The sequence below is a fragment of the Sturnira hondurensis genome, unplaced genomic scaffold, assembly GCF_014824575.4.
Source record: "Sturnira hondurensis isolate 20B ecotype Veracruz unplaced genomic scaffold, ASM1482457v3 Scaffold0016462, whole genome shotgun sequence".
Taxonomy (NCBI): Eukaryota; Metazoa; Chordata; class Mammalia; order Chiroptera; family Phyllostomidae; genus Sturnira; species Sturnira hondurensis.
Window position 1 is genome coordinate 11,056,867 of NW_028089093.1, and position 288,358 is coordinate 11,345,224.

The 288,358-nt window shown below is 35.9% G+C and overlaps 2 protein-coding genes and 2 pseudogenes across 6 annotated transcripts; 2 read left to right on the plus strand and 2 right to left on the minus strand.

Moving 5' to 3' along the window:
* Positions 1-23,835: 23,835 nt before the first annotated feature.
* CD36 (CD36 molecule (CD36 blood group)) lies at positions 23,836-105,377 on the minus strand. 4 transcript variants are annotated; one of them, XM_037066162.1, is made up of 17 exons: positions 83,557-83,673; positions 79,328-79,619; positions 62,844-62,924; positions 55,942-56,035; positions 55,257-55,451; positions 44,501-44,661; positions 40,075-40,222; positions 39,506-39,685; positions 38,157-38,248; positions 35,748-35,794; positions 33,261-33,330; positions 31,727-31,914; positions 30,588-30,706; positions 28,943-29,016; positions 28,311-28,365; positions 27,171-27,335; positions 23,836-24,798 (listed from the first exon to the last, which is right to left on the minus strand). In XM_037066162.1, exons 5-16 carry the CDS (start codon positions 55,374-55,376, stop codon positions 27,171-27,173), a joined length of 1,419 nt encoding a protein of 472 aa, XP_036922057.1. In that variant the 5' UTR covers positions 55,377-55,451; positions 55,942-56,035; positions 62,844-62,924; positions 79,328-79,619; positions 83,557-83,673; the 3' UTR covers positions 23,836-24,798. The 4 variants fall into 4 exon arrangements, with proteins under 4 accessions (XP_036922057.1, XP_036922058.1, XP_036922060.1 ...); XM_037066163.1 differs by lacking the exon at positions 62,844-62,924; XM_037066165.1 differs by lacking the exons at positions 62,844-62,924; positions 79,328-79,619; positions 83,557-83,673 and adding an exon at positions 105,236-105,377.
* GNAT3 (G protein subunit alpha transducin 3) lies at positions 104,151-243,155 on the plus strand. Of its 2 annotated transcripts, none has more exons than XM_037066166.1 (8): positions 104,151-104,328; positions 205,394-205,436; positions 211,409-211,550; positions 223,421-223,578; positions 227,948-228,076; positions 237,508-237,637; positions 237,815-237,968; positions 241,479-243,155. In XM_037066166.1, the coding sequence occupies exons 2-8, from the start codon at positions 205,432-205,434 to the stop codon at positions 241,667-241,669; spliced, it is 909 nt and encodes a 302-aa protein (XP_036922061.1). In that variant the 5' UTR covers positions 104,151-104,328; positions 205,394-205,431; the 3' UTR covers positions 241,670-243,155. The 2 variants fall into 2 exon arrangements, with proteins under 2 accessions (XP_036922061.1, XP_036922062.1); XM_037066167.1 differs by lacking the exon at positions 104,151-104,328 and adding an exon at positions 188,721-188,877.
* LOC119000935 (eukaryotic translation initiation factor 3 subunit H-like) lies at positions 149,938-151,156 on the minus strand (annotated as a pseudogene).
* A 9,709-nt stretch (positions 243,156-252,864) lies between the features above and the next one.
* Positions 252,865-269,148, plus strand: LOC119000936 (vacuolar protein sorting-associated protein 41 homolog; annotated as a pseudogene).
* The last annotated feature ends 19,210 nt before the right edge of the window (positions 269,149-288,358 follow it).

The following is a 288,358-nucleotide window of genomic DNA, read 5'->3' on the forward strand; positions in this document are numbered from 1 at the left end:
AACAAAACTTCTAGAAGAAAACATGGTCAGTAAACTCTCAGACATTGCTCTTAGTAATATTGTTTTCTGATATATCTCTTCAGGCAAGGAAAACAAAAGAAAAAAATAACAAATGGAACTACATCAAACTAGAAAGGTTTTGCCTAACACAGGAAACCATCAACAAAATGAAAAAAAACAACCTGCAGAATGGAAGAAGATATTCATCAATGATACATCTGATAAAGGGTTAATATTCAAAGTTATAAAGAACTCATACAATTCAACATAAAAAACCCAAATAGTCCAATAAAAAAATTGTCAGTTGACCTAAATAGACAATTCTCCAAAGAGGACATACAGATGGTCAACAGACATATGAAAAAATGCTCACTAATCATCAGCAAAATGTAAATTAAAACCATAATGGAATATTACCTCACACCTATCGGTATGGCTGTCATCAATAAATCAACAAACCAGTGTTGAGGATGTGGAGGAAAGGGAAACCTCATGCACTGTTGGTGGGATTGCAGACTGGTGCTGCCACTATGGAAAACAATATGCAGCTTTCTCAAAGAAATTAAAAATAGAAGTACCTTATTACCTAGTAATTCCACTTTTGGACATATGTTTGAGGAAATTTAAAACACTACTTTGAACTGATATACACACCCATATGTTTATTTCAGCATTATTTATAATAGCCAAGATATGGAAACAATACAAGTGCCCATCAATAGATGAGTGGATAAAGATATGTATATACAGTGGGCTATTACTCAGGTATAAAAAAATGGAATCTTACCATTTGCAACAACATAGGTGAACCTAGGGGGTATTAGGCTAAGTCAAATAGTCAGACAGCGAAAGACACATACCATATGGTTTCACTTATATGTGGAAACTAAAGAACAAAATAAACAAACAAAACAGAAACAGACTCTATTTAGATACAGTGAAAACATGTGGATTACCAGATGGGAGGAAGGTGAGGGGGGTGATTGAAAATGGTGAAGGGAGTGAAAAGTGACAAAATAGTCACAAGGGTGAAAGTACAGTAGAGAGAATATAGTCAATAATATTGTAATAACTGTGCATGGTGCAAGATCGATGCTAGACTTACCTGAGGGCTCAATTTGCATATCATGTAATTCTCTAACCACTATGCTATACACCTGACACAAGTTTTAAAAACATAAAAAAGTCATGCCCAAAGTAAAATAGGCCTTATCAAGTTAGACACCTTCTATACTGCTTTAAAATTATTTTACTTCGGCTTTTTAACCCTTGGACAAGTTGAAGTTCTTTAAATTACACTGAGTATTATTAACCTCGTGTGTAGTAGTTAGGATGAGAAAATGGGAATGACCTAGTGCAATAGAATGAGAGGTAAAAATTAGGAATTCTAAATCTTGGCTGTGTGCTAAAGAAGGCTTAAACTTTGCTTGTGGATTCAAGACATGGTCATCTCTCATGCTGGATGCACTTGGGTCCACTGTGTTCTGTAACCCATACAAGCTGAAAGCATGCCTAGTCCAGCCCAAACATTAATCCCAATTGGCAATAAGAGTTATCCAGGAATTTTGGGTCTGACTCCTGACTCTCCAAGTCTCTGGGCCAGATGTAAGACCACAGGGGAATAGTGACTCAAGAAGATGATGAGGAGTTTGGCAGTATTACTTGTAAGTCAGAAGGAGAATGGACCCAGGTGGGTGTGCCTGACAATGAGATGTGTGATGTGTTGAATACACCACAAGGGGACTATGTGTGAACGGAGACAGAGGGTGCCCCAGGGATTCTGAGAAGCCAAGCTGGGTCAATTACGTATACAAGAAGAGGACAGTTAGGTCATGGCGAGAATGCAGTTGTAGACTGGAACAGCTTGGTAATAATAAATAAAAATTTATAACAGACTCGACAGCAGTATTTATCACACTCTCAGCATTTGGAAACGGCTTGCTATTAGCATGAAAATTGTAGTTCGGACCAGAAATTACCACTACTTATGTGTGGTGCAGTTGTTAAACTTGTGAGCTTCCTGTAATGGACCACCATTTTATTATCTTTTTGACTTGCAGTTAGAAAACTTCCTGCTTCTCATTCTCCAAAGTTATTTAAGCTTTCATTATTATGAATAAAATTAAAATCAATAAACTCTTATTGAGAAAGTCCCAAGTACAGACAAACGTGCCAGATAATACAGGAAAGATAATGATGTGAAAAAAACTTCTCTCAAGAAAATTTTAATTTGGGTATAACTTAAGTCTAGATTAAAAAGCTTTATTTTGCTTAACAAATACTTATTTGTCACCTATTATGTACTATGCATACTATTATGTACTATGAATTGTTCTAAGTCCTTTAAAATATTTACTTATTTAATCTTCATAACAATGTAATAAGCAAGATTCCAAGGATATCTTCATTTTACAGGTGGGAAGCGTAACTAATTTGCCCAATGTCACATAGCTAATAAGAGATGAATATGGGATTTGAACCTAGTCATTCAGGCTCAAGACTCCATGCTCTAAATCTCAGTGTTCTAGTACTTCTCAAAACCTCTGTTAATTCTGGTGAATCACTCTATCCCATTGACCTATGCCAGATCAGAAAAGTTCTTAAGAAGGGGAGTGACATTCATATAAAAATAGCTATATATCTGATTATACAAAGTATTCACCAAAAGTAGCTGAAACTTGGCACATTTTTTAAAAAGTTGAGCTATGTGAGTCCACCTCACATCACACTAACTATTTGTTTTTTGAAATACCAGAAGTCTTATCTTCAAGCAACTTCATCATTTTGAATGAAGTGGCTTTTTCTTACTCAGATGAAATTCTACTGTAAGCAGCCATTTCACATCAACAGAATTAGGGTAAATGTAGCCACAGAAACAGATAAGTTGCTGGCCAGGTTTATCTTGGTGATAGGTTATCCTGAGTGAATGTAATGAGAGTATCTATTATAGATGCCACTTACCTTTGCCTTCCTCGTATCCAGAACTAAGTGGGACACTCAGGGGAGCTCTTGACGTGGAGATACCAGTGTTCATCCTTCAAAGGCCATTAAAAGAGGCTATACTGAAGTTAGTTGGAAGGAGTCTCCAGACCCCTCATCAGGTTTAGACTCAAGCTTTCTCAGTATTGAAATGCCGTAGGGGTTGGCCAAGTTAGGGTCTATTTTCCTTGATCCTGAAGTCTCAGTTCTTTCCTAAATGGTTCTGTAAGAGAGAAAAGAAAAGGTTCACACCAAATCCCAGCCTGAGTGACCTCTTTCCCATACTACCCCAGCCCAAGACCCACTGCAGGATGCAATCTTTGGTTACCATTGAAGGGAACAGGCCAGGGTTTAGGAACTGTAGCTTTGGTTGTGTGAGGCTCAGAGGGACACAGATAGGAGCAGGCAGCTTTTCATTACTGCTGAGTTGAAGTTCAGAGGCATTCTAAAGTTCATCAAGATAACCTCTTGCAGAGAAGATAACGTTTTCACTTAGGTTTCAGTAAGGGAGCAACAGATAGGAGGTTTTCTATGTGTCACAACATTCTGGCTACCTTCTTTTAATTTTTTAAAAATTATTCTATGTCATGAGGTTTAGTTGACTTTTTTCTCAGCCAGAACTCTTGAAAGACTTACACATACTTTATTTATTTATTTATTTATTTATATTTACACTTCCTTTTATATTTTTTATGCTTCCCAAAACTCCGCTCACTCTTGGGTAATATGGTTTCCACCACCACCACTTCACTGCCCCTGTTCCTCTCCAACGTCTAGGAAAAGGATGGGGCTGCTACTCTCCAGTGCTTCCTTCTGAAAACACTCTTTTCCTAGTTTCCATGGTGGTTCTCCCCCCACTATTCCTGGCTTTCCTGCTGGGATATTTTGAAGATGTTCATCTCCCAGCTGATTCTTTAAAGTTAGTGTTTCTTTTTTTTAATAAATTTTATTTATTTATCTTTAGAGGGGAAGGGAAGGAGAGAAGGAGAGAAACATCAATGTATGGTTGCCTCTCATGAGTCCCTGCTGGGAACTGGCCTGCAACCCAGGCATCAGGAATCGAACCGCGATCATGTGGTTCACACGCCCGGTCTCAATCCACTGAGCTACACCAGCCAGGGCTAAAGTTAGTGTTTCTTTGGATTCTCTTTAGGCTTCTCTTTTTACTTTATACACTTTATTTGGGTAAATCCACTCAGTTCCACAGCTTTAATTGTATAATTGCTCTGTCCAACTCCACGTCTTGAGTTCCACTTACAAATTCTGCATGCACTGGAAGCGATCATCACTTCTAAGAATGAGCAATCACCTCACCCAACCAAAACCATGTTCACATTTGTGTTGCTTCCATCAGGGATTGTCAAGTCCACCCATCAGGTTGCCTAATCACCTCAAATAAAATCCTCTTCCATCCAAAAAAATGAATCAATAGATCCTGTCCATTCAATAGTTTCCATGTGTCTTGCACACTCCAACTACTTTAGTTCAGATAAGTGATCTGAATTACTTTCAGATCTGATTTAGTTCAGATAGTGATCTGATTACTTTCACTGAGCTAGTTTTAACACCCTTCAGTTAATTTTCAGCATGATAGAGGAAAATCAAGAAGCAAATGTCACTTTCTGGCCTAAAACCATCAGTGTCTCCACCTTGCCCTCAGTAAGTCCACCTTACTCCTTAGCCTGGCAGATTCTTTCCTCTTCGTCTCTCCAGCCCCACGCTTGCCAGTCCCCCACTTGTCCTTGGGACTGTAGCCCTACAAGGCTTCCTTTTGCTCCTGCAGATGAATCTCCCTTCTCCTTACATCTTTTTCTATAATGTTATTTCTGCTTAGAACTCTGCCTGTTTTGATTTTATTAACTATGTTTTTCTGATCCTTCCTGTTTCTTTTTTATTCCTTTCAGTCTGATTGTTCCATAGCCTTCTATTCTGCCCTGATTATAGCAGCCAGCAGTGTATTACAACTTCCTATTTATTATTTATAGCCCTACTAAGTTTAAAGCTACTTAAGTTCATCTCTACAGTTGGATAAATGATGGAGCCCATCTCTGACACAGTGAATAAAGGAAAAGGACAGGATAGGGAAAGATAACTAGTTTAACACATTTTTATTTGCTTTCTTTAATCTCTTCATTATGTGTTTGGTGCATTTTTAAAATGCTTTTGCTTTTCCATTGACTTCTCATTATACATAAAGGTAAAAACTGCAGTGTTTGTTAACAGAAATTATCCAGTTGACCCTCAAAGCCTGAAAAAGAATAAGTAATAATTGTTTAGAATGAAATTGATAAATTTCAGGGAAAAATAGTTAAGTAATGTTCAGATATTATTTGATGGCCTGAATAAAATTTGATATAGTGTTTTTCCATGAGTCATAAGAAAACTCTGATGTTGAGGTCTTAAAAATATCAGGGAGAGATCTATAAACATCCTTTAGATAATATAAAGTTGAAAGAGGAAAACTAACAAGTAAATGTGCTTTATGATCCCATAGGAGATCATTTCTGTTTTTCTTAACTAGAAAATCGAATAAAGAGTTCCTAATTTGGGATATTTTTACAATTGTGGTATTAATAAAATATATTAACATAAACAGTTAGTTTCTCTTATGTTTCAGCTTGTTATAGCTCATGTTCCTACATCTTCAATGTCCCAATTTTGGGAAAATATTTTTGAGCATAGTGCTAGTTGCTTATTAAATTGATTATTTCTTATTGGGTTGTACCAGATTTTAATATGTTTAAATAAGCCATTTGTCTCCTCTATTATTAATTTTCTTTTATATTTATGTCTTATTTCACTAACTAGATAATCACTTCCTTGCGGTTTCCTTATAATTCTATTGTTTCTCCCACAGCAAATAAGATAGTTCCAGACACATAGCTAGTATTCAGTAGATATGCTTTGATTGATTGATTACACCTGGATCTTCTGTTCAATGTCTGCCCTGTTAATCACCATCTCTGGCCCCACTTAATTATTCATATGTAACTGCATCAAAAATAATCACGCTACCTCTGGAGATGCTCTCCTCTAGGTCTGTGCCTTTTAAAAATTCATCCAGACTTCTAAGATACCCTTGTACACATATACATACACACACACAAATTATTAGAGGTTGCAGGTGGAGAGTAACACAGATGTTTTCTTTAGGAGTAATATATTGCTCCTTCCACACCTAGTACTGGCCTAATTCCTCTCTACCCACAAAGTACTCTTCAGAGATATCATATGTGCAGGGGGTTTACATGTTTATCATTTCAACAAACTTTCTTTAATAACTTCTATATTGTCTGCCTTTAGACACTCGCATGGAGCAACTAGATTATACTCATTCATGTTAAATGCCGTAGTAAAGTGCAGTGAAGGATTCGGGGGAGCACAAAGGAAGAATAGCTACCTTATACCCGGATGAGAGAAATAGGGAACGATAGTATGGAAAATTATTCTCTGAAAGATAAAGAGGAGTCCTTCAGTCTCCTAGCTGTCTGTCAGTGCTTGTCAAATTATCTCTAAAGGAGTGGCGTAAAACAACAGCCATTTGTTATTATCCCTAGTGGTATCCCTAGTGGTTCTAGTGCGGACAGGCCTCAGGTCCGCATTCCAGATCATGATTTCTGTTAAGGACTAAATGTTTATTTCCCCTCAAAATTTGTATGTTGAAGCCTTACCCCTCATTGTGGTGGAATTTGGAGATGGGGCCTTTGGGAGGTGATTATGATTAGGTGATGTTATGAGGGTGGGACTCTCATAAGGAGATTAGTGCCCTTCCGGAAAGAGACAGCAGAGGGCTCGCTCTCCCTCTCTGCCCACACCGTGTGAGGACACAGCAAGAAGGTGGCCAGCCAGCCACAAACCAGGAGGACAGCTCTCCACCCAACCCCGACCATGCGGGCACCCTATTCTCAGACTTCCAGCCTCCAGACTGTGAGAAAGGAAATTCCTGCTGTTTAAACCACTCAGTCTATGTTATTCTGCTATGGTACCCTCTGCTGATTAATATTAATATTAAATTAATTGTTTTAACTTAATAAATCAGACATATTAATATCAGTATTTAAAAAGGTCTCTACTATGGTTATAATCAGATAGCATTAGAAGCTGGAGTTATCTCCAAAGCTTCCTCACTGCCACAGTGGAGTCGGCTAAGAAGACTCGAACAGCTGGAATGGAAAGCTCTGGGGCGCCACAGGCACTTCCCATCTCTGTGTTTTCTCCCTCTGGTCTCTCCAGCACCGTGGTTTCACAGTAGCCAGCCTTACTACAGGGTGACCCAGTGCTCTGAAAGGACATGGCTCATTAGCCTGTCAAAGCCAGGCAGAGGCTGTATCAGCTTGTGTGACTCATCCTCAGCAGTCTGGCTGCCCCACTTTCAGTAAGTCACTGAGGCCAACCCACAGTCAAGGGGAGGAGAATGTGACACTACCTCTTGATTACAGAAATATCAAAGACTGTGTGTAAATGCTTTAATGCCACCACACCCCGTGAAGAAGTATCCATGTGCATGGGTGGCGCTTGGCTTTACATGCCTGTGTGCTGGACAGAAGAGAAGGCGGAAAAGGAAGCTTGCTTGATGAGAAGCAGCATCAGGGAAAAGTGATCGTGGAATTTTGTGGAATTGTGTTCAGTGCCTTCTCATGCAGTTCTTTATGCCACCATATCCAATAGAATGTCTTTTAGTCCTTAACCTCTTTGCTATTCCTCACTATTTCCCTACCCTCCAGAAAGAAATCATTCTTTGTCTCTCATTATGTCCCCTCTCTCCTAGCTGTTTTGTTTGCTTCTCATGCTCCTTTGACAGCTCGTTCTCCTCTAACTTGCCATATCCCATCACTTACAGATTCTGACAAATCTATCCATCCTCTCCACTGGGACTACCAGCAGCCTTACTCCATACCACTATGGCCATTTCATTCATTCTGCATATATTCCTGAGCCAGAATGAAAGGATTAGGGGTGGATGCAAATGTAAATAAAGTGATTAGGAAAGAAGGTTATTTTTAAGCAAAAAAAGTTGACTGGGTGAGGCAAAAAGCCTTGTGGGTATTAGAGCATGTAGATACGCCTCTGAGTCAAGGGAGCAGCAAACACAAAGACCACGTCATGGGAGGGTACTTGGCATATGTAAAGAGGGACAAGCTGGCCAGTGCCTCTAGAACTGAGTGATGCAGAGAGAGAGTACTAGAAGATGAGGCCAGAGTTAAAGATGTATTGTGGATCACCTGGAATTTTGAAGGATATTTTATGAACTTTACTATATACTCTGAGTGAAGGTTTTAGGCTGAGGAGTGACATGGGTCAAATTTTAACAGGGACCTCTGCATCCTGGGCTGAGAATAGACTGGGGGTAAGAGATACCGAAAATGGCAAGGTTGGAAGCTTCCTTTCTAGTTATGAAAGACCCGAGTGGCTTTGACTACTTGCCTAGAATATTGCTGTAATGAAAGAATTGTTCTGTTTGTTTCAGTTTCAAGATAGTGAATATTTCAGCATACGTATATGCTCCAGTGAAGAGACTACTTCTGCACTGATACAGAAATGAAGAGATTTACTTGGCAGCAGATGACAATAATCATGCTGGTGGGTAAAAAGCAATCTGAGACACTTCTGACACAGTGGCCTGTTTGCTCTTTGACTTAGCAGGTAAAGTCATGGGCTGTCTTAGCAAGACAGAAAGAAGTGAGAGTGTCCTCACTCTCGAGTCAACACCCTTAGGGAATGTGATCTTAATACACCCAAGTTGGCAACTTCTCAGAAGTTATTCTACACCACCTTAAACTCTGTCATCCATACATGCTAATATGCCAGATGTATTTTTACTTACATGAGTTTAATATTACTACTATAATAGACAAGGTTATTAATATGCATTTGCTACCATCTCTCCTTCATGTTGCTTAGTCTGTGTAAATAATTCCACTCCTTCTGGAGTTCCTCAAGTGAAAAGCTACTTAATAACATGTCACAGTCTGTTCAGAAAGTATCCAGCCACGTGATATGAAAAAATAGAAACATTTATTGAAGAAAATACAAGACACTTTACACACAGGACAATAACATCTCAGTCCAATTCAGAGTAGGCACCTTGAGACCTCACACAGTTCTCCCAGTTGCTGTCAACTGCCTCATTGTATGTTCCTGAATCTCATCGATGGTCTGAAATTTCTTCCCTTTCAAAGGTGATTTTAGTTTTGGGAAAAGCCGGAAGTCACAGGGTATCAAATCTGGGCTGTAGGGGGGCTGAGTCACCTGGGTGATTTGATGTCTTGCCAAAAAACTCCACATAAGACGTGATTCATGAGTGGGTACATTGTTATGATGAAACTGCCAATCACCAGGTACCTATAGCTGCAGGCTTCTGAATCATCTGAATAGATTCTGTAGAGCAATGTTCAAGCTTAACATGAAATTTGATGCAGATTTATTGCTCTACTTAGTCATTTTGAATGCAATGGCCACATAGTATGCATGCTCACTCAGTGACATCTACTGATCTTACCGACTAGTGCAATGAAGTCATTGTTGTTCACACGTGTACATTCCAGACCACTCTCTTTGGCTGCCAGGTTACACTGATGTCATGCAAACCATTCTCATTATATTAACAATGGCTGGGCTTTATCTAACAGACTTTGTATTAGCACCTGTACTTTTTGGATAATGTGTCCTTGCCACTTACGATTTAGTGATTTTCAAAGGAAAGCATTGTGTCTTTTCTTTATGCGAAGTATCCTAATTTGTATGGGATTCTATGTTCAGGTGGAAGTCACCGTGACCTTCAGTTGTCCCCTACTTGCCTCTGCTCTGGAGGCCACCCACTTACTTTGAGATGTGTTCCTGAGGTGAGTTAAAACCCATTTTACATTCTCAAGTATCCCATGTCAAGTCAAATCATTCTGAACGTAATCTTTCACTTTGTTGCAACTCTTTCTATCACTTGTGTTTATCTTGTAACAAAGGACAGAAACTTGATGTATTTATATAGACCACCGAAAGATGCTAGGAGACCACAGGGATGACTTTAAGGGGCCTGAAGAACTGGTTACATATCTCAGCCATTCTTCCTGCTTTATCCTGTTCTGCTTTCTTTCAAATGTGAAAGTCTTTGGAAAGAGTATTTAATTTATTCTGAACTTATAAGAAACTTATCATTCAGTATAAATGCAAGTTTGGGAAGTAGGATTTGATGGACAGGAAAAAGGAAAACTTGAGTGTAGGGCATTGCTAGAAATTGGAGTGCTGTGTGAACAGAGGAAAATCACAGTGGGTCAAGTTCACCTTCACAATGAGTGTAAGCTTATCCGAATAATAACATTAACAGCTGTGGAGTTTGAGTGATGGTGTGAAAATTATTAGCAAAAAGTCAAGAAAAAATGTTTTCATGATAGACAACACCTGCCTGTGAATAGCTGGTAAATGCTTTGTTATTTTGAATTTAGAGTTTATCACTTAAAATTTTCACAGGGTTCAAAGACTTCCACCCTATCATCATGGAATGGCTAGAACAGGCTCTGATACATATACTTGGGCCACACTCTCCAATAGTAAAACTTGGCCACAGCCTTTGCTGGGAATATTTTACAGCCCATTTCACTGTCCGGCTACGTCTGACAAGTCACATTCCATCCCCTTCTCACAGATGGCATAGGACGACCACTTTCACGTGCTGCTGCTACAAGAGTGAGAGCTTTGAGTCATGTGACCCCAGACTGTAATAATCCACTTGAATCTCAAACTGAGCTTTATTGTTGGGATGTGGTTTGCAAGTGTGACTCTGTGCCCTTCTTGGGAATATAGAGGGATTTGGGGCTATTGCTCAGTCTGAGTTATTGGAGTTTCGACAGTACAAGGAGGGAAGTAAAACCTCTACAGAAAGAATCCTAGAAGGGCAGAAGGAAGTGTGAGGGGCCAAGTATGACACTATCTGGCTTCTGTCCCATAGATTAAAAATTAAGTGACTCTAGCAAAACGACTCTGTAGAGGTTTCCTGTTTTTATCTCATGAGAGCCAAGTGAGGGATTTGATTCAGAGGGAGCAAATGTCCTGTGACATATACAGTATTAGAACCAATAGAATATTTTACCTGCAGCAGAGAAACTTGCAAGAGTCCAAAGGAATCTGGGAGCCAAATACAAACACCAGCCAGAATCAATGAAAACGAAGGATTCCTGGAGCTTGAGGACTCTGAGGGAGATTACCAGAGTTGGAGGATAGGTTAGTTAACGGGTGTGGGGCGGGTGCCTGATCTGAGGTCCTCAGACCCACCATCTCAGCCAGAAAAGAGGAGAAAGACTTTGAAATAATAGCAGTAATCAATATTTGTGTATGGCTTTACAGCTTACAAAACAATTTTCTAGACAACCCTCCAACCCTACAATTTAAGTAGTGATTTATTATTTGTTATCCACAGTTTATTGGTAAGAATATAACCATCTTACACATATGAATCTCATATTCTTAGATAATTTACTCAATATAATTCCTCTGTTTAGTGTCAAAACTATGACTAGGACCCAAGCTTGTTTTTATGCTCCTTCCGCTATACCAAAATACACAGGTACGCCACTGGTTCAATTTAAACAAACTAATGTATAGTAATTGTTTCAAATGAAGTTTACCTCTGGGTATTAGTTACATTAATAAACTGACTAAACATGTCAAAGTAAGAGACCCAATCTCTCAATAGTCTCGATCATTTTTCTCCCTCGGCACTGCCACTGTATTTAAGATTGATTTCTTCTGCCATCTACTGGAATTTCAAAAAACCACAAGTAAATCCTAAGAAATTCCCCAAAGTTCCCCAATCTATGTGTTTTTATAATTCAATGTGTCTTTATCTTTAACCTACTTATTTATTTATTTATTTATTTATTTATTTATTTATTTAATTTGTGTATTTTTAGACAGAAGGGAAGAGAGGGAGAAAGAGGGGGAGAAAAACATCAATGTGTGAGAGAAACATTGATTGATTGCTCATCCCACACCCCCCAACAAGGACTAGACCTGCCCTAACTGGGAATCAAACAAGCAACCTCTTGGTTTGCAGGTTGGTGTTCAATGCACTGAGTGATACCAGCAAGTGCTAACCTACATTTAAAAAAGATTAAATTTAATCTATTGTATTTTTCCATTACCATTTAGTCCCCTTTTACACCCCTCTTCCCAGTAATCACCACACTATTGTCCATGTCCATGAGTCCCTTTTCCTTTTGCTCAATCCCTCTACCCCTCCACACCCCCTCATTAGCTGTCATCTGCTCTCCATCTATGAGCCTGTCTCTGTTTTGCTTGTTAACTAAGTTTATTCATTAGATTCCACGTATGAGTGAAATCATATGGCATTTGTCTTTCTCTGACTGGTTTGTTTCACTTAACATAATGTTCTCCAGGTCCATCCATACTGTCACAAAGGGTAAAATTTTCTTCTTTTTTATGGCCAAGTAGTATTCCATTGTGTAAATGTCCCACAGTTGTTTTATCCACTCATCTCCTGATGGACACTTGGACTGCTACCATATCTTGGCAATTGTAAATAATGCTGCAATGAACACGGGGGTGCTTACGTTCTTTCAAATTAGTGTTCGGGGTCCTTTGGATATATTCCCAGAAGTAAGATCACTGGATCAAAAGGTAGATCTGTTTTAAATTTTTTGAGATATCTCCATACTGCCTTGCACAGTGGATGCATCAATCTGCAATTCTACCAGCTGTGCAAAAGAGTTCCTCTTTCCCCACATCCTTGCCAGCACTTGTTGATTTATTGATGAAAGCCATCCTGACAGGTGTGAGGTGATATCTGATTGTAGCTTTAATGTGCATTTCTCTGATGATGAGTGATGCTGAGCATCTTCTCATGTCTGTTAGCCATCTGTATATTCTCCTTGGAGAAGTGTCTATTCAGGTCCTTTGTCCATTTTTTAATCCGGTTTTTATTTTGGAGTTGAGTTTTATAAATACTTTATAAATTTTGGATATTAACCCCTATCAGATATATTGGTGAATATGTTCTCCCATTCTGTGGGCTGTCTTTTTATTTTGTTGAGGATTTCCTTTGGGTGAAAACATTTTTAGTTTGATGTAGTCCCATTTATTTATCTTTTTGTTGTTGCTGTTTCCCCTGCCTGGGGAGATATCTCTGATAAAAAGTTGCTATGAACGATGTCTGACATTTTGCTGTGTATGTTTTCTTCTAGGATTTTTGTGGTTCTGTATCTAACAGTTAAGTTTTTGATCCATTTTGAATTTATTCTTATGTGGGTGTAAAAAGTTGGTCTACTTTCATTTTTCTGCCCGTGTCTGTCGAATATTCCCAACACCATTTATTAAGTAACTATCTTTAGCCCATTGTATCTGCTTGCTTCCTTTATTGAATATTAATTGACTGTAAATGTGTGGGTTTATTGCTGGTCTCTCTAGCTGTTCCACTGGTCTATGTGTCTGTCTTTATGCCAGTACCATGTTTTTTGATTATTATGGCCTTATATGATAGTCTGATATTAGGCAGCATACTCCTCCAATTTTGTTCTTCTTTCTCAGGATCACTGTTGCTCTGCTGGACGTTTTGTGGTTCTATATAATTTTTTGAAGTATTTGTTCTATATCTGTAAAATATGTCATTGGAATCTTCATAGAAATTGCACTGAATGTATAGATTGTTTTGGGTACTATGGACATTTTAATGATGTTAATTCTTCCTATCCTTGAACACAGTATGTACTTCTAGTTATTTGTATCTTCTTCAATTTCTTTTTTCAGTGTCTTATAATTTTCTGAATACAGTTCTTCTACATTCTTGGTTTGGTTTATTCCTAAGCATTTCATTCTTTTTTGAAACAATCTTGAGTGGGATTGTTATCTTAATTACCTTTTCTGTTAGTTCATTATTGGCATATAAAAATGCAACTGATTTCTGGATATTTTGTATTCTGCTCATCTGCTGAATTCATTGATCTGTTCTAGCAGTTTCTTGGTAGAATCCATGGGGTTCTCTAGGTACCGTATCCTGTCCTTTGCTAACAAAGCCCGTTTTACTCCTCCCTTTCCAGTTTGGATGCCCTTTGTTGCTGTGGGTAGGACTTCCAGTACTATGTTGACTAAGAGAGGTGAAAGCAGGCATCTCTGTCTTGTTCCTGATCTTAAGGGGAACACTTGTACTTTTTGCCCATTGAGTATGATGCTGGAAGTGAGTTTGTCATATATGGCCTTTATTGTGTTTACATATGTTCCCTCTATTCCCACTTTGCTGAACATTTTGATCATAAATGCATGCTGGATTTTATCAAAAGCTTTTTCTACATCTATTGATAAGCTCATGTGGTATTTATCTTCATTTTGTTTAAGTAACAAATCACATTTATTGATTTGAGAATGTTGTACCTACCTTGCTTTGCTGGAATGTATCCCACTTGATCAGGGTGTATAATCTTACTGATGCCTTGTTATATTTGGTTTGCTAATATTTTGTTGAGAATTTTAGCATCTGTGTTCATTAGGGATATTTGCCTGCAATTTTCTTTCCTTGTAGTGTCTTTATCATATTTTGGAGGTAGGATAATGTTGACCTTGTAAAATGAGTTTGGTAGCCTTCCCTCCTCCTGAATTTTATGAAAGCATGAGAAGGAGAGGTGTTTGATTTTCTCAGAATGTGTGCTAAAGTTCACCCATGAAACTCCAGTTCAGGGCTTTTGTTTGTTGGGAGTTTTCTGATCACTGCTTCAATTTCGTTAGGTGTAATCTGTCTATTCAGATTCTCTGGTTCTTCCTGATTTAGTTTTGGAAGATTGTATGTTCCTAGGAATTTATCCATTTTGTCCAGGGTGTCCAGTGTGTTGACCTCTAATTGTTCACAATATATTCTTAGCAGACTTTGTATTTCTTTGTCAGTTGTTATTTCTCTCCTTGCATTTCTGATTTTATTTATTTGTGTCCTTTCTCTTTTTTTCTTGATGAATCTGGTTAAAGATTTATCAATCTTGTTTATCTTTTCAAAGAGCCAGCTTTGGATCCATTGATATTTTGTATCATTTTTAAGACTTTATTTCATTTATTTGTGCACCAATCTTTGTTATTTCCTTTCTTCTACCAACTTTGGGTTTTGCTTGTTGTTCTTTTTCAAGTTCCTTTAACTGTGAAGTTAGATTGTTTATTTGAGCTTTTTTATTGTTTATTTTGAGATAGGCCTATAATGCTATGAATTTCCCTCTTTGGATTGCTTTCCCAGGGTCCCAAAGATTTGGTTTGTTGTATCCTCATTTGCGTTTGTTTCAGGGTATCTTTCGATTTCTTCCTTGATCTCATTGTTGACCCATTCATTGTTTAATAACATGCTACTTAGCTTTCATGTCTTAGCTTTCATGTTCTTCTTGTGATTGACTTCTAGTTTCATTAGATTGTGCTCAGAGAGGATGCTTCATATGCATCCAGTCTTCTCAGATTTATTGGGAATTGTTTTGTGTCCTAATATGTGGTCTATCCTAGAAAACATTCCATGTGCACTTGAAAAGTATGTATTTCTGCTGCCTTGCTGTGAAATTCTCTGAAGGTATCAATTAAATTCAATTTATCTAGAGTGTCATTTAAGGCTGCTCTCTGCTTGGTGATTTTCTGCCTAGAAGATCCATTGAAGTCAATGGGTATTTTGAAAAATATTTTATTTATTTATTTTTAGAGAGAGGGGAAGGGAAGGAGAAAGTGGGGGAGAGAAACATCAGTGTGTGCTTGCCTCTCATGTGTCCCCTACTGGGGACCTGGCCTACAACCCAGGCATGTGCCCTGACTGGGAATTGAACCGGCGACCCTTTGCTTCACAGGCCCATACTAAATCTACCGAGCTACACCAGCCAGGGCAAAGTCAATGGATATTAAAGTCTCCAACTATGAATGTATTTCTGTCAGTCTCTCCCTTTATGTCCATCAACATTTGCTTTACATATGTTTCTATGTTAGATGTGTAAATGTTTACTATGGTTGTATCCCGGGGTTGGATTGTTCCCTTTGTCATTATTTAGTGTCCTTTTCTGTCTCTTTTTTGCCTTGGTTTCAAAGTCTATTTTGTCACATATAAGTACTGCTACCCTAGTATTTTACTTTTTCATTCACAGGAAATACCTTTTCTATACCTTTACTTTTAGTCTGTGTGTCTTTTGATCTGAGATGGGTCTCTCAGAGGAAGCATGTATATGGGTCTGATTTTCTTATCCAGTCAGCTACCCTCTGTTTTTTGGTCAGAGCATTTAAGCCATTTACATTTAAGGAGATTATTGATAGACATGCATTCAGTGCCATTGTATTATAACACTGGTATCTTCTGGATTTTTTTTCCTCTTTTTCTTCTTCTTCTTAAAGCAAGTTCTTTAACATTTGTTCTAGTAATGGTTGGTGTTAACAAACTTTAGCTTTTTCTTATCTGAGAAGCTCCTTATTTTTCCTTTGATTTTAAATGATAGCCTTCCTGGGTAAGCTAGCCTTGGTTGAACGTCCTTGCTTTTTATCACATTGAATATTTCATGCTACTCACTTCTGGCCTGAAGTGTTCCTTTTGAATAGTCAGATGCCAGTCTAATTTTTGCTCCCTTGTGGCTAACTACCTGCTTTTCTCTTGTGTGTTTTAGGATTCTCTTCTTGTATTTAAGCTTTGTCATCTTAATTTTGATGTGTCTGGGTGTAGGTCTCTTTGGATCCAACTTACTTGGGACTCTCTGAGCTTCTTAGATTTGAGCAACTTTTTCCTTCACCAGATTAGGGAAATTTTCAGTCATTATTTCTTCAGATAGGTTCTTGATCCCTTGCTTTCTCTCTTCTCCTTCTGGCATCCCTGTGATATGGATGTGGTTATGCTTCATGTTATCCAAAATGTTTCTTAAGCTCTCCTCATTTTTTTAAATTATTTTTTTTCTGTTGCTTTGTCTGTTTTTTTTTCTACCTTGTCTTCCAAAACACTGATTTAATCCTCTTCTTCATCTACCTACTGTTTATTCCTTTCAGGGTATTATTTATCTCAAATATTGCATTCTTTTTTCTTTCTTCTCTAAATGAAAAGAGTGGCCATCCTTGTCTTTTTTCTGATTTTAGAGAAAAATCTTTCAGCTTTTCATCATTAATATAATGTTAGCTCTAGGCCTGTCATATATGGCTTTTATTATATGACAGCCTTCGTTTTAAATCTAGTTTGGTTGATATCAGTATATCTACCCCAGCTTTCTTTTGGGTTTCATTTGCTTAGAATATCTTTTTCAGTTCCTTCAATTTCAGTCTATGTGTGTTTTTATATCAGAAGTGAGTTTCTTGCTGGCAGCATATGAATATCTTATATAGATATACATTCAGTCACTCTATTTTGCTTTTAGTCCACATATTTAAATTTTGTCCATTTAAATTTATTTATTAATAAATATGTACTTATTGACATTTTATAAATTATCTTCTGGATGTTTTGTGGTTCCTCTCTGTTCTTTTCTTCTCTTGCTCTCTTCTTTTGTGGTTTGATGACTTTCTTAAATAGTATACTAAGATCTATTTCTCTTTATACTTTGTGTATCTATTATAGGCTTTTGTTTTGTGGTTACCATGAAGCTCACATATAACAACTTATATTTATAACAGTTTAACTAAGTTGATAACTACTTAAGTGTCAATGTATTCTAAAGCTCTATACTTTTACTCTCTCACTGACCACATTATGTCACAGTTTACATTTTTATCTTTTATATTCCTTAACTAATTATTGTGTTTAGTTATTTTTATTACTTTTGTCTTTTAACCTCCATACTACCTTTATAAGTCATTATTCCACTATATTCACTATATATTTACCATTACCCATAAAATGCATACTTTCATATGTGTTCTTGTTACTAATTAGCACCCTTTCTTTTCAGTTTAAAGAATTCCCTTTAACATTTCTTGTAATGCTGGTTTAGTGATTAACTTCTTTAGCTTTTGCTTGTCTGGAAACTTTCTCTCTCTTTCAATTCTGAATAATAACTTTGCCAGGTAGACTATTCTTGGTTGAAAGTTTTTCTCCTTTGTTTTCAGTAGTTTGGATATATTGTGCCACCCCTTTCTGTCCTGCCAAGTTTCTGCCGACAATTCTGCTCATTTTACAGGGGTCTCCTTGTATATGAAAGATTTTTTTCTCTTTTTCTGTTTTTAAGATTATTTTCTTGTCTTTCATTTTGGCATTTTAATTATAATGTGCCTTAGTGTGGGGTAATTTTGATTTTATCTTATTTAGACTTATCTTTGTTTACTGTATCTGGATGTCTGTTACCATCTCCAAGTTAGGAAAGTTTCCAGTGAGTTTTTTATTCAAGTAAGTTTTCTGCCCCCCTCTCTCACTCTCTTCTTTTTCTGGGACTCTCTAATGTGAGTGTTAGTCTGTCTCATGTTGCTCCATAAGTCTTTTAGCTATCTTCACAATATTTAATTTTTTCCTTTTTGCTCTTCTGATTTGGTCAATTCTGCTACCCTGTCTTAGAGTTCATGGATTCTTTTTAGTATATTTTTTCAATCCAATTACTATATTCTTGAGCTCCATGGTTTTCATTTGGTACTTTACTATATCTTTGTTAAAGTTCTGTGTTCATTTATTCCATTCATGAATTTGGTGAGCAACTTTATGACTATTACTTTGAACCCTTTATCAGGTAAATTACTTATCTCCACTTAGTTAAGCTCCCCTCACCTGAGGTTTTATCCTGTTCTTGCTTTTTCTTTGGCACCACCCTTTACCTCATTTTTCTTGACTCTCTGTATTAGTTTCTATGCACTAGATGAAATAGCCACCGGTCTTGAAGGAGGGTTTTGTCTTGAAGGAGGGTTTTGTGTAGCAGATGATACCTATTGCTCAACAGTACCCTAACTCTTGTTTGCCTTGCAGACCTTTGTTCTTGTCCAATCAACCCATTTTATTTTTAATGGCACCCAGTAATTGAGGGTGTGCCAAGGCTTGTCAGTGCCCCAAAGGAGAGAATCTCTTTGAGCACCTAGATTTAGGCTGACTAGGAGCCATACCACAAGCTGCAGCTTTTAAAGTGTGCAAATGTACACAGTCCTGGGGGATCACACGTGTCAGCCTCACTGGCCAAACAGCCGGGCGCTCTAGTGCTATTCCCTGGGTGGCAGTGTCAACAGTCAGGACTCCAGACAAAGGGATAAGCTTCTTTCCTGGAGATGCCAGCAAGCCGTACGGAGGCAAAGAGAGGACACGAAGCTGGTGTCCACAGGCCTGCATGTCCTGAGAGTATGTTTATATCCCTCTAGATATGGACCAAACGTGAGCCTTCTCCTTAGGCCAAAGCTCTAGGACAAGCAAGCAGGCCTCTTTCACACAAAGCCTGAGAGTATGTTTCAGTTTTCTGTCTGTGCAATGCCCTAAGGGTGGTAGTCTGCCAAGAACTGTCACTGTGATTGGTACAGTTCCATGGGGACCCAAGCCCCCCTGGTTTCTAGAGCCCAGCAATCAAGGAAGGTCCAGTGGGCAATAGCCTCAAAAACTAGGGCACCAGAAAAAACTAGGGTTATAGGTGTATGCAAAATCCGCCCCCCCCCAGAAGCTACCAATGCTCTGTAGCACAGCAGAGGAAGAACATTAAATTGCCACCCACAGGCTGGAGTGAAGTGGATGGGGACTATAGAGATAGTGCCCGTCCAGGGGTGAAGACAAAAGATGGAGCCTGTCATCCTCTGTGCCTGGAGAGTACCCCAGCAGGCCCCTAATGTGTGTTCAATAAGATGGCTATCCCTTGGGCTGACACTTTAAGATTGAAAAATGAGTCTGTTTTACATAAATTCTGGATGCCTCTTGACTGGCTACTTCTGAGCTGGTCTTTGGGTCAGGTGAGTCCTAGTGTGCAAGCCCTAAAGAGCTCTTTCTCAATGTGCTATAACCTAGTAGGTCTTACAGATGAGAGACCCACTGGCTTTTACAGGTATATGTTTTGGGAGTTCATTTCTCAGGTACGGGTCTTAAAAGCTGAAGTGTCAGATGTAGGGCTGAAATCCTTCATCATCTGGGAAGAAGCTCCAGGTGTTGAGGCCTCTCTTGAAAGTCTGTCACAGTGCCAGGGTGGGATTTATGGCAAGTTTGGGTCTTAGCCTCTGTTATCCTCTCCAATGTGCTTTTTGTTTGTTCATTTGCCCAAAGTGTAGGAGTTAGTCAGCTAGTTCTTATTTACTTTTTCAGAGGAAATTTTTGCATATGTAGCTACACATCTGGTGTGTCTGGTGTAGAAGGTGAGAGTTCAGGCTGATACTGTCTTAAGCTGGACCAGGGATGAAGATTCCTAAATAACAGAGTAAACATAATAATACAGCAAAAGAACACATTTCAGCCCGAAGTGATTTGCAGGAGAAATTTCAGAATCCATGTGATCCAACTGTCCATCGAATGGCTTGCTCCACTGTTATCCCTGTTTCTATTTGAAGTTCTACTAAACATGCTACATAGTGTATTCTGGTAGCAGGGGCAGGGTGAAAAGAGAATGCGGAGTGAGGAAAGGGGAATTACTAAATTAGTATGCAACACAGAGAACAAACTTATAGGAACCTTTATTTATTTATTTATTTATTTATTTATTTACTTACTTACTTATTTATTTATTTATTTATAGAGAGAGGGAGAGAAGCATTGATCAGTTGCCTCTCTCACATGCCCCATCTGTGGACTGAACCCACAGCCCAGGCCTGTGCCCTGACCAGAATCAAACTGGCGGCCCTTCCTGCAACACCCAACCAACTGAGCAACACCTGTCAGGGCAGGACCTTTATTTTTAAACAATCATTCATGAATCTTTTGGGAATCCTATTGCACCGTAGATTCTGATTCAGTAGGTATGGCACAGAACCTGAGATTCTGCATTTTTAACAAGTCTACAGGAGATCCTAAGGCTGTTGGCTCCGATTTAGTACAAAGGAAAATATGATAAAACATCGGTGCTTGTCCTAGGTTTGTCACAGTTCCCGTCATGAATGTGTACAGTGGAGCATTTCTGAAGTGTGTAAACATAAGCTTGCTAGCATTTGAGAACAGTTGCCAAAAGAATATAGGAGAAATATGTAAATAACCCACACATAGATAACAGCCACTATAAAGTTATAGTAGCAATAGTAAATAACATTGAAGTTAAATATATTCAAAAATTAAAAGTGAAAAGCAAAGTTTTTTAAATTAGAAAAGTATTTATAGGTATATTGTCAGAGATATTGTGGTCTCAGTTCCAAACCATTGCTATAAAATGAGTGTCGACATAAAAGCAACTTGTAATCTTTTTGCTGGTGGAGGGGTCTTGCCTTTAATTCATTAAAAAATGCAACATCTGAGGAATTTCTGGCCAAGATGGTGGTGTAGGGAGAAATGCTGCCCTTCCTCGCACAACCAAAAGAAGATAACAACCAATTTAAAAACAAAAAACAATCAGAACTGCCAGAAAAGCAAACTGCATGGAAGTTCACAACCAAGCAGTTAAAGAAACAGTCATAAAGACTGACAGTGCCACAAGGCAGTGAAGACGGTTGCCCCACCATGGCAAATATCTAAAGCTCTGCCCTTTACAATGTAACAGGCACACTGAGACAAAGGAGTGTCACCAAAATGAAAGGACAGACCAAAACTCCAGAAAAAGAACTAAGCGACAAGGGAGATAGACAACCTATCAGGTGATGCAGAGTTCAAAACACTGGTAATCAGGATGCTCACAGAAATGACTGAGTTCAGTCACAAAGGGAAGGAAGAAATGAAAGCTGGATACAAAGTGAAATAAAGGAAAATATACAGGGAACCAACAGTGAAGGGAAGGAAACTGGGACTCAAGTCAACAATTAGGAACAAAAGGAAGAAATAAACATTTGATGAGAACAAAATGAAGAAACAAGAATTCAAAAAAAATTAGGAGAAGCTTAAGAACCTCTGGGACAACTTTAAGTGGTCCAATATTCAAATCATAAGGGTGCCAGAAGAAGAGGAAGAAGGGCAAGAAATTGAAAACTTATTTGAAAAAATAATGGAGAATTTCCCCAATCTGGTGAAGGAAGCAGCCTTCCAGGAGTCCAGGAAGCTCAGAGTCCCAAAGAAATTGAACCTAGGGAGGGACAAACCAGACACATCATAATTTCATTAGCCAAGATTAAAGATAAGGAGGGAATCTTAAAAGTAGCAAGAGAAAAGGATACAGTTAACTGCAAATAAGTTCCCATAAGGCTATCAGCTGACTTCTCAAAAGAAACCTTACAGGCAAGAAGGGGCTAGAAAGAAGTATTCAAAGTCATGAAAGGCAAGGTCATTTCACATGGAGAATTATCAGCAGGGAAGGTGCAGGGAAAGAATGGGGGAAAAGGTACAGGGAATAAGAAGCATACATGATAGGTATAAATTAGACAAGGGGGAATAGTATAGAATTGGGGAAGCCAAAGTACTTGTGTGTATGATGCATGGACATGAACTAAGGTGGGGAATGCAGGAGAGTGGGGGTGCAGGGCAGAGGGGAATAAAGGGGAGAAAAATATTGGGACAAGTGTAACAGCATAATCACTAAGATATACTTTAAAAATAAAGTATTATTTGAATACACAAAAAAATTGAAAATCACAACTTCTGGGAAGCATGATAAAACGAGATATGCCTGTGGTTTCACAAATACCTAAATATGCAGCCACAAAACAAAAAAAGCATGTATGTATTGGATACAAATATAAAACACTCATGTTTTAGTTCATTCGCTCAGATGACTTCAAATAACTCAGAAAACCCAATCATAGGTAATTCTGTTGATCTTTACAGAAAAAAAAAATGAACAGTGATTATTTAAGTACAGTTCAAAATTCATTTAGAATGGTAGATAAGCCAGAAGCGGGGGCAAATGGAGAGCAGCCAAAGTGTCACAAGCATTTAACTTCAACCAGAAACACTGAATTATCAGTGAGGACATACCTAAAACAACTTCAGCTAGAAAGAGATTGTACAACTCTGACACTGAAAACATGTGAGGAGATTGACAGATTTCACACATATAAATCCAAACACAAATATCCTGAATGTCCAGAGTGAATCTTCAGGGAAAACTGTTTTCTTCCTGAAATGATACTCACTTTAGTTATTTTTTCTGCTAAAATCCAAAAGCTTTGTTCTCTTTCTTCATGCACTTGTCACCAACAGTAAGCATGATGTATTTGCAGGTGCTGTAGGTTCTCTAACTTATGTTAAGCCCTTCGCCCATGCTATAGATTTTCAAACTTGTTATAAGCAACAATTATAGCCTGGTGGTGGTTAAACATAGCTTGACATGAAAACATCACTGTCTTAGGGGGATATGTTTTTCCACTCCCAATTAAACGGGGAGATATAAGTCAGTATGCTTTGAGTACCTTTCAGTTTCCAAAACATCCATCTGAATTGGAGGTATCTTCGTTGGGGTTTTATTGTCACCCTGTAAGCTAACATGAGAAAACAAGTAATTCTTAATTTTAGTATGCAAACAAACCAGTGTCTATAAACCTCTGTGTGTAAAACACAAGACAGAACATGAGCCATCTTTTTTTTCTATGAGGATATTTTCAGGAGAACTGGTACTCTGCAATAAGTAAACTCCTGCTAAAGAAAGTAGGATTACTTAATGTCTGACAAACAAGGAAGATGTTCACAGTCTAGGACTAAAGTCACGCTGCTATAAAGTATGAAACCAAATATCTTTTTGCTTTTCCTTCAGTTGACTAAAATAGCCTAGGGCAAGATGTCAATATTGAATTAGAAAGAATATTGCAGAAGGAAATGTGGATTCATAAAGAAGTATGGATTCAAAGAAAATACTTCCGACATAAAATCCGGGTAAATGTTTTGTGGCACAACAGGAACTAGGCAAAGTGTAGGAGTTTATGGAAGAACATCTTTTAATGGTTGAAATCAGTGTTTCTGAGGTGACTATAAAGGCAAAAAAAAGTTACAACAAATAACTATTAATGCAGTCTCTTCTTTGTCGTGTTTCATGCAATAATTCCTTTATTCTCATTTACATCTTTTAATACTACACAGCACTCTGCAGTTGTGAAGTATAGGTTGTAAAAAGATCAAAGTCTACTCAGAGTTCCAGAAGAGCTGCAGAATGTGGAAAATGACAAAGTCCTTATTATGCAGAGCCAAAATTGCAAAAAAAAAATGACTTGTATTTGCATAATCAGTGACAAAATAGAAGCCCATGTTGTTATAAAGTAAGAACATAATTATAATGCTTGCTGTCTGCTGTACAAAGAATTTCACAGAGAAAGAAACTTAAGTAATGTATAATAAATGACTCAGAAGCTAATAATTTATTTTCCATTTTTAAATGTCTTTCAAAAATAATGGATGCTCATGAGATGCAATGTACTAGCAGGTCCTGGGGTCTGCTGCACCTGAACAGGACGTCACCCGAGAGGGACAGTGTTTTCCCTTGAAGAAGATAAGAGTTCAGGATCCAGAATTTGTTTAGAATGTCCACTCCTTTGCTGAATTTGTCTCCAGGGAACCAATTAGTGAGTTGGTACCAGATAAAAATAATTGGTTTACACTTGATCCTGGTCCATAGACACTGAAATCAATCCGACTGTACTGTCCACGATACACTGTAAAATGTGCTGGTTTCTTGCTCATATTGTGGACTTTAATGACATTTTAATCCTTCAGAAATGCAGTGCGGCTTATTGCAAAAACGAATAGTGCCACCATGTCTTCAACTATAAGATTAGGTTTGGTTTTGTAAAAATAAAGCACATTAAATCTTCATTTTGTAGGTCAGTGTTAACAAAGGTCCTGATGTTGCTGGTACATAGATGCAAAGGCTTATTTGCTGTCTAGAAAGTAGAAGAAATGTTACTGTTTATCAGAAAGCACTGGGGGGAAAAACAGGTAATACTCAAATTTCACATCGCCAAGAAACCACACTTTCTGTTATTAAGCCCAATTCATCAAGCTGCAGAGAAAAGTTCTCTGGTAGACTCCAAAGATAAGACAATACATGTTCCCATTCAAGAAGGATGAGCTTCTCAACTCTCAAGACCTACTACGTGTAGCCAGACAAGGAGTGCTAACTAGTTAATGTGCTCCAGACAAGCATTTCTGCTCTTGGTTCTCCCTTAAGACCACTTTCCCTTGAGAGGCGTATATACTCTTACTTTTGAAATAACTGTTTGCTTATTCTCTTTGTGATCCATTGAATAACATTACTCTTCAGTTTCACCATCCAATCTTTTATTTTATGTTGTATCTCTATCTCCCGTTTTTCCGATTGCTTACAAATCTTCCCAAAGGCAAAATTTTACAATATTTGAAACGGAATCTTGTTAAAGAAAATACACATCTCCTGTGAGTCTTCTAAATCTAGTGAATCAAGTCATCTTCAAAGAAAACATTTCTCTCTACTTCTAAAGGAAAAAATAAGGCATGTGGGAATCCAAGGAGTCTGACATTTAGGGCTCATTAAGCAGTAACAAAATTTATCATAAAATGTTAATAAAGAATAGTTACTAAAAATTGTAATTACTATGCTCTCTTTTGAAAACATGCTTTACCACTAGAACATATTTTTATTTTTAAATTTTTATTTAATTATTGTTCAAGTATAGTTTTCTGTCTTATATTCCCAGCCCTGCACACCGCCCCCCCCCCTCCGCCCCAGTTTTTAAAAAATTGTTTAGTTTTCAGTGGGTTATTTTATCTATTACATAAATGGTTATATGAATACTCTGTTTAATCATAAAATTTATTGCTGAGCTAATGGTCTTAGAGGTGTTATTTTCCTAGACACAAGCACTGAATCTCACCAAGAAAAAGAAAGAAAGAAAGAAAGAAAAATGCTGGTCTGAAAATTCTACTTTACAAAAATCATCAATTTGACTGATGCACAATTTGAAAATGGACAATTCTGCAGTGTTAAGTTTGCAGTTTTCTAGAGTTTCTGCAGAAGACAGAATGGGTGCTGATGAATCCCTGGCTATTGGAAACTCATGAAATTGTATAAGGTATCAGATGTGATAGTATGTGTAACATATTTGGCATAATCTTGGCACATAGGAAAAGTTCCATAGTTAGCAGCAGCTCCAGAATCTCTATGTAAGACAGCTTAGCACCATCAGTCTGATTGAAAGTAAAGGAAGAAGATTTGTTTTGAGTTGTGGTTTTTAAACAAGTGTATTGCTTTTATCTCATTTTTAATGTGCCTGGGAAGGGAGGGCTGGTGAACACTATGGGTGAAGTGAAAAATTCTCCCCCGCAGGACATATCAATGGCACCTATAATTATTTTTAAAAAGGCTTCCACTTAGGGAAGATAGGATCAGACATTCATTCCTGTTTACGTACAAGGTGACATGGACCCTAATATCTAAAACAGAGGCCTGAACTACCTCTACTCAACTCAAACACTGTCCACATTTACATGATTTTTCCTCTTATACTCTGAGTAATTTAGTTTTACTGTGCTGAACACTATTTTCTTCTATTTCCTTGTGCTGTAATATTAAAATTTTAGCTCATGAATTTTAACTGGTCCACTGGCTTCCATATTAAACATCCAGGGTACACACCTTGGTTTTGGACAGTGCATGACCAGCCTGTCTATATGTAGCAATCCTGTATTTATATTATGGTCATCTTCATTTTGAATTTCATTTTATGTCCGTGTTTACTCACAATGGCATATTTTATCTCTATCATTTATTATTGAGTTTTTAGTTCCTTATTAATTTCTAGCTTAATTGTCTTTTTTCCCTTGTAGATTTTAATCTCCCCAATATCTACCATTTTCAATTTTATAAGAGCTTTTCTTATCAACATGTTAAATTATTTTTGATTTTTAAAATAATTAACTAGAAATTATCAATAAATGAAATCAGTATTTTGAACAAAACTATGTATGTTGTAACTTTTCAAAGGTGACAATTTTATTTTTATCCCTTTCCTCTCAGAATAAAGATGTAATATAGTGATCTGCTTGATATTCATAGGTATTATTTACTCATTTAGTCTTCATTTATATCTTCATTTATAATAAGCACCTCAAAACTTCAAAGACATATTTTAAAATGATAATTGTCCAGACAGCTTCTGACATGTCCAGAAAGAGTTACAACCTCATTTATAACCCCTATTTGATAAAATGGAAACAAGTAACAAATAAAATAATGGTACTGAAGCAATATACATATATATATTTAGTATATACTTACTTATTTTGCATTCTTTGATCTGTATGCACAGTACGAAATCATGAAAGCAACAAACATCAGCATACCAACACTGAGTAAGGCAATTTCTACCGCATTGAGGAGTTTTATTTTTCCAGTCACTTTGCTTCTGAACATCGCTGCCTTCTCATCACCAATGGTACCAGTCTGTAATCAAGTTAATAATTAGCATTATTTGTGTAGATCAGTGGAGCAAAATACTTAAAATCTTCTTATGTATCACTCTTTTCTCCAAGCACTCATATAGGTGTTAGTCATCTGTATCTACAAGACAAGCCACTGAAATCCCCTTCACTTGTTAAAGAAGGCAATACGTGCCAAGGTAAAATACGGAGTGAAATATAATCTCCTCCTTTTAGATGTGTTCTCTGGCACTCCACAATATACTGGTCTCCACTGGTCTTTAGAACTGTCTTAATGAAATCCTTCACAATTTTACAAAGGATATTTCCTAGTGACAGAGAAAAATGACAAGGGTCTACTATTTCATTCCCTCTAAAGACTTACATAATATATTTCATAATTCTATGGCTAATCAATTTCATTTGTTTACACTAAAAATAATCGCGAAGGCAATAGGAGAGAAACCTAAACCTGCTCTAACCTGGTTTCTTTAAGCTTGGTTAGCTTTTATTAACTATAATATTCAGTAAGTATTGAATTGTTTGTAATTAGATGAATTAAATGACTCCTAACACAAGTACCACAAAAAGGAAAAAAATGCTTAATAGGTGTATTTTGAAAATAAAATGATAAAAAAGTGCTTCATCTTTCTAAAAGTAAACTGAAAACGAACACAAATTTGGTACTTTTGTGTGGGTTGATTCTCTCAAATAGCTATAATTAATAATATATAAACTCATCTATATAGCCAATGAAAGCATACAACTTCAAATACTATACATATACAGCATGGGGCAAAAGTAGGTTTATAGCTGGTTTGTATGAAAAATAATACAATAATTAATAAACAATAACATGAGAATAAACTCTCTGTTTCAGGTACTCACAACTGTAAACCTTTCTGCCTCACCCTGTATATTCAATTTTGAAAAATTAAAAGCATGTTTACATACAACAAGGTTTACTATCTTTAATGACTCATAGATCAAAAATACCAACCTCATTAAGCCAAAGAATAGGCACTACATAGTTCCTATTCAGACGCTTTAAAGCCCTGTAACATACATAAAAAATAAAAATGTTATTATATATATATAACAGAAATTTTAGTAATTATCATTGTAAAAATATTCAGAAATTAGTTGTTCTTGCAACTTAAGTTCCTTGATTTTTGTTCCCTGTAATGAGTCTTGTAAACTTTAATAAGGCTGTTTCTCAGACATCTTTCTTTCTAAAAACCTTTATAACACAGATTTAAAATTAGATTCACTTTTTCTAAGCATGTATTTTCCCTTTAAACAAATTGTACTCACAATTTGTTATTGTGAGTTATTGGAAGTGTGTATTCTAGAAACTATTGTCATAGAAATATTTGGAAAGCTAGCAAAATGAGAGGTGCCACCAAATACTTCAAAACATTCTAAAGTATACATAAATATTATTTCAGTGAATCCCATATATACTTCTAAATTACAAATGAAAGTTATAAGCATTTAATAATTATTATTTAATGACATTCAAGCGAAAGAGAAGTTGGATTTATTATTTCCATTTACTTTCATAGATTCACTCATATTTTTACAAGAAAACACTAAGCATCAAATACGGATAACCTTGGTCAAGAGACTTACTCAATTTTTTTTGCTGGCTTGACCAATAAGTTGATCTGCAGCCGTTTTGCAAATTGTAAAGTGAATCCAGTTATCTAAAGAAAGAACAAACTAAAATTATTAACGTAATTTAAAAATATCTTTTTATAATATCCAAAATGTATTTCTATTGCTATATAGAACTTAAGGTGAAACTGTTTTCTTGAGACTTGTACAATGTATTAAATACTTAGTTGGACATACTAAATATTTCCTATATAACTATCTATAATCCCATCAGCTGCATATGCATACAGGTAGGCACCTGCACACACGTGCACACAGATGTGCACATACAAGTACATACACATAGAACTCCTTTGCCTAGCCTAATTTCAAGGTTTTAGTTAGATTTGTGATATTTACCAGAAATGGTTTTGGAGAATCAACAACAATATTAGTTCTGAAACATAAAAGCTTATTCAGTTTATGTCGTTCCTAAACTATGCATAGTCAAATACATACTCAGTGTGAGTCTGTGCATCATCAGTTTAATAATATTGTCATTATTTAAAATAAAATATTACTATTAAAATTCTGGCCTTTCATTTAATTTTTAAAAATGGAAATACAGAAGCAATTTAAAAATTAAAACCATGTGCTCATAGGATTTTTTGTATTTTGATACTAAGTATAATAATTCTTGCCCCAAATTCATACACATACCCATAAAGTCTCCTTTGATCCACATACTATATTGTCTCTTCACATAAGCAATACTTGTAGTTAACTATAAAATAAGCATAGGCCCTGGCTGGCGTAGCTCAGTGGATTGATCGCGGGCCTGTGAACCAGACGATCGCGGTTCGATTCCCAGTCAGGGCACATGCCTGGGTTGCAGGCTGGTTCCTTGCAGGCTAACTACCAGCAGGGGATGCACAAAAGGCAACCATACATTGATGTTTCTCTCCCTCTCTCCTTCCCTTCTAAAGATAAATAAATAAAATCTTAAAAATAAATAAATAAAATAAGCATAAACTAACAATTTATAACAAACTGTTTTAAGCCAATTAGAATTATTCCTATGAGGGATACTCCTAACCTATTAACCATTAAAAGTGCTTAAAAAATTCTTTATTTTAAAAAAGTAAATTTTTTTGCCATATTTTGCTATGTATAATGTGCACCCATGTACTAGTACTACCCGTGTGTAATGTGCATCCTTATGTTTCCCTCAAAACTTCAGGCAAAAAAGTATGCATTATACACAGCAAAGTATGGTAAATTTCTTTGATTTTTTTCTATTGCTTTATAACATATCAATGTATTTTTCACTGAAATAAAAGTACTAATCAAGATTGTGATTCAATAAATGTGATTGACAAGGAGATAATTTATTTTTTTCTTTAACTATATTTTTAAAAACAATATTAAAGCCCTGGCTGGTGTGGCTCAGTGGATTGAGAACGGGCCTGTGAACCACATGATCACGGTTCAATTCCTAGTCAGGGCACATGCCTGGGTTGCCGCCGGTTCCCAGCGGGGGACTCACGGCGGGGCGGGGTGGGGGCAGCCATGTATTGATGTTTCTCTCCTTCTCTCCTTCCTTTCCCCTCTAAAGATAAATACATAAAATCTTAAAAAAAAACAATATTAAAGAAGGCAGATCAATGGTATATTTGCTTACAGGTTCAACATCTAAGTATGTGCTGTGTTCTTCTTCAACAGGGTTGAGACCAACAATATTTTCTGAAATTTCAGGACTTGCATGTAGGAAATGAGGAAGTGAGATGATCACGGGTCTTCCTGAAAACGAGTTTTAAAAATAATTAGAGATAAATCACTTTCCTCATTTCACATACCATTCATAAAAGAGTCCTTGAAAAATACAACTTCTTAAATTTAAAAAATGCGTAATTGTGTTTGAACACAAATTTCGGGGGATGAGGGTGAAGACTTATAACATCTGACTACTATTGTACAAAAGTAAAATATAAAATTCTGAATCATCCTATTAACCAGTCAGTTGTTTGTTCCTTAAGTGTTAATTTTAATATGTCAAGTTTAGCTGATGAACAGTTTCAACCATATATGTTCATGTTGTGGGCAGTAATATTTCTATGGATTGAGAATTAATTAATTTAAGAGGTTTTTCTTTCTTTATTCATACTTCTCCAACATGAAGAAGGTGAGTAAAACAAGATAGATCCCAAATTATGTGTAAGTCAACTTTTGTCTCAGAAACATACTAAAATATATATTTATTATTATTTACTGTTTTCAAGAAAAGAATAATGGAAGATGCATACATTGGGATGCTCAGAGTATTTTGGGAATTATTTTTCTTTTACTCTAAATCTTAAAAGCACAAGTATTCTATATAGCAAAGGAAACCATCAAAAAATAATGTAGAATGGGGAGAAAATATTTGCAGACCAGATACCTAATAAGTATATAGAATCTAAAAATCCAAGATCTACAAGGAACTCATACAATTCCAAAAAAAGAGCAAATAAATAATACACCAATACATACATAAATAACTTAATTTAAAAAATATAAAAGAGCCTAAGCAGCCATTTCTAAAATAGAACATGGACATATTAGTATGGTTTTATCTAATAATTTTTGCAGCACTGAAATGCAATCGGAACCTCAAACACAACACAAAATCAAAATAGAAATTTCGTACCATCACCCTTACTTTCTGTTCTTATTGCATTCTCACCTTAAATTTTTGGTGGAAAGGGACCCTGGGTAAAGGTAGTATTTTAAAGAATGCTGTAAATTATTCCACACACTGCAGTATTGAGAACATTTACTCACCTTGTTTGCATTTGCTAATGTCTAACAAACCAGAATATGTACAATTATTTGTGGTCTCTTTGTTTAGGCAGAAACAATGGTTATCTGGATTGTGAACTGGAGATGCAAAGGCCTTGGATGGAAGACCAAATCTAAACACAGGAATTCCTTTCAGATCATGTTCGGCTGTGAAGACAGCATAGACGGACCTAAACACAGAGAAGACAGAGCTTCATTCCAGGGAACTGAACTACATTCTGGAGATTCACTTTTTCTTATTTTTAGATTTATATTTTTGCTTTAACTTAGAAAAATCCAATACACTCATTAGAGTTCCTTATTTAATTCTTTTAAAAAAAGTTCTTATGAATTTTTAAGGCATACCAGAACCCAATATCTTAGTATGGGCTATTTTTACCTTTATTTTCAAAAGCTTCTAAGAATAATTTTTGCTTGTGAAGTACCATGGTGTATTGATACTAAAGCCATTTCTCATAATTTATTTTCTTTATAGATTAAATACTTACCTATACTTATCTATATGACTGCCTCAAATCATTTTTTTCTGTGTGCAGTGAAATAAAAATAAAATGTCTGAGGCCCTGTCTGGTGTGGCTCAGTAGATTGAATGTCAGCCTGCTAACCAAAGAGTCACTGGTTCGATTCCCAGTCAGATCACAGACCTGGGTTGCAGGCAGGTCCCCAGTTGGGGGCCTGAGAAAGGCAACTGCATATTGATATTTCTCTTTTTCTCTTTCTCCCTCCCTTCCCCTCTCTCTATCAATAGATTCTTTAAAAAAAAATAAAATGTCTTTCAAAACCTTCATGGAGAGAAAGGGCACTTGCTTGTAGTAGAGTGTGCATGTCAGTACTTGATATATTGTATCCTATAGTCCATCACATACCAGGTGTCCACCATAACCCAGGTAATGTGCTGGATCTCAATAAATAGTTTTCCAATCTCCATATAACTCAATATGAAGAAATACTGCTCTCTTCAATTTTACAGATAAGGAAAAAGTTCAGAGGTTGTAAATATTTGCTCACAACCACACAGACTTTGGGAACAGAGCTAGGATTCAAGCATATTGCTTTCGGCTCCAATATTGTGTGGTATCTACTAGGCCCCGTCAGTTTGAAAAGACACTGTAGTAGAGGTAGAGCACACTAATCAACATAGTTCTGTGAGTGACATTGAATTCTTTGGACATTTTTAGAAATACTGGGCATGGAAGGCTAGATTTGACTGTGATTAAACATAACACTAGTTTAGTAAAAGAAAGAAAGAGCTCTGGCTTAGAAATAATAAAAGAATGATTTATATTATGCAAAATACCCTACTGCATCCTTTAATTTTTATTGTATTTTATTTGTTTATGCTATTAATAAACACATTATTATTTCCATATTGTATTTATTCTTAATAAATCAAGAAAAGTTTTACTAAGTGCACCTCATTTTTCTCAAATAGTATTACTAAGTATGAGTTTCTTCTGTATTTTGTTACCTGGAGTAAAAAAGCTCTGACAGAAATATATCAGTGTCTTGGTCTTACCTGCAAATATCAGAGGAAAAGAATTGTAGAACCCGAGTCTTCTCAACAAAAGGAGGAAATGAGGCTGCATCTATTTAAAAATTAATCCAGTGGCAAGGGATTAGATGTAATGTGTGTCCCAGAAAATACTAGATATCTCTACTCCAGCATGAACAACTAAATAATAATGCAAATGTTATTTGTAATTTTTAAAACTCTCTAGTAGCCACATTTTTAAAAAATAAAAAGAAGCAAGTATGTTTTATTTAACCCAATATATCCAAATATTGTCATTTAAACATGCAGTAGAGTCGCACCATTGTTACCATGCGATTGATTTAGAATTCCTTTCTGGTTTGCATTATGCATTTTATAGTAATTCATTCATCTGCTCTACGGGCTAATTTTTTTAAAATCATGTTTTAAAGTTCTCTCGTTACACAGAATTTTTGTAAATGGTTTGGAAATATATCCATTAAGTTAGAAAGGACGTTTTTGAGTTTACTGAATTTCTGCTGTGCTGATGCTCTATTGTACACACTGGGTATACGACGAAATCAAGAAATAATCCCTCTGTTGCCTCCTTAAGTAAATATCACCAAGGTGAGCTACCACTGAATGTTTTTATTTAAAATGATAAGTTCTGTCCTTCAATTATGAAATTCAGGTTCTTTTTCTGCTAAGTCTCCAACCTTATGACGTCATTGCCTTTCGTTTATATGCTTGAGATAAGTAAAATATAACAAGATCACAGTGAACTTGATCCTCACATTCAGAAAATTGGATATTAAAGATTAGCTTAAACTCCTCAGATAGGTCCCTGAATAGGCATTGTCCACAACTGCCTTCCTAACACCTCAACCATGAAAGAAAAATAATGCATTGAAAAGCTTTAAAAATCTATCTGAAATATCACTGAAGATGATATCCTAATAGTACCATGGGCCATGACTGCCAAAGACAGCTGATATTAAAGGGCTTTAAAAAACATTTAAATGTATATCATTATTCTTATTTTATATCTCTTCAAACTTACTGAAGAAGGTAGAGGAAGCACTTTTAAATTATGATGAAAACACATTGGAATTTCTGTCTCATTTCTCTCTTTTTCCCTAGTGCCATTTACCAAGAGTCTATCTCCCAGGTGTCACATGAGAGTACCCTGCACTCTCCGATTTACCTCCACTCCTGGTTTGTTTTACTTCTGTTTTCTTCTTGGATACTTTAATTCCATGCCATTTGCTCATTTATTTCTCCTATTGTCACTAATGATTTCTCTAGCTCCTCTTTTAAAACTTCTCTACTTCTTAGCTTTGGACAGAAGTGTTTAATGACATTTGTTTTTCCTAAAGCCAAAAAGGATCCTTTAGCATTTAGGATCAGCACGGCGTATTTCACTCTGCACTAAGACTGGAGCATTATACTCATGCAGATATAGAACTAGTAGTATTGGCACACTTTACAATTTATCTGCAGAAATGCTTTACTTAGAAATTTCTTCCTTTCTTTCATTCACTTCCATGTCTCAAAGCTTTACAAAGCAAACCTAAGTGTTTTTCCCCCTGTTTTTCTGTAGGGAAGTGATAACAACATTAAATAAAATTGCCCAAGTCAACAATATGTTAGTATCCCTTGCATTTCCTTTTTTAGTCCCTATTTTTGGCATAACTTTGTATTTAATGTTCGTCTTTATTATATTGTTTTTCCACAGGGTATTGACTCACCAGCTTTGTAAACATCATTCTTCTGCCTCCACTTCTTAGTTGTGAAAAGCTTACCTCTGACTTTAATTACTCATGGTATTCAATCCCCGTTGCTCTTTAAAATCTTAATTCTTAAATTAATAGGCATTTGTGTACTTTGCTTTTCTTCAAGGAGTACACTCAGCCATGTCTAACCACACTATAAGTTCATAGTACTGTCTTTTTCCCAATTCTAATTCAGAATGTCCATCTTTTCACACATTTGTCATGGCTCATAGACATCTAACCTTGTTTTATGTTTTTGTTTTTTCTCTCAGAATGACCACCTTATTCAAAATAGATAGCTCTGTCTTGCAACTTCATTGCTTTTATCTCAGCTTGAAACCTCACTTGGAATTATGATTTATCTTCTGTAATTATTTTGGTATTTTTATATTTTTAAATTCAGTTATTACCTATACAGTATTTATAAAAGATGTGAACATAACCAGTTGTCTAAGTTTTTTTTTTAACACCTTACTTCTATTGCCAGAGAGGAAGCTCATTAAGTACAGTTTCTACAAAGCAAATATGTCCCTAGTAATTCAATTAAGGTTTATCCTTGAGGGTTAGTCTTTAGAAATTCTATCACATTAAACAGATATTTACTTAACCTATATAAGAATAGCAAGTCTGAAGTATGTTCTGGGGTTATAAAGACAGGTAAACACATAATCTAATCTTCAGAATCCTGTGGGTATTGGTGGTGAATTTGTGGGAGAAGAATGTGGGTTCATTGTGGTTATTACAAAAGAAATGCTCTTACCTGTACCATTAACCATGTCACAATAACTTGGCCAATAATCGAGAGTCCTTATGAATAAAAAGAAAGAAAGAAACAAACATTCTCATTTCAAGAGCATTTTCTCATGTTACTTCATCTATTATGATGCAATACTTCTGCTAAGATAAAGTTTAGGTGCGACAAACGCTTAGTTTAAGAAATGAGCCCTGGCTGGTGTAGCTCAGTGGATTGAGCGTGGGCCTGCGAACCAGAGAATGGCGGTTCGATTCCCAGTCAGGGCACATGCCTGGGTTGCAGGCTGGTTCCCTGCAGGCCAACTCCCAGCAGGGGACGCACGAAAGGCAACCATACATTGAAAAAAAAAAAAAAGAAATGTTCTAACTCCTTCAGTCCAAATTTTCTTTGAGGTTTTTATCTCCTTGAAATAGATTAAGTGCCTGGTACCATTAAGTAGCCAGATTATAAAATAAAAAAATTGCTTAAATAGAAATAATCCGAAATAGACACAGTTCTAAAAAAAGAAAATGGAGAAATGCTGACCAGAAATTCAGATCTCTACTTAAGGGATTTTTTCCCATTAGTAGAAATAAATTATTTGGTATTACATTGAGTGTTCAAACTGAATAGGAGGAAAATATTAAGTGGTAACTGATGTAATCTCTGTATGAGAGAGAAGAAGGGAATGGGTAGGAGGAAAGAAAGAGAAACAGATGGTTGATCAACAGAGATAAGAAACATGTAGATAATCAATTTATATATTTGCCTCCTTTTAACTCTGGCATGAGCTGGCATTAAGGTAGGACAGAGTTTATTAATTTATACTGAGCTGTTTAGACAATATTGAAAGCTATATATATGTGTGTATATAAATGTGTGTGTGCATATATGTATATATATGCAATAAAAAACATAGTAGTAATAGTTTCTCTGTATCCTCAGCTACCTTTGGTGATGGAAAAATGTTTTGTTTTGTTTTCTTATTCCTAACATATGAGCCAGTGAGATATCAGTGCAAGTTGATGCTTCTTTTTAAAAACAGAATAAGCTGTCAATCATGCTCAGTGTTGCTGTGACCAGTTAAACAAACCTTATCATCATCTTGAACTGATGGGAAGTTCTTACTCCAATTAGAAGCACTTAGTAACCAGAGGGGAGGTGAGAGGGGGGAATGGGGGAAGTGGGGAAGAGATTTCAGAAACAACTGTAAAGGACACACGGACAAAACCAAGGCAAGGTGGAATCAGGGTAGGGAGGCAGGGATGGCTGCGGGAAGAGTGGTGGGGGAAAATGCAGACAAATGTGCTTGAACAACAATAAAATTAAAAAAAATAAAAAACAAAAAAGGAACTCTTAGCAACTGCCCTCAAAATCTTGCTATAATATTGAAATGGAGAAAATGTTCGTGTTCCTTAATATATAAACAGTGATATGGTTTCCCCTGAAATGAACATCGAGAAGTGTTTGTTTTGCTCTACTAGACTTTTCTATAAAAATATGCGACTATGGACTCTTTAGAAGAAAAAGTACTACACTAGTGACTATGTAACTATTGTAGTAAATTTTTATGTAGGGACTCAGGTGTGAGGAAATGGTTATTTAATATTAATAAAAATATTTCATTGCTTTCAAATTTGAATATTTTTTCAGGAAATAAGTGATTAAAAGCATATTTATTAACTTTGAGGAGGAGAAAAGCCTCTCTTCCCTGATATTTATTAGGGCTCTTCTTATTTTACACGAGTGATAAATAACTCTTATTTCAGCTGCACAGGCAGGACCAATGGAAAGAAAGACAATCATGGCTATATGAACATGTCCCATTGCATTACTATTTTAACGGAGACATGCTCTCTATTTTCAAGTTCGATATGTAAATTTGAAGACTACTTGAAATGCTAATTTTTACATTTGAATTGATAAGCATTTTAAAAACTAACTTACCAAATAAGAACTTATTTCAAGAAATGTTTGAAGGGGAAAGTTGCGTGGATGCATTAAGCTTTTATCTTTATGGACACATTAGGTCATGACAATGAAATGAACAGTTTTTACTTGATACGCTGAGTAACAAAGTTTAAAAGACCCAGTAAAAATATTTTATACCTACTAGATGATCAGTTGAGGTATTGATTTTCTCCCTTTTTGTTTTGTGGTTATCTACTTGGTCAGGTGCTCCATAAGGCTGGTTGTGCAACCGAAATGGAAGTAGTCCCTTTGGAGTTCTCGTTAAGAGAACCTGTGCCCTAGTGTGCAACTAGCTGGTCACTCTAGGGTTAACGCCTGGCAGAACAGGAGTCTTCGGGCTGAGATCCAGGCAGGTCTGTTTCGTGGGTGAGTGTGCTGTGCCTTCCCAGTGAAGTGAACACCTCTCCTGCCTTAGAGTACCTAGCAACACACACACACAAACACACACTTAACCTGGATACTTACTTTTTACCTTTGTAAGTGTCAATTATGGCAACTTTGCTTACATTATCTTTCCCACTGAAAACTGTATAAACTCCATCTGCAGTGTCATTGTACTGAAAAGACGAGGAAGAAATACCTTTCAAACAACCCATACTCTCCAAGTTATAAAATATCTAATTAACTCACTTTTGCGTTTTTCAAAGACTGGTTATTCATGATTATTTTATATGATTTAAAACATATATGCAATGAAGTTTTAAAATTATTGGTCTTTAACATGTTAAAAAGAGAGAACATAAAATATGCCTAGAAATACATACTAGATGCTGAGATAAAGGGAGAAATCAATCAGAAGTTTATATAACTCAGACCCTGGTGCTCTTTGTCATAATTAAGCCAGCCAGACAATTTTGATTACTACCATTTTATTGAGGTGAGAGAGCATTGAACAAAACCTTTGAGAACAATGATGGATTTCTAGGGGGAATTCTGAATGCTATGATCTCGAATAAGTAGTTACCAAAAATTAGGTATACAAAATTAAAAACAGAATTACCCCAGGAAAGAATTATGAATAGTTGAGTTAAAAATAATAACTGGGTCTCTGATCCCTTAAGGCTGTCTACAATGATACTTAATTTTAATTGGTAGGTAATATTGTAAACATGGACACTATGTGGAAGTAAAATAACAGCAGTGAACTGAGAAATAGAACGGATATCACATAGAATGCCAAATCCTATTCAAAATTCCAACTCAAGGGTCAGCTTATCCTAGTTCAAAACATGAAGCTGTAGCTAAGTCTATCATTAAAGTCATGTTTTCCTTAATGTACAAACTGCCATTTCATGACATTTATATGCCACCAGAAGTTCTTATTAAGAAACTCCATAAAATAGGACATTTTATCAATCTAGTGTGTGCAAATTTAGGCTTTTAAATTCACATTTAAACAATTTATAACAGGTGTAGAAAAGAAGAAACAATAGAATGAATACATTTAACACAATAAAAATATGGTATTAAACTTGACTTTTTTTGAGAAGGTAAATTAAAGCTGAAAATAGTGCTCAAAGACTCACTAGCTTATAGTCCAATTTTAGACAAATTTCATATTATCAAACAAGGAAAGTCTAATTAAATCTTAGCTTCTTAATTTTCAATTTAATTATCAAATTTAATAGATAACTAAATTTTCTGAATTTAGAAAACTGAAGCCATGTGAGATAAAGACTTTTTATGAATCAGAATATATATTCCAAGATAATAAGCAGGGTTAGCACACTAAATTATAGTATTATGAATTTCAAATGCCATTATTTTTATCCAATTAAAGTACAATAATATCAGCATTCATATTTGGTACTCACAGGAACGAATACACCAACTGTAACAGGAACAGGGTTCGGCACAATTTTCAAGAATGGGTCCTCATAGCCCCACAATATTTCTTTCACAGTTCTCCTTTGAAACATACTTGACTTTGACCTTTTGATAAGTGAATTCAGTATCGATTGAACAAACGCATTTGGATAGACATAGGGTATAGCCTACAAAAAAACACTATGTGAGACACCATATTTGTAGTATTAAATACTTAACAAATAAATAGATTAAACACTACAATTAAGTTTAATAAAATTTTAAAAACTGTATCTCCAAAATTACTCTCAAATCTTGCCAGAACTTAAAGTAGAATTTGTCTAATCCCTGGATGAACACATTTGAGTGCAGTTTCAACCACAAGGAGAAGACATTCAAAGCCCCATTTTTTTAATGTTACACTTTCAGTGGTTGATTCAGTTGATTATTTCATCTTTTCTAATGACCAAAATTTAATTTATATAGCAACCTAGGAATACAATAAATAGTATCTATTGACAGTTCTAATAATAATTTTAGAGTAATTCAAAAGAAGTAATTCTGTTTGTCTACTCACAGCTACAGCCAAGTTGAGAACAGTGTAAGTGTCATTCTCTGATCCAAATGACAGTGACGGTTCAAAGATGGCACCATTGGGCTGCACAAAAGAGACCGTGTTCCTCTCAAAGTCATGGGTTACGTTTTCCTTGGCTAGATAGCGAACTCTGAAATACAAAAGTAAATAAAATTCAAAATTGCTGTTTTAAGTGAACATAAGTTCTCAAATGCTATTCATTAGTGCAACATTTTTTTAGTATGTAGGCTATGTCAGAAATAATGCTAAACAATTAGGTTCGAATGGTAAAGATGTCAATGCTGAGTCTCTAGCAAATTAGAAAAGGGGGTCTTAAATTTGCCCAGCAGGGAGAAATAATATGAGGAAATACAGAAGTTTACACAGAGTCCATGGTAAAACACAGAACAGGGACCGATCCAGGCTTGGCATGGGCATGGTACAGATAAGGGTCAAGATACATTTTGTAGCAATTCCATGTAAGAGGTCTGGATTACAAAGAGAAATTCAGGTCGGTGAAATAGGTTAGAAAGTGGAACATAGAAGGTAAGAAAAACATGGTGTATTTTTAGAAATTCACATGATTGAATTTGGTTGAACTATAAAGTGAGAGGAAGGATAACTTCCTTGCTCAGACCAGTTTCCCTCCCCTTCCCGTATATTAAATGCTGATTAGTTCTAAGCTCTTGGCTCTAACATCTCTAGGCTTCAGAGTACCAACTACATTTTATAAGTGTGTTGAAGAGTGAATATTATGGAGAAAAAAATTTTAAGTTACAAGATGATCACTGAGATGAAATAATATATACATCATTCATTGCACTATCACTGAATGTGTATGATGTAAGGTGAGTAGATAACTAAGGTAAAGACTGAAAAAAAAGGAAGTAAAATGTAAAAAACAATACTCTTTGCTTAGGTATAATAAAAATGTAAATTTCTGTAGGGTATGAATTATGAGTGTATTGTGACCTCAGCACAATGCCTGGTGCATGATAAGTTCTTATCAAATATTTTTGAATGAATAAATAAATTAATTAATGGGCTTCATTCTTTCAAAAGAGAACTGCCCCTGCCTGGTGTGCCTCACTGGGTTGAGTGCCTGCCAGCCTGTGAACCAAAGGGTCACTGGTTCAATTCCCAGTCAGGGCACATGCCTGGCTTGTGGGCCAGGTCCCCAGTAGGGGGTGTGTGACAGGCAACCACACATTGATGTTTCTCTCCTTCTCTCCCTTTCTCCCCACTCTCTAAAAATAAATAAAAAGCTTTAAAAAATAGAACTGCCAATCATCTAGAAATATTTTATTTTGGATATAATTTCATCAAAACTTTATTATTTATTCTTATTTAGGTTCTGAAGACAAACAAGAAATATAAAAATCTAAAACAGCACCTAGGACAGTTTATTACTAGACAATTACTATTTTCTTCTTATGTAACTGTTTTTTAAAATTATATTACATATTATTAACATTTAGACTTGAAATACTACAATCTTCAGGAACATATATGTATCTGTATTAGCTAAAATATTTTGACCTAAATGCTAGAGCTTACTTGCATTGTACTTATAACATTATACCAGTAGATGGCGCTCACTGAGAGAAAATCCTTTAAACTGAGGCTTGTTATAAGAACGTGCTTTTAAAACAAGAACATAATCAATCATTTTTTTTGTTGTTTAAAAATTACAATGTATACAGGTTTTGGAAAGCATTGGCTAAGAAGGTCAAAGGAAGAAATTCCTGTTGTATTTTGCCTGAAAGTGCTTTTCTTGTATTCCTGCCCAAACAAAGTAACTTAAATAAAGAAATAAATAAATAAATGAAAGTTTGATCTGTGACTACCCTGAAGGAACTACTAAATATTCATAGAGATTATAGAAATGGTGTAGATTGGAATATATGTAATTAAGGTTTCAATCCAGAAAATTGTATGCTTTGACCTATGTCATGTTTGTCAACAAAGTTTCATGAAAGTCACTTTAAGGAGCCATCATCTAAATGAGCCTGTGATTCTGCATGAGAAAGAATACCCTTCTACACGTCTAATTTACACTGGATTCTGAGCATAATTCAGGAGGAGGTAGGGTCATGTGAACAGATGGAAGGTCCTCAAGCTATTAACTTTTTCTGAAACGTGGTTTTCCCATGGTGTGCGGCATCCTAACAGACACCAGTGACTCAATTTTGGTGACATGGAGACCGGATGACCCCAACACCAGAAATCCCTGTAACATTGTTACATAATTAGAAGATTATTGTTTATAAACGTTAATTGCAAATCCATCTTCCCTTCTTCAACCATCCCATCACAGCCTCTACAAATGAATACAGTATCTCGAACCCCACCCTCCCCATTTTGTCCTTTACAGACAGAGGTTAAAGCCTCTAGGAATAATACAATACTTGTCGGCTATCGGAGCGGGACCAACACTAGATTCAATATCGTGACTGTTTCCCCATATTACGAGTAAAATCTGTAAGGTAAAAAAAAAGAACCTCCCCACAAACATGTAAAAACATAAACAGAAAACATAACTTTTCAAATTCTAACAATTATTCTCTTTCCTCACATGTATTCAATTAATCAGGTTATGATTTTTAAACACTAGTATTTTAATTTAAAAATTGTTAATTTTTAAATTGAATGGATAGATTGTATAGGTTCTGCAAGTGTGGTCCCACAGCTAGCTGTTAGTTCACATGTGGATTCTAGATTTTCAAAGGGACACATCATAGCTATAACATTTTTGTAGGCTTTTGATAGTAACATAAAACTATAAGCCCATGAAGAAATAAAAATACTTTCTAAGGTAAGCTTTTGCTTTCTAATAACAAAAGCCAAGTTTTTTTGGCGGAGTTGTAAATAGTCACGGACATGACCACACAGACAGGCGACGCGGGGCCCCCACTGTGTTGTGGGCTATCGCAACAGGCTCCACCCTCGCCGCTCTCTTACTCCATTAGGTTTGGGGTGTGAGTTGTCCACTGAGAAACATAATGCATAGAGAGGAAAACCTTATACAATTATGGATGGCCTAAAACAAAGAATGTGCTTAAATTATGAATTGTAAAAATGATTAAGATATATATTTTTATGCTAAGAATTGATCATGTTATATAACTAATTGTAAGCCTTGAGGAAAAATCATATATTTGTATACCAAGTGATTCAGTGGAAATTAATTGTGTTCCCATGCGGATCTGTAAACACACACCTGATCCTTGGTGAAGGTTAGTGATCTAGCACTTCATTCTCTCCCATTTTTTACTTTGATAGTGGGGAAAAAAGATAGTCTATAACTTAATCAGGAGAAAATATATACAAAAATCTAGGAGTCACCAGTTTCTAGGTCTGTGTGAACATAAACAAATCACATCACATCCCTTGGTGTCAGTTTTACTTAATTACAAAATGAAAAGTTCTGGCTAATTATTTCCCTTTCATTCTAATAGCCCAAGATGCTGTTCGAAAGTGTGCTAAACTATTAGGAATGTAGGATAAAGATATAGCATATTCAGTCTCACTACTGGAAAAATATATAATAATGAATACATAACACTGAATATGTAATACATAATTCATATTTACATATGTAACATATGTATTTAAATTTATTTATATATTTACTTACATAATATATAAAAACATATAATACTGAATTAATAGAGCCCTCCATTTGATGTGGAAATTAGATTAAATAGAACTCTTTTGCCGGCACTGTAGTTATGTAAAATAAATATAATGCTGTGGTTCTCAAATTTGAGTGTGTATAGGAGTCACCAGAGGGGTTTGTAAAGATTATTGCTGGTTTCCAACCCAAGAGTCTTTGATCCATTTGGTATGGTGTAGAGTCTGAGAATTTGCATTTCTACTAAATTCCCAGGTGATTCTGATGCTGCTAGCTGTGGGACCACACTTGCAGAACCTATACAACCTATCCATTCAATTTAAAAATTAACAATTTTTAAATTAAAATACTCCCGTTTTTAAAATTCTGAGATTTTTTCCTATTGACCATGCATATTTCATAGTTGTTGAGAATATATTCCAAAAGTTTAAAACACCTGTAACTTCTTAAATGCAGGACAGTTATTTGATGCTAGTCAATTTATACTAAAATCTGTATTTCTTATAAGCATCAAATCCTTACATTAGGCTTTTATATAGGATTTTAGTATATTCAATGTATACCATTAAATATACTAAAATATTCAATATTCAGTATATACTGTTGGCAAGATAGTATAAGTGCATTCCAAAATATTCAATGTACACCGTTGACAAGATATTATGAGTGCATTCAATGTACACCGTTGGCAAGAGAGTATGAGTGCATTTCAAATTAGTGGCATTTATTAATGGAAGTCTTTGTCACAGATCCATAGGATCCACAGAAGAGTGATTCTTCCTTGTGGGGACTCACCTGTATGTGTAAGGCCCCATTTGCTTAACCTTAATATTGCTGCTGTTAAGTATCACTTCATCTGGATTTAGCACATCATAGATCCAAAACTGTCTGTAAATATCTGTGCCTGTTTTAAGCCAGTTTTTATAAGCAGTTGTACCTTCTTCAAGAACAGCTTCCTATTAAAAAAGAAAAAACCAAGTTTGGGTTATTTCTTTGTAGTAAGGAAGGTCACTTCTGGGCATTTTAACCTTTAGTTAGCCAATGAAAAGTCCATGCGTAAGTACCATGTACATGAGAACCTTTGCAATCTTGCCACACACTTGCAATAGAAATATATTATAGCAACTTCTTTAGTTAACCTTCTACACAGAGAATCTGTGTGTAACACTACACACGTCTGTTGAGCTTAAGGCCAACTATTGGCAAGCCTTACGGAGGGACTCTATGGCAATATTGCAACAGTTAGTAACACAATTTAGTAAGCAAATTTTATTAAAGCTGTTCCCTAAAAGTTCTTAATCTGGTAGAACATTCCCTGTTTTCCTGCCCTCAGTGCTTTGGATTGATGAGGCAAAACAGAAAAACTGAGAGAAAAATCTAGTGGTAATGGAAGCTTTTGTCTTTTCTTTAAACTTGGACACTTCAAGAGATAATCACTTAACATTTATTAAATTAAGAAAACAGATGCTTCCAAATTAAAAAAAAACAAACACAAATATGACTCCCCCACTTCAAAATCCTGCTCAGTACGGCTTTCCAAACCCTCAATATACTTGCAGCAACCCAATGGTACTTTTCCAAAAATTACAACAATCTAATTAATTTTTCAAATCCTCACCTGAGGATATATTTACTGATTTCAGAGAGAGAGGAAAAAAGAGAGGGAGAGAGACATCGATGTGAGAGAGAAACATCAATTGGTTGTCTCCCATACTTGCCCCAACCAGAGATTGAACTGGCAACCTAGGTATGTGTCCTAACAAGAAATCAAACCCTCAACTGTTTGGTGTATGGGACAATGGTCTAATCAACTGGCCCCCACTGCCAGGGCTAATTCATTATTATTAGACTACTATGTTTTAAATAAAAGTATTAAATAAGGAAGTTGGTCTACTATTCTTTCATGAAATCCATTAAAAATTGTTGATGCCCTTATGTAGTAGAAAAACAATGCCAATGGCAGAATCAGAAACCCTACATTAGAAATTTGTTCCTTTTTTAAGAACTGTGGGACTGAGTGGAAAGTCATCAAATCTCTCAGGGTCAATTTAATTTTCTGTAAAATAAGGAAGTTTTGTTTTTTTTCTCCAAATTGCCTTTCACAGCTTTCCCTCTCTGAGCCAGAAGCTATTGTACTTACTGCCAACAAACGTGATTTTGTAGCAGGCAGTATTTCCAGTTAAAAACCTTGGACCAAATGCCCAGATGGAAAGCTTCAACTTACCTTGGTGTGCTAGAGGAAGAGGAAGAAAACTATGTCACAGAAAATGACCCTAAAGCAGCCCACCAATATACAACTATCTGATCTATTTGTTTCCTTCACATGGAAGCATCAGTTCATAGAATGATGGATCAGGAAAGAACATCAGATATTATCATCACATTTTCTACGAGAACACACTGAGGCTCTGAGAAACCAGGTGGCTGGCTCAGAGAAAACTTGGGCACATCATAGAAGAATCACACTGAGAATCCCAGGCTCTGACCCTTAGACTAATCCTCTCTTACCCCACTCTATTACTTTTTTTTTCTGTTCCCTCTGTATGCAGTTGGTCAAAGTCAAATTGACTTTCATATCTTCAGGAAACTTTGCTTATTGCTTAAAGCAGAGGAGGTAATTCCTTAGAGAAGAACACAGCACCAATCTGAAACACCATTACAAAATCCTTCTATTGCAATCATCTACACTGGGTATACTGGAGTTGCTGAAGTGTTAGTAGACCCTATTACTTTTACAACCAATTGTCCTTGAAAAACTTCCACTTGGTCACAGAAAGTCTGATTTACATACTAATAAGCCCAATATTAAGACAAAATTACCTATGGATAATGTAGTATGACTATTCTTCTAACTGTAAAGATGTTTAATGAGGATGTTGAAGGTGAAATCTATACAGAAGCTGAGAGCTGTATTAATTTACCCGTTTCAAGAGACTTACATGCACACATGAACCTATTCATCTACATGCTACTCTCACACGCTAAGAATCTTAAGGACTAATGTAATATCAATTATTTAACATGTACCTCTCCAGGCACATATTTTATTTTAGTTCTTAATGAAGGAAAATCAATAAGAGCTTACAGAATTGAAACGAGACTGTGATAGAATGTTCTTGGCAGGACAGACTACATCCCTAACCGTAACGCATATGCATTTAACATCAGAGGACCTGGTAAGCGTAATATGCCTTTTTTCTAAGAGCCACAAGTCACTTTGCCTTAACCACTGATCTGATGATATTTTTATTTTTTTAAAGATTTTATTTATTTATTTATTTTTAGAGGTGAAGGAGAGAGGGAGAGAAACAATGTATGGTTGCCTTTTGTGCATCCCCTGCTGGTAGTTAGCCTGAAAGGAACCGGCTTGCAACCCAGGCATGTGCCCTGACTGGGAATCGAACCGCGATCATCTGGTTCGCAGGCCCGCGCTCAATCCACTGAGCTACGCCAGCCAAGGCTTCTGATGATATTTTTAAATGGCAACATTGAAACACAAACATTTAAAGTACATGCATTGAATTACCAACTGCGAAAGTTAGCATCATCTAACCCCATCCATTTTTTCAGAAGTAGAAATGGGTCCTAGAGAAAACAGACCTCTGATTCGATAACATATAACAAATTAGTAGCTGATAATATAGAAACCAGATATTTTTACGACAATTTTGTGTAGTTTCCACAGCATCATGATTTGTTTAATGACAAAGAAAAATATTAAAGTAGTCAAAATAGGGATTCATTTCCTCTGGTCCCAGCACTACTCTATGTATTAGGAAACCGTAGAGCCGCTCCTTGACTACCAAGACTTGTGACTACTAAATATGTCACAAGTACTTTTCAAAAAGAGCAAAAGATTTTACGCCCTTTGTAAATTTAAAAGGCCTTAATTTTAAACTGGATTTGCACTATCTATCCTATTTTGCAAATCTTTCACTAAATTTGAAGTATGAAGCTGATCATTACGTGCCCAGAAAAAGCAATGTAGTTTAAGATTGTCTCATTTGGTTGATGTGTGCATCAGTATCTGTCCCTGATTTTAAGCACAGGGACTACTCAGCCACAGAAATGGCTGGATTCCAACCTGAAGACATATGTAGCATGGCCTCCAGTTGGGTTTGAAAGACATTGACCATGAAATTTCTATTCTGTTTCATTAATTTGAAGGCAGATGTTTATGACAGGAATATCTTCTATCTAGTCACATGCTTACTTGATTATTGCTATTATAAGGAAACAGTACTATGCAGCTGACAATTTTAGTATATGCAATGATTAAAATGCCTTTGATATCTTCCCATGTGTGGAGTATGAAGGCATAACTATAGAAGATATATTGACCCATTTCTCAAGGATATTGTAAAACAGTAAGAAGCAAAGAATCATGCATAGCAGATTTTAATCTATGAGTTAGATTCCCTTATCCTACCCTCACTCTGCCCAAGCACAGTGGCTTTGTCCCTCAAAGCATAGAGTGAAGTGGTAAAGAATGAATCTAAGATGCTATGCGTTTGATCCTCAGTTCAGTCATGTACTATTTAAACTCAGGCAGGTAATTAAATTATTTTGTACCTCAGTTTTCTCATCTGTAAAATGGAGATAGTAATATTAAACCATATGAAATTAGTACTTCTGAAAGTCGGAATTAACTGAATATAGTTTAATTAAATAATTATCCTCATAGTTTGTTACAAGTGTTAATAAATATGAACTCTTAGAATAGAGCTGACACTGTTAGCCCACGTAGCATTAAACATAATATTCATTACACACATCAGCTATTATTGCTATACAGATCCTATCTATTCTTTAGAAGGAAAATGCTAATATCATTTACTCCCAAACTGTTTTAACTGATTCGTTTGTATTACTTACCAGCTGAACAAGTCATGTGACAATAACTTATGTAATACCCTGTGAAACTTGTTTCTCTACTACTTAATCATTCTACATTTGTACTCCAACTAAACTGAAACTTCCTTAAAAAGCAGAACATATTGTAGGTAATCTTTTTCTCCGCACTCACCAGCACAATTTGCTCTGTTAGAACCATTACAAGCAATTTCCCCGTGTTCAAAAGTGTTTCTCATTTTCACATGCATGTATGTGTGTGCACTGGGAGAAAGAGAGTACGTTAGAATATTAGTGGTGCCAAGTAAAAAACTGGCTTTAGTCTCCGATTATCAAGTTATCAATTAATACCCAGGGTAAAATGTACCAAATCTGATTGAATTAAGCCTTTCTACAAGTCCAAAATTAGCCTGCTAGAATGTATGTAAGAACCTAAAATAGGAGACTTGTATATTTGTCGTGAAAAGTAAACTGTGTTGATATTACACTGGGCTAAAGGAAGAGAATTATATATTCTTACCTGCTAGTTCTTGAAACATTGCTTTTAAGTGATTTTACTATTGTTAAAATAAAAATAGTTCTAGCATTTAATCAATTTTCACTGCTATATTATTTTAAGATTTGTTTTGGATTCTTTCATGTACTCATATGCTGTCATTAAATTTTTAAAAACTATGTTCTTTTTTTCAATTTTTATTTTTTCAATTTTTTAAATTTTTTTATTTAATTCTTGTTCAAGTACACTTTTCTGTCTTTAACAACTAATACATCAGGCATTTCTTTTTGAACATTTTAAATACTATAAAAATGTATAAACTGCCCTGGTTGGTGTAGTTCAGTGGATTGAGCGTGGGCCTGCAAACCAGAGGATCATGGTTCAATTCCCAGTCAGGGCACATGCCTGAGTTGCAGGCAGTTCCCAGCAGGGGACCCACGAGAGGCAACCATACATTGATATTTCTCTCCCTCTCTCCTTTCCTTCCCCTCTAAAGATAAAGAAATAAAATGTTTTTTTAAATGTTCAAACTATTTTATTATATCTAGAAATAATATAAGCATATGTTATGAAATTAATATAAATGTAAATTAATTTATATCATTAAAATATGATCTATTGATTCAAAATTATAGTCATTTTATAAACATAAACAGCTATTATTTTAATTTACTTTACTAAGCCGTTATTACAAGCTACTAAAAGTTATTCTTTTCAAGAACTGGAAGAAGAAAAGGATGGTAGAATTAAATGATGATATCATTGAATATTAGTCTTCTAATAGATAAATAAAAAGAAAAATGTATTTCCTTCTTGGTGTTCTATAGTTAATATAATAGGGAAATTAAATTAAAATTTACTTAAAATTATCTATGTTACACAATATTTACTAAATTTTTATCAAGCGATATGAACAAAGTTGAGTGGCAGATTATCTTGTAAGTGGTGGCAGAACTTTGACCTCTTTCGAAGTGACTTGGTAGTTTCCATATCTGTGGGAGCTTAAGCCATTGACTTTCAGTCTCCCCAACAAGGCCACATAAACATACTGACTCAACACAAGTCTATTAAGAACCACAGGAGAGAATGTTGATAAGAAGGTTTTCTGCTATAATGCATAAAAAAAGCATAAAGTCCCTAGAAAACATTCCGTGTAAATAACGAGTGAAAAATATATGTATGGCCCTGGCTGGGTGGCTCAGTTGCTTGGAGCAGGTACCCTGTGCCTCCAAAGGCTGTGTGTTTGGTCCCTGGTCAGACCAAACAGACCTAGGTTGTGGGTTTGATCCCTGTTTGGGGCCTGTATGGGAGGCAAATGATGTTTCTCTTTCACATTGATGTCTCTCTCTCTTTATGTCTCTCAAATCAATAAACATATCCTTAGATGAAAATTAAAACACACACGCACGAAGGAAAATGAGCTATTTCAGACCATTTCAAATTCTAGTGTCAGAGTGCCATCTTTTAGAACTGGAAAATACCACAGAATTCTGACTTTATAGTTTATAAATAATAGCAATATAAGATGATTTTCTGATATTTTGCAATTAAACACTTTAATTCTTTTTAATGGTGCATGTGTACAGGTAATAACTTTTCCAATGTGCTATTAATTAAATGAAGAAAATAATCTTCAATGAGTTTTAATGGTAAACAAAAGCCTGACCAGTATGAAAACTTGTGTGAGATATTCGTAAAACAGCAGCATTAACCTAAGTGCTGCTGAAGCTGGTGTAAGACACTTGGCTCTCTGAGTTTGTACCTAATTCAGACATTTGACTTTTACCATATGCTGAACAGATGCATATTCCAGTCTCATTAAAAATATAGCTTTGTAATACTGAAGAAGAAAAGAATCTTATTTAAGCAAAGGAAACAGTCCCAATATCTTTATATGAGTAAAATTGTCAAGCTCAACATGGATAATAGAAACGTGAGATGAAAATCGGGCTCAGTTGTAAATGGGACCACAGACCCTAATCATCGAAGGGATTCTGATAATGGCTTGTGTCAAAAGGTACATAGTTGGGATACAATGTAAACTATTTTTAACAGGTTTTTGGAACTTATTCTTCTCTCAAATTTCAGTTTTGTACCCCTTCCTTCTTCCAGAGCCTAGATTCATACTATTCCCTTTGGTCTTGTAAAAAGTTGCACAGAAAGCCCTCATTTCAAAACAAGAAAGGAAAACACTCTATTCTTTATTTCACCCCCTCTTTTTTTACCCTATCCTACTGAAATTATACTCCAAAATCTTAGTGGCCACGTTTTAACCACCATTTCCTTAATTTTCTTCTGCCTGAGTATATTTTATTCTCTTTCCTGGAGTGCTGGTTACCTATTAGCTGCCAAAATATTACACTCTTGTTTTTATTTTTTCATATAAAATTATTCCTTTCCCTTTTTCGTTTTGTCTTCAACCACCAAATTACGCACAAATCATATAGTGATTTCTCTGCTCCTTTGTCTCTACATTCAAGCTCTCTGGCAAGCAAATGTACTATTCAGTTTTATCTGTAGTCTGTACAGTAATGGTAAAATCTATCTGAACTCTGCCCTTTGAAATAGGCACTGATGTTCATACAAAACTATTCATAAAATCTCTGTGTTGTAGTCTCCTAAGGTGTACATTTCTCTCAGTAACTTGACTGGGTATCATGTAGTTTTTACTCCTCTCTCTTCTAACTTAGTCCCTCCATTCAAACAGCCACTGCATCTCACCACCCGTCAGTTCTTTCTATGCTCTGTATCCCACCAGAACAGACTGGCTTTGTTACAGAATGTGCGAAGATTAAAGGAGAGTCACATATGCTCCTTGAAAGTGGTCACACCCTACATAGTTCTTCCTTGTTTCGCTCTGTTGGGTCTTCTTACTTTCCAACACATTCCTATTCCAGGTAGAGTACTACAAGACTGCTGTATCATCTAGTTTCTGCCCTGAGATCGGCTAGGTTTGGAAACTGATTCTTCCTCCTTTTGGCTAGGTGAGCTGGCAAGTTGTTCTAAGGTCTTGTGACTATAAAATGGGCAAAATAATAATAATTTCTTATAGTACTTATGAACTTTTACTAAATCATACATATGAAACTCTTAGCAGCACTAAATAAATTCTAGCCATCTGATGACATTGATCTCCAACTGCGGGCTTTGTTGCATCTTACACACCTACCAGAAAACATACACCAACGATGATTACCTATACATAATTAAACATTCTTCTGTCTCATGTTCAAAGCATTTTAAATCTTACCCCATAATATTGTCTCTCTAATCATCCCATGTTAACCCCATATTTTTGGTGCATCCTCTATATTCTTCCTTTCTTCTTCACAATATTTAACTGAACTTTCACAACTTTTCCATAACGTTAATCAGTCCTTTCATGCCTGTAATTGTAGCCTTCTCTGAACTTTCAAAATTTTACAGTTCTTCAAAATCCAACCCAAATCTCACCTTCTTCCTGAAGCTATTTGATACACTGAAAGTTCTCTTTCTAAACAGCATTTATGTTTCCATATTACACATTATAGAATTCATTTCTAAGAGTCTCACATGTATCTACATTTTTTACAATATGCTTTCCCCCTAGTTTAATCTTAAATTTGTTGAAAAAAATGTTATTTTATTCTTTTAGTCCCTATACCAAAGCAAATTTTTAATGCCTCAAAACTTATTTTCTAAGGGTTATTATGAACATAGGAATAAATACTCAACAATTAAAATAGATGCTAGAAGCTTGTATGCCACCTAACAGAGAGTTTATATGTACTAATATTGTTGAAGGAAGAAAAAATTATGATCAATAATTAGCTACTGATCAACAATTATATATCAGAAACAAATACTCTCAGTCTAAAACGCTGTTCGGTGGGAGATCATTGTGATACCTCTATTCTGGAGACCATTCCAGAAGAGGAGTTGCTGACTGTGTGCTCATGTGCACACTGAGTCTGTTCTTTCTCCACAGGAAGTCCCGAAGGGAGCATGGTTTACAGAGCAGTCAGCAAACACAACACCCAATCACACCGTTACATAAGCTTTATCTCGCTATTGTCTGTCTGTCTCTATCAAACTACATCAAAAGTAACATCAAGAAAATTAGGAATTCCAAAGAAGGAGATGACATTCCATTTCTAATATTTTTTCAGTGAAATTCATAGTACAGAAGATTTATAATTTGTTAGCAACAGAAAGGCCAGAAATGATTGTATTATTATGGAGCAAGTATATCATGCAAGCATAAGAACCATAACCTAAAAAATGTCCTATATTTTTATCTTTATAGTAAAATGCCAGGTATAATGGTACAGTGAGATGATTTAATTTTAAAACCTTCATAATTTTAGTTAAAAAAAGACATATCAGAAAATATAACTTTTCATGATGAATGACTATACTTAAATTTAATTCTTCATATTAGTCAATTAAGTCAATGCTTCAGTGAAATATAATGGATGAAATATATTTATAAATATAAATATTTATATTTCTATTAAGAGCAAGATGCCAAGTGTTGATGAATGGGTAAGGGAGATAAAGACATTGGCAGTAACAGAAAGTTCAGTATGAGTTGGTAGGTGTGGCCCATTTTATGATTTAAATCTTATTGTTCTCCATTGTGCAGTCTACTTACTAACTAACACTCTGTCTAGGCCACTGACATCTAACCAGGCTGAGAGCTGAGGCCAGTGCTCAGATACATTTTATTTGGCCAGAATTATGTTTTGAAAAAAGAAACATACCTGCCTTCAGGCAGGCACACATTCTCAAGTTCACAATAGTTCCCATTCATTTTATCTTGTTCTTTGTAGCTTCCCTTTTTTATTTCTTATTTTTAATTCTGTTTCTAAACTTCAGAAGCCATGTGAACTCGCCATCCCTGGTTTAGGACTTCGGCAGTCAGTATGTCCTTATCCTAGTCTTTCTTCCCCCGCCAGTTAACACTGGTGAGTGTGAAACTGAGTAGAAGCAGCTAGGGTAGGAAATAAATTTTAGTTTGCAGTGCAAACCTCTCTAATTTAGTTACAACTATAGTCTGCTTGATGCAGAGACACTGGGACATGCCCTATATAACACTTCTGAAAGTATTTCCTGAGAGTCAAACATGAAGCTTTAAAAATAGGAAATAGTTGTAAGACAAGCATGCTTTATTACAAATATTATAAAAAGCAGTTTACCAAATAAAAAATAGTTTACCAGTTTTACTAAAAGCTCCTGANATTATGTTTTGAAAAAAGAAACATACCTGCCTTCAGGCAGGGACACATTCTCAAGTTCACAATAGTTCCCATTCATTTTATCTTGTTCTTTGTAGCTTCCCTTTTTTATTTCTTATTTTTAATTCTGTTTCTAAACTTCAGAAGCCATGTGAACTCGCCATCCCTGGTTTAGGACTTCGGCAGTCAGTATGTCCTTATCCTAGTCTTCCTTCCTCCGCCAGTTAACACTAGTGAGTGTGAAACTGAGTAGAAGCAGCTAGGGTAGGAAATAAATTTTAGTTTGCGGTGCAAACCTCTCTAATTTAGTTACAACTATAGTCTGCTTGATGCAGAGACACTGGGACATGCCCTATATAACACTTCTGAAAGTATTTTCTGAGAGTCAAACATGAAGCTTTAAAAATAGGAAATAGTTGTAAGACAAGCATGCTTTATTACAAATATTATAAAAAAGCAGTTTACCAAATAAAAAATAGTTTACCAGTTTTACTAAAAACTCCTGATTCATTATGAAATACAATTATGTTTCAGTGACTATATAATATGTATTTATGTATTTATGTTATATATTATAAATATAGATATATACTTTTCTCAGTATTAACCAAAGTATATCTACTGTTTATACTTGTACCCTCACAAAATGCACTTACCTATTTTTTTATTCAAAAGCATGCCATCAAAAAAAAAAAAGCATGCCATCATACTCTTCAGATAGAAACAGTGACTTCAATAACCTATGTACCTATTAATAGCTTGTATCAGAATTTGAATATTTATACTTAAGACAGCAATTCATTCTTGGTAAATATGCATTATAATTTGAACATTTTTCTATCATGCACCGTTGTGGTGGTTCATAATCACTTTTGTATTGAAGACACAAAGTTGCCAGTTACTATGAAATATAAAACAGGTACCCAAAGAAAATAAGGGACAGAAGATAGAATGAATCAGAATGAGGAAAAAAAATTTTTACTTGTACCTTGGTAATTGTGTTCTCAATCAGCATGTCTCCAACGGGCATTAGAATGCCTCCCAGCACAGCTAGAACCGCGCCAATGACAGCACCACTGATGAGCCCACAGTTACGATCGCAGCCCATTTTTCTTCTTCAGGAGGACAGTTAATATTGAGCACCTGCTTCTTGTAAACTCCCAGGTTTCCAAGAGCTCTGGTTCTGTGATTAGAAAGAGATCATAAAGCAGAAGCTTGACTATCAATACAAACAGATCAAAGTTCAAAGACATATTACCGAAACAGATTATTTTCCCAGTTGTCAATAAGCACATACTTTTCTTTTTGTTTTGAGAAACTGCTTTTCTAGATTAGGTTCTCCCCTTTCTTGCTTTTTACTACCTACCAGTGGTAGAAACTAAAGATGTCAGATACAGCATCTCTTCAAAACTTCTCCTCTTTAACTTTCTTCTTAGGGATATGTAATGTTGAAGTCTTATCTAAGGACAACATGCTTACTTGTACTCTCACCCTCAACTATCTTCCCTCAGCTGGTGAAATTTGGTTGCATCCTCACACTCTATCTGGCTTCTCGGCTCCAGTGGCCATCCACACCCTGCCTGGAGATCTACAAACCGAATGTGGGGGGACTGTTGACTTCTCCATCTAAGTGCTAACTAAGCAAGTATGGTAAGACTTTTTGTTTACTGTACCTTATTTGCAAGTGAACAGAAAGATGTGGACTTTATAGACAGTGATCTGATGAGTCTCAGAAAGAACCAGTTCTTTTAATCATTTGTCAGCTATCTGTTAAAACAAACAAACAAAAGATGGGTAAATTGGGAAAACTACAATATTAGAAAATTCATACTAGAATACTAATATCAGACTATCATTACTATGAAAGAAAATCCCATTTCATGACTACTGACCTCATACGTAAGTTGTTTCCTGCATTGTTGAAAACACAAATATTTTGAGGAAATGTTCTTTCAATTTTATTGTTAATAATTGCCTTTGTAAAGATTAAAGGTGCAAAGAATCCAAAGAAAATATGCGTAGTTTAATGCTAAGCATTACTTTGTTAATAGTCTCAAAGAATTTTTACATATTCATTTGCAAGATTCTTTATATTGTCATGGCAACTGATTCATGCCAATGTATTAAAATAAACTAGTTTCTGTCAGTATGTATTTCACTTCCTCAATTTTTGTTCTTTTTACCATATGGCTATTTCATACAGATTGTAGAAAACAATTGGTGGAATGAATGAATCCTCTTGTAACAAGGTTGATAAGAATTTATTACTTCTTACTAATACCTGAAACCACATTCATCTGAGCTTTATCATTGTAACAACATTTTAAATGCCAACAGAATGCAGGCTACAAAAAGAAAAAGTCATGACAGCATATTTTTGTCAACACTGTAAATGTAATAATAAAAATTACATTTTGTTATGGTCTCAGATTTCTCTCCACAGTTTTCTTACATCAGTTTTACCAGTCTTACAATTTTATTAGTATTTATTTCCACTTAAGGAACCATTTATAAGACAGAAAGCTGTACTTGAACAAGAATTAAATAAAAAAATTATTTTAAAAAAAGAATATTATTTGCATAGCTAAGAAAATAATGGTAAGAAAAAGAGAAATATATAATTTTTTTCTAAAATGAAGAAAAGTGTTACAAAATTTTTCCATGGCAATGTTATTTGGTTTTCCTTATCCATTGTGATATGCCTTTACTTATGCCTTATACCTAGGATACCTCCACTGTAAGTCAGGATGCAACAAACTCAGTCACACTGAAGTCCTGGCAGTTAAGACACTTGCATAGTCACTGGTGTCACATGTTTCTTGGATGGAAAACTACAAAAACCTAAACATGTGGTTTACTTTTCCTGTTGAATTTTATCTCACTGAGCAAGTGGGGTTGGTTTTTTTATTAATTGCTTGAAGGTCAAGTATGAAGAATAGTTTTCCCTTCCCTCTAAATCATACAACATGCTACCTCTTACAGCTTTGGACAGGTTTGTCATAATACAACAGACCAAGTTATTTAAAATTGATAAAAAGACTGCATCTTATCAAGTAGAATTTCCTTGCAACGTATAACTGTATAGCACCTTATTTTTTTCTTGAAACGTAATATTTTAAACAACCATAGTAATCGCTAAGTACAGGATATCATCCTGCTGTTCTGTGTACTTTAAACAAATTACCATATTCAAGATAGCTTATCAAGGAAAATTTACTGAAAGCCTGTTTCATAGTCAATCCCCCAATGCTCATTTGCAAGTTATAATCTATGGCTGCAATCAAATACGGACATCCAACCTGGTGTAATTGAGATTAGTAGGTCAGAGATTAAACCAAAACCTGGTTTGCCACTCTTGACAGGAGATCATGGGCAAAACTTTTAATCACTCTGTACCTTATTTTCCTCTTGTGTAAAGAAAAGAAAAGAGCTAAAATCAGATCAATTTTTTACTTAAGCAGCTTATCCAGTCTTCACTCAAATTCTTACATGGAAGATTAATAGACAGAATTTTTATGATTGCAGCAGTGGTGGGAACCCAGAGAATCTGATTTCTAACTTGGTTTCTCAGACACTCTCCTTTCCACCTTCAGAATGCTCTAGGACAATCCCCACAGAAACCTATGGCTTTGCAAGCCCATTTAAAAATTGAGACAGGAAATCAAGTGTCAATTTCCAGTTTTATGTTAATATAACATAATGAATTTTTTTAAAAAAATACAACTCAAAGATTAAGTCATCCTTTTAGGAAAGCTATTTTATGTTCTATATAAATTTCACTACAAATTATATAATATCAGTGTCATTTGCAAATCTGACAAGTGGAATATAAAATGATTTAAAATTTGCAATTTTGTTGTTGCTGAAAGAGACACAAGCACATGTATTTGCTCCTTTCCAGATTCTATGCCTAACTGTAGTAGTGAATCTATCTGACTTATCCAGAATCTTCCTCTTTTATGAAAGCAGCTCCCTGTAGTACAAGGAAGAGTTTCTGCGAGGAGCAAACAGTCCCAAGAGTACCCACTTCAGGACCCAGGGAGCAGCACATGTTCTCCAATGCCTCCCTCTCTAACCCTGAAAACTCATCATTATGGCCACTAAGGACGCTGCGCCTGCACATGTCAAGGAATGGGGACACCTGGGTACTGTGCAGACTCTGCCTCCTGTGAACTGAAAACTGAAGTGAAAGGCACACAGCTACTGCTGCTGAATCAGGTTCATCAGAAAACAGAAGTGTCGGGAAATTTATTCTGTAGAGTCATGTGCTTAGAAAGTTATTATAGTCCAACACTAGTCTGGATGATACATACGCAAAGATACAGGTATTAATTTGACATTGCTTTAATACTGATATTTTTGAGAAAGAAAGAGAACGAGATTAAGTTTATCTCATTCAGATTTTCAGACTGACCCACTTTTGTTAACATGTTGTGAGTTTCCAACATTGTTTTCCAAAGCATGAGCAAGATATTGGACAAACTTGGGTTCACTTATCATCCTTCAGTAACTTGATATCATCATGAGCAATTAAGTGTTAGCTACTGTAATTACACTTTAACCTTATGCTTCATACCACAAAATTACGGTCAGTTTTATTAACCAGAGGCAAAGGAGAACAAAACATATTATGTAATACATGTACTGAGAACATAAGGGAAAAGTTCAGGCCAATAGCACATTCCATTCAATGGCTTTTCCACTAATGTTTATTCTCAGAAAAAAAATGTAGTTTGTTCCCACTTTTCTTTCAAAGTTAGATATTGAGAACATGCAAATTTTGAATGTTATCTTATGCACTTGGTTTTCTTAATAACACAGCTCTTTACATATTAAAATAGGTAGTTTATCTCACTTGCTAATTTGAGATTCTTATTCTTTATTATTATTTTTTCCTTTATATAGAATAGACATTTGTATCTGCAATAATTTGCTTCTTGCTTAAAGTACCTACATATAGAAAGCAAAGATTAATCACACGTACCTAAAATAAAACTTATTACTGAAACTTCTGTGAGAAACAAAGAAAATAGGAAAATAAGCTATATCTTCTCAGTTGGTAGATAATAATCCAATTCCTCTTGCAGAATTAGTGAGGGCATCTTATTCCCTTGGGATTTCCATGAAGGAATAAAGAAGAACAGAATTTTTCTTTTTCTACTGTCAAACCCCTGGAACATCTCGAATGAATTTATGATCATTATGCCTTTCCACTATGTTGAAAACCTAGTCCTAGAAGCTGAGAGACAGAGCCACCGGAAGTCTTTCCAATCCATACGTCAGAGAGACAGAAGATCCCCATTCTCAGGAACTCTATTCCCAGGTGAGATAAAGCTTTGTTTTCTAAGAAACTCCACCCAGAAAAAATACGGCCTGGCAACATTTCCTGGGATGTGAACTACACAACTTAAAAAGTTTCAGATTGCAAGAGTTCTTGTACCATAAATGAATACCAGGATCTGAATGGCATTTTCTTACTCATGAATGAGCAGTACCTCAAATTTCCTATTCTATTTGTAAGCCTTCATTCCAATTTCCTTAAAACAGAAAACCACACAGCTCTGTTCTTCACTACACACAGTTATTCTTTTGACACACAGTCTTCCTCACCTAATAAATATAGTATCTGCTCACAAAACCCATTTTGAACTTTTACATAGGGGGTTGATTAGTTGAACACGTTGGATATAAATGATGGAAATTAGCTTTTAAAATTAATTAAAGCCCTTTTCACACTCTTGTCCTATACCACATCTAGGTGTGTTGACACAGCCATGATTTCTCAGACTTGGTAAAGTTTCAGATTCAAATCCAAGTGAAATGAAATGGATTTAAGTCAATCCTTTAAACCTGGTAATGATTTATCATGTGGATAGATAAGGGCTTCAGATAAGTACTTCATAAACTTCTGTTTTAAAGATAGAATTCTTCTTCCAAATTAAATTTTACAAGAAAAAAAAACTCATGGACAAGAGTGTGGTGATTATGGAGGGGGAAGAAGGGTGGAGGTAAGAGAGGATATAAGGGGGATAAAATAAAGGAAAATATAATAAAGTTATAAAAGAATAAATTTTACATGTAAGCCCAATATATAAAGATAGTTCAAAGAAAAGCCATTCTGTTAACACGGGGCACAAACTGTGACCGTTTCCTGTCCCAGCCATGCCTCACTTGACCAAGGAGTCATCCCTACAGAACCAAGTGCTCGGAAGAGTGTTTTTAGAAAACTAGATTAATAGGTTTCAAACATCCTTTTTTATTGAAGTTACCACACGATCCTTGTCATTTCTATGCACAGTTCCATTCTATCAGAATATGTGGAGATAAAAATATATAATAGAAAAATGTATAATATAAAACAATAATACACTTCACTAAATCGTACTTTTTAAATATTACAATATAAAACTTGTTTTGATGGTAGTCTTAAAAAATGAAAACCATTAAGTATATTGGACCTCATATATTAAAAGGTCTATCTAGAAACAAGCCTATCTTCTGGAATACTCTTTGGAGTACTTGATTATAGGGAATACTCTAGCTTTGAAATTATTACAGTCATAGCTGCTTAGGTTTAGAGCTGTCCTTAAGCTTTGGACTCTAGACAGGAATGCTATTATTTATATTCCACCCCAAACTCTACTATAATAGTAAGATACTATAAGATTTGTAATGGTTAGGGTTTTGGACTCTGCAGTCAAATAATTTGGTTTAATTCTGAGTCTTAATATTATACTTTCTGACTCAGCTTTCTCTATGATGGGTATATTATACATGAAATAAGGTTGCAAATGTCAAATAAAATTAAATGAGATATATATACAAATTCCTATCATAGCAGATGTTATTGTTACTTTGAAATGTTATAAAATGTTGTATTAAACCACCATAGAATAATGTTAGTTCACATTTACCAGGCATTATCATAAACAACTGATAAATGTATAGAATATTTAATGTTATTTAAATATAATATTAGTTTCTGCAAATAGAAATAATTATTTACAAAACACTTAGGTTATAATATAATTGGATGAGATGCTTTATTCTTTTTATACACAGAAACTTAGAATAGCATTCAAATGAACAGAAAGCTGCCAGGTTAGAAAATGGCACTGGAAACTTTTAGCTGATTTAAGCTGGTGAACTAAAACACATTGTAATTAAATCAGAAAACAACTACAAAATTAGTTTCTTCAGGAACAAAAAATCCATAAGATTCAAATGTGTTTGAGTAAACATGGCCAAATATTTTCATAAGAAATAAGAGTTGCAACTATAATTTCTAAGGTAAACTACAAAATTCTCAGCATAGCCTTTCCAAGTCCCTCTCCAGTTATAATTGTGATTTTCATCCCAACCTAACTTATTATATGAAGACTGTATATCTGATATATTTTTCTGGTTTAATAATGACTCTGATAAATTAAAAAATGTCTTCATATTTCTTCTTTTATAAATTTCAATGGACCCCTAGAGTCTCTATATGATGAAACTTAAAAAAAATTTATTTTGGTTATTTTGTGAACCAATATTAAAAGCAATATTGATTTTACATTCACAAGACATTAATAACATAAAATTACATAGGACTGAACTGAAAAATACATGCAAACAATTAAAAAATATATTTCAACATGTTACTCGATTCCAATAACTGAGATTTATTCTAGAAAATTTATGCCACTTACAGTTATAAATATATTTTTTACTGTAATTAAATTGAAACTTTCAATTTCTTCAAGATGATTTATCTCTTGTTTATACTTGATATCATCATTCAAGATAATAATTTTCTGATATTTGTGATAAGCTTCCTAAATAACCCAAACCATCAATTTTGGTTTATTTTTATTCTGCTACCAAATTTTATATAATTGACACTTGGGCTAGTGATAAAATCTAGAATCATTATTTGGAATCAGTATAATTTACCATTCCCAGAGCAATTTCAATGCTTATTCATTTAAAAATATTTAATAAGAACATATCCAAATACAGACTATATATAACCATGTAGACAAAGTCAAGTTCACCCAAAATTGTGCAATTCAGATAGAGAGTTAAATAAGCGAATGCCTATATAAAGTAGCAGGTAATTAACAACTGCACACTAGAGAGCAAGTTGATATAAGAGTGGCAAATAATTTATAACAACTAATCCTACTATACTGATTTTCGTTTATGATGATTTTTATTTATGATTTAAATTTAAAAGCATGTTTAAACAGCCTAAGTATGTAATAAAAGTTCCACAACAACCTAATTGGATTGTAAATCACGTAAAATATTAGCAAATAAATGTTTACAGAAAAACAACATTTTAAACAGAAAAAAGTGAAGTGTCTTTGACCACTAAACAAGATTTTAGTATTTTTTAAACATAAAATGTAGAAGATTGATAACTTGGACAACAACACCAACCTAATTTTAAATAAAGCCTAGTGACTCAAATAAAACAGCAACTACTTTCTGTTGTTGTTACATGACTTCTTAAGAATGTTTATATAGTAGTGTCATTTCTTATCATTTGGGAGATAGAAATCTTTTTATTAAAATAAATCATATTACTTACCTTTAAAAAATCTAAGAAGAATTTTTCAATCAAACGCTCCAACATTTGAACAAATAATTCTTAGTAGGACCAAATGGTATTCTGCAGAAAAAATCTACACTGAAACTCTCATTACAGAAAGTGTGTGAGTTTAAATATGCTTACACACACACACACACGCGCGCGCGCGTGCGTCAAATCCCAGTGGTTGGTTGCCAGAGATAATTTTTTAAAAAAAGAGGAAAGAAACCCACACATATCACATTACTGGCACGGCTCTTATGCATCTATTTTTATGGCCTGGAGAAGACCTATTACCTATATCTGAGATAATAGACAGCATTTTATTTTATTACATTTTTTTTTTAAATTTTGGCCATTTTCCCACCCAAGTAAGTCAGAAGCCAGGGAGGAAAAAGGAGCTGAAGCTGCCTCTAGTGTATTCTGTTTCACCACAGAATCATTATTCCAAATGGTGAATTGGTGGTATGAGTGTGAAAAGTGTAAATTAGGAAAGTAAATCAGAATTCCTCTTTTCTGTCATTAATATCTTGCCAAACTCATGAAGTTTAGAGAAAATACACTTTTCCATGCAGCACTAACCTGAAGTGCCTTGAGAATAATGATTTTGAAAATAGCTGGAGACTCTGTCACTCAACAAGGGTGACAGACTTTTAAAAAGGAAATAGCCTATTGTTCTAACAGGAAGTGCTTAACTGTTTATCATTTTTTTCCTGTTAGTTTTATAAAAGTTTCATCAGTATAGCAAAATCCTCCTACAAAAATCAAAATATGAAATTCCTCTTAATTTTTTCAGCCAAAATACAACTGTTAAATAACTTTTAAATAGAATTACTATATATATATATATATATATATATATATATATATATATATTCATGAATTAATTTAAAAGAAAGTCATTAATTTTAAATCTAATCAAAATAGAAGTCCTTGTGATTTGGGATGGGAGGGTGCTCAGTAGTAAGAATCCACTTTTACAATGAAATTTTTACAATCCTACAAGCAAAATCAAAATCTTCAGGTCAAATTCTCACCTATCAGACAGGCCTCTAAATAAATGCTTCCAACTCAAACTTGAAATAAAGCAACTTAATGAAAACAAACAGAAATATATTTAGCTCATTACATCACATTTAAAGCAGTCCTCCTTACCACTGGCTTGCTCTTGCTGTTCCTCCTGGGCATGTGGGAAATCCTATCATATGTTAGCAGTGCAATACAACTGAAGAAAGGAATCCAAAGCACTCTTTCCTTTCTTTTTCCTCAAGCATCTCTTTTCCAAGGCATTTTTACTGACACATTTATTTAAAAATTAATGTTATAAAATACCTTAAACATTTGGGTTTCCCCCCAAATTTCAGACCACTTAGTTAGGGTAAAGTAGAAATGGCCTTGTACAATCTTATTATAATTTATGCTTTTCATTTTAAAAGAATAACTTACAGAGATTTTATTTGCCTGAAAAGATAATTTCTTTATAATAGTGACCTTCTATTTTTGTTGTATTAGTAAAAATATTCCATAATGAATATCATATTACTACTACACAGTAGCATAATAGCTAATTAAACATTTTGATTAAGCATATTAATTTTATTTAAACTGCTTTGATATATTTTCTTCTCAACCTAATTCTCACATGTGTGCGCACACACACACACAAATATGACAATTCAGAAATAGCTACTAGTACAGGAGTTTGAATAGGACCTTTTCAAAAGAGCATATCTTAAACATATTAAAAGAATAGTTAAATTAAAATGAAATATGAACAATATTAGAGAAATGTATTTCAGAATAAATACATGCAAAATATCAATAGATGCCTAATTTGACACTGAACTTATTGGATAACTATTTATTCAGAAGCCTAATGCTATCCACCCAGATCCTCTGACTGTTTCTGGAGTGGAAAATGTCACACACTCCAATGAGCAGTCCAAAGAATCAAATTTACATTCCCAGAAGCAGCTGTTAAGTGTTCCGTCCCATAGACAACAGTTCCTAAGTAGCTTAGCACACAAGACCTGGAAAGCACACAGCTAAGTAAAATCTACAACCACGTATTTAGATTTTGAGCAAAATATACACTTTGAACAATAAGGCAGAAAAATGCTGCATCCATTTTAGAGTAAAGAAAGTCAAAGTTTTTATTTTTACAGGATTACATAGCCACAGTATTTTGAAGGGGTGTGTTTTATTACATGACAATAAACACATGCCTTATGTAAACCCACCATAACACTAGATATATTTAGTAGAACGAAGGATAAAATTTTCAATGTAATAAAGTCAACTTAGACACAGATCTTTGGGAACTCTTCTTTTTGTGAGAGACCACATAGGGTTTGCATCAGACAGACATGAGTGAATCCCGATGCTACCAGACATTTGTTACAATGCCTGGGTATTAAAAGGTAAATAGCTACTTACTCTTATTTTTTTTTTAATTAAAAAGTAGAGAAAACTCTGTAAGGGTGTAATAATAAGAACTAAGTGAAGTGGCCCTGGCTGGTGTAGCTCAGTGGATTGAGCGCGAGCCTACGAACCAGATGATTGCAGTTCGACTCCCAGTCAGGACACATGCCTGGGTTGCAGGCCAGTTCCCAGCAGGGGACTCAGGAGAAGCAATCATACATTGTAATTTATCTCCTTCTCTCCTTCCTTTCCCTTCTAAAAGATAAATAAATAAAATATTTTAAAAAAAAGAACTAAATGAAGTGAGTTGTGTACAACACTTGACAGGTGCCTGATTACTAGGCACTCAAATGTGCATCCCTTCCCATTGGGTTCTTGTTCCTTTTCTCCCCTTGCTTTATTTTCTGTAGATGACATAACATAGCACCATGAAACATGCATTTGACTTATTTTCTAGCCCAGCCCCTGCATCTGTTAGAATGTTGGCTTTGTAAGGAGGGTGAGGAGGGAAACATATTGTTTAATTCACTGCTGAATCCTAAGAGCCCAGACCAGGCTTGAGCTGGTTGAGTGAATGAACTCACACAATAATTATCATAATCGTAATAGTATTTTGAAGGGAGCGAGACTAACTAGAAGCCTGGAGTTATTACCCTGCTTGTTTATACCATGATAATCAATGGTTTGACTGGGATAGAGAATTTGATGTGAAAGTGAATGAACCTGAGTTTGAATTTGGCATTCATCACTTTCTAAATACTTTGTCTCTCTTAGTCTCAATGAAACATCCCCAGTTTGGAATTTTTGTAATGATTGAGAGTGATAATATGAAGGATTTTGTGCAGAGCCTGATATTTAGTATTAGTTTAATAAATAATTGATATGGTGATCATTGCCTATTAAGCAAATTTATATTTTAGAGTTTTATTAAAGTAAGATGGACAACTAAGAAATATTAAAAATTATAGAAACTTATAAAATAGAAAGTCTCTTCTAACTCCCAATTCTATTGCTCCAAAGTAACTAATGTTAATTACATTCTCTCCACTCCAGTAATTTTGTGAATTTAAAACTTACATGCATATGTATACAGAGTATTACATATACTGAATTATACTATCTGCATCTTGCCTCTTCTCACATTATGTGCCTTGGAGATACCCTCATTTCATGGATAAATTTTTTCTTTTTCCAAAATTAAAAAAAAATTCATAATGAATAATGTATTATCTTTTAAATGACCAATATCCTATTTAATGGATGTTTTTTATTGTTACTAGCTCTTGATCTTACAAAAAACATGCTAAATATATGTACATACAGTTTTGTTTACTGATGCTAAGGCACCAGTAAACAGTGAAAGGTATAATTTGTAAGTTAAAAGTGTGTACTTTTTTCTGTAAGGAGAGTTTTAGCAAATGTCTTTTCATGCATGTACACAATGTGTGAGAACCCATATCTCCATTCCTCACTCAGGCTGGCTTATACAGGACATTAAGTTTGTGAGCAAGTTCTTTTTTTATTGGTAAATACTTAAGTGAGGTTTAACCCATTTTCTTAAGTATATTATCCATATATATTTTTTAAATATTTGTGATAACATTCTTATTTATCTTTTTTGTCCATTAACTAGTAAGAAAATAGTCTTCTGACATTTGACAATTTCAAAATTTTTAAATATATTTTAACTTTATTTCTATTGTATTTTTAAATTACTAAAATTTTGAATTGTTATGATGTTTTCATAGTGATTTTAAGTATTTCTTTTAAGTATTGAATTAAAAAGGCTTTTTTCACCCTGGCTGGCATAGCTCAGTGGATTGAGCGCGGGCCTGCGAACCAGACGATCGAGGTTCGATTCCCAGTCAGGGCACATGCCTGGGTTGCAGGCCAGTTCCCGGCAGGGGCCAGTTCCCAGCAGGGGATGCAGAAGAAGCAACCATACATTGAAGTTTCTCTTCCTCTCTCCTTTCCTTCCCCTCTAAAGATAAATAAATAAAATATTAAAAAAAAAATAAAAAGGCTTTTTTCCATTTCAAAAATATAAAATAAATAAAATTTATTCTAACATTTTTATGGTCCTTAAAAATCCTTTATAACAGTACTTTTAGATAAGCTGATTCATGGAATTTAACACTTGTGAAATCAAAGAGGAAGAATAAAGTAAGTTTAGTAAGATAAAGATTGCAACATATCTGAGGAGCAGGATGATAGAAGTATTGTAAGAGTTCTAGAAGAGGGATCACATGGCTCACATGCTGACCACATCTTCATAAATAACAACCGAATTGTGAATTGGGCAATGCATAGTAATCATATTCCTGACTTCCTCTTTTTTTAAAGAGAATATAAGTATGGATTTACCTACACTCGAGTTGAAGATTAAATTAGATGCTAGATTTAAATTGAAAGATGTAAAGCTGCATGCAGGTTCTATGTAGTAAGAATTTTTAAATAGCTAATTTTTCTGCCCAGGCCAGCGTGGCTCAATGGGTTGAGCATCATCCTACAAAGGGAAAGGTCACTGGTTCAAATCCTCATCAGGGCATGTGCCTGGTTTGCCGGCCAGTCCCTGGTTGGGGCATGTGAGAGGCAATCAATCAATGTTTCTCTCCCCCTATCTCCTTCCCTTTTCCCTGTCCTAAAAATAAATAAACACAATCTTTTAAAATATAATTATTTTCACTTTTTACAATTCAGCAAATGAAAAGAATTTTAGTATAATAGACATTATAATTCTAGATTTTATAAGTAAGCAAAGACATAAATTATGATGATGATACAAGCAGAGTTAATACATTGGGGGCTTGCTATCTGCTAGTTGTTAAACTAAGAAGTTTACATGTGTTACCTTGTTGACCTATAATATTACCTTACTAGGCTCTTTAGACTACTATCTGAGGTCACCTTGCTAAGCATGCCAAAACAAGGATTAAAACCCATAGACAAAGTGAGAACCTATACTCTTTTCTGAGAGAGAAAACAAAAAGATAAAGTCCTTGATTGATAACTAATTTTACATATACTTTTCAACACATTTATACAAACTGAATAACAATTTAAAATAATTGTGCAATACTTGGTATTGTATTAAGAGAAAAATGCTATCTAAACACGGCAAACAAGGAATGAATAGTGATCATATTCTATAAGTGGCATTAACATAATTGTTTTGAGATTAAATAAGACAATTAAAACCCATTCCAAAGACCTGTAAACTATCTCAAATTATTAGTTACCACTGTAAAACTATAAGGTAAAATTTGTTTTAGCATTTTAATTCTTGTGGATAACTAACCATGGAGATTTATACACACATATATTTATAGACATATAATATACTTATGATTACACGTGTGTATGTGTATATATATGAACATACATGTATTTTTGCAAATTCTCTCATGTGAATTTACAGAAGTATTAAGCCAATGGGATGTTCTACCTGCTTTGTATGGTGAGGAAGAGCTTTACACAAAGAAATAAAAATAAGTAAGTATTAAATAAATATATATGAACATAATAAGAGAAGGCCAAATGCATAAGACATAATGACATAATGTAATAACAATGAAAGACTGACAGTCTAATATGGAGGTTTCTATTACCTTTAAAATAATATTTCAAGGGAATTGTTAAAGATAAAATGAAGAATATCAGAGTAATTAAAGTTTAGATTTAAACCATGGGGTCTAACTAATTGAAACACAGAATGAAAGCAAAAATACTGCATTAAAATAAAATAAACTTACCCATACATATAAAAGGAGTCATGGTAGGAAATGTGTATAAATGAGATTAGAGAGAGAGAGCACCTCTGTGGATAATTCTCATGTGGGTGGTGTCAGATCAACATGTAAATTCTATAGGCTGTGTAAAAATGTTGGCAGACCTAATCTTTACTTGAAAAATTTACAAAGCTTACATAAATTTCTAAGGAGAGGAGAAAAAAATACTCAAACTGTAAATGATACTAAAAAAATAATAGCTCTGGCCAAGATGGAGGCATGGGTAGATATGCTTTGCTTCCTCACACAACCAAAAGAAGGATAACGACCAATTAAAAACAAAAAACAACCAGAGCTGCCAGAAAATCAAACTATATGGAAGTCCAACAACCGAGGAATTAAAGAAGAAACATCCATCCAGACTGATAGGAAGGGTGGAGATGGGCAGCCAGGATGGAGAGAACTCAACAAGGTAGCAACTTGTAGATTGGTAGGGTGAAGCAGTGTCTGGCAGACCAGGTGGTCCCACATTTTCATGCATATAAACCAGGAGGAACAACTGGGGAACAAGGCAGAACACATAACCCAGGGTTCCAGCATGGGAAAATAAAGCTTCAACAACTCTGGTTGTGAAAACGAATGGGGGTTGTGGCAGCAAAAGAAACTGCCAGTTTCACAGGAGATTCTGCTGGAGGGACCCATGGGAACCTAGAACATAAACAAACCCACTGAACCAGGAATCAGCACCAGGGCAGCACTTTTAAGGGAACAGTTTGCTCATGTGGAGGAAGTGACTGAAAGCAGTGCAAGAGCCAAGCAAGAGGTATTGTTCCCTCTCTGACCCTGCCCCACATATAGCACCACAATGCAGCAAAGTTGCTCCACTCTGAAAAATACATAAGGCTCTACCTCTTAAAATGTAACAGGTGTGCTGACAAAGAAATACAGCCCAAATGAAAGAACAGATCAAAACGACAGAAAAAGCATGAAGCATCCAGGAGATAGCCAACCTATCAGATGCAGAGTTCAAAACACTGGTAATCAGGATTCTCAGAGAAATCATTGAGTGCTGCAAAATAAAGGAAGAAGTGAAGGCTATACAATGGGAAATAAGGAAAAATATACAGAGAACCAACAGTGAAGGGAAGGAAACTGGACTGAAATCAATGATTTGGAACAAAAGGAAGAAATAAACATTCAAGCAGAAGAGAATGAAGAAACAAGAATTCAAAAACAATTAGGAGGGGCTTAGGAACCTCCATGGCAACTTTAAATGTCCCAATATCTGAATCACAGGGGTGCCAGAAAAAGAAAGAAGGAGAACATTATTTGAAAAAACAATGAAAGAAGACTTTTCCAAACTAATGAAGGAAATAGACATAGAAGTCCAGGAAGCTCAGAGAGTCCCAAAGAAGTTGGATCCAAGGAAGCACACAGAAGGGCTCATTATAATTACATTACCCAATATTAAAGATAAGGAGAGAACCTTAGAAGCAGCAAGAGAAAAGGAGACAGTTACATACAAAGGAATTCTCCTAAAACTATCAGCTGATTTCTGGAAAAAACTTTTTAGGCAAGAAGGGGCTGGAAAGAAGTATTCAAAGTCATGAAAGGCAAGGACCTACATACAAGATCACTCTATCCAGCAAAGCTAACATTTATAATGGAAGGGAAGGTAAAGTGCTTCCCTGATAAGGTCAAGTTAAAGGAGTTCATCATCACAGAGCCCATAATATGTGAAATGTTAAAGGTATTTATCTAAGAAAAAGAGGAAGATCAAAAATATAAACAGTAAAATGACAACTAACTCACAACTATCATCAACAGAGCCTAAAAAAAAAACTAAAACAAACTAAGCAAACAACTAGAACAGGAACAGAGTCACAGAAATGGAGATCACATGGAGGGTTATCAGTGAGGAGGCAGTGAGGAGAAAATGAGGGGAAAGGTGCAGGGATTAAGAAGAATAATCAGTAGGTACAAAATGGACAGGGGGAGGTTAAAAATAGTATAGAAAATGGAGAAGCCAAACAACTTATATGTACAACCCATGGATATGAACTAAGGGAGGACGGGTAATGCCAGAGGGATGAGGGTGCAAAGTGGATGGGAATAAAGAGGAGAAAACAGAATGGGACTACTATAATAGCATAATGAATAAAATATACTTAAAAATAAAATTGAAAAATCAACAAAGAAAAAAATAAGGAAATGTTATGATGAACACAGTTGTCAGTATAATTTGTATTCATATGGTAGATGGGAAATTATTGGTGGGAAAACAGAAATATTCAGGTAAAAGAATAACTAGGCCTCAAAACATAGTGTGGTGAAATAGTAGGAAAAAATCAATAAAAAACAAGCATTTAGTTAATGAAGATCAAATAAAAAAGTTTATGAAAAAAGTTATGCAATCAATATATTTGAAATTCACAGAGGAGAAAATAGAAAGTTCATTAAATTCAGGGTACAACAAATGTTAACAGTGGGAAATATAATCTAGACTAGAAATTGTCTTTGATGTGGGATCCTAAAATAAAATATTTTTAAGAAGAGTTAGAGAAATTAATTTACATTTGCATTGGCTCATGGCTTGATCAAAATGATATGCTTTAAATGCTAAAATAATATCAGGTTTTTATTATTCTGCTTATAAATAACATTTAAAAAGTAAAAGAGCATGATCAGTGTATAAAAAGAGAAAAATTTATATAAAGAAATCAGATAAATTAACCAATGAAACAAAGTGTTTTTGATCCATTTAATAAATAGACATACTAACCATACTAGCAAGTCTGTCTTGGAAAAACTTATTTATGTGGACATTTATGCCATCTGTAAGTCTATTATCTTAAGTTTAAAGATACCCAACACTTGACCATCTGATTTCTGAAAAAGTTAAATATAACATCTACACAGACACAGACACACACACACAACAACACTTTCTTGGGACTTGGAAGCATAGACTTCTTTTTAAAGCGGAAAAAAAGTGTTTCTAAGAACCATGTTGTATAACAACAGTTTATTTAAATAATCGCCACACAGGAAATAATACATTTCAGATGCCTCTCTCTCTCTATCCCTTTTTCTTTTTTTGAAATGGAGAAGTTTGATCCTTCTCCCTGACGCTTCCAAGAAACATTTGGCACAAACCTTGTATTTGAATGACACAGCAACTTTTGCTAGGAGTTTTAAAGTAATATAAAAGTCTATCAAACCTTATAGTAAATCAAACCTTCATTTTCTAATTTGACTCTCAGTGGGCTCCTGGAAAAGCCTGAATTTTCCATAATCCAAGAGACCAACAGGTTTGTTTTAAAGTGCTACTTCTCAAATGAAGAACTTGAAACATATTCTTAAGATTTCTAAGAAGCAAATCTTTTCCTGGGAATGTTATAGATTGTTTAAATTGCATTTTTACCTATTTCCACAAGTATATTCTAGAAACCGTAAACACTAGAATCCAGGTAGAATTACACAATAGTGTCAGGCTACTACTCTGTAATGCATAAGACAGATATTTAAATTCAGGATAATTCTAAAATATCAATACCTTGCAAATGCCCTACGTGTGTGTGTCTGTGACACTTAGTTATCTCCTTGAATGAGAAGAATTGAATATTTGTCAGAAGTAGAGTAAAACCTTCTCTCTGGAACATTCATGCTTAAATTTTGAGTAATAAAGCTTGACTCATTAAACTTCATTGTAGCCCTGATATTTTAGTATCTGCATTAAAGTTTGCTTAGGAGTATGGAGCACTGACAATGGACTTGATAAAGGTATTTACTTTGTGGTTAAGTAGAAAGAAATCTTCCATCCTTCTAACTCTACTAGGTAGATTTGGATAGCATCAGTCCTGTCTTCATACAAGTTTCTGTCATCCTCATTGTTCAACAAACACCACAGGACTCAAAACATGTTTACAGTAAACATCCTTTTTCATATGACTGAATGTTACCCTTCTATTCTGACATTGTGATTTAAGTAAACAATAGGTAATGGAATCTGAATTGTTATGGAATGTCAGCCTTAAACACCTCTGCTATTCCTGCTAGTTTTACACTGTTCAGTTGGTACATCTATCCTGGGAGACTGCTAGGATACAACTGTTGTCTTGGCTTTTGGGGCCCAAGTTCTCTCAGATGCATTTCCGTAAGCAAACCGTCCTACTTCACAATGACTCCAGTTAATGGGGAAAGATACAGAAGTGAATTGAGATGCTTATGTCTGAGTGTGTTTCAGTATGCTTCTAAAACTTCCTTTGTTAAGAGCACAGTGCTTTCCTGTTCAGGAGAAAATACACTGAGAATATCATTGTTTTTCTAAGCTGTATATACAAGGCTTGGAGCAGCACCCTCCATGTATTCCAAGGACTAAACATTTTCTGGACACGATCCAAGATTGTTGCTAGGCCTGTTTTTCCTCTCATTTTCTACAATTCCTCAGGGAAAACTGGATAATCACAGTAGGTTAGTGGAAAGAAGGCTACAGCAGGTAAACTTTGAAGGTCATTTATTTTTGAAATAAATCTGCAAAAACATGAAAATACCATTTCATCCAACTTAAAATTTAAAACCATTAAACATTTCCCATGTTATTTAAAAGCGTGTCCCAAAATATTGTTTTTATAAGCTTCAACATATACTTTTCTCTTTCGCAAGGTTCTCTGTGTTAAGTTTTCCTTCTGTTCTTTCTTTATCACCCTACATTTACCTGTCCTAACTGACTTCTCCTAGACAACTCATTTTTATCTAATATTCTTTCAAATAATAGCTTTAGGTATGTATATTGAAATTGTATCCAAATTAACTTATTGTAATTGCACTTACAAAAGCACAGCTATCTGTAAATCAAGAGAAAGCTTTGTTCCTTCATTTCTTTTATGGATATGCATATTCTATCCACAGATATTTACAGACATTTCTGTTTTGAAAGACATCCTGCCTCCAATGGCAGTGCAATACACAGTCATGGGTTCCCAAATATACCAAAAAATATCTTAGTCAAAACTGAATTTCTTCTGCCACTTATATTTTAACCTCATATTTACAATTCTCTGTAATAGAAAGTATTTAAATTCTTCAAGCTATGAAACTCAAAATATGACAAGTTAAATTTGTGCTATTTGCCCTGGCTGGTATAGCTCAGTGGATTGAGTGAAGGCTGGGAACCAAAGGGTCGCCAGTTCAATTCCTAGTCAGGGCACATGCCTGGGTTGCGGGCCAGATCCCCCGTAGGGGCCACATTAGAGGCAATCACACACTGATGTTTCTCTCTCTTTCTCCTTCCCTTCCCCTCTCTCTAAAAATAAATAAATAAAATATTTTTAAAATGTTGTGCTATTTACTAAATTTTCATTGGCTTATCTGCCATGTTATATAGATTATAGGGAAAATACTCTGGTGATTTTCTTTTTAAGTCTTTTGGTGCAAATTAATTACTTGGAAAACCTGATTTTCCTGTGATTAAAATATTCTGCTTTCAAATATGTGACTTTCTGACAATCTTCATCTGATTCTAGGTGAATAAAATTAAAATTGAGAATAGACAATGTCTATGTTTTGAAAAAATCCAATATATGAGTGTTAAAGTGTGTTTAGGGGAATTGTCTTGAATTTTTAGTTAAAGATGAAACAAAATGAATAAACCTGACTAAATCCAGCCATTTTGATGGACTAAATCATAATCACTAAGAGAGGCTTCCATTTCTCCTAGGGAAAAAATGGTAGTGTTTCTTTAAGAATATAACATCCTCAGATCTTTAGTGCATCCTATGTAGTGAAGCAGCTTGTCTTCCAAAAGCCATGAATGGAAGCAAACCTGACTTTGCTTTTAGCAGTCCCTTTTAATACTGAGTTCAGGAGGAACGCTTCGTGTTGGGAAATGTTCTACCTGGTTTCAGGAGCTGTAACTGCTGCCCCCATGGTTAAGATTGAATGAGTGACCTCTAGAATGGAAGCCACTAAGGAGGCAAAGCTTGTCTCTGGTAGCAAGTGCTGCTTCTGCTTCACCCCCCTACCCCCAATGCATGGTCGGTTAGTCAATGATGGGTAAGACCCCTCAGAGGAGGGGCAACCTAAGCCAGACCAGATCACTTGGGAGGCCATCGTGGAAGGACTCAGGGGGGCTGCAACAAAGAGGGAATGATGGACCCTTGCCCCCTGGCTATTCTGACATAGCCTGAGTCCCCATGTCCTCTGAGAAAAGCGCTCCCTGGCTGTAATCCACTTAAGCCTGAAAACCTATGATGGGGGAGGTGGTGCAGCCCTTTGCTGGCTAGAGTAGGATTCGGGGTGATTGGGCATAAGAAAAAATTCACAAAGTCCTGTGAAGCCTGCTTTGCTAAGAGTGCTTTCATTCATATGTTAAGGGTCGGAGCAGAAAATGAATATGTCTCTCAAAGTTTCTGCAGCCCCCTTTCCTGACAGACACTGACTCAGACTAAGACCTCAGATTTGTTTGAAATGTTATCTACTATTTGATCCTTAGCACCTATATTCCTGTGTATTACAACCCAATAAAAGTTGTTAAGGAAGGGCTCCTGGCCTTTCTCCTCAGAGATTGGCCACCTCTCCTCCCCAAGCAGATCATGTCTTGGTAGTTTACTTTCATCTGTGGTGGACAGGAGGGGACTTGCTGGCAAAGTTGCCCCCACACCTTCCAAAGCTGCCATCATATTTTCACTCATGAAACATTTAGTCACATCAGTATGGTATTGCCTCTAAAAATACTAACATTCTATTTAATATTTTTCTTTAATTAAAAAGTGAGTGTTACAAGAATGTGCAATTTCCCACATCACTCAACATTGTTAGGAATTGATCTTTCTTTTTTTAAAATATTTTATTTATTTATCTTTAGAGGGGAAAGGGAGGAGAGAAGGGGAGAAATATCAATGTATGGTTGCCTCTCGTGGGTCCCCTGCTGGGGACTGGCCTGCAACCCAGGCATGTGCCCTGACTGGGAATCGAACTGTGATCCTTCAGTTCACAGGCCCAATCCACTGAAATGGAATCACTCTTGTCAACCAAGATGACTGCCAATCAACCATGACACATTGGCTCAAGAGGGAAACTATCTAGGTCAAGCTAGACACAGCCAGCAAGGAGACGCACCTAAGATAACTGCACATGTGGTCTTAACAGCTGTGTCTGCAGAGAAGAACCACCCATAGATTCCCCACTTGCCATCAGGAGAGCCAAGACCCTTATCAAGAGACCCAGGAGGATGGAGTACACCACTCTTAAAGTGCAACTGAGGCAGGCTTCGGGCCACTGCTGAGACAGCTGACCTGTGCAGAGCAGAGTGATGCTCCACACTATACTGATCTCTCTTAGCATCAGCCACTGGAGGCTGTGCCCTCCTGGACTGAGGACTTTGTCGGCCCTGCTGCCCACCTGGCTTCAGAGATCCTTCCTTGAAAGACGCTGACAACTCCCTTGCCCACTGTGCTAATGGACTAATACGTGTGGTCCCTTGCTAATAGTTTGATTCCTTTGGGTTATTTTGTGGATTTATTCTGGACTGCTCATTTATTTTGTCAACAAACAGTGGGCCTTTGTCTGACTTCAAAACGCACCTCTGTTGAGGGTGCCAGTGTGGCCTAGTCAGTATGGCCTTAAACAAGGACTCTAGAAATAGCTTTTCTGTTCTGATGGCAGTTAATTCAGGAAAACCAGCTTGAGGTCTGTCTCTACCCTTGTTTCCATCTGTGAGGTGAGACATATCATCATTAACTTGGGTATTGCTCAGTTGAATTGCCATAATAGACGATTTTAAAAAGTGATAGATTACAGAATTCGGTAAAATGACTGAGGTGTAGAGAAAAACAGGGGAAAAAAATCACCAAATGTCTCCTTCTGGCACAAAAACTTGAGTCAGACTGATTCTTTTTCTCCCAGGATAAATTTTAATATGATGAACTCTTAAATAGCAAAACAAAATACATAAATGCCAAAACCCAGGAGAAAAGAACAGCAACTGGAATCTTGCAGTTACTGTTGTAACTGTCTCAGGAGAGGCTGCTGGTTCTACCTCTGCTATTGACTGCGATAAACATAAAGGTCGGAATCAATAGGAAGATAAGAGAAATATAATGCCAACATATTAAGAGTCACAGTTTATATATAGCAAGGATATGAAAAAAAATAGAAGGTGTCATTAAAATCTGAAAACATGCTTAAAATCAGAAAGGGCAAACTAGTTAAAAATGTACTGCAGGAAGCAAATACTCAAACCGAGGATGAGTGTGTATCTCTTAACATCTTGTCATTACTGCAGAAACGAGCTTTTTGAATAAATTAATTTTCTAATATGTTTGTATGTTGGGTTACATGGCATATTATTTAGGGCATAAGATTTTAAAGAGAAATAATATGGTAACACATTTATTATATTCATATATGAATAAGAAGCTTATAATGTAAAATGAAAGTATCATTAAAATGTGCTACACAAATATGGATAAATTTATAGATTTTTGTTTAGAACTATTAATAGAAGTCAAATTTATAGAACCTTTTTTATTACACATATTTTACATGTGATACTAATCTTGCTTTCCCATGCTTTTAATTTAATGTAAATTATATATATAAATATATATACATACACACACACTTAGACAATGGGATAATTAGACGATACACTTAAAATAACTAAAATTACATTATAAATTTAAGCTGAATTTATCTATTATAAACTATAAATTACTATTTTTAAAACTTTGTAAGTTGTAATATTATTTAGCTTATGTGAATAATAAAAGTACTGATATGATAGAAGAATTGATCTACATATTTTTACCAATAGAATCTGAAGCTTTGGCACAACACCAGCTAACCGGGTTTTGCATTCACTGATATATTGGGTTGCCATAGCAAGCCCATAATCACTGAGTTTCTAAGCAACCTAAGACTCCACAGACTTCTGATACTAAGGAGTCCACTGATCTTTCATCATCCTTGAAGAAGAAATATGAAAACTTGTAGTATCATACTCAATGGAAGACTTCCTGATTACTCAGTAAGTCAGTGGTCCCTATAAAGTCTCCCCTGTATTGATAGCTATTGAATGAACAATAATATTCACACTAATATTTATACTAATATTCCAGTCCTTGTCTATGTTAAAAATTTTCTTCAGTGCCCTTATCTTCATAATGAGGTGAACAATTGCCTCCGGTGCTCCCTTTCAATTCACAAGGCTCAATTTCCAACTACTTAAAATAATCACGATGAAATAAAGTTGAGGTATCTAACCTGTTTGTCCCTATAGAACATTACATAGTGATGCAGGTCAAAATAAAATATCACTACTAGAAATGGTCATATGTCACCATGAAATAATTTTGTCTAGAACTTGTAAAATTTTACTTAATTCCAATACCTGATTTTCTATGCCTCCCATGATCATTCTAAGTAGCTCATTATTATGAAGAAAAAAACATAGGAATGATCTGCAAACTGGCTCTGTTTAATGGTTAATTTTTAATGTTATTTTTTATATCTATTGCACCAAAGATGCCGGAACCCAGGTCAGATTTACAATATCACGATGGAGTTTTCGAACCTTGCACTAACATAAAGTTGCAAAGTCACCTCTCAGGCATATCTCACAACAGCCAGCTGGTGGTTAAAGCCATTCCAGGAATTCTAACAGTAAAACCTGCCTGTGTCTTCTACTGGTTACTGTTGCCTATAAGTATGTGTGGGGGTAGGGTGGGCTGGAGATAGATTCTTCTTTCTTTATGATTGGGAAGACAACCACCCTGCCTTACAATCTTAGTATAATAAAGTCCAACCCCAAAGCTACATAATGATATTTATTATAATTGCATCTTCAGGTAAAAAGCAACCATCTACAAGTTAACTGTCTTCCTGAGTATGTTCTTAAGAATAAAAAATAGCTGCACAGTGAATTTTCCCTTTTAGTATGGCCTTTCTATTAAGATATAATTGTAGTGTTGCATGTATTTAAGTACATGCATGTTGGAGGATATGAATAATTTCAAATAATCTTGAATACCTTCTTACCACTTACTACTGTAGTTATCACTGACAAGATAATAGTAAAGTTACTACATCTGACCAGTTCCTTCCATTTTCTTTTAGATACAAGTTCTCATCTCAAAGCTTGGGACAGAAGACCTGAAAGTCTACAATATCTCATATACTCTATTTCTCAAGAGAAGGAAAAATGCAAGTATAGCTTTAAATGGACAAGAACAAAGCAAAAATCAGATCAAAGAGACTTTAGTATTGCAGGCATAAGTCTTGAGTCCTACATTGTTAGGTAAAATAAGTTTACAATGATTCCATAAGTGTAATTACCAGTTAGAAGTCCGATGAAAAAGCGCAAGGCCCCCAGTGTTAATGCACCTTCAGAAGGCTGGTTGGAAGACAACAGGATAAACACTGATGACTGGTTTTGCTAGCCCCAAGTACTGGGTCAAATCACTGCTGTACATCAGTCAGCCCCACCTCCAAGTAGCCGAGAATGGCTATGGAATTTTGATTGGCACTCCAGTGAGGCAGTGGGATTTCTAAACCAAAGCAAACTCTGCAGGCAGTGTTTGCCAAGCTCTCCAGCTTGGAAAGGAGCTGCTCTTCACCGTGGTTCGTTCTTTAAAAAAAAAAAAAAAAAAAAGAAAGAAACAATTACTCTGTGACATTTAAAAGAACACAGGAGCAGCTCCTTCTCCAGGGATATCCCTACTTATTTTCTCATTGCAATTCCCTTGACTTTTTTATCCTGTGTCTTAGTTATAGGACTTTATAGTCCTAGGAGGAAACACATAGCAACATGCACATGGGCATTTAAGATAAGGAACACAAGCATCAGTGAATATTCTAACTGTGGAAAGCTAGAGATCAGAGCAACATTAGGTATGGCTTTGCAAAATGAACAAGTTCAATTTTACAATAGTTACAACTTTTTTTTTTGCCATATAAGAGAACTAAAACTGGTAATATTGGTGGGTATACTAATATTATGCAACTCATAAGAATAAAAAACATAAAAAATAAGGACACTCTAAAAACAAATCAAGCCATTACAGTATATGCTAAATCAGACAAAAAGGATTTTCCCTATATCACTTAAGGTGATACCATTTGGGGATTCATGTTAATATCATTCACTCTCATACACACACGTACTCAATGAGGATTTATGATGTGGTCACTGTGTGCCCAGAAGTCTGCCACAAAGAGGAAGAAAGCATTATCTCTACTGTGAGGTTTTCTGTAATATACTACAAATGCTTCCATATAAAACACAATGTGTGATTATTAAGTGTTTTTAATCTGCCTTCTCAATGTGGGTAGCTACCTAGTTGTGAATATTCATTCAAGACCTGTCTACTTAGAATATAACTGAAATCTATTAGTTCTTCATCTTCTAAAATCTAGAAAATTGCATAAATAAAACAATGGCGTTTTCACAGGTGAAGTTAATGGTTTCAAATGCTTATGAATTGGCTATAAACATTACTGGCTAATACCTTCCCCTTACATCACAGGCTATAACAATCCACTTGCCTAAGGCTCAGTTCATAAATGGCCCACTGTCTAGTCCTTGATTTCAGGGCATTTCTGGTTACCTGAGTATGGCTAACTAAATGGGTTAGCTGAATTCCATAGTTAGAGTGTGAAGTGTATGCCTCTGATTAACCCTCCATTTAAGAACACCTAAAGGTGTTCTTAAGGACCAGGCAAGTCATTCCCTATCCTTTTAGGTGTCTATTGGGACACCTAAAAGGACAGGGAATGGAGACTTAAAGACCATATGGAAGACTTGCTATTCAACTGCTTTAGTCAGAAGCCAGTCAGAGACGTCTTTTACTGTTCCTGTTTTGGAGAGATCTGTAACTCTCCTATTGTTATTTATTGTAGTTGCCGGTATTTACTAAGAGAACTCATGTGGCCAAACTGGCTTGAATGGTTTAGCAAAACATATTTTCCAGGAGCTCACATACTAGAGATGAAGCTCACACATGGAGACTATTCCAGAGAAAGATTCTAGGTAGAAAACCACAAAGTCCCATGGGCTCATAGGATGTTCACATTTATTCAGAAATATCAGTTACTCTTAGTTCAAAGAGCTTTTAACCACTTTTATGTATGCTTCATTTTTTTCTTCTTGTTCATGACCTTTATATTGCAGGAATTGAAGGAATCTTAGGAATCAGCAAGTCCTGATCATTTAACAGATGAGGTTTTAGAGATGTAGATAGCTGGAAATTCTTGCTCTACATTGCCTGGATTGTGACTAAGGGAGAAAAACAAGTACTTCTCCTAGAATATAACTCTCTTTCTCCCCTTATGTTTCTATTTTTTTTCCAATTATATCTCTTTTAACAGACCTTTTTTCAGGTTGTGGACTGGTATTATTTAAAGTATTCTTTTAATTTTTTATGTATACCATTTCTCTTCTTTGTTCTTCTTCAATAATGCTAGTCAATTTAATATTAAGTTCCTGGATAATTGGAATAATTTACACCTGTTTTTGATTCCCACTTACTGTACCCTGTTACTAAAGTTAATTTTTTAACTTTAATTTTTTAACATTTTTAATGCTCTTTTGACTTTTCAAATTTTGCTTTATTTTCAATATTTAAATTTTAAAATCATTTAAATTAAATTATTACATGTAAGGATAAAAATGTGTCTATTTAATGAATATATTCTCTTTCTTTCCCTTCAAATTGAACAACTTAAAAAGTCCTAGGAAAGGATAAGAGAGAGGAGAAATATTTCTTAACATAACCCCATTGGTCAGGTGTCATGTTAAAATTCTTCCCTGCGTAAAAATTCTATAATTAGGTATTGTTGGCCACATTTTTATAGAGAATAGAAATACAAAGGGGAACTTAGGTAAGTGATAAGATTTCCAGAGTTAGTATGAAGTAGGTGATCTTAAATTTATGTATCCAGGTGACAAGCAATATCAAAGCTTAGTTGGATGACATTAGGATACGTGGTCAAGTACAAGCAATTTCTTGCTCACATCAAATTCTTACCTTTTGTCAATATAAATCTTCCAGCAAATGCATTTTGCTTTGCTACTTTGATGTTTTAGAATTATTTCCACTACTTTACACACAGATTATAGTTAAAACAACACATTTATTCACACACTTATGTAATACACTCTTCCTCCTAGATACCAAGTATTTCTAGGTCCAGAGATTATAAAAATCAATAAAATAAAACCCTAACTTAATGGAGTGGTGGTCAGAGAGCCACATAGAAAAAATATTATAAAATAGCAAAATAGGTATATAATGGAAGGTTTATGGTGGAGCAGAAGACCTACAGAGAGGGGAAATTTTAGGAGCAGTGATAAGTTTCACAGAAGAATGAACTAATATTCCAGCTCTTTCATTGAGAATAAGTTTCAGATCTATTTCCATGTGTTCCCCAACACAGAAAAGGGTAATGATAGAGGATAGTTCTCTGTCTTTAGAAAGATAACGATTTGTACCAGAAACCAGTGATTTCAAGGAAGAAAGTATACGGAGTTCCTGAAGCAATGTTGAAATAAATAAGGTGAGAGAAAATTCATTACAAATCAGTTGAGTGCCTGCTATAGTTGGGAAATGTTAGGGAAAAATATATATACACACACACACACACACATATATATATATATGTATATAGCTATATAGATATATATAGTTTTACATTAGAACTTAATAGCAGTTTGTTATTAAACTTCCAAAAGTTATAACTTTGCTTGTACAAAGAAACAGAAGTGAGAACTAAAACTTCTGCTTTAAAACACAAAAATTTTATTTAAAGCTGAAAAAAATATGCTGAATGAATTTTACAAGTGTCTTTGTTTTGTCATTTGGTAATTTATAGATAAATGTTGATTTAAATTTAGAAGATGAGGGAATATATATTGATTATTATAAAACCATACCAACTTATTTGAAAATAATAAAGACAAAGGGTATACACATAATTTGGAAGCACTTCAATAACTTTTAAATCTAAAACTAGTTAAACAGATATATCAAAAGGTAAATGTTTATGTCAGTTACAAATGTCTTTGTTGCATTAAGTAATATAAATTTTTAAAAGATCTTGGTATGTTTGTATGTCTCCTATGGATAGCCCTACCATCTGACCCTAAATATAAGGGGTTAGAAAAGGCAAACATTTACATTCAGGCTTAAGGAAACAAGAAACCTGATATTATATGAACACTCATTCACGATAACATGGAAACCTAAGTAATGCATTATATGTTTAAAGAAATTAAGTACAGGGGGAAATTTATTTCCATTTGAAAACCCAGAGGGAAAATATTTTTAAATAACATTTCTTTGTTCTTCTATTTTTCACCATAAAACATTATTAAAATATGGCTAGCCTGTATTGTAGCCCTGTCCTGGAAGTCAGCTTTTAGTAAGTACCGGTTTCCTCTTTCCTCCTTTACTGCCCTCACTTTAAAGTCTTTTCAACAATTCCAGATCACCATTTACACACCTACCCTACAGATGCCACCAAAGGATGATGGTTTCTAGACATATTCATTCCCAAGCTCTACTGACCTTAGCGACGCAGACACGGCTTGACCACAGCCGACTGTGTGTGTCACCCTGGCTCTGGCTCCTGTCAGAGAGATTGTCCTGGAGTTTTTCCTCCTACTTCTCTGTTGCTCAACTGGATTAAGTAATGAGAACCAGAGTCCTGCTCTCCTCTGTCAAATACATAACTTTCAAAGTCCCTGGGGGCAGGGACTAGACTCCTCTCCAACTGAACTTCACTGACCTTCAACATTGAAACCCACAAATAAATGTTCATATATATAGACAACTTCCCACAATAAAACACCAAGGCACATAATTATTTTAATCTACTTGTAAGTATGACTTAAATGGCTATGTTGTGATGCTTCCTCCCTTAGGCTAAGTACAACCAAAGCTATTTCTGGGGATTATTTTCAAAATTTATTGGGTTTATCTCCAGAATTCCACTGAGACCAGGAGCCATGGTTTTGTTGTATGTTGACTGACCCTGAAAATAGGCACATCACCACTTTTATTCTTTGTAATATCACTAGGTATTTAATTCATGACATGATAATCTTATCAAAAGGGAATTTTTCTGAAAAACCCAAACTGTGTCATGTTATACTAATGGCTAACACTGAGAGTAGGTACTTATTACAGGCCAGACATCATTCTAAGAACTTTGTGTGGATTATTTAAATTAATCTTCATAACAACCATTTGAGGCAAGTATTATTGTTTTCCAAATATTACAAATGACAAAAGTAGCAAAGCACTGAGAGGCCAAAGGACCCAGAGGTTAAGTAAATTATTCAAGTTCAGAGTGCTGAGCTTCAGTTTAATCAATTGTTATGCTTTTGTCTACAAGTAACAGGACATTCCAATGAAATCAGTGTGATGATATATTGGGTAACATATGTCTACTTACCAAACAATAAATATTAAGAAACATTAATATTAACATTAAGTATCAGCTTCTAAAATGCTAGCTTTTCTCCAAAGTAGCCACTTAAAAAATGTTGGGCTGTCTTGATAACACATGATACTTGATAACACTTGATAATTATTTGACCAAAATTGCATATGCGTGTGTGTGTATATGGAATCAACCCAAAATAAAGACCATAGAAATGCCACAAGATCTCCTATGACCTAGAAGGGTATTTTTCCTTAATGGGAGAAAATGTTACATGTTAAGGCTGCAAAACCACATCAGAGTTCAAAATAAAAATCAAGTGCAAGTTTCCATCATTCCAGGAAACATAGTTGTCCATCCTGACAAAGGGAATATGAAATATAAAATTAACTAACCTAGAACAACTGATCTCAAAGGACAGATCACAGTTGGAAACTTTGGGAATGGCTGAACCTTACTGAAATGGAAATGAATTTCACAGTCTCAAATTCAGGAATGAAGAAATGAAATTTTATTTTCCTAAATTCCATTTTTACCAAGGCTGCATTCTGTCTTACCCAGCACATTTCACATATTTAAAGGAAATATCCATATTTTGTACTTCTCAGTCATTTCAGATTAAAACTCGATTATATTTTTTTCTGAACATGCCTTACATTCACAGAGGAGATAAGAACACAGAGCAAACCCTCTCAAGACTCAGACAATGGCTTTCCCTTCCCTTCTCCTGATCTTGATCACTTTGCAGATGATGGCTCTCTTTTTCTTAGCTCACTTTCACAAACTTTTGGGCCTTGAGAACAATTTTAGGGTCCCAGGGGATCCATGAATCTGCTTCTAAACATAGCTGCCTACACACCACACACAGCTCATAATACTCTACTGCTCTGCCGTCATGATTGGTGCAATGTTTTCCGAGGCTTGTTCTCCCTGAGCAATGTCTCTGCTTTGAGATCCTTGTACTTTTCCTCTGGGCTGGAGGGCCAGGAAGCTTGCCTTTAGGAATGAGTCTGCTACAGGCCAGATCACGTAGCTCTCTGGGATTTATTTGCATCTAGGCTCCTGTGTTCCCACTTCTATCCAAATTTATGGCCTTTTTATCTATTTTAGGATTATGTTGAGGACTATTGTTTTGGGTTGATCATAGCTGCTTTCCAAATTTTAGTAACATAATGTCAGTTTCTTTTGTCCAATGAAGTCCTTTCTCAATTTGTAGCTTCCTATCTTGAAGTCCGAAAACAGAATGAAAAGAGTAGAGGGGACAAAACCACATGGATTACTACCTCACAGTCTCCTTTTATCACATTTCCAACACTATAAATTGTGTGAAACAGACACTTGATGGAAGTCTAGCTGACAGTTTAAAGGGAACTGAAATCCTAAGAATATGTTCACAAAACTCTTAAAATACTTAATCTTCCCTAGATTAATTGAATATAAATAAATAGGAGAAAATAGGATTTTCAGCAAATAAAATTAGGTACTTACATAAAGGATTTATCAGTGTAACTGGTATGGTTGAAGAAAAGACATGTGAAAAACCTAAATCTGGTGTGAGATGAAGGTTCATATTTACAGGTACTCCTTGTACAAGGAGTACCTCTAAACCCACTTATAGGAGACTTAAATGACAGACAATAATTAATCTGGCCAAAACGTGAAAGAAGGGAATGCAAGATAATTTGAGGGTTTAAAATCATGACCAAGACCTCTGGTTTAACATAGCAGATTGAATACATTTTTTTTTTTTTTGCATCCGAAATCTCATTAAAATTAAAGTAATAGAATTTCTAAAAATTTGGGACACACATGTTCTGGCCACAGATTTCAATGAGAGAGAACAGAAAATGAGTCAATATTTAGGAAGCAAATGGACTTATGATAATTGCTTAGCGGATCATAAAGTGTCTTATTCTAAACGTATAAGCCTAGAACAGAAAGACAATGAGAAGCAAAAAGAATCTGTATATAATCCTAGATAGGACCATGAACTAGCAGCCTGGGGGCAGGGCAAGAACTAGATAGGGAAATCAGGGTCTAACTTGGGTGAACACCTTTAGAAGACTCAAATCTTAGATCTTTTCCCTATATGCTCCACACACACTCTGCCTATTCCTTCCTCACATGTTAAAGGTGGGGTGTTAGAGACCCAGCTGGGTGAATGAACTAGATCTAAGCGGAAATAAGTTTACCTAAAAATGCACATATACGTATCTTTTCCATTGCTACTTTTAGAACTCAACCAAGCAAGAAAGTACAGGATTTCTTTCTGAGTGAACTGACTGTAGCAAGAAAAAGGATTTATTCATACTACTTTTTCATGGAAGTGGGGTAATAAAGGAAGACATTGAAATGATCAGGACCTTATTTGATCATTCTAGAGCAGTAATGCCCAAAAGAGGTACAACATAGGCCTCATGTTGTGAAAGTATTCATGTACTTCATATGTGAAATGTCCAGCAGCCACATTAAAAGTATAAATAATTGATATTAAATTTATTCCTTAAAATTAATTAATTTTTGAAATTTTATTTATTTTTGGAGAGAAGGGAAAGGTGGAGAAAGAGAGAGAGAAAAACATCAATGTGTGGTAGCCTCCCACATGCCCCCTACTGGGGATCTGGCCCGCAACCTAGGCATGTGCCCCGACTGGGAATTGAACCAGTGACCCTTTGGTTCTCAGGCCAACACTCAATCCACTGAGCCACATCAGCCAGGGCTGATATTAAATTTAATATTATATATTCTTTAGTCTAACATCATGAAAATTATCATTTCAATTGATATAAAATTATTAATAATATATTTTACTTTTTTGGTATAAAGTCTTAGAAGTCCAGTTTTTATTTCATGCTTAAAGCTCATCTCAATTTGGACTTTGTTCATTTCAGGTTCTTAGTAGCAACCTGTGGCAGTGGCTCCATATTGGACAGTACAGCTTTAGAATAAGATTTTATTTTCTGGCCACAGTATTAGATAAATGGGCAATTGCCAGACATTTCAGGAACACTTCTGACATGCAAGACAAAATTTAGAAACAAATAGGCAGAAAATAAGAATGCATATAAGGAAAAGGAATAAAAATACACTAAATATTTTTGTGATTAATGTTGTTTTCTGACAACTAAGAGAAGATATTGCATGCATGACACTAGGGAAACAGAAACCCATGAAGTATTTAACACCTGAAAGCAGCGATTGTGGAAACAATAGTCAGCAGAACAGTTGGGTGGGCTGTCAAAGCAGCAGCATCACAGCAGAGGGAGCCGTGTAGATCCCATAGCCAGGTGATGGGATATGCATAGAACACACAGTAAAAACCAGAACAAAATGGGGAAGTAAGAAGAGAGTGCATGAATACTTTCTAGAATTGAGGGATATACGTCGCCAGAGTTCAAGCACAATTAATTACAAATGCCACAGGCCACAGGCCATGGCCTACCTGCCTCTCTTTTAGAAAGTCACAGAGTATCAAGCATAAACAGAAAATCTTAAAAGTCTCTGATTGGCTTGTGAGAAAGTCTCACATAAATCAGAAAATAAAAAGATAAAATAAACTTTCATAGCAACACTGGGAATTTAGAAAATCAAATGAACAATCTTTTCAAATATCTGAGGGGAATTGATTTCCAGCTATTTTTCTATGTACAAATTTTTTTTTTAAGAATGAGGATAAAGACATTTTAATATACACAAGTTCCCAAATTTTACCGCTGTTTTTACCCTTTTTTAGGAAGCTTAAGGAAGTCTCAGAATACAATCTCCAGGAAAACAAGGAAGTAAACCAAGAAAGCACAGATAATTGAGGACATAGGTGATCTGATAACTAAGATCAAGGGAATTTCCAGGAAGAAGTTGAAAGGCAGTTTAGGGGTAACAAGCAGTTCACAGACCTAGGAAACAAAACACTTAGTACTGGATCAGAAGGACAGAGGACTTAAGGAAGCAGTTATCACCCCCAGGAAAAAAACAAATTTTACCAGAAACAAAGCATTCATTATATACTTCTTGGCTCTGCTGTTCAGAAAATTTATAATAATAATGTAAACACTCAATAATATCAAAAATAATTATATTAATTGAGTTGGGAAGTGAAAAGCATTGTGGAGATGGTAGATAAAATGGATAAAGTGGTATTGCTGTGGAACTGTAAAAACCAGAAGCTTCCTCCCACAAGAAGAAATAAAAAGGCTAATATGTAAAATAAAACAATTTTTAAAAAATCAAGGAATAGCACTATAAGCATGTTATCTAGAATTCGTTCAATGTTTTCTCCTTGAAATGAGAATTTATTCAAAAGAATTCCCATTTCACGGGAATAGGGGAAGGTGGGGAAAATAAGGCAACTATTTTTAAATTTTCTTTAAACTTTAAGGCACTATTTGACTTTTTCAAATAACCCTTGATGACCTCTCCCCCTTTTCCCCATTATCCCTTCCCATCTCCCCTCTGGTTAGTGCTAGGGTGTCCTTTATTTCAATGTCTCTGGTTATATTTTGCTTGCTTGTATGTTGTATTGATTAGGTTCCATTTACAGTTGAGATTATACGGTATTTGTCTTTCACCACCTGGCTTATTTCCCTTAGCATAATGCTCTCCAGATCCATTCATGCTACATTGAAGGGTAGGAGCATCTTCTTTCTTTCTATTGTGCAGTATCCCATTGTGTGAATGTACCATAGCTTTTTTTTATATTCAAATACACTTTAAAACAAGATTTTATTTGTATTGAGCTCTGCTCAATAACTGATCATCAATCCTTTACTTCCCTCCCCTCCCCCCGTTTTGTGACTCTCACCTTTATTCATGATTGTGCCGAAATGTCTTCACTTTCTGAAGCATTTCCCTAGAAACCTATCTTCTCAGAATACGGCTTTGTTTTCTATTTTTCTGACAATACTGAAGCCATCCACTCCATAATCTCAACATCTCTGCATAAACATAATGCTTGCTTTGCCCAGCCACTATAATCCCTCATCTGCAAATCCTCAGCTCCTATGAAGATGTTTCCATGCAGGAATACTTGTTCAAACTGATGTTTCCAGGAGAAGATGGGTGCTAGAAATTTCCAGCACTGCCATTTTGCTGACAAAATTCCTGTTTAGTCTAAACCTTTTATTGAAGTCTTTATAAACAGTTGTTAAGTAATTATGTACATCAGAAAATCAGCCCACAAACACTTATGTCTTTTTGGTAATTTCACTGAGATATCATAGTCAGTTGCTTACCAGCTCCTATTCAGCTCCACTGAAAATCTAGAACACATTCCCCTGTTAAAATTATCTCCATCGATATTTTTAAAACATACTTGGGGAACCTTAGTGTAATCGTATTTATAAAAGAAAGAAAATAGATTCAAATAATAGATGATCAAGTAAACTTAGATTGGAAGATTATTTATAGATTATCTGCTACAACTTCCCATTTTAGCTAAGAAGCAGAGATGACATTAAAAGTTCTTAATGTCACAGGTAGTAAGAGAACAGGGACTAATTCATGTCTCCCCATTCCTAAATCAGAGAGGAATTTTAACGATTAGTTAATCCAAATAATTTAATTTTTAGATGAGGAAGCAGAGTTCCAAATGGCTCATACACAGTTTGGCTTTGTGGAATTCTAAATACTAAAACTGACAAGCTTAGGGGAAGCCTGCGGGGTATGCCTTACAAATCCAGAGAAGTCACCACACCAGGAGGTCTGAATATAAAAATTCCCAACTAAAAGTTGGTCATGGTGGGTAGTCAACTCTTAGGCCTATCCCTTCCTTGGCAAAGGTTAGTCTTTCACTTTGAAATTGTATATTACCTTTGTGCATCTAAGATAACATACCTTTGAAATGTCAGAGTAATCTTTCCCAGAGCACAAGGCCACATTGTTATCTTCTTGCCCACATACCATCTCTGTGTGCTATAAATGGTCATTAGCAACTATCCACTACCCACCAATGTAAAAGAAGTATGTATCCCTCAGTTTTGTTTTTTCATCCAGTCTCAGGGATTTCCTCACTTTGCTTCTCCCGTCTCCATAAACTACCACCCATGAATAGTTATGTAACTCTCTTTATGGCTCCTCCGTAGATTCTAATGTATAAAGTAAGCTACAAAACTGTCATTCTTTATTTTTCATAAGATAAAGTTTATTTAGAAAGTCACAGAGGTAGGAAAAGTAAGCCAACTAGGCATAGGCTCAGGAAATACATCAAACAAGGAGAAAAGTGCCCTTGCAGCTTAAGAAAGGTAAAGGTAACGTGCCTGGGGGAATAAAAGGGGTGATTGGGGAGGTGCAGGCTGGCTGTGCTCACCAAACTGACATTCTTTTGAACATTCTGTTGAGATTTTGCTTCGTAGCAATCATCATCAGTGTGGCTCAAATCAACTCTCATAAGACTTTTCCTTTGGCCAGTCATTCTTTTGCCAACAGTTTTTAAAATCTTATCCATAAGCTAATTTACACCCATTTTATAGATGGGGAAACAGATATAGGTTAATAACTTACTCAAGGTCACAAAACTAATATGTAGCACCTAAATTCAAATCTATTCCAATGCTATATAGCCAATAATTTCTACATTTGGGAACTGCTACCAGAAAAACTACAAGAGTTCTCCTGAAGCTTCTTCCCTAAGGTTTTTTTTGGGGGGTGGGGTGGGTAGAAATTATAAAGAGAAGACAATTCTAAGTCATGGGCTAGAAGGGAGAAAAGATGTCCAAAAACTCATTTATTCATTTAAACACTTACTACCCGTAGACAACATCCAGACTCTGAGCTCAGAACTAGGACAAAAAGATAAGTGAAATAGTCTTTAGTAAGTTTTGGTTTTATTGAGAGAAGATACACTGTGAGATAATGCAAGGGCTTCAATGGATAGACGTGTTTTAATCAAACAAGAGGGAGGATGTTCACACGACCAGAAAAATAGCATGCATAAATGCAGCAGCAGGAGGAAATAATATATTTGGAAAATCACAAAAATTATTTTTAGGAATGTAAAAAGAGTAAGGAAAAGGGCTAGAGACCAGTTTTGAAGCCCCTTGCATGACATTCTAAAAAACTAACATAGCCCTGGCTGGTGTAGCTCAGTGGATTGAGCGCGGGCCTGTGAACCACACAATCGCTGTTTGATTCTCAGTCAGGGCACATGCCTGGGTTGCAGGCCAGTTCCCAGCAGGGAACTCATGAGAGGCAACCATACATTGATATTTCTCTCCTTCCCTTCCTCTCTAAAGATAAATAAAATCTTTAAAAACATAAATAAATAAAAAGCTAAAATGTATTCTACAAACACAATAGAATCGTTAAGTAATTTAAGAAGAGGAAGTGATGGGATAAGAGTTTTCACTTTCGAAGGGTCATTTTAAAAGCAGTACATTGGGATGAAAGCCAGCAATATGAAAAGACATAAGGTTTTGACCCAAAACTTACATTTTGTCTAATGAAGAAAAGGTAGGCTTATTCTGGACAGAGCTTTGATTAGTGGGAAAGCACTTGTATTTTGTGGCAGTGGTCGTGGCCAAGAGGCTGTGAAACTGAGAAGCAAGCCCTAGAGTCATTCTCATGAGTGGGAGAAATACTCTTGCTAAACTCTTTTCATGGCACTCTGGAATATGACGGCAAGGGTAGAAAAAGGAAAGGTAATAACAACTGAATAAGAACTGAAGCAACAGTCCCAGTAAAAGCAGAGATAAAACTCTAAAGGCCAGAGGAAAAGATAGGGGGCTCTTAGTCCTTTTATATTAGCTCTGGTTGAAGTGACAACTCGAGCATAAAGGTAACAAATAGTAGAGCAGACAGCAAGGGCACTCACAGACTGCAGGTGATACAGGGAAGTAGTGAGTCCTAATTTCTCATTCTCCTCACTTCTCATCCCAGGCTCGGGTTTGGCTTCCCAGGTAGAGCAGAATCAGGGCACTTCCATGTCACAGCGTCGGAGAAGGGCGAAGTGGGTAAGGAGAGGGCACCAAGACAGGACTCCACCGCAACGGCCCCGTAAGTGAAGACTGATCATTAGATTCATTGGGCTGGCCCAAAAGTTCATTTGGCTTTTTTTCATAAGATGGCTTGGGTAGCACTTAGTTGTCTTTAACTTCATTTGAAACAACTTTGTTAGATTGTATTGTGACAGCTGTCATATCTGTGTGCACTTAAAAAAACTTATCAAAATTGGTGATTTTTGTGTAGCCATTTTAATATTGAAGGTGGAATAAAATATACAACATTTTGGCATATTATGCTCTATTATTTCAAGAAAGGTAGAATTGCAGCTGCAACTGACTGGTCAAACATGTCAAAAGTGGTTTGCAAAGTTCCATGCTGGAGATTTCTTGCAGGATGATGGTGGTCCGTGGTTGGATAGACCATTTGAAGTTGAAAACAGTCAAATTGAGACATTAATTGAGAACAATCAATGTTATACCATGCAGGAGATAATGGACATATGCAAAATATCCAACTCACCAAAGTTATTGGTGAAAATGAAAAATGTGTCTTATTTTACAGAAAAACCTAAACAAACTTCTTGGCCAACCCAATACTTAGTCATCAGATTGAGTAACTGGATTCAGTTAAAGAATGACCTTTTCAGGTAGAAGCAATGAAAAAAATGACTATATGAACCTGCCTTTTGGTGAACACATTTATAATTTATCTTATTCATCCAGTGAGTATATAAAACATAAATGTATCATGACAGTTTAAAGAGATAAAGAACAAAAAGAGAAAGAGAATCTAAGCCTAAAGCCAGCAGAAAACAAGAAGACACCCCAAGAAATAATCTGGGTAGTTTTTATCATTAAAAGCAGTCACCACTGAGAAGTGGCCACTGTTTACCTTTATAGCTTATATGCTCTGGCAAAACACGGAATAGATATTAGAAAAAAAAGAGAGAAAGCTGCTCTTTCTTTCTGACATTAATCATACAACTGTTTCAAAAATATATGTAGTGTGTAAAAACTTCTCAGAAACACGCAAGTACAGGAAATCTTTCAGGTAAGAAAACTGATTGACCATAATTCTCTTTTATTTCTCTCACACATAGGTGCCTGCTGGTACACTGGGCACACAAAGTACTCTTTTCACCATCACAAAAAGCAATAATGCATGCTCCTCTGTAGCAAACTTCCACACAGGAATGTTAAAGAATGAACCACAGATCATAATCAAACGTACACTATGCAAATTTGACCCTAAATGAAGTGAAGAATGAACTCCAAGAATGCTAATTTCCCAAGTAACTAGTGGTTATTTTAATATTACTCACATTATTCTCCTGTTATTACTGTTAACAAGGAATCAAGTCAGTTAGCAGGATTCAACTATGATTTAAATCATTCTGCAATCATAGTTGCAACTGCAACTACGATTTGAATCATTCAGATTGAAAGATCCAAAGTGTTGCCTTTGGCTGTAAAGACTTGAAGAAAACCACAGCCATGGCGTCTGTCTATAAAGTGGAAAGATTTAAGCCCTGTTGTTCAATTAAAAGTTAAAATGTTGAACTGAAATTTAACTTCTCTATTTCAGTTTCTTCTTCAGTAAACTACTGTTCTCAGTGCACATGAAACAAAACTACATGTTTTTCTAGAAAACAGGAAAGATAAAATGTGATCACCAAAAAGGGTAAACCTTAAGGAGAAAGTAAAATGTGACCTTTTTAAGATCGTATCTTTAAGAGTAAGTAACTAAAGGACAAATTCTATGAAATTCAGCCAAAATAACTTCCCTTATTAGCAAGATAATGTGATAAAGCAGAGGTGATAAATAAATCACTTTCTCTTTTGCTGTGGCTGAGTGCCAGCCTGTGTGCCGTGGATTGAGTGCCAGCCTGCAAACCAAAGGGTAGCAGGTTTGATTCCCAGTCAGGGCACATGCCTGGGTTGCAGTGAAGGTCCCCAGTAGGGGGTGCATGAGAGGCAACCACACATTGATGCTTCTCTCCCTGTCTTTCTCTTTCCCTTCCCCTCTCTCTAAAAATAAATAATTTTAAACATCATTCTCTCTATTATACTACCTTTATTATATTTTAAGACGAAACAAAGAAACTCAATAATAGAGAAACTTAACTTTACATATGTAACTGAAAACTTGGATTTATTATGTAGCTCTTGTTTAAAAAGCACTTATGTATAAATCAAAGAAAGTGGCATATATAACACCATTCAAAGGGTCTGAAATATTACATTATGGAAAGATTGTTTTTTATGTATGATTTGCCAAATCAAGCTTAATTTATTGTTTTATCTCATTTCCTTTACAGACTTATAACAAGTTATAAAATGATTTATAAGCACGGGAGGTATGTTAATATTTCTAGTCACTTTAAATCCATATAATAAGAACATATTAAATGTTATTCAATCATGAACTTGAATCACTTACTAGATCTTGCTTTCTTTAAATGAAGCTTATGATAATGGTAGTCTATTACCAAAAGTGAGATTATCCCATTTATCCCTATATCTAGGAAGCATCAAGAATATCTAAGGAAAAGTTTGGTGTATATATTTTTACTATATTTATATAACTTCAACTTAGATGCATATATCCAGAAATATGTTGATTTATAATTCCCAACTAAAAGAATCTTGATAATTTCTCATTAGAGATTAAGATCTTTATGTAATAAGTAGAAAGAGCCATTAATTCACATTACTTTCACTAAAATTAAAATTTTATTCTATATATTTCATATCTACCAATAGTATATATTTCTTCATTTATATAATAAGTTAGTTTTTATGATATAAGGGCACAAAAGTTTATTAAATCCCTAAACAATGCATGTACTTTATAGTTATTATACACAGATTAATCTCTTCTTGTGTTTCTTATTGATCATCAAATTGCTAGCAGAAGATTTTGTATTAAAATACTTAATGTGTTCAGCATACCACAGGTTTTGTGGAGAAGGTTACAAAGAAATCTATTAGAATCTTACCGTCAAAGTAGCAGAAAGTGAATTGCGTGAAAGTAGGTTTAATTACTGAAATAACTTTTTTTACCATGAGAAAGAGAAAATAGCCTTTGGCATTCAGGGCTTGGCCTGGTGCTGTCTGCTAGTTTTATTGTTTCAGAAACTGGCCTGGAAGTCATGGTCAGGGCTTAATTTCCTCTCCGTGAGTGTAAACAATTACACAGAGCATCAGCACTACACAAGGCCACAAGGTTATGCTGGATCAAGACAAAAAACACGATTCTCTGTAATCCTGTTTTAACACAGACAAATTATGAACATCATCTAAGCCAACGGTTCCACACACTTTTGGCTATTCTCATGCACGCTCACTTTTTAAGGACTACTGTTCTAAATCTAGTCCATTGTAAACAGCTGCTAAAACTGAGCTGTGTGCTATAAGATAAAACTTCCCATTCTCCAGTTTCCAGCATTCACTTACCAGTCTCCGTTTTCCAAAAGAAAGGCTTCTGAAACTAGATTAGACTCTGAGTTTGGCTCATCTGTCCCAGTGCATGTCCTTCCCTAATCTTATCTTGCCCTCAACCCTTTGCCTACATAGCGAGCACCTGCTGGGCAGTCATGCCAGCCACTTGATGCAACGTCTCCCTTCACCACCAGATCACAACCCAGAAGATATGCAAACTCTCGCTGCAATCTTTTTACTGGTTCTAATACTGGCTCATTTCCCCACTCAAACTCTTTCTCATTCTTGAGTTTTTCAGATGACTTTTGAAGTTACTTTTTAAAAATCATACCCATAGTCTGAATTATTAACTTTGTTTTGTATTGATGCTTTTACTTCTCATTAGCACTGGCAAATGTTTCACTAATCTGTAGCCATCGCAAGAGTAAAATTAAATAAATTCCTTAAGCATTCTTAGTCTGAAATTTTAACTGGGATAAAATGACAGAATCCGTAAAACAAGAACCTGATACTTCCCTTGAAGTAGCTCACAGTTCAACCAGGAAGATAGACTCATAAAGTTATAAAACATTGGGACACATCTGCTAAAGCGAGCAGAGTGAATGCTGGGTTAGGAAAGGAGGTGGAAGGGCGGCTGGGGGAGGAAGTAATAGCTTACTTGAGAGTTACAAATATGGCCCCATTTTAGAAGAAAAGCTTTCAGGTTTTCACTATTGAGTATGTTACCTGAGTGTCATAAACAGCTTTTATTATGTTGAGGTACTTTCCTTCTATAAATATTCTATTGTACATTAATCATAAGTGGATATTGTATCTTATTAAATGTTTTTTCTGCATCTGTTGTTAAGGTCATATGATTTTTATCCCTTTGTTTTGTTAATTACATATATTGAATTTGTTACATATATTGAATCATCCTTGTGTCCCTGGAATGAATCCCACATGATATGTGATATATTTTTAATTTTTTTGACTTGCTAGCATTTTATTTACAACTTTTGCATCCACATTAATCAGAAATATTGGTCTATAGTTTTCTTTTTTGTGTTATCCTTGCCAAGTTTTGGTATCATGCTTACATGGGCCTCATAAAATGTGTTAGGAAGTATTGCCTGTTCTTCAGTTTTTTGGAGGAGTTTGGGAAGGATAAGTATCAAATCTTTTTTGAATGTCTGTTAGAATTCAGAGTGAAGCCATCTGGTCCTGGATTTTTATTTTTAGGCAGGTTTTTGATGCTTGTCTCAATTTCTTCACCATTGATTGGTCTGTTCAGATTTTCTTTTTCTTTTCTTTTTTTTTTGCAACTTCTTAATCTATTACTAAAATGACATTTATTTGTATTTATTACAGAAACTGTAAGTGGTTGGTAATTGATGGCACTAGGTAGTTTGTCCAGCCATGAAAGAAGGTGTTACCAGTAAATGCCTTTTTGAAGTATCTTCTGTTGCCACTTTGAGATAGGCCTGCTCAGCAAAATCCAATATTATTCCTTCTGTTACTTTATAAATATAGATTTTCCAATCTTTCATGATTCATATATTTCTAGGAATTTATTCATTACTTCTAGGTTCTTGAATTTGGTGGCATATAGTCTTTCATAGTATTCTAGAATGATCCTTTGTATTTCTGTGATGTGTGGTAACTTCTCTTTCATTTCTGATTATGTTTATATGAACATCTTCTCTTTTTTCCTTAGTGAGTCTAGCCAGGGGTTGTCAATTTTATTAATCTTTTCAAAGAACTAGCTCTGAGCTGTATTAATTGTTTGCACACGATGCAATGGACAGAACATGTATCATAGAAATGTATACTTGAAACCTATGTAATATTATTAACCAATGTAACCCAAATAAATTTGAATTTTAAAACATATGGGTCTGGGTAAAGTGAACAAAGGCATTCCCCCCAAATACAGTTCCATAAGGAAACACACAACTTGGGAAATACAGGTGTTTTGGTAGGGCTTTGGTACAGTGTATGAGCCGTAGAAAGACAAGGCGGGACACTGGGGAGGCAGGCACAAATGATATAGTAAAGACCTAATATGCTGCTCAGTGCATGAGAGACTAAGGTTTGTGCTTGAATACCTAGAAACTTTTTTCAAGAATGCATTTTGAAGGCAATATAGGGCTACTCAAAAGTGTTCAAGGAAGGAGTACATTATAAAATTGGTGTTTAGGAAGATGTCTCTGGCATAATGTGGAGAATGTATTGGAGGAAAGGCCAGAAGAAATCTTTTGAAATAATCTAGGCAAGAAAATACATGCAATAGCCAAGAGTTGAAAGCAACCTAGGTGCCCATCAGTAAATGAATGGATCAAAAAACTATGATACATTTACACAATGGAATTCTATGCAGCAGAAAGAAAGAAGAAGCTCCTACCCTTTGCAACATCATGGGTGGAACTGGAAAGCATTATGCTGAGTGAAGCCAGGTGGTGAAAGACAAATACCATATGATCTCACCTTTAACAGGAACCTAAACAACAAAGCAAACAAGCAAGCAAAATATAAACAAAGACACTGAAATACAGAACAGGCTGACAGGGACAGGCTGAGGGGAGAGAATTTCAGGGGGAAAGGGGAAGGATTCACAGGAACAAGTATAAAGGACACATGGACAAAAACTAAGGGGGGTGGAAATGGGAGGGAGGTGGGGAGCACTGGGGGGGTGGGCTGAGATGGGAGTAAAAGACAGAAAACTGTACTTGAACAATAATTAAATTTAAAAAATTCTTTAAAAAAAGAAAATACATGGTCTGAATCAAGGCAGTGGCTGGGGAACAAGAAATTGGGAAAGATTTCATATACATGGAAGGAGATCATTTGGAAAGTAGTGTGAATAGCTAAGTCTCATGACAAGTAATTAGCTAGGCAGTAAGAAATACAAATCAAGAATGCGTCCCAGCTTTCAGACTGGAGTGACAAGACAAAAGAGTGGAGAGTGAGTCAGTAGCACTAGATTTGGGAGTGGAGTCGGTTAGTTCTGGCTGGCATTTTCTAATCAGTGGCAGCATCCTGAACTTAGTTACTTAATCTATCTGAGTCTGTTCAGACATTCTTAAATAGAGAATAACACTACCCACATTAAATTTATTATGATAATTAAATAGTAATAGTCAACCCTTTTATAGTACTTATTATGTGGAGGGCACTTATAAGTACTATAAGTGACTTGCTTATTTTGAATAATTACTCTATGAAGTAGATACTTTTTTATTGTTTCTATTTTACAGATGAGGAAGCACAGGAACAGAGTTAACTAACTTGCCCAAGGTCACAGAGCTGGGAAGTAACAGATCCAAGTTTCAAACCTATGGAGTCTGGCTACAGGTATATGCATAACTCATAGACACAGAAAACAGTGTGGGGATGACCAGTGGGAAGAAGGGGTGGGGGATGGATGGAGGTGGGCAGTGGGCTGGGGAACAGGGACATCAGTGATAGTGTCAATGAAAAATTAATACAAAAATAAAATAAAATAAACAATGAAAAAATAATAAAGTGACTTGCCTAAGGTCACTAAGGCTTTAAAATCTGGGGAAAAAAAACAGAAAACGTACCTCAACTAATAATTTACAGTGCTTCTTATTAAATACTACACACGTTGCAAAATAATTATCAGAGTGCCTTGCAGGGACCCAGTAGGTGGTAAAGAGCTATTATAATTACTTAACCCATCCATTTATTTAAAAAGTATTTCCAGAGTACATGTATGTGCATTGATTCAAGCATAGTTAAGAGGCATACCTACCTTGGGGATATTTACAATTCAGTTTTGTACATAAAAGGCACTTCATGAATCAGAACACAGTGACAAGCTTATGTGTTGAAAGAGTTTAGGTCATTTCAACTCAAGATGTGGACCATCCACATCTAGAAGGTGACCAGCAGGCACACAGATACGTGACTCTGAAACTCAGGAAGAGATTAGGGCTATGAGATGTAGCTTTGGATCTGCTCAACATACAGAATATAGGTGAAGACATAAAGATAGGGAAGATCTCTTAGTAGGTGTCGATGGGTAAGGAGGCATAGAAAACCTTCAGAAAGGGAAATTTGGGGGATGACAGTCTATCTAATGGTTAGGCAACCGTATAAAAACTCACTTAAACTCTATGTGCCTCATAGTATTCACTTGTAAAAATTCATGGATCTTGGTTTAAGAGTATTCTAACTACTTCTAATATTTATAGCTTTCATTGTGAATATGTTAACGTTGGGAAAGCAGCTGGAAATAGAGTTCCAGCCTTAAACCTCAGAAAACAATAACAAAAACCCCCAGCTTCATAGCTGTTGCTTTGCCATGGTAAATAACTATTAAGTAACTTCCTTTTTTTAACAAAAGACCATTCAGATTGTGTCAGTCGCTTTTATTTATCTACAGGATTTCAGCTTAAGACATGCTCTTGCTGTTACTATGTACAGAAGTTCTGCATGGAGGACTTTAGTGGGAAAACAAAATGTCATCTTTAACACTCAAGGGGAATATTCATGGGGTAGAGAAGATGGTGCTAATAATTATAGTAAACTTTCCTTCAGTTTGCCTTACATACTAGGATTTACTTTATTTTTTGACTAATCTTGCTTTTCCTGACTGTACGTGGTGAAGCAGAGTGTTTTTATGAACTGTTACAACAGGACTGGGATATGAGGATGCTACACACAGAGATGTGGAAGACTAAAAGTGAAGAAACCTCCCAGAAGCTGCCAGTGAAGTCAGGGAGGAATTCTGACCAAGGGATTGGGAAAGACAACAGGTGATGACTGCACCTCTACTTTTCGCCAGCCATCACCTCCACCCTCAGAAAAGTTTAGGGGGCATGTGCGATGAGCCTAGCAAAGCACAATATTACCCACGCCATTGTTTCCCATAAAGTTAGAAGTGGAGAAATCACAACCCACACCTGGAGAAAGGTTAGCATAGTTTGAAGATGACCACTGGACCCAGAGTGGAATTGACCGAGTGAAGAGTTTTCCTCTAGCTTTATCCAAAACTCGGTACACTCAACGAAGATATCTGAGAGAGTGAACACAGAAGCAAGCGCATTGAAGCTAGGCACACGGATTCAGGAAAAGGATTCGGACTTCAGAGGAATTAGGTGAAATACAGGAGCTTCTTATGCTGACTCACTGAGTGCCTCTAAGTTTAAATATTAGTGAAAATTGAATTACAAAATATTACTCTATTAAATACCATTATTGATTTTAATAGATGATCTTCCCTATATCACACAAAAACAAACAACTACACACTTGGGAAGGGGAGGATGGTGCTAAAGATGGTTAAGACTCCATCAAACTACCTGCTTGAGGATCCTCACACGGAAACCCTTGAACCACACAGGTTTGAACTGCATGGGCCCACATATATGCAAATCGCTTTCCATAAATACTTGTATTTTTTTTCTTTCCCAGCACACATTTGGGAGTCCACAGATACAGAGGGCTAACTGTATGCATTGATCTACATCCTGTTATGTGGGAGACTTGAGAATCTATGGATTTTGGTATCTGTGGGGGTGTTGGAACTAATCCCCCTTGGGCACGGAGGAACAACTTAAGTTTGGGGGCAGTTAAGTTATATGCAAATTTTCAACTGAACAGGGGGTAGATGCCCCTAACCTTCATGTTGATCAAGGGTCAACTGTAGATGTGTCTTTTTGGATATTTCAATACAAATGCTAAGAATAAGATATTCAATAAAACTTTTAAATTGTTAAAATGATGAAAAAATAAATTTTAGTTATAGTTCTTAGTGGTAGGTGAACATTTAAGTTAGAAAAGATTTACACATATTTTTGAATAAATGAATAAAATATACCTATGGAGTGTTTAATGTGTGTCAGACATTGGACACTGCTGATACCAAGTTGCAAATGATCCCTGTCTTCCTGGAGTTAGCAGCCCAGTGGTGGGTGCCAACTCTACGTAACAGCAAAGGTCTGTGCACAGTGCCCTTATCACAGCTTGTGTTCTCCTGCATTGTAATCGCCCATCTACCTGTCTGCTTAAATGTAACTTTTGACCAAGCAACTCTTAAAAAGGATAAGGCTCCTAGAAACTAGAGGTTTCCATAGAAACCAGAGGTCTTTCCCTTATGAAACCAAGCTAAAATTTAGATTAGTATTTGTTCCCCATTTCAAACAAGACAGTTCAACAAAATTAAGTTACAGAACTATCAAACCTAAGTTTAGGATGTATACTACTTCAAGTTATTTTATTCCATGTGCTATATGTTACTTAGCATTTTAAGAGTAAATTGTGTATTTAGAAACGTCACGGCAAGTTGCTTAGAGTGGGCAAGGGAAGCAACTCTGTAAACAGTCACTAGTCCAGCTGATTTTCTCCAGGAGGTTGATGGTTCACTAAGGGTTCTGTGTGTATGCAGTGATGGGGAACCTGTCCACAAAATTCAACCTATGCTATGTTTTCTATCATTTATAAAGTTAACTGATTTTATTTTTTAACTTTCCAGAGGTTTTATTCTATATAAACAAAACTAGGAAGTATCATTTCTAAAACTTCCTAGAATGAAGCCAAAATTGACACCTTATAATAGCATTTGTTACATTTCACATAGAGTAATAATAAATTTCCAGCATGGAATAAAATGAGTCTCCAGTTAAAGTTCTATTACACTGTGTTCCTATTTTTTGAAAACATGACATGGCTATTAATAGCCTTTCTGATTTCCTAAAATTAAAATGAGAGAAATATAAGATTTATATTTACAATATTAAATGGGAAGAAAACATTAATTGAGAGATGACACTAATCTTAAAAAACAAACAAACAAACAAAAAAAAACACTGTCCTCATTCCAGTTTTAAACTCCACAAGCATTGAAGGGCAAACAACGCTTTTCCATTTGAGCACATTCTGGAATCCTCAGTGAATGTAGCCAAGCTCTCTGCTATGTCCCCTCCATTTGCCTGCCAATTTTCTGTCATTTCCTTCTTCAGATGATAGGGTTTGTGTGACAAAGGTCTCTGGGTATGTTTCAAAACATCTTAAAATATTTAACGTACCACCAAGCACCTATCTTAAAATGTTATTTATTCTCCACAGACTGAATTTGTCAGAAGGCACAAAGCAGCATCCACCTTAGCCTTCTCCATAAACAAATGGCAGAAAGCTCATCATATGGAAAGAGGCAATGGCATACTAGTTGCTCTTTGTAAAAGAAAACAAGTTTCCAGTGGCTTAGCCAACTTTTGTAGTTTGACATACAACCAACAAAACAATAAAACTAATTATCTACTATATTTATTTTTATATTCTCTATGCACTTTTCTTAATTTTAGACAATTTCCTTTTCCTGATAAAAATTCATTGTGAGCTGAGAGAATCACTGTGGATTAGGCTTTTTTTTTTTCAGGATTCCAGCAACCTGATATGGAAACACAGTCACTCCTGCTCTTCTGATACCTCTCTGCTTCTCATTCTAGATCATCCCTTTTATTTTTATTTTTTTAAGATTTTATTTATGTATCTTTAGAGGGGAAGGGAAGAAGAGAAGGAGAGAAATATCAATGTATGGTTGCCTCTCATGAGTCCCCTGCTGGGAAATTGCCTGCAACCCAGGCATGTGCCCTGACTGGGAATCGAACCACAATACTCTGGTTCGCAGGCGTGTGCTCAGTCCACTGAGCTACACCAGCCAGGGCCTAGGTCATTCCTTTTAGGTGGTAAAGTGGTGCTGCACTTTACAATTTTTACCTAAAAAACAATCAAAAACATATAGGCAAGTGACAATAAAAAATTTCCCCTTTTTGTTCATTTTAAAGCATTTCTTTTTCATTTCATAATTTTGTGACATTTTTTTCAAATAATTTAATGGTAAAGCTTAGTTTACAAATACTAAGAATGTTATAAATGCCATAGTCATTTAAATTAGCAATGTGTGTCCAAAGCAGATTGAGGTATAGTCACATCCACAGCAATATATTGTGTATTACTTCACTCTAAGAAAAACATAATTTTTTATTTAGCCCATTCTGTAGTCTTACATGGTCTTTGTCACAGACTTTTTAGCACTTTAAATTTTATTTCCTTTTTTCCTCCTAAAAATAATTTTTGTGAGTTCAGGAGCTTATTTTTTTATTCCCAGGTGGAAATTGTTTAATTATCCTCAGGTGTTTGCTTGCTTTCTTAAACTTTCAGAAGAGTTCACTGCAAAGTTGTCATTGTCCTTTACAAAAGGATCTGATTCCAAATAATTACTGTTTGTGTGTCTTGAATTATTTGACAATATTTCTCCTTCTCCCTTGTCAGGATTAGAGAAGTTTCATACATTGTCCAACAAATCCCCCTTTCATTATTCCATCAGCTATGCCTGGGTATAGGATGCCTATTTCTCTTCACCTGATCTAAAACCCACCTGAATGCTGAGTTTTTCTCACAGGAATGACAAGAAGTTAGCACATGTATCCGGATCAACCCAGAAAATTTCCCCAGAAATTAAGCCCAGCTCCAAGCAACCATTCTGCAAAGAATAAAAGGAAGGGATCCTCAAAGGTAAAGAAGCCTATCCAATTCATTTCCAGTCTTTGTATGTAGCTAAAGAGTCAGAGGGAACTTTATTTTTTGTATCAGCATTTAATTTTTGTATTTAAATGTATGTATAATTCTTAAGAAAGTTTCCTTACAGCACAAGTCACTACCCTATCATTCTTTGCAGGGCTTCTTTTCTTTTACAGGCACATTATGAAACACACCATGTTACAAAAAAAATCTGCTATTCAACAAAATCTCTTGACCCTAAAAGAAGGTATCCTGTGCCCACAGTCAATGCAACTTCTGTGATTACTAATGATCAGTCAGTTTATGTATGAAAAGATTATTGTTTTCTTTCCATCTAGGAGTCAATTTGTTAAGAGGAGTGGGACTTTTAAATTATTTGTTAAATATACTTCTAAGTCCTGACAACACTGCAAAAGACATTTTCATAGTCTTATAAACAAAGGTCATTCAACTTCTAGTCTCACTGAAAAGGTGGTCTTCCAATTTGGAAAGCAAAATCAAATTGGTCAGATTTTTAGAGCATTATTTTTTTAGAGTAATATTTTTAAAGCCTATAAGAAGGTAAAAATTTTTTTTGAAAAAATATAAAATTAGTGTAGATTAGTATGTCAGACCAACTTAGAGAACCTGAATAAAAAATCTCAGTAAAGTTTTACTTTTTGAAATAATTACAAATTTAAGTTTTCTGATACTTCTAGATAAAAAGCACAAAAATGTACAAATGGGAATTTCATAGGATGAATTTAGACTAGTAGAAATGCAAAATTTATGTGTTAAATGTTTATTTCAAACACCAGATAATCTTTATCTTTTTAAAGAGTTAAAAATAATTATGCTTTACTAGATGATAGCCCGTTAATTATTTATAGCCACATCACTGTACAAAAATAAATGTGCTCACCAGTTTCTAGAGGATCTTGCTTGCCCATATGTAGGATTTTAAGAGTGGCTTCAGAGAGAGTCTTGGAGGAGGAGATGCAGAAAATAAACACATGATTCCTAAAGCACAGCAGCTGAGAACTCAGAAATGCAGCATGGGGTCCTGACAATTCATCTGTCTTTAAGGTTACTCTGACATCTGAAAGCAATTGATATCCTGAGACTTCCAGGGCTTCGGGTGCTCGCTTAACTCAAGATAAATATAGATCCCTGACACCTAAGCCAGATGAAATTAAAGTTAACTTGAAAAATCTCACGCATTTCGTGTCTTGGTTGAGGAAAATAAAACCTTTAATCCTTATTCTGTTAAAACCTGTTATGTCCCTTAACAGATAGCTGCAGTGCTTAAGAAAAACAGTACATAATTCAAAAAATCAATCACTAATAATCAGTTTGCTTCCCTCCTTAATTATTTTCTGTGATAGTGTTGAGACAGGTTCAAATTTTCTTTTCTTGATTAGGTATAAGAGAAAGATAATAGTGAATATTAAGTATTATTTATTTGACAAATTATTTTTAGTAACTTTTGTGGGGAAGTCCTTGAAATGTTACTATCTTTGGTAAACTTCCTAGTATTTTTTTCTAGTATTTTTCTCTTTTATATAGTTTCATATAAAATATGAGACTATATATTTTTTTATTTTTTTTAATTTTATTTATTCATGTAGGATATTTATTTATTTATTCATGTAGGATCTTTATTTATTCATCTTTAGAAGGGAAGGAGAGAAGGAGAAAAATATCAATGTATCGTTGCTTTTTGGTGCATGCCCTGCTGGGAACTGGCCCCTGCTGAGAACCGGCCTGCAACCCAGGCATGTGCCCTGACTGGGAATCGAACCTCCATATTCTGGTTCACAGGCCCGTGGTCAATCCACTGAGCTATACCAGCCAGGGCTTATTTTTATATTTTTATATATATTTCTATCTATTTTTCTCTTTTATATAATAGTATATACTACCATATATACTATTATGGTAGTAATAGTATTTTTTGTTTACCTCAATTGATGTGGCAGAAAGTGTTATTATGTATTGTCAGGGTGTTTTGATTAAAAAAAATTTCTTTTACATTTGAAAAATCAACATGCATGTGAGTTCTTTTGTTTGTTTGTTTATTATAGTATTTTTTTTAACTTCATATTTATTGTTTACACCATTACACATGTCCCCCAAATTTTCCCCTTTGCCCACCTCCACCCAACCCTCGCCCCTCACCAATACTTTTTTCATAACAAAAGGGTCATTTTGCAGACTGGTGCAGCATTGTGGAAAGCAGTAGGGGAGTTTCCTCAAACATTTAAAAATGGAACTTTCTTATGACCTAGCAATTCCACTTTTGGGAACATATCCAAAGAAACCAAAAACACTAGTTCAAAAGAATATATAAACACCTATGTTCACTGCAGCCTTTCTTTACAATAACCAAGATTTGGAAGCAGCCCAAGTGCCCATTAATACATGAGTGGATAAAAAAGTTGTGGTATTTATATAATGGAATACTACTCAGCCACAAAAAGGAAGAAAATCTTACCTTTTGTGACAGCCTGGATGGACATGCAGAGTATTAGGACCCTTTACATTGTTAAAAAAAAGTGTTGTTTGTGTACACAAAAGCTTTTTTTATTACTTGAACTAGAAACTTGTTAAACAAATGTCTTACTAAAGAACTGAAAAACTAAAAATTCAGTGAACACAGGATCACATATATTTTCTATGCATCATAATAAATATCATAGCACTTCTCCAACACTGTAAGCACCATTATTTTCAAATATTAATTATATCTCATAAATAAGAAGAGGACATCCTGAATTTTTCCTGTGAATTATATATTCATTATCACTAAACTCTTCACTCCCTTCTGGGCATCAACTATGAGGGGTATATGGTGAAAGAAAAAAGAGGGGTGAATTGAGCTAAAAAAACAAACAGAAAAATAACAAAATACAAGACTGTGGCTGATAGAAAACAGTCTGGTGGTTCATCAAAAAATTAAGAATATGAACCAGAGGATCGCGGTTCGATTCCCAGTCAGGGCACATGCCTGGGTTGCAGGCCAGTTCCCAGCAGGGGACCCATGAGAGGCAACTGTACATTGGCATTCTCTCCCTCTCTCCTTCCCTTCTTCTCTGAAGATAAATAAATAAAATATTTTTAAAAAAATTAAGACTAGAATTACCATATAACCCAGAAATCCCTCTCCTAGTCCTCCACATGAAAAACTCAAAAACATTTATTTACAAAGATACCTGCACCCCTGTTTTCATTGCTGCCTTATCCATGGTGGCCAAGCTACGGAGACAACCAGAGTCCTTTGATAGATGATTGGATAAAAAGATGTGGTACGTATATACTATGGCATACCTCTCAGCCATAAGATGAAATGCTGCCATTAGTGATAACATGGATAGATCTTGAGAATATTACGGTAAATGAAACAAATCAGCCAGAGAAAGCTAAGAACCATATGATTTTACTCATATGTCGGTTATAAAATTAAAACTCATGGACAAGGCTGAAGTGAGGTGGTTGCCAGAGGGCTAGAGGGGGGGGAGGGGACTTAATATATGGTGACAGAGGATGGTTTGCCTTTGTGTGCTGGGTACACAGTGAGATATATAGAACTTGTATCATAGAAATGTATGCTTGGAAACTATATGATCCTATTAACTAATGTCACCCCAAAATTTTAATAAAAAGCTTAAAAATACTTTAGTTTATATGTTGCAGGTGTAGCAAATTATACAAAGTATTTCAAAGAGAACATTTTCAAACCTCATGGAGTAGCAATTAAATTGAACATTTTAGCATTAAATTGAGAAACACAGCAAACAGAAAGGACTACATTATGCCAGCAGTAAGTCAACATCAGATCTGAATAGGAGATTAAGTTTTAGTTGGTGTCACTAATGTTTTACACTTGATTCACCTGAGTGTTCTCTTTTTAAACAAAGTAAAATGGCTGATGGGGAGAGAAAATGGAGAACTGTTGTTTTTCAAAATGAAAATTTCTGGGACTTCTAGCTAAGATGGAGGTATAGGTAGACACACTGTGCCTCCTCCCACAACCAAAAGAAGGACAACAAAATTTAAAAACAAAAAACAACCAGAACTGCCAGAAAAATCAAACTGTATGGAAGTATGACAACCAAGAAATTCATCCAGATGGTAGCAGGGGTGGAGATGTGCAGCTGGGCAGAGAGGACTCTTGGCAAGGCAGCAGCTGGCAGAGCAGACGATCCCATATTTGTGTGCATATAAACTGGGAGAAACAACTGGGGAGTGAGACCACACAACCCAGAGTTCCATTGTGGGGGGAAAAACCTTAAAACCTCTGACTCTAAAAACCTGTGAGGGCTGAGGCAGCAGGAGGAACTCCCAGCCTCAAAGGAGAGTTCATTGGAGAGACTCACAAGGTCCTAGAGTGTAAACAAGACCACCCACAGGGAATCAGCACCAGAAGGGCCCAATTTGCTAGTGGGTAGTGGAGAAAATGGCTGAAAGCTGGGGGAGAGCAGAGCAAGCAGCATTGTTCCCTTTGGACCCCTCCCCCACATACATCACCATAACGCAGTGATTGGGTTGTCCCATTCTGGTGAAAACCTAAGGTTCTGAGGACTCCCACCAAGATGGAGGCATAGGTGGAAACACTGTGCCTTCTCCCACAACCAAGTTTGAATATAACAAAGGTTTGGAGAAACAAAGACACAACCAAAGCACAGAAAATTGAATTATACGGAAGTCCGACTACATCTAACTATTCAACGGTAAAAGGGGCGGAGCCATCAGTGAGCAGGGTCGGGCAGGACAGGGCCCCCGACCCAGGCGCGCAGGCAGCCCAGAACAAGTTGGGGTGCGGGGCAGACTGACCGTGGTCGCACATTCGCACACAGTGAGACAGACCACGCAGGCCCCAGGGGGCGAGGGCTGACGGCGGTGGCACACTCACGTGCAGAGGGACGAAACGCGTACGCCCGGTGACGGCAGCAACTGTGGCACTGGTGAGGCACTGGTGAGGCACTGGTGAGGCACTGGTGAGGCACTGGTGAGGGCCGCAGCGACAGGAGGCAGACAGCAGACAGGACGCCACAGGCCCTCTTTGACCCCACCCCCACATACAACGTCACAACCCAGCGACTTAGTTGCCCTGCGGCACCGGCACCGGTGAGGGCCATTGTCTCTCTTTGACCCCGCCCCCACATACAACGTCACAACCCAGCGACTTAGTTGCCCTGCTCTAGTGAACACTTTAGGGCTCTGATCCTGCTACGGAACAGGCACGAACAGCCCAAAAGATGGTGCAAGAAGATCTCAAAGTCCCAGAGCCAATAACTCTAAGTGACCAACAAATTGCCAGCCTCTCAGAAACACAATTCAAGACACTATTTATCAGGATGCTCACAGAACTGGTAGATTATAGTCACAAATTAGAGGAACATAATCACAAATTAGAGGAACATATGAAGGCTAAACTAATTGAAATGAAGGGAGATGCACAGGAAACCAATAGTGATGGGAAGGAAACTGGGACTCAAATCAATGGAATGGACCAGAAGGAAGAACAAAACATCCCACCAGAAAGGAATGAAGAAATGAGAATTCAAACAAATGAGGAGAGGCTTAGGAACCTCCAGGACATCTTTAAACGTTCCAACACCTGAATTATAGGGGTACCAGAAGGGGGAAAGAAACAGCCACGAGTGGAAAACATATTTAAACAAATAATAAAGGAGAACTTCCCCAGTCTGGCAAAGGAAATAGACTTCCAGGAAATCCAGGAAGCTCAGAGAGTGCCAAAGAAGTTGGACCCAAGAAGGAACACACCAAGGCACATCATAATTACATTAGCCAAGACCAAAATGAAGGAGAGAATCCTAGAAGCATCAAGGGATAAGGGGACAGTCACCTACAAAGGAGTACCCATCAGACTGTCAGCGGATTTCTCAAAAGAGACCTTACAGGCAAGAAGGGGCTGGAAAGAAGTATTCCAAGCCATGAAATCCAAAGACCTACAGCCAAGATTGCTTTATCCAGCAAAACTTTCATTTAGAATGGAAGGACAGATAAAGTGCTTCTCAGATAAGGTCAAGTTCAAGGAGTTCATCATCACCAAACCCTTATTATATGAAATGCTAAAGGGACTTATATAAGAAAAAGAAGAAAAAATATGAACAGTGAAAGGACAGCAAACACACAGCTATTAACAACCACACCTAAAACAAAAGCAAACCAAGAAGACAGCTAGATCAGGAGTGGAACCATAGAAATGAAGAACACATGGAGGGTTAGAAACAGGAGGGTGGGAGGGGGAGAAGGGGGGAGAAGGCACAGAAAATAGCATAGATGGTAGGTAGAAAATAGATAGGGGGGAGGGGGAAAATAGTTGGGGAAATATTGAATCCAAAGAACTTGAAACATGTGGTTATAAACTAAGGGGGGGAGAATGGTGGGGGAGGGAGGGTGAGGGTGGAGGGGAATGAAGGGGGGGAATAGAACAACTGTAATGGTATAATCATTAAAATATATTAAAAAATAAAAATTAAAAAAAAACCCTAAGGTCCTGCCCTTTACTACATAATAGCACACCAAGACAACAACAACAATAAAAATGGCCGAAATGAAAGAACAGATCAAAGCCTAGAAAAAAATAGAACTAAGCAATGAAGAGACAGCCAACTTATCAGATGCAGGGTTTAAAACACTAGTAATCAGGATGCTCACAGAATTGGTTGAGTATGGTTGCAAAATAGAGGAAAAGGTGAAGGCTACTAAAAGCGAAATAAAGGAAAATGTATAGGGAACCAACAGTGACAGGAAGGAAACTGGGATTCAAATCAATGGTGTGGAGCAGAAGGAAGAAATAAACATTCAACCAGGACAGAATGAAAAAACAAGAATTCCAAAAATGAGGAGAGGCTCAGGAACCTCTGGGACAACTTTTAATGTTCTAACATCAGAATCATAGGGGTGCCAGAAGGAGAAGAGGAGGAGCAAGAAATTGAAAACTTTTTTGAAAAAATAATGGAAAACTTCCCCAGTCTAGCAAAGGAAATACAGTTCCAGGAAGTCCAGGAAGCTCAGAGAGTCCTAAAGAAGTTGGGCCCAAGGAAGCACACACAAAGATACATCATAATTACATTACCCAGGATTAATATACATTTATTAAAGAAGATGCAATGTGCAAGAAACAGTATACATAGGACAATGACATCTAAGTCTTCTTCAGAGTAGGCACCTTGGGATGTCACACAGTTCTCCAAATCTCCACCAGCTGCCCCATCACATTTTCCTGAATCTCATTGATGGTCTGAAATTTTTTCCCTTAAAAAGGTGATTTTAGTTTTGGGAAAAGCCAGAAGTCACAGGGCATCAAAGTTGGGCTGTGGAGGAGGCTAAATCACCTGCGTGACTTGATGTTTTGCCCAAAATCTTTGCACAAGACATGATGCATGATGGCTGAAAGCTTCTGAACCATCTGAATAGTTTCCATGGACAAATGTTCAAGCTTAATGCAAAATTTAATGCATATCCATTACTCTACTCACTTGGTCATTATGAATGTGACAGCCACGTAGTACACATGCTCACTCAGTGGAGTCTACTGTCCCCACCAACTAGTGCAGTAAAGTCATCATTGTTCATGGCACATTCCAGTCCACGCTCCTTAGCTGCCTACATCAATATTGCACAAACCATTCTTGTTGTATTAACAATGGTTGGACTTTTTCTGGAGAGACCACATGTGTGTGTATGTGTATATTCTAAAAATTAGTAGGTGTTAAGTGTCAAAGAATTAGGAAAGTACTCAGAGGTAAGAGATCAACAATGGTAAGAAGGCTGCCAGAAGCAGGAAGGAGCATGGTGGATTCAAGTAACTGAAAGCAGACAGCAGACCAATGTGAATGGATAAGACAGGACCGGGTAGAGTAATGAGAAATGATAAAGTAGTGTTAGAGAAGAGCCAGATGGCATAAGGGTTTGTAGGGATTTAGCTTAAGAACAATGGGAAGACACTGAAGAATTTTTATCAAGAGAGGTGTATGACCAGATCTGAATTACATTGAAAAAGCAAACACTCTGATAACAGCATGACTAATGGATTGAAGAGAGGTAAGAATGAATATGGGAAAATCAATAAGGCAACTATGACTGGCTTTAATTATAGCTTGGCCTAAAATGGATGAAGGGGGGAAAAAGCATGCATTCAAGAAATACTGAGGGGGTAATATCAAAAGATTTTGGTGGTAGTAGTGGTGTATGAAGAATTGAGGCTGTTCTAGAAATCATTCTACACCCTAACATGAACATTTATTCTCCAGATAACACATGAAAATGGATTTAGCTCAATGACTAACACATAGCTGGTGATAAAACAACATTTCTTGAATGAAATGTGTGATTGAGTGGAATTGAGTACAATATGAACAAGAGTCAACAGATTTATCGCAACATCAATGTAGCTTTTTTATTTGGGTTGTCACAGGAAGTTTTCACAAGGCCATGGCAGGGAGAATAACAACACACCAAGTAATAACCTTAGAGACTGGAAGCCCAAAGAGATAATTGTCACAGAGGAAGAAACACAGGAAACAGAAAGAATTCAGTACTCAATGATAGAAAATTTGAAGTGTCTTGAAAAAATCTGGCTGTGTGTATAGAGTTTATAATCTAATGGAAACTTGGGTCCCTCTGGACCAAGAGCAAATAATATCCACAGGACATAAAGTCCTTCTCCAGCACAACAAAACAACAGGCCAATAGCCAATTATGGTAGCAGCCAAGCAGATGTCCCACTGGTTTTTAAGTTAGAGAGAGCCCTGGTTTGCTGTAATTATTACTTCCATGCTGCAGCACTTTCTGCTTAGGAAATTATGTCTCAGTGTTATCATGTAATTATCAGGCAATTCGTATGTACTTTCTCAGTGAACAATTGCACAAAGTAGTGTCTAGTGCATTGTAGTTCTGTGCTATTTTCCTCAAGAATTGGGAAAATTGAGTAGGACAAATCTAGGGTAAATCAAAAGATCCTAACAAAGCCCTAGAATTAAGATCTCCAGCCCTTAGATTATACTTTAAGTATAATTCCTGTTTCTATGCATGTTTTTCTTTTCATGTAAAGGTCAGACACTGACCTTCTTGATTACCCTTCCCCTGTCCAGTTTTGGGGTCCCCTTGCTCTGATTGAATTCTAAATATAGGTATCTACTAAGATCTAGGCTTCTTCTTTCTCTTTTCTCCCTGTGTCTTCTCTTCCATGGCTCTGTGTATTTCTCTTGGCCTAATTTAGCTCTTCTGCAGTTAACCCCCAAACTATTTTCACCCCTAAATTCAATACTCATAGTAAATTTCATTGGCATTTTTGAGAATTCGTTGTATACTAGTAAAACTAAACTAGTGTCCATATCATTCTACTTATTTTTTAAAAAATCTCTGAAGATAAAACTAATATTTACAATTTTACAAGCTTAAATGGAGGTTTAGTAAAGTAGCTTACCTCACTGTTACAATGCTCCAAGAGCCTAGATTGGGGCCTGGGTCTTCATGGTTCTAGATCTGGAGCCCTTACACAGTATTATGATTGACTCCACTGTGATATTACAGCATATCAACCTTCCGAGGACATCTGTACCCAGCTGCCTTAAATATACATTTCCTCTTCCCTATTTCTAAGTTTGTGTTCTCAGTTTCTGTAAAATTACATCATCATACTTTGCCCAGCCTAAAACTGTTCCCCATACATCCAATTAACTTCTAATTCCTAACAACTCCACTTCACCATATCTTTCTCATTTGTCTCCTGTGTTTCATTTTCACTGTCTCTACCTAAGTCAGGTTTTGATTACCAAGTCCTGACTATTGCCAGCATCTCCTAATTGATTTTCCTACATACAGGACTACTCTTCTCTCCTTTGCCCTTTCTAGTGCTTTTGGACTAATCTTCTTAAAATGCTTTAACAGGAACCTAAACAACAGAACAAACAAGCAAGAAAAATAGAACCAAAGACACTGAAATAGACAACAGGCTGACAGTGATCAAAGGGGAGAGGGGAGGGAATTTCAGGGGAAAAGGGGAAGGGTATACAGGAGTCCACTGCTAGGAGTATATCCTAAGAACCCTGAAACACCAATCCAAAAGAACCTATGCACCCCGATGTTCATAGCAGCACAATTTACAATAGCCAAGAGTTGGAAGCAACCTAAATGCCCATTGGTCGATGACTGGATCAAAAAACTATGGTACATTTACACAATGGAATTCTATGCTGCAGAAAGGAAGAAGGAGCTCCTACCCTTTGCAACATCATGGATGGAACTGGAAAGCATTATGCTGAGCGAAATAAGCCAGACAGTGAAAGACAAATACCATATGATGCCACCTTTAACAGGAATCTAAACAACAAAACAAACAAGCAAGCAAAATGTAACCAAAGACACTGAAATACAGAACGTGCTGACAGGGTCCAGAGGGTAGAGGGGAGAGAAGCACAGAGTAAAAGGGGATGGACTCACATGAATAAGTATGAAGGACACATGGACAATAACTAAGATGGGGGGCAGAGATGGGAGGGGGGTGGGGAGCACTGGCGGGGCAGGGCTGGGAATACAAGAAAGAAAACTGTACTTGAACAAAAGTTAAATAAAAAAATTTAAAAACAACAACAACAACAAAAAACACATGGACAAAAGCTAAGGGGGGTGGAAATGGGAGGGAGGTGGGGAGCACTGTGGGGGTGGGCTGGGGTTGGAGTAAAAGACAGAAAACTGTACTTGAACGACAATTAAAATAAATTAAAAAAATAAATGCAAAGTAGATTTCATGATTTATTTATTTAAAATTAAACATTAGCACCCATTGCTTAGAGTATGGATGATAAGCTTCTTAGACCATTATTGAAGTCCTAAACTATCATTTCTATTCATTTTTATTCTTGCATAAAATCTATTTCTCAATGACACCATCCCTGTATTCTCACCTTGCATTTCCCACTGCTCCAAATATTTTTTTCTATTCATAATTGCCAGTGCTTCTTCCAAGAAGTTGGCACAGGAAAACCCTGAACTGACCTTTTCTACAGACAGCAATTGTCCCTGAAGAAAAACTGAGGGCTGACTTAATGCTTCTGCACAACAAATGAGAAAGAGATCAAATAGAAACAGGTAGGATTGATGGAGCCCCAGTACACGGGACCCCCTCCCCCAATGCACCAAACTGAAGTAGGGAACACTCACTGAAGGACCTGGAAGCTGACTTGCCTGCCCTGGCACTCATCAAAACTGTAGGTCTAGAGCCAGGCATAGCTTACCCCCGGAATTCCCTGAGGGTCACACCCCTTCCAGCTTCATCTACAGGACCCAAGCCCCCCATGAAGCTTATCTCTGGGACTTCCTGCAGACCACACCCACTTTAACTACAGGTCCAACCAGCCCTTGAAGGTGTTTACAGTGCAGCTTGCCCCCAGAGTAACCCTTGGCCCTTGCCCACTTCTGGGCCTGGTTCTCTGTCCAGCTTGTCCCCAGGACCCCCTGCAGCCTGAGCCTCCTCCAACTCCAGTTCCAGCTAGCCTGTTAAGGTGACCACAGTGACACTGACCCTGAGATACCCCATGGCCTGAGCTAGCTCCAAATAAGCCCCAGTCACCCACCCAAGTGGCTTCTACAAGGTCTGCTCCTGGGCTACTGCATGTGTCTCACCTATTCCAGCTCTAGCCCTGGACCCTGGTGCAGCTTCCTCCCAGAACTCCCCACAGACACACCTACCTCAACTCCAGCTTCAATCAACCTGCCAAGGGGGCCCTGGTGCTGCCTGCTCCCAGGACTCCCTTTGTCTTATGGCATCTCCAGCTCAAGATTCAGCTGGCCACCAAAGACACCTCTCTCCGAAAGGTATATAAAAAGCATAAAATCAATGGAAAATAATGGTGAAGGAGGAGAGATGGATTACATCAAAACCTTATCTAAGGAATGTTAGTTTGCCCAAGCCCAAGCTTGGTATGTCCTTGCAGTCAGGAACACAGGGTACCATGATGTTTTTCAAAGCTCTCATCATAAAAGAAAACTCAGTAGTCATTCGGAAAAATCTTAAATTTCTTCATACACCAAACTCTAAGATAAACTATGTAGATTTTTAGGAGATAAATATTAAAATGGAGAGGATCTTCAAAGAGTTTTAACAGAAAATATCTTCAAAGACTCAGAATCTAAAAGTCCCCATATGGTTTGGCTATTGGCCACTTTTCCCTCCTTAACTCTTACTGTGTTTTACTTCATCAACTCTGTTCAAACCGTTACTGAAATGCTCTGAACTACACAGCAGCTCTGGACCTCCTACTGGCTCTTCCCTTTACTTCAAACCTTCTTATTGATGTGCTGGTTCTGCTTCCTCTCTTCACTGAGCTTCTCAGCTGCAATGTTCTCTGTCTAGGGACCGAGGTACAATGCTTTAAAGAATAATCTCTCATTATACTCTGTGTTCTAATTTCACTGTATTTTACTAATCATGCTACCTAATTTTATCACATACAGGAGTGAGCAAATGTAGGGTTACCAGTTTTCATATGGAAAAATAATTAATACATAATACGGATTAGTAAATAAATAATAATACGCGAATAACTCTGTGTTATTCGTACTCACAACTGCAAACCTACTTTTTCCCACCCCTGCATTTATTTGGTATTTTTTAAATCTTTAATATCTATCTTCCATATGAACACGTAAGTTTCTTGAGGCCAAATAATTTTCACTGTCTTGTTCACGTTCATATTTCTTGCTACTTAGAAGAATACCCAGCACATAGAGAGCATACCAAAAATATGTTTCTTAGCTAAATAAACTATGCATTATGTATTATTTATTGTATTAATCCAAAACTAATGTATTTAGGATTTAATGTTGAAGCTTAATTATACGAAATAATGTCCCTGGGGACTGGAACATCTATAGTCCAAGTAATAGCTTTCACATTACGGGCCTTTATACAGGAAATGATAGAAATAGCAAAATCAAAAAAGCCACCACTAATGCACTAGTTTTCTATTGCTTCATAGCAAATCACTACAAACTTCAAGGCTTAATGCAAAACTCTTTTATTATGTCACACTTCTGTGTCTCAAAGTCTGGGCATGAAGTTTCTAAATTCTTTTCTCAGGGCTTCAGGAGGCTGAAATCAAAGTTTCTGCTGGGCTACATTCCCATTTGAGGTCTTCTTCTAAGCTCCTGTTTTTGTTGAACAAAGTAAATCCCTTGTGGTTGTACATCTAAGTTTCCTGCTTCCTTGATTACTGTTGGCCAGGGATTGTCTGAGCTCCCAGAGGCTACCCACAAATCCTAGGTATATGTGACCCCCTCACAACATAGCCGCTTACTTCTCGAAAACCAGCAGATGAATTTCTCACACTTGAAATCTCTGTTCCCTTTTAAGGCCTCCCGCCTAATTGACTTTCTGCAGTTTTGCAACATAACATACTTTAATTGATGGAGTGAAAATTTTCAAATTCACAGTCCCAGTTACACTCAAGAGCAGAGAATTATACAAGGTGTATACGCTAAAAACAGAAATGCAGACCATCACGGAATTGTGTCTACCACACCTCATATGCTACTATTCCAAATCAAGTCCAGTCAAAGTTGTTGCTATTCACATTTAGAAGAGAAGATAGATAAATGGCTGCTTACCTCTATGGAACAAGCATAACTACTTAGCTTCCTAGTCTAGGGGACTAATGTTATTTAAATTCCAATATCTATTATATATTAAAACTTGTGCTTCCTTTTCCATCTTCAGATGATTACTTAATATGAATTTAGATATAGTAATATAAATACTGCTAGCCATAGATATTGAAAGTTAACTGTTACTAATCCAACAAACCAATTTATTTTAGACTTATTCTTTATATTTGAAACAGAAACATTCTTATGTCAAGGATTTCTAAAGCAGGAATCATGCAATGCAAATCCCTGTTTCTTGTTAGGAAATAATTTTAAGACGTATGTTCTCATTTGAAAGGAACTTTGGATCCTAGAATTCTATTGTCACTATAGATACATTTTATTATTTAATAAATATCTAAAAGTAATGTCAGCACATTTCTTCTTTTCATAACAGCGTTGAGGCATGTTTGCAGGAAATAGTGGGGAAGCACATGATGAATTGAGGCCTCTACAATCTCTTGCCCAACCCATAGATCTTTCTGGCCGATTCTAACGCACAAAACTGGAATGGTGCCTGTTACTTTGGGATTTAGCCATAAGAAAATTGAAAAGATTTTCTGAGTTTGTGAGAAATACCTAGGTAATGATATGGAATTCCCTCCACTAATCAGATTATATAATTCTTACATTTTTATTAATTATTAATTAGATTCACTTTTATAAAGATGTATTTTTCCTTTTTAAAAATTTGATGCAATGTATTGTAAAGATAGATGTGCCAGGAGACGGACGTTTGCAAACGCCTGAGGAGCTTGCTCTGGTTATAATCTGAAGCCAATCCCCATATGTGGAGAACAGGAGGAGACCAAAGAAAGAGGCAAACCGCTCCTGATTGGTAGATGGCAGTTTTAATGAGCAACGGAACTTACCTATGAGGCTATTTGGGGGGCTGCAAGAGTTGTTTTCTGCACCCCCCAAATTTAAATGTTTATATAGAAGCTTTGGGAGAGGGGAAGGCGATCAAGAATGCACATTCCTAAAATGGGAGAGCGGTGGGCGCCTCTAATGGCTGTAGTCCAGCTCCCAGGTCAGCTGGCAGTCACATGTTTTTATTTTTCCCAGATTTTTCCAGTTTTAACAGCTTCTACAAATTAGTATTAAAATGTGGAAACAAACTTTTAGACAAAACAAAACAAAATGTTTGGTTTTATCAGTATTTTTTGGAAAATCCTTTTGCTCTTTTCTGGGCCTTTCCCAACATGACTAAAGGATTAACTTTAATCTAGGAAGGCAATGCATAAAATAAACTACAGTGGGAAAAGGTACAACTGAATTTGGATAAATAAAGATTATGTACAGTAGAGATGGGAAAAATCAAAAACTTCCAGGATTTGGATCTTCCTCTCCAACATTTCAACACAGGTGGAAGCCACCTGTACCGCACACAGACTTCGGTTACCTTCAAAGTAGAGCATGGGAGGGGCCAAAAAGTTTGCCGAGGGACTACTCTGACATATATTAGAAATACTACTTAATAATATTAAATATTAGAAATATTTAAATGATATTTAGTAACACTAGACTAATATTAGAAATAGCATTATATTCATTATTTTTATAATTATTTTGTGCTCTAAGACTAAGACTTTTGTGGATAAATGTCTTTTCCAATAACTGGCAGTGTCTGAATTCAAATCAGGGGAATGTAAAGTATTAATTTAGTATATTCATCAACTAATACTTCTAAAACCTTCTCTGACCAGCTGCCTATTGTTATAGTTATATGTAATCCTCTAGTGTTTAAAATATTATTTATTTTTAATAATATGAGATACTTACACTTTTATTTATATTAATAAATTATTGCCCTGGCTGGTGTAGCTCAGCGGATTGAACTTGGGCTGTGAACCAAAGGGTCTCCAGTTCGATTTCCAGTCAGGGCACATTCCTGGGTTGCAGGCCAGGTCCCCAGTGCAGGCCATGTGAGAGGCAACCACACATTGATGTTTCTTTCCCTCTCTTTCTCCCTCCCTTCCCCTCTCTCTAACTAAATCAATAAAATCTTTTAAAAAATAAAAAAATAAAAAATAAATTATTAACATGTGTGTTATTTAATATAGCTATAATAGAAAACTATTTTGAATTTTTCCCACTAAGAAAAAAAATTGACTTTAATTTTTTTTAATTTTTCATTTGCAGTTGACCTTCAATATTATCTTAATTTCAGGTGTATAACTTACTGACTACACATATATACAATTTACAAAGTGATCACCCTGATAAGTCTAGTACCCTCATTTGACACCATACATAGTTATCACGCTATTATTTATTATATTTCTATGCTATTCTTTACATCCCTGTGACTGTTTTTATAACTGACATTTTGCACATTTTAATACCTTCCACATTTTCACTCATACCCCCAACCTCCTCTCCATTTGGCAATCATCAAAATGTTCTCTGTATCTCAGAATTTCTTTCTGTTTTGTCTGATCATTTATTTTGTTTTTTAGATTAAACATATATGTGATATCATATGGTATTTCTCTTTTCTTATTGTAACAAATAGCAAGATTTTATTCTTTTGTACATATGTGCCATCTCTTCTTTATACATTAGTCTGTTCATGGACACTCAGGTTGTTTCCACACTTTGGCTATTGTAGATAATGCTTCAATGAGCATAATGATGCATGTGTCTTCTTGAATTACTATTTTGGGTTTCTTTGGATAAATATCCAGAAGTGGAATTACCAGGCCTTTATTTGTCTCTTATTATATAGTCTTTAAGTCTATTTTGTCTAAGTATTAGGATCCCAGTTTAGTTTTTTGTGTTTTTATTTTGTTTTCCTTTGCATGAACTATCTTTTTCCTTCATCTCTCTCAACTTTTAGACTATTTGTGTCTTTCAGTCTATTTGTGTCTTTCAGTACAAAGTGGGTGTTTGTAAGTAGCATACGTATGGGTCTTGTTTTCTTATCCATTCAGCAATCCTAGGTCTTTTGATTGAACATTGAATTCATTTACATTCAAAGTAATTATTAATAGTTATATAGTTTTTGCCATTTTATTATTCATATTTTTCTTATTTTTCTTCTTAAAGATATCCCTTTCATATTTCTTGTAATACTGAGTTGGTGGTGATCTTTATCTGTTCTTTGATTCTAAATGACAGCCTTGCTGTGTTGAGTAATCTTGATTGCAGGTCCTTACTTTCCATCACTTTGAATATTTCTTGCCAACCCCTTCTGGCCTGCAAAGTGTCTTAAAAACTCAGCTGGCAGTCTTATAAGAGCCACCTTGTAGGTAACTATTTTTCTCTCTTTGCTTTTAAGATTCTCTCCTTATCTTTAAATTTTGGTATTTGAATTATGATGTGGATTTTGGTGTGGGCCTCTCCAAGTTCATATTCTTTGGGACTTCCCACCTTTTCTTGACTTATATGTCTTATTTTCTTCACCAGGGTAGGGAAGTTTATCATCACTATTTTTTAAAATAGGTTCTCATTTTTTGAAAGATTTTTTAAATTTTATTTAATTATTTTTTAAGTACAGTATTCTATTATTCCCACCCCATCCCACCCCCCATGCTCCCCCCTCCCTCCCATTTCCACCCTTCTCAGTTGTTGTCCATGTATCCTTTATATATGTTCCTCTAAATCCCTCCCCTATTTCCCCTGAAATTCCCTCCCTTCTGGTCACTGTCAGCCTGTTCTCTATTACTTGTTCTTTCTCTTCTCCTTCTAGTATTCCTATGATGCAAATGTTGTTATGTTTAGGGATGTCCCAGAGACCCTTTAACTATCCTAATTTTTTTTGCTATTCTGATTGGATTTTTTTACTGCCTTATTTTTCAAATTGCTAACTAATTCTCTGCTTCATCTATTTAACTATTGATGCCCTCTAATGTATTCTTTATGTCAGTGATTGTATTCTTTATTTATGACTGGTTCTTTTACAATTTTCTTGTGTTTTTTTTTCATGTTTTCATTGTTGAAGTTCTCACTGAGATCATTGAACATCCTTATAACCAATGTTTTGAACTCTGTATCTGGTAGAATGCTAGTCTCCATTTGGTTTCATTCTTTTTCTACAGTTTTGTCCTGCTGTTTTATTTGGGACTTTTTTTTGTCTCCTTATTTTGGCTTCCTCCCTGTGTTTATTTCTATGTATTAAAGTAGAGCCGACCCTAGTCTTAGTAGATGATCTTATGTAGTAGAGGTCTTGTGGGCCCAGTGGCACAGTCTTCCTGTTCATCTGAGCTAGGTGCTCCACATGTGTTTCTTGTATTTATTTTATGTGTCTTCTGGTTGTAGTTGAGCACTGATGGCTTGAGATACCTCAGTGGGAGAGACTGACCCTCAGGCTGATTGGCTATGAGGATTGGTCATGACTATAGCAGAGGAACTGTCTCGCCAGGGCTGACTTCATAGAACAGGATGCATTTTGATGGGATTCTAGTGCCTACGGAGTCTACCCTTCAGGTGTGTCTTTAATGAAGATGGTTGGTTGGTGCTATGGTGTGGTCTGAAGCTAACTACTAGCTGTGCTGGCTTGGGGGCCTCTGGTGTTGGCCCAGGTTAGCCTCTGCCTTTCCTTTGCCTGGGGCCACCTGGCATGATCTGCAGATGTTTGCTTCTTGTTCAGGGCTTGGCTGTAACTAGGAGATGTTAAGCTTTGAACTGAGGCTGACTACCACTAGTGTCAGGTTTGGGGCAGGTTAGTAAAGGGTACAGGGCATGCTAAAGCCAGATACTACTTGTTTGGGGTTGGCGAACCTTTGAGAGAGTTTAGGAAAGTTTGCAGCATGAGCCAATAAAGGCCATATGTGTGGAAATTCCACCAGAAATGGCTTGGGTACGCCCACTAGTTGGGTGGGGTGGGGTCTCAAGGTGGGATGAACAGTGTTAGCTCCCTTGAGGGAAACTCACATAAGACACTTGCCTACACATTCAGGGAGCAAAGGGGCAATGGTGTTTTACAGATCTCTGTCTTGGAGAAAGCTGCTCCTCCAGCCCTTGCTCTGAAGCCAAGTAATTCACTTGCTCTCTGTTTGTCCCTTGTGCTTTTTGACCTGCTGCTTCAGCACTGGAACCCAGAGCAAGTGAGTCTGTCAGCAAGTAACTTCATGCATGGACACTTTAAGAGAGTTGCCTAACAATCTGGCAACTCTGTCTTACTCCGCTATAATTCCCTCTGGTTTTCACAGCCAGAAGTTACAGGGACTTCTTTTCCCAGCACTGGAACCCTGGGTTGGGGAGTGCATGTGTGTCTGTGACTTCTTAGTCCTCAGGGGAACCTCTGCAGCCAAGATGTTTCTCCTGATTCCTAACCACCATGCACCAGTTTGTTTGCATCTCACATGCCCTACGAGTCTTGATGTGCCTTTTTGTTTTCATCCTTAGTTGAAGGGCTTCTGTTTACCTAGACTTAAGGTGGTTTTCAATGATGGTTGTTCTGTAGTTGAAATTCTGATGTGGATGTCGGGGGATGCAAACACAGTATTTACCTACTCTGCTATCTTAATGAGATATCTCTAAAACTTTACTTATAAATAATTAAATAATAAAAAGCACTATTTGTTAATGCATAAATTAAAATTTTAACATGTTATGTTTCAATGTCATGTATAATAAAATGTAAGCTGAAATTTCACTATCTTTTTGTCATTAAATATAGACAAAACGTCTTTAACTGATATTTGAATTTTTGTATCATATTGTTTTTTACATCTCTACTGTTAATTTCTTAATTACAAAAAAGAAAGAAGGTTTTGCAAGCTGCTTTATGAAAATACTTATCAATAGTGCCATCTAGATGTGTCTTGTTTTTATACATAACAAAAACAAGTTAAAGTCAATATATGTAACAATATTCTCTTTGAATTATATTAACCTTGAATTCCTAGAGAAAATTCTTTGTGCTTTATGGGAATGGAAATCAACTAAATGCAATTTTCAAATATGAAAACAATTATGTTGGCACAAATTTGCAGATATGTGTATATTTTCCGCCTTTACTTTCATCTCTGGTTTTTAATATCCTTTGGTTTGTTTTTTTAAAAAAATTTAATATATATTTTTTAGATTTTATTTGTTTATTTATAGAGAGAGGGTAAGGGAGGAAGAAAGAGGTTGAGAAACATTGATATGTGAAACATGGATCAGTTTCCTCTTGCATGTCCCTAACTGGGGACCTAGCCTGCAACCCAGGCATGTGCCCTGACTGGGCTCAGTCCAGTACTCCACTGAGACACACCAGCCAGGCTCTTTTGGTTTCTCAATATGATATCTTTAATCAGTGATTTATAAAATAGTTTCTATAATAAAAAATGGTAGTTTAAAATTGAAAAGAGCTTTAAAAGCTCTTTTTATAGCTGGCAGTGTTCAGTTTTGATAAACCAAATGCATGCTTATTTAACAACCACTAATATCACAAATTATTGTTTTATCTTTAAGCAGTTATATATTAAATAGCTTTTTAAAAGAAACCAAAACAGACACACTTTCCATCTTTATTATTGTTAATCCCTGAATATTTTATTATCAGTGGTTGGGAAAACTGCTTTACAATTATAGATATGTCACATTTATAGTTGAAGGTAGTAATAAAACCATAAACTATGCACAAATAGAGTCTTGTCCTTTTTTTCCTCTGGAAATACACTGATTCTATATCTAATCATATCTTGAGATATATTATATTTTCTCAGGCAAAAGCATTATCTAACCACTTGAAATGACATTTAGATGAAATATATAACTCAGTAATTCTATGTTTGAAAATTAAATGACAACCTGGTTGTCACTTGAATCTTATGTAGAAGACTTCTGAAAAGCTGAAAGAAAACCTAGAATATATTTTTAAATGATATTTTTTGTATTATTGTCAAGGAAAATGTGTTTTTCATGTAATAGGAGCAATTAACAATGAAATAATTCTGAATCAGGAGGTCTCAAAGTGCTTGGAAGTGATAATGCTCGTTCTCCTACTTATAAGATGTGTGATGATAGGCCGCTTATCTCTCTAAACTTTATCATTTGTAAAATGAAGCAGAAAGGTTGTAAATTAATAGGACCTGGTCAACTTGATTTTTAGGATAATCAGTACAGTCCAGAATGCTTTTTCACAGTACATATTTTCTATCTGGTCATATGGAACAAAAGTTACATTAAAAGAAATACAGCGGCCCTCGCTGGTGTGTCTCAGTGGATTGAGCACAGGCCCGAGAACCAAAGGGCCTCAGGTTTGATCCCCAGTCTAAGGCACATGCCTAGGTCCCTGGTGGGGGCTGTGTGAGAGGCAATTCCACATTCTCTCCTTCCCTTCCTCTCTAAAATAAAATGTTTAAAAAAATAAATAAAATCTTCAAAAAAGAGAAACATAGTGAATAACATTGTCAGCACTTTTTTCCCCATTAAGTACTATATAATAGAATATTTAACAATACAATGAGAATATTAAACCATGGAAATAATGAAATTCTAAAAAACAATTATAAAAAGTATACCTGCATATTAAAGTACACTAACAATGTCAATTAGAGCATTTCCCTATGACACATTTGTTTGTCTATATTAAGATCATAGTTAAACAAGTTGGAAAATGCTATTGTTTTTCTTAGCCTCATCTGGTATAGCTATACACTGTGTTTTCTTACTTTTTTTTTACTTTCCAATTTTCACTTAGAGCTTCCTTCCTTGTCCCTGAGACACTATTCCAAGCTTCCAGTTCAAGGACTCTACACTGTTATGTCCCCTCAAACAACTGTATGGAAGCTATTAGTTTATATGAATTATAAGAACAAAAAATGGGAAGCAACTAAGAAGCTCTAACCTGATCTAAAGGAAACATCTGGTTGCTAATATTAGTGATGTGTTAAAAAAGAAACAGACCTATGGAATTTTAAAATTAAGTCAATGACAATCACCACAACATAGGATTGGGTGAGTTTAGTAGTTGTGATTTTAAGGCCTAACTCTTGTTCTAGATTTACGTAAATCACCCCATTAAGGAAACTTAGAAACTCTAGGAGACTGACAGTTTTTATACAAAGAACTTAAATGCACACAAAATTATAAAGCAGAAAATATTTGTGTTTTTTAATAGACAGAGGAAGCCGTTAAACCTGTTAAGTCTTTCTATAAACTTCCCTCATCCTATCAAGTTGTAAGTCAACTTTGTACTCCTCTTATTCACAGACATAACATCTGAATATCAGTTTTGACTTTGTATTTTGGACTTTTGAAAGTGTCAGTAAAGATATCATGACATTATATGACCATCCCCCAGCTTCGTTGTTTATTAATATTTTGTCATTTGGACAGCAAATCGCATTTAGATAGTCAGTGCAAAAGGCCTTGATGATTACTAGGGAGGGAAATACGCGGCCCACCTGAAGAATGAATGGATGTGTAAATATCGGAAGTTGGGAGCTAAATCTAATATTTTATTAGAGTAGAAAACACCAAGGGTGGGAGTTATTAGGGAAACAAGTCATGAAATTTTATGTTTGCTTTACATGCATACCAAATCACAAGGCAGAAGAAACGGATTAGATTTATTTTACTATATAAGCTAGCTATATTGTTAAGAAATCTGTAGGATTAAAAAGATAACGTAAATCACCGAGTCTAAAAGTGTCACTTCTACTTTTCTGGATGATACTTCAAATGAGAACTCTATTCCATTGCCTAATGTGAAATGAGGGCTTTGTCGCATTTCAAATACAAATTCCCTTGAAGGTTTGGATGATATTTGCCAGTCACAGCTCAATGAGTTTACCCTTGTTTGGTGCAGTGCCTGTCCCATTGAAGGCTTTCCATGGAAATTAATGGGACAAATTATTCCAATTTGCTGTGTGAGGAAACCTGTTTCTGAGCACTGGAATAAATGATTGAGGGGTTGATTTGTCACCCACGTGACAAATAGTCGTTAAAGGGAGGGCTGGCCCTACTCTGAGAACAAAAGTCACCCACTGTACATTTTTGAGCCATGTCAGTTCTGCGCCTATGAGAAAACTAGCTTCTCCAATGACATTAACAAAAGTTTGCACAATTTAATGAGCACCGAAAAAGCCCCAACAACAAAAGATGTAGGTGGCCAGTGACTCCCCATCATCCTTTTCTCCCTTCCTAAACTCTGCTCCATCTTTGGAGATCTTTTTAGACTGAACAACTAAATGGGATTTCCAGAGCCCCTTACTACTTTTGCCCATGCTGAGAATGTCACTCCCATCTTCATAGGAAGAATCTATGGAAAATGAATAATTTGTGTTGCATTCTGACCTGTAAAAAAGCATAACTATTCTGAGGATGGTCTCAATAGTAGTCTCATCTATCTACATTTCTGAAGAGCACTTAGATATCCTCTAGAGCCTAGAAGAAGCATTTAGACAGTGCACATAAGAAGCAGAAACAATTTTTGCATTCCTGTATTATTTAGGTATCTCAGTGTATGCCGTTGAGTGGCTTCAGAAAAATTAGTAAAAATATTACAATCATCTAACTTCCCATTGATACTTTGATATATTTACAACCTTTCTTTTGCAGTCCTTTGAATAACCACTTGACAAACAGCATACCACCTATCCCTCAGGAAGGGGCAGTTAAACTAACTATTTTGGTAGGTAAATAAACATTTTAAATAGAGCTGCAATGTAAGAGATTGAGTCAAGACATACTATAAAACTAACTTCTTTTTTCATTCACCAAAGGAAATGATATTAGGTATTTTGTTTATCTTAATTTCAATAAAGTTTATAAAATTTATAAAATTTATAAAATTTCAATTTTATATAGTAATGAGTCCACTGCCAATAGATGTATTCTCGATACATCTTCACTGATTTAGTTTATCAGAAAGATTGATGTTTTTCTATTTTTCTTATAAGTCTTGGGAGTTTCCTTTTTAAGAATTTTTTCACACTTACAGTCATGTTATAAAAATTTTTAGTAATTTTGCATCATGGCCTAAAAGATACATTTGTTTTTAAAAGACTTAAATGAAATATGTTCAGAAAATACTACTAATGTTTTCCACTATGTTTGCTGTTGCTCCCAGCCATTTATAAAATAGAAATAAAAAAATAAGTTGCTTATAGCAATAATTAGGAGGAAAATTCTACGTAAAAACCAGCTAATTCAACACTAGCTATTTCTCCTTGAAAAAGAATGTACATTTAGTTGATTGTTTAGTTTCCTATGAAAGATAGACAAATTAGTGTCAGGAGCACAGACAGCTTATGAGCCCTTGTATTCAGAGAGATTGTTTTTTCTTACAAATTCCTGGAGAATTTTACTGTCAGTGACACTTACTTAAAAATTTTAAAAATGCTGCCTTGTGTTATTAATTATCCTTATCCATTAAATTATAGGCTCCTGGAGGGAAGTGATTATAGCTTTGCAGTCATCACTATGATGATAATTTTTTGAGTTCATGGATTTAGTAATACTTCATTGGAATAGTCCACTATCAGTGAACATTTGTATTGAATCCTGATCCTCTATATTACCAGAATCAATGAATCTCCATGATGTTCAAGAATTTTCTATTGCACAAACTAGCAGTTTTCAAAAATGGGAAGGATTTACAGGAACAAGTATAAAAGACACATGGACAACAACTAAGGGGGGTGGAAATGGGAGGGAGGTGGGGAGCACTGGGGGGGGTGGGCTGGGATGGGAGTAAAAGACAGAAAACTGTACTTGAACAATTAAATAAATTTAAAAAATAAATAAAATCACACTAAACTATCTTTCCTCTTGAACTTCAGAATCCTTTCAAATGTCAAACCATTCTTAGTGATTTCTCATGTTGGTGCTCTATAGAGTAAGCTGACTTTTGAGAAAAACTCTTCTGATGACTGTAACTGTGAAAACCAAATTGGCTAACACATATACATAAAGCAATTTATTTGATCTGAATGCAAATTAATAGTGGGGAGTGAAGTCACACATGTGGCAGGTGAGAAAAGTTGAATGCCTTCCCCAAGGTTACATAACTATTAGTGGAGACTCCACTACAAACCCCTGATCTTCACACTACACTGACTTCTTTCTCTCCAGTAATTTGGGGCTCATGTTTCCCTAGTTTACAGTTTATACCTACCCTCCTACTATTCCTACTCCTGGTACTGTACTCCACTTTAGAGTTTTTTAGTAGTCAGACAACTAACAAACTAACCATCTCATTTAAGCCTCCTTAAGGTTCTCATGTAAAGAAAGAACACTATAGTGAAGATAATATGTGAGATGAGGAAGATAACATATTTGTCAGCCAGGCATTATTATTTACCATTTTGCTGCTAGAGTAGCTGCTCATTAAGTGTTAACATTTAGTTTTATCCCCATATCTTCCTTATTGGGGTTGCTGTTTTTACCTTTGCAACTGTACTCTACAATGGCTAATGAATGGATTTTGTTACTGACGGACCACCCATGAATTTTTACTTTCCAAACACCGTTACTTGGATGACTTCTCATAACTCAGCTGCCTCAACTAATTTTTTTTTTCAGATTAAGGACCTTCTTTTCTCAACTATGAACAAGAGGTGTCAGAATCCTGGCCCTTTGTGAATTAAATAAATTCTAAAATTGGCAGTGGACTCATCACTATATAAATTTGAAATTAAGATGAACAAAATACCTAATATCAGAATCAGAGTTTTTTCTTTTTCTATGTTTATATGTTTGCTGTCATGATATTTAGGAATAGTGGTCAAAATGAACTAAAATAATAGGTATTTAAATATCAAGAAAATACTCCTTCAACCAAAAGAGGAAAAGTGTATGACTCCAGTAGAGCCTAGATGAATGAGCACTATGTTGTCATAATGAATTTAGTAGGTTTTACTATTTTATTTCCACCATTCCTTTCATATCCTAAGTAAAAATTTTGAATGTCTTAATTTTTGGTGCCATAGTTGATGTTCATTAAGTGTCACTCTTAAGCAATAAGAAATAGCCTTTTCATTAAAAGAAAATATATGTGGAGTGGTAACCTTTAGTTCGTGGAATAAATGATACATATACATGTTTTTTTTATTTTTAATGATTTCCATAATTATATTTAAGAAGCATTTGCATCTTTATACAGATAAACCCCAAAATATGAATTGTAAAAAATAAAAAAATAATGACAAGAAAAACAACGTGAAACTATGATTTGAGTTTTTTCAAGGAAATATCACTTTACACTACCTGTCAGAGTTATAGTTCTATTCTTAGTTTATGTAAGAGTATAAAAAAATAAAAATGTAAAATGTTTATTTACATTAGAAATAGAACCAGCATTGCCTTATAAATAATATTCTTCCTATTGTTTTTATGACTACTTTGTGAGTATTAATTCAGTTTGAAATTAGGATCAAGTTTGGGGGAACTTGATCATTCAATCAATTCCTTAAAAATTGACAAAAAATAGCATGTCAGATCACTGCCTTTGTAGCCTGTGCTCCCTTTTTTCCATCTTGTATCTTCTTCTCCAAGTCATTCTACCAGCTATACAGCTTGGAAGAAACTCTGACTGAAGGCCAAGGATTTTGATTGAAAGAGCGAGCTGAATGATTTAAGAACAACTGTCTTCCATCTGGGAATCCTATAAATGAAAAGGGATTACATTTCCTCCCTAGAGAAATCATCCTGTGAGTGAACAGAATGAGCTCATACCCTAAATTCTCTCACATCTAGAGGGCCCTTATACACCCATTCCCAGAATGTTTCTTTTTGTAATGTAAAAGGTATTTGAAAAAACTTAGGTACAGATAACTGGTGGTAAGGACTCTAACAGGAGGGGATGAATAAGATTATTTGAAAAAATATTATCTTGAGGCTCTTTTTCAAGTGCCATGTGGAGAAAGACATTAGTGTGTTCCTCAAGCATCCCTTACAGCTTTCATTTTCTAACATGCACTGTATATAAAACTAGAGTGTACTTATTACCTATTTTTGCCAAATATGTGAAAAATATTATAAAGAAAATGTATGAGGTGAGGAGAAAATGATTGTGCCTAAAATAAGAAAATGCAAAATGAGGTAAAACCCCTTTTCTTTCAAATGTTTAAAACTATTGAAATTTGTTCTGGCTGGTGTGCCTCTGTGGATTAAGTACCAGCCTGCAAACCAATAGGTCACTGGTTCAGTTCCCAGTCAGGGCACATGTGTGGGTTGTGGGCCAGGTCCCCAGTAGGGGGCACACAATAGGTAACCACACATTGATGTTTCTCTCCCTCTCTGTCTCTCTCCCTTCCCTTCTCTCTAAAATTAAATAAATAACATCTTTAAAACAATTGAAATTTTTAAAAACATAATTGAAAGTCTAAAACAACATTGTACTAAAGTAAATTCCAAAACTTTTTCCAATTCTCCTATAATGTCTTGGGGAAAAATCTATGACAAATTTGAGAGAAAAATGAGGTACAATATTAGTGAGCAAACAGGCCTCCACTGTAGCTTTTTGTGTCCCAGCTGTGCCAAGGGAGATCATAAGCTCTGAGCTGCAAAGGAAACATCTATTTCTTGTCTTGGATCATGGATCAAGTGACCTAATAAGTGTTCACATGATTAGATTCTGGATTTTATTTAAGCATTTTTCAATCAGTAACTCTGTGATTATAAACAATAAGCAGTATGGTTGCAGAACCTAACAGCCTGTTCTGCTTCTAATACACTGCAGTAGTAATTATGTGGGGTTTTTTCCCCTTTTACTCTGTCCTACTTCTGTTCTACTTCTACTATTTTAGTATCTGATTGCACCATGGAGGCACTTACGCAGTGTGCTGGCACACCTCCTGCCTCCCTGGCCCCTTGGCCAACATGCTTACTGCAGAGATTATCCTGGGAATCTATGACTGAGTTTATCTAACATAATGGAGCAACGTATACAATGTCAAGGCCAAGGTGCAAAAGGTTTCTGGAAAATAGAGGAAAGAACAGGGAGAAATGGAGAATAATACTTTGATAAGTGAAGTGAAAAAGATATAGGTGCACAGTAAAAGAAAACATGACATTTTTATTAAAATCTTCTACCTCCAGTCTGGATTGTATTCATGGTCTAAACAGAAGAAGGAGGAAACCCAAATTCCTGGTGCGTTTATGGCATGACCATCTCTAGAAACCGCAGGGAAGTCCTGTGATCAAGCCCTCTGGGCCCCAGTTTTATTGTCTGTTGAACAGAAATTAAAAGATTTGCCTTTCTGTCTTGTAGCCTTGATTTTTATTGTGCAATGGTCAAGTGCCTCTGATAAAGCCTGGCCCCAAGCCACACAGCTCAGCAAAGTCATGGACACTTAGAAAGGAACCCCTGCAAGATAAAAGGTCTCGGGACTCCTCCTGGGCAAAAATGTAATGTAAGTGGAAGTTTTATTCTGATTCCCTGGCCTCCCATTCTTGTGAAATCCCTCTATTCTAGACTTGGCCTCTTCTCTCATGATCAGAAACTCTTATGTCATTTTTGTTTGTCTCCTCTTTTGAAAACACACACTTACACCACTTATTTAAAATGGGCAAAACTTCCGCCAAGATGGAGGCATAGGTGGAAACACTGTGCCTTCTCCCACAACCAAGTTTGAATACAACAAAGGTTTGGAGAACAAAGACACAGCCAAAAAACAGAAAATTGAATTATACGGAAGTCCGACAACAACTAACCATTCAACCTAGACGGTAAGAGGGGCAGAGCCAGCAGTGGAGCAGGGTCAGGCAGGAAAGATCCCCCAACCTAGGTGCACAGGTAGCCCGGAACCAGTCGGGGTGCGGGGGCAGACTAACCTTGGCTGCACATTTGCGCACAGTGAGATGGACCATGCAGGCCCCAGGGGGCAAATCCAGTGGTAGAGGGCTGACTCAGGTGGCACACTCGCATGCAGTGGAATGAAACGCGTGGGCCTGGTGATGGTGGCAGCTGCACCACCTGTGGCATCAGTGGCAGGAGGCGGCAGACTGGACCCCATTGCTCCTCTTTGACCCTGACCCCACATACAGCTTCACAACCCAGCGACTGAGTTGCCCTGCTCTGGTGAATACCTAGGGCTCCGATCCTGATATGTAACAGGCACGAACAGCCCAAAAGATGGCTCAAGAAGAACTCAAAGTCCCAGAGCCAATAACTCTCAGCGACCGAGAAATTGCCAGCGTCTCAGAAGCACAGTTTAAGACACTGTTTATCAGGATGCTCACAGAACTGGTTGATTATAGTCACAAATTAGAGGAACATATGAAGGCTAAACTAATTGAAAGGGAGATGCACAAGAAAGCAATAGCGATGGAAAGGAAACTGGGACTCAAATCAATGGAATGGACCAGAAGGAAGAACGAAACATCCAACCAGAAAGGAATGAAGAAATGAGAATTCAAAAAAATGAGGAGAGGAAAACAAATGAGGTTCCAAAAAAATTAGGAACCTCTAGGACATCTTTAAATGTTCCAACATCCAGATTATAGGGGTACCAGAAGGGGGAAAGAAACAGCCACGAGTGGAAAACTTATTTGAACAAATAATAAAGGAGAACTTCCCAGGTCTGGCAAAGGAAATAGACTTCCAGGAAATCCAGGAAGCCCAGAGAGTACCAAAGAAGTTGGACCCAAGGAGGAACACACCAAGGCACATCATAATTACATTAGCCAAGACCAAAATGAAGGAGAGAATCCTAGAAGCAGCCAGAGATAGGGGGACAGTCACCTATAAAGGAGTACCCATCAGACTGTCAGTGGATTTCTCAAAAGAGACCTTACAGGTAAGAAGGGGCTGGAAAGAAGTATTCCAAGTCATGAAATCCAAAGACCTACAGCCAAGATTGCTTTATCCAGCAAAGCTTTCATTTAGAATGGAAGGGCAGATAAAGTGCTTCTCAGATAAGGTCAAGTTCAAGGAGTTCATCATCACCAAGCCCTTATTATATGAAATGCTAAAGGGACTTATATAAGAAAAAGAAGAAAAAATATGAACAATGAAAGGACAGCAAACTCACAGCTATTAACAACCACACCTAAAACAAAAGCAAACCAAGAGGACAGCTAGATCAGGAGTGGAACCATAGAAATGAAGAACACATGGAGGGTTAGCAACAGAGGAGTGGGAGGAGGAGAAGGGGGGAGAAGGTACAGAAAATAGCATAGACTGTACGTAGAAAATAGATAGGGGGGAGGGCAAGAATAGTAGGGGAAATATAGAATCTAAAGAACTTGAGACACGTGGTTATAAACTAAGGGGGGGAGAATGGTGGGGGAGGGAGTGTGCAGGGTGGAGGGGAATGAGCGGGGAATAGAACAACTGTAATGATATAATCAATAAAATATATTTAAAAAAAGAGAAAAAATGGGCAAAACTTCATCACATGTCTTAAGGATAGGAGCATTTTAAGGCTTGGTTATTTTGTTAGAAAATGAGTTCTGTTTCTTTCATAGCTAGAGCCATGTTTTACCTTCATTTTATTTATTTATTTTTAACATTTTTTATTGTTGTTCAAGTATAGTTTTCTACCTTTTCTTCCCACCCCTCCCTACCACTCTAGTCCTCCCCACTCCCCATCCCCTGCACCCACCCCCACCGTTGTTATTGTGCATGTGGCGTCTATAATTGGACATAAAGACTAGAGCTGTGTTTTAAATTAGGACTATGCTGCTCAATACAACACAAGGTAAGAGGCACTGACAGAATGTATACTCAGACCAGGCATCAATAGTAAAGAAAAGTGGTCAGAGAAGGCTGTGTGGAGAGAAGATATGAATATAAGATTCCCAAAGAGAACAGTCTGCGGATCTGACGTTATAGCCTAGAGAAGGAGAATGGGCAGAGAGAGGACAAAATGCCAGTACACTGTCTGCGGTTACTTTTCCTGGGGTTGCCTAAGATCTGAAACCTGAGGCATCCCAGGGCAAAATTCAGTCAACTTTTTTTTTTAAGTTTGTGCAAGTGGGGAATGGAGATGAGGCAGGAGCAGGGAGGGGTACGAAGGTTACTTTAAGTAAAAATTATATCTATATCTGCCCCACAGTTTTCAATGACATATTCCAAACTATGTATCTTTGGTTTCAAAGGGGGTAAAATTAATTATGTCTGGTTTAAATGTAATCCTTTTTAATGTCTGTTAACAAGGAGACCCAGTCACCATTTGAATTGAAGGTATCACTTATATTTTAATGATTTTAATCCATACTATCCAAAGCCCCACAATTTTTGGAATATTTTCTATTTTAATGAAACCAGATTGTTTTAAGAAATTTAGTGTTCTTCCTAGATTGCAGAGGTGTTCTGTTATTAATTAGGAAAAACTTGGAAAATGATTCTATTTTTACCTAGAGGTATGTTGTATGTTTGGCTAAATCCATCATAAATAACTTTAACTTCATTATTTCATGAGGCACTTTCAAAGTCTATAGATCATGTTGCATTATAACCTTAATTTTTATCTTTTAAACTAAAAAATTAAAGGTGGTTAACTCAGATAAGTTACTACACCTGCAAATTCTCAAAAAATGTAAGAATTTCATAGCCTTACAAACTATCTCCCCAAATGGTTTGAATAAATCTATTTTTCTACCAAAGTTGTTTGAGACGAATGTTAGGGCCTGCATGGATAACTATGCTAAAATTTAGAAGTGGTGATCCCATTCCAGTGTTTGATGTTCTACACAGCACATTTGTTCTTTCATGAAAATGTGGAATTATAATTGTCTAGCAAAACAGACAGTATAATCATTTACTCATTTTTTCTAGAAATAATTATTTAGCACATTCTATATTCCTGTGATGGAATATATATATATATAGTTTAATAAGGAAGACAGGCATAGAGACAGAACAGCACTAGTACCAGGTAGCATGACAAGTGTGGGACAGAGGATCGGAATACCCCTGTTTTAGGGAGCACAGAAGGGCTTCTTTAAGGAAGTAACACTTGAGTCTAAAAGGGTGGATAGGACTAAATCCAGGAAAATAAAACCTCTTTTACACATGAAAGCATTATTGGTGGAGAGAACAAAGTAGCTAGCATATTTGCATTCTGTTTTTCAGTATGAATATTATTAAACTCAAGTTTCTTCATACAACATATACTCACTAGTGGTAATTATGAGTAACAAACTATATTGGACTGCATTTTGAGTACTCCAACTTAAACTGTTAATACACAAGTTGCTTCTTAGAAAACAGAGGGCTTCTAAGAGCTTAATTCAATAATAAAACTTAGTCATAATTACATAAAACGGTCAACAGAGTTATAGAATATTTTCCATTTTAAGAACATAATAGAAGAAGCAATGAAATACATTTAAGCCAACTTAAATTTACCTTCTGGATTTCAAGTTCTTTGTTTAATAAATCTCATCTCAACCATTCCTTTTGTATTAGCTGTTTTTTAACATTTCCGTATGTCAGCATGTGGACTTCTTTGGGGCTTCAGGATTATTAGCTTTTTTATATTCTGGAAAAAGTCTCCAACCTCCTATTTATCAATGTGACATCTCATTGTTCAAAATTCTCACTGTTATTTATATGTCATAGGAAACTATTCTAAATTGAGTCACTCCTCTCTATAACTCCTCACATTAGAGAGAGCAATAAAAGCCAAAAAAATACTCCTTCAGAATCTCAATATAAACTATATTCTAAAAATAGTTATACAAATACTAGAATGTTAGAAACAATAACAAGTTTATAAAAGAACAACTTACCTGAATATAATGACAAGAGTGATATTATCTTTCCCTCAGGATTATGTGAATCTTTATTTAAATATCCCAAATCCCAATTCCTACAAAAAAAAAAGATACACAGTGCTTTGCTTGTCAGTTCTTTGAAAATGTGTGTTCTAGTAGGAAATTTCTGTTTTTAAAGGCTAGTGCTTTGCGAGGGAGGTCAGTTAGGGAGTAGAAGGATGGGGCAAGAAAGAAAAAGGACTCATGGACATAGATAACAGTGTGGTAATGGAAAAAAATACAGTGAAGAAGAAGAAAAATAAAGAGTAATGTTATCAACTTCCTTCTAAGATAAGCACAACTTTTTAAGGAATGTCTTGTCAGTAGCATAACTACCATTGTGTGTGTCTCTGTGTGTTTCCCTTTGCTGTCAGGTTTCTTTTTTTTTCCGATTAGAACTAAAATCACAGTCCTTTTATTTTTTAAAATCTTTTTTTATTATAATTTTTATTAAATTCTTGTTCAGGTACAGGTTTCTGTCTTATATTCCCAACCCTGCCCACCCCACCCCCGCCCCATGCTCCCCACCTCCCTCCCCTTTCCACCCCCCACCCTTAGTTATTGTCCATGTGTCCTTTATACTTGTTCATGTGAGTCCATTCCCTTTTCCCCTATGATTCTCTCCCCTCTCCCCCCGGACCCTGTCAGCCTGTTCCATATTTGAGTGTCATTGGTCGTATTTTGCTTGCTTCTTTGGTTTGTTTAGATTCCTGTTAACGGTGAGATTATATGATATTTGTCTTTCACCGCCTGGCTTATTTCGCTCAGCATAATGCTTTCCAGTTCCATCCATGATGTTGCAAAGGGTAGTAGTTCCTTCTTCCTTTCTGCAGCATAGAATTCCATTGTGTAAATGTACCATAGTTTTTTGATCCAGTCATTAACCGATGGGCATCTAGGTTGCTTCCAACTCTTGGCTATCGTGAATTGTGCTGCTATGAACATCGGGGTGCATAGGTTCTTTTGGACTGGTGTTTCAGGCCAATAACAGCAAATGAAATTGAAGAAGTAATCAAAAAACTCCCATCACACAAAAGCCCTGGACCAGATGGTTTCACAGGAGAATTCTACAAAGCTTTTAAGGAAGAGCTAACCCCTATTCTTCACATACTATTCCAAAAAATCCAAAAGGAGGGAAAACTTCCCAACTCTTTTTATGAAGCCAGCATCACAGTCCTTTTAGAATCCAGATATGTTTTGTGTAGGACAAACATACTTTTAAATTTGCATCTAAGCACTCTCAGGCTCCATGGAATATTCTCCATCATCTTTCAAATAACTGTGACGAGACTGATCCCTTTGGTTCTCAGACCCCACCTTGCTCACCTGAGGCCCAGCCTCTTCTAAGACAGGGCAGGGCTCACACCTCCAGATCCAGGAGTGTCTCGTTTTTGAGATCAGGAGCACTGGCTCTGAAGTAGGCCTTGCTGCTGATGTTGCTTTCACTTACCATGGCACCCTGGTTCTTGAGTCATTGAGTCCATAACTTTGTCTTCATAATTTTTCCATGGATTATATTCTTTACCACAAAAGCACTTGAATGAAATGATGTCCCTGAGCTTACTTTCTAACTGGGCCTTGGGAAGCTGCTGTGCACATCCTCGAATGCATTCTTGTGCCTAATATAAGAATATTGATTTTTTGTGCCAGGCATGAAGGTGATTACTTAGTTCTATTCATTTAGAATATTTGATTTAATCCAAGGAAATCCATTCAAAGTTTTCATGAGTGTTTCCTGTGGCATTTGGTGGTGGGGGCCTGTGCTGGACCTACACACGAGGTAGCAAGCCAACAGACTGACACCTATCTGACACAGTCAGATTTCTCTTACTCTTCAGTATATCTGTCCCATCTAGGAACTCATCTTTCCATTGACATCTAAATGATTTGTGCTATTTCACTACTGAACAATGCCATCAGTACTGAGTACATCTACTAAATTCCTATTCCCTCAATATATCCACCCCACCCTGATTATAAATCTCAGATAAACATGAGGGATGTTGATGACCTGTCAGGAGGCCTAGCCTTAAGACAACCACACGCTACACCTGCTGCCAAAAGCCCATATCCATCCCAGTGGGCTCCTCTTGGGATTCCTTTTTGTTTTTTTGTTTGTTTGTTTGTTTGTTTCAGTAATAAAAATGAGGGTAAGCCTTCATCAAGCTTACTGGAGGAAAATCAGGAAATATGTATAAACTAGATTTTACCATTAACCTTTTTGACTTATGTAATTCAAAACCTCTAGATAATTTTTACAGGAGTTGATTTCAGCCAAATTGATAATCATACTGGGAAGCAAGATTTCAAATACTCCCCCACCCCCCAAAAAAGTTTTGCAGTTTCTTTGACACATTTGAGGTTAAGGAGGGAACATTAGAAACATTACATGAAGGTGGAAGAAAGGAGGTAAGGATAGGATTAGAGGATGGTTAACAAGATTCTGTGTGCTCCTGAGGGTGTTTCCTGAGGGGCCTGTACTAGAGGCATTTCAAAGGTGTGTTAACCTAGACACACAAAAACAATGGTCAGGGCTTACAGGCAAGGCAAAGATAAACCTTTTACTAAAGACAGTTATAGACCTGGGGTGTGGCTACCCACCTTCACTTGGCCAGTTAGGAATTTATGATCAGATCATCCTGTCAGCTTACTTTCACATAGATTTAATACAGTGCACCTTTTCATTCATAACTGTATCCTTGGAATTTTTTTCATCCACTCCACTATAGTACACTGTCTACATTCTGACTTTGGTTTGACTTGGTCCCTCAACTCCAAATTCTTAAGAGCACTAGCTTTAATTTTTAGACTCAGACATACAATGGTACCTTGGTCTTATAAATTATCTTGGCTGATTTTGGGATAGTTGCCTTTTGGAATCGGGCATGGTGCTATAAGAGACACTCTTATAGCTCTGCACCATCCCCACAGAACTGAGAAGCTGGCCCAGGCCTCGCCTGACCCCTACACAGGTCAATGAAAAAGATACCATCTTCTTTCCTTGCTCATCTGAAGTTTCAAATTTTACTGTAAAAATATTGCTGCAATATTCATTTTTATTCATTTTCTCAGTATATCCTCCAATCTTTCTTCCAAGTATTATAGGTACTAAAGCCTTTGCATTTTTTGCTAATGTTTATATTGGTGGGATAAAACAAAATCTGCTTGAAGCTAACTCTTCTCACTGTCTGTCTTTTGAAAAAGGTAGTGTTCATTGACAACATAAGGATAATGTTCTAGAGAAAATGTGGAAAATGTAGAATCCATATTTGAAGAAGAGGGAAGAGAGACTAGTAAGGTGACAGAAATCCAGAGTTCCCACTATGAAAGTGAGACACACTGTTTAAGGAATGGGAGATAAAAAGAAGCACAGGAGCAGGTGGTGGTCATTCGCATTGTTGTGTGGTGGGCATAGGCACAGATGAGATTGAGTTTATGATCATGTACATCCTTAGGTCCAATCACTGTGCAGTTACAAATCTCTGGATGCCACTGAAGACTTCTGGAAAGTCAGAAGGGAGTACCCTACTTCAGGCTCTCTAAAAGTAGGATGCCAGGGTGAGGGGACCTGATTTGAAACCCAAAGATATGCAGGGCAGACCCTGCATATCTGCTATTGATGTGAGGCCCTGGGCATGTGTAGAGACTGTATGGTTTAAAAAAGAAAAGCAGATTTCTTAGAGTGTTTCTCATTAGGAGTTCAAATTATAATGTTCTCCACATGATTATTAACCAATCTTACCTCAAAAAATAAATTAAAATAACAATAACAAACTTTAAAACTAGAAGTTAATACTCACTCTCCCCAACATTCTAGTACCTATTACTCAATGTGACATGGGAATGCTGTCAACTTATCAGGTGACTCTGTAAAATCAAAACACCTTAAAGAGATAAAGGAACAATAATGGTGGCACAGGTTTTATTTTCATTAATGTTTTTCTTTTTGTTTTATTTTATTTATTTGTTTTAAAACAGAGAGCATGGCCGTAATCATTGTATATAACCTATCACAACTATTTCTGTCTACTAATAAGTACCTGATAGAGCTCAAACTGATTTATAAAATCAGTGTGTTGTTATTTCTCAAAAATTAGGATGATATATTAGTGAACAGAAAAATCAATGCTCTGTAAAAACAACAATAACAACAACAAAAAGAAACTCCTCTATGATCTCTATTAAGTATACTTATAGTAAATAAACTGCCTTTGCAGTTTGGATTCTACATTAGATGAAATTTGAAGAACTTAGAGTAGTTCAAGGGAAGATACTAAAAATCACTAACAGAACAGTGGTATTTAAAAAGTAAAAGAAAGAGTTGGAATGAAATACTAATATGTATATAGCACACAAGAGGATACATTTAAGTGGTAACCATCAGTGATGTGTGGTTTGTTAAGCTAAATAACACGTAGATTTCTTTTACCTATAAACATTGGTAACTAATACTATAAGGCGTTAAACATGGTTTTTAGAAATTTTTACATGTGTGTTTCCTTTTTTTTAATTCAAGAAAAACATCTCCTTTAATAAGTCAACAGAATCCAACAGGCAAGTAAACTCAGGGGTCATTAAACTTGCCTAACTGAAGAGGCTCTTTATATATATATATATATATATATATATATATATATATATATATATATATCTTTTTACTGAATTTATTAGGGTGACACTGGTGAACAAAATTATTTAGGCTTTGGGTGCAGAGTTCCACAACATATCATCTTTACACTGTGTTGTATATTCACCCCCCCAAGTCAAGTCTCCATCCATCACTATCACCATTTAGATAAATGGAGGATAAATTTTTTTTATCCTCCCTTTACCCTCCTATACCTCTCCCCACCCTCTGTCCTCTTAGAAATCATCATACTGTTGTCCTTCTCCATAAGTTTTTTCTCCCCCCACTTTTTTTTGCTCACCCCAGCCAGGCTCCCAACTTCCTTCCCCAAACAGTTGTCAGCCTGCTTTCTGTCAGTCTGTCTCTATTTTGCTTGTTAGTTCATTTTGTTCATTAGATTTCACATATGAATGAAGTCACATTGTATTTGTTTTTCTATGATTGACCTATTTCACTTTGCATAATTTTCTCCAGGTCCATTCATGCTGTTGCAAAGGGCAAGTTTTCCTTCTTTCTTTTTATAGTTGAGTAATATTCCATTGTGTAAACACACCATAGCTTTTTCACCCACCATCTACTGATGGATACTTGGGCTGCTTCCAAATCTCAGGCAACACAAGTGCTAGTGAACTCTGGTCGTGAAACAACAATCTGCAAGTTAACTATTGCACACATGTCAAAACAGTGTTTCTGAAACAGTAATTGAGAACTAAACTCATCTCCAGGTAATACTGAAATACAACTGTTGGTTAATAATGAATTATCCACTCTTTTATAGAAAGTCAATATTACAGTTATGACGTGAGGCATATGGTATGACAAGAACAGCAACACTTTGGAAATCATGTACACCATTCTTTTCTGCTTACAAACAAAGAAAATAGGATACTCTAGGATTCAATCACCCAAATTCATGAGGTTATTTAGTAGGATTCCCTCTACTAAATGAGTAGAAATGAAATATTCTCATTTCTAATACAGTGTGTCTATTGTTTATATAAGATGTCGATAGACTCAAGATGCTTATGTGTAGTAGACAAAAAAACCACAAATACTTATGAAGTTAGCATTATAAATAACACAAGTATATTTTGAATTTAAAACATTGACTCTCATTTTTAAATTATTAGTGTGCCCATCAGCCTAAAAATTCCATGAACCCAATATTTTATTATAATTTATTGAATTTTTCATAACAATGTCATAGGGAGTAGTTTCCAAGTAAGAATCATCATTGAATTCAGAAAATTGTATTTCTTTGTCTCTTTTTTGTAACACGGGGTATTTTTACCAAGCATGCTAAGTCAATACAGGGGGAAAAACGGTGAGACAGACACGGTTCCTGCTCTGCCATTGCTTACCGGGGAGTGGGGGTATGAAGTAATAAAACAGGCAATTGGAATTCCATGTAAAAATATTTTCAAGTGTGTATCATGTTTAGGCACTGTGCTAGGTTCTAAGAAACAGCAGGATAGCAGTAATGTGGCCAGGAGGAATCTCTGTCCTACACTTCTACAGAGGGGATCGAAAGAAAGACAGAAGCATGGAGAGACAAAAAGACAAAGATAAAAAATAAACATATATTTATAAATACTTTATGTGACACCACAAAATAAATATAAGAAAATAATAGACTAAATGGAACAGAGCGCCTGAAGGTGAAGAGCAGCATGCCCCCTTTGGAAGGCCTCTTTAAAGCGATGCATTAGAGCAAGGAGCTGAAAGTAGAGTAGATTAGCCACAGAAAGATCTGGGAGACCATTTTAGGCAGAGGACACCTCAAGTGCTAGGGCCCAAATCATGGAACTGGTTTGGCGTACTACAGAAGCACCAAAGGCAGCCTTGTGGGTATGGAGTAAGGGAGAAAGGAACAGATTGATAGGCAATCAGAGGGGAAGAGGCCAGATCAAATTAGGAAGGTTTTATAAGGACAGCAGAAATTTTGATCTTAATCTGTGTGTTTTGTGAAGCTATTTCTAAATAGGAGAACATAGGGCAAAGGACGAAAGCAAGAGGATCAGTTAAGAAACTAATGTAGGAGGCTAGAGAGGTACAGGAGTAACCTGATAGAGAGTGGTACTGATGACATTTAAAAAAGACTAAATAATAAATATGCTAAGGGAAATAAGCCAGTCAGAGAAAGACAATTACCATATGATTTCACTCATATGTGGAATCTAAAGAGCAAACTGAACTAACAAGCAAAATAGAGACAGACTCATAGAGAGCAGGCTGACAGCTCTGGGGAGGGTAGGGGAATTGAGCAAAAAAGAAAACAGGGAAAGAACTCAGGGACACAGACAACAATGTGGTGGTTGCAGGGGGAGAGGCATAGGTGGAGGGGGAAGAGAGAACAGGGGAGATAAAAAGTAACAGAAAAAAATACAATACAAATCATTTTAAACAATAAAATAAATAAATCTATGTAGTGAGAGTAAAGGCTGAATAATAAATATATATAAAGTAAAACATAGTTGTTGATGGATTGATTGGTTGTTGGATGTGCAGGAATAGGAAAAATCTTGATGAGTCCTGAGTGTTGTTTTTCAAGGTCTAATTACTTAGCCTTGGAGAGAAGTCAGCTTTCCTGAATAGACAAACATTCTGCCAGCTTTATCAGATCAAAATAGGCTTAAGCTTCTAATACATATTTTCCCCAAGTATATAACTAAATATTCTCCAAATACATTAATTTAAATGGCCACTTCCAAGTTAAGTCTTCAATAACAATTAAGATAAAAGCTAAGCCCTGGCTGGTGTAGCTCAGTGGATTGAGCACGGGCCTGTGAACCAAAGGATCACGGTTTGATTCCCAGTCAGGGCACATGCCTGGGTTGCAGGCCAGTTCCCAGCAGGGGCCAGTTCTCAGCAGGGGCCAGATGAGAAGCAACCATACATTGGTATTTCTCTCCCTCTCTCTTTCCCTTCCCTTCTAAAGATAAATAAATCTAATAAATAAATAAAATTATTTTTAAAAAGATAAAAACTTATAGATTCTTTCTTTTTAATTACTAACTTTGAGATGTTGCTTATTAATGAAGCATGACAAAATGTATCTGTGTTATCTTTCAAATTTTATGTGCAGCCATGAACACAGTGAAGATACTAAGGGAAAGGGCAGTATGTGTAGATGAGGTTTCATTGAAATTCCTTAGGCTAGCATAGTTTGTGAAAAGGAGAGATTTATCAGGCAAATAAAACTAATATAATTGTAAAATGTCCAAATTGGGTGGAACTTAGAAGTCATCTTGTTCAACCACTTCATTTTACAGATGGGAAATTAAAAATCAGAAATATTAGGTATCTTAAACTAATTTTACAGAAGTTATCTTCCCTATTCACATAAAAGCATATGTCATTTAGCTGTCTATCTCACTTTTGATTGCCTAAGAAAATACATGTTTTTTAAACTCAAGAAGCTGTCTAACCTATATAATTTTATTAACCAATGCCACCCCAATAAATGCAATTAAAAAAATACCCCCAAAGCTAATTTTTTCATATGAAAAACTGGGCTCATGTTATTTTCCTCCTTTTCCCCCAAACTCTATCCAAAGAATAGTAAAAACATAATAAATGTATAAACCTAATGAAATAAGTGGGAGGAGAAGGACAGTGTGCAGGAGATCCTAACGCATTGCAGGAAAATGAGTAAAATATCACTGTAAGATAATATGAAAACAAGGAAGTCGTGGCCTGAAACACACACAGAAATGGCTGCAGTGTCGCAGCCAGATGATTCCGTTTACGCGAGTTAAATCTTTCTCTCATCAACACAAAATACTTGAAATTGATGATTCAAAAATAGTTGTATAACTATAGTATTTAAAAATTTGGAGGAATTAACAATAGCTAAAGTGCTACATGCCAAGCACTGTTCTAAAATATTTTAATGTAATGTAATTTATACAGTTGATATTTTCAACCGCATTTTATAGATTTAGAAAAAAAGGAGACAGGGTTAACCCCAAGGTCATCCTGTCAATAAGTGGGGAAGCAAAGATTTGAATCCAACAGTCTAGTTCCAGACTCCACAGTTTAACCAAGGCATGATGCTAACTGTACATACAATTGTGGATATAACTACTTTGGAAAAATCAAAGAACTTTTATGCACAATCAATGGACATGAATTTAGTTGGGAGATCACTCGAGGAAAGTGTGGAACAAGCAGAGGGGGGCAAAAAGGGAAAATTGGGATAACTGTAATACCATAATCAATAAAATATACTTAAAAAAGAAAGGTAAAAATTCAACTGAAACACAAAGAAAAAATTTGTGCAGTGTATGGAGAAGATGTTGTGACTGACTGAATGTGTCATAAGTGGTTTGAGAAGCTTCTTGATACTATTGACATTTTGATCAAATAATTATTTGTGGTGTTGTCTTATGCATGGGAAGATGTTTAACAGCAACCTGGCCTCTACCCACTAGAAGCTAACAGTCGGAGAGAGCTGACCTACTCAAAATATCTAAAGCAATAAAGTTATTGGTAAAATGAAAAAAAAGAAATAAAACTAGAAACAGTTAAAAGAGTTTATTTCAGATAAATGGGACTGAGGGTAGGCAGAAATGGAACATAGATTATTCTATACTTTGTAAATTTTTAAAACATTCACAATTACTACTTAAAATTCAACAAAATTAAAAATAGCAAAGAAGCTAAACTCATTTAATGATATTAAATACCTTGCAGATATCACATGGTTTGGTTCCAGACCCCTGCAGTAAAGCAAGTATTGTCATAAAGCAAGTCATGATCTTTTTTTAAAATTGTTTTTAGCTTTATTTATTTATTATTTTAAATATATTTTTTATTTAATTCTTGTTCATGTACAGGTTTCTGTCTTATATTCCCAACCCTGCCCGCCCCCGCTCCATGCTCCCCGCCTCCCTCCCCTTTCCACCCCCCACCCCTAGTTATTGTGTCCATATGTCCATGTGTCCATGGAAGTCCACGTGTCCTTTACATGATCTTTTTACTGGTGGAGTACCTAAACTTTGCAACTCTTGTGTGGAGCAACAAAGCACAATCAAAAGAGTTCTGCTTGTAATGTGAATATATGCAGATTGGCCTAACATAGAGCACACAAGGAGTATTCTCTCTTTTTCAGTTTCCATACTAGAATAGTATACATAAAAAAATGAAATAAACAATCAGTGATTCTTCAAATATCCAGGTACTTATATTTTCAAACTTCAAATAGTTCTATGACTACCCACTATAATATTTATTTATTTTGTTTGTTTGTTTATTTTATTTTATTTTATTATTTTTTAACTACAGTATTCTGTCTATTACTCCCATCCCATCCCATCCCCCATGCACCCCTCCCTCCCATTTCCACCCTTCTCAGTTGTTGTCCATGTATCCTTTATGTATGTTCCTCGAAATCCCTCCCCTATTTCCCCTGAAATTCCCTCCCCTCTCCCCTCTGGTCACTGTCAGCCTGTTCTCTATTTCAGTGTCTTTGGTTATATTTTGCTTGCTTGTTTGTTTTCTTGTTTAGCTTCCTGTTAAAGGTGAGATCATATGGTATTTGTCCTCAACACCTGGCTTATTTGACTCAGCATAATGCTTTCCAGTTCCATCCATGGTGTTGCAAAAGGTAGGAGCTCCTTCTTTCTTTCTGCTGCATAGAATTCCATTGTGTATATGTACCACAGTTTTTTGATCCACTCATTTACTGATGGGCACCTAGTTTGCTTCCAACTCTTGGCTATTTAAAAGAACACACAGAAGGAAAAGCCATAACTTAAAAATCAGTGTTGAAACAATCCAAACTCTCTGTAAGATGGACCTACAAAGATTCATGAGCCAGATAATCAGAGAGGGTCTTAGGAGCCCAGTGGTATATTGAGTTTTAGAATATTCCTTTTAAGACAAAAGACAGGTTATAGCTTGCACTTGCTAGCTCTGAGAAAGAGATACACAATTTGGTTAGTCTATTTGAACTTTGGAAGCAGCATATACAGTATTTGAGAATACTGCTCCAACTAATTTATCAGGTGACTTACAAGGCTGTCTGTCAGTCTGGAGTAGAGTCCAGAATAAGGGAGAATTCTTGAGGATGTCCAGACAAAGAGCTTAGAAACCTGCAAAGTTTCACAGAATAAAGACTTATCCACAGGTCAAATGTATGTCTCCAAACCAATGTAAAAGGTAGAGAAAAAATAATTTTGACATTATATTTTGTATAGTGACATGTTTGTGTTTTATATAAAAGTTTGTTTTGTACTTGTGTAGATGTAAGTAATGGAACACCACTAGGAATCAGATTCCCTGCTTTACTAAAAAAAAAAAAAAAGAGCAAGTAAGAATATAGTTTACTCTCAACACAGTCATAGTTAGCCAAATTTATTNGAAAAAATAATTTTGACATTATATTTTGTATAGTGACATGTTTGTGTTTTATATAAAAGTTTGTTTTGTACTTGTGTAGATGTAAGTAATGGAACACCACTAGGAATCAGATTCCCTGCTTTACTAAAAAAAAAAAAAGAGCAAGTAAGAATATAGTTTACTCTCAACACAGTCATAGTTAGCCAAATTTATTGGTGTATTGTACCATCTCTAGACTAACATACTAAAAACAAGGAAATGTTATAAATGGAATAGTGAGAAAGACACATTTTCTTTATTCTTTGCATATATGTGGCTGCAAAAAGAAAGAAGTGAAAAAAATTAAACATTTTGCTAAAAATGTTTGTTAAACATTTAGTTTACTAAAAGTCAGTAAAAACATAATTGTTCTTAATTTGATCTTTAGACATCCTTAAAAATATATACACAGAGAGACATCCTTAAAAATATATACACAGAGGTTAAGGGTAGTATCTGAAGTTAAATATTCAGACTTTGCACTACCACTAATTATGTGATATTTCATTCATATTTATTTTCCTAACGGTACCTTGTGTGTAGAATGTTATAATTTATGTAATTATGTCACTGTTAAAGAGAATGTTTCAGTGACTAGCACTATGTGTAGAACATAAAAAATGTTCGATGCATATTAACTACAGTTGTGGTAACTATTATGTTTCTCATTATCTTGCATATATATACAAGACACAGTTTATATATGATTTTATATTTATATAGTATATACATACACAGATATACTCATGTATATGAATTCTTACTCATAGTCAACATACACAGATGTAAAGGAGACACTCTTTTAGCGGAATGTGGAATGATCATTTAAATTTATCATTTAAATTTTTATTTATTTAATAAATATACTGAGTGTATTCTATATGCTAAGTTCTGTCTTAAAACTAGGAATAAACAAAACCTGATTTCCACCTAAGGAAGCCTACATTCTACTTCTAAGCAAGGAAGAAAGATACCTATACCCACTGCATCATCATATTTTCAACTTTTACTATAAATACTTTTATTTTCCTCTCCCAAAGAATATTGGAAGTGCATACAAAATACAGATGCAACAATTTGAGATTAGTTACCTATAATTCAATCGTTATGTTCTGCTTAATTTCAGAGCCCCTGCATCTATATACTACACTAATGGTGTATGACACCTTGCATGACTGTTTTACACACTTTCTGATATCTGAGCCAAGGAATCCACAGCCTCAATATCTCTTGTATCTTTTTACATATTGTTAGAACCCAGGCCCTTTTAGATACTTTTCCATGTTACAACAATGCAACCTAAATAAAATGCAAATTGCTATCTAGTCTACCAAGTGTTCAGTGCCACATTCAAGGTAACACACTCTGGTAATCAAAATAATTAAAAGCAAAGCACATATTTAACTGCATCTCTTAAAATATCAAAAGTAGATCTAATCCATAATTCCTGGCATTGAGGTACCATTCCTTGATAACTCATTTCCCTTTTGCTTTTGCTCTTTAACTTTTCCTCTCCCACACCAAAACCCTCCCCAACATTTAGACTATATAGAACAACATTCTTCAGTTATTAATTGTATATTATATATTATTAATTATAAAGAAAAAAAACATGAAACAAGCCAAATACCCATAAGAACAGGATAGATGCTTAATAGCTCATATTAAAGAGACACACATGTTCTTCAAGTTTCCACAGTTTTCTTGGAAATCAAACAGGGTCATCTGATAACCAAAGAAGATATGCCATATGAAACTCATTACTGACTCCAGAAACATTTGTATTTCATTGAAAGTTTTCTGGCTAGTAATATACTCATGAATATATTAGCAGTAATATTTACTTAGTATAATTATTTAAACAATTCTGATATTAGCATCTTTAGCTCAAAATGTCTACTGCCTTTTAAATATAGTACAGTATTATAAGCTTATAAGAGTAGTCCACTGAAGTTCAATTAAGAATCAGAATTAAGAGAAAACATGTTATAAAATCAAATGTATATTAATTTTGTATTATGCAAGTATTGTATATAAATTTTGAGAGATTGCATTCAAATTTAAGTTCTTCATTGAGGAGCTTACTTCTTATGAAGTATTTTCATTCACAAAAGTTTAAATCAAAAGGTACATAGAAATTGAGTTATATTCAAGTCTGGGGGGGAAATGGTAATAGCTACTTGGCCTTTTTTGCTTTTGGGTTTATTTGTAATTTATTATTTGTTAGAAAAACTATTTAATATGCAAATGTATTTCTTCCACGAGCCCATATTACTTCATTTTTTTCTGGAAACTTTCTTCTGTTAGTTGTTACATTTTTGATGAGTCTGGGCTATGAGAAGTTTGCCTAAGTTTTTGACAGTGAATTTTTGGATGTTCTGGCAGTAAGTGATAACCTGGCCTACAGTGAGCAGCAAATCCATCCTGCCTGGAGGGGTTGGGGCGGTTTGAAAAGTCTGGATATGGGGATTGTCAACTCAGGTGTTTCGTGTTCCTCTGCTAGAGACACTGCTGATACTGGTGTTATTGCTGTGGCTGTTCACTCATGTTCCTCAAGTATGCATTATATTTACCTATATTTTGGCTCATTTTATCCACTATGTCCATCAGCAACTGTAGATTCTTTCCCAAGGATTGCTGTTAGCAAGACTGAACAATTCATGTTTATCTGCTATAGCTGACTTCTTCTCAAGCTCTCACATTAGCATGTTGATTTTTTTTAAAGATTTTATTTATTTATCTTTAGAGAGGAAGGGAAGGAGAGAGGGAGAGAAATATCAATGTATGGTTGCCTCTCATGGGTCCCCTGACGGGAACTGGCCTGCAACCCAGGCATGTGCCCTGACTGGGAATCGAACTGCGATCATGTGGTTCGCAGGCCCGAGCTCAATCCACTGAGCTACACCAGCCAGGACAGGATGTTGATTTTTAATTGCAATAGGCACTTCAAACATGTGCTCAAAGGTGATGCTTCCTTTTTCAATACTTCAGGAGAAAAATTCTTCGCTTTACAAACTTCTATCAGTGTGGGTATCAAGTCTGTATGCCTTCACTGAGAGAGACCTTTGGGCAGTTTTTATGGGATGGTAAATGAGAATGGCAGATTTTTCAATAGCGTGCTGGTAACTGAACTGAGAATCCAGGTGTGCCAAGTGAGGAATGAGCCATCGAATGTGGACTGGTACTACCAACCCCGGTCAAGATGGTCAGTGTTTCCATGGTGAAAGCTCTTCATCATTTGCATCTGATGCTGGACTCTGACATAATCAGCATCATCTTCTATGTGTTGGGGAAAAGGAAAGCAGCTGGTAATTTCAAGTCTGGATATGGGGAAGCTCTTCTACACTCAGGCCCAAAATCACTCCTTGGAACCACCTCAGTTGCTTGTCCTACTTGATGAAGATTGTCTTTAATACCACCAAGCCATCTATTGTGCTTGCTTCAGGCTGAATCTTTGGACCTGCCCTTGTCATTGCTTTTTCCTGCCACGCTGGTGGTGGAGCTAGAAGAGGTGGTGGTCATCTTTCCGGCAGGGCAGAAAAAAAGAGCTCAGCCTCTCTTGAACAGAGCTTTCACAATACAGTCTTTTTCTCATTGTTGCTTTGTTTTTTATATTTGACCTGTTTTTTTAAACAGTTTTATTGTTGTTCAAATACACTTTTCTGCCTTTCCCTTCCCCCCCATCCCAACCCTTCCCACCTCCCTCCCCTGTTTCCACCCAGCCTTGTTATTGTCCATGTGTCCTTTGTAATTGTTCCTGTAAAACCTTCACCCTTTTCACAGTACAGTCTTGAACAATACCTAAACTAATATGGAAAATTTTATTTCTAAAGCTGGAATTCATGTAATAAATATAATTTTTGTCCCAGGCACTATTGATAAGCTAGAGGATAACTAAAATTTATTCACCATTTTCTATATATTAGCTCATTTAATCTACACAGCAATTTTGAGGCAAATATTATCTTTATTTTACCAATGAGTAAAATGATTTTCAGAGAGATTGAAAAATTTTGCTGGCATACAGCTAATACATGGCATAGGTGAGATTCAATGCTAAATTTTATCGGACCTTGAAGTTCTTTTCACTTACATGAAATACTTTTATAGAAGAAATATTAACAATAACCATATGACTAAAATAAAAATTAGTCATATCTGAGATTATGAATAAAACAATGTAAATAAAAATACACACATTTACACATCAAAGGCATTTATTTTACTTTCACATAATAGACAAAATGGATGTTTTAGAAAACATTTAAATAAGTATATTCATATCTGGTAGGATGAGATCACGCTTCCCATGGCAGACATTCCAGTGTAATCATAATTTTAAGATCTTTATTCTCTTATTTCACAGTGGCAACGGTCCAGGCTACTTTTATCTTATTCTCTGGTTGTAGCTTCTGGTCTCACGGTACGAAAGATAAATCTTTCAGAATTCCTGCCGAAGCTTCAGCATGACCTCTGCCTTCCACCTATCAGGAAAAGGTGGGGGGAACAACACCGCTTTGTCCATTAGTGACATTCCCTGGACACTGAACTTGGCATTTGTCCTGCTTCCTATGGACCAGAATTTTGTCACATGCCAACACCTGTTCATGAGAGAAGCTGCAAAGTGAGTTCTTTATTCTTGACATCCCAATGTCAATTAAAAATTAGGACATAATTTAATATGGAAGAAGAGGAAAATGAGTATTGAAGGACAGCCAGACTTCCTGCTATACTTTCTAAAACAAGCTCATTATCAAACTTCATGTCTAGGTTTTCCTCTTGTCATTATTAATCTCCTATTTTTGATTCACTCAGACTCAAAATCTTCTATTTTTAAATGCATTTTACAGAGGTAGAGCAGAGTAGAGCAGGATGAATAAAGATGGGCTTGACGTGGGGTGGGGAACACACAATACAGTGTGCAAATGATATCTTATAGAATTGTGCACCTAAAATCTGTGTAATTTTGTTAACCAGTATCACCCCAATAAGTTAAATTAAAACCAAGGAAAATAATAAGTACCTTTTAGCAAGGAATTACAGAAAAATGACAGATTGTAGAACAATACAAGTTTGGACTTGCAACATAGTCTTCTACTTGCAAGTTATTTTTATTAATGTGTTCTAACTCTCTTCTCCCTCAGTTTCTTCTTCTTTTTCTTAAATAAGGAAACCCATGGTATTTGACTCTGAGGCTTACAGACATTGCAATGTAATGATTTAAGTAAGATATTTAGTGTCATGCTTGACATAAGGTAAATATTCAGTAAAGAGTTTATTATTCTTTTCTTTATTTTGCCTCTTCCTTTCCCCTGTGATCCAAATCAAGTCAGTTGCCATATCACAGCAAGTTAACTTATAAAATACTCACAATGTCTTGTCCTTCCCCATTCCCTATGCTCAACATCATTTCATTAGCACTCATGTAGCTATCAGATCTACCTCCCTAAACTGATCTCCTTGCTTTTATCTTTTTCCTTCCCTGTAAAGCCATTCAACCCAACACGCTAGAAATTTTCTCCAAAAACCAACTCTTAGAAAAAGATCTCTGTTATCTAGAGAAAAATTCAGAACATCTTATATTAAATAGGTGTGCCACATACGGTAGTGCTTTTAACAAAGTGAAGTGAAACTTCTGGTATCCTGGAGTCAGAACTGTATGGCATAGACAGAGTGTCTTTGTGTGCAAACTCCCATAAGTTTGATAGTATTTGGATGGGCACATTGCTTTAGAATTTTGGCTTTTTGTAAAAATTTTACTTTCAGTTCCTGAGGAAGATCTTCTTTACATGATTTAATGGCAATAGTAGTTTTATTATTTAATATGCCTTTAAATCCTTCATAAAATTTTCCATGCCCAGTAATTTTTCCAATATGACATTTTCATGATTAAGAACCCATTTCATATCCTTAGGAATAGGGTTCAGCAGAACCACCCCTGATTTCCTAGTGATGACCTGTTTTGTTGTATAGCGATGATATAGAAGTTAAGGGATGTTTGAAAAAAAACAGTATTTCAAATCAATACATATTATCAACATTTTGTATGAAAAAGTGTCTCCTGGCCCTGGCTGGTGTAGCTCAGTGGATTGAGCACAGGCCTGCGAACCAGAGGATCGAGGTTCGATTCCCAGTTAGGGCACATGCCTGGGTTGCAGGCCAATTCCCTGCAGGCCAACTGCCAGCAGGGGACGGACGAAAGGCAACCATACATTGATGTCTCTCTCCCTCTCTCCTTCCCCTCTAAAGATAAATAAATAAATAAAATTTTTAAAAAAAGGAAAAGTGTCTCCTTTGTGCACCAGAATATATAGAAATGACACAAGAACACGTTTCCTATGACTCCCACCAAGAAGTCTCCTTGTTGTTTTAACAAATCTTGTACTTCCATTCTGGAAATTGCACCAAGGTACCATTCCTGTTCTGCCAGGTGGTCTCACACATGGAGGTCATATCACAGAATGTTGAAGAGCCCAGTGCAGATGTTGGAGACCCAATTATTCCAGTGATTGAATGACAAAGACTCAAATTTGGATAGCCTCTTCTTTCTTTCCATAGATATAGCTGATCATGCTATATCTTCTTCATACTTTATTATTGGAGGTCTCTCTTTTCCATCATTTTCTTGCACTTTTTTGCTCTATTTTCTGTGCTGTAAATTTTGCCTCGGTGCACCTCAGCTGCTGTACTAACCTAGAGCTTTTCAAGTGTCTGTTTTTGGCTTATCAGAAGTACAGTATCAGACTTCTTTTCATAGGTCTTAGAAGATTCCTCAATTCTTTCCTCTAGCTCCAGGAAAGCTTCCTTCCTCCTTGTTTAAATGTATCTGCTATGAAAGAAAGATGGAGCTCCTATTCTTTGTGGCAGCATGGATGGAACTGGAGAGCATGATGCTCAGTGAAATAAGCCAGGCAGTGAAAGACAAATACCATGTGATCTCACCTATAAGTGGAACCTAATCAACAAAACAAACAAACAGGAAAGAAAAATATAACCAGAGACCTAGAAATGAAAAACTGACAGTAACCACATGGGAAATGGAAGGAGATAATCAGGAAAAAATGGGGAAGGGTTTTGGGGAAGAATTACAAAGGGCAAATGGACAAAACCCAGGGTGGAGTGGAATCAGGGGAGAGAGGGAGGGATGACTGAGGGGGAATGGAAGGGGGAAAAGGAAGATAACTGTACTCGAACAATAATAACATTTTAAAAATGGGGAAAAATAAGGTTTAAATCTGATTGTAAAGTATATGACTGTCTCACCACTATGCTTTTTATCTGAAAATGATATAAAATAATATGAGTATAAACTGTAATTGAACTGGTAAAAAATGACTAAACTGAGTTTTCAGCCAAGGGACATTCAACAATCACTTCTACCTACACATACCACACATATCACATTTCAAACATGTGCATGTCAAAGGACTCTGAGTCATGATGAAATTAAAAGTCATATGATTTGGTAAATTGAGCAAAATAAAAAGCTTATTAGAGATGTGGAAGTTGGATAGATGAAGAGATATGATTTCATAGAAAAAGAAATAAATCACTGAGTATATAAGAATATATTTGGTCTCATAAATAAGTAGTCATTGAGAAATACTATCTAGAGGTTGAGTTAAAGGTTTCTACACAGTTTTGCAATACGCATGAGAAGTATTCCTGTTAGTTGTATTAATGTCTTACTTCACACTAAGTGTTTAGTCATCTGCAACAAACAATTTTGAGCCCTTTAATTTTGAGTCAGCATGCTGACTCCCAAATTCAGCATGCTGGGACAGCTATGCGATCAATTCATTCAAGAATTGTAGTCAGCATTGGTAAAAGCAAAAACAAAAAACAAAAAACAAAACAGACACCTTAGTATATTATACAGCAGTATCGATTTTGTAGTCCTATAAATATTTTATGTCCTGATAAATTACGTAGCATGAACCTATTCAAAGTAATCATTTAGAAGAGTGTCTTGGGAAATATCAATATGAGTAGCCTTGATTCAATTTAGTTTCTACAGGAACAATTAATACTGACTTATTCTTGGTGAAAAACTTATCCTGAAAGGTTATCTCTGGGTCATTAGGATGAAGGCTAATGCTAAGGGAACAGGAAGAGTAACGTAATGGAAGGTCTGTCTATATTCCTAATTGAAAGGCAGGAAATAACTGGGTGAGTTTTCCTCTTGATTTTTATCCCAATAATTATATGTTTACAAGTTTTAACTAAAGGACAGCAGGTTCTCTTAAACTAGAGACCCTATATCTGCACTATCATGATTGAAATGAATACTCAAAGTACTTCTCCCCAAAATTTCTTCCTGTTTTATAGATTCTTGACTAAGACATTTACTTTTATTCCATCTTGTTTTACTTGTACAAGGAGTACATGAAGCATAAAGAAGTTAAATAAAATATTTTTCTGTCAGTTGTTTTGTGAAGGGATCAGCATTTCCTTCTCACTGCAATCAAATGGTATTTGATCCCATGAACTTTATTCACACACAAGTCACTGGTGTTTTATTTCTTCAATGTGAATTCACACAGTTTCTTAAGAGAGCCTTTCTTAATCTCTTAAGAATCATTCATGTATTCCTAACCACTTTTAATAATTGTAAATTAAAATTAGGAAAGATTTTGGGGTCATCGAAGCAAGTATTGTGCCACACCTGCTGACCACTGAGAAGTTGTGAGAGAAAAGAGAAACTCAATTATTCATCAAAGTAAAGTAAGCATTAAAAAATATTAAAACTTCCTTCTTTTACATTGAGAATGTTTTTCCCCTCCTAGGTTTAATAATGAGAATTTGGATTTTTAATTCTGATGTCAATAAAATTTAGAATCATTAATTATGAACATTATAGGAGACAAATATCTATCTAGGCAATTCCATGTTACATATAACCAGTATCAAGCAAGTAATATTTGATAATTTTTGGTTTTTAAAATGATAGATTTTCCAAAAGATCTTAAGGTTTATAGATTTTAACAAGAACTTTTTTCTTTTCCCTCCCCTGCCTCTCTGGAAGCAGGAGATATAGTTCAGAAAAAGCAGTGGGTTTTTATACTTCTGTTTATTTCCCTTTTAAAATTTATATCTTGATAATTGTTCAGAATACATTCTGTAGTAATAGTTCCAGTGTTTTGACAGCTATATACATAAAGCTCTGTTAATTCTAAATCTCTTTTTAGTAATTATTTTCTCTTTCTGTGTTACATGCCATGTGATTTTAAACAGTTCTTTGACACAAGCTTTCTTATTACAAATTTGAGATATAAGTCCTGTGAATAGTTTTGGACTAATGTTTGGACCTTTGGCTCCTTCTCTTAGAAATAGTTGTCCCCTACTTGGTAAGAATTCCTGCCAAGTTTTCTTAGGGAGTCAACCAGATTAAAAATTTGCAGTTCATGGCAACCATCTGGAATCTGACTATCACTGGGGAAAGGGAGGAGATCATTCCCATTGTGCAATGGAGACAAAAAGTGTTTATTTCCTTTCACACTGATTCAATATTCAAGGGAAAGGTTAAAATGAAGAATATGAAAAACAGAACTCTTGTCCCATATATTCTCATTGTCTACCCACGTAAGTTTGAAAGCTGCTTTCAAAAGCAGCTGTGAACTGGCAGCTCTTAAGACTGCCAATAGCAGGAACTGAAACAAACTAAAACTAGATGATAATGAGGAAAGTCCCTAGGGACATTTAAAAATGTTCTTTTGTTTTTTTATTTTGTATAATTAAGTAAATATTGTAAATCATAGGTCAAAGTTTCTGAAATACTTCCAAAAGTCCATTTCTTTTTACACCAAGCACAAATACCTAGAGAATTATCATTATAATACACTATGAAAGAGAAATACTCATAAATATAATAATAAACTAGTTATATTAAACAAAAGGCACAACTACCAATTAAGATGAAGTTGAGCTTTCAAACCACATAAGGGGTAGATAGAAACAAACAACAGTTAAGAAATCAGTGAAAAAATATTTACAAGGGGATCTCCCCCCAAAACAGAATTTATTTATAAAAAATTGTGTATTTATTCTTACGTGTTTAAACTTCAGTCACCTTTAAAATACTCTCCATTTGATGCAATATACCTTTCAAGACTTTTTTGCTCAGAACAGCTCTGATACCCTTTAGTGCTTCTACCATTTTTTGTTTTGCCTCTTCCACATCAACAAAATGTTTTCCTTTGAGGAATTTTTTCATCCAGAGAAACAAAAAAAGTCACTTACTTCGCTTAGCGTTATGTTCTCCAGATCGATCTACACTGTCACAAAGGGTAAAATTTTCTTCTTTTTTATGACTGAGTAGTATTCCATTATGTAAATGTCCCATAATTATATTATCCCCTCATCTACTGATGGACATTTGGGCTGCTTCCATATCTTGGTGATTGTAGATAATGCTGCAATGAACATAGGGGTTCTTATGTTCTTTCCTATTAGTGTTTTGTGTTTTTTCAAATAAATTCCCAGAAGTAGAATCTCTGGGTCATAAGGCAGTTCTGTTTTCAATTTTTGAGGTATCTCTATACTGCTTTCCATACTGGCTGTATCAATCTGCATTCTCACCAATAGTACAAAAGGGTTCCCCTTCCTCCACATTCTCACCAACACTTGTTGTTTATTGATTTATTAATGATAGTCATCCTGACAGATGTAAGGTGATATACCAATGTGGTTTTAATTTGCATTTCTCTGATGATTAGTGATGTCGAATATTTTTTCACATGTCTATTGGCTATCTGTATGTCCTCCTTAGAGAATTGTCTATTCAGATCCCTTGCTGATTTTTTAAATTGGATTGTATGGGGGTTTTGGGGGGTGTTGAGTTTTATAACTTCTCATAAATTTTTTATACTAATCCCTTATCAGATATATCAGCAAATATGTTCTATTCAATGGGTTGTCTTTTTATTTTGTTGATGGTTTCTTTTGCCGTGCCAAAACTTTTTAGTTTGATGTAGTCCCATTTGTTTATTTTTTCTTTTGTTTCCCTTGCCTTGTAAGATATATCAGACAAGAAAATTTTTATGAGCAATGTCCAAGATTTTCCTACCTATCTATGTCTTCTATGAATTTTATGGTTTCGGGTCTAATAATTAAGTGTTTGATACACTTTGAATTTATACTTGTGTGTAGTATAAAAAGGTGGTCTAGTTTCATTTTCTTATCTTTATTTGTTTTTAGTTTTTAGAATTTTACTTTATTGAATGTATGTCAATAGTTCTTAAATTGAAGCACATAATTACCATGTTTATAGGGCAAAAATATTCAAACATCAGAATTTATATACAATTCAAATTATATACCAAAAATTTACAAGTATTAAAAAATATCAAATAGTTTAGGACATTTTTATATCTTGAACCTTATTATTTAACACAGAGGCTTTGTTACAAACATGTTAAGCACTAAGTCTACATGAATCAGTGTGTTCAGTACATGTCATGTCTCCCACAAACATTAGTAAGAACATACCATGGTCAGGCATTGTTTTAAACCCTACAGACACCAAGGTAAGAAACCAAAACTTTATCTTCTCTGAGAGCTTATATCAATAAACAAACTTTTTAAAGTTGTGCTAAAACTTGGCTTAAAGTAGGGAAAACAGAACTCTGATTTTGTCTTGGTCCTGAACTGACTAAATAGCTTTTACATAAATATCCAGGTCTCTAATCCATGGCATAAAAATTTACTATATACATACTACTCCAAGCAATTTATAAATTCAACTTAGTCCCTATTAAAATACCAGTGACATGTCTCGCAGATATAGAACAAGCACTTCAAAAATTTATATGGAACCATAAATGACCCTGAATAGCTGCAGCAGTTTTGAGGAAGAAGAGCAAAGTAGGAGGAATCACAATACCTGATATCAAACTATATTATAAGACTACTGTAATTAAAACAGCCTGGTACTGGCATAAAAACAGGCACATAGACCAGTGGAACAGAACAGAGAGCCCAGAAATAAACCCAAGTCTCTACAGTCAATTAATATTTGACAAAGGGGAAAGAAGCATAAAATGGAGTAAAAATAGCCTCTTCAATAAATGATGTTGAGAGATATAGACAGCTATATGCCCAAAATGAAACTCGACCACCAACTTACACCATACACAAAAATATCATGGCTGGTATAGCTCAGTGTATTGAGCATGGGCCTCTGAACCAAAGAAATGTGGTTCAATTCCCAGTCAGGGCACATGCCTGGGTTGCAGGTCACTTTCCAGCAGGGGACACATGAGAGGCAACCATACATTGATATTCCTCTCTCTCTCTCTCTCCTTTCCTTACCCTCTAAAGATAAATAAATAAAATCTTTAAAGAACATTTTTTAAAAAATTGAAAATAAATAAAAAAATAAATAAAATCAAGGTAGATAAAAGATTTAAATGTAATTTGTGACACCATAAAAGTCCTAGAGGAGAACATAGGCAGGAAAATCTCAGATATTCCACGCAGCACTATTTTCGCTGGTATGTTCCCTAGATAAAGAGACATAAAGGAAAGAGTCAATGAATGAGACTACATCAAATTAAAAAGCTTCTGCATGGCTAAAGAAAACATCAGCAAAATGAAAAAGGAGACATCCCTATGGGAAAATATATTTTCCAATAATACCTCAGACAAGGGATTGATCTCCAAAGTATACAAAGAATTCACATCATTCCACACCAGGAAAACAAACAATCCAGTTAAAAAATGGGCAAAGGACCTGAACAGGAATGTCTCAAAGGAGGACATACAGAAGGCCCAGAAACATATAAAAGGATGCTTAGCATCAGTAGCCATCAGAGAGGTAGAAATGAAAACCACAATGAGATATCACTCCACACAGGTCAGAATGGCCATCATAAACAAAGCAACAAACAACAAGTGCTGGTGAGGTTGAGGAGAAAAGGGCACCCTAGTTCACTGTTGATTGGAATGCAGATTGATGCAGCCACTATGGAAAACAGTATGGAATTTCCTCAAAAATCTAAAAATGGAACTGCCTTTTTGTGGGGGTGACTTTCCTCAAAAATCTCTCTGTGTGCTATGGATAAGATTAAACATTACAGAGACATGATGTGATCTGCTTAGGGAGGAGAGGTAGTCAGTTTCCCAGAGGAAACGGGCCTTGAGCAGTGGCCAGTTTCAATGCTACTAGCCCTACCTGCTGTCTGAAATCTTATCTGTTGCTAGCTAACAGAGCACAGTGAAAAATTAAATGCTTCTGCATGGCTAAGGAAAGCAGTATCAAGAGAAAAAGAGAAGCAACTGTTTGGGAAAACATATTTGCCAATGATACCTCAGACAAAGGTTTAATCTCCAAAATATACAAAGAACTTACATGACTCCACTCTAAGAAGACAAGCAACCCAATTAAAAAATGGGCAAAGGACTTGAACAGACACTTCACCAAGGAGGACATACAGAGGATCCAGAGACACATGAAAAGATGCTCCATATCACTAGCTATCAGAGAGATGCAAATTAAAACCACAATGAGATACCACTTTACACCAGTCAGAATGGCTATCATAAACAAAGAAACAAACAAGTGCTTGGAGAGGTTGTGGGGAAAAGGGGACTCTAGTTCACTGTTGGTGGAATTGCAGACTGGTACAACCATTATGGAAAACAGCATGGAATTTTCTAAGAAAACTAAAAATGAATGTGCCTTTTGACCCAGCAATTCCACTGTTAGGAGTATATCCTAAAAACCCTGAAGTACCAATCCAAAATAACCTATGCACCCCGATGTTCATACCAGCACAATTCATGATAGCCAAGAGTTGGAAGCAACCTAGATGCCCATCAGTAAATGAATGGATCAAAAAACTATGGTACAGTTACACAATGGAATTCTATGCAGCAGAAAGAAAGAAGGAGCTCCTACCCTTTGCAACATCATGGATGGTTGGAACTTGAAAGCATGATGCTGAGTGAAATAAGCCAGGCAGTGAAAGACAAATACCACATGTTCTCACCTTTAGCAGGAATCTAAACAACAAAACAAACAAACAAGCAAATATGACCAAAGACACTGAAATACAGAACAGGCTGACAGGGAACAGAGGGGAGAGTGGAGAGAATCACAGGGGAAAAGGGGAAGGATTCACATGAACAAGTATAAAGGACACATGGACAATAACTAAGGTGGGGGGTGGAAATGCGGGGGAGGTGAGGAGCACTGGGGGGGTGGGCAGAGCTTGGAATATAAGACAGAAAACTGTACTTGAACAAGAATTAAATTTTTAAATAAGTTTAAAAAAAAGAAATTCAAGTCTCACCCCACCACCACTGCTGCGGGTGTGGCCATTGCAAGCACATCCCCACAGCTGCTGTCAGAGCTGCCCTCTGAGGCCCTCAGGCTGCCGCTGTGGGCCCATCACTGGTGCCCTGCATGGCACCCTTGGCCCCAGGGCCACTGAGATGGCAATGACTAGGCTCTGAGGCTGCCGCTGGCAGTGGTTCCTCGCCTTCACGTCTGAGGCCCTCAGACTCTCCTGGTCTCAGTGAAGACCCAAGTCAGGCAGGGCACCCAGTGCCCAATCCCAGTGGGAAGCCCCCCACCCAGCCTGCCGCCTTTGCCTGCTCTGCGCTGGCTGTGCCCAGTCCCGCCTTTTGGTGCGGATGGGGGAAAGAGGAGGCAGGAGAGCAGTGCGACCTCTCCGACCTCTCCGGCCTCTCCGCAGCCTTGTGATCTTTCTAGGGGCACCTCGGAGAGCGTGGAGGGACAAAGGATGGAATCAATTCCTCCGGGGACCGCCCTGGGTGTGGGTTCTTTCTCAATCAAAGAAATTCTTTTATGAGTTTGGGGTTTACTTCCCAGTTGCCGAGACAGCTGAACGGGCTCTGAGCGCCAGATGACCAGTACGTATATGGGCTTACCCACCAAGCCCCAAGATTAATGTGAGATGGACCGTCCTGGGTGTTATGAAGGGGGGAGTACAGGGGAGATTCAAGGTGTGGTAAAAAGTAACCTTTCACTTATTTCAAACACGTCTGGGGGCCTTACCAATGGTTGCCCCCGTTCTGTCTGGAGATGAATTTCTATCCACTAAGGGTGTGCGTCTGGCGGTGTGGCTCCAAGCCTCTGGTCCATGAAGGAGGTCCTTAATCCATTCAAGTCCTTGTTCAGGCACCAGATGTGGGAGCAACTTTCCTCGCAAGTTCCCCAGTCTGCCACAGATGAAAGTAAACACTACCAAGACAGGATCTGCTTGGGGAGGAACGGTGGCCAATCCAAGGGTGGCCGATCCAAGGGCCACCTTTCCTCCCCAAGCAGATCATGTCTTGATAGTGTTTACTTTCATCTGTGGTGGACCGGGGAACTTTCGAGGAAATTCACCCCCACACCTTTTGATCCAATAATTACACTGTTAGGGTTATACCCTAAGAATCCTAAAACACCAACCTAGACAAACCTATGCACCCCATCGTTCATGGCCGTGTTATTTACAATAGCCAATTTCTGGAAACAGCCTAAGTGCCCATCAGTAAATGAGTGGATAAAAAACTGTGGTACATTTACACAGTGGAATACTATGCAGCAGAAAAAAAGAATTCCTATCCTTCGCAACAGCATGGATAGAAAAAGAGTGCATTATGCTAAGTAAAATAAGACAGTTGGTGAAAGACAAATACCATATGATCTTACCTATAAGTGAAACCTAAGTGACAAAACAAAAAAGCAAGCAGAATACAGCCAGAGACCTGGAAATAAAGAACAAACTGACAGTAACCAGAGGGGAAGGTAGAGGGGGATAATGGGGAAAAGATGGGGAAGTATCATCAAGGAACATGTATAAAGGACCCATGCACAAAGACAACCGGGGAGCGAGGGGTTGAATGTAGGAAGTGGGTGTGGGTAGGGCAAGGGAGCGTAATGGGTGTAAAATGGGGACAACTGTAATTGAACTACAATGAAAAAGAGAGAGGGGGGCCATGTGCTGTGGAGAAGTCATCAGGTCGTTGTGGACTGAAGTCTCAGTGCTGCCACTTACTTCGCTGTGTGACTAGACAAGTTTCTCTGAGCCCCAGCTTCATCTGTACTGGGAGAAACCAGTCTCTATTTCATGAGGATTATTATGGAAAGTAAGTGTGATAGTATAAGGTGCCCAGCACATAATGAGTAGCTATCCTCACACTCCATGAGGAGGACAACGTTCTGGGAAAGTTTGGATTTGGAACTAATAAACTAGACCCAATTTGAAAAAAAATTAATATATAATCTCTTCATGCCATCCAGTCATAAAATTTCAAGCCTCTGTTTCTCCCCAGATATCATACACGTTTATGCTTTTCTTAGATGTTATGTTATAATTTATTAATATCTTACTTTATAATACACTTAATTTACACTTTGATCAATCTCTATTTTTTATTGCTTCCTTTTTATTTTCATTGTATTTGCAACTCTCACAGGTATGTTTTTTCTTCTTTAATTTCTTATTATTATTCATAGTCATAAACTGGTTTGAGACAGCAGGCAAAACAAAGCATTGCCCAATTGTCCTTAAGAATAATGCATCCTGGATGCTACTTTTTGAAAACCTTCGAGAAAAAGATAAAGTACCACAAGTAAGCAGCCTATATTTCCTCTGAGGAACATCCCCCTGACCTGAACAAACTGTACTTTTCATGGGCTCGATGTTTCCAAAATACAAAGGGAAGAAGAGAAAACAAAAAGGAAAACAATATTGGTTTCAAATATTTAAAGGGCAAACTAGTTTTATGTAATAATTTACTCTTAAATTGAAGCATTTAAAATAAAGTAGGATTTAAACCAAAATAATGTTAATGATTTAAAAAAATTCAAAATATAATGGGAAATATGATAATTGCAGTGACTGTCCCCTTAAAAACGTGAAAGAATAAGAGGAGGAGCAAAGTAGGAAAGTATCCTCAATAATAACTATGATTATTCATTTATTCTTTCATTTACATAGACATTTAGTCAGGAAAGCAGTCAGAAACCAAGATGTCTGTTTTAAGTGTTTTCTGTGCCTCAGGGATTATAGAGGAAACAAAAATTTTAAAAAGAAGTACAACATGTTCCCTGCTCAGAAGGAGCTCTCAGTTAGGTTCCTGAATTTCCAGGAAGTTGAGAAGGAAGCAGAAAAGGAGGCATTGTGGTCCAGTGGGGTGGGATGAGAGTGAGCCGAAGGGGGAGGTTCTAACAAGGATTAGAGAACCTCAGAACCACAAAACTCAAAACCCTAAATCTCCACATTTTTTACTCCATACATTTTTCTAGGTGGGATATTCAATTAAAATCAAAATAACAAAAGCTGGGAAATGCTTTTCCAGGAGTGTAGAAAAAACTGAATGTGCCTTTTTCCTTTGTGTTAACCTTGAAATTCCTTTCGGCTGGTTGCCAAGAGGATTGAGTCAGTAGGTAGAAAGCATTTAAGGAATCAGGCTGCGGGTAAATTGCAGACGCAGTCAAGGTAAAAAATACATTTTAGAGATTCTTATCAGCCCAGTGAGACCTCAGTATCCTCCTTTGTACTCGGTCGCCTCTAAGAGAATCAATGCAAGAAAGTTTTTTTTCACGGAGTATTTTAAAGGATATAAATGAAAAACCTCGGATTTCTTTGTCCAATTTTCAAAACCTACTCATATTACTATAAAATAGTATGGCATACAACTTGCATGATATAAGTTAGAAAACTGGCATATGAATTAGGAAAACAGTTCCCCAAGGTCTTGGGATTTAATTAGAAATAATCTAAAAAATAAAACCTGAAAAAATGTAGTGATGTGAAAACAACTCACAGTCTTTAAAGTCTTCTCTGAGAAACATTTTCATTTTTGTTAATTTATACATTTAAAAAGAAAACATCCTTTCATGTGTCTTCATTCTGGAATACTACTGGACAATTTTAAAAACTAATCACTTTTAGAAAAAACTAGTCATATAATTAAAAATACAAATTCCTCACTTTCATATGAAAATTTAAGAGCAAATCATGTCAGAGGGAGCAGTTTGTGCCGAATCCCTGGAGTCTAGAGAAACAATGTCATATCTGTGGGAGTGGAACACTTAGTATGACTAGAGTGGGTGTGTGGTGTGGTGTGGGTGGGTGGTGATGAGAACAGCACGTGGGGAGTTAAGAAAGAGCTGAGTCATGAAGGGCTCAGGGAGTGCACTATATGTAGCAAGGCAAACTGCTGCTTACTGAATTGAGCAGCTGAGTCAATTAAGCTTTCTGTCTGGCAGTCTGAGAGAATGAGGAAGTGAGAGGGTTTGAGTGGGTATGTGTGTATATGTTCTTCCTCAGAAGTAATACGTGTCGAACATGTGCAGTTACTTTATTTCTCATCCATGATTTTCTTGGAATAATTATTACCCCATCAAAGCCACCTGTGTATTGTTCTCAACGCACACTCCTAGTGTTATAAGAGAAGACAATGATGAGAAGTGTAACCACATTACTAAGGTCATTTATGTTTAGAAGCAAATGAGCTGTAGGAAGACCAATCCTCTGTCAATGAAATTTACTGTTCTAGTGTGTGACTGCAGTTTATTCATTCTGTCCAATTGCTCCCATTTGGTGTCATGCTTTCCACACCCTCCTGATGCTAAATGCTCATGGTCTTCCCTAATTCCCAGCAAGACCTGGTTTAATGAAGTGATCTTCAGCTTATTCACTGCAAAGACGAATGAATAGTAGCAAATGAAGTAACTTTGAGTCATGGCAGTACAACCTTCTTTTGAAAATCGTTCTAAAGCTATTTAAAAAGTTTATATTTCTGGACTACTTTATTCTTGTGTGTGTGGAGAAAGTGGTAACCCTTTCAACAATCTAAGAATTTTCTGTCCTCAAATTCATCACACATCGCAAGTGTATCTACATGTGTTCTAGGGAAATCACTAAAATTTCTGTACGTGAATCTATACTAATACATTTTAATGCATAGAGGAATAACTAGAAGAAAAGCATGGCACCAATTAGTATGCTAACACAACAAATCAGAAGAGAAATAAATGAACAAAAGTACTAAAAATATGAACGAGAAGGAATACATAGGCTTGGGAGAAATTTTAGAGTTAAAAACAAAGACTCAACTTCAAATTTCTGGTTCACATGTGAGGACTTGGAAGTCATCCCTGCATCCTAGCAACAAGTAAAAAGCTGAACAAACTAAAAAAAATCTACAATTGCTTTTCGATCACTAAGAGAAGGTCATAGGGGAAACTGTTGCCCCCAAATTGGAGAAATGTAAAGGCAAATACAGAGAATCACAACTTACCAGAGCAGAAACCTCTGCAGGAACCACAGCCAGGGTAGGAAAACCTGAACTATAATTGATACATTGCTGGAGGCTCCACATGGACACATCTGAGACGTAAAAACTCCAAGGAAAGCCAAAGAAAGGAGGGCCCTCTACTTTGATGAGTTTTACCTCCTAGAACTTGACCAACAGTGAGTACCAGAAAAATCCCCTCATGCTGCCTGCAGGGGGAGGGGAAAGGAAATTCTAAAAGCTGACAGAGCACTTTGTTCTTCTTATAAGGTTTGTCCTCAGCAGAAACCATGTAACCAGAGCTGAACCTGTTGGGTATCTATCAAAACCTGACTAAACTAGAGAAGGGTGAGTACACAACCCCAGTTCACTTCAGACATCCTGTCCCACCTAAAGGAGAGTGAGGGAGAACTGAGGAGCCCTTGTGGAGTTCACGGTCCAGGGGCACATACCCTCTAAACTGACAGGAGTACAGAATGCTTTATCCTTCCCCACCACACCTTACCACAACATTATTAAAGGCCTATTTACAGTAGTTTCTTTTACCCAGTACAATTACAAGGCATGCTAAAAGGCAAAAATAAAATAAATAAATAAAACAATTTGAAGAGATAAAGCAATCATCAGAACTAGACTCAGGGATATGGCAGGAATGTTAGGATTATCACAATGGGAATTTAAAACAACTAGAAGAAAGATGCTAAGAAATATAAAGAATAAAGCAGAATGCATGCAAGAACAGATGGGCAATGTAAGCAGAGAAAAAGGAATTCTAAAAAAACAAAAGAAAAATAAGTGCCAGAGATTTAAAAAAAACACTAACAGAAATGAAAAATGCCTTTGATGAACTTATTAGTAGACTGGACAGCAAAAGAAAGAATTTCTGAGCTTGAGGATATTTTAATAGAAATCTCCAAAAATGGAAAAGCAAAGAGAAAAAAGAAATTTAAAAAAGTAGAATAGAATATGCAAGAAATATGGGACAAGTACAAAAGTTGTAACATATTGTCCACATCTGTGTGTTTTCTTCTTAATCCCCTCCCCTTTTTTACCCAGTGCCCCAAGTCGCTCCCCTCTAACAGCTGTCAGTCTATTCTGTGCATCTATAATTCTGTTTCTATATTGTTTGTTAACTTATTTTGTTCATTAGATTCAACATAGAAGTGAGATCATATGGTTCTTGTCTTTCTCTGACTGGCTTATTTCACTTAGCATAATATTCTCCAAGGGCATCCACAGATGCCACAAAAGGTAAGATCCCCTTCTTTTTTTATAGCTAAGTAGCATTCCACTGTGTAAATGTACCACAGTTTTTATATCTACTCATCTCTTGATGGGCATTTGGGCTGCTCCCAGACCTTGGCAAAGTAGGGGACAGATGGTAGCAGAAAGATTTTGGTTGGTGAGTATAGAATGCAGTATGTGGATGGTGTGTTATATAGTTGCACACTTGAAACCTGTATAGTTTTATTAATCAATATCATCCCGATAAATTTGATTTAAAAAGAATTTATGTAGGTATAAATTCTAACTATATATTCTCATATTATGAGTATAAGCATATTTTTAACTGAGAATATATACACAAGCATTTGGGGATAAAGAAACTGATATGGAAGAAAAGATAATCTTTTACTTTTCATTTATTATTTTTATTATAATTTCAATTTGTTTTACATATAAATATGTTACTTTTATCTAAAAATAAATGAAATACTGAAGTTAAAATTATTTTAAAACAATTTGTGTATATGTAGGTATATATTTAAGGGGGAACATAACATTAACAAACAACTTTAGGAAAAAATTTATGATGTATGTGTAATGGGAATACCAGGAGAAGAAACAAAAGAACAGAAGGAATATTTGAAAGAATAATGACAGAATTTTCTAAAATAAATGTCTGATAACAAACCACAGATTCAGAAAGCTCAGAGAACACCAGGCAGGATAAATGCAAACAAACAAAAGACAATAAAACAAAATGATATCTAGACATATTATATTCAAATTACAAAAGATCAATCCTGAAAATCAGTCCTGAAAAAAAAAAGGAAAAAAATCACCTTACCTAATACAGTAGTAAAGAGAAGAATTTCATCTGTGCCTTTGTTAGAAAACATACAAGCAAGAAGAGAATGGATTGAAATATTTAAAGTATCAAGAGAAATAACCACCCACCTAAAATTTGGACTCTAAGAAATTGAAAGAGGAATAATAATAAAGAGGGCCATTACATAATGGTAAAGGGATGGATTCTCCAAGGAGACTTCACAAGCCTTAAGGCATATGTGCCTGGCAACAAAATGAGGTAAGGATTGATAGAATTGAAAGGAGAAATAGATGAATTCACTCTCATAGTCACAAACTTTAACACCCCTCTACCTGAAATGGACAGATACAGCAGGCAGAAAATCAATAGGGAAATATTTGAATGAACAACATCATCAATATGCTTGTTATAATAGAGATCTACAGATTACTTTGTCCAACAGCAGAAAACACAATCTTCTCATGCTTGCATGAAACATTCACCAACATAGACCACATTCTGGGTCATCAAACACACCTTAACAAATTTAAAATTGTAGAAATCACATAATCTCTACCCTCAAACCACATTAGATAGGACTAGAAATCAATAACATAAAAGTAGCTGGAAATCTCTCACAATAGCGGAAACTAAACAACATACTTTTATTTTATTTTATTTTTTTACTGTATGTATTTTTAAATATATTTTATTGATTATGCCATTACAGTTGTCCTATTCCTCCCTTCATTCCCCTCCACCCTGCACACCCCCACCCCCACAATTCCCCTCCTTTAGTTTATGACCATGTGTCTCAAGTACTTTAGATTCTATATTTTCCCTACTATTCTTGCTCTCCCTCTGTCTATTTTCTACCTACTGTCTATGCTATTTTCTGTACCTTCTCCCCCCTTCTCCTCCTCTCACTCTCCTGTTGCTAACCCTCCTTGTGTTCTTCATTTCTATGGTTCCGCTCCTGATCTAGCTGTCCTCTTAGTTTGCTTTTGTTTTAGGTGTGGTTATTAATAACTGTGAGTTTGCTGTCCTTTCACTGTTCATATTTTTAACCTTCTTTTTCTTAGATAAATCCCTTTAACATTTCATATAATAAGGGCTTGGTGATGATGAATTCCTTGAACTTGACCTTATCTGAGAAGCACTTTATCTGCCCTTCCATTCTAAATGAAAGCTTTGCGGGACAGAGCAGTCTTGGATGTAGGTCTTTGGATTTCATGACTTGGGATACTTCTTTCCAGCTCCTTCTTGCCTGTAAGATCTCTTTTGAGAAATCTGCTGACAGTCTGATAGGAACTCCTTTGTAGGTGACTATCCCCTTATCTCTTGCTGCTTCTAGGATTCTCTCCTTCATTTTAATCTTGGCTAATGTAATTATGATGTGCCTTGGTGTGTTCCTCCTTGGGTTTACCTTCTTTGGGACTCTCTGAGCTTCCTGGATTTCCTGGAAGTGTATTGCCTTTGCCAGATAGGGGAAATTCTCCTCTATTATTTATTCAAATAAGTTTTCCACTCGTGGCTGTTCCTTTTCCCCTTCTGGTACCCCTATAATCCGGATGTTGGAACATTTAAAGATGTCCTGGAGGTTCCTAAGCCTCTCCTCATTTTTTGAATTCTTGTTACTTCATATTTTTCTGTTTGGTCATTTTTTTCTTCCTTCTGGTCCACTCCCTTGATTTGAGTCCCAGTTTCCTTTCCATCACTATTGGTTTCCTGTGCATTTCTCTTCATTTCAATTAGTTTAGCCTTCATTTGTTCCTCTAATTTGTGGCTAAAATCAACCAGTTCTGTGAGCATCCTGATCACCAGTATTTTGAACTGTGCATCTGAGAGGCTGGCTATTTCTTGGTCACTTAGAGTTATTGGCTTTGGGGCTTTGAGCTCTTGAGCCATACTTTGGACTGTCCGTGCCTGTTATGTATGAGGGGCAGAGCAAGGCGGGACAACTCAGTCGCTGGGTTGTGATGCTGTATGTGGGGGCGGGGTCCAAGAGGGGCAATGACGGCCCCCTCTGCTGCTTCCCGCCACTGGGGCCTGCTTGGTCTGTCTTACTGCTCGCTCCTTTGCTGGTTTATCTGCATTCGAATGTGTGACCTTGGGCAGCCCGCCACCTTGTGCTCCCATTGGGTCCCCCTGTTGCTACCCAACACCTAAGATCCACCCATGGCTGCCTGGGCATCTGGGGTCAGGGGATATTTCCTGCCGGACCCTGCTCTGCTGTTGGCTCCGCCCCTCTTACCAGTCGGGTTCAAGAGTTCGTTGTTGTTGGACTTTCATATAGTTCAATTTTCTGTGTTTTGATTTTCTGTGTTTTGGCTGTGTATTTTGTTTACTAAACCTTTGTTGTCTTTAAACTTGATTGTGGGAGAAGGCACAGTAATTCCACCTATGCCTCCATCTTGACAGAAGTAAACAATATACTTTTTTTTATTAAGAGTGATGCCATCTTTTTTTAAAAAATTTTATTTATTTATCTTAGAGGGGAAGGGAAGGAGAGAGAGACAGAAATATCAGTGTATGGTTGCCTCTCATGCGTCCCCTGCTGGGAACCGGGAACTGGCCTGCAACCCAGGCATGTGCGCTGACTGGGAATCGAACTGCGATCATGTGGTTCGAAGGCCCGCGCTCAATCCACTGACCTACACCAGCCAGGGCTAAACAACATACTTTTAAATAACATATGAATCAAAGAAGAAGTCTCAAGAGAAATTGTAAAATATTGAAACTAAACAAAAATGAAAACACAAGTAATGAAACCATAAGTAGTGAGATGCAGTGAAAGTAGTACTTAAAGGACAATTTAGAGCATTGAATAAATGTCCTGGGGTGGGAGAAAGGTAGGTCTATAGTTGTGAGTATGTGAAACGTGGAGTTTATTCTTGTATTGTTATTTATTAATTATTGTACTATTTAGTTGTATGTAGTCAGACAACTGTAAACCTGCATTTGCCCACCCCTGCATTAGAAAAGAAACATCTAAAATTAATTATCCATGCTCTTATCTTATAAAACCAGAAAAAGGACAAAATAGCTACAAATAAATAATAAAAATTATAGCAGAAATCAATAAATTGAAACCAGGACATCACTAGAAAAACAAATCGGTGAAACCAATAGCTGGTTTTTTGGATAGATCAAAAAAAGAAAAGTGAGAGAGTGAGAAGGAGAACACAAGTCGCTAATATTAGAAATGGAAGAAAGGACATCATTCCAGCACCCATGGACATTAAAATGAGGAGCAGTTCTATGCCCATAAACTCAATAACTTGGATGAATTTGAGAACCTAGACAAACTTCTTGCAAGACACAAAAGAGGACATACAGATGACAAATAAGCTTATGAAAAGACGCTCCACAACATGCCAGCAAATGCTGGGGAGGATGTGGAGTAACAAGAATTCTCATTCATTGCCTGTGGGAATGCAAAATAGTACAGCCATTTTGAAAGACATTCAGTATTTCCTCACAAAGCTAAACATACTCTTATGATGTAATTCAGCAATTGTGCTCACTCCAATTGCTGAATTAACTCCTTTAACTCCAAAGGAGTTAAAAACTTATGTCCAGGATCCATCTTTTAGGACTTCCGCCAAGATGGAGGCATAGGTGGAAACACTGTGCCTTCTCCCACAACCAAGTTTGAATAAAACAAAGGTTTGGAGAAACAAAGACACAACCAAAGGACAGAAAATTGAATTATACGGAAGTCCGACTACATCTAACCATTCAACGGGACGGTAAGAGGGGCGGAGCCAGCAGCGAGCAGGGTCGGGCAGGACAGGGTTCCCGACCCAGGCGTGAAGGCAGGCGAGAACCAGTTGGGGTGCGGGGCAGACCAGGGGTGCATATTCGCGCACAGTGAGACAGACCACTCAGGCCCCAGGGGGTGAGGGCTGACGGCGGTGGCACACTCGCGAGCAGTGGGACAAAACGCATGGGCCAGGTGACGGCAGCAACTGCGGCACCGGTGAGGGCTGTGGCGGCAGGCGGAGGACAGGACGCCAGAGTCCCTCTTTGACCCCGCCCCCACACACAGCGTCACAACCCAGCGACTTAGTTGCCCTGTTCTAGTGAACATTTTAGGGCTGTGATCCTGCTATGGAACATGCACGAACAACCCGAAAGATGGCACAAGAAGAACTCAAAGTCCAAGAGCCGATAACTCTCAGCGACCAAGAAACTGCCAGCCTTGGAAACGGGGGCTCAAATCAATGGAATGGGCCAGAAGGAAGAACAAAACATCCCACCAGAAAGGAATGAAGAAATGAGAATTCAAAAAAATGAGGAGAGGCTTAGGAACCTCCAGGACATCTTTAAACGTTCCAACATCCGGATTATAGGGGTACCAGAAGGGGGAAAGAAACAGCCACGAGTGGAAAACGTATTTGAACAAATAATAAAGGAGAACTTCCCCAGTCTGGCAAAGGAAATAGACTTCCAGGAAATCCAGGAAGCTCAGAGAGTGCCAAAGAAGTTGGACCCAAGAAGGAACACACCAAGGCACATCATAATTACATTAGCCAAGACCAAAATGAAGGAGAGAATCCTAGAAGCAGCAAGGGATAAGGGGACAGTCACCTACAAAGGAGTACCCATCAGACTGTCAGCAGATTTCTCAAAAGAGACCTTACAGGCAAGAAGGGGCTGGAAAGAAGTATTCCAAGTCATGAAATCCAAAGACCTACAGCCAAGATTGCTTTATCCAGCAAAGCTTTCATTTAGAATGGAAGGACAGATAAAGTGCTTCTCAGATAAGGTCAAGTTCAAGGAGTTCATCATCACCAAGCCCTTATTATATGAAATGCTAAAGGGACTTATATAAGAAAAAGAAGATGAAAAATATGAACAGTGAAAGGACAGCAAACACACAGCTATTAACAACCACACCTAAAACAAAAGCAAACCAAGAGGACAGCTAGATCAGGAGTGGAACCATAGAAATGAAGAACACATGGAGGGTTAGAAACAGGAGGGTGGGAGGAGGAGAAGGGGGGAGAAGGCACAGAAAATAGCATAGATGGTAGGTAGAAAATAGATAGGGGGGAGGGCGAGAATAGTGGGGGAAATATTGAATCCAAAGAACTTGAGACACGTGGTTATAAACTAAGGGGGGCAGAATGGTGGGGGAGGGAGGGTGCGGGTGGAAGGGATTGAAGGGGGGGAATAGAACAACTGTAATGGTATAATCAATAAAATATATTTAAAAAATAAAATAAAATAAAAATAAAAATAAATCTGAAAAATACAAAAAAAAAACAACTTATGTCCACAGAAAAACCTACACACAGATATTATAACAGCTTTATTTGTAATTGCCAAAATTAGGAAGTGACCAAAGTATCCGTCGGTGGGTGATTAAAATAATAACTCTGGTAAATCTAGACAATGTAATATTTATTATTCAGTGATATAAAAAGAAACAAACTCTCTAGCCATAAAAAGACATGGAGGAAATTTAAATACATATTGCTAAGTGTTTTTCCAAATCCATAGAGTGTACAATGCCAAGAGGGAACCCTAATGTAAACAGTGAATTTGGGGTGATGATGGCCTGTCAATATAGGTTCATCAGTTGTAAGAAAAATGTACCATTCTGATCCTGGCTGGTGTAGCTCAGTGGATTGAGCACAGGCCTGTGAACCAGAGGATCGCGGTTCTATTCCCAGTCAGGGCACATGCCTGGGTTGCAGGCTGGTTCCCTGCAGGCCAACTCCTAGCAGGGGACGCACAAAAGGCAACCATACATTGACGTTTCTCTCCCTTTGCCCTTCCCCTCTAAAGGTAAATAAATAAATAAAATCTTTAAAAAAAACCACCAAGTTTTGTTTCTAAAAAGAAAAAAAGAAAATGTACCATTCTTGCAGAGAGACTATGCATGTATAGGGACAATACTATACGAGAAATCTCCATAGTTTCTGCCCAGTTTTGCAGTAAACCTATAAGTGATCTAAAAGATAAAATCTACTTAAAAATGAATTGACTGTTTCCACAGATGTGGGAATGAAGTAAGAGTGAGTAATGGGGATGCCTTGGGTGACTAAGTCGAAATAGTGCTGTTCAGTGCAAAGAATGCAGGGAGACTCGTAAGTTTGCTGGCAGTTGTGCTGATGGTGCTGGTGGTGGTAGTGGTGGTGGTCTGTTTGGCTTGGGGCATATTGTGTGGCATAGCTCCCTGGGAAGCCAACTATGAGAACAGATTATTGGAAAGAAAGCTTATCAGGGTGTGGCTAGGATCAACACCCATGAGGGAAGTGTAAGTGGCAGAATTAGGCAGATGAAGAAGCCAGACTTCAGTGCAGTAATGAGATCTCAGCCAACACCACAGGGAGTTCTGAAGCTTGGATGGCCCTTCATATTTGTCCTGACTTGTGCACCAGTCACTGAATACAGACCAGCCCCCTTGGAGACGTGTGGCCTTAGATTAGGTAGACATGTGTGGCTCAGGGAAATTGCTGGGGAAAACTGACAGCTCATAGCTATCAGGCAGGACATTCTAGCAAGTAGGGAGTAACTCCTTCAGTCCTGAAAAAGGGTGTGGGTGGCTAGGCACAGCAGCTACAATATGACGTATTTGGAAAATCCTAGTAAACATGTCCATTAGGCCCCCCACAGGATAAGAAATTGTGCTGGAGATGTAATTATTACTGGTTATTTAGGTGAGTGCTATCAAAACATCTTGTTTTGAATGGGATCAGGGAAAAATATCACTTTTGTTTAAACTGCCACGTGCAAGGCACTATTTAACATTCTCTTGTGTGTTAGTTCACTAATTTGTGAGAGTAGGTAAAATTTAACATCTTTATTTATAGAGAAGATTTAAATTCTGTGAGATCTGCTTGACTTTCCATTCCCCTGTATTGTTTACTAAGAGGCTTTGGTACATTGATCTTAGAGGATAGATAGGTCTGAATTGTGAAGCTCTGTTTTGTGAGAAGATTAGAGAAAAGGTGCTATTCGAAAAATGGGAAGTTTGGGGAATCTTCTGAGATTTTAAGGAAGAATATAACAAGAGGCAAGGGAAGAGATAAACTTCCAAAGTGTATAGGATGGTGAAAATAACTATTTCACTCACTTTTTGGCTCAAGCCAAATATAGTTAAGCTGGTGACTATTCAGCAATGTCAGCTGTCCTCTCCAGGCAAACACTGTGGTGGATGATGAAGCCTTTTCTACATTCTGCTAATGGTCTATTGCTGCTCATAATAAAAAATGTTTGGGTTTGCATTATTTTTCAAGGATAAAAAAAGAGAAATGACAACCTGAATATTACTTATTTTGCATCTGACCCACACTGAGTCAATACATAACACAATATAAGTCTGACTACTAACTTGTGCTTACCTAAAAGAAATTTTCTAGTTTCTATAGCACATACTTTCAAGTTTAAAGTGAACACAACCCTGATTCCCTGGGCGTGTGTGGAATTCCTGATGACATTTCACATAGAAATAACTTCAGGGCACAAAGAGGTAAAGCAAAGAGTTTGTTTTAAAGGACACAAAAAATCCTGGGGGGGAGGGGTTTGCTGTGAACAGCATATAACTGACGGAATTGTGTTAAGATATGAGACGAAAAGAGTATGTTGGAGCCACACAGCAAAGAGATGAGAATTTCAAAACTCCAAATTCAATGGAAGTTTTTGAATGGATCTTGGGAAAATATATTTAGCCATATTTTGGAGACTGAAAGAGAGAAGTGAGAGTGTTAAGTGAGGAAAATTATTACCACAGCTCAGATTTCACCATGGTTTGAACTCAGGGAAGGAGATTTTATATTCATAAACCTCACATTTTGTGTCTTCCTAGGCCTTGAGTTCCTCAGCAAAATTCTAAAATATATTTCATTTTGAAAATAAATAAATAATGGTCCCTTTTTTGAGCACTATCATGAATTTTTAGATGTTTATTATATGATACCTCAAGAACATTCTGCTGTTATATCAAATTAAACAAAATGCTAGTCTTATTATTTCTGTTTTAAGTGTGTTTTCCTTCTTCCCAACTCCAGTTCACATTTATAATATCACCATCCCAATTCAAGATAAAAAGTGGTTGACTATGTCATCATATTACCATCACATGGTAAAGTGACTGGTATCACTTTTATTTTACAGATATGCTAACTGAGCTTCAGAAAGATTGGGTATATGATTCAATTAACAAAAGGGGAGCAAGCTGGACTGGAGCCCCAAGACTCTCTGACTTCAAAAATGTGCCCCTTTTACTGCACAAAACATTCATTCCATGTCCCTCTTTTAATCAATAACTTACTCCCCTTCCTAGGTATTATTTCTTGTATTTGTACATTATTTTATAATTACTTTCACATATTTGGTACCCTGATGCTCATCTTTATTTTCTAATATTTCGATTTCTGTGCCAGACTCCTGATTGGTTCTCTATTTCTATTGTCCTTTCTTCCAAGTCAGCCAGCAAGTCTCTGGTTTGTCTAGTCTTAAAACCCTGCTTCTAACTGGCTACTTCCTTACTCAAAAATATTTACTGGCTCCTTCCAACATTTACAATAAGCTCGTTACCTTGGAACACAATGCCCCTCATAATCTATTTCAATCTGTTTTTCTAAAGATGTCTCTCACTGCTCCCAAATACAAACAGTCCCCAAGTGAAACCAATCTATTCGTGGTAAGTCACAAACTGTCTCTTGAACTCACCAGTAAACATGGAAATTCCTGTCTCTGATTTTCATACATGTAGTTTCCTTCATCTGGAAAAGTCATTAATGCTACCCTGCAATGAATTCCTGTGATCCTCCAGGCACTGGGCTAGGATTTTTACAGAGATGATTTCTGATTTTCAAAACAACTTCCTAAGTCTCTCATTTTACAAGGGAAAAAAATAAGTCTTTGACTATTAAGAAATTTGTACACAACTACCAGGAGAGTGGTGTGCCTGCCGGGGGTGCCTGCCCACAGAGTCCACAACCCTTCAGTGTTCTGCTCTGTGTTCTGAACTGTCTTAGTGTTGAAAACTCTTCCTTGTGGGGAACTTTCAGTACTTGGGTTAAGGCTTGAGAGTATCTCTGGTCTGGAAATAGGCCGAGCAGCAAGGCATTTTTTGATGCTATCCTCCTAAGGATTATCCTTGACTTGTCTGGTTGTTTAAATTGAGCAATACTCATATTGCTTGTCCATTTATTTTGGATTTTGGAATACTCTGTTTATTAACTAATTCCACAGGGCTCTGTATATCAGGTTCTCCCGGCAACCACTCTTACTTTGACTATCGTTACAATATTACACCCACTTTGCTTCTTATAATTAAGTGCTAGCTCCTGGTCTCTATTATTTTGAAATCTTATTTACATTGCTCTAAAGAAGCCTAGGTCTACAACTGCATTTTCTGTCATCAATCCCTGCCTATAAAACTATCTCACTAGTGCATTTCTTATTATTTTAATACATGGCAAGCCACGTGGTCATTTTCTAAAGTCTGATTGGTTTCTCAATCTAGGATGCCAACTTCCCTTAGCCTTTTGCTGCCTTTGTCTACCATTTGCCATGGACCAGTTGTATAGCCAGGCTTCCTAGAGCCATCCTAGAAAACATGTTAATACAAGCTTCAACGGTATTGGTACCCTGTGCCATAGGTAAGAGCTTTCATACAGTACCTCTACCTTTTCAACTTTATGTTCTATCTTTCTTTGATCTAGCACCAGTAGAATACAATCATATAAACATACACACTCTTCCAGCTCTTGCAAGTACATGTTGCTTAATTTCTGTTGCTTGGTCAGTCTGCAGGCTCTTTCTTCTGCTAACAGGTCCAGAACAAGTGTCTCAGTCACGGAAGGAGTTCTGAGATGTGTGGCAGAATGTTCATGTCGGTCACATTTGGGCAAAGATATCAAAGAGATGAGAAATAACAAACATGGACACCTGGAGAAAGACAAATCTGAGCAAAGGGGATAGTATGCACAAAGGCTGTGCAGTAGGCACTTGCCTAGTGTGATTGAAAAGAACTCAAAGGGTACCAGGGTGGCTGGAATAGAGTGAGTATAGGAACAGTAGTAGAAGAAGAAGAAAGCGGAGAGTCAGTGGGCACACTGATGGGTTGTTCAGATCCTAAGTGCCTCCTAGGTTAGCTCAAGAATTTGGCTTTTACTCTTTAACAAATTGTAAAATATCGCAGGGTTTAGAGCAGTGGAGTGAATTGCTATCACAAACATGGTAACAGAATAATTCTATATAACATATTGAAAACTCACTGGAAAATTCTTGCAATAACCCAGGTGAAAGGAAACATGATTTAGGTAACAAATGATCAGATTTTTGGATACATGTTATGGGTAGAACTGGCAGGGTGTGGGAGATGCAGGGTTTGGAAGAAAGAGAGAAGCCTGAGCAATTGTGAGAATGAAGTTGCTATATAGAGGATGAGGCAAAAGTTTTACAGTTGTTCATATGGAAAATAATTCAACAAGTAATAATAATACAAGAATAAACTTTGTGTCTTGTGTACTCACAACTGTAACTCACTTTTGGCCCACCCAGTACTGAGATGGGGAACAAGCAGATTTGGAGGAGAAAGATCAGAAACTCAATTTTGACTATCGTACTTTGAGATAATTATTAGACAGCCCAGTTGAGTATTCAAGCAGGCCACCCACATATGAGTCTAGATATCGAATTCTGGCTACAATATAATTTAGGAGTCATCAGCAGATGATGGCATTTACAGCTACAAACATAGATGAACTAATCAAGGTAATGTATAAAAATGGAAAAGATTTTTAGGTAGTGTCCAAGGTCATTGAAGGAAGTCTGAGAAGTTGATGCTAACGTGGAAGGCCAAGGGAAGAAAGAGTCTTATGAAGAGGGAGTGATTTGTTCTCTCAAATGCTGCTGCTTAGCCAAGTAAACAATATTTTAGGATTTAACCACTAAATCCAGTCATGCCTACTCCTACATCTTTTTTTCACCTCACCTGAGGACATTTTTCATTGCTTTTAGAGAGACAGAGAGGAAGGGGGAGGGAGGAGATAGAGAAACACCAATGTGAGAGAGACACATTGATTGGTTGCCTCTGATAAGCTCCCAACCAGGAATCAAACCTGCAACCTAGGTATGTGCTGTGACCAGGAATCAAACACACAGCCTTTCAGTATACAGGACGACAGCCAGCCAACTGATCTACGCTGGCCAATACTATCTAACATTTTTAGTATATGTAGCTCATACTACGCATCTAGATATTTCTTTTATAAATCAAGCAGTTTAAAAAGTTTTCCCCCTAACAGTATGTTTTTTAATGCTGTGAAAAGACACATTAAAATTTAGCACACTCTGATTCCTTTTCAATATTGAAATATGAGAATATAAGGATCCTGGCCCTGTTTTCTTCTCATTATAAACTCTATGCTCTGCCATGACAGAACTATTGCACAGGCAAGCTGTGGAAAAGCTGTTAACACCCTGCAAACAGCTGTTTTTGGGGCAATCCTCCTGGACTAGGGATAATACTACCAGTGGTGTAATCTACTTTTGAGGGTCAGACCCAAGGAAAAGGCTGGTGTAGATTCCAAAGGGGTGTTAAGTGATTTAAGTAGGAAATTGAGGTTCTGGTTTCCTGCAAGAGAAAACAACTCGCTTTGTCACTTTCTAAGTTGTGGGGCTTAGGAAAGGGTTTCTCTTGACTGAGTCTAGACGTGGCACATAATTTAGAAATATTGACCTTGATTATAATGATCTTAAGGCAGTGTTGAGTAAAAAAGTATGGAGTAGGGGGCAGAGAAAATAGATATTGAATTGGACCTCACTTTCAAGATTCTTTCCTATAAAGAAAGAAAGAGAACTGGTATGGCAACTGGCAGGAAAAATTCATCAAAAAATAATGTTTTTGTATGTACCGATGAGAAAGGTACTGTGGGGAGGAAAAATGGTAAAATTTGATAATGCGTAATAGAGAGGGAACTTTATTGTTGACGTGATACCAAGGTAACTAGGTGAGAAGGAACAGGATGCAAAGCAAATTGGATGGTTGTTTTCTATTAGAAGACCAGATAGTTCATCTACAGTAACAAAAAAGAAGGAAAAGGAAATAGATGCAGAAGCAGATACAGAGGTGAAATGTGATTGCAGAGGGTTTAAAATATGTCTCTCTCAATTGCTTCAATTTTCACACTGAAAAAGGAAGCAACCATAAAAGTAAGTGACGAAGATATGCGAAAAAAAATGAAAAAAAAAATGGAATAGTTACCAACTTTCTTACCAGCTCCTACCTAAATAATTCTTTATAATCAGGCATGTAACCCTATCTGTCCAGCTCTACTGAAAATGTCTCCACAGTCTTTTCTGTTCTCTAAATACCCACAAGCTTTTTCCCTTAGGGGTTGTCCTTGAATTCTTCTAGAATTTGGAGATTGCTCACCACTCACTCCTCTGAAGCTTCTCTCTCAAAGGGTCTTTCATGCCATGATTATTACCCTTTTCTGACTTTACCTTGTCTTCCTTCTTCACTAAATCCTTCCCCTATTGCTCTTTTCTGAAGACGGAATCTTTCGTGGTTCCATCATCTCATTTCTGTTTAAGGGCCTAACTATAACAGGATGAAGTCCAAGTGTTTCCTTCCACGGAGATCCCCTCAGTTTGTGGCTGTTTGAAATTAACATGCTTGAAACTGAACTCACTGTATTTTTTATGACCCTGTGCAGCAGTGTAATGTTCTTTATCCCTCACACTTGAAATCTGAGTCATTTCTGATATCCCTCTTTTTTCTGCACTTATATAGGTTCTGTAGCACTTATTTCTCTCTCCCTCTGTCCGTATTTACTATAGCAGTATCCTAAAGAGTTTCACTTTCTTTTTTTTTCAGTGACACTCCTATTTAATTTAACATCATAGGAATGGAAGATTTATCTTCCCAAAGTACAAATGCCAACATCCCTTATACCAAGTTCTTTGTTTAAAAACAAACTTTTAAGCCTACACTACTCGGTCTCAATCCACCTTTCTCCTGAGTCTTACATTTCTCTCCAATATTTATTTTGAGTCCTTGCCAATGTGAATCATTTACTATTTTCCACACATTTTCATCAGCCGTCCTGCCTTTCATCATTAACTTTGTGCTATGCTTGTTATATGAATGCCCTTTCTCATCATTAACACAAAAGATGTGTTAATGCCCAATTCAAATGGTGCTGCATCTGCTTCTTTCAATCCCACCCAAACCCTGAAGGCTATTTATATATTCTCTAAAGAAAAATTTTATGGGGATCACTTCTACAGTACTCAGTACACTTACGGCAATTTTGAAAAATTGCTGATATATCTGGTTTATTAACCATATTAATTGATAAGCTATAGGCTTTGGAGATAGCAAAAACTGAAAAAAATGCTACACATTACTTGTATACATTACTTTAGTCAGAAATGTGCAAAAATACCTCCTGTGATGATGGAGATGATCTGGATCTGCATGGTCGATACAGATCCACGAGCTACATGTGGTTCCTGAACACGTGGAGTGTCGCTACTGACACTAAGGAACAAAATTTTAAATTTTATTTAATTTTAATGACTTAGCATTTAAATTTAAATAGCTACAAGGAGTTAGTGACTATTAGATCTCACATGTTGGGCCTGCAAATGGACACTGGAATTTCCTGGGTAAACTACACCTGCAAAGTCCTTCATCTCACCCATGCACACCTTTGCTATGAACGCTGCTACTAGGTCGGGACCTCACCATGCTGTGGCAGAACTTCCCATTTGGGCCTTCTATCTATGACTCATGCCACCTGGCTCTTTTGCCCTTTTTCCCACACTGTCCAAAACCCATGAGACTGAAAGCAATCATAAAGCCACTACTCTCCGGACACTAGCTCATGTGCCAGTATTTTTACTCTATTTTTTGTCCTAGTTTCCATTTTCTATTCATCTACGGGTCTGAGAGATATTGTTGCCTGCTTCATGAGAAGTTAATCTATAATAAGAACTGCACTTTCTCTCCAGTTATGGTGCTTGCTAAAGAATAATAAGATGTATAGTGAAGATTCACTAAAGATATCGTATGGGGTCTGAGTGGATCTTGATGCTTGGGGACCAACAGTAGCATCATGGCTCTCATGTTGAAGTAGAGACATATGATTGTCAGGTAATGAATGGTATCTTCAACCATAGAAAGGCCACAGTGGGCCCAGTGGATTCACACAGCCCCAGCCAGTAGTCATTTCTCAAGCTCTGGAGTGTAGAGGTAGAATGAATGTACACAGCAGTGACATAGCAGTGAGCAGATTTTCCCAAAATCACTTTTTGACTTGGACAGTATTGTTCCCAGTCCCCAACTGTTATAATCCTTCAAGGGGATATTTCAGTAGCCATATATGAGGGAATATCTCAGCTTTGAATCTCTCATAGGATTGGCTGAGTTCTCTGTTTGCAACTGCATTGCAATCCAATTTCTCCTTCTGACAATAGTGTTTCATTCACTCATTTACATGGATTGTTTCAAAGGATACTCACCAATAAACTTTCTGCATGCATTTTTTTAATCTTAAACTCAGTTTCAAGTAACTTGATTTAAAACAATGACCTTTTTAGTTAGGTCTTTCTTGGACATATTATATAAAATTGTAATCTCTCATCATTTCTACCACCCCATACTCCTTATGTCCATTCTGTTTATTTTTTCTTAACATCACCATCTAAATTCTAGATATTTTAAACATTTATCATGTTTATTGTCTATATAAACTCCCAACACTAGAATTTAAGTCCTATGAGAAAAGGTACCTGACTATTCTCTTTACTGCTGGATCTTCCATGCCTGGCACATGACAATTGTTGAATATATCAATTGTTGAATAACTAAATTCCTGCAATTCTAGAGGTAGCATTTCACACTTGCAATCACTTTCTAAGCAGAATTATGTCTTTCCAAAATGGAGCAGAGAGCTGTCAAATGCCATATATTTACTGAGAGCTCACTATTCACTATTTATTTCAATAAACAACATTTTCTTCTATGTACTCTCAGTTTAGAGCCAGCATACAGTAGAGAGGAACCAGAGAGCACAGTCAGTGAAAAGTGTCCTAACTAGTTAATGAGGAGGGACAAATTCACTGGCAGAAGTTCCCTCTTAGGAATTCAGAAAGTGATGTGAAGCATAATGGAGAATATATATATTAGTTTTTTTCTTAAAGAATGGGTACTATGGAAAAAGTCAACAATGGAAGAGCAAGATATTCCTAGTGAGAAAAAGAAGCATGAGTGAGAGCTAAGCTGGGACACCTAGTTAGAAAAGAGACAATAGCCCCATAAAGGGAATATATTTAGGAAAAGTAATGGGAAATATATTTATATGGTTGGGTTCTGCTAACTAGATTACTGAGTGTATGGTGGCAGGACTAAGATAGGAGGCAGTGAGAAATAAGGACCTCTTTATTTTTTCAACAAAAAAGCATTATTATAAAACTTGGATTTTAGAGAATTTAAGCTGGCACAGTCAGGTTAGACTGAGGTAGGGCACAGCCTAGAATCAGAAACCTAAGTGGGAGGTGGTTGCAACAATCAGGACTGAAATTACTGAGAAATAAGATTAAGTGAATATATAATGAAAATGTTGTATTAAAAAGACATAAAAAGTCTTGAAAGAGACAATTTGGGAATTTGGGGCAAAAAAGAGGCCCCCTGGGAGGTAATTATGACTCTCATCTTCCTTGTCAATTAGGCTTACAACATTATTTATTCCTCAAAATTGTTATATATAATCATATCTTAATCCATAAAGAAGAATATGGAACACAAGGTAGAAATCAAGTCAAGTAAATTAAAATACATATTTATATTACCTGGAGACATAAGAGCTGCTTAACGTCGGCATTGTAAACTTATTGCACTCTCTGAATGTGCTAATTTGAAACAAAGTTTTGTAGCCCTGGCTGGTGTTTTGTGTGGCCTAGTCCCTCGAGATCAAAAAGACTTCTCTCAGAAGTCTCCAAAGGCACAAACTATCTGGAGGAAATACCATACACAGAGCTCCCAGAAGTGCACATTTGAGTACCATTAGCGAAGGAGGGAGGGTTTGCCTCAAACTTCATGGGAATATACAAGGATAAAGGTCATTGCTAAGGCAGCTAGGACTCAAACCGCTCAGGGACCCAATGCTTAAAGTCAACAATGTCTATAAGATATGGAACAAAATAAAAGCGGTACTGATAGCAGCATGTATTGATCATTTCAAGAGGATATTGAGCCTTTGGCGCCACTCACTGTAGTCAGCCACATGTCACATGCTCAGGGGAAATCAAGCCTGATGACCACAGAAGCCCAGGTGATTCTGGAAAAAGAGACATCTGCAAAAGCAGAGGCTGAGATATCAATATTAAAGCCAGGTGGGAAATAATTACATGTCGTCCCAAGCTAGGCATTGAATTGTAAATTTAAAATAGTGATTATTTGTAGTTTTCAAAAGCTAATCTCTCCTTCTAAAGATTTCACAGACAGCCTGACCCAAAGTAGCATGAGGAAAAATAACTCATTCCATGCAGGTTTGTGTTTTTTTCAGTGACCTTCAGAGCTGAGAACTAATTCTCTGTGTTTTACTTTAAGTCAGTGTTTCCTTCTTGCACCCCCTGGTGCCAAAAGACAATATTCCCAATCATGTGATGCTGTTATTCCACCACCCCCCCGCCAAAAAAAAAAAAAAAAGAAAAATCCGATAAGTTTCTTAAAAGTTATTCTTAATAATTATCCTAGCCCTGGCTGATGTGGCTCAGTGGGTTGGGCACCCTCCAACAAACCAAAAGTTATATGGATTGAATCCCAGTCAGGGCACATGCCTGGGTTGCAGGCCAGGTTTGCCACCAGGGGTGTGCAAGAGGCAACTGATGTTTCTCTTCCTCTCTTTCTTCCTCCCCTTTCTTCTCTCAAAAATAAATAAACATTAAAAAATAATTATTCTAAAAAAATCATGGTATTCCAACACAATATCTCCTGTTCTCTATATACGTGCACAGTTGTGTGTGCAAGTGTGTGCTCATGTGCATGTGCACAGGGAAGTGTGTCTCTTTCAGCTGGCTAATATTTGGAACCCTCTCATGATAGTCTCTGAGACAGTTTCTTGCATTCAAGAAAATCAAAATTTATGGCCACATATTTCTCTGAATAAAAAGCATCTAATTTTCCTGTTGTCATCTTCTATGAATCTTCACTCACTATAGAACACGATTGAAGGTTAGAAAGTGAGCATGCTGGTTTTATTTTTATGGCTGATAGAAAGTATAATTGTTGGGTTCAATGTTGTAATTGCATATATTGACATTATTTCAGACTAACATTGTACTTTTTCATTGAATTTTAGCAATATTTTATTTATTTATATTTAGAGAGGGGGAAGGGAGGGAGAAAGGAAGGAAAGGAAACATCAATGTGTGGTTGCCTCTCATGTGCCCCCTACCAGGGACCTGGCCCACAACCCTTTGTCTTGCAGGCCCCTGCTCAGTCCACTGAGCTACACCAGCCAGGGCTTTTTCATGAAATTTTTAAGCATTCTAAAATTTCTAGAGTATTAAGAGAGACCACCTATGACACTGAACTTTGGAAAGAAACCCTAACCATACTGTCCCCTCAGCATAGCACAATAAGAATAAAGGACTCTAGGTCTCAATTCATTAGCAAGAAATTTTTTTTTAAATTTTCTGTGGCTAGCCCTATGCCAATTAATATGGAGGATGTCCAAGCTAATAAGATATTGTCACCACTCTAGTATAATTTATTATTTTATTTTCAAGATTTTCTTAAATTCAAAAAGCTGCAATCCTAAGTGAAGCAACATGGACTAACAACTTCAGTTTATTAGTGAAGCTGGGTCCCAGGGACCCACAGAAGCGGGCTGAGAATGGGACTTTCTTTTCCTGGTTCACTACAAACTCCCTTCTCTGAATACAGATACATCTGAACTTTATGTCAACAGTTTTTAGTCTTGGATGAAAAAAATCACATCATAGTCTCATGAAGTTGATGATTAAACATTCTGGGTTACACTGAAAAGTAGTATTTCATAATTTTATACAATGAAGAACATGTACACTTCTATGCCTGAAATGGCTGGTCAGTTTTAGTCACTAACCCTCTCAGGAACTCTTAGTAAAATGCATATTCTTTCAAAGCCAGGGTATGTCCCCACCCAAAAGCTATGGGGTATACTTACTTGAATACAACTACAGAAAGCATCTAGTCGGTTTCATAATTGCTATAGAACACCTGAGAATTTTGTATATTCAGGGTACTATGTATATTCAATCTTGATATGAAAACAATAAGCAAAAAGAGATTAATTTTAATGTTTGTGTTTTTTTGTGTTTCTATCGCAGTGAACTCTTCATGGGTGAGCATAAATAAACTAGTCCATGCAAATCTTACTCATTTGGGGCAGGCCCTTTATATTATAAACACAGTACTACATATTTTGCACAAACTCCTGCATACCTACTTTTCCACAGCTTTACACCATCATAACATGGCTTTGGAGGGATAAAAATCCAGAAAGTTTTGACTACGCTTACATATCTGCAGCTTAATTCATGTTTTCTTTTTGTGAAACAGTAAACAAAGCAGGCATATGTATTCCACTTGGCAGCCTGTTTTCTTCTTGAATATGAATATGCAAAAACCCACCTGTTCAAACTTTGCACTGACCCACAAGAAAAACAGCACTGATAGGCTGATGGACTGGCTATATTCCAGTGCTTTCAGGTTAGGCCCATTTAGATACCAAAATGTCCATTGAAAGATTTGCCTGCTGCCACAGGTAGTCAAATCTGTTTCTAAGAAAAACACTGATTGACTAGCTAAGGAGAACTTTATGTACAGCGAAAACACTGTACAGCATAATCTCTGTCCCCAAGCATGAAGATCTTCAAGAAGTACATGGTACCTCTTGTAGTAGCTGAAAGGCATGGGGTATATTTAAATATATTTACTGTTCTTACTTTCTGTTTCAAAAAACATTGCTTTTTATTCCCTGGGTACCAAATCAATAAATATCCTTCCAGAAGAGCAGCTGTTCCTTAATGGCCCCAAAGAGTTAATGCACTACCTAAATTGAACACGATTCAGTGTCTACACCAAGTGGGTCCTCAATTAAAGCTGATGGATTGGCTTTCTCATGAGCAGTACAAATTCAGTTTATAGAGGTGATCCTGTGAGAATAAAAATTAATAATTTAAGAGAACTGTGCATTGAATTCTTTGTGGCAATACAACAATATGTATAAACATAAAAACTACATCTGTTTCCATTTTTTAAAGTTGTTTTCTAGTTAATTGACAAATACTGAGATTCTCAATAAGGCTGAATCATAATCTAATCATACTGAGACTATAAATTTGGACAATTCCCTACAAATATTCTGATTGCAATATTAGAGTAATTATAAAGAATTTGAAGACTTAAACATCTGAAAATAAGATGCAAGCTTGTTGTTCAGTAATAAGAAGTTAAAATCACAGTGTTAAAGATTGCCTATTAGTGTGCAACATTCATTTGGACTGCTTATTGCATGTTATATTTAGAATATAGATTTTGACAACTTTCTATATTATTGTATTGTTTAAAGAAGATGAGCAGGTTCGTAAAGATGTACCAGAAACGGCCATTTTATTTGATCAGGTGACACCCTTTGATCAGGTGGGAGCTCAGAAACCGTCTACTTAGTCAAAGCAGAATCTTAGAGCCTGAGGGAATGGGCTGCTGGGTACTTTAGCAGAGGATTGCTTTTGCATCCTGCACTCAAGCCAGAGCTGCGCTCTACATCTGAAAAAGTTTGAGCAAATAAACGGACACACATCTAACACCAACACCACAAGATGGGAAGCGGAATTAGTTCAGAGAGTAAAGAGTCAGCCAAAAGATCCAAAGAACTGGAGAAAAAGCTTCAGGAGGATGCTGAACGAGAAGCAAGAACTGTAAAGCTGCTATTATTAGGTAGTATCTTATTTCTTTTTTCTTTCAACCCCTAATGTTGTCTTCCATTGTGTTGTATTTACTTTTTCAAATTTTACTTTTTCAAAATGTACTTTAAGTGTATTGCCATATAGAATATTTATTATGAAAATGTGTTTGAAAATAAATGGACTTTATGTACACTTTATATATATTTGCTATTTTTAGTATCTTATTACATGCTCTTAAGTAGAGAGAGAAATTTTATTAGATGACTCAATATCTCTGTCAATAATACAATTTATTGTTATCAAGCAAAAACTCATGAATGTTTATTATTTTATACCCTAATAATTCCTTAATGTCAGATTTTAATACAGAGAACAATCCTTTAATTACAAGTTATAAAGGTTTGCGATGTTTTGTTTGAGCAGAAATATGTTATTTGATATCCAAGCTAATGTTATTGAATTATTTGCACTGTTAAAACCAATTAGTCCAATGTTATTTAACAAGTAACTATAAGGAACTTTAAATTATATTAATAATATTATTCAGGTTTCTGAATGCAACCTGTGATATTTTCTGTATACTTGAAAAAATACTTCCTTCAAATCCCTTTAGAATATTTATAATTTATTCAGGTAAGGAATTATGTCTCTTTTGCCTTCTGATTCCCTCAAAACCTAGCACAGTATTTTACCACAACTATAAATTTAATAATTTTTTAATAAAATGAAAGATAGTAAATATTCTATATGCCACATATTTATCTAAATTTCACATGTAGCGGTCATTGGAAAAAATGTTTTTGAAATAAAAATAAAGACAGAAATGGAATACAAAACAAGAGTTTTAATTTAATCATGGTTGTATGTTCCTCCTCCTAGTTATATGCAAAAGGACTTCATTTCAGAATTATGAAAATTCTCAAACAAAATATCCTCAATTTTATAAGTGTCCTTTTGTTCCCAGTGGCAAGTGTCTCAGAAGCCAACTGCAGGATTTCCAGCACTTGCTTCTCAAAGAAAAAGACACGTCCTCTCCCTTCATTCACAGGTCCTATGGGTGCACACTTGTCCACGGCTCACCAGCCAATTTACCTTTTGTAAGACTCCAAAGTATTCTAGGAGGCTTTGATCAAGAGTGAAAGTAATGTGGACACAGAAAAAGCAAATAAAATGTGAAAAGGGAAAGCCAAGCATTTGAACAACATTCTGTGTGTCTCTTGTACTAAGAATAGTGATATAAAAGTAGTGATAAAATACATAAAAAGTCCATGTTTCAATAAAATTTCAAATGAATAAATGCATTTTTATACACTGATTATTATTATTTGTATTAAAGCGATGGGTTAGAGCAGAAGAAAGGGTAACCTTTGGTACCACCGATATAAAAGAATCATTAGTGGTACTATTCATTCTTTACTTTCTCAAGACAATAACAATTTTATGAATTCACTTCGAGTGTTACCATACAACTTGCTTCGATTTATTGGGTTTCAACAATAGGTGCACTGAACTTCCCAGTCACATCTCGTTTATGCAAAATGAATCAAGTTCTCTTAGGCTTGCCTTGTTTCAATAATATTCCAAACACTTGACTAAGCTTTTCTTTCTGGACTATATTTGAATTCTTTACAGTGATTAAATTGTTAAACTTCAAAACAACAAAGTGTTTTAACAATTTTCATATTTCTAATTAAATTAATTTAATTGACTTCAACTATTCAATTTGGCCTCATTAATACATCATACAAGTGTTAAGCAGAATGAAACTAAACCTCCTCATCCTCCCAGCCTCAAGTCTCCTCATCAATGAAAGGTGTGTATTTTTCCTGTCATTGAAACAATGGTTCTCATTCATCAGTGTGGCCTGAATGACAATTTTTTTGTTTATCAATGAGTATGTAATGTGGTACTAACCAGTTCATGTTCCTAGTAATCAGATCCTGAGACTAACTCTGTTTTTATAAGAAGAAGGAATCTAAAATATTTTGACAGAATTTGTTTCTTATAGTGATCCTCTTATTATCCAATTAATTTCTAGGTGCTTAAACACATAGCATAGCTTTTCAAGTTTAATATGTACTGTATAGTAGATGTACCATTTGGCATTACTGGATACAATATATCACTGAATCTAAAGAGTTACCAAAGTGCTACCTTATAAATAAAGGATCCCCATGCAGACACATCTATTTTTTATTACGCCTTTCAGACATTTAGTAAAATTAGAGAAGAGACTCCAGATCTGTTTCTTTAGCCAAAAGTAGGCTTCTAGGAAACACTGGAGATGACTCATATATTCTTCATCTTATAACCGCTATGGAGACAATAATGTTGTGTGCTTTCAAAACAGCCTGTGAAGGTGTCCCCCAAAGAGTGCATTTTAATAAGTAAAACAAATTCTAACAAATAAAATGCTCTCTTTTGTAGACTTCTGTTAGTTTTTTTGTTTTTACTTTAAATGTTTGATTAAACTTTAATTCTATTCAAAAGAGATACCTGCCATCTAACAGGATCAGTATGAATCATGTGTCCATTTTTCCTGTCTCCTCTCTTTTTATTTTTTAAGTTTCCATTAAAATTATTTATTTTGACATGTTACTTTCTTTTTTCACTTTCACAAATTTCTATCCCAAGAGCCCATTAGATTCAGAGCTCCATGGGAGGAAGAGGGAAAAAATGAGCTCTCTTTCCTTCATATTTGAAATTCTTCCATGTTCACTCTATGATTCTCCATTATGATACTGTAATTAGCTATTAGCCAGTGATTTCCAGCATCATCATGGACTGTTCATATTGGTGTTCCTCTTATTCAATTTTAAAATCTTTAATTCTTTTTCTATGTACTATATTGTAAACATCACACTATATATTTTAAATGGCATCATCTGAGTTTTATTGTTTTTAAATATCATTTCAGTTATTTGGCTCTTTGCATTTATTATAAAGAATGGCAGATGGCAGCACCTAATAGCTTGCTATAATGTCCCTTTTCCCAAAAGGCAAAAGGCATTTAGACTAATGTTTTGCATATATCTGGTTGTTTGTTCTGGATTAATTCATCTCTACTATTCAGGACATCTTTAACATAGACTCACAAGTCTGTCACATAAAAGATTCAAACCATTTATCAAGGTATTCCATAGTTAGTCAAATGACCGTACTTGTGAATAAGATTAAGTATCCTGTCCTGCTGAGAATGAGTCTTGTTAACTTAAGAGAACATCTCTATCTCATTATATCAGAGAACATTTTATATATACTTTTTATTCAAACACTGAACTATTGATTGAAGAACAATACTGTACATTTAAAAACATTTATATAAGCAACATGAGCAGTTAGGAGAGAAGAAGGAGTGTAGTGTCTACACCTTTGTTGTAGATCTCTACACCTTTGTTGGTGCAGAGACCCCAAGTTTTACAGAAAATAAAATAAGATATTCCTCCAGTTAAGATTTTGGAAACAAACTCAGAATCCATCCTCTTATTTAAGGTTCCTCCAAATGCCAATTTAATAAATACATCAAATAGGATTTGAAACGAAAAAAGCATTTAGAATTCAAGGTGAAATTGATGGTGAGACCCATCAAGGTACAAAAGTATTCATTCTATTTATTAGATCCCGATACGAATAAAGCAGAAGACATGGGTTAATTCCAGCCTCAATATTTTCTATTCAAGTGGAATAAATTTGCAATTTAAAATGATTCCTTTTTAAAGACATCTGGAAGTGTCACTCTCTGACCCTTAGTTTATATTCTATCATCTGTAATACTTTGCCACACTTAATGACTTAGTTCTTTGATTCATTATATTTCCTTCAGTCAGTCAGCCATATTAGTTATGTTTGTTCTAAAATTTTGAAATACCCTGTCCCTTTAAACCTCTATGCTAATTGGCATCACAACCTCAACCCTGCATAATTGCTCAAGGCTTTATCTACATTTACTCTGGTTCTGAGACACTATTCCCAGTGATTTCCACCAAGTGATGCTATTTAATACCTTTTCATCCCATGTCAACTCCTAATTCTCTTCATTTCTATGTAATATAGAATAAAATGATAGACCATTTTCAGTTTTCTGGCTGACAAATTCCTGATTTTTCATTTAGCTAGGCTGATAATTATTTTGCTTATTCCTACTTTTCTACTAAGATTCTGTGAAAGGCAGAATCGTCTGCATTCCCAGCTTCAGTTTTATGCAGAATCTCCTCCCCTCCAAACTCAACCTAGGTGACTTCTCATGTACAAGCTAGTGATCGATCACCTACTTCAACCAGTTTTAACAAAGTGGTGCTATTCCATTTTCATTTAAGGCTAATTTCAGCCTTTGTGCTATAAATTTTGTCTCCTTCCATACTTAATATATTTTGTTTTGTGAATTATTGTGTCTCTTTGCATTTCAAAATTCTTCTCTCCTGGGTCTTTTCTCTTGGCACCTACCTCTCCATTAGCCTAAAAATCTTTGACTCCATAAACCCCTTAAATTCATCTTACATGGCCATCTTTTTTAAAGTTAAAATTGAAATACTTCCAAAGTAGTTCACACTTTACTGCTTCTATTTCATTATCCTCTGCAGTCTCTTCAGTTAATTATGATCTAATTTTTATTTTTTTCTCTCAATGCACAAAACTCAGACTTCAATAATTTTGAATTTCTCTTTTTTTAAAATTCTTGTTACACTGCAATACCTTCCCGTTTTTCATATTCCTTCACTGATGCTGCTTATCTCCATTTGTAATTGGTTTCACTCATTAAGGTTTGTTTTTGGACCTTTTAGTTTTTCAGTCTGTACTCTCTCTTGGGGACCTCATATCAGTGCTTAACTACCACTTCTGAAGAGGGATTCTAACATCCTCTCTTTTGCCCAGGTTCTTGACCTATATTTGCAAAAATTTCTGTTATTTTTAAATGACCTGATTGAAGTTTGGGAGACGTCGAAATAACTTTCTAAGTGTATCATGGTGCCCATTCACCCCCAAACTTTGTTTTTATGAGTTCTCCAGTAATATTTTTCTCATTATATCAAATCAGTATTTCAGTCTTCTTCAGCCCCTTTCTTCTTGATCCTTTGCCACAAAGTTTATTCGTAGCTCTCTCTCTGATAAAATGAATATCATATTTTTGGTTTTTTCCTACTGGGTCTTATTGTTTTCACTCTAAAAGAAAATCTTATAAAATAGATATTGTTATTGTTATTATTTACAGAAGAAGAAAATCAGAACTCAGGAAGGTAATTTACTTTCTAAGATCAAAAATTAGTTTACAGGAGAACAAATGCTTTAATTTTTTTCTGGGTGGGTTTTAAATTAGTACCTGGATTCTAAGTACTGTGAAAACAGAGAACATGTCTGCTTTTGCACTTCACTGAATTCCTACTTAGAACAGTCTGCTTAGCACCAGGAAAGCATGAGTGCATAAGGCATGAAAGAATGACAGAGTCAGAATATAAAATATTTCTATAAATTGTTCATAGTGATTAAAGAATATACATACATTTGGCACCTGTAAGTAGAGCTAGAAAAAAGCCATATATGTCATCCCATCAGGAGTTTGATTTTTAAGGCAATAGGATGATGTTGATAATTTTTAAGAATGAGAGGATAACACTTGGATATTTTCTGTCAAAGTTCATCCTGGCTATATTATGAGGATGATTGCAGTAGGTAGGCTAACTAGGAAGTTGTTATTACTAATCCAGTACTTGATGAGATTGTGAATTAAGGCAGAAATTGCAAGTTTGGAAGTAAGATTTGAAGGATATTAGGAAACAAAATTAACAAAATTTCACAGCTGACTGAAAACGAGAGAAATAATTAATGGAAGATTTGGGTATGCTTATTATTTTATTCATCACTATGTGAAATACAGGACAAAGTTTAGGTTGTGGAAAAAATTTAAAAAGTAATAATAATTTGGGATATTCAAATCTGTGAGGTTTTTAGAATAACTGAGTAAAGATAGCTATTCGGTAGCTGAATATGTGGACCTGGAAATTAGAAGGGGTAACTAGAATGAGAGCTATAGAGTTGATGTACTCAATTATCTGTTGTCCCTTTTCCAGATGGCCAGTGTGTGTAGGATAACCATGTAATTAACCAAGGCCTTTTTTTAGAGGCATTAACTTATGTAAAAACCTGTGTGTGTGACTCCTCCAACAATTAATGAACACTTTCACAAATATCTATCATCTATCTATCTATCTATCATCTGTCTATTATCTGTTCCAATCTAAAATAGATCTATGTAGGCAAAATAACATACATCTATATTTTAGTTTCTTTTTTAGCCCAAAAGATATATTAATAAGATAAGAAAGATGACATTTTAGAAAGATACTTTAAAATCCAAGAATGCTCAAATACTATTTTAAATACAGGGTAAGGCAAAAGTAGGTTTACAGTTGTGAGTATGCAAAACCATAAATCTACTTTTGCCCACCTCTGTATTGTCAGATATTTTTTAAAACAAATATAAAATTGGAAGTATTCAAATAAAACTTCATTAGAAAAAAAAGGTAGTACATAACCACAACATTCTTTCTCACAAACAAATATATCTGACATCTAATCTTACTGATGTGATACACTGAAAAAAAAACAATGTTATAGAATACTTTTGCTAAAATATTTACATTGGCTTTAATCACCAGACAGATACAAATTATTGGGTATTATATTGAAGCTTATGTAAGCCAAAATTGATGGCAGTTGCTAGCAAACAAAATTTCAAATGCTCCTGAAAATAAGTTTTGTAGTTTATTTTATGCATTTGAGATAAAGGAGGGAATGTAAGGAAGGATACATTAAGGTGTGAAAAAGCAAGGTGTGGATTGAATCACAGGACCGTTAAGAAGCTCTCTTGAGGGTGTTTCCACATTTCAAAGCTGTGTTAACATAAAACAATGTACAAAAACAATGGACAGGTCTTGCTTAAGACAAAGATAAACCTTTTACTAAAAAAGGTATATGTCTAGGGCACAACTACCCACTATGACGTGCCCAGATAAAAATTAATTACTAGATCATCCTGTGAGGTTACTTTGCATAAAACCACTTTTTCTTCCATAATAAAATATTTTTAAATGGTGGTGTGGAAAGTTATGCCAGGAATGCCTGGTTGAAATATTATTATAACATTAGTTAATATCATTCACCACATTATCAAATTGAAGAAGAAAAATCAACATGACCTTAAAAGGGTAAGCAAGCACACAATCACACACACTATAAGTAAACTTATTTTATTCATTTCCATTAAAAACTCTTATTAAACTAGATAGAGAAGGCAATTTCCTTAACCAGAGAAATGGCATGTACAAAAACCTACAGCAGCTATCATACTTAATGGGAAACATTTAACAGTGTTGACTACTGATAGTGAACGAGGACTTATGATGATTAATAGGAATTACATAGTTTCTTGACCTTGATCTTTTCCTTTCTGATGTTTTTTCAAAGAGTTGAGTGAAAGTGGGTAAGACAGCATTTCACAATTGTGTAAGATTCAAAGTTTGGAAGGAAGGATGTAGTGACAGACAAGGACAAAATTCCAAGTGATCTCAACAAGCAGAAATATTTGACCCAAATGATCAAAGTAGAGTTTAATTGACATCTTTAATCAAGATTCAAAATCAGTTATACACATACAATATGTGGAAGAATCTATTGTTAAGAGGTGATGTGAAAAACAAATTAAAAAAATTTAACCGCTACGAACTCAATATGAGAGTTTCATAAACAATGTGATTAAATTACAAAAAAAAGGATAAAGAAAGCAAACTACTCATGATCCCCATTAAGAAAAGTGATCAATTTATTTATTTATTTTTAAGATTTTACTTATTTATTTATTTTTCCAATTCTTATTTTATTTATTTTATTTTTTAACATTTTTATTGTTGTTCAAGTATAGTTGTCTGCCTTTCCCCCCAACCCTGTCCACAACCCCAGCACTCCCCACCTCCCTCCCCTGTTTCCACCCCTCATTATTGTCCATGTGTCCTTTATAATTGTTCCTTCAGACCCTTCACCTTTTCCCCTACAACCCCTCCCTTTTCCCCTCTGGTCACTGTCAGCTTGTTCTCTATTTCAGTGTCTTTGGTTATATTTTGCTTGCTTGTTTGTTTTGTTAATTAGGTTCCTGTTAAAGGTGAGATAATACGGTATTTGTCTTTCACTACCTGGCTTATTTCACTTAGAATAATGCTCTCCAGTTTCATCCATGCTGTCTCAAAGGGTAAGAGCTCCTTCTTTCTTTCTGCTGCATAGAATTCCACTGTGTAAATGTACGATAGTTTTTTGATCCAGTCGTTTACTGATGGGAACTTAAGTTGCTTCCAGCACTTGGCTATTGTAAATTGTGCACTATGAACACTGAGGTGCATGGGTCCTTTTGGATTGGTGTTTCAGCGTTCTTAGGATATAATCTTAGCAGTGGAATTTCTGGGTCAAAAGGCAGGTCCATTTTTAGTTTTCTTAGAAAATTTCATGCTCTTTTCCATAGTGGCTATACCAGTCTGCAATCCCACCAACAGTGCACTAGGGTTCCCTTTTCTCCACAACTTCTCCAGCACTTGTTCTTTGTTTCTTTGTTTATGATAGCCATTCTGACTGGTGTAAAGTGGTATCTCATTGTGGTTTTAATTTGCATCTCTCTGATAGCTGGTGATCATTAGCTACTTATTTATTTTTTTGAGAGGGGGGAAAGAGAGAAAAAGAAAAGAGGGAGATATAGATCAGTTGCCTCTTGTACACCAGGAACAAATCTAGAAGCCAGGCCTGTGCCTTGACCAGGAATCAAGCCAGCAACATTGTGCTTTGTGGGATGATGCCCAACCAAGTGAGTCACTGTGATAGGGTAAAAGTATTCTATTGGGTTGGCCAAAAAAATGCATTTAGTTATTTTCCATAAGATAGCTTTAGTAGTGCTTACTTGTCCTTAACTTATTATGCTTTATTATTTCAAGAAAGGTAAAAACACAACTGAAATGCAAAAAAAAAAATTGTGCAATTTATGAAGAAGGTACCATGATTGATCAAACGTGTCAAAGTTGTTTGCGAAGTTTCTTGGTACTATGCATTTTGGCCAAATAATTCTTTGCTGGGGGGCTTTCTTATACATTGGAAGATGTTTAGTAGCACCCCTGGCCCCTACCCACTAAAGCCAATAGTAGGAGATAGCTGACACACTCAAAATATCCAAATCAATTAAGTTACTGGTGAAAATAAAAAATGTGTGTTTTATTTTAAGGAAAAAAGTGAATGTACTTTTTGGCCAACCCAATGTTTAGATACAAGTACCATGAGCAAGGCACAACCAGGCTCTATTCCTGCTGTACTACATCAGAGTATCAGTGCTGTTGGTGAATCCCCTGGTATCAACAGCAAAATTTCAGTGCCAGGGTTTCAAAAGGTCATTGGCTTTTGTGTGGAGTGTGTTTCAGAGGGTAAGGGTATAAAATTCATGTGCTAGAAGAAAGGGTTAACAGAGTGGAATATTTTATACTCAAACATATCTTAGTAAAGGGAGCTTGCTTCAAATACAGGAAAATGTTGAAAGCTCAATATATGTTAGTATGTTCTAGGTATTGTATATCTGTAATTTAATCTTCCCAAATTCTAAGAGGCAGATATTAGTAATTCTTTTATTTAAAACAGATACTGACTCTCTGATTAAATGTCATCATAGCACCCTGTCTTATGTCAGAAATGAGTGCAAGTTCATATTTATTTAATTCAAAAACATGAGTATTTTTCTACCCTAAGCCTAGAATACTTGTCATATTGCAGAGACAGATACTTTTGTCATTGCTCCACGAGAAAGAGTAGAAAAAATAAATTGATTCAAAAAAGACTACCTTATGAATCTTAAGTGCCAACAGTTACAAACAGGCGACAGACGTTGTATGTCTGTGAAAGTACACTGCTTTCATGTTGATTTAAAATAAGTGAATTTAAAATAATTTATGTGTCTAAGTCCTTTCGATTTGACATCAGTAGTGCATAGTTAAAAATAAGCAACATTAAGGCAGTAATATAGGAGTTAGGAGACCTCATTTCTTTGCCTTAAATTAAATCTGGGATTTTGGATGAGTATTGTAATCTCCGCTAATCACTTTTCTTACACTAGATTGAAGACATGCACCTAGCTGGCTGATTTCTAAGGTTTCTTTCTACTGTGCTATTAGTGATTTTAAAAGTGCCTACGAAATGTTTTATGCATAACAGTAAGGAGTCAATGTGTTTATTTTCACTTTTCTTCTTTTAACAAGTTGTATCAAATGAGCATTCAAGCCTTGACTTTGTTCAGTTGAAGTTCAGTTATAGGTATAGATAGCGTGAGGCTTTAAATTTGTTTTGGTATTTGTAAATAGAATGTGGCACAAAAATTCCTAATTTATTCTTACTAAGAGTAAAATAATTTATGACTATTAAAATATAAATTAAGTATAAATTTAAATATTTAATTAATTAAAACATTTATTTAAGGAAATATATGCATATTTTGTTAAAAGTCCATTGTACCCCTAGACCCAGAATATAATTTTAGTGATTACTACAGTTTGGAAGGAAGAGGTTTTTTCAGGATATCCTCAGCTTATGTGAACATGCTGCTCTGGTATCTATATTTGGCCCTACACATGATCTAATATTACAAAAATGAAAGGGTTATTGTGAACTAAGACCTAGAATCATTGTGAGAATGGGACTCAATAATTTATTTCTGAAAAGTTTTGCAATAGAGTTCCAAATAATAAATGAGATCTTGGAGAAACTGGCTTTTCTTCAGGAATTTTGTTATGTTAGACAAAGAAGTCACTGCCAAAAAACAAGGAATAATTCAGATACCTTTTGTAGAGATTTCCAGTGGAAATATAATGTCCTATATACAGTTTCACAGGAAAACAATAAGCTATTTAAAAGGGTCAAAGACCATATATGAAGGACCCATGGACAAAGACAACAGGGTCGGAGTGGGAGGATCGAAAGTGGAAGGTGGGGGTGGATAGGGCAGGGGAGAGTAATGGGGGAAATGCGGACAACTGTAATTGCACAACAATAAAAAAATGCTTACTTATTCTGCTGACCTGAGACACATCATGATTGACCAGCTAAATTATAAAGAATCCTTCTACAATAACATGCCACCCAGCCTCAGAAATACTTTTGGAATCTTGCCAGGTGGCATCAGTATGATTACCTACAGACCATATTTATTAAGTATAGAAAATCATTTTGAATGTGCCTTAATTCTCTGACACAGTCAAAAGGTCACTTTGCTCTGCAACAAGTTATGATAAAATCTGATTAGCCAGTCATACAGAATGAATATAATAAATTTTGGTTGTGATTATTTAGATTTTTTTAAAGATTTTATTTATTTATTTTTAGAGAGAAGGAAAGGGAGGGAGAGAAACATCAGTGTGTGGTTGCCTCTCACTTGCCCCCTATTGGGGACCTGGACCACAACCCAGGCATGTGCCCTGACTAGGAATTGAACCAATGACCCTTTGATTCACAGACCAGCACTCAATCCACTGAGCAACACCAGCTAGGGCAATTATTTAGAATTTTTTAATGTATTCATTGTGTTTCTTAATTGATCCTGTGTTTGCCCATGGCACACATGCTAGTACAATTCTGGAAAATCATTTTACAATTTTTTTCTTATTCTCAAAGTAGATAGTTTACTTAAATACAAATTATCTAAATTACTTTCACTTCACTTAGAAATCATAGGTGCTATAACATTTAAGAAAATGTATTTGATGTTCAGAAATAAGACATTTTTTCTCAGTCTCAGAGTTACTCCAAAGTTTTTTCTTAATATTTACATTCTGATAGAAGAAAACACAATATTAAATGCACCCCCATGGACAAGTACTGGAGTTTTTATTGGGCCCATTGGTTTTCCTCCCATGTGCCTATAACTCTGAAATTTTTATACAGCAGAATTGAAAATTATATTACAAGAAGATATTCTTTAAATATGTCACCTGCATAGGGTGATGCTACAATTTCTAATATTAACATCTATTGTTAAAGAGTTTAAAGGACAGTTTTATAATCTTACTTAATAACTTTTCTTTCAAAGTGGTGCACAGCCTGGAGCAAAATAGCAAATTATCCAAAGCCAACAAACCAAGATATTGTACAAAGCTCACTGATTTGTTCTTACCACTCTCACAAACAAGTAATGCTCAGCCACGTAAAAGAATGTAGCCAGTTCTCTTATAAAAACTGATGAGGTGATATTATAATGTGATTTTTATGTTATTCTGAAATGTTTCTGTCTTGAACAAAGCAACCTCTATTAAATGAGATGGTTATGCCTGATTTGTCAGTTCGTGTTTGATCAGGTTAACAAAATGTGATATGTGATTAAGTTAACAGAATGTGGTTGATTTTGTATTAATCAATTTTGTTGTCAAATTGTACAATGTGTGGTACAGACCACACTAGCATAACAAGAATGTCAGAGGTTTACCCAAGAGGAAGGATCTGTGTATCAGCACCAGGTAGTGAAATATTATTTCCCATACCTTCACCACTCTGATTTCTTTAATATTATATATGGCAGACATCTATTTTATATAACTGCAGAAACTAGATACATTTAGATATGCTTGGGACAAAACAAATTTGCTATGAAGTATAGCTGAAGTATAGTTATAGCATTCATCACAGCTTTAAAAAATTGCAAATAAGGAAGAAACCTTTCAACGTGAAAAATGGTATGTAATACTAAGGGCAAGATGTTATTTTGTAAGTATGAATTTAAAAGTTTCATTTCTTTCATTGAGATTTTACTATTAGATACTCTTTTAGGCCCTTCAGATGCATCGGTGATAAAAATGACAAAGACTTGATGGAATTTTCCATGTAGTGATGGAAGAAATACAGAAAAAATTAAAAACGATATATGAATAATTTGTAAGTTAGTAGAATAAAAGAAGTTCAAAAAACATGGAGTAGAAAACGGAGGACAAATTGAGAGGCTGGGGGAAGATTTGACTTTGGGCAGTGGGTATAATGCAATATGATGAGTATCATAGAATTGTACATTTGAAACCTAGATGGAGGCGGAGGTGGAAACACTGTGCCCCCTCCCACAACTAAATTTAAAGACAGCGAAGTTTTAGAAACAAAAATGCAGCCCAAACAGTGAAAATTGAACTGTACGGAAGTCTGACAACAACAAACCACTCAGCCAGACCAGTAAGAGGAGCGGAGTCAGCGGTGTAGTGGGGTCAGGCTGGAAAGATCATTTGGTCGACCCACCTAGGAGCGGAGGTGGAGGCAGTTGGTGGATTCCAGGCATGGGGTGTCAACAGGTGGACAAAGTGAGGGCGCAGGGCAGCTGACTGACTTCGGTCACACATTTGTGCGCAGATAAACCAAGTGAAGGAACGAACAGTGAGACGGACTGCTCAGGCTAAGGCCCCGGCAACAGGAATTAGAGCCTGAAAGCGCCAACTAGAAAGACTTTCTCGGGGCTGAGGGGCCAGGAGAGGCTCCCAGGCTCACAGAGAGTTCCTTGGAGAGACCCACAAGGTCCTGGAGAGTACATGGGCCCACACACCTGGGAACCAGCACCAGAGGGGCCCAATTGGCTTGTGGGAAGCCACAGAGGGGACATAAATCTGAGAGAGAGAGTGGAGTGGAGCAAAACACCACTTTTTCCCCTCTCTGATCTGCCCCCAACATACAGAGTCACACCCCAGCAACTGGGTTGCCCCACCCTGGTGAACACCTAAAGGCTCTGCCCCTCATACATAACAGCTGCGAAAAGACCAAACATTATTACTCAAGAACAGCTCAAAGCCCCAGAGCCTATAATTCTAAGTGACCAAGAAATAGGCAGCTTTTCAGATGCACAGTTCAAACCACTGGTGATCAGGATGCTCACAGAACTGGTTGATTTTAGCCACAAATTAGAGGAATATATGAAGGCTAAACTGATTGAAATGAAGGGAAATGCACAGGAAACCAATTGTGATGGAAAGGAAACTGGGACTCAAATCAAGGGAGTGGACCAGAAGGAAGAAAAAAACAACCAAACAGGAAAGAAGGAAAAAACAAGAATTCAAAAAAATGAGGAGAGGCTTAGGAACCTCCAGGACATCTTTAAACATTCCAACATCCGAATTATAGGGGTACCAGAAGGCGAAGAGGAACAGCCATGAGTGGAAAAGTTATTTGAACAAATAATAAAGGAGAACTTCCTCAGTCTGGCAAAAGAAATAGACTTCCAGGAAATCCAGGAAGCTCAGAGAGTCCCAAAGAAGGTAGACCCAAGGAGGAACACACCAAGGCACATCATAATTACATTAGCCAATATTAAAATGAAGGAGAGAATCCTAGAAGCAGCAAGAGATAAGGAGACAGTTGCCTACAAAGGAGTTCTCATCAGACTGTCAGCTGACTTCTCCAAAGAGACCTTACAGGCAAGAAGGGGCTGAAAAGAAGTATTCTAAGTCATGAAATCCAAAGACCTACATCCAAGACTGCTCTATCCAGCAAAGCTTTCATTTAGAATGGAAGGGCAGATAAAGTGCTTCTCAGATGAGATCAAATTCAAGGAGTTCATCATCACCAAGCCCTTATTATATGAGATGTTAAAGGAAGAAAAAGAAGATAAAACATGAACAGTGAAAGGACAGCAAACTCACAGTTATTAAGAACCACACCTAAAACAAAAGCAAACTAAGAGGACAGCTAGATCAGGAGCGGAACCATAGAAATGAAGATCACATGGAGGGTTAGCACCAGGGGAGTGGGAGGAGGAGAAGGGGGGAGAAGGTACAGAGAATAAGTAGCATAGATGGTAGGTAGAAAATAGACAGGGGAAGAGCAGGAATAGTATGGGAAATACAGAATCTAAAGAACTTGTGACACATGGACATGAACAAAAGAGGGGGAATGGTGGGGGAGGGGTATGCAGGGTGAAGGGGAGTGAAGAGGGGAAATGGGACAACTGTAATGGCATAATCAATAAAATATATTTTTAAAAAATCTTATTAACCAATGTCACCACAATAATTTAATTTTTTTTAATTTTAAAAACTTAAATAGGGTAGTCAGAGTCCTCTGATCCAATATATATTCTGATATAATTTGAATGAAATTCATATCAGTTTTGCTTATGTAAAATCATTCTCAGTTTGGTAAAACAAGGCAGTTGACTGCTATGCTGGCATATTATATATTTCTATGTCTATTAGTTTTCCTTATTTTGGAATTTTCCTAGGATATTCTTAAATTGCCTTAATTGTGCTTTTCTGAAATCTGTCCAATATCAACTGGCCAACTGGGACTTAAAAAATGTCCTGTGACCCAACTTCTGAAACTTCCAGTAACATATCAGGCTTTTGCTCCTCTAAAAAATGCAGACATTGCTATGAGATGACTAAAAATTCACTCGTTAGCATTTTAGATCAGGACCTCGGTCAATACATTTTAATATCATATGTTTATTGATAATTGTAACCTGAGGGCACATGACTTTGTTTCAGTTGCAAAATACTGAGTTATCCTCAATATTTTAGAGATTTATGGGAAATTCTATATAAAAATTCTATAAACAAATTTGTATTATAAGACTTCATCAACTCTTGTTGACTCCCTGCTTTCCTCCTCTCTATAAAACCAGAACTTTCAAACTCAAAGAAGTTATCTGGATTGGCTCCTCCGCACTTCATTCCTCACATGTCTAGGACTCACAAATAAATAAAAACTAAAAAGTTTGTTTTTATACTCCATATCCTACATATTATAATATTTTTATCAAGTTCTCTCATTTTCACTCTTAGGAGTAATATTCAGTTTTAGTGTCTTTTCATATGTCAGCCATCCTTATACTGTTAATGATTTTAAATTTCCTTATATGAAACCTCCTGAGTCCCATTGCATTTATCTTATTGTTTAAAAGTATAATTGCTTTATAGGCTCTCCAGGTTTGCTTGCTGTTGTTAGCAACTTTCTTTGTTTAAACAGAATAGAAAATGCCTGCCTAGCAACACAAATATGATGGTGAAGACAAAAGTCCCTACTTCAATCAGAATAGGTTTTGAATAATTCTGGAAATAAAAAGTTATTGCTTAGATTTTGTATGTGGTTTATTGTTGCTGTTTAATCCAATAGGATATATACAGAAGCATGCTGGGAGAATGAAAGTTATCTAGAAACTGTAGAGTTTGGACCATTCCCTTAGGGATACAAATCCAGGAGATGTAATCTTTGCAAAATATGTTCAAATGCAGTAACAGGATTTTTTCCTGATGGCATGTGATTCTGGCTTTAGAATATATACTCTACCTTAAGTCCAACCCATCTCTGATGAGGTAGGTGGACTTTATTTTCTTCTGCTACACTGGAAAGTAAACACCTAATACATTTCAAGATTGACAGAAAAATTATTCTCCTGCTTTACATAGGACAGCTGTCTGTTAAAGATTTGCCCATGAGATGGTGATGCCATGGTTTTAATTCCTATGTGAATTTGGTGCGTATCAGTTGATAACACTACCATTTTTCTTTTGCAGGAGCAGGAGAATCTGGAAAAAGTACTATCGTTAAACAAATGAAGTAAGTATACAGGATTTTTAATGTTTAATATTTATACATCTAATTTGATCATTCTTAAAATAAATGCCTCTGGGGAATGCGACTAATAGTCTAAACCTGCGATTTTCAATCTGGTGTGCCATAAGAATTGTTTTTTTAATCCTTAGCCAGGGACATTTTTTTATTACTTATAGAGAGAGAGGAGGAAGGGAGGAGAGAGAGAGAGAGAGTAACATCAATGTGAAAGAGAAACATCAACTGGTTGCCTTCCCTAAGCACCACAGATTTGATGTGTGCCCTGACCTGGAAACAAACTCTCAACCTTTTAGTGTAAGCAGTGGTGTCCAACCTTTGGTGTCTCTGGACCACACTGGAGGAAGAAGAGTTGTCTTGGATCACATGTTAAATACATTGTGACACAGAACTACAAAAATTCTCGTAATATTTTAAGTAAATTAATGATTTTTCACCAGGCTACATCCATAGCCATCCTGGGATGCAAGTGGCCCATGGGCCACAGGCTGGATACCCCTGGTCCACGATGATGCTCCAACTGACTGAGAAATCAGGCCAGGGCACAAGTTTTTAAAACATGCAACACCTGACTATTTAGTCAGGAGTATTGACCTTTTTTTCTTTCAGATTGTCAAATTTAAAAAATGACAACTGCTAACACAACAATAGCTGTCCAATATGAATGCCCTGTGTTGAACCGTAAGTACAAGGTGGGACAAAGGAAGGTTTACAGTTGTTAGTACGTGAAACACAGTTTATTCTTGTATTTTCATTTATTAATTATTATGTTATTTCCATATGAATAACTGTGAACCTACTTTTGTCCCACTTTGTATATAGGGTCCTCTACCTAATAAACTTGCATCTTATTGGTCCCATCAAATAATTAGACTACATCTGATTGGTTAATTCCTAGTACCGGAATTCTTGCACACAATTAAAGGCACATTATTTTTTTAAAGTCACTTTGGAACAAAAACAGTAGCAAATTACTATCATTTTGGTAAACTAATAAACATTATACCTATTTTTCTGTCAGACTGGCAAAATACATATATTTTTGGTGTGACACAGAATTTTAACAATTAGTTTATGTGCGCCATGAGATAAAAGGGTTAAAAATTGCTGACCTAAATCACACAGAGCAGCAGAGCTGCCACAATTCCTATGCAAACATTTCTCCTATCTTTTAGCAGAAAGCATAGAATATGAGAAATATAATTTTCACTTTAAATTTTGCCTCTTTATAAGATAGACACTAAAAACAGTTATATTATAAATATATTGGTCTGAGTATAAACAGAACTTTAACATTGTGGTCATATGCCATAACATTTTAAAATATGTCAATAAATAATCCATTTTCAATTTAGGACAAAATATTTTTAACCTGACTGGTATTTTGTCTGCCTCAGAATAAAATGCATACTTAAATTTGTGACTATCATGAATTTAAATTTATTTCTGCATTTATTTTCTCTATTTGTTTCTTTTTAGAGAATCAGTAGACATGCATTTTCTAATGAGATAACACAAAACTGCTAGAATTCCAGAATACAATTCCTAAATGAATAAAATGGCAATTGATAAGTGGAAATAAATATGGCTCTATAATCACTAGAGAATACTGAAGGACAATTGTTGCTACAGGAGGAGATGATAATCATTTTTTATCTTATTTTTCATTGTATGGTCAAGGATCTTGGTCTTTGGCTCATATCATATGAGGGAATCATCTAAATCATAGCTTTTTTCTTTCTAGGTAATGCCATTTGGGTTGCATATCAACCAATATTTAAACCCTACTTTTGAATTCTATCACCTATATCTGTAACTATCTCCATTTTTAATAATCCATTTTTAATTAATTAATTAATTAATTAACTTTTAGAGAGAAAGGAAGGGAGGGAGAAAGAGAGAAAGAGAATCATCGATGTGCAAGCGATGCATCAGTTGGTTGCCTCTCACACACCCCTAACTGGGAACCTGGCCCAAAACCCAGGCTTATGCCCTGACTGGGAATCAAACTGGCAACACTTTGGTTTGCACACCAGCACTCAGTCCACTGAAAGACACCAGGCAGGGCTGTAACTAAATTTTTAATCTTTTCTCCTGTCTTTGAAGAACACAACTCCTCCATCCAGATCACTGGTCATATTGCTCTCGGGATCTCAGTTCCATCTTTGCACCCAAGTCATCGGGTAGTTTTCTAATGACATTACCACTGTGTTCACCTGTTCTTTTCTTTTCAGGTTATAATCATGCACAAATCCCTCTTATCCTTCTTATTTCTCCATTCTCTATGAGGTTAAATGCCATAAGAATAGAAATGACCAATTATTTGGCTGTATAAAAATAAAAACTTTTTAACATATTAAATCATAAATAAAATGAAATAGAAAATTTTTTTAAAATCTATAATAAATATGATAGATAAATTATTGAGATTCATAATATATAAAGATCTATAGATTGTTAAGAAAAACAATAAGCTGCCCAATATATGTAAATGTGATGAGACTACAGACAGTTCACAAAAGACAAAATTCACATATCTATTAAATGTATATATTTTAATTTAATCTCACTAATATAAAAATTAAAACAGCAATGGGCTGTTTTCCATTTTAATAGATTAACAAATAATAATATCAAAGTAATATTACCCAACAATGGTGATGTTTTGAGAAGTGAATATTTCTCATTACTACTTGTAAAATTATATCATAGCGAGTTTATAAAAATAAATTTGGCAATTATGCACAGTAATCTGGTAAAATAATTATTAACTTTTAAATATATTTTTAGAATTTTTAACAATAAAATAATTTAAATATGAAAAGTTATGAAAATAAAATAATACATATATGAAATATATGCACAAAGAGACTCACTTCCATCTTACTTAAAATATTAAGATACAAGACAGAATAAAATACCCTAAATTAAAATAAAACATAAGCAAATCAATTGTGAATTTATCAGATTATTCACCTTTAAGGTGCAATATTTTGCCTCCATCACAAGTTATATATATGTACATAAAATTTTTAATGGAAGAAAATACTAATGTTAACTGAAAAACCAAAGTACAAAATTCCATAAATATCTTTATCTCAACTATGACAAAATAGATAATGTTTCTAAAAACAAAAAACATATACCAACAGCGGGGTTTAAAGTTATATTGCATCTACACTTTGAATATTGCTGGATTTTTTACGCTATCTCCAATGAGCAAGAATCACTTCTATTAGTAAAAAAAAACAAAAAAACTAGTCTTCTGGTTCTTCCCCATCTCTCCTTCCTTTTCTCAGAGTCATTAAGGGATCGATAATGCTAGCTCTCTCAACTCTTCCAATTCCATTTACTTTCCAACCGTTTCCATGATTCTTGGACCTGGTGTGTCCCAGAGATTGCCCTTATAAATGTCGATTATAATCTCCTAATTGACATTTTTATGAAGTATTCATATATCTTTATTTTAATTCCATTTAACTTCATTGGGCTTTTCTATTCTAACACTGTAGCCTGGTTTCTCAGATAACTCTGTCTCCCAGTTCATCTCCTAATTCTGTACTGTATGCATTAGTCCCTAATTCTTTGACTAAATCTTAAATGTTGCTCTCACTAATACACTAGGTCCTCTTCTCTGCTCACTCTATATCTTCATCAAATTAAAAGTGGGGGAGTCCAATGATTTTTACTATCATCTTCAAGCAGACCGTCTAGAATATGTCTTTCAAACTCAGACACTTTGTCGAAACTAGGAAAAGTAGGTATATCTACCCCTATATTCTATGTATAGGTCCAAATAAGAATAAGCAACACCCACTTCAAATAAAATGTATGATTTTCTTTTTGAGTTCACTGTACTACATGCAGATGTTGTTGCTATACATTATCACACTTTCAAAAGTCAGACATGCTTTACTTTCCTGTAATCCAGTACTATCCAATAGCCATGCCCAATATTAAGCATTTAACTGGGGTTAGTGTAAGGAATTACATTTTTAATTTCTTTAAATTTTAACTGATGTCCAGTGGCTACTTTATTAAAAAGTGGAGTTCTGGTCGATATTTTGGGGGAAGAGGTTCTCATTCTGTTCATTGCATAATGGGATGTGTTACAGAAAATGCCGAGTAACAGCTTATTAATTTGAACAGAGCTAGGGATCAACTTGCAAGAACTTTATCTCACAGAAATAATTTATGCACCTCATAGAGAAACAAGTTGCTTAAAGTCCCTCTACAACTGGCCTTTCTAAATTCTGCCTTCATTATTTTGCTTTATGATAGATATTGCCTTACCCAATGGTGGAAAGAGAAGGATTAGAACTTGTGCCAGGATGAAAATCTAAATGCCCTCAAGTCTATTTGTAACTGGAATTTTGATACAATACTGTAATCAATATACCCATGTATAATGAGCATCCTTATTTTTCCCTCAAATATTTGGGCAAAAAGGTGTGTGTTATACATGGCAAAATATAGTAACTAAAATTATTTTTCCCATTTTAATTTTTGGCAAAGAACTGAAAATTATTTAATAAACTTTTTCCAAATCTATCTATAAAACATTTTACTGCATTTTTCATAGCCTTTAATAGACTAATTTATTCTAAGTTATTTATTTAATATAGAAAGATAAACATGGCTTTGTAGTATAACTATAATAATTATTGGCAATAAAATATTAAAATTAAAAAATAGATACAGGTACTGCCTTTACTCCCTTCACTGCAGAATCCTTTTACCTGAAGGTTTTAATGTCTTGGGAAATATTGTGTTCTTTTTTCCTCTAAGCTAAAATCTCTATGTGTGTGGATACAACACAGATCCTGAGTAATATGACATCCCAAATAATGCCTACTGAACACAAAGGATTTCAAAAGCAACAAAAAGCAATGAGCACATCATGCAATAAAAATAGAATAATTAGCATATGCAAAGACTTTAGTTTTTAATAGGTAAACCTTTTCATTTATTATTCTAAAACTATTAGTTAAAACATCTGAGTTCTGACTGAATGAGTGGAAGGAAAAGAAAAGTTCAGCCAAATTAGATGCCTGGGGATTTCAACGTTGGGTACTCCATGTCACGCACACAAATGGAATATTATGAGGAGTTTAATAGCCGGTAGCCCTAATTACTTCAATTTAAAAAAAACACTTTGTTTCTGCTATAAATAGAAAGCAGACACTCCTACTTTCTAGCATGTCTTAAGTGAGAGGAAAAGGCATGAATTTTAGAAAAATTACTTCTCTTCCTCTAGACATGTAAAAACTACAGTTTTAGAACTACATACGCAACTTTGTACTGGGAATCTGGAAATTTTTTTTTGACAAGAAATAAACTTTCTAAGAAAAATGCTCATAATTTACCTGTTTTTAATAGTGGTTTATCTAGAGTAAATCCTAAATGCTTTTTGTATTTAGTGTGAGGAGTAAGTGGTGCTGAGGTTTGGGAGTGAAATGTGGACCCTCTATAAATAGTGTCAACAATAAAAAAGAGAGAGAGAGAAACAGAAATGCATCAGACCAAAAATCCGAATGCTAAGGCTTACCATTCCATTTCAGACACACATCGTTCTCAGCTGGTCTGATTTTTTTTTTAATTTTAAGTGAACAAGGACACACGAAAAATATGTCTTTATTTGTTTCTTTTCAACCTAAGCAATATTAAACTTCTAAAATTCAGAAAAAGATAAAATAGTGTATTAAAACGCCAATGATAATAACATTCTAAAAATGATGTTCTTTGGTTAATTCCTTCATAAAAATAAATGAATTAAAAATCTAAAAAACATAAAATTGTTTAGATAGAGTTCATAGGATTGTGTATACATGGACAAAATTCTTCCTTTTTAAACAAATATATACTGTAATTTTATTGAAGCAAGTTATTATTGATGTGTTTTAATACTACAAAGTAATCAGTTGTTCAACTCACAAAAGCATTCCGTGTTTGTGTTATAGGATCATCCATAAGAATGGTTACAGTGAGCACGAATGCATGGAGTTCAAAGCAGTGGTTTACTGCAACACGTTGCAGTCCATCCTGTCTATTGTGAAAGCCATGGCCACCCTCGGCATTGATTATGTCAATCCTAGAAGTGCAGTAAGTATGCGAATAACGACACTTTTAGGTCCTACAATGGAGTTTGAGTAATAGAACAAGACTTAATAAATTTGTGGTACTAATCTATACCAAAATTTAAGAATAGGAAATATGAATTTTGGTAACATTAATTTTATTTAGTGTAAGATTTCCTATTTTCCTTTAAAGGAAACCTTTTTTGGATTGTGTGCTATAATCTTATTTAATATTGACTGTTCCTAGGAGTCAAACTTTGGGGTTGTCAAATAGTCAAGCTTTTTATTCCATAAAAATCAAACTGCAGTATCCCTACATTTATTTTCTTAGTTCAGTTGTGAGTTATTTCATGGAGATTTTTTAAAAATAAAAACACTACAATTATTATTGTTTAGTGATGATAACAAAGACTATGTGGCACAGGGAAACAATTACTTAATAAAGTATTGTTTTAAATAATTCAAATTATATGATTAATTAAAATGTTTCTATAATAAATATACTCAAGTAGTCATAGTTTTGTTAATAAAATAGCAACTAAGTTTCATTTTTCTTCTATTTTATGCTTTGCAATAAAAATATTTTATGTTAAAATACATTTAAAATGCACTTGCTTTAGAACAGTTTATGTGCAAGCATATAAAACCATCTTATTGACAAATGAAACATATAGTACTATCCCAAGAACAGTAATAGTTAGCCACATTTAAAAAAAAGAGGATATGTGTACAATTCATAGTAAGAACTCAACCATTTCCTTATTCCCTTCCAGGAGCAGTTGGCTGCAACTAGATATTAATTGAACTCTCCCCAGATTAATTCTTAGATACTTTGTTATATAAAAATAAAAACTAGAGAGGCACAGTACGGTAAATATGGAGAAAAAAGTGACATTTGTTCTTTTCTTTCTCACACTTGTAGTTTAGACCGTGTAAATTACCATTGGAGGCCATTAGGAAGAAAAAGAAATATTTTATGATGCTAAAGTTGTTCTTTTTTTCTTAAAACATAGTTGATATACAAATTATATGAGTTTTAAGTATACAATGTAGTCATCCAACATTTGTATACCTCGTGAAGTGATTGGCACAATTTGTATAGTAACCATTCACCATGATACAAAATTCATTTGATATTATAGATTATATATCTCTTATTTATTTCTTTTATTATTTTTATTTTTTATTTAATCTTTATTGTATTTTTCCATTAAAATTTAGTTTGCTTATACTGCCCCCCACTGCCCAGTAATCACACTATTTTCTGTGTCCATGAGTCCTTTTTCATTTTTGTTCAACCCCTCCACCCACTCACCTCCTCCACCACTAGTGGCAACCTGATCTCCATTTTTGAGTCCATCCCCATTTCCCTTGTTAGTTCAGTCTGTTCATTAGATTTCACATATGAGTGAATCATATGGTATTTTTCTTTCTCTGACTGGTGTATTTCACTTAGCATAATGTTCTCCAGGTTCATCCATACCATCACAAAGGGTAAAATCTTCTTTTTATATAGCCGAGTATTATTCCATGATGTCAATGCCCCATAGATGTATTATCCACTCATCTACTGATGGACACTCGGACGGACTACTTTCATATCTTAGCAACTGTAAATAACATGGCAATGAATATAGGGATGCTTATGTTCTTTCGAATTAGTGTTTTCAGTTTTTCCAAATAAATTCCCAGAAGTCTGACTATTCTATGTAGCATAATACCCTCTAGGTCTGCCAAAAGTGTTTCAAATGGTAACAAGTGGAATCTCTGGGTCATAAGGCAGTACCATTTTTAATTTTTTAGGTATCTCCATACTGCTTTCCACGGTGGCTGCACCAATCTGCATTCTCACGAACAGTGCAAGAGGATTCCCCTCTCTCCACATTATTGCCAACACTTGTTTATTTTTGGTAGCCATTGTGACAGGTGTGAAGTGATTTCCCACTGTTGTTTGAATTTGCATTTCTCTGATGATTAGTGATGTTGAGCATTTTTTCACATGTCTTTTGGCCATGTGTATGTTTTGTTTGGAGGTATCTATTCAAGTCCTGGTTGATTTTTTTATTGGATTGTATGGGTTTGTTTGTTGTTGTTGTTGGTTTTTTTTTTTTTGGTGTTGACTTTTATAAGTTCTTTATAAATTTTGGATATTAACCCCTTACCACATGTATCGGCAAACATGTTCTCCCATTCTGTGGGTTGTCTTTTTATTCTGTTGATGGTTTCCTTGACCATGCAAAAACTTTATAGTTTGATATAGTCCCATTTGTTTAATCTTTCTTTTGTTTCCCTTGCCTGGGGAGATATATCCAATAAAATATTGTTATAAGTGAGTCCATGTTTTTGCCACCTATGTTTTCTTCTATGATTATTATGGCTTGGGGTCTACATTTGAGTCTTTAATCCACTTCGAATTTATTCTTGTGTGTGGTATAAGAAGGTGGGCTAGTTTCATTTTCTCCATGTGTCTAATTTTCCCAACACCATTTATTGAGTAAACTAACTGGAGCCCATTGTATGCTCTTGCTTCCTCTGTCAAATATTAGTTGACTATAACGGTCTGAGCTTATTTCTGGTCTCTTAAGTCTATTCCATTGATCTATATGTCTGTTTTTATGACAGCACCATGTTGTTTTGATGTTTATAGCCTTAGAATATAGTTTAATATTAGGTACCATGATTCCTTCAACCTTTTTCTTCTTTCTCAGGATCGCTGTTGCTATGTGGGGCCTTTTGTGTTGCCATATAAATTTTTGAAATATTTGTCTGGTTCTGTGAAATACATCATTGGAATCTTGATAGAAATTGCATTGAATCTATAGATTGCTTTGGGTAGTATGGACATTTTTAATGATGTTAGTTCTTCCTATCCAGAAACACTGTATGTACTCCCACTTCTTTATATCTTCTCTTTCTTTCTTCAGTGACTTATAATTTTCCAGGTCCAGGTCTTTTACATCCTTCATTAGGTTTATTTCTAGGTATTTTATTCTTTTTGTGGCAATTGTAAATGAGATTGTTTTTGTAATGTCCCCTTCTATTCATTATTGGCATATGAAAATGCAATTGATTTCTCATTATTAATTTTTTATCCTGCTAGTTTGCTGAATTCATTTATCAGTTCTAGTAGTTTCTTGGTGAAATCTTTGGGGTTCCCTATGTACTGTATCATGTCATCTGCAAGTAATGACAGTTTTACTTCACCTTTTTCAATCTGGATGCCTTTCATTTCTTCTTCTTTGATTGCTGTGGCTAGGACTTCCAGTACTTGGCTAGGACTTCCAGGACTATGTTGAGTAAGTAAGAGAGGTGAAAGTGGACCTCCCTGTCTTTTTCTCGATCTTAAGGGGAAGGCTTGTAGTTTTTGCCCATTGCATACGATGCTGGCAGTGGGTTTGTCATATATGGCCTTTATTGTGTTTAGTTATGTTTCCTCTAATCTAACTTAGCTGAGAGTTTTTATCATAAATGGGTACTGGACTTTATCAATTGCATCTATTGACATAATCAGGCAGTTTTTATCCTTCATTTTGTGTATGTAGACCATCACATTTATTGATTTGTGAATGTTGAACCATCCTTGCATGCCTGGAAGAAATCCCACTTGATCACAGTGTATGATCTTTTTGATGCATCATTGTATTCGGTTTGCTATATGTTGTGGAGGATTTTCACACCTGTGTTCATCAGAGATATTGACCTGTAATTTTCTTTCTTTGTAGAGTCTTTATCTAGTTTTGAAATTAGGATAATGCTGGCCTCATAAAATTCGGGAGCCTTCCCTCCTCTTTAATTTTATGAAACAGTTAGAGAAGGAGAGGTGTTAGTTCTTCTCAGAATTTTTGATAAAATTCACCTGTGCAGCCATCCAGTCCAGGGCTTTTGTTTACTGGGAGTGTTTTTATTATTGCTATACATTACATCTCTTTGATTGATTTATTTCATAACTGGAAGTTTGTGCCTTTTTTTTCTACTTCACTTTTTTTTGCTCCTCCCCACATAAAAGCGAACTCATAAGCTCTTTGTCTTTCTCTGTCTGACCTATTCTATGTAGCATGATACCCTCTAGGTCCACCAATATTGTTTCAAATGGTAAGGTTTCATTCTTTTTTTGTGGCTGAGTAATATTCCATTATTTGTATATGTGTTTCTAGAGACACAGATAGACCAGTATGTGTGTGTATATATACATTTTTTAATCCTTCTACCTATGGGTACTTATGTAGCTTCCGTATCTTGGCTATTTTAAATAACACTGCAGGGAACATAAAGATCCATATATCTTTCTGAAGTAGTGTTTTGTTTTCTTCTGATAGCTACCCAGAAGGGGAATTGCTGGATCATACAGTAGTTCAACTTTTATTTTTTTGAGGAAACTCATGCTGATAATTTTAAAGGAAATGGTAAATTTTATTTAGTTCTGCCACTCTTTGACAAAGAGCATGGAATGTCCTTAGGGCACAGAGTTTGTAAAGCAGAGTCAGGAGTTCTGCAAGGCTCTCCCGTTTTTAGCTAACCCCATTTGGCTCCAGTAAGTCACATAGTTTTCTAGCTTATAGTTTTTTCTCTCACATGGGAAAAGGGGAACTTATAAGAAATGAACTCCACCATCCTTTCATTTTTTACCTTACTATTATGTTTTTATTCACGGGTAGTTGATTTAACACTCTGACCCTAGCACTTCCTTTGAACCCAGGATTTTGAACTGACCCTTAAAAAACGACCCGGTATAACCCCTTTCCTTAAAGAAGTAAAAAATAAGTGCCACAAGAGATTAACAATTTGGCCTCCTTTAAATTGCTACAGTTTAGAGCAAAACCCACTTCTCCCATCTTCTATTAGAGTACTTCTTCCTATACAAGGTATTTTGTAAAAATGTTTGTAATAATCATTTTCTTTCCTCTTTACAGTAATAATACCTGAAACAGGTGTTCCTTCTGCATTTACTTAAGAATGATTCAATGCTTTGATTTGCATGTGCGATATTCCATGTATTTGCATCGCTGACGTTGGAAATCACAACCTTTCCTATTGCTACTTATTTAAATACATTGTGTGCTTTGTATAGCCCAATGTTTGCAAATAAGTGATTCCAGTAATTACTAAAGACCTGACACCTGTTGGCTGAGAATCTTAATGATCTGGCATTAACGTGAAGTGAAGATAATAGACTCTGTACGTTGCTGCCATTATGCTCATGAAAACATAAAAACAAAGTAGTTTATTCAAACTGTATGTTGAATGGAATAAACAGATGAAGCAGCACTGAGCAATTAGCACAACCTATGTTCTCAAATATCAAACATTACCATTGTCAAGTATGACCTGGCTCGTATTTTTATTTAAACTAATATAAATGATGGCAGTTTCAATCATATTCTTTACTATTTGATTTTAAGATTAATACATTCTCGATACCTGGCTTAAACTGCATATTTAACAGATTAATTTCTAAATACGTGTTCTATGTGTAGCATTCAGAGTTCTAATATTCTACAGCTTTGTGTTTAAATGTGTTTTTTTTACTTATGGTTCTCACATAAGCATTTGTATATTATTACACAGATTGTCCTTTAGAGAGAGAAAGAGTCTTGACAAGAAGTTTACATGAGCTTTTTGGTCACTGGTTCTGTAAGTTTGGACAAGTTGCTTAATGTCTCTAATTTCAGTTTCTTTATCCAAATCTGTTAACGCTTTGCTCACTAAATTACAATGACTATTATAGAACAAAGCAGAAATATAAGAAGTCTACTTAAATACAGAGTATTGCAGGATGTAAGCTCCCAGTAAATATTAAGTATTAATATTTTTCAGTAATTGCTTTGAATATAGGCTAATGAAAATGTATGTATTGAAGTCTGCATATCTGACATCACTTGAAAAAATTATTTTCATTAAACTATCAATATTTTTGTATGAAAGACATCTCTCTGGGCAATAGGGATATGCTGAAAAATATGCAGTAAAATATGCAAAAATATTCAGTAAAGAAGATGGAAAGAGTATTTGCCCTCAAAAGAAGAAAGGCATATTGAACAAGTAATTGTAAAGTGTCAGCTATCTCAAAGGGCAGCACAGCTGGGTGTGGAGCTAATCGGGAGTTCCTCCTTACTCTTTGACAGAATTACTGAGAAAGGGAGGACTATTGCTAGTGGGGATGGAGGAGGACTAATTAGTCTTGTTTTGGAAATGTTGAGTTTGTATAAGTTCTGTGAGATCTCTACATGTGCAAGCAGTTGAAAATGTGCATTCAAAGTTCAAAAGACATTTTGGGTAGACATTTAAATCTTGCTGTTATTGGCATACCTTTACATCTCAGTGTATAATTACACTGAGGAAGTAGATGGGACAACGGAGAACTAGTGCTTAGTTGGGGAAGGGCTTTAAAGAGAATAGAGACATAGGTAAAAGTATTGAAAAACTGTAATAGTTTCTGGTCATTTGAGAGGAAAACCATGTAGGAGAGGATGGAATAGTTAGAGGAAAACCAGGAGTTTGTGGAATCACAGAATTCAAGACAACTTTTCCAAAGAAAGGTTATCTACATTGAAAGGCCAAGAATGAAGTATATGTAAAAGGAACATATTGGGTTTGATAATATATAGGTCATTGGGTATGTAATGAGAGGTTTCACTGGACATAGAATGCATTGAAGTGTGTCGAGAAATAAGAAGAGGAACAGTTTAAATACAATTTCTGAAATGATAGCTGAGAAGTAAGGGAGGGGTAAGAGTTACAGAAAAAGAGGCTTGTTCTTGTTTTGGTTTAATATTTAATAGAATAATGTCATAAATATAAAGCTTATAAAGAGAAAAAAAGCTGAAGAAATAAGAGGGATCATAATAAAGGCATTTAGCAAATTTTTATTTACACTTTCTGAATTTTATTATATTTATAACATCTGGAACATCCACTAAGCCAGTATAAAAGAATGCTGAAAGTTATAACACTTTTATCACACAATCTGGGTGGTTTTCTGACCATTTTTGACAAAGCACTCTATGAATTGAACCCTACAATCTGAACCAAAAACATTAATTTCTGAAGATGCCCTATGATAAAAGTTCAATGAGAAAATAAGTTTGAGATATATACATAGTATTCAATATTACAACTTCTTAGATAGTTAGATAATATTTGCAAACAATATTAGTTACAAAAGGCTCTGAAAATCTGTATCAACAAACCTGGCATTTTAAAACTGGCATTCCCCCAAGTTACTAGATGATGATATTCTTTCCTTCCTTTGATAAATATTTTCTGCAATTTTTGGAAATATGAGGCTAGGGTTCTGAATGAGTTTTATGAAGTTTAAGAACTCAAATGAGGTCTTTAATTTTGATGAGGAAGTTCTGGGTAACCTGTAGAGAAACTATATATTTTTCTTTCTAGCAACAGTTCTAGAATTATGTAACCTCAAATGAGCCAGTCTAGAACCACCATAATTCCCATGCTTTTCCAAATAAATGATAAGGCAATAACATTTTTTCAGCATGCCACTCATCGCCACTTCAAGCCTTAGGAAAAAATGTGGGAAATTATTGGAGATCCCTTAAAGTTTCTCAAGAACACATGGTCTGAGTTAATTAGCATATTTATTTTATTAATTTATTCACTGAACAATATTTTAGGTATTATATTATAGGTATAATATAATATAGGTATAATAATATATATAGGTAATATATAATATTATATAATACATAATATATTATATTAATATAATAATATATTAATATTACTATAATATATATTGTTAATATTATATAATATATAATGTTATATAATAATATATTATTATATATTATATGATAAATTATTATATATTATATAATAATATAATATAGGTATAATTTAGGTATAATATTATATAGTATACTATATATTAAGTTCTGTTCTTAGTATTAAGGATGCAGTAATGAGCAAAATCACAAAATCTCTGTCTTCAAGTGCTTACAGCCTAATGTAAAAGATACAGTTTTGTTTGTTTGCTTTTTTGTTTGTTTTTTAAAGCATTTCCTCTATAATGATCTTATAATGAAAACATGGAACAAGACTGACAGCTGCCAGAGGGGAGGGGGAAGGAGGGGAATGGTGGAAAGAAAGGAAAGGGATTAGTCAAAGAACATGTGTGAATGACCCTGCACATGCACAACAGGGTGGAGATGGACTGTAGGGGGTGGGGTGGGGACACAGAGGCACATGGGGGTAAATACTGGGACAACTGTAATAGGGTAAATAATTTTTTAAAAAAAGTTACCTTAGCCAAGAAATAAAAATAAAAGAATAAAATATAAAAACTTAAAATGAAAAAAATAAAGAAATATGTACTACATAAGTATTAATAAGTACTATGAAAAATCAAGGAGTGTAAGGTAATGAAGGCTAGAAAAGAATGAAAGAATGGAAGAAAGGGATGCCCTGGATGTCATCCTTAAGGAATCCGTGTTTGGGAAGACACCTGAATGAAGGAGGAAGTGAGCAACAAGGAGAACACGAAAGGAGCTCTGAAATCGGGGCTTATGAGTTCAAGGAACAATAAGGAATCCAGTGGTTCTTGAGGAATGGGGAAAGGAAGAGAGGGGAGAGAGAGACAGAGACACAGAGAGACAGAGAGGGGGAGGGAGAGATAAAGAAATAATGATGAAAGGAAAGACATGGGTCAAAACACGTAGAGCCTTGTGAGCAATGCTAATGGATTTGGTTTTTATTTTGAGTTTGATGGGAAAGTATTGGTGTTTTTAAAATATGGCAGTAAGATAAGCAGTAGGAGTTCAGTTTTTAATCAATTTGGCTGTTATGTAAAAGACAACTTTTCATAATACCTGTTAATTTTGGTGTTACAAATTAAAAAAATTCAAATTTGTTTGGTGGGCCCTATCCCTTAAACACGTGAATTTTGATTCTTTAAATTAGAGGTTTCCAACCTTTTGGGCACCAGAGACTGGTTTCATGGAAGACAATTTTTCCACAAACTGCAAAGAGGAGGAAATGGCTTTACAGCCTGCCACCAGATGCAGCTTAATTGTCACTTGCCACTCACTGATAGGGCTTTGCTGTGAGTCCGCAAGCAACTTATTTATTGTGGTTTCTTTGCAGTCAAACTTCTGCTAATGATGATCTATGTTTGCAGCTGCTCCTCTGTGCCAGTAGCACCACCGCCTCAGCTCCAGCTCAGATCATCAGGCATTAGATCCTCATAGGGACTGGGCAACCTAGATCCCCCACAAGCACAGTTCACAGTAGGGTTCCTGCTCCTGTGAGAATCTAATGCATCACGGATCTGACAGCATGCAGAGCTCGGGTGGTAATGTCAGAGATGGGGACTGGCTGTAAATACAGCTGAAGCTTTGCTTGCTCAGCTGCTGCTCACCTCCCACTGTGCAGCCCGGTTCCTAACAGGCCACAGACTGGTACTGGTCCATGGTCCATGCACCTGGAGCCTGGGGACCCCTGCTGTAAATTACTGTGTCAGCACTTTAAATAATTGGAGAACAACTTCAACAATAGAAATGTAATATGTCTAATAAGAAATTTCTTATTTTAACTATACATGTCCAGGGATTCCCAACTCAAGCTGCACATTGTGTTACTTGAGAGATTTTTTAAAAAATATTTTTGCAGAAACTGACACCCAGAAATTCTGACTTATTTTGTTCAGGTAAAGGTTCTGATATCAGTATTTTTAAGAAGTGCCCCATAGGCTTAAATCAGTGCCATCAACTTCTGCTATGAATTCAATAAAGTAAATAAGAAAAATCTAGAAAGACTAATTGATCAGATTGCTTGCTCTTGGGGAAAATTCTAGGATTGATGTGGTCATCAAAGAGGATTTTTGGACATTTAAATGTTCAAGTGAGACTATGTTCATGATATCTATACAAACAAATTATATTTAAATTAAAAATGGAAATTTCAAAAGAGAAACAAAGGAATTTATTACCTCGGTTTGTAAAGGTGTGCTAACTGGGTATGTAATATTTTCCCTGTAAGGACAAAGTTCTTTGAGTAACTTTCATTGCATCATTTCTCCTAAGTGACATTTTCATAGTGGAAGAGGTACATAAGATGATGCTGGCAAAAGTGCCTGGATTATGTTTTGCTGGCTTTGCAGTTCTCTTTCTGATCCAACTAATCAGGAAGAGGGATTTCAATTTTACCCTGTGCTGATGCAAGAAAACGGGGTCAAGCCTTTGATTTGGGCCATTTGAAATTGTTGGTTTAATGGTCACTTCATCAGTTTGGTTTGACAATAAAATCTCAATGTGAAGACAAAAATAAGATTTTTAGTTTTAACAGAGCCTCTCTCTAATGTTATGAAAGATACCTTTAGTTTTTTCATGTAAAGAGTACATTTTTAATAAAGCAGTGAAATAAACTTGGAATCAATTTAAAATAATAATAAATTAAAATGCATCAGAAAACCAGCAAATTCTTATTGGACATACTCCTGACATTGCACAAAATATATCTGGGTTTGAATCTTTTTCTGATGCTTGTTGTCTTTACTGATTTATCAAATTAACCACCTAGCTTTTGAGTCCTCATTTGTAAAATGGGGGAAAAAAGAGTGTCTATATAACTGTTGTGAGAATTGTGTAAGATATCACATGTGCTAACTGTTTTGAGAATATAACATGTGTAGGAAAGAGTATAAGATTTGGAGTCCGACAACCAGAATCTGACCCCCTTCTTCTTCTTTTGCCTGGTCTATAAAAGTCAGTAATTATTTTGAAACTCAAATTCTTATTCTTAAAAATTTTTTTCTCACAAAACAAATTTGATAATTAGTTTAGATAAACTGTGGACCACATTATTTAATCAGTGTACTTTTAATTCTTTCTGCTCTTGTCAGCTCCAAATCTCATCAAAGCTAACACAGTGCGTGCTTTCTTTTCTTTTTTCTTTTCTTTTCAATTTTATTAAATTTATTGAGGTAACATTGGTTAATAGGGTCACATAAATTTCAAATGTACATTTCCATGATACATGATCTGTGTATTGCATTGTGTGCCCACCACCCTAAATCAAATCATCTTGTCACCATGTATTTAGTCTTCTTTCCCTTCTACCACCCTCCCATCCCCTTCTCTGTGGTAACCACCATACTGTTGTCTGTCTGTGTTTGTGAGTTTCAGTTTTATAGTCCACATATAAGTGAAATTATATGGTTTTTAGCTTTTTCTGGCTGACTTGTTTCACTGAGCATAATATTCTCAAGTTTTATCCATGTTTTCCCAAATGCCCTTCTCTTTTTTTCCATGAAGTCTGACCTCTGCCCTATTAACTTCCCCAAGGGCATGCAAATAATAACACCACATACATGTTCAAAACTTGGAGTGGATCAAAGTATTTATCATTAATCATTTATATGGTTAATCTAAATAAGTACATGATGGCAAGTAATATTTTATATCAATTTTTAAGTGTAATTTTAGAGTTTTATTTTTCACCTTTGTTCTAAATTTTACATTGTATTTTTATTTCCTAGGAAAACAATGGCTAAGATAAAAGAAAAAGCAATTTAGATCACATTCATTATCCTTTTAGAACATTTTGAGAAACTGAGATCTTAATGGACTTCCACTACAGTATTATTATCCCTTTTCACGTCATGTTCAAAAGTTATCTATAACGAAATATCCTATTTTTTAAATTATAACACTTAAATATATTAGTCTTTGCAATGGATAACTCTTCTGAGTATCAGCCAATGATCATTAGGAACTTTAGTTTTATTAACCTTCCATTCTATTGAATAGATGTTCAATCGAATCATTACCTCAAGAAATAATATAAAATCATCCTGTTGAAATGCTCTTTTTTTTAAAAAAAAAAGAATGTTATTTAAAATAACAAAACACTTTTGTTCTTTTCATAAAAACATCGCCATAGGAAGACCAACAACAACTTTGTGCGACAGCACACACAGTGGAAGATGGTGGGATGACACCAGAGCTAGCTGAGGTGATAAAACGGCTATGGAGAGATCCGGGAGTCCAGGCCTGCTTTGCGAGGTCATCTGAATATCAGCTCAATGACTCAGCAGCTTAGTAAGTGAACATATTGTGATGGGAGTGGTAGTTAAAATATGTCAAATTAAGAATTAGAACTGTATATTCTGCATTTACAATCACAAATGAGGTAAGTAAATGGCTTTACATTGTATTATACTAAAATAAATGTCATTCAAGACAAACAAAAAGATCAAAATGAGATGTAAAAAAATATAACCAGGGCAGCACTTTAAATAACTATTTTTGAAACTATTTTCCTGAGATCTATATGTTTTAAATGTGTTCTCTGATTTGAAAAGAATGAATCATTTTCATCATGCTCAACATGAACACAGATTGGTGACATGCACAGTAAGTTTGGGGTTACTCATTTCATCTTTATCCATGTTACTAAAGTCGTGTTCTAAAGTAATCTTATTACTGGCACATACTTTGGGTTTCCTTTGATTTGAGAAGCACCATACAAAGTTCTAGAAGTCAGATAGTGATATCCACAACATTTGAACATTTTGGAATTCTTTTTGAGTCTCAAGAAAGATTATATAATTTCCATACCTATCATCCAGGTAGCAATTATTAGCCAAAAGCAAATTAGGAAGTGATATTATTTATAATTTCACTATCAATTTTGTTTCTATTTTAGTAAATGGTTCTTATCTCATTGTCATATCACTACAATATGTGTATATATATATGTACATGTAAATATAATTTAATTATTAATTCTATATTTCTGTCCTGCTTATAAATATGTGAAAAGGTTTAGAGTTCTTTTAATGAACCCCCAACACCACAGAACACTTCATCAGCCCTTAAAAGAAAATAATAATGTGAAAGTGAAAAAAAATGAAAGATTATTTAAGGACAAAACAATAAAGCTTACATGATACTTCAAATTTTTAATCATAATTAGCAGAAGGATTATGGAGAGAAAATAAACCATATGAATTATAGGAAAAGATAACAGTCTTTTGTGATTACTCTTTCACATTCATTTTAAGTTTCAGATCCAAAGGGCACATCACCATTGGCCAGCTCTTATCTCAGTGATGAAGTAGAGAATGAATATCATCCTGTGATTTATATAAACTTAAAAAACTTTTTATAAGTATCTCAGTACCTACTCACATTTTAATACTAAGAGGATTCTTTGAAATATAGAAAACTGCTTTTCTGTATAAATCATTGATAAAAGCAGTCACAATAAGAAATTGAAATATGTAATATTTTCATAAAAAGTTGATAGCAAACTTCTGGAAAGAAAAAATATTAGATAAATTAGATAGATGATAGATAGCTGTAATTAGTTTTAGATACACATGATTTTCTTTTAAAATACCATAAAAACATATTTACAGTTATATTATCATATGGTTACCCAACACTTTGCTCTTTGATAGCAAAAAAATTTACATAATGTAGTCAAAATGGGTAGATAAAATGATATTTTATTCTGTTTTCTAAACTTTTAATATTCAGTTTTAATTTTTTTATTTGGGCACAAAATATATTTTACACTGGGACTATCATATAGATTCATATTAAGAGCAACTTATCTGTTCTTCAAGTTAAACATGTGGACACAATATCTACTTGCACCCATCTTGTGAATGTTCCTGATAATGTAATGCTTTTTAATATCCAGATTTATTTTCAGGGCAGTAGAATAACAACAGTAAAGTTGATTTCTCCCACCACTACCTCCAGCCATGTCTAAAAACGAAAAGATTTCGCATAAAATCAAAAACATTAAATGCTAACTTTTTTGTTTTTACAGATCCTTAAAAAGAAATATTAAGTAAAAGCTTGTTAAGAAAAAAATAGTTGAATGGCTAATTTTTCCTCCAAAAATTAACAGCAGATTTTTTTCAAGTACTGAGTAACATTTACATTTTAAAACTAGAAAATATAATATTAGATCAATACCAATCCATGTCTATTTCACAAGGATTATATAAAGCAATGGCCTCTTTTCTTTCCTTCCTCTCTTTTCCTTTCTATCCCTTCTCCTATTTCTCTTCTTTCCTTTCTTTTCCTCCTCTTTTCTCTTTTCTTCCTTTCTTCTGCTTTCTGTCATTTTTTTTGATGAAAATGAGATATTTGTTCATCTCGCAAACATAGAGACCTTTCATGTTGAAGCTAACAGAGATGAAGTACTAAGCAGTATAAGAAAAAATAATATTGTTGGCATCATAACACCTCCCGAACCATAGTTACTAGCAAACTGAAGGAAACGACCATGACCATGACCATGGCAAACAGGGGAAGGAATTTAATTAATACTTGGTGGTTTACTCATTGGGACTGTCCAGTATGCTATTGAGATTCCATATGCTTTCAGATTTAACACAGCCTTGAACAGGAAAAATAGGGTTTTTATATGAATAGAAAAAGAATCAGATATTTTGAAGTGATTTGAGATTACACACACACAGATATACTTAGAGCATCTGATTTGGTTTAAGTTTGAGCCCACAGGCTTGAGCACCCAAATCCTGTATTTGTTTATAAAAACAAATATTTTAAATGCAAATATGCCACTCTGCTAACCCTTCTGCTTTGCTTGAAATGATTTATATATGCAAATAAAATACATTAAAATGTGTCTTTCTTTACCAAAGCATTCATTTGGCTACTATTAAAATGAATTTAATATCTATCATGGCAAATATGTTTTTGTTTTGTTTTTGCCCCTGCATGAACCAGTTAACTGGCAGTATACCTACCACCTATGTAGACCTTGTCCAAAGGAATTTGATTAACAAAATAGAAAATAGATGAGCTAGAAAAATATTTCAATATTGTCTTACGATATATTTTTTCTTTTTTTAAGAAAATAGAATTTTATGAGACTAAAACATGGTGATAAATTTTTATATTATATACATACGTGTTTCTGAAGTGTGACTGCCTCTTTGTCCTTGGTCAAAATCCCTTTAGGGTACTTACCTATTCTAAGTTTATTTCAGCTTAAAAGAAGAAAGATCCTTTAAGAATAAATTATCTGCCCTGGCTGGTGTAGCTCAGTGGATTGAGCACGGGCCTGAGAACCACACGATCGTGATCCGATTCCCAGTCAGGGCACATGCCTGGGTTGCAGGCCAGTTCCCAGCAGGGGACTCACGAGAGGCAACCATACATTGATGTTTCTCTCCTCCTCTCCTTCCCTTCCTCTCTAAACATAAATAAATAAAATCTTTTTTAAAATTTAAAAAAGAATAAATTATCTATGTTGCTGTTGAACTTATTTTTTAACAAATGATAAAAGAGCTTTGCTTTTTTGAGGCATTATGTTAGGTGCTAAGGGCTAAACAACTATTCAACTTAGACTCTGAAAAATTTGAATTTAAATAATAATATTCAGTTGGATTCTACCTCTCAAATTCTATCTATAGGGATGTAAGCCCATAATTATCTTCCTATTTAAGCTACATGTGTAAACTTGGTTCAGTAGAATGGCAAAGTTGGTCATTAAAAATCTTACCAGTCTATTACTATATCTATATAACATTTCCCCGGAAATAACCATTTTGCTAAGCTACTACAGCCTTTGTGTCAAAAGTCTAGAACAGTAGTTTTTAACTGTTTTTAAAGCAATAAAAGATTTGTTTTAGTCTATAAACATTATCTGGTTTCAAGGATGGAGTTAAAAGTTATTTCTTTCCTCTAACCTAATAGACTCTTCTCATAGAGCACCCAGCTTAATCAGACCTCTTCCTGTCTCTCATCACTCCTAGATCCTGTAGAGAGAGGGTAGTATTCAGCCTGCTAAAAGGAGAGTTTTTAAATATGGCCTCCAGGGAAGAGTGGGACACACTGATGCACCGATGGAAGAATAGAAGAGTCAGGAGTGGGTACAAGGTGTAGGATCAGTTTTCTGTCCCCAAGAATGCTGGCTAGGGGATGGATGAGCAATTTCATGAATTAGTTCCAGTGTGAACCAGCAAGAAAGTCAAAATTTTATTTCTTAAAATTCAAAGTGCCCAAATACAAACTATAACATTTTGAGATTAATCTAGTGATCATTAGACTAGTGATCACTGTTACATCATTTGGATGATGTAAGTCTAATAAAAAGAACTTTTTTCTCAAATGTCTATGATTAGACCAGCAAATATATCACATATGCCTCACAAAATGCAAGCTAAGGCAGCATTTCTCAGTGTACTTTTAAAAGGGGCCCCCACTCCCATGGGTCAGCTGTGTACCACGCTCAGTGCTCTGTGACATCCCTCCCAAAAAGCTCTTGTAATTGTGATGAGCAGAGTTTGAAAATCACCAGTCTGGAGTTTAACACTTTTAATAGACTCTAAACAACAACAAAAAATCATTTGTACTATATCCTAGTATCTTCAAATACAAAGTTAAAAATATATATGTTATTTTCTTTTCTTTTTTTTATTAGCTACCTTAATGATTTGGACAGAATAACAGCTCCTGGGTATGTCCCAAATGAGCAGGATGTTCTACATTCTCGAGTGAAAACAACTGGAATCATTGAAACACAATTCTCCTTTAAAGACCTTCATTTCAGGTATGAGCAAATGTGTTCCCTTATATCAACAGAAAAATCTGTCATGCTCAATAATTCTGCACATAGAAAAGTGGTAACTCATGTTCAAGTGCAGCGAGACCCTGGGAATGTTCACTAGGCATAGTTTACTTTCAGTGCAACTGACCTTTACTGCCCTTTTTTCAGCCTCACACATCGACCCTCATCCTGAGCCCCATCTTTCCCTCCAAGAGCAGGTGGGAGCTAGATTTTATTTTTCTCACACCTGAACCTGACATCTTCCTTTAAAAAGGAAATATATTTAAATAACACTTAAGCAACAGGTGCCAGAGGTCCTCTTTCCTTCGCCTTCCAACCCTCCCATTTGTTTGGAACACTTATTAATTTGTTTCCTTAATTTAAAAATGCAAATAATTGAGAAGAGAATTATTTGAATATGATGGTACTCTCTGCAATAGCAAAACCTAGTTTAGAAGTATGATTTGGTTATAAAAACGAGGCCATTATTTCTGTTGCCTTTGCATTCTCGAGACCTTTATAGAAATTTTGTTGCACAATTACCCTTTACTATACCGAGAAATACCAATAGAAACCCATAGTGTTGCGATACAAAGTGTCCCTTGACACTTAAGTACTTCTTCCTATCAATTGTGTGTAAGATGGAATAGTAAACATTAAAACCAGGTTCTATATGTATCCTTTAGTAATGAAGAAAGCCACTAAAGTATAATTTAAAAAGTCACTCACACATGCAATAAGAAAAATCATTTTTAAAAAGTAGGAAAATGGTAGCAAATTATTTGTATCAATATGTGAAGAAAAATTTATTTTAGTGGGATAAATGTTTTTAGGGTTTTTTTAAGTATTAAATTGGTGAGACACAATATCTAATTAGAATGGTTATTACATAGATGGCCAGGATATTTTACAAGTGGATATGAAAGGAAACTCTTCAAAACTTATACCTAAATTTCAGGCCCAGAGATAGTTTTTAAAAGCTCAAACTAGTATAAAAGGACCACAAAGACTGGGATCAACGTCCCCTGTTGGCAACGTAAGCAAAGTTTGTCTTCAGTCCCGTCATCACTGGGGTGCCGTTCCGCTTTGGCAGCCACTTTCTCCAGTCTCCTGATCTTTGATCCAGTTTCTGTGGAAAGCGTATGCTTTCCTCTGGAAGCTTAAGTCCAATTGCTTTTCTCTCCTCTGCTTCCCCTAAGCCTATCTAAGCATTTTGGGCATACTTGTTTTTTTTTTTCTTACTCTCCTCTCTCCTCTCCAAATTTCTCACTGAAACACTGACCAGAAACTGGTGTAAGCCTTGAGTCTAGTCCTTCCAAGATTCCAAACCATGTTCTCCATTAACTAGCAGCAGTTGTCAAGGAACAAAGATACCTTTTCTTTACTTATCTAACGAATTTGTTGTAAAGTCCTGCCAGAAAGTTATAACTTACGTTAACGTATCTTACATAAGCTAATAGAATTTCTGAGATCCTGGATTGTGTTGATCATAAGTCGGTTTTGGAAATTAATGTCACATTTCGAACACACAGAAGCTCACAACCCCGGTCAGTCTTTACATCACCAACCAATTTGGTATCTTCTCAGACACAAGCACCATCACAAATTATCTTTTTTTATACAGCTGCTCCTTGAACACTCAAGCCATAGAGCTGTTGTACTTGCTGTTCTCTCCGTCTAAAATATTCTGCCCTTGGATCTCTGCAAGGGCTGGCTTCTTTTTATCTTAAGTCCTCAAATCAATGGTCTTTCCTCAGGGAGGTTTGGCCATTCTATTAATTATTCTTACACATCCCTGTTACTTCTGCACCCAGCAGCGTGCTAGTAAACATATAAGAACAAGCTCACAGAAACAAAGGGAGGAGAAAGGCTGATTTTGGCCCTTGATTTCCTTGGTGTAAATACCCTGACACAGTGGCCAACCTCCCAACATGATGCCACCAGTGTAGAGTTGGGGAGAGATACAGAGAAACAGCTCTTACCAGCTGCGCCAAGTGAGCCGGTGTCAGTACACCATTGATATGTGATACTATTTTCTTCTTTTTTAAAAAACTTATCAGTATGTGAAATTGCTTTTTTTCTCTTAAGTGTACTTTTTTTTTGTTCTGTTTCTGCCTCACATGCTTTGAGCTCTATGAAGCCATGTCTGTTTATAGCTCTGTCTTCTTGATTATCAGTGTGGCTAGCACAGAGTCTATGCATATAGTCCATTCTTGCTGGGTGAATAAACGTATAGTTTACTCTGTGTGCACTATCTTGCCTGTACTCAGTTACACCCTGTAACTGTACATAGTGAACTAGGCATTGCTATCCTTATAAAAATTAAAGAATTAAGAAATGGAGACTAAAACTAGGTGAAAGATTTCCCCAAGATCAAACATAGAGGTGCTAGAAATGTGATTAGAGTGCACAAATTTCTAACTTCAAAAAACATACTTCTTACACCGCATATCACTGGTGGGCTATGAGTAAGCTGGGGTGGAAACTATTCTTTTTTTATAAAGTAGGCACTTCTTCTAATGTTCTTGGTTATTCATAACTCCCTTCAGAGAGAAAAGGGGGACTACAATGAAATGACAGCCTATTCAGGAGATATCTTTGAGTTGACAGGCATCTATGGTAAATCCCAAGTCTGTAATTCCAAAACTAGGGTACAGGATGATTGCCAATGAACACACAAAGCCTCAAAAATCATGTTTATTTTCCAGAATATTTATTTCTCTCAGGGCTAAATATAAAAATATTTAGAAATTTATAAAACAAATATTCTTAGTAGATACACTAGCATAAAATTTTTAAAAACTGGTATTTTAAGGATATATTTTACTCACAATAAGCCTCTTCAGATTAGACCTCCATTGGTACATGATCTCTTTAAAATATTTTTGTCACTTTGTAGTTCTGTGGTTAATTTTGTACACACTGTCATACATGTCTCTTAGTCTACTTTCATATACTTCTAGTTCTTATGAAAGAATGAGAAAGGTTTTGCCAATTCTTCATTACAGTATAAATGCCACAATGTAAAATGTTTTTGAATTGGATTGTGAAGTACAGTTAGTGCTTGTTTTGGCATAACCTTTTCTACACTATGTAACTACTACCTCTTTGCTATCCACTAAAACCAATTTTCAGCTCTTTCCTTGATAGGTTTTGCTTTCCAACTCAAGAGGGTGAGTTACTAAAGGCATCTTCTACAAGAAGAGAATGCAGGGAATTTCTCTACAAAATATTTAAACGATAAAATTTTTAAATTTAAATTATATTATTATTCATTATAAGTATTAAAAAATACAAGTACTTATTTTCTTATGGAATTACTTAAAATCACTTAAATATGGAATTAACAATTATGGGAATTTAGAGACCCTGGCTCCCTTATGGTTGTAAGTCCTTTTGATCCTGTTTTGTAGTCACAAACAATTAAAGAATCTAGAATGACTCCTGTGCATATACTTGTAGTCCTCTGCGAGGACTTACCCTAATTTTTAGACCTAGACACCAGAGCACTTGGTTAGACCATCTGGCTCTGGCTGTGCAGTGAAGGCACAGGTCCCTCTGTGGTCCCTGTCATATACAGAGCCATCATAAGAAGTTATATCAGTTGTGATATAACCAAATATCTTGAATAAACCTCATTCAACAGAAGAGTTTAAAATAAATTTCAGCTCAGATTATATCTTATTTTTCTGTGGTCAAATAGATAGATATCAATAATTATAGTTTCTCCAAGAGAACCACATACTTATAGGATAGCAAAAACATCTAACAAATGAATTAGCTACAGTAGCATTATTGATTTTTAGCTATCCTATATTATATAATGAGTTTTCAAGCACTGTAAAGAGCAGGTCAATAACAATGTATTACGATATGAAATATGAATAATCTTGTGAGGTAAATATTTAGCCAATTGTTATGTAAATGCATAAAACTTTAAAGCTTCCTGATTATTTAAAATAGACTATAAATTCAACTCATTACTCAACTGTTTAATATAAAGCCATAAAACTCTGATGACTTGCCCTATATTAATGCTTTGGGCAATTTAACAAATTGTTGATGTTCAGCTGTCAATCAAAAGCCTGACTGGTCAATTTTTAGATACATCATACATTTCAAGGCATTTAAAAAATTTTTAAATGCAATAAAAATCAAATAAAATTAAAAAAGAATTCTATCTTAAGTACCTTACTTAATAAGAAAATATATATTATCAAAACAAAAACCTTTACCCAAAATTCAAACTGCAAGTTCCCTTTGACATTATTGTGTCACTCTGGTTACCTTAACTTGTTTAGTGACTTAAGTGTTTCAAAGTTGTATTTCATGACTATTCACCCCTTTATTTTTCATATAGATTGGCCTAAACCAAATGGAAAGTGTAATATAACTTTTCTTAAAGGTAACCTAATACCCAGAAGAATCAATATGGAGACCAAAATTCCAGCTATTGGTCTGATTTGTTAATGAGCATTTCAAGTCAACAATGTTTTCATTACTAGAGACTCTGTAATTTTTTTTCAAAATTTAAAAAAATATTAGCATGAAAGGAATAAGATTATTCTCTCTGAGGTAGTATATTTGGTTATCATGTGAGCAATCTGAGCAGTTATCCAAAGTCACCTTAAGAATATTCTGATTTATAAGATTTGAACATATCTGATTAAAAATATGAATGTGATGAAATGAAGAAAGTTTTCACCTGAATGGATGGATGGAAATAGGCTAGTTATCTGTTAAAGCAGAGAAAAAGAAGCTTAAAATAAGTGCTAACAGTACTAACCCAAGCCCTGTTTGGTGGGGAAAACTTAATCAAGATGTCTTGTGAATTGGCTCCTATAACATCATCATTCTTACCATGGAATTTGAACGTTTGGCTCTCAGTACAGATATCCCTTTCATCCAGTGACTTTTGTCCTGGTGCCATGACTAGTTAGTTCTCCATTATAGGATACCCACCATGAAAGCAAACCCTGAGGAGAGGATTAGAGCCAAAAAGAAAACAAGAATTATGGAAGTTCTCACATGTTAAAATCTAGTGGATGGGAATGCAAGGAACAGCTTTAGTTTGAGAAAGCCCACTGTAAGTTTAAACCTAGTGACCTTAGTGAAGTATGCTCCATCTTCAATTCACCAACTTAATCTACAAGTTAATGTGTATTCGTCTAATCACGATATCACATTTCTTTGCCATCAAATGATCCATCATATATTTATATATGATTAAATAGACAATATGTGTAACACCTAGAATCCAGACTGCCTATACTATTTCCATTAGAAAAGTAGAAAAAAAAACACCTGGAAAGGGGAGAATTTGCCCAATAACCTGTTGACAACACATGGAACTGCTGTCTGACCTGGGGAAGAAGGATAGACTCCCCAGAAAAGATAATTGCAAATTTCTTGATGAAGTTTTGAGAACTGAACCCTCATCTAACTTGTAGACAGAATGTCCTATTCAAGGATTTCTGGCCTAAGTAAATGGATTTAAACTTGATGAGATTCACAACAAAACTTAACAACTTTCCCAGCATAACTACCATTCCCACAGAAACTATCATGGTGCCAGTCACACAGTAGCTTCAACAAATATTAGTTGAATTAATGTCTTGGGCTAATTGCTTAAAGGGCTCATATAAAAAATAGAAATAATAATCCTACCTTCCTTGTAAGTTTATGGTAAAGGTTAAACGAGTTAATTGTTATAGAATGTTTATGCCTGGAAAGGAGTAAACTCTTATTAGCCATGTTATATTAGGATTAAAACATTACCATTGGTAATGTAGGGATTTACAGAGGAAATAAAAATTATGATATGAACTATTTTTATTTATCCCACATTTTATGGTTCATTTCAATATATGTAATTTTAATAAAACAATAGATAAAACTTTGTTTTTCAATGTTTGAAAAGAGACTAAGATTACTTTTAAGGGGTAACAAATCATTTGACTAAAAATTTAAACATCTGAATGCATATTTATTATCCTTGCTTTAATAAGAATATTGACAGATTTTTTGAAAAATAAATTTGTTGATTAATTTTCACATAACAGAACCTTAAAGTCAAAACCCTGTTCTCTTCCTCCATTCATATTGCAAGACTGATATTGAGGAGGTTTTGGTAATTGGCAACGCATATAATAGTCTTTATTAACACAATTTAAATTTCAAAACCATGTGACTATTAAACTCTTAAATATTAATGAGCATCTTCTCTTTCAACCTACTGTTGAATGGAGTGATTTTACATTGGTGTATACCTATCTGCCTATAAACCTATCTATCCACATTCACGGTGCGGTAAAAGTAGGTTTACAGTTGTTCATATGAAAAATAACATAATAATTATTAAATAATAATACAAGAATGAACTCTGTGTTTTGTAAACCTACTTTTTCCCCACCCTGTATGTACACAGGGTAAATATTTGAGGGGTTTCACCCTGGCTGGTGTAACTCAGTGGATTGAGCGTGGGCCTGCGAACCACATGATCGCAGTTCGATTCCCAGTCAGGGCACATGCCTGGGTTGCAGGCCAGTTCCCAGTAGGGGACTCAAGAGAGGCAACCATACATTGATACTTTTCTTCTCTCCTTCCCCTCTATAGATAAATAAATAAAATCTTTAAAAAAATAAAAATAAATTTTGAGGGGTTTCAGTTCTATATATCTGTTGTTTACTTGGTTCACATGTGCAGGTTGAAATAATAGAGGCATACAATGTACAGTACTTTCAATTATCATCAGTAAGTCAGCTAATTGACACTTATTATTCCAAGTTATTACCTTTGAAATCTCTGTAAACTTGGATGCTTCTTGGTAATATCTTTATTGTTAAGCTATTACAAAAGTCCCATAATTTATTTATTTGCTTCAGGTCAAGGTGACTGAAACATAATAACAACAGAAACAAAAGCAAAAAAATGTTAACTCCTTATGCAAAACTCTTTGTCTCCCATTGGCTGCAATATAAAGTACCATCTTCTCCTGTAATATAAAAGACCCTGTAAGTGTATTTCTAGCCTAACACTTAAGGCTTATTTTTGCCTGCTTAAATCCTTTGTTCTTGCTGATTCCTGTTTCCTCTACCTAGAAAATTCTTCCCCAGGTATCCATGTGGCTCAATCCCTCAAACTGAATTTTCTTAGGTTTTTACATAAGTATCATCTTCTGCATTTCTAGTCATTTTGTTTCAAATTACAACCCACTTCCTATGTGCCCTACTGTGTATGGGTGCCCTAAGTCTACTCATAAACACTCATACATCCCTTCCCCACTACTACTACTACCACCACCGCCAGATCAGAAGCTTCTTGAGATTGAACCTCTAATGCCTGGTATGACCAATAAACATGTGTTGAATAAGTGAATAATTATGAGGTCATGTATCTCAGTGGTTTTACTTGATCTTCATATTCCCAAAATATAAATTACTTGTTTACCCCAAACAGCCCATATTCTCTCAATCCTTATCTTGCATGTGCACTTTACGTAAAAATCCCCCCTCCATACCATTAACATGGAATATACTCATTTATTTAGCAAATATTTATTACATGTCTATTGTGTAACATTCAGAGTGCCTGGCACTAAGGATATAGCTGTCATTAATATAGATAAGATCCCTGCCCTCTAAAGGCCACTGCTACGTAGGAGTGTAATAGATATTAAACATATAAAAAAGTAATGACTGATTGTAACAACTATTATAAATTAAATAAAGAGACTGGTGTCACAGAAAGTAAATGAGGAATAAAGAGAGCCTTCTTTGTGGAGGAAATATTAACACTGACACCTGTTGAGAAAGAAGTATTATATAAGGAAAAAGGCAATTATGTCACACAGAAAGTATGTAGACTGCAAAAATCCTGAAATATCAAAAAGTTAGCTTTATATTAAAGGAGCTGAAAGAATAGCCTTATGATTGAACTGTATTAAGAAAAGGGAAGTGGCATGAGCTAAGCTTGGAGAGGTAAATTAGAACTAGAAGAGTCATAGCCTTTGCGGTCATTAAACCAGTGTGTATTTGATTCTAAGGGAGGAAAGAGGCCATGGCAAAGCAACGCTCTTGCAGTGGCCCTGCTGGGTGTTGGCAGCATACACAGGAGGAAAGGAGTTGGAAAGAAGTGGTTGGATTAGAAACGGCATATTGGATGTGTTCCACGTGGATGTTAAGGGAAAGAGAGGCATTAAAAATTCAGCTCCTGGTTTCCGTATTGAATTGCTAGGTCCACAATGGTGCCTTTATCAAAGTACAAGTTTTCAAACACCTCTTATGAGTAAACTTCATGATCTCCCAAGCTGGCTTAAATCTTCCTCTAGGCCTACATTCTGGTTTGTATATTAGGATATTTATTAAATATACTATAATAATGCATTTGATTTCCTGTCTGCAAAACAGAGGGCTCTTTGACGATTGTGACAGTATCTTTCATCTTTGTGTCAGTAGGTCCAGCACAATGTCTGGCAGGGGTGTCCAAACCATGGCCTGTGGGCCACATGCAGTCCAGGATGGCGATGAATGTGTCCCAACACAAAATTGGATATTTACTTAGAACATTATGAGATTTTTTTTGTTTTTGTTAGTGTTTGTTAGCATTTGTGTATTTAATGTGTAGCTCAAGACAACTGGTCTTCCGTGGTGGCTCAGAGATGCCAAAAGGTTGGTCACCCTGGTAGTGCATGGATCTGTTTCTGGGCTCTCTATTCTGTTCCATTGTGTCTATGTTTCTGTTTTATTGCCAATACCATACTCTTATAATCAATATAGATTTGTAGTATAGTTTGAAATCAGGGAGCATGATGCTTCTGGCTTCATTCTTCTTCCCCTACATTACTTTGGTTATTTGGGTCTTTTGTGGTTCCATACAAATTTTAGGATTGTTTGTTCTATTTCTTTGAAAAATACTATTGGAGTTTTGATAGGGATTGAGTTGAATCAATAGCATGGCCATTTTAATAATATTAATCCTTCTAATCCATGATCAAGATCAATAATAACTTGAAAGAATAAGTAAACAAATGTAGGAAGAGCTAAGGAAATAGCCAAGAATCATGGTATCCAGACTATGATAGCATCCAACCTTCTTGTGGATTGTGTTAATGTAAGACTATATATGGACTTTAATCAAAATCTCCTAAGGCGAATTAATTTCTTACTTAAACCTTAAACTACTTAAAATTTTCCATGTGTTTGAAGTTGGTATGTGAGTTATTTTACTATCATTTACATGAATTGAAAGAATATACGATAAAATTTTTCTTAGTCTTTGAGCTGCAAATTGGCCAAATAACATATGTTATAATCAATAAAAATCAGGAGAATACTTTTTAAAGATATGAAAGTATCCACTTATAACTCCCAATGTTAATTTTAATTTGAATTTTGGAAAATATTTGTAATTGTGTTAGTTTTGTTTTTTTAAAGAATGTTCGATGTAGGTGGACAGAGATCTGAGAGAAAGAAATGGATTCACTGCTTTGAAGGAGTCACATGCATTATATTCTGTGCTGCACTCAGCGCCTATGACATGGTCCTGGTGGAAGACGAAGAAGTGGTAAGTCTAGAAAGAAAATGAGGCTAGCGTAAAAGATAATCATTTTCCAATATTACAACTACATTTTCCAAATCAAGGCCTTCTAAAGATGTTATTTCTAGATCACTGTTTATAATATCCAACAATAACATTTTGCAAATAATAATTCTACACATTCTCATCTTTTAAACCAAACAGAACAGAATGCATGAAAGCCTTCACTTGTTCAACAGTATCTGTAATCACAAGTACTTTGCAACCACCTCCATTGTGCTGTTTCTCAATAAAAAAGATCTCTTCCAAGAAAAAGTGACCAAAGTGCATCTTAGTATCTGCTTTCCAGAGTACACTGGTAAGATTATTTTCATTTAATTACAGAATAGTAAATTCTTATATGTACCTATATATCCCTGTCTGGACCTTGACGTGTAATATTCATGAGATTGAGACTTGTGATAATTTTTGAGTCATGTGTATGATCCTAACTGGAAAGAATCTTATAAAGAGGAAACCTCTCTACATTGCCTGCATTAAAGCAAAGCCCTAAAGAGTAAATGGGAGGTAATTAGACAGATGGGGGTTGCTACTCCATATAATGTATCAAACAACATAGGAAACTATTATCTCAAACATTATAGTAGGAATGTAAACTTTATTTCAAACTGGATTTTTTAAAAGATTTTTAAAAATTGATTTATTCTTAGAGAGTTGGAAAGGGAGGGAGAAGGAGAGGGAAAGACACATTCGTGAGTGAAACATTGACCAGTTGCCTCTTACACGCACCCTGACCGGAGACTTGGCCCACAATCCAGACATGTGCCCTCATTGAGAATTGAACCAGCAACTTTTCACTTTGCAGGTACACACTCAACCAACTGAGCCACCCCAGTCAGGGAGCAAACTGAAATTTTTAATATGTTTCCCAATGAAGTCTTGTAATGTTGCTTTAGATCTTAGAGGTTTTTCAAAGTCTGAATTAAGTTTCCTGACCAAGAGCATAAATGAATTTGAGAGTAGTGGTACCTTCTCTTTTCCAATTTTCCTAGACCCTAAAGTTTTAGTGCTGATTTGTTAATCAATGATTATAAATGTCAGGTTCTATAGAGGGTTATTTTCCCTTTGGAGACTTTTTTTATAACTATATGCTCTGTTGTCAATGAAATTAGGTAAAATGAAAATATTTATAATTTAAACACAAATACAAGCCTGATTTCACCTCCTGATACATGGGTAGCCCAGGTACTAGGTGAGGCCATATTAGGAGTAAGGCATTCTGTCGTACTAGCCATATCACTAGTCTATAATCAGTGCTAATATCTTTCTTCTGTATTTATAAACAGTAATTAGGCCCTGGCTGGTATAGCTCAGTGGATTGAGCGGGGGCCTGAGAACCAGAGGATTGTAGTCAGGGCACATGCCTGGGTTGCGCGCCAGTTCCCAGCGAGGGGTGTGCTAGAGGCAACCATACATTGATGTTTCACTCCCTTTCTTCTTCCCTTCCCCTCTAAAGATAAATAAATAAAATCTTTAAAAAGGGTCCAGAGGGGAGAGGGGAGAGAATCATAGGGGAAAAGGGGATGGACTCACATGAACAAGTATAAAGGACACATGGACAATAACTAAGGGTGGGGGGCAGAAATGGGAGGGAGGTGGGGAGCACTGGGCTGGGAATATAAGACAGAAAACAGTACTTGAACAAGAATTAAATAAATTTTTTTAAATAAAAAATAATAATTATATGTCCACACATTTATCATGTTATTAAATATAATTCGATATTGAATACACAAATTAAATATAGACTCAATACTTTCTTTTCACTACTAGAATTTATTTCTCAGAGCAGTTTTTAGTTTAGAACAGAAAATAGAGTTCCCACTTACTCCTTCTTTCTGGTCAGCTCCCACAGCTTTCTCTATTAACGTCGTGCATTGCTGAGGTACATTTGTTATATAACTGATGAACAGATCACACATTATTGATTAAAGTCAATAGTTTGCATTAGCGTTGTCTTTGTGTTGTACAGATCTGTGGGTTTTGCCAAATGCGTGTCGTGTATCCGCCACTACAGTGTTACACAGAGCACTTTCACTGCCCTACAAATCCATGTGCTCCGCCCATTCATGCTGCTCCCCTCCCCTCCCACCCCTGGGCACCGCTGATCTTTTCACTGTTTCTACAGTTTTGCCCTTTTCAGAATGTCATATAGCTGTAATTAAACAGTATGTGGCATGTTCTAACTTCTTCCACTTTTCAATTTCAAAAGCAATATTCATTTACTTTTCATAGTATCTTTTCATGGGCTGATAGCCTGTTTGTTTGTTTTTATTGCAGAGTAATGTTTTATTTAATAAACAAACCAGTATCTTTATCCTTTCACCTACTAAAGGACATCTTGTTTGCTTCCAGTTTGGGGCAATTTTGGATAAAGGCTCTACAAACATTCACCTGTGGGGGCTTGTATGCACAAAAGTTTTTGTGTCAATGCCAAGCAGTACAGTTTGTAGATTGTATGATAAAATGATGTTTAATTTTGTAAGAAATTGCCAAACCGTTTTTCAAAGTGACCACACCATTTTGCATTCCCACCAGCAATAAATGAGAGTTCCTGTGGCTTCACATGGTTGCCAGCATTTGGTATTTTTGGTGTTTTGGACTTTAACTATGTTACATTGTTGTAAAAAATGTCTCTCAAGAAATTTTTTTTCCTGGTAACAATAAAGTCGGGAACAAATCTCACTGCCTTGGAAAATCTTTAGGCTACTGCTCTCCCCATGAAGCATATTGTGTCATAACCCTATCAGCAGGTCNAAAGTGACCACACCATTTTGCATTCCCACCAGCAATAAATGAGAGTTCCTGTGGCTTCACATGGTTGCCAGCATTTGGTATTGTCGGTGTTTTGGACTTTAACTATGTTACACTGTTGTAAAAAATGTCTCTCAAGAAATTTTTTTCCTGGTAACAATAAAGTGGGGAACAAATGTCACCGCCTTGGAAAATCTTTAGGCTACTGCTCTCCCCATGAAGCATATTGTGTCATAACCCTATCAGCAGGTCCTTTTTAGGTGCTCTGTATTTGTTGGCCTTTCTCTTTATTTCTGCCTTGTCCCAATTGATTCATTTTGTGTCCTGCTACTGGTCTAAACGTTCTCAAGCACAGCTTTCATTGGCTCTTTATTTAACTGTACTAAAATATCAGTCAAGAATAGTTCTCTATAATCTTACATTTCTCATTTTAGCTACTTTGTTTAGTTAGCAACGTAGTCCATACTTTGGTCCATACTACCTATTCTTCTTGATTTACTTCAATCCCTGTATAAAAATATTTCATTTTTATCCAACCAGGTTCTCTAAAATGTACATTTACTTCTCAACCCTACTTTCCAAGTCTAGTGGTACCGTCCATTCTCACTCTCACTTTTGTTTTACACTCATCACATTTTATTTGTTCTTCCAGCTATTCCTCAAGGTCCAGCTCAAACACTACCTTTACAATTTCTATGTTTCTTCATTTAGTTCATATTAAAACAAACATACATATATACACATTGCCTTTGACATATATTTAGACTTTATTACTCACTCACTTGGTTGTGTAAATATATTAGTATTTCTATTGTATTGTGAACTTTTAGATGTAGCAGTTAAATCTTAGCTACTGAAAGCCCTCAGTGAGTAAGTATAGTTCCAAGCACAAAGTAGGTGTTGCAAGAGTCCCAGATAATTGCCATTGCTAATATCAATTATTTAAATACAGAGTTGATCAGATAGAAGCACACAAAGTAAAGTCGTAAAATTTACTGATATTTATAATTTTACTTTAATGCAATTAATATTTACTTATTTTCTTTTTAACAAGGGCCAAATACATTTGAAGATGCAGGGAACTACATCAAGAACCAGTTTCTCGACCTGAATTTAAGAAAAGAAGATAAGGAAATTTATTCCCACATGACCTGTGCTACAGACACTCAAAATGTCAAGTTTGTGTTTGATGCAGTTACAGACATAATAATCAAAGAGAACCTGAAGGACTGTGGACTTTTCTAATCAGTCTTTTTCCTTCTATTCTTGCTCATGTATTTTTCCAAGATATAAAAGGAAAGGTGCTGTGTGATGCATTTAGTTTTAATAGATAATCTAGAAATATAAATAGGATTATAAAGCAAAAATTTTTCACACAAAGCTTTAATGTGTTATCACTTGTATCTGGATCAGTTTCCATTTCTCTAGGACACTGTGGAGGGGGTGTCTTTGATATCCTCAGCTCTGAAATCTCACACGTTTTTGTAGTCCTCTATCAGTACATACCACTGACACTGAACTTGCTTGGAAATTAATTTCTGCATTGTGGCTCATTTTTAATCATTGAACAATAATAAATACAAGACAATCCACATTATTTTCATTGGCCAAATTTTGGCAGGCACTTATTTTAGTTGATAATGTCATTGTTCCTGTACTGCAGACTATTCAAAGATGATACCTGTGGTATTTTATTGTCCATTATTCTACTCAGCCAGGTGCCAATGAAATGTTCACTTGTTGATGGGAAATTACATATGCAAAAGAAATGCACACAATTTTATGTTACTTTTTCCCCTTAGAAAATATTATTAGTGCTGAATTTAGCCCTAAAAGTGAGGATTTTGATAATCTATCTCTTTGCACCAAGCTGACTGAAAACAGGAGGCAATGTATGGTCAAGCACACAGTGTAAAGCTGTTTAGGATGAACAAGAACTCTGAATGGGGCACTCATTTCCCACATTTTATTCCAGGACAGCAAAGAACATCGTTACAACTGATGATTTGGGTCAATTCTAGACTGCCAGAGAGAAGAATAATCCAATGCCTTAGCATTATTATGCTTTGTTTTTTGTGAATAAGAAGTAGGAAGAAAGAACAAGTAAGTCATTAGTAGATTGTTTTTAGAAGAGAAAGATTGAGTTTCTCTATGAGGACTGTATGGTCCATTCTAAATATTACATGATATTCTAATAGTCAAAGCCTGCTTTTGAAAAGCTAATTTGGTGCCTTACAATCCAAATCACATTACTTATGAACAGAAAAGATGACTTTTCTAAGTCCGTACCATTTACAACATATAATGTTCAAGTATATCTCAATATTCTTTACTGTCAACACATATCAATAGAAGGTGATATAGGTCAGAATAGGAGGCCAAAGCATGAGATTTAGAACTACTCTGAAGAGAAAGCTAATTAGGTTTTTTACATTCTAGATGAGATGAAGGAACCGTAAGTCAAACAATTTGCCAATCTGTAGCTCAGGTTCACTTAGTGCCCCGTTTCTTCTCCATTGTTCGGTCATACATATCCTTCCTAAAATCATAAGGCTGGTCACTACTCTGTTACCTGATTACAGTGACCCTGGCTTTGTTTTCAAAAACACAGGAGTCATAAATAAATTTGTCAATAAAAAATGTTATGATAAGAAAATCTATTTTGAAATTCTTTGGCTGAGTCTAAATTATTAAGGGGTATAAGATACCAAGGACAGCCCTGGCTGGTGTAGCTCAGTGGATTGAGTACGAAACTGTGAAGCAAAGGGTTGCTGGTTCAATTCCCAGTCAGGGCACATGCCTGGGTTGCAGGCCAGATCCCTAGTAAGGGACACATGAGAGGCAACCATACATTGATGTTTCTCTCCCACTCTTTCTCCTTCCCTTCCCCTCTCTCTAAAAATAAATAAATAAAATATTTCAAAAACAAACAAACAGCCCTGGCTGGTGTAGCTCCGTGGATTGAGCACGGGCCTGTGAACCAGACTATCACAGTTTGATTCCCAGTCAGTGCACATGCCTGGGTTGCGGGCCAGTTCCCAGCAGGGGACGCATGAGAGGCAACCATACATTGGTATTTCTCTCCCTCTCTCCTTTCCTTCCCCTCTAAAGAAAAATAAATAAAATCTTTAAAAAAAAGATATCAAGGACTAAAAAAGCATGACAAAATATTTAGTTCAGGCACTCAATGAAATTTTCTGGCTAAGAAACAATATCTATCTAAGAATAACTCAACATTTTGCTAGGAGATACTCAATGCTATGAAACTTTAAGATTATAAATGCTATCTTTTCATCCATTGTACTTGTCATTTCATCTACTCTACTTTATTTTTTTTTACTTAGTGTAAGGATAATTTTCCAGGAAGGACTAAGATGTTTTCTGAAATATTACTATAATTGTTATTTAGGTTTTGACTTACCATTAACAATCATCGTCTTTTAGGTAATATAGGTATAAAAGGTAGGGTACAAAATGGTTCAATTTGTCTTTTAAAAATACACAATTCATTGCAATCTGCACAAAAAAATGACAGGTACCAATATTTATTTATGAACTATTGTTATCTAAGATCTAAAAATATGTTAAATGACCAAACTAAAATTAGAGGTAAGTTTGGATTGTTAAAACAAACAGAAAAAAAAGACGTACATATATACCAATCTTGTGATTGAAAATAAAAAACTTTTCTTCAGAATCAAAAATAGTTGCTATGCTAAACAATAAAATTGAATTAAATAGAGAGATGCTTAATAGAAAAAATATAAAATAGATGTATTATTTCTCAAATTATTACACTTCTTAAATTTAAATTTGAGTCTATTTCTGAGCTTACTTTTAAAAGTTTTGATAAAAATGGTTGGCGTAAGTGTACAGCAATGGAGCTAATTTGTAAACAGTAAAAAAATGGAAAATAGGGAAGTTGTGATTTAACTGAAAAAAACTCACACAGAGACTAGCAATGTTAAAGTTGCCTAGAACTGAAACATCTGTTTCAATGAAAAATTCAATGTTTTAACTGTACAGTTAGGGGTTTTGCTTTTATAGTATTTAAAAAAGCAGTCTTAGCCTCTGCCATTTAAAGTTTAAATGTCATTATACTGATATTTTCCTTTTCTGCTATTTGGGATTTCTTTTCCCAACCCAGAATGTTCCTGAATCTTACTTACCTTAGATTTTTAACACTCCCAACTCATTCATTTCTAAGATTTGCCCAAATGTAGACACAATACCCTACCCTACTTCAAGGATCTGGTGCAGGCTTACATCCAATGGGCTCATCAACCACTATTCCTTGAAGAGTTTTTCCAGAAGCATGAACTGGTCAAAAGATAAGTCTTTATATCACAGGATTAGGGACTAGAGAGTTAAATGAAGCGTATTAACTAGGCAATACCATTCTGTCAAAATAAAATTATTGGTAACTCTAAAAAACACTCTGTGAAAAGGGCTTTCAAATTCTGTGAAATCTACAATATACATTATAGATATCCAATATCTTGTTGATTGACAGAATTTATTAAAAATATCAGTAGTTTTCATATACAGCACACAAAAAGGTAAACTACCTTCTCAGGCCATGAAACCGCCCTGCTAATTTTTTTCCTTGATCTATTATCCTATTTAATAAGAAAGTGCATTTTAAAAGACTTGCAGAGAATCACTTAGGCTTGACCTTTAACAATGTGTATACAAGGAGAGTAAGCGTTTTGTGTTGATTTATGTGTTTTTACTGTTACACTACTACTCAAAGGCAGATGTGTTGATTAATATATATAGCTACTAAAAATAAAGTATTTGTAAGAATTATAAGAGATATCATGAATCTTCTAATTTTAAAAATAAGAGAGACAACCTGCTGCCTGCAATGGAGTAAGCACTCAACAGAAATTCTTAAGGCTCTCTTTCCATTCAGGCCTTTCCTTGCATTCTTACAAACTTGTCTATAGCCACATGGGGGCACACTTACATCATACGTTTTTCTACTCAAATATTGCAAAAGTAATCAACTTGGATTACCAGTAACTTTAATTAAAACATATAGTCAAAATCCTATTAAGAACCATAGTTCATTTTGTGCTTTTAGTTCAGTCGTAAATGACCTGATCATCATAATAGCCACTCTTTGAGTCAAATCTGTGAATAACAAAGCTATTGAAACATCTCCAAATTTGTTTAGTGTTATGAAGTCATCTAATCTTTTCTCATCCTTTATTTTTTTTGCTATTTTGAAACTGCTGTTTAAATCTAAGCCACCATTAATTTTGTAAAGCATTTTTTATTAATCTGTATTGTGCCTGCAATCTCAATTCTTTTGCAGTGACAGGTAGAAGAAAAATAATTTGATGCCTAATTACTGTTTTGTGAAGAGTAATCAATTGGCTGCTTATTAATGTGTATCTTTTTCAGTAAACCAAAGTAAAATTTTACTCTGCTGTTACATTAACCATTCCATTATTATGTTTATTACAACTTTTTCCACAATCACCACCTCACAAATCAAGAGGAAAATGAGTGCTGTGACATTTTCTCTTATAGCAGCTGCCAATACATTATTCATTAGTACAATCTCTCTCTCTTTCTAGATATATAGATTATAGATAGATAGATAGATAGATAGATAGATAGATAGATATAGCATCGTCAGACATATACAGACAAATGAACTCAACATTTTAAAAATTAAACTCATGATTTAATGAGTTTAATTAAATTTAATCTCACTAAGTCTATGCCATCTCCCAAGATCTCTCTCAGTTCTTCAATCCAGACTTAGGTTTTACTCTTCTTTTATCATCTGTTTCCTATCTCAAATTACTCAACAAGTCCTGTTGATTCCACATGCTATTTTGTCTTCTTGCTGTGAAGTATCTCATTCTTCATGAAGAACTAAAACACCTTCACTAAATATAGTTTAAAAAATGTTTTTGAACTAATGAAACCTTAGTTATTTAGTCCTTAAACTCAAAAATTGAAGTCCAATCATTTTTGGGTTTTAATTTTTTAAATATAATTCATGAGACCTTTTAAACGATAAATTGAATAAAAACTTTTAAGAAAGTCTCAATAAACATCTACTGTTCATGGATTTAGTCTGTGCCATCTCTCACTTATGTTTCAATTGCAAAATTATAACTAGCATCAGTTTTAATTTTTAAAGAGATTTCAAGAGACAAATTTTTCCCGATGCATAAAAATGACCAGACCAAATTACAACCAGCTTGCAATCTATTAAACTCACACAGTAAGAATGGTGAATGTATACAATTTGACTGTCTGGTGGTCATATAATAGTCTATAAAATTTGTTGCATATTTATCCACTGAAAACAATATTTTTACTTTAAAAATCTATTCCTTTTTGTGCTCAACCAAATTTTACTCTATGAAAGGCCTATCACCAAAACCCATTCCAGCTTGGCAGGTATCTGTTTATGTTATTTTTATGAGCTATGGGAACAAAAAGCCCATCTGAGCACATAGCAGTTTACCAGTGTTCCAACCCCAGGAGGCTGGCATATCAAACATCCACATACTAATTGTGACATTCATCTTCAACCATCAACTGACAAAGGCTGTTAGAGCTGTATTGGAAATGTGTTGCAGTTTTAAATCAAGTAACTCAGGAGGTGCCTTATTTTTTTACTATTTCAACAAGGAGTGACAAGAAGCAACAATGGTATAGATGATACCTAGGTTATATTAGCTGAATATAATAAAACTGCCATCTAGAACTTAAAGGGCATACATTACTTTTGATCATCTGTCTATATGAGAGATTTCTTAATAAATAGCGTGTTTTCAAACTAGCAGAGGATTTGCTCCTTTTAAGCACTAGTATCTTAAACCATAGAGAGTACTTCAACTGTGTTATACACTACTCTATCAGAGGCNTACTAATTGTGACATTCATCTTCAACCATCAACTGACAAAGGCTGTTAGAGCTGTATTGGAAATGTGTTGCAGTTTTAAATCAAGTAACTCAGGAGGTGCCTTATTTTTTTACTATTTCAACAAGGAGTGACAAGAAGCAACAATGGTATAGCTGATACCTAGGTTATATTAGCTGAATATAATAAAACTACCATCTAGAACTTAAAGGGCATACGTTACTTTTGATCATCTGTCTATATGAGAGATTTCTTAATAAATAGCGTGGTTTCAAACTAGCAGAGGATTTGCTCCTTTTAAGCACTAGTATCTTAAACCATAGAGAGTACTTCAACTGTGTTATACACTACTCTATCTATCAGAGGCAGAATATATTCAACATATTTTATCCTTTCATCAATTATCACAATCACAATGATGAATAATTATTATATTGTAATGTAATGATACTCTGAGCATGAGTATCATTTCATTGAGGCCCGTGGGTTTCATTTTATTCATTGTCATAGGGACTCATATGTACAAAGAGCTAATGCAAGTTATTGGGAGAAAAACCTCTTGCCTTTCAAGACAAACCAGAAAGATAAAACTCCTCTGTAGTGTGGAGAAAATGCATGTAAGTAGGAGAGAACAGTATCAAGTAAGAGTTGTTCATGCCATTTATATTTTAATAGGAATTGCGTTGAATCTGTAGATTGCTTTGGGTAGTATGAACATTTTAATGATGTCAGTTCTTCCAATCCATGAACAGGGTATATACTTCCATTTATTTGTTTCTTCCTCAATTTATTTCTTTAGTGTTCTATAGTTTTCTGAGCACAGGTCTTTTACTTCCTTGGTTAAATATATTCCTAGGTACTTTATTTTTCTTGTTTCTATAGTAAGTGTTTTTTTTTTCTTCTTCTTAGATTCTCTTTCTTATAGTTCACTGGTGTAAAAAAAATGACATCGATTTCATAATATTGATTTTGTATCCCGCTACTTTACTGAATTCACTTGTTAATTAGTTCAAGTAGGTTTTTGGTGAAACCTATAGTTTTATGTGTTAGACACATGAGCTGACATGTCAGCTCTTTCATTGATTAGTTGCATAGCCTTGAGCACTTTAACTCCACTGTACCCGTATACATAAAATGAGGAAAATAACAGCTACAGGTTAGAGCCAAGGAGTAAAGAAGACATGACTGGGTAGAAGGGAGGGATCTGAGGAAGGTAGAGGTAAAGGAGGAAGAGATTTAGAAGTAGCATCATCTAAAAAATTAATACATTGATTTAAAAGGTGGCATTAGAGGATTTCCTATATGTGTGTTACAAATGTTGATGGCCTCAGACTTTAACAACCCTTATCTCTTCTTTGCTATAACTATGTTTAGTCATTACATTCATTGTGTTAGGCCTAAGGAATATTTTTATTCATTTATTCCATTGTTAATCCTTCCATCTATGTGTTCATCCACTCACTAACTCATTTATTTATTCACTCAATTTTTAACAAATAACTAGTACTATAAATAGGCACTTTGAAAGTTACGGTGGAATCATTAAAGTTTAATATTAGGATTCTTTCACCAAGATAATTTCAGATTAATGAAACAATTCCCTACCTTAGACTAACTCAGCAAACTTTTGTTAAATTTTTGACATGGAAGATTAAGTAAAGTTAAATGTTTCTTTAACGCTATTATATCTTAAAGGAGATACATTATAATAACTTCTTTTGAAACCTTTATCTTTGCAGCTACTGATTTGGGAAATATAGCCTGGGAAATGTTAGACAACAAGTTAACAACGATATCATTATTGTATGGACTTTGTGACTTTTTTTTAAGGCAAATGTCTTTTCTACTTACTTCCTGGTGTTCAGTTCAGTATAAAATGATGTGATCCAAAACAAATGTTCAATGAAATAAGAGACTATTTGTATTCCTTTAGACCATACACATGGGCAACACACTTTAGCAGAGTAAAGGGCTGCCTTGATGATTGACAAGTCCAAGTCTGGGAGAGGAAGCAATGTCCTGGGCCTGATGAAGTTATCTTGTGGATAATGATTTTGTGCCAGGAGTTAGCCCTGCTTTTTTCTGAATAAAGTTTAGATACTGTTTTGTATAGCAATTTTCCTTTAAAAAAAAAAAAACCTGGATAAGGAGAGCCCCTTGGATTTCTCCAGGATCTTAACTTATCTTCTGACTCTCTAAGGTGAACTAAGCAGCCATATTTAAGTTATTAAATTGTAATACTTAAACCCAAATTCTACCATAGTAAAAATCCTAATTGCTCCAAGATAGGAACCATTAAAATGTCAGTAACCTGATTTATTATCACTTTAAAATGCCAAACCAAAGACAAGGTCCTCTCTCTCTTTCCCTAGGAAACCACTTGCTTCTTAGTATAAAATCCTTATGAGGTCATTCATCTGAGTACAGCCCTTCTTTGACACTCTGATTTTTCACTAAAGTGCTCTTATAATAATCTCAACAAGGTTTTCTCAGCCTAGCTATTTTCTAGACAATTTAACCCACACAATTGAACCTAGAAAAATGTTAGCATTCAGGTTGTGATTTCCCATAAGAATACTCAATCAAATGTACGAGATGTAATTGCACCATTGTGGATTAGGATATACAACCTGTCACTAGGTACACTTTACTATCAGGATCCAGTCTTAACCAATGTACCTCCAACCTGAAGATACAAGTAATAACATCTTTATCACGCAGGAGGACAACATATCTCTGCCCTTAGCAAAAATTTGTCAGATGAAACTCAAAACCTACTTTGTGAATTAGGAAAAAGAAGGCAAAGTTTGTAAGTCTAGTATAAATAAACTTGATTTTGAGCCATATCAATATAAACATATAGATGAAAAAAGGAAGGTTGAAGAATAGAAAGATGAATATATATTTCATTAAGATACACATAATGATATAGTTGGTTTTTCCTTATCATTATGTCTATTATAAATATAAATATATTAATTATATTACATTGACATTTCTCAAAATTGCCTTGCTAACACCAAGGACGATTATTTAAAAATGTAGGTTAATGGATTCCTACGTAGATTCTGCCACTTTGAAGAACACCCAAGAATTTGTGATTCTTATGATAAATAATAGGGGAAACATTTCTTAAAATATCAAATACAAACACAAATTTGAATTGTTTAATTTTTATTATTTTATTTTAAATGTTAACAGTGCACTTGGTAAATGCCAACTTATACATTTGAGGGGAATGTGAATCTGTAAGTTAGTAGACTTATAGATTCCAAAACAGACTATTCTAGTTAGGGAAATAAGCTGTGTATCTTAAGGGGAATATATAAAAAAGGTAATGTTTCTAATCATTTGCATATTCCTTTATTTGGTTAGTGAATATATATTCACCAATTATAGAATAGGCATTGTTTCAAATTGCGGGGCTACAATAGTAAGCAAAAATAAGCACAGTTCTACCTTCTTGGAATTTATAGTCTAGGAAGGAGAAAGCCATTACACAAATTTATAACATGAGTATAAATGTAGTATGTGTTATGAAAGCAATGAATATGATTCCATTAACACATGCCATGAATATGGTGATTTAGTCAGAGAAGCTGAAGTTTTTTTCTGAGTAAATAAATTTGAGCTGAGGATGAGGATGCAGGAATGAGATGAAGGGGAAGGAAACTATTCCAGGTCACAGAAAGTACATGTGCCAAAGTCCTGGGGTAGAGAAATCATGATGCACATAAAAGACTGTGGTGCTCTAAGAGGAAGGAGAATAGAAAGAGTTAAGATCAAAAAGATCAGATTTCTCTTTTAAGGGGCTCTGAAGATCATGCATTTTTGTCTTTATTTTAAAAACAAGTGTTCAGAAAAAGGGTGGCTTGATAAGATCTGCAATTTGAAAAGGTTACTCTGGCTGTAGTGTAGAAAAATGACTGAAGGAAAAAGACTAAATTTGTACAGATGAGTGGGCAGCTTCAAAATGTTCCAAAAGGAGATCAGAATGACCTGAACTAGGACAATAGAGAGAAAAACAGCAGACAGACAAAATGTATCTGGAGGCCAAGCAAGAGACGGCGATTAATTCATCACTATCAGATGTGATAGGAGTTAATGGGCAGGAAGAGAAAGTCTCAGAGATGGTGGTGATTTACTGAGGCAGGGAGTGGTAAAAGAGGGCCAGGCCAGGTTTGAGGAATAAAGAGGAAAAACAAAGGAATAGTTTTGAATATTATGAATTTGAGGTGCCTTGGCAATATCCCAGTAGATTTGAGTAGGTGAGGGCAAATTCTGGGCCAGAGGTCAGAGAAATCATCCATAAATAGATAGTAATAGAAACTGTGGTGCATATGAGATTGTCTAAGGATATAGAATAGTAAAAGAGAGAGAGAGAGAGAGATCTTCGCATACAGCTTTGAAGAACTGTAACAGGTAGTTAGCAAAGAGGAGGAGATTGCAAAGGCGACTGGAAAGGAAAAGAAGTGGGATTCTGACGGGGCAGTGTGCAGGACAACACAGCACGGTGGAGAACATTGTTCTCATCCCTGAGATATCCTTCCCTTTACCGTGGGCAACACTCAGTCAACCCCACCCAAGGACTCCCCAACGGGATGCCCCTTGAAAGCTCTGGGATTTGCCAATCTCAAGCCCAGGCACTTGATATTCTATTGCAACACAGCCTGACCTCAAAACAAACTGGGTGACCAGAAGGTCTGGCCCATGGACAGATCTCTTGACTACAGTACTGTCTCCTCAAACTTGACCTTTACTGTCACTTTCTGGACCCTCTCCTTAGGTTTAGTTCTTGTTGGAGGAGACATTTTGACTTGCAGCAGGGATTTCAGGCCTCTTTCTCCTAACTATGCCTCTTCATTCAAATGTGCCTCACTCTACCACCCCTCCCCCCAGTCTTGTTTGTCTTGCTACAGAGTAAGAGCTGTATTTGTTTTCCAGCTGAGGTGCACTCTAATCCCTTAAAGCCATGACCTTGTAATCAATATCACCCAGCAGGGGGGTGACACTATTCTTTACCAGCCTAACACAACAAGTTTTGCATTCAACTCCAGTTTGTAATTAGGCTTGGCTCCACTGTACAAAGAAGAAAACTCTCACCCTCCTCCCAGACTGTAAAACACTCAATATTCTCCTCCTGGAGACCTGGGAGGGGCTAAATCATGGGAAAATTGGGCCTGCCTCAATGCAGAGAAAAAGCAGCATTTTAAACTCAAGCCACTTTCCACCTCCTTCACCTGATGAAACCAATGTTCTTCTAGCAGAAGCTTGCTTTTCTTTCCCTACATTTTTGAAATGCAAATATCTGTTCTTCAGAACTCTTTCTAGGTCATCTTTTAAAATAAAAAATTTGAGGAGATAATTCTTATTAAAAGGGGGAAATCTTTGCTATATCTGAGCAAATCAATCTAATTTATTTTACACATTTTAGCTATTCAATCTAATTTATTTTACACATTTTAGCTATTCCTTTCTAAACGGGTAAATTCTGATAAAAGTTATTGAATGTCTAGGTATTTTTAAATAACATGAAATACTGAAACATAGATGTTTAGACCTGCTTTTGTCTCTCCAGTACAAAGAGGCTGTGAAGTGGATTTGGAGTTACAGATAAATGTCTTGTGCTGTATTCGAGGTGTGTTTCTTGAAGGTGAGAGTGTGTATGCCAATAGAGGAACCTATGTATCTAAAGGCTATGAGATGTGTTCATAAGTCAATCTAGGCAATGCTTACATTTTGGTCATTATTTGAAATTGAGGTTTCCAAAAGTTAAGTTCAAATTAAGTTGGAAAGACATTGTGTGGTTTTGATAATAGAAGTCATAAAGCATGGAGATGCAATTCTGAAGGACAGAGATTGAAAATGATTTATCCTAAAAATGGTTATTTCTAAAGGGCTAAGAACGTCTGTGAAGGCTGTGAAAGTATTAACTTTGCAAAGAAAGAAACTTCAGGTTCCAGTACCCCTTCCTCCGCCTAATTTCTCTCTGGTGACTTTCTTTGATGACTCTGGTGGTACCTGGAGTTGTTTTCATTACTCTTTTTCTTGCTCTCATCAGTGTGGGAAAATCTATCTGTCAGCTATGGAATAAATCTTTCATCAAGATGTGTTTTGTCAATGCTAAGATAGAGAGGGTAAGGCTGCCACCTGGACATGGAGTCACCCTATATGGCCATCCCCAGGTGACACCTGGGACACAACAAGGTCCTGTGAGTCAGAAACTGATCACCTCTGATGTTCGAAGGGGCCATTCCTTCTCTTCTGTTTAGCGTTCTGGTTCTGGTCATTAGTGAGGTCACCCTCAGGGCATGGAGTAAACACATCCATGAATTGAATGGGCCTTCTGTCTCAAACACATTTTCTCTCTTTGCCAGTGTGGCTCTCTCTCAAGTGGGCTTTCTTGCTTGGTATTTAAGAATTTCCTCCCCACCCCGCCACAAGCTCTTCCCTGCTGCTAGACTCCTTGGAGTCTATTTATTGGACTTTATTTCCACTACTCATTAACAGTTCTTAAAGCTTTTAGTGAGAGTCTCAACAGGTCTTCTTGCTTGGTATTTAGGACCTCCCATCCTCTTCCCAGTCTTCCTAAAAGTTGTCAAAAGCAAATAAAAGAAATCATATTTTCTCTACAAGAATTAGTAATTCAAATTCTGTGTACAGTCTTTATGTGTGCAGGCTTCATGTGTGTGGCCATTACATTATATCTATTTGCCTGTATGTTACACGAGGTGCCTTTTCTGCCTCCATTGGCATAACTAGGGTGTAATATTTTATTGGCCTAAAGCACAGGTGGCACACACAAGGCCTGCAGACCAAATCTGGCCCTCCACCTTGTTTTATCCGGCACGGCATCTTGTTTCTACCTGGCAGCAGCGCTGAGCTCCTTGCCCCTAGTTAAGGAGTAGTTACGTTTATACAGCCCCAAAGTTACATTCAGCCCTTTGAAGGAAACCAGGAGGCTGATGTGACTGACCCCTGGTGAAAATGAGTTTGACATCCCTGGCCTAAAAATATTAAATATTTATGTAAATTAAGAAGAATCCTATGTTCTAAAAAAAATTGATATTAAACCCAGCTTTGAATTTAATTAATGTTTCTTATGGTTATTATCAAAAATTATTTTATAAAAATCTTATATTAGTTAAGTATATTTGACAACTTTCCCAAAGTTTAAATTTTAAAAACTGAGAAATGACTTTGAATTACTCTAGTGGGCCCCTGGAATACCTCAAGAATTCATTCACTCTCCTTATAAGAGTTTTTGAACTAATTAGGCTTCTTTAATATGCTTGAAATTACATGGGAAGCTTTATTAAACAAAATAATAATAACTATCTTATTTGCATGCATATATTTTATCAAAATAGATTTCCTAGAAATTTCAACCTGCCCCAGGGAAGAACTTGCCAAGATTCATAATTAAGTTCAAACAGGAAGCTCTCAAGGGTGACAGGTATCCTGTCAATGACACTGGGCAAGCCAAGAGCAACAGTTCCCTGTGGGGACATCAAGCCACGGTATTCTGGGTATTTGTAACTTACACACTGGGAACTTATAAATTATGGCCAATGCTCAATGCACACTTCCAATAAGCCCTGTACAGCATTTTAAAACTTTGCCTACTGTTTGGTTTTTACATTTTAAGATTGTGTGTTAAGTCTAAAAATATGGGTTTTATATTATTCTTTTGTCATTTCATAGTAATTATTACTTATCAAGACACTGTTATCTTGAAATAAGTCTTACAAAGAAGCAAAGTTCTTTATCAATAGCATTTTAATCAAATCTACAACTATGTCATTTTAAATGTTTTGTCATTTAAAACAGTCACTGTTTTATGCTAACGCATTTGCAAATGTATCTTTGAATAGATTTATAAAAAAGAATGACTTACTCTAAATTATAGGTATTTAAGTAGGCTATATCTTTAAAGAAAATGAAGATTTATAGAACCTTAAAGAATAACTGGATTCCTGGAAATAATCAAGACAAACAAAATTAGTCATATGGGACTAAATAAGATAAAGATAATTATTATTCTTATGACTTTGTTCAAAATATTGCTAATTTCAATCTTTTTGTTTTTAAGATATAAGAAAACTTTTTTTCTCTAGAACAACTTGTAAATTATATCCTCATAAGCAATATTGAAACATTTCTATTTTCCCGCTATCTAATCCCTCTAGAATTTGGCAACTCTTAATAAGTTTTCATGGCAATATGTTTGTTTGTATAAACCCAATAAGAATCTATTCTCTTTAGCTCTGGCTGGTGTAGCTCAGTGGATTGAGTGCGGGCCTGTGAACCAGAGGATCACAGTTTGATTTCCAGTCAGGGCACATGCCTGGGTTGCAGGCCAGTTCCCAGCAAGGGACTCACGAGAGGCAACCATACACTGATATTTCTCTCCCTCTCTCCTTCCCCTCCCCTCTAAAGATAAATAAATAAAACCTTTTTTAAAAAAGAATCTATTCTCTTTATAACAGCACCAGTTTCCAAATGTGGTTTTATTAATCAAGTTTTTGTCAAGTCTTTGATCAATGTCATGATCGAAAGTCATGTCTGTACTCTGGATGTCACCAGAAAACCTCAAGGAATTAAGATTGACTTTTGAAGCCAATAAAAGCCCCTTGGAGAAATGGCCTGGTACCTTGCTTTGTAATACGTTTCATGGCAGTCGTTCCAGATACGAGGCAAAGATTTCTTTCCCTAAAGATGGCAAGAAAGGAACCTAAAGGCATTTTGGGGATCTCAGTAACTTGAGAAATCCACACAAGCCTATAGGTATTGCAGGCAAAGCCAAATGGTAACCATGTAGTTTGGCTTCTGCACCCCGAAGGGCTGACTAAGCTCAAACTGAAGCTTAGTGAAAATTTCCTTGTGAAAATTCAAGCAAAGCAGATTTGAAAGAGCCTATGTAATTAATTGCTATTCTTATTGAGTTCATGCACATAATCAGGACAAATTGTAACTGGACTTAATGCAGTCTCTGATAAAATTAGGATGATTTTAGGGAGAAAAATTGTGTTTCAATGGAAATCACAATGTCCATTGTCACCCACAAACTGATTGAATCCTAATTTCTCTAGTTTTCTTCCAAGCTAATATTTCATTTTTTTCTTTTGTTCTTTGACTTGGAATTATTTAGTCCCATATAACTAATTATTTGTTCTTTGACTTGGAATTGTTGGGAACTACTGATTCAGTATCAGCCATGCAGAATTTACCTACTATTTCACCTCTTCCTTTTTGAGATTTTTAAGGATAGTATCTGGTCCTGCTTGTTCTGGTTAACTCACTTTCTAGGACCTATAGCAGTATTTTTTTATTATTGTTTTTAGGCCTCAAGTCTCCTCAGATATCTCATATCCTTTATTCACCAGAGCATCCAGGCTCTGGTAGATTCCCTCCACAAATGGATTCTGGCCACAGCTCTCTCTTTTTGGTCTGTCCAATTCCAACCTCTTTTCCTTAATAACCAATACCCTGACCCACAGACAGGGTCAGCTACATCCCTAGCCCACAAGAAATAGCTACAAAAGAAGGGACCTTTGTCCTTACACACCAAAACCCAAAATTGGCCAGGTCATTTTTTTAAAAGCCATTTTAAACCAGAGGGAATGAAAAGACAAAGCCAGAGCCATTTGCTTTGTGGTGTCATTTGCTGAGCAGGCCTGTGACCTTGTTAAGAGTGACTGCCATTTTTCTGAGTTTGTCCCCAGGACTGGAAATTACTGGAGCGCAAGAATAAAAAGTGACTAAGCACTCCTTACAGCCACAGGCAGAAGATAACATTGGAAAAAAATTTCAACCTCCTGTTACAACACCCTCAACAGCCCAAGGGCTTCACAACAGCACACACCACCCTTTTTTAATCCAATTGTAATTAAATAAAAGCTCAAAGCCCCCATCCCTCAATGCTGGTATATCTCTCCACACCATGCCCCTCTCCTTTCTTGAAGAATGAATAAAAACTTTACTCTCTACATGTTCTTCTCTTTGTGAATTCTTTTACAGCCCATGTCACTGACCACCCTAGCAAATAATACACAGAGAAAGTCAAAATAAAATTTTCCGGTAGTATTCAAAGTGTGAAATGTAAAGACACAAATTATTCTAAGAATTGTTATCAACTATTAGCTCAAAAACAATTTAAAAATAACTTAATGCTAAATAATTCACTACTCTTGGTCTTTTACTTCTTATTCTTTTTATTCAGATTATATATATTTTATCATATTATTTTTATTTCAAAGACCATGCAGCATCCCTCCCTGGTCTCAATCCATTTTGCTATCTTCCCAAGCTTTATTACTGTTGTGGTAAATTTATTTGCTCTCATGCTAAGCTGACTTCCTATCATTTAACCTCACTATTGCCCCTCCATCTAAACTTGCATAAGTGCTCCTCTTTCTTAAGTCAACACACATTCTTCTCCCCCTCTGATGAGTCACGTTTCTTTTCCTTCTTATATAAATAGTGGCTAGTTAGGCAAAATACCACAGTTATTGCTGTATTGCTTTAATTGAATTCATAGTTATTACTTATCTGGTGGTTCTTTAAACCTCATAGAAAACTTTCCCCTGTCTTACTTAATTTTGCCCCTGATCAGTAGAGTGAGAAATTTTATTTAATTTTATTTATTATTTTCATTTGTTTCACTTCCCTCTCAGCCTAGGCTTTACTCCTTACACTTATTAGTTTGCTTCTCTCATCCTCTTAAAATAATTTACTTTACAGTAGACATTTCGAATTCAATTTTTGTTTTAGTACAAGATTCTTATTCCAGTTCCACCTTTATCAAATTTCTTCCAGCTGGCATTGCTATTGACCTTCCTGTTTTTTGCTCCCCATGGTCCAGTACTTTTTTCATTGTACCTCAGACCTCATAGTACACTTCTCCCTTTTCATACCCCATTCTTCCTATCACCCTTACATGTTTCACTTACATGTATAATTTTGTTCTCTCCTTATCTTCACCTCAGTTCTATGCCTACTCTTATCAATTCCCCTCCCTCTTATCACTCAATAACATTTCCCCCTCTTTTGATCATCTCATATTTCCTTTGTCATATCTTTTAATAGCCATAATTTCTCTTCACCTTTATCAATATTTGCTCAAGTGAAGCTGAGATTGCTGATGCAGTAGTGTAGTCCCATTTGCTGGCATAGGTTTGCTGCCTAGTGACACTGCTTTGTTAACCAACACCTCTAGAACAGCATATGATAAATGGTGGGAGGTATTACTACCAGTAAACCTGCTACAGGGGGGAACCTAGCAACATAGAAGCCACCAGCAAGTAAAACCTAAATACAACAAGAGAGCCCACACAAAAGGAAGAAAGGGCACCCAAGACTATCCAGACAAGGAGATTACATAGACTGTACCACCAAGTCACACAGAACATCTACCACAGAAGACCACCCCATGAGGACAGCTGACAAAGAAGAACACTCTGGATCACAGAAATAACCAAAAATAGCCACCTAAAATGCGGAGACAAAGAAAGAGCCTCCAATCAAAAAGAATGGAAGAACCCCCAGAAAAAGAGCTAAATGAATTTGAGGCAAGCAATCTATCAGACATAGTATTTTAAAAAAATAGTTATAAGGACGCTCAAGGAAGTCACAGACAACTACAAGAAACTGAATGGGAATGACAACAACATGAAAAAGGAAATAGAAAATATAAACAAGAACCAGGAAGAAATAAATAATATAATATCTGAAATAAAAAATACACTAGAAGGAATTACAATCAGGCTAGATGAAGCAGAGGACCAAATTAATGAGTTGTAAAACAAGGTAGAAACAAATACTCAGGTAGAGCAGCAGCATGAAAAAAGACACAAAAAGCATGAGAGATTAAAGAACCTGCAGGACATGAAACATAAAAAGAGTTGAACTGTAAGAATATCAGAAGGGGAAGAAAAAGAGCAGGAAACAGAAAATTTGTTTGAAAAAGTAATGACAGAAAACTTCTCTAACTTGGAGAGGGGAAAAAACATGCAAGTGCAGGAAGCCCAGAGAGTTCTAAGGAAGATGAATCCAAAGAGGCCTACTCCAAGATACATCATAAATAAAATGCCAAATTTTAAAAACAAAGACAGAACCTTAGAAACAGCAAGAAAGAAACAGATAGTAACATGCAAGGGAGCTCCCATAAGGCTAGCAACTGACTTCTCAAAAGAAACACTACAAGCCAGAGAGAATGACAAAAAATATTCCAAGTAATGAAAAGCAAAGGCCTGTAACCAAGGTTACTCTACCAAGCAAGGCTCTCAATTAAAATGGAAGATGAAATAAGGAGTTTCTCAGACAAAAGAAGGGTCAACGAATATACCTTCACCGAACCAGCACTGCAAGACATGCTAAACAAACTGCTTTAAAAAGATGAATAAAATAGTGATAAGAGGTACAAAGGGGGAAATTGTTAATGAATAAGTACTTATCAATAAAAACCTTAAATGTAAAGGGATTAAATGTTTTAATCAAAACACATAGGGTAGTGGAATGGGTAAGAAAACATAATCCACATATATGCTGCCTACAAGAGACTCACCTCAGAACAAAAGAGCTATACAGACTAAAAGTGAAGGGTGAGAAAAAAATATTTCAAGCAAATGGACAGGAAAAGAAATCTGGGGTATCAGTAGTTATATCAGACAAAATAGACTTCAAAATAAAGGCCATAAAAAGAGACCTAGAAGGACACTACATAATTCTTAAGGGAAGAATCCATTAGGAAGACACAAACATTGTAAACATATATGTACCCAACATAGGAGCACCCAAATATATAAAGAAAATCTTGGAGGACTTCAAGAAAGATATAGAGAGCAACACACTTATAGTAGCAGATTTTAACATCCCATTGTCAACAATGGATAGATCTTCCAAACAAAGAATCAGCAAGAATATAAAGGCTCTGAAACATGCACCATAACAAATAGATGCAACTGATATACATCAAACCTTTCATCCCAAAGAAGCAAAAAACACATTTTTTCAAATGCATATGGAACATTTTCAAAGATACACCATACAATACAGCACAAAACAAGCCTCAACAAATTCAAGAAAATTGAAATCATATCAAGCATTTCCTCTGATGACAAGGGCTTGAAATTAGAAACCAATCTCAAGAATAAAACTCAAAATCATTCAAATTCATGGTGACTGAATAGCATGTTATTAAACAATGAATGGATTAATAATGAGATCAAGGAAGAAATTTAAAAATTATGGAAACAAATGAAAATGAACACATGACAGTCTAAAACCTACAGGACACAGTGAAGACAGTCCTGAGAGAGAAGTTTATAGCAATATAGGCATACCTAAAACAGATAGAAACATTTCAAATAATCAACCTAACCCTATATCCACAAGAACTGGAGGAACAACAGATAAAGCCCAGAGAAAATAGAAGAAAGGAAATATTCAAGATCAGAGCAGAATTAAATGACCTAGAGACTAAAAGAACAATTCAAAGGATCAATAAATCCAGGAACTGGTTCTTTGAAAAGACAAACAAAATCAACAAGCTCCTATCCAGGCTCATCAAGAAAACAGAGAGAGGATTCATGTAAACAAAATCAGAAATGAAAAAGGAGAAATTACCACTGATACAACAGAAATACAAAAGCCTGTAACAACTTATTATGAACAACTAACTATATGCCAACAAATTTGAAAACCTGGATGAAATGGACAAATTCCTATAAACATAGGAATAAAAGGAAAACACATAAATAAAAGGAAAGACAAAAATTATGTGATCATATCTGTAGATGTGGGGGAAAAGCATTTGATAAAGTACAGCACTCATTTATTATAAAAACACTCAGCAAAGTTAGAATAGAGGGAGCATACCTCTACATAATAAAGGCCGTATATGAGAAACCTACAGCCAATGTCATACTCAACGGACAAAAACTAAAAGCTCTCTCAATAAGATCAGGAAAAAGATAAGGGTGTTCATTTCCACCACTCTTCTTCACACAGTATTGAAAGTTGTAGCCACAGCTTTCAGACAAGCAAAAGAAATAAAAGGCATCCAAATTGGAAAGCAGGAAGCAAAACAGTCATTGTTTGTAGATGACATGACAGCATACACAGAAAACCCAAAGACTCCACCAAAAAAACTACTCAACCTAATAAGTGAATTTGGCAAAACAACAGGATAGAAAGTCAATATCCGGAAATTGAAGGTATTTTTGTATAACTAACAGTGAAATATTAGAAACAGAAATCAGGAATAAAATTCCATTTGCTATAGCAACAAGAAAAATAAAATACCTAGGAATAAACCTAACTAAGGAGACAAAAGATATATACTCAGAAAACTACACAGCATGAAGAAGAAAATTAAGGCATAAATAATTAAGACATAAATAAATGGAAATTTATACTTTGGTCATGGATTGGAAGAATTAGCATCATCAAAATGTCCATTCCACCCAAAGCAATTCATAGACTCAACCACAGTCCTTATTGAAATACCAATGACATATTTCACAGATATAGAGCAAACATTTCAAAAATTTATATGCAACCACAAATGACCCTGAATGACCTCAGGTATTTTAAGAAAGAAGATAAAGTAGGAGGGATCACAGTACCTGATACTGAACTATATTACAAGGTCACCATAATCAAAACAGTCTGGTATTGGCATAGAACAGACACATAGATCCATGGAAGAGAATAGAGAGCCCAGAAATAAACCCTTATTTCTATAGTCAATTAATATTTGACAAAAGGAGCAGGAAGATAAAATAAAATAAAAATAATCTCTTCAACAAAGGGTGTTGGGAGACCTGGACAGCTACATGCAAAAAGAAAAAGAAAAAGAAAAAGAAAGAAAGAAAGAAAAGAAACTAGACCACCAACTTATACCATACACAAAAATAAATTCAAGATGGATAAAAAAAACCTTAAACATAAGTCTCAATACCATAAGAGTCCTAGAGGAAAACATAGGCCGGAAAATCTCAGACATTCCATGTGGCAATATTTTCACTGACATGTCCCCTAGAGCAAGGGGTATAACTGAAAGAATAAAAAGTGGGACTTCATCAAGTGAAAAGCTTCTGCACAGCTAAAGAACACATCAGCCAAAATCAAAAAAGAAACATCTTATGGGAAAATATATTTGCCAATGATATCTCCGACAAGGGTTTGATCTCCAAAATAATAAAGAACTCATGTGAGTCCATGCCAGGAAGACAAACAATCCAATTAAGAAATGGGCAAAGTATCTGAGCTCACACTTCTCTAAGGAAGACATACAGAAGGCCCAGACACATATGAAAGGATACTCAACATCACTAGCCATCTGAGAGATGCAAATTAATACTACAGCCAGATACCACTTTTTACTGTTCACACTGGCCATCATCAACAAATTGATAAACAAGTGCTAGAGAGGATGTGGAGAAAAGGGAGCCCATGTACACTGTTGGTGGGAATGCAGACTGGTGCAACCTCTATGGAAAACTGTAGGGAATTTCTTCAAAAAATTAAAAATAGAAGTACCTTTTGACCCGGCAATACCATTGCTGAGATTATATCCTAAGAATCTTGAAACACCAATTCAGAAGAACCTATGCACCCCAATGTTCATAGTAGCATTATTTACAATAACAAAGTTCTGGAAATAGCCTAAATGCCCATCAGTAAACAAATGGATCAAAAAACCGTGGTACATTTACACAATGGAATACTACATAGCAGAAAGAAAGGAGAAACTGCGACCATTCACAACAGCATAAATGGAACTGAAAAGCATGCTAAGTGAAACAAGCCAGGCAGTGAGAGACAAATACTATATGATCTCACATATAAGTGGAGCCTAAACAAACATGCAAGGAAAACAGGGACATGGAAATAAAAAACAAACTGACAGTAACCAGAGAGGTGGGGAGGGGTACAATGGGGGAATGAAGGGGAAATGTCAAGAAACATGTGTAAAGAATACATGGACAAAGACAATAGAGTGGGGAGAAGATTGAATGTGGAAGATTGGGGAAGGTAGGATAGGGGAGAGAAATGGGGGAAATAAATGAAGACAACAGTAACTGAACAATAAAATAATAATAATAATAATAATAATAATGATGATGATGATGAGAGTGTTATGAAATGTAATAATATAAATTCATACTAACTTTTTGCATAAAATAACTCAAGAAAAACAAATATGTCTATATTTTAATAAAGTTGTATAAAAACCAGACTTATGCATACAAGAAATGCAAAAGAAGGAAAAATTGTGGTTGTAAAAGGTTCAGTACAACATGTAACATATGAAATATATTTTGAAATATACTAGATATACAACAGTGGAGAAATGGCTAAACAAATTATCATAGCTCAATTTGATATAATAACATGTTCTGATTAAAATCATAGTAATGAGGAGATTCAAGATGGTTGTGGAGTAGGTAGAAGGTACACTCACTGCCTCTTAGGACCAAATTAGAATTAAAACTAAAATATGGAATAATTAACCTGAATCACCAACAGAAGACTAGCTGAACAGAAGTCTTATAACCAAGGACTTAACACAAAAAGAGAACATGAAACTAGTAGGAAGGGTGGAGACCAGAAAAGGGCTGACCCCAATCCCACAGGCAGCAGGAGAGATATCTCAGCTGCAATGATTCACCTTGAGGATCATGGGGTCTCAACATCACCATGAGCTCCACAGCCCAGAGCAGAACTGGGAAGAGATGCCCACATAACACCTGGCTGTAAAAATCAGCAGGGATTGTCTGCCAGGGGAAAAGGGGCAACTGCTAGAGACACAGGCACCTTCTTAAAGGGCCAATGCACAAAATCTCACCCTCAGTGCCACTCAACTTAGGTTCCAGTGAAGACAGGGCACAGCAAACTAGAGTCACATGAGGAGAGCCTAGGGTTCATAGCTCTGAAGAGAGAACTGAAGGTACAGCTGCAAGAAAAGACCCCTATTCTGAGTTCCTCTCCCACACCACAGACATCATCTTTCTTGAGTGAAGCATTCTCCCTCTCACAGCACTAGCCTGAAGAAATGCAACAGTCCCAACCTTTGGATTGCCTGTCATCACACCCTGTGAAGCTCATGCCTTTCTGAGGAAACACTGCCTTGTACAGGGTGTAGAGATATGGGCTGTGTGGCTTTGGGGCAGATGTGCATTTCTCCAATTTTGTGTGAACCTGACATCTCCTCCAACTCATTGGAGATCCACTAGCCCCACCCTCTAGACTTTTAGCAGCCCCAACTTCCCAACTCTCAGAAGCACTACCATGCTGAGTTCTAGCTCTGGGAGAATCTGGGACAGAGTAGTGCGGCTCTAGGATGAGACCATTTTTCTTTTACACACCCCATTGATGCAGAACTTTTTCTTCACATAGCCAAATCTTGGTCTGAGTTTATCAGGTTTGGGCCTGATAAACTCTGTTGGCCTCATCCTGACAACTTCTTGAGACTCTACCACAAAGTTCTGTGGGCACTCACCTAGGGACAACTAGACTTGGTACACCTTGAGACTTTTGTTGAGTGGCCTTAAACACAGTGCTGACATTAAATTTCAACCTGGTTCGATCTGGTAAAAACCATTTGCCCTTACCAGGTCACTCACAGAGAACCTGCCTTATGCAACTTGAGTACTGTAAGAGGCTCTTCCACTGGCTGACACTAGCAGGCAGCAAGTGGGTGGAGGCAGATGGAGGTGGATCTTGGAGTGCCATTGGGCCTTTCGTTGACCTCCTTTGAACTCAATGGTGGTGGAATCTAGCCTTGGTGCATAGCATGGTCCTGCCCAAGCACACGAAGGCTCAGTAGAGGCAGCCACAAAGTGTGGGTCACTTTGTAGCTCCCCAAATTGCCCAGGAACAGTCACAGGTAGCATCTGACATTGACCTACACCACAGTCTCTCCCAAGAGGCCCCAGAACAGACATATCCAGAGGCCAGTTTCAGACAAATCAGAACTGGAATCAATTAGTTTCAAAAATGGCATATCAGGGGAGATCTTGGCAGGCACCAGACACTTCTGAGGTGAAATCCATTTTGTGTGGTTAGCACCTGCACAGCAGATAATACACAGTAGTTAGGGTTGATCCTCACAGTTAGCAATGACGTTGACTCCATGCACAAATAATCCAATAGTAATCAAGATACAATTACAACAGGAAGGGTCACATAACCTACACAAGGGAAATTTCTGGAGCATTCAACTCCGGTAATCAAGGAGATTGAACCACTGGGTGCCAAGGACACTACTACATAAGGTCACCCTATCAAAACTAGCAAATATGGCAGACTTACCTAATACACAGAAACAAATACAAAAAGACAGTCAAAATGGGGAGATTTTAAAAATGCCCCAAATGAAAGACCAGGACAGATCTCCAGGAAAAAAAGTTAAATGAGAGGGGGCCAGAAATTTGCCAGATACAGAGTTTTAAAATATAATTATAAGGGTGCTCAAGGAATTCTACAAGAATTCAATGGAACTGAGTGAGAATTTCAACAGCATGGAAAAGAACACAGAAACCATGAATAAAAACCAGTCAGAAGTGCAGAATACAATCTCTGGGATAAAAAAATACACTAGAAGAAGTAAACAGCAGGTTGAATGAAGCAGAAGATCAAATCAGTGATTTGGAACATAAGGTAGAAGAACACACCCAATTAGAGGAAAAAATTAAAAAATAAATTTCAAAAAATGGGAGTAGGTTAATGGACCTTTGGGACAACAAGAAGTGTCACAACATCCACCTCATAGCTATACTAGAAGGAGAAGGGAAAGACCAAGGATGGAGAACCTATTTGAAAATCTAATGACTGAAAATATCTCTAACCTGGTGAATAAAAAAGATACATAAGTCCAGAAAATGCATAGTTCCAAACAAGATGAACCCAATAAGGCTCACACCAACACACATCACAATTAAAAAAGCAAAAGTTGAAGACAAAGAGAGAATCTTAAAAGCCACAAGAGAAAGACTGTTAGTTACCTATAAGGGAGCTCTCATAAGACTGTCAGCTAATTTCTCAACAGAAATATTTCAAATCAGAAGGTATTTGCATGCAATATCCAAGGTAATGAAAAGCAAGAACCTACAACCAAGACTAATTTACCCAATTAGGCTATCAGTCAAAATTGAAGTAGAAATAAAGAACTTCCCAGACAAAAAAATAAAAAATCTAAAGGAGTTTATTAACATCAAAGTAGTATTGCAAGAAATGCTAAAGAGTCTTCTTGAAGAAAGACAAAGAAGAAGGAGGAGGAGAAGAATAAATTGTTGAAGTTGTTGGAGGAGGAGAAGAAGAGAAAGAAGAAAGAGAAGGAAGAGGAGGAGGAGGAACTAGGAATATAGTTACAAAGTATAAAATTGAAATAAATGCATACCTATTAATAATCACTTTAAATGTAAATGGCTTAAAATCTCCAATAAAAAGTCATAGAGTAGCTGAATGGATAACAAGATATGCTATCTACAAGAGATCCACCTAAGAAGAAAAGATACACACATACTAAAAGTAAAGGGATGGAAAATATTTCATGTAAATTGAAATGAAAGAAATAAAGGTTGGGTAGTGCCCTGGCCAGTGTGGCTCAGTTGGTTGAAGTGTTGTCCCACAACTGAAGGGTTGCAGGTTTGATTCCTGGTCAGAGCACATACTTAGGTTGCAGGTATGATCCTTGGTCTGGGCACATATGCTCTTCCACATGTATTGGAGGCAACATTTCAATATTTCTTTCACATCAATGTTTCTCTCTCATAGATGTCTCTCTCTCTCCCTTCCTCTCTTCTTTCCTCTGTTTCAAAAAGCAATGAAAAAAATCTTTTTTGAATGAGGATAAAAAATTATGTAAAAATCTGGGGTAGCAATACTTGTATGTGACAAAACATACTTTTAAAAAAAGACTATAAAAGAGACAAAGAAGGACAATGTAATGATAAAGAGATAAACCCAACAAGACGATATAGCCCTTGTCAACATTTATACACCCAACACAGGAGCACTTAAATGTATAAGGTAAATCTTGATTGTCATAAAGGGAGAGCTCAACAGTAATACAGTCATAGTATAAGGTTTTAATGAACCTTTGGCATTAATTGATAGATATTCCAGACAGAAAATCAATAAAGAAACAGTAGTCCTAAATGACACACTAGATCAAATAGATATAATTGATATTTTCAGAGCATTTTACCCAAAGTTTCAGACTATACATTTTTACAAATGCACATGGGAAATTTTCTAGGACAGACCACATGTTGGGACACAAAACAAATCTCAGTAAATTTAAGTGGACTGAAATTATATCAAGCATTTTCTCTGACCAGTTTGCGATCATCTGAGGAAAGATAGTCAGAACAGGACCTTATTTCAAATCCTTGCAGAATTGTACACCTCTGACAAAAACTATGGCAATGCTCTGGAAATATATTTAACCTTAAGACATAAGGATGTTTTCCAGTTGATACACAAGCATAATCTATTCAGCTCTATTAAGAATAAAATATATTTATTAATTGATTTTGATTCCTAGAAAGCTGTTGATATGCTTTTGGACAATGAAGATAAATTTTTATTGAAAAGGGTAATGAAAGAATCATCCTGGCTGGCATAGCTCAGTGGATTGAGCACAGGTCTGCGAACCAGAGGATCGAGGTTTGATTCCCAGTCAGGGCACATGCCTTGGTTGCAGGCCAGTTCCCAGCAGGGGACCCACAAGAGGCAACCATACATTGATATTTCTCTCCCTCTCTCCTTTCCTTCCCCTCTAAAGATACATAAATAAAATCTTTATTAAAAAAAGAAGAAGGTGGGAACCTAAGGGGAAAAAAAGAAAGAATTAGAAGGCAGACCAGAATTACGGCGTGGGTATCTGCATAAGCTTTTCAAGAGAGACCATCATAAGGGGCAGTGCTACCAAGAAAGACAGGTCAGTCTTTATTCTGAATACAATCAACCAAACTTACTTCCATTTCTCTGAGATAGTATCCACTGTACACTTGAAAAGACTATTGAGATATGCCAACAGAGAAACTTTGTGGAAGAGACAGTTTGTCATCTGAGTAGAATGGGTAATAGCCGAAGTGCCCTGAAGATGATCATGGAGGAAATACACGATGCTAATAAAGTGACTGAATTTGCCAAGAAGCAGGACAATAGAGAGATCTGGGAAGATCTGATTTTATATTCTGTCAACACACCACCATTTATTACTGGTTTGTTAAGCAACATTGGCATGCATGTTGACCCAATTCTACTGATTCAGTACATGAAGGAAGAAATGGAGATTCCCAATTTGAAAGATTCCTTGGTTAAAACTTTGTGAGACTATAATTTGCAAATTCTGCTTCATGAATGCTTCAAGAGGGTTCTCATAGCTGACTCTGTCTTAATCAAGAAAATGCATCGAATTCAAATGAAAGACATTTTGGTTGATGAGGAGAACATTTGTGGATCATGCTCTTCCCCTACTCTCCTGTCAGACGGGCTAAGCCCTTCATTGTGGTGGTCTTCCACTGCAGGCATATGTTCCACAAGGAGTGCCTACCTGTGCCCAGCACAGCCTCTCCTGTGCAGTTCTGCAACATCTGCAGGGCTAAGCATCATGGACAAGGAAATGCCCTTTCAGAAATGAAAAAATATCTCTGTTCTGTTGCCAGTCTCTTCCTCACCATGCTTCTGAAGATGGCTTTTGCAACAACAGAAGCATTTGTTGATTCCAGTGCTGTTAATAGTTTTGTACATTTATGCTATGCTCAAAAAATGTTTGTCATCTTTATCTGTCTACTAGAGTTTTCTTTTTGCAGTTTATAAAGATGTTAGGTTTTCTTCCATCCATGCCTTGAAATAGTTAGGTTCACGGTCAGTATTTCATTGTTTGGCTTATTATTGAGGAATGGAAACATAAGTTTTAGTTAGAGAGGAACTTTTGGATCCTAGTAAAATTATTTTTCCCTAAAGTAGACTATGGCGTGTCATCCCCAGCTATCTGAGCATCGCCCATGTTGCTGTCCATCCAGCTCCTGACGCATTGGACCTTTGTCTGTATGCTCTGCAATCCTTGCATTCTGAGCATGGCTTTTTGTGATGTCATCAGCTGCTGTTATTATGTTAACAGGTGTTTAATGAAACATTGCAAACACTGTCACTTATACAGTGACATGTGGGTGACATGAGCAGGCTGATGTCATGCAATTTCATGTTGACTGATCACATGTTCTGTGTGTACCAATGACTAGCAGTGTGTGACCTTGGCAGGTGTTAAGCATTTGTTGATTGAATAAATGTTAGCTTCCCCCTCTAAAAAAAATAACTGGGTATGAAACTAGAAATCAATCACAAGAAAAAAACTGAAAAACACACAAAAATATGGAAACTAAATAGCATGTTACTAAACAATGAATGGCTTAACAATGAGATCAGAAAGAAATCAAAAGTCACCTTGAAACAAGAACATGACACCTTCAAAAATGGACACAGCAAAAGTACTCATAAGAGGGAAATTCATGGCAATTCAGGTGTACCTCAAGAAACAAGAAAAATCTCAAATAAACATGTAACTTTAAACTTAAAGGTACTAGAAAAAGAATAACAAACAAAACCCAAAGTGAGTAGAAGAAATGAAGTAATAAAGATCAGAGCAGAAAGAAACAAAATAGTGTCTAAAAATCAATGAAACCAAGAACTAATTTCTTTGAAAAAATAAACAAGAATGACACACTATTAGTCAGACTCATCAAGAGCAAAAGAGAAACCAAAGAGTAAAATCAGAAAGAGGAAAAGTAACAACTGACGCTATAGGAATACAAAGAACTGTAAGACAATGTTACAAACTATATATGCCAGCAAATAGGACAATCTGGATAAAATGGATAAATTCTTGGACACATGCAATCTTTCAAAACTTAATCAAGAAAAATCAGAAAATTTAAATAAATTGATTACAACTAATGAAATTAATCAAAGCAGTAATCAAAAATCTCTCAACAAACAAAAGTCCTGGACTGGATGGCTTCACAGACAAATTTTACTGAACATTCAAAAAAGAACTAACACTTCCCCTTCTCAAACTATTCCAAAAATTTCAAGAAGAGGGAAGATGCTCAAACTAGTTGTACAAGGCCAGTATTATCAAAAACCAGATAAAGACACTACAAAGAAAAAAATTATACACCTGTATCCCTGATGAACATAGATGCTAAAATCCTCAACAAAATATTAGCAAACTGAATCCACTAATGCATTAAAAAGATCATATACCATGACCAAGTGGGATTTATTCCAGGAATGCAAGGTTTTTACAATATACACAAATCAACAAATGTGATACAACACATAAGCAAAATAAAGAATAAAAATTCCATGATTATATCAATACATGCAGAAAAAGTAATTAATAAAATTTTGCACCCATTTATGATAAAAACTTTCAGCAAAAGGGGAATAGAAGGAACACACCTCGACATAATAAAGGCCAACATCATACTTAATGGGAAAAACTAAGAGTTTCCTTTAAGGTTGGGAAGAAGACAGAGATGTCTGCTTTCATCTCTCTTATTAAACATAGTACTGGAAGTCCTAGTGACAGAAATCATATAAGAAGAAATAAAAGGAATCCAAATTGGAGAGCAGAAAGTAGAACTGTTATTATTTGCAGATGATAGGACAGTGTATATAGGGCCCTACGATTCCATCATAAAATTACTAGTACTGATCAATGAATTCAGTAAAATAGCAGAATGCAAAATAAATATCCAGAAACAAGTCCCATTTTATATACCAATTATGAACTATCAGAAAGAGAAAGTGAAAAAAAATCCAATTAATAACTGCTTAAAAAAACATAGAATATCTTGAAAAAATTTAACCAAGAATGAAAAGTCTTTTACTTCAAAAGTTATGACACTAAAAAAAGAATCTGAAGAAGATACAAATAAGTGGAAGCATAAAATGTGTTAATGAACACAAAGATTAAACAACATTAAAATATCCTTACCATCAAAGCAATCTATAGAGTCAATGAAATTTCTATCAAGATAACAGTGGCATATTGCACAGAACCAGAACAAATATTCACAAAATTTGTATGTGTATTGTGACCATTCAATGTCAGACAGGTTCACAAGCTGTGGAGAGGCTATTATTCCAGGGTGGACAAGCCATGCATGCTGCAAGCTGCATGTCCCCCTGCATGGTACCTGTCCCCCTGTGCGGCACCTCAGCATGGTCCTGCATGGCACCTAGCAGAGAGCCCCTACCCCTTTAAATACTAGAATGCAGACAAGGCTGGCAAAGTGCCCACAGATCTTATGCAACAGAACTTCACACCCCATATGTAAGCCCACTCAGGCTATTGTAAAAATTTTGTCAGACTCAGTCTCAAGACTTTGAGATCCTACTTATCAGGCCCATTGTCAAGGTTACAGGAAAACTGCTTCCCTTAGTTTCCCAGACACCTGGGTGAGGAAGCCAGACTACTCCTTTTATCCCACAATACGGAACCGCAAAGGACCCCAAACAGCCCAGAGGTGGCTCTCATGAGGTGGCTCGCTCTCAGGCTCTGGATGGGGCTGGGGCTCTCAGGCTGGATTGCTGGCTCTTCTTTCTTCAGGATGCCTGATGATCATGCTGCAGCTGCCTGCATTTCCCAGTTGGTGGTATTTTGTATGGGAAAGAACTCCAGTCCAGCCTGGAGAGGGAACAGGCTCTGAGGCAAAAGCCTGCCATTCTTCCCAAATTATGTAGTTTTAGTATTACATTGTTTTTAATTTATAAACTAACCTTATAGAAACAAGTTAACTAGAAACAGGAAAAAAGATAATTCAGGTGTTAGAATTTAGCCTTAATTGATAGGCTTAAGTTATTAAAACTGTGACTTAATAGGCTTAAGTAACTGCTTTTGCATAAAGGCTCCTTTTCTTTATTGCCAAACCTTTGCCTCTGGAATCTTTGCCTAGAGGGCGGTGTTGGGTAGCAGAATCCCAAGTACTCTGGTAACAATACTGCTATCCTGCTTGAAATTCCCGTGCAGAAAGAGAAACAGGGAAGAGAAAGAAAGGGATTGTTAACATTTTAAATTCTCTACCGTCCCCTGTGTGATACACTCTGGGGAAACTATTTTATATGTGTATTAGGAAAAAATATTCAAATGATTACAATAATGCTAGATCTTCCTTCTCTTATTTTTCCCTCTCTCTCATTAACAACCCCTTAAAGGTAGACAGTGGCTTTAAAAATGTAAGCACCTTGAGATTCGGCCATATTGTTGCATGTGTCAGTAGTTCATTCTTTTTATTGCTGAATAATATTTCATTGTATTGATATAATTTGTTTATCGGTACACATATTGATGGACATTTAAGTTGTTTTTCAGGTGTTGGGCTCTTACAAATAAAGCTGCTATGAGTATCCATACACAACTCTTGGTGTGGACATACACTTTATTTCTGTTAGATACATACCTAGAGTGGAACACCTAGAACATATAGTATGTATAGTTTAACTTGTTAAACAATCATTGTTTTACCAAAGTGATTGTACTTTTTTTACATGCCTGTGTCAGTGTATAAGAGTTGCAGTTGCTTTATATTTTTGTTAACACTTGGCAAGGTCAATCTTTTTAATTTTAGCCAAAAAAGTATGTGTCGATATTTCATTGTAGTTTTAATTCAATATATTTTTATGTGTTTATTGACCATTCATATGGTATCTACATATTATATGATTTTATTTATATAAATTCAAGATTTTGTAAACAAATCTTATAGATTTTGCTTGACAAAAGCAGGTCAGGTTCAGTGGTTTCCTGAGAATAAGACTGAAATAATAAATGGAATGCAAGGGTAGAGAAAAAAAACTCTGTTTTCTGTCTATTCACTATTCTATTACTGATCTCAGTATTTCATTTCTGACACCAGATGTGTGAAATTGTATTCTTTTTATGCTACACCAAGCAATTTTCTGGTTCTCTGAATACCTCCAAGTGTCCTATAATTTAACTTATTTCTGAAGATATCTATCTAAAGGTAGCATGCGGTTCTCTAGGTTAAGGGCTCAGTCCCACAAGACTCCCCCACTTCAGATGCCCCCCAGGTGGTCACCTGTGCTTCTGACCAACCTTCTATAAGTCAGATATTCCCCGCTCTTTCATTCCCATCACCTGCTAGAAGAGCTTACAGAACTTAATGAAACAGTGTAATATGTTTTAGATCACCAGCTTTTTACAAAAGGATACAATTCAGGAACAGCCATATGGAATAGATGCATAGGGTGACACACTGGGGGGAAGGGCACAGAGCTTGTGCCCTTTCCGAGTATGACCCTCGTCCAGCACTTCTACATGTATACCACCCTGAAGACCTCAGGGCCCATTCTTCAGGGTCTTAGGAACGTTTTATTACATAGACACAGTTAATTAAATTACTGACTTGGTGATTAATTCAGCCTCTGGAAGGTCAGGAAGAAGGTTGAAATATCAGCCCTCCCATTCCATGTTTGGTTCTTTTGGTAATCTGGCAGAATCCTGTGGTTAAACTGGGGCTTTACAAAAATTACCTCAGTGACACAAACTCAGGTAGGTGAACCGGCTTGTTATGAATATAAAAGATCTTTATTGCTCTTATCACCTAGAAAATTCCAAGGGTTTCAGAGCTCTGTGCCAGAAACAGGGAGAAAGGCCAAATGTGTATTTCTGTTATAAATCACAGTATCACAAAGGGGCACAAGGAAACTTTTTGGATTATGGAAATATTTGCTATCTGTATTGGTGTTACATTGGTGATGTAATGGTGTTATAAGTATATACAAATTTAAATACCAGCCAAGTTGCATACTTTAAGTATATGAAGTTAATTGTATTTCAATTATGCCTCAATTAAGTTGTTAAAAATATAAAAAACGTTATTACAAGGCACAGCCACTATTAAATATACTTCACAGATTAATTATTCTTCCCCATGGCAGAACCTTACATTTTGATGGTTTGCAGATTCTCCAAAAGGTCAGGAATAGACTACAAATCAGAAAAGGAAGCCCAGCCCAGGACATCAAAGACAGTAATCCAGAAAAAGATGATGGAAGAAAACTGGCTGCCTGAGGAGACGGAGAGGGTTTCGGGAAAGAGAGACGGGAATTCGAGGTGGAGGTTTTCTTTCTGACATGGCTCTTTCACCACTTTTCTGGTGAAAACATTGTCCACTGTCTATAACTAGAGCTCTTCCTTTTATCCCAACCTCACTTTTAGATTTAGAAAATGTCTTCTGGGATATTCTGATAGAACAATGGAAAAGGGAATTTGGGGGAAACACATTTTGTATTAGTTCTTCTGAGACATCTTGATCTCAATCCTTTTTTAGGATTCTTTATTATTTTTCAGTTATTTGTCTTTTTAAAAAGATTTTATTTATTTTTAGAGAAAGAGGGAGGGGAAGAGACAGAGAGAGAAACACCGCTGTGTGAGAATCAGGTGCCTCTCTCTCACCCCTACCAGGGACCCGGCCCACAACCCAGACATGTGTCCTGACCAAGAATCCAACTGGTGACCATTCAGTTCACAGGCCAGTGCTCAATCCACCAAGCCACACCAGCCAGGGCATTTTGTAGAATTCATAATTCATGAGAGAGCATTCCATAGGGTAGATTAAAATAGTTACACTAGGATTTTGGGAATGAGTTGGTATTGTAATGGGGTAGGTTGGACCAAAGGTCCCTGGAAAACCTATGATTAATAAATTGTGATTAGTAATGATATTCCATAAAATTGCTGTTCAAATTAAATTCCATGCTTAAAGTTTCAGATAAAATACATTTTAATAAGTGTCAAAGAAATAACAATGATTCAATGAGCTATTAATAATTTCTACAACTAAAACAAAAATTTCTCCAAAAGGAACTTCCTTCCCTATTCCAACATGTATGTATCAGAAAGGTTTTTCCTTCTTTCAGAGTTTCTGCCCTGTGCTTGTGTTGTCTTATTACTATCGCCTCACTTGCTGCTTTTCTTCATTAACAATTCCTTCTTTTTGAGTTCCTTTTCTTTGCGCTGACTTTCCTTCCCTGGTTACAAACATATTTCCTATTTTGAGCTGTATTTCTATCACAATATTTCTTTCAAAATCAAAATTGCTAAGCATCCCTGTATAGTGGCCACCTCTCTGTCTCCTACTTTTTAAAACCTTTGCTTTTATTCCTACATTTTTATTTGTTAAATATTCCTACTTTTTCCAGTCCACCGAAACTGTTCTCTCCGAGATCACTCATGCTTGATCTCCTTCTTTGCCACATTTAGAAGCCATGTCTTTATTACTGCTCTTCTCGAACGACTTAGAGCAGTGACGTGTTTTCCTTATTCAGTTTCAGAACACAGCCCTGTTTCCTTCCCCTCATCAACTACACCTTTCCATCAAATGATTGAATTGGGACATTCCCTGAATGAGCATATTGCCTCTTTCCTATTTGCTCTGTACTGCTAATGATCTTATCTTCATTTTTCATATTACCTTACACTCATCATCCATCTGTGAATGAGTGTCAGCATTGCCAATCTCAGCAATATTTCATCACACGTGCCACATAGCACAGCAACTCCACTCCTATTTATTTATCCAAAGGAGGAGGAAAAATAAGTCCACATAAAAACTGGAACATAAATATCTGCAGCAGCATTATTCATAACAGCTAAAAAGTGGAATGAAACCCAAAGCCGATCAGTTGAGGACTGGATAAGTATAATGTGGTATATTTATATAATGGAGCCCTATTCACAATAAAAAGAAGGACTGATACAAGCAACAACTTAGACAAACCCTGAAAATGTTATGGTAATTTTAAAAAGCTAATAAAAAGGTCACATATTATATAATTCCTTAGACATGAAATATTGAGACTAGGAAAATCAATGGAGACAGAATGTAATTAACAGTATACTAGAGTTGGAGGGTGGGAGAGGGTGGGAGAGAGTGTGGATGCTGATTGCTAATAAATGCATATTTTTTTTAAGAGAGAAAAAAATGTATGCTTAAATTAGATGGTGGTAATGGTTGCATAATTATTTGAGTATACTAAAAATATTGAATTGTACATTTTAAATGGGTGAATTATATGGTATGTAAATTATTTCTCAATAAAGCTATTAAAATGGAATTAAATACATAAAGAAATCACTAATATGCACCCAAATAACCTTTTAGAAAATTGTTTTTACTTAAAATAAAACATTTCATTTTGAAAGTGTTTCTAGATTAATTCTATTTTCATTTCCAAAGCTCAACTTCATCACTTTTACAATTCCCTGTGTTTTATATAAATATCTATTTCTTACCTAGTGAATCAGGCAGTCTTTAAATCTAGGGAACATAGAGAAAGGATTCTACCCTATTTACTTTTTTTCCTAATAAAAACACAGACTAAGGAAACTAATAGAATACCAGATTTATTTTATGTTTAAAATATATGGAAACAGTGCACACATCTTTTTAAAATCTGCACTGACAACTCAAAGCCTATAACCTAGAGTTTCCATTACAAATTTTCTGTCTTTCTAATTTGAAAATGGAAAAAATTAAGTTTTGGATGTCTATGACTATGTACATGTAACAGAGCGTTCCTACATCTCCTAATAAGGTTATGTGCCTATTTGTTGAAGAAGAGATGGTACCAAGGACAGGTTTTTAGCTGTGGATGCCAGTTAGTCCATAGAAAACCTGTCCTCTTAGGAAGCAATGTCAGTTTTACTTATTTATTATTTTTACTAATGTCATATATGACCCTTGTTTCACCATGCTTTTTACTTCTACAATAAAATGAAAGTAAATGATAGGAAAAAGGGGCTACATTTTCTTCAGAGTAAGTGATCTGTCAAATATAGAGTGAAGATGCTCAGTGTCAAACTTAGCTTGTTTTTAACATCTTATGCATACACTGCCAAAGTTAATTCAGCATCAACAAAAATATAGAGGACAGGTTTGGGGTTTGATTAATGGTACAAATTATTTTCCACAGGCAAGTCCAGGTATTGGTTTCTGTCAATATAAGTCACATATCTTGATTAATCTATGAGTTGATCAGAACTAAGAGTGTTAGATATTTTGAAATATACATTTGAAGACTAAAATGCAAAGAAATTGAAAAGACAAAATTAAGATAAGCTTATCAGACAGATAATACCTGAATAACATTTTTTAAAGATAATTATACTTTTTTAAAAGACAAAAAGATACACTGTATCAATGGGAACATGTGACATCTCAGAATAATAGGAAGTGCTCTTTGTTCCCAGACATGGTTGGTTATGTTAACAATTTCAATTTTTGTTTTCTTTCATATGGTTGAATGGTTGAATAATTTTAAAAAGCACCTTTGTGCATTACTAATTCTTAAACTTCTCATGTCTAATCTAAATATTCTTTCTTATCCAAAAATATTTTGCTAATTTATTTACCTACAGAGTTATTTAGAATTTACTGTACAAATAAAAACACTTTATGGTTTCAATAAGTATTCTTATGCTTTATATCAGTTCCCCCAACAAAATTCCCAGATGTTGGGTAGAGCAAATATTGTTATACATAATTCACAAATGAAGGGAGTGAGGTTCAGAAAGCTTGAGTAAATTAAGTTATGTAGTTAGTAAGTAACATGATCAAGTTTATCAGTCTTTTTGCCCCTAAATTCATATGTTCTTTCTCTCTCTCTTTTTTAAAGATTTTACTTATTTTTAGAGAGAGGGGAAGGGAAGCAGAAAGAGAAGGAGAGAAACATCAGTGTGTCATTGCCTCTCCTGCCCTCTACTTGGGGTCTGGCCCAAAACCAAGGCTTGTGCCCTGAGTGGAAATCAAACCAGTGACCCTTTGTTTTGCAGGCCAGCACTTAATCCACTGAGCCACATTAGCCAGGGCCATATGTTCTCTCCCAAAATTTAATTCTAATTTACTTGTTATGTAAAAGTCCATTTTTAATCTGAAGGCTAATACATGCATTAGAAAGTATTTATACATTGTGAAAGTTTATAGTGTTAAAAATGAGAAGCCTGAATTTCACATTCTGCTTACTGTTAAATGTTTGCTGTCTAGTCCCCCATTTTCTTCCCTTAATATATACACATTAGGAATTTTAAGAAAATTGATTCATATAATTGTCTTGGTTCAGGCTATTATCACTAAACACCATAGATTATGTGGCTTAAACAATGGAAATTTATTTCCCACGTGTCTGGAGGATGGGAAATCTTACATCAAAGAAACCAGTTAGTTAGGTTTGGGGGGTCTCTCATGCCTTTTAGGCAGCCACCATCTCGTTACGTCCTCACAAGACCTCTACTTTGGGTGCCCATGGGGAGAGAGGGGGAGAGAGAAGGAAGGGAATGAGAAACAGCTCTCTGGTACCTTTTTATAAGGGCATAACCCCATCATGAGGGCCTCAACCTCCTGACCTCATTTAACCTTAACAAGCTACCAAAGGCTACATCTGTAAGTACTATCAGGGTTAAGCCTTCAAGTATGGTTTTTGAAGGGGGTCGGCAAACATTCAGTTTGTAACAATGACTGATACTTTTCTGCAAACTACTTTTATAAACTCTATTTGTAAAGTTCTCCATGAGTATACAAATATGTTACATTATTAACTGAATGGCTATATATTACTCTACCACATGGATGCAATAAGACATAATTTGTCTATTTGTGGCCACATGCTAAACCTGACAAGCTCAGTGGAGACATGCATGGTGGGTCTTACAAGCTCAGAGACAGAAAGTAACCACATAGGTTGGTCTGAAATTAAAACTTTCTAACTAAAACCTGTTCGTGGCCAGTAGTTGTGGCCTAGTGCAGTATTTTCCCCAAAGGTCAGTCTTTATCTTATTGAGCCTGACAAGATAAAGACATCAGTTGGCTTTTTGCATCTAGTATAATATACCTGATAACAGGCCTTTCAAATAACAAAGTAATTCCCTTTTTCCAGACCCCTCAAAGCACAACCACCTCACCAGAGACCACAGATTTCCTCATTATTATTGTTATTCTGTTAATTATTGACTATTAACTATCCGGTACCCACTTATGTAAAAGAAGTATGTGTCTAATCATTTTACTCAATCCCAGAGGTTTCTGCATCCCTTTGTCCCACCTCCCTAATCTATTATCAGTGAATTTCATGTAAACCCCTTTCATCTTCCACTTTGATTTTGATGTATAAAATAAATAGTAAAACTGCCATTTCCAGAACATTTTCTCAATCTGTTGAGAGTTTGTTTCCAAGCGATTGTCATCAGTTTGGCTAAAATAAATTCATAAAAATTCTTACAGGCTTGGATGTTTCCTACAAACATACTGAAGTACTACAAAAATAAATATTCTTATGTGCAGTACAGTGTGCTTGAGTCAGCAGTATATACATATTGTAACTGTAGTTGCAATTACAGATGTTTATTGATTTAGATAGTATATTGCTATTAATATTTGTTTTTTGAGGAAAATTCCATGGTGGAATGATAACCTTGGGCTTAAATAAATTAATAGCATAGAGAAGTTTCACATCTATCACCCTATTTGATTTTTCCAAACACTAATAAACAGAGTAAACACATTTAACCTTATTTTTACACATTAGGAAGTCAATATATGGAAAGTTGGACATTACTCATCTATATTCACATTCAAATAAGAACCATAATTAGAATTTAAGCACAGGTCTGTAGGAAATGGTGGTTAACATTCTTTTTTTCTCCGAGGCACTCACAAAAATAAGAAGGGGCCATGTGAAAAGTGTGTCCTGCTTACTTTGAACACAGAGCTCTCTTGCTTCCTGGGTTCTCAGTAGACTAGTTCTGCATCTGTTTGTCCAGTCACATACTTGTCTCTATGTAGCATGGTTCCCCAGCTGCACTTCTGATGAGGGAACTCAAGAGTTGGAAAATTTTAGTTTTAAGTAATAGTTAATAAACTTAGCAATTAATGCATGCAAAAAGGTGTTATTGTTCCAGGAACTGAAGGTATGACCCACAATGACTCCAGGTTACTACAAGCAATTTGACCCCAAGGAGATCTACAAGCAATCAAGATGGTATCTGAGCGACTGTGCTCCAGGGAGAGACATCCAGCCAGGACACACATAAAGAATCAGCAGGCAACAGATGAAAGGATGCTAGGGTAATTGTCGGACAGTAGCTTTTATCTGATTAATCTTTTCCTGAATTCCAAACCGCTTACCTACATTTTCTTTCCTCCTTATAAAAAGGTTGGCTTGAAATGAAATATAAAACAGTCTTTTGGTAGTCTGCCATCTTATCAGATCACCCGCCATCTGAATAAAGCACCCATAAAAATTCAGTCCCTGTCTCCACTAATTGGTTCTGGCAGTGACAGGCAGAAGGAATGTCGAGCTCTTTGGTTTCACTTTAAATTCAGATGTAGCAACTTTCCAATTGCGTGTCCATTTTTTTTTTTTTTTGCACTTAATAGTCTAGACCAGGGGTGTCAAACTCATTTTCACTAGGGGCCTCATTAGCCTCATAGTTGCCTTCAAAGGGCTGAATGTAATTTCAACTCTTTAACAGTTAAAGAGTAGTTACATTTATACAGTCCTAAAATTCTTTTGGCCAGCAGAAAACATAGAAGACTCATATCCTAGTTCTGCTGTACACATATGGTTTCTCCAAAATTTAATGATGTTCAAGGTTAGAGGTAGAGGTAAATGTGTGTGTTACATAGTTGTACATCATAACCTTTGGTCAATGGAAGATATATAAAAATACCTCCTTGTGAGTATGCTGCTAGTTCTTTTGATTTTTCGTTATTGTTGCTTTATCTACAGATGTCATCTTTGTTTACAGCTGTCTACAAAATTAAACTTATTCTAAAAAATAAAACAAACAACAAGAAAGAAACCTCACTTTAATGAGTAGAAATTCAATTACTATGGCCTGGAAAACAACAAGCATGACAAGCACTACACTCATAATTTGTGTTACTCAGACACCAAAAGTTTCATCAAGGACATAACTAAGACAAATTTGGTACCTACAACATTGCATTAATTAATATGGGCAAAAAATGGGTAAAAATCACAGGACATATATAATTGATATGCATTAATCAGCAAATAGCAGTATTTCAAAAATGGGATTTGGAGGTAAAGTACATAACTTATATTATGCGCCTTATGAGTCATTAAATATACCCCTCCCCCCACCAAACTTTCTCATAATCTCTGATATTTTTTGCCTTTTTTTACTTTCTCATAGTGACTGAATTTTCATCAGTTGAATATTTATTAAGATCAAAGTGTTGTATTTTAAAATGCAAATTTTTCTCAAAGGATTTGGAAGTAGGTGTGGACTGTCAGCTATTCATACTTTTGGTATAATTAGTGTAATTTCATTGCTTTCTTTTTAGATCTGACTGACATCTGATTCGGTATAGGACAGCCAGTCTGAGTGGAGAGAAAAGGCTTAGCACAGAGTGTGTTAAAAGCAACAGAGAAGAAGGCCATCTACGGATTCTTGGTAAATTGGGAGGCTTTGGAGATCAGGAGGGTTTCCTAAGCTGCCTGGGCTAGTGACAAAGCGAGACCCTGTCCTCACTGATGTCTCTCCAGGGGATTGGTCCTCAAAAGGGACAAGAAATGTGTAAAATAAGCATCTTAATATAACATCTTTTTACTTTTATAGAACACTATTGAAGTTTCCCAATTACCAGCTCATAGATCTATGCCTCTCCAGTGTCAGACATCTCACTCCCAGTCCTTCACTATGATACAAGCTTCTTCCCCTGTGAGTCACTCTACTGGTTCCCTTGTTGTCTTTCTGATTTCTACTCTCCTACATGTGGACAGACTAATGCAGGCACTAAGAGCTCACACAGACTCATCACCCTACCATCTCAAGGCTGTTTGCCTTCTCATTCTTAACTACTGAACTCCAAACAAAGGCTAAATATGGAATTCAAAAATTACTGAGCAAGACTCTTCTTTTCTTTCTCCAAAAAAGGACATCATACCAGTATTAAGAGCAAACACACTTTAACTTTAAAAGGCCAGATCTTAATAAAATTGTTCAGCTAACTAATTTACAGTTTAATATTCTGGTTCTTGAAGATTACTCTGGGTCCCAAAGCATATTCACAAAGAAATATTCCCAAACTGAGTTTACATGCTCCACCTTATAATAAAATGGAAATATTTTTTTTCCACCCAGCAGAAACAAACAATTCGTGTTCGCCAATCTCTCAAATACAGACAGATAAGTGCATTCAGATGGGGTAGACTGGTTTCTTCTTTCATGGAATTATTAACTTCTGCTATAAAGAACTTTTTATTGCCATACTAAGCTAATGCCATTGTCTTTGTGGATCCACACCAGAGCATTGTCAGAGCCTCACACTTCTTGATAGAATGCAGATTAATATATTGATACACTTAAGTTCTTTTGTCTTAATTTATGACATTTCAACTGCTTTTTGCACTTTTTATTTTATTATCCAGTTGTCTAATTATTGTTAATATTTTCTTTTAGTTTTTCTTCATCATGTTTATTGTTGTGTTTTTTATATTATAATCTACACTCAATATTTTTATTTCTTAATTCTTATTCTCACTCTACAGTCTCCCATTTACATGTTTATAATATTTTATGAGATATTTATGTAGGTTTTTACATGTTGTAATCTATCTTTTAGCATTTTATTTTATTTGTATTGTTTAGCATTTTTTCTTTCCTATTGTATCTAATTTTAGCTCTATTTTTTACAATTAAATTGTTTTTTTATTTACAATTCTTTTATTTTTGAAATCACATGTTACTTCTTTAAATACTCTTACTGATTGGTACCTATTTTTTTTTCGGTTTTGATCCCTTAACTGTCTGTTTTTCATTTGTTAATTTACTTTATTTTTTCATAGTTTTCTATTTTAATACTTTTACAAATTGTTTAATGATAGTCACAACAATTATGGCCATGGATTAGGTATGTGGATAAAGTCAACACCACGAGCCAGGGAATTAGAAAGCTCTTGACTCAGCTACCCATGCAGCTCTGGCTCTAACTCTCTCAATTAATATCCTAAAGGAGAGTGTTCCACACATCCTTAGACATAACCAGCTCCTAAAAATAGAAGGTTATTTCTCATAGGGGAAATTACTCCCTTGATGTTGGGAACTGCTCTGCCTGGTTTCAGGAATTGTAACTAACTACCATGGCCAAGGATGAGTTCTCAGACTAAGCCCTCAGATTTCTTTAAATGTTATCTACTGTTCAATCTTTGCCCCCCTGTATTCCTGTGTGTTACAACCCAATAAAAGCCCCTGGAGGAAGGGGCTCCTGGTCTTTTTCCTCTGAGAAACTGGCCACCTTTCCTCCCCAAGCAGATCATGTCTTGGTACTGTTTACTTTCATCCATGGCAGATGGGGGGATCTGAGAGCAAAGTTGTCCCCACACCTTGATATAGATGCTATTCTTAAAAAAATTATTGGATGCTATACACTTCATTGCTTAAATGATGAGCTTGTGTTTATTAGTATTTGCTTTTTTTTTTTTGGTGCCTGCTGTGTGACATACAAGCATATTAGGCTTGGAGAAAATGTAGTAACTATCTGTTTTGACTAAGAAACTGATGTCTAAATAATGAGGGGCCAGGTGATACTAATGCTCCCAGTAGACTTTCATGACAGGCAGCAGAGGAAACAGCTACATTTAAATATTTTCTTTATGCTAACATCTTTATTAGCAGTTTGGTCCTCCTCCCTTTTCCTTAGGACTAGGGAAAATTTGCTTGGTGCATCATCCCTCCCCCCCCCGCCCCATTCATGTTGCCGGTCTGGGAATGTTGAATAGACAGAAGGTTATTCTGAAGGTTTCCATGGGTCACTGGGAAACCTATTCAGTGGCTCCTGGCAATTTTCAAAAACTGTCAGTGGGCCTGGCCCCACTGAGATAGACGCTAAGAAAAAAGGAGACATATTTGATTTGTTATGAGTATTTCTTAGAATATGGAGAGGCAGATGGCTCTCTCTCTTTTTTCTTTTTATTTTTAAGCATTTTTTCCTACAAGTAGAATAAGAGGAAGACATTTGCAAAACTGAGATTATGGTTACTCAGAGAATTCACTCAAACTGATCCTGATCAATGATGCAAGACTGCGAAGTATAAATGACAAAGTTCTTGGTAAATTCTTTTTCCCTGTCTGTCTGAAGTAAAAAACTGTTTGTACAAGCAGAAAATTATTTAAAACCATCTACAAAAAGAGAACAAAGAGAAAAAACTGACATTGTATTTCCAGAATTATCCGGGGGTGCCTAGACCCATAGATACATGTTCTATGTGGCATGTGGATCAACATAAATGTCTATGGTGAAAGTGTAGCACTGAGTAGCATGGCTTAATGAAGCATTAAGACTATCCAAAGGAGACTCTGTGTCTTCATGATTCTCATGCCTATGGTCAATTTCATCATATGTGAAGTATCTACACCATACCGTGAGGTTTAAACGATAAAATGCTACCATGTCTCCGAGAACGTCGTAAGTGCTAGGCAATAATGCAGTGTTTTTAGTATAATTATACATTATCAAATGAGGATCTGTAACTACCATAACAAGTATTACAAGATCCCTACAGACACACGGTAGAAACACATATGATAAGCATAGTATTTTAGAGACTGTTAAATACAGTAGTAACATTATGAAAGATATTTTTTGTCCTACAATTATAAGAAAATATTCTGATTGTTGTCTGTGGCTATTGTCTAGTTAAGTGCAATTCATAATTATCCATTTGTTCCACATGCCAGCAGATCTTCCATCAAAACACTAATTATAAAGTGCTATATTAATTAGCTTGGGCAGGCTTCAGTTCTGGCAAAAGCTGTCTTTCTGTTTTGCAGATAGCTGTTTTCCTCTGTGTCTTCAGACAACAAAGAGAGAGAGAGAAAATTCTTTCTCTTTTTATAAGCCACAGTCCTACAACCTCATTTAATGTTAAGTACTTCCTAAAGATCTTATCTGCTGATACTGTCACATTAGAAATTAGGGTTTCAACATATGAATTTTGCAGGGACATGATCATTCCATAGTAGCTGCACTGTCCAATTAGAGAATTGGCATCGTATTTTGAAAAATAGGCATCATGGTTTCAGAGTACTCTGGTGAGCAGAAATCTAGGAATAATGCACATGGCATGTTCTTTTCTTTAATGATAATAGTTAGGTGGTAGGTAGTTAGACAGACATGAGCAAAGTGAGGATGATGAGCCAAGCACAGAAGGTCCGGAGGGTGGAAATCCCCAGGTGCTGAGCAATGGGCAAAACTGGGAAAACAAGCCTCTCACCCCCCAGGGTAATCTTTCCTCCCCTGACATATTGCTGATCATGTGATTTAGAACCCCTGCCCTTTCATATCACTGGCCATGCAGTTTTGATCCTCCCCTGACCTGTCCTCCATTGCCATATCACTTGTCTTGTGGTAAAACCTGTTGGAAGAGGAACAAGGGGCCGACAAGTAACCTCAGGTTGACTCCCTTCCAAGGCCTTGCATAACCACTTCCTTAAGCATTAATCCCTGGGCATGACATCTCAACCTCAGTTTCAGCTCCAGGCCCAGCAAAGCAGAAAAACCAGATGAAGTGATGCCCTGACTGCCTCAGGACCAATTGCATTGATTAATGACCTCCTGCTCTGGTGCTGACCAATCAGTGAAGACCATGACCCTGGCACACTTGGAAACTGCGGAATATTCTGTTGGCGTCCTCCACTGGAAACTCGGATAAATATCCTCAAGATGAAGAATCCAGAGTGACTCTGTCTAGGGAGCACACCCCGGCCTTTTCCCGCTCTGCTCCCTGCCCTCCAGGTATGTTTTCCTTGCCTCTTTCTTTCTTCTAAATTCCAAGGGCCCTTCTTTTGCCTCTGTAACCTATTTCCTGAGCCTATTTCTTCTACAGCTTACTTCCTTTACCTCTGAGACCTCCTAAATAAACTTTCTGTCATATTTTGAGTCTTGACTCTGAATTCTTACTTAGCCAGAGCTCAAGTACCGAGACTGTGGAACCAAGGTCCAGTCTGACTCCACCAGTCTAACACTTGGTGCCATTCTAACTGCCAGCAGTTACAAACTTATCTTAGGATGGAAAAATATTTATTTACATTGACCTAGATGTTTATTTTCAAACTATGAGAGAAGGAATAGATTGGAAGAAGGGAGATATTTGTTATGTTGGGATGTTTACTATCACGAATCTACCTAAAACATTTATAAGAGAAATTTCTTCATTGTCTAAAAACTGTAATAAATCCATTTTGTTTACAAACATTATTCAAAGACAGGCAACCAGGAAAATGAGTTATATAAGTTACATCTTAGAAGGATGATGACGGGCAACCAGGAAGATGAGTTAAATATGTTACATCTTAGAAGGATGATGCTAACTGAAAGGGTAAATGTTGGGGACTGCCCATGCCCGGTAGCTGAAATCCCCAATGGCTAAGGCTGAGTGAGCGACCTTTGGACCATAAACCACTAAGGAGACAAAGCTTATCTCCTTGGTAGGAATAGCGCTTCTCCTTCATCCATCTCTGGCCTCCAGTGATTGGTCAGTTAGCCAATGATGGGTAAGATTCCCCAAGGGGGGAACAACCTAAGACAGGCATGATCACATGCAGGCCCCAGGGAAAGACTTGGGGGGCTATGGAGAAAGGGGATGATGGACCCTCACCCCCCAGGCTTTCACAAAGCCTGAATCCTCAGTCTGTCTGTGAGAAGTCTCCAAGAATTCCTTGGCTATCTGCCTCTTCTGCCTGATTTAAGCCTGAAAACAATGAAAAAGGGTAGTTCAGCCTTGTGCTGGGAATGGCAGGTTCCCCGGGGTAATCAGGCATAAGAAAGAATTCCTAAGAGTCCTGTGGAACCTGCTTTGCTAAGAGTGTTTTCATTCATATGATAAGGGGGTTCCACAAACCCCCTTTTCTGACAGACACTGACTCAGATTAAGCCCTCAGATTTCTTTGAAATGTTATCTACTGTTTGATCCTTGCCTCCCTGTACTCCTGTGTGTTACAACCCAATAAAAGACCCTGGAGGAAGGGGCTCTTGGCCTTTTTCCTCTGAGAAACTGGCCACCTTTCCTCCCCAAGCAGATCATGTCTTGGTAGTGGTTACTTTCATCCATGGCAGGCAGGGAGAATTGCGGGAAGAGTCGCCCCCACAGGTAAAGCCAGAGCCATGTGCTGTTGTGGCACCATTTGCTGAGCAGGCCTATGGCCTTGTTAAACATGATGGCTATTTGACTCTTCTGAGCTAGTCCCCAGGACTGGAAATTACTGGAAAGCAAGAAGAGAACTAACACCCACTACAGCCACAGGTGGAAGATAACATTGGAACAAACAATGCTCCCAACAGCCCAGAGGCCATACAACAGCAACCCTTCACCCTTTTTTAATGCAGTTATAATCCAATAAAAGCTCAAAGTGGGACCCATCCCTCAGTGCTGGTGGATCTCTCCACACCATGCCCCTCTCCTTTCCTGGAGAATAAATAAAAATTTTATCCTCTACACTTTCTTCTATTTGTGAATTTTTTCAAAGCCTACATCACCTACCATCTTAACACTAATCCTTTATAAAGTAATTTTCTCTCCATTTTATTTGGGGTCTTTATGCTTTAAATAAGATGTGCTCATTGAAGTTAGGTTTCACTTGGTCACTAAACCTGCAAAAGTCATTCTAAAATCCCATATACATTTTATTATTATTGATCAGTATTAATCACCACAAGGTAACTGCTGGTGTGGTAATCCTTGTCTGTCAAAAAAAAAGGCCAGTGTGGTTTACTCACCTATAATGACATCATTTCACATGCATGGAACAATCTATCAAGTCATAAAATTTAGTAGATAGTCAATTTCAGATATTATGTAGGTAAATGTACATTACATATATTAAACATGCATAAATTCTGTGGACAAAAAGCAGACAGAAGACTCTTTACATGAAATACAGACCTTTCCAGTATTATTGTCTATGAAAGAAAGGATTTTG

Excerpts from the sequence above, each read along its gene's own strand:
- GNAT3 (XM_037066167.1), top strand. The coding sequence starts at position 188,760 with ATGGGAAGCGGAATTAGTTCAGAGAGTAAAGAGTCAGCCAAAAGATCC. Across the intron at positions 205,437-211,408 it reads ACTATCGTTAAACAAATGAA|GATCATCCATAAGAATGGTT; the intron begins GTAAGTATACAG and ends TTTGTGTTATAG. Across the intron at positions 223,579-227,947 it reads CTCAATGACTCAGCAGCTTA|CTACCTTAATGATTTGGACA; the intron begins GTAAGTGAACAT and ends TTTTTTTATTAG.
- CD36 (XM_037066165.1), bottom strand. The coding sequence starts at position 55,376 with ATGGGCTGCGATCGTAACTGTGGGCTCATCAGTGGTGCTGTCATTGGC. Across the intron at positions 40,223-44,500 it reads ATGGGGCCTTACACATACAG|AGTTCGCTATCTAGCCAAGG; the intron begins GTGAGTCCCCAC and ends TTTGTATTTCAG. Across the intron at positions 31,915-33,260 it reads TTTTCCTCTGATATTTGCAG|GTCCGTCTATGCTGTCTTCA; the intron begins GTAAGACCAAGA and ends CTCTGTGTTTAG.